Source organism: Rattus norvegicus, chromosome 7 (assembly GCF_036323735.1).
Source record: "Rattus norvegicus strain BN/NHsdMcwi chromosome 7, GRCr8, whole genome shotgun sequence".
In the NCBI taxonomy this organism is placed as follows: domain Eukaryota; kingdom Metazoa; phylum Chordata; class Mammalia; order Rodentia; family Muridae; genus Rattus; species Rattus norvegicus.
Genome location: NC_086025.1, coordinates 87982830 through 88250687, shown reverse-complemented (window position 1 = coordinate 88250687; position 267858 = coordinate 87982830). Strand labels below are relative to the sequence as shown.

Sequence of the window (267858 nt, the reverse complement as noted above, 5' to 3'; positions counted from 1 at the left end):
GGTAGTGGTGGTGGTGTGTGTGTAGCCCTGGATGTCTGTAATCAGATTGGTCTTAAACTCAGAGATCCATCTGCCTCTGCCTCCCAAGTTCTGGGGTTAAAGGCGCACACTTACTACCACCATCTGGCAGAGAGAAGGTTTGACTCAGGGAGTTGGCTCAGGAGATAAAGTCCTAAGCAAGCATAAGGACCCAAGTTCTAATCCCAGTACCCTTAGAAAATGTAGGCACAGTAGTGTATTCCTACCAACTCCAGTGGGAGGTGGAGGGACATGTGAATACAGGGGACCACTAGCCAGTCAGGTTAGCTGAAAATGCAAGTTCCAGGTTCAGTAGGAGACTCTGCCAAAAGAAATGTTAGACCCCAATCACAAAACTCAGGGAACATGATAGAATGGGGTTGGGGTGGGCAGAAGGAATATAGAGCAAGAGGTTGGGGAGGGAAATTATAAAACAATGTCTCTGGACATGACATAGCCACTGCACTCATGCAGGCCTGCAGCTGTGTACCTGCATAAGACCTATACAAGACTGGCCCAGTTGAGATTTTTATCATGCATAGGAAGGTGAGACCCTACCACTCACTATGGGTCTATGGGCAGTTGGTGGCTACTGGAGGGGGAGTGTCATTTCCTCAGTGGTATAGCATGGTTCCTGTGGATATCTCCCACCCATCATGCTCATGAAGATGACCTTTGTTGAACTCAGAGGGTCAAGAATCAGGGGTGGGGTGGGGGAGAAAGCATCAAAGTAGGAGGGAGAATGCTGAGAAGAGTTTTGGTGAAGATGAGGATAAGGAGTGAAATATCCTAAATCCAGTACACACAATTATGAAATATTATATATTTCACATATGAAATATACTGGTAAGAAATTGTCAAAGAATTATAAAATAAACTATAGTGGAGAATGATAAAGACATTTTGCATCAATCCTGACCTTCATCCATGGGTGTATGTACTAGCATACAGACATGTACAACACATACACACACATACACATACACATACACATACACACACACATGCACATACACATGCACACACACTGGGGGTTGGTCGGTTGCTATTTATACAATGCTAAATTCTGAACCCCAAGATCTGGTTGCTATCCAGAGGAGTGCATTCTCACATACAACCAGCCTTTGCTGTGTAAACCTTGCTCCCCAATTTAAAGTTGATTGTTTAATAAAAGGCTAGGGCCTGTGATTGAACAGTAGAGAGAGGAAGGCAGGACTTGAAGATAGAGTGAGAGTGAGGGGTTTCAGGAGAGATCAGGGGAGAGGAGGAAGAAGAAGGGGAGGAGGTGGAGCAAGAGGGGGAAGAGGAGGAGGGAAGAGGAGGAGGGGGGAAGAGGAGGAGGAGGAGAGAGGAGGAGGAGGAGAACACTGCCACGAGGTTGGATGGATCATGAACCAGGAGAAATGCACTCTGAGGTCCCTGATGAAGCAGAGGCAGCCTGGGCAAAACTCAAACAGACAGTTACAAGGGGTTTGGATACGGGTGAGAATAGCACAGAACCTGCCCAATCTAGGCTTACAGTTTATAAATAAAATACCAGATTTCTGTGTTTTATACTGGCTAGCTAGAATAAATAATTCCCCCCCTCTTTCTCTCTCAAACTAGTTCAACTCATATAGCAGTTATTCTCTTTGTTGCAATCTTGTTGCTCTGTTTCTTTTCCTCTTCTAAGTTAAATCTCCCTTTAAGACACATTGTATTTTATTCTATTGTTTGTTTTCATTTTCAGTAACAGGGTCTCCCAGTGTAGCGCAGCTGTCCTCCAGCTTCAACCCTGGAAGGACTGAGTTTACAGACATGAGACATGACATCAGCTCTAGCTTGTCTTTTCAAAATTGATTTCCTTGGATTTGAGATAGGATCTTCTGTATTCTAGCCTTTCACTTTCTACGCAGCCAATGCGAATTTTGAACTCGAACTACTGATTCTCTTGCTGCAGCTCTCAGGTATTGGCATTGCAGATATGCCCCCAACATCTGTCAATCTTAGTCGTGTGTGTGTGTGTGTGTGTGTGTGTGTGTGTGTGTGTGTATGCCAAAAGACATCATTGTTGTCTTTGATGTCTCTCCACTTTATTTTTTCAGAAACCCCGAGCTCATGAACTGAAATAGATTAGATGGCCAATGAACTCATGTACCTGTCTCTGTCCCTCAGCTCTGGTATTTAAAGATGTACCATGATGCCTGACTTTGACTTGGGTGCCAGGGATCTAAATGTAGGTCCTCATGCTTGGGAGGTAGGTAGGTTACTGCTAAGCCATCTCCCCTATCTTAGTCATTTTTGTCTTTAGCATTTAATGCCTCCAGTATCAGTTTGTTATAGAAAACTCACATTCAACAACAAAAGCATCATATAATGTGATATGATAACATTAAGACTCCCACATTGTTTAGAAACAATATAGGCCAGGCTAGCCTCAAACTCACTACATAGCCGAGTCTGGTCTTGAACGTTCCTTCCCCCTTCCTCTAGCTCCCTGGTGAGGTGCTTTTGGGAAACAGCAGTAGTAAAATGACACACTAGTAATGCCCGTGCACGGTTGTCAGTGCCGCATGTCATAAGTGGCCTGGATGCTGTCTTCCTTATTGCATTGCCAAGTATGGCTTCTGCTCTTTTTTTCCCAAAATTCATGTCCTGGAAACTTAATTCGGTATTTGGAGATGAGTTCTAAATAAATTTGATGTCTAAGGAAGTTAAGTAAGGGTATGAGGATGGTGCTCCTTGTTCAGATCAGAAGGACCTGAAATGAACAATTCTAGCAGTTTCATTATACGGTGTCTGTTTCAGGCTGTGACACAGTAAGGAAACTCTCACCAGATATTAGCACCTTGAAATTAGGCTCCCTAGCCTTCAGAACTTTGAAACAAAATTCTTTCCCTCTATTTTTTTTTCACATTGGTTCTCACAGAGCCTAGCCCTTACTGTGAGGCCAGGGATGACCTCACATTTCTCCTCCTCCTGCCAGTACGGCTGTAGGGATTATAGGACTGTACTGCCATGCCCATACAGTGCAGCACACTGAACCCAGAGCTTTCTGCATGCTAAGCATGCACTCTGCCGACTGAGTTATATCCTCAGATGAGCATCTAGGGGTGTGCGGCTACAGTAACACTAAGGGAACTAAGATAGCATTTCATAGCAAAATGCCCAATACAAAAAGCAGAAACATACACATTCTCGCTAATAAGAAGGAGGGTGTGTCCCTGCCCACATCCCTGGCCCAAGAGGAAACTGTATAAGGCCTCTGGGCTCCCGTGGGGGAGGGCCCAGGAGCGGCAGGACACCTGCCTGAGACACCGCCAGAACCTGAAAGAAACAGACCGGATAAACAGTTCTCTGCACCCAAATCCCGTGGGAGGGAGAGCTAAACCTTCAGAGAGGCAGACAAGCCTGGGAAACCAGAAGAGACTGTTCCCTGCACACACATCTCGGACGCCAGAGGAAAAAGCCAAAGACCATCTGGAACCCTGGTGCACTGAAGCTCCCGGAAGGGGCGGCACAGGTCTTCCTGGTTGCTGCCGCTGCAGAGAGCCCCTGGGCAGCACCCCACGAGCGAACCTGAGCCTCGGGACCACAGGTAAGACCAAATTTTCTGCTGCAAGAAAGCTGCCTGGTGAACTCAAGACACAGGCCCACAGGAACAGCTGAAGACCTGTAGAGAGGAAAAACTACACGCCCGAAAGCAGAACACTCTGTCCCCATAACTGACTGAAAGAGAGGAAAACAGGTCTACAGCACTCCTGACACACAGGCTTATAGGACAGTCTAGCCACTGTCAGAAATAGCAGAACAAAGTAACACTAGAGATAATCTGATGGCGAGAGGCAAGCGCAGGAACCCAAGCAACAGAAACCAAGACTACATGCCATCATCGGAGCCCAATTCTCCCACCAAAACAAACATGGAATATCCAAACACACCAGAAAAGCAAGATCCAGTTTCAAAATCATATTTGATCATGATGCTGGAGGACTTCAAGAAAGACATGAACACACTTAGGGAAGCACAGGAAAACATTAATAAACAAGTAAAAGCCTACAGAGAGGAATCGCAAAAATCCCTGAAAGAATTCCAGGAAAACACAATCAAACAGTTGAAGGAATTAAAAATGGAAATAGAAGCAATCAAGAAAGAACACATGGAAACAACCCTGGATATAGAAAACCAAAAGAAGAGACAAGGAGCTGTAGATACAAGCTTCACCAACAGAATACAAGAGATGGAAGAGAGAATCTCAGGAGCAGAAGATTCCATAGAAATCATTGACTCAACTGTCAAAGATAATGTAAAGTGGAAAAAGCTACTGGTCCAAAACATTCAGGAAATCCAGGACTCAATGAGAAGATCAAACCTAAGGATAATAGGTATAGAAGAGAGTGAAGACTCCCAGCTCAAAGGACCAGTAAATATCTTCAACAAAATCATAGAAGAAAACTTCCCTAACCTAAAAAAAAGAGATACCCATAGACATACAAGAAGCCTACAGAACTCCAAATAGATTGGACCAGAAAAGAAACACCTCCCGTCACATAATTGTCAAAACACCAAACGCACAAAATAAAGAAAGAATATTAAAAGCAGTAAGGGAAAAAGGTCAAGTAACATATAAAGGGAGACCTATCAGAATCACACCAGACTTCTCGCCAGAAACTATGAAGGCCAGAAGATCCTGGACTGATGTCATACAGACCCTAAGAGAACACAAATGCCAGCCCAGGTTACTGTATCCAGCAAAACTCTCAATTAACATTGATGGAGAAACCAAGATATTCCATGACAAAACCAAATTTACACAATATCTTTCTACAAATCCAGCACTACAAAGGATAATAAAGGGTAAAGCCCAACATAAGGAGGCAAGCTATACCCTAGAAGAAGCAAGAAACTAATCGTCTTGGCAACAAAACAAAAAGAATGAAAGCACAAAAACATAACCTCACATCCAAATATGAATATAATGGGAAGCAATAATCACTATTCCTTAATATCTCTCAATATCAATGGCCTCAACTCCCCAATAAAAAGACATAGATTAACAAACTGGATACGCAACGAGGACCCTGCATTCTGCTGCCTACAGGAAACACACCTCAGAGACAAAGACAGACACTACCTCAGAGTGAAAGGCTGGAAAACAACTTTCCAAGCAAATGGTCAGAAGAAGCAAGCTGGAGTAGCCATTCTAATATCAAATAAAATCAATTTCCAACTAAAAGTCATCAAAAAAGATAAGGAAGGACACTTCATATTCATCAAAGGAAAAATCCACCAAGATGAACTCTCAATCCTAAATATCTATGCCCCAAATACAAGGGCACCTACATACGTAAAAGAAACCTTACTAAAGCTCAAAACACACATTGCACCTCACACAATAATAGTGGGAGATTTCAACACCCCACTCTCATCCATGGACAGATCATGGAAACAGAAATTAAACAGTGATGTTGACAGACTAAGAGAAGTCATGAGCCAAATGGACTTAACGGATATTTGTAGAACATTCTATCCTAAAGCAAAAGGATATACCTTCTTCTCAGCTCCTCATGGTACTTTCTCCAAAATTGACCATATAATTGGTCAAAAAACGGGCCTCAACAGGTACAGAAAGATAGAAATAATCCCATGCGTGCTATCGGACCACCACGGCCTAAAACTGGTCTTCAATAACAATAAGGGAAGAATGCCCACATATACGTGGAAATTGAACAATGCTCTACTCAATGATAACCTGGTCAAGGAAGAAATAAAGAAAGAAATTAAAAACTTTTTAGAATTTAATGAAAATGAAGATACAACATACTCAAACTTATGGGACACAATGAAAGCTGTGCTAAGAGGAAAACTCATAGCGCTGAGTGCCTGCAGAAAGAAACAGGAAAGAGCATATGTCAGCAGCTTGACAGCACACCTAAAAGCTCTAGAACAAAAAGAAGCAAATACACCCAGGAGGAGTAGAAGGCAGGAAATAATCAAACTCAGAGCTGAAATCAACCAAGTGGAAACAAAAAGGACCATAGAAAGAATCAACAGAACCAAAAGTTGGTTCTTTGAGAAAATCAACAAGATAGATAAACCCTTAGCCAGACTAACGAGAGGACCCAGAGAGTGCGTCCAAATTAACAAAATCAGAAATGAAAAGGGAGACATAACTACAGATACAGAGGAAATTCAAAAAATCATCAGATCTTACTATAAAAACCTATATTCAACAAAATTTGAAAATCTTCAGGAAATGGACAATTTCCTAGACAGATACCAGGTATCGAAGTTAAATCAGGAACAGATACACCAGTTAAACAACCCCATAACTCCTAAGGAAATAGAAGCAGTCATTAAAGGTCTCCCAACCAAAAAGAGCCCAGGTCCAGACGGGTTTAGTGCAGAATTCTATCAAACCTTTATAGAAGACCTCATACCAATATTATCCAAACTATTCCACAAAATTGAAACAGATGGAGCCCTACCGAATTCCTTCTACGAAGCCACAATTACTCTTATACCTAAACCACACAAAGACACAACAAAGAAAGAGAACTTCAGACCAATTTCCCTTATGAATATCGACGCAAAAATACTCAATAAAATTCTGGCAAACCGAATTCAAGAGCACATCAAAACAATCATCCACCATGATCAAGTAGGCTTCATCCCAGGCATGCAGGGATGGTTTAATATACGGAAAACCATCAACGTGATCCATTATATAAACAAATTGAAAGAACAGAAACACATGATCATTTCATTAGATGCTGAGAAAGCATTTGACAAAATTCAACACCCCTTCATGATAAAAGTCCTGGAAAGAATAGGAATTCAAGGCCCATACCTAAACATAGTAAAAGCCATATACAGCAAACCAGTTGCTAACATTAAACTAAATGGAGAGAAACTTGAAGCAATCCCACTAAAATCAGGGACTAGACAAGGCTGCCCACTCTCTCCCTACTTATTCAATATAGTTCTTGAAGTTCTAGCCAGAGCAGTCAGACAACAAAAGGAGATCAAAGGGAAACAGATCGGAAAAGAAGAGGTCAAAATATCACTATTTGCAGATGACATGATAGTATATTTAAGTGATCCCAAAAGTTCCACCAGAGAACTACTAAAGCTGATAAACAACTTCAGCAAAGTGGCTGGGTATAAAATTAACTCAAATAAATCAGTTGCCTTCCTCTATACAAAAGAGAAACAAGCCGAGAAAGAAATTAGGGAAACGACACCCTTCATAATAGACCCAAATAATATAAAGTACCTCGGTGTGACTTTAACCAAGCAAGTAAAAGATCTGTACAATAAGAACTTCAAGACACTGAGGAAAGAAATTGAAGAAGACCTCAGAAGATGGAAAGATCTCCCATGCTCATGGATTGGCAGGATTAATATAGTAAAAATGGCCATTTTACCAAAAGCAATCTACAGATTCAATGCAATCCCCATCAAAATACCAATCCAATTCTTCAAAGAGTTAGACAGAACAATTTGCAAATTCATCTGGAATAACAAAAAACCCAGGATAGCTAAAGCTATCCTCAACAATAAAAGGACTTCAGGGGGAATCACTATCCCTGAACTCAAGCAGTATTACAGAGCAATAGTGATAAAAACTGCATGGTATTGGTACAGAGACAGACAGATAGACCAATGGAATAGAATTGAAGACCCAGAAATGAACCCACACACCTATGGTCACTTGATTTTTGACAAAGGAGCCAAAACCATCCAATGGAAAAAAGATAGCATTTTCAGCAAATGGTGCTGGTTCAACTGGAGGGCAACATGTAGAAAAATGCAGATCGATCCATGCTTATCACCCTGTACAAAGCTTAAGTCCAAGTGGATCAAGGACCTCCACATCAAACCAGACACACTCAAACTAATAGAAGAAAAACTAGGGAAGCATCTGGAACACATGGGCACTGGAAAAAATTTCCTGAACAAAACACCAATGGCTTATGCTCTAAGATCAAGAATCGACAAATGGGATCTCATAAAACTGCAAAGCTTCTGTAAGGCAAAGGACACTGTGGTTAGGACAAATTGGCAACCAACAGATTGGGAAAAGATCTTTACCAATTCTACAACAGATAGAGGCCTTATATCCAAAATATACAAAGAACTCAAGAAGTTAGACCGCAGGGAAACAAATAACCCTATTAAAAAATGGGGTTCAGAGCTAAACAAAGAATTCACAGCTGAGGAATGCCGAATGGCTGAGAAACACCTAAAGAAATGTTCAACATTTAGTCATAAGGGAAATGCAAATCAAAACAACCCTGAGATTTCACCTCACACCAGTGCGATTGGCTAAGATCAAAAACTCAGGTGACAGCAGATGCTGGCGAGGATGTGGAGAAAGAGGAACACTCCTCCATTGTTGGTGGGATTGCAGACTGGTAAAACCATTCTGGAAATCAGTCTGGAGGTTCCTCAGAAAATTGGACATTGAACTGCCTGAGGATCCAGCTATACCTCTCTTGGGCATATACCCAAAAGATGCCTCAACATATAAAAGAGACACGTGCTCCACTATGTTCATCGCAGCCTTATTTATAATAGCCAGAAAATGGAAAGAACCCAGATGCCCTTCAACAGAGGAATGGATACAGAAAATGTGGTACATCTACACAATGGAATATTACTCAGCTATCAAAAACAACGAGTTTATGAAATTCGTAGGCAAATGGTTGGAACTGGAAAATATCACCCTGAGTGAGCTAACCCAATCACAGAAAGACATACATGGTATGCACTCATTGATAAGTGGCTATTAGCCCAAATGCTTGAATTACCCTAGATCCCTAGAACAAACGAAACTCAAGACGGATGATCAAAATGTGAATGCTTCACTCCTTCTTTAAATGAGGAAAAAGAATACCCTTGGCAGGGAAGGGAGAGGCAAAGATTAAAACAGAGACTGAAGGAACACCCATTCAGAGCCTGCCCCACATGTGGCCCATACATATATAGCCACCCAATTAGACAAGATGGATGAAGCAAAGAAGTGCAGACCGACAGGAGCCGGATGTAGATCTCTCCTGAGAGACACAGCCAGAATACAGCAAATACAGAGGCGAATGCCAGCAGCAAACCACTGAACTGAGAATAGGTCCCCTATTGAAGGAATCAGAGAAAGAACTGGAAGAGCTTGAAGGGGCTCGAGACCCCAAAAGTACAACAATGCCAAGCAACCAGAGCTTCCAGGGACTAAGCCACTACCTAAAGACTATACATGGACTGACCCTGGACTCTGACCCCATAGGTAGCAATGAATATCCTAGTAAGAGCACCAGTGGAAGGGGAAGCCCTGGGTCCTGCTAAGACTGAACCCCCAGTGAACTAGTCTATGGGGGTAGGGCGGCAATGGGGGGAGGGTTGGGAGGGGAACACCCATAAGGAAGGGGAGGGGGGAGGGGGATGTTTGCCCGGAAACCGGGAAAGGGAATAACACTCGAAATGTATATAAGAAATACTCAAGTTAATAAAAAAAAATTAAAAAAAAAAAGGAGGGTGTGGTAGCTCATGGCTATAATCCAAGCACTTGGGACGTGGAGAAAGGAGGATCAGAAGTTCAAGGTCATCACCTTCAGGTACACAGCAGGTTCAAGATCCCTAGAAAACTAATGCCCAAAAAATCAGGCATAATGGTGCCTGCCTATACTCTCATCACCTGGGAGCAAGAGGAAGGAGGGATGAGAGTTCCAGGTCAGACTCAGCTATGTGGTGTATTTGAGGCTAGCTTGGCCCACATGATACTGTATCTCAAAAATCCAACCATAAAAAGAATAATAATTCCAGAATTTAAATATTTCACTTATATTCAATTAGTTAAAAGTTAGTCATGCTTATAGATTTCTGCAAAGGAAGCTGGGAAATATTGTCTTTTCCTGGGAAGCCATATACCTGTCTAAGTATCATTGGTTTTTTTTTAATTGGATATTTTATTATTTACATTTCAAATGTTATCCCCTTTCCCAGTTTCCCCTCCACAAACCCCCTACCCTGTCCTCCCTCCCCCTGCCTCTATTAGGGTGCTCCAACACCCACCCGCACACTCCCACATAGCTGTCTTGGTATTCCCCTACACTGGGGCATGGAGCCTTCCCAGGACCAAGGGCCTCTCCTCCCATTGATGTCTAAAAAGGCCCATCCTCTGCTACATATGGAGCTGGAGCCATGTGTCCCTCCATGTGTACTCTTTGGATGGTGGTTTAGTCCCTGGGAGCTCTGAGGAGTCCAGTTGGTTGATATTGTTGTTCTTCCTATGGGTTGCAAACCCCCTCAGCTACTTCAGTCCTTTCTCTAACTCCTCTACTGGGGACTCTGTTCTCAGTACAATGATTGGCTTTGAGCATATACCTCTGTACTTGTCATGGTCTGGCAGATTCTCTCAGGAGACAGATATATCAGACTCCTGTCAGCAAGCACTTCTTGGCATCCCTAATAGTGACTGGATTTGGTGGCTGTATATGGGATGGATCCCCAGGTGAGTCAGTTTCTGCATGGCCTTTCCTTCAGTTTTCACTCCCCATTTTGTCTCCATATTTTCTCTTGTGAGTATTTGTTCCCCCTTCTAAGAAGGACTGAAGAATCCACACTTCGGTTTTCCTTCTTCTTGAGCTTCACATGATCTGTGAATTGTATCTTGGGTATTCTGAGCTTTGGGGCTTATATCCACTTATCAGTGAGTGTATATCATGTTTGTTCTTTTGTGATTGGGTTGCTTCACTCAGGATGATATTTTCAAGTTCCATTCACTTGCCTAAGAACTTCATAAAGTCATTATTTTTAATAGCTGTGTAGTACTCCATTGTGTAAATGTACCACGTTTTCTATATCCATTCTTCTGTTGAGGGTCATCTGAGTTCTTTCCAGCTTCTGACTATTATAAATAAGGCTGCTATGAACATAGTGGAGCACGTGTCCTTGTTATATGTTGGAGCATCTTTTGGGTATATGCCACAAAGTGGTATATCTGGGTCTTCAGGTAGTACTATGTCCAATTTTCTGAGGAACAGTCAGAAGACTGATTTCCAGAATGGTTGTATCAGTCTGCAATCTCACCAACAATGAAGAAGTGTTCCTCTTTCTCCATATCCTCCCCAGCATCCATTGTCACCAGAGTTGTGATCTTAGCCACTCTGACTGGTGTGAGGTGGAATCTCAGGATTGTTTTGATTTGCATTTCCCTGATGACTAAGGATGCTGAACATTTCTTTAGGTGCTTCTCAGCCTTTCAATATTCCTCAGTTGAGAATTCCTTGTTTAGCTCTGTACCCCATTTTTAATAGGGTTATTTGCTTTTCTGGAGTCTTCTTTGTTCTTCTGAGTTCTCTGTATATATTAGATATTAGCCTGCTATCAGATGTAGGATTGATAAAGATCTTTTCCCAGTCTGTTGATTGCCATTTTGTCCTATTGAAAGTATCCTTTGCCTTTCAGAAGCTGTGAAATTTTATGAGGTCCCTTTTGTCGATTCTTGATCTTAGAGCATAAGCTATTGATGTTCTGTTCAGGACAATTTCCCCTATGCCCATATGTTCGAGGCTCTTCCCCACTTTCTCTTTTATTACTTTCAGTGTATCTGGTTTTATATGGAGGTCCTTGATCCACTTGGACTTGAGCTTTGTACAGGGTGATAAGAATGGATTGATCTGCATTCTTCTTCATGCTGACCTCCAGGTGAGCCAGCAGCATTTGTTGAAAATGCTATCTTTTTTCCATTGGATAGTTTTAGCTCCTTTGTCAAAGATCGAGTGACCATAGGTGTGAGTTCATTTCTGGGTCTTCATTTCTATTGCATTGATCTACCTGCCTGTCTCTGTACCATGCAGGTTTTGTTTTTAAATCACTATTGCTCTAATACAGCTTGAGGTCAGGGATGATGATTCTCCAGAAGTTCTTTGTTGGGTCTTCATGTGATTTAGGTATGAGTGCAGTTCAGCTTCATAAATGAATTGGGCAGTGTTCCTCTTGTTTTTATTTTTTGGAATAGTTTGAAGAGTATTGGTATTAGGTTTTCTATGAAGGTCCGATAGAATTCTTCATGAAACCCATCTGATTCTGGGCTTTTTTGTTTGGGAGACTTTAAATGACACTTTCTATTTCTTTAGGTGTTGTGGGGCGATTAGATTCTTTATCTAATCTTGATTTAACTTTGGTATGTGGTATCTATTTAGAAAATTATCCATTTCCTCCAAGTTTTCCAGTTTTGTTGAATATAGGATCTGACGATTTTTTGAATTTCCTGGGTTCTGTTGTTATGTGTCCCTTTTCATATCTGATTTTGTTAATTTGGATACTGTCTCTGTGCCCTCTGGCTAGTCTGGCTAAGGGTTTATCTATCCTGTTGATTTTCTCAAAGAACCAGCTCCTGGTTTTGTTGATTCTTTATATAGTTCTTTTCGTTTCTACCTGGTTGATTTCAGCCCCGTGCTTGATTATTTCCTGCTAGCTTGGGTATATTTGCTTCTTTTTGGTTTAAGGCTTTCAGATGTGTTGTCAAGCTGCTAGTGTATGCTCTCTCCAGGTTTTTTGTTTTTTGTTTTTTGTTTTTGTTTGTTTGTTTGTTTTTCACTCAGAACTCCTCTTTGCACTGCTTTCATTGTGTCCTATAAGTTTGGGTATGTTGTGCTTTAATTTTCATTAAATTCTAAACAGTCTTTAGTCTCTTTATTTTTTTCCTTGCCAAGTTATTATTGAGCAGAGTACTGTTTAGCTTCCATGTGTATGTGGGCTTTCTATTGTTTTTGTTGTTATTGAAGACCAGCCTTAGTCTGTGGTGATCTGATAGGAAGCATGATGGGGTTATTTCTATCTTCTTGTATCTGCTGAGGCCTGTTTTGTGATTATATGGTCACAAAACTGATTATATGGTCAGTTTTGGAGAATGTACCCTGAGGTGCTGAGAAGGTACATTCTTTTGTTTTAGGATGAAACGGTCTATAGATATCTGTTAAATCATTTGGTTTATAACTTCTGTTAGTTTCACTGTGTCTCTGTTTAGTTTCTGTTTCCATGATCTGTCCATTGATGAGATTGGGGTGTTGAAATCTCCCATTATTATTGTGTGAGGTGCAATGTGTGCTTTGAGCTTTAGTAAGGTTTCTTTTATGAATGTGTGTGCCCTTGTATTTGGAGCATAGGTGTTCAGAATTGAGTAGATTTTGTTTTGATGAGTATGAAGTGTCTTTCCTTTTCTTTTTTGCCACCCTTGTTTAAAGTCGATTTTATTCAATATTAGAATGGGTACTCCAGCTTGTTTCTCTGGATCATTGCTCAGAATATTTTTTCCAGTCTTTTACTCTAAGGTAATATCTGTTGTTTTCACTGAGGTGCATTTCCTGTATGCAGCAAAATGCTGGGGCCTGTTTACATATCCAGTCTATCAGTCCATGTCTTTTTATTGGAAAATTGAGTCCACTGATGTTAAGAGATATTAAGCAAAAGTGATTGTTACTTCCTGTTATTTTTGTTGTTAGAGTGTTTCTACTTCCTGTTATTTTTTTTCTTTTTTTTAAATTTATTTAATACTTAATAATAATTCTTTGGTTTCCGGGCAAACATCCCCCTCCCCCCTCCCCTTCCTTATGGGTGTTCCCCTCCCAACCCTCCCCCCATTGCCGCCCTACCCCCAACAATCTAGTTCACTGGTGGTTCAGTCTTAGCAGGACCCAGGGCTTCCCCTTCCACTGGTGCTCTTACTAGGATATTCATTGCTACCTATGAGGTCAGAGTCCAGGGTCAGTCCATGTATAGTCTTTAGGTAGTGGCTTAGTCCCTGGAAGCTCTGGTTGCTTGGCATTGTTGTACATATGGGGTCTCGAGCCCCTTCAAGCTCTTCCAGTTCTTTCACTGATTCCTTCAACGGGGGTCCTATTCTCAGTTCAGTGGTTTGCTGCTGGCATTCGCCTCTGTATTTGCTATATTCTGGCTGTGTCTCTCAGGAGCGATCTACATCCGGCTCCTGTCGGTCTGCACTTCTTTGCATCATCCATCTTGTCTAATTGGGTGGCTGTATATATATGGGCCACATGTGGGGCAGGCTCTGAATGGGTGTTCCTTCAGTCTCTGTTTTAATCTTTGCTTCTCTCTTCCCTGCCAAGGGTATTCTTGTTCCCCTTTTAAAGAAGGAGTGAAGCATTCACATTTTGATCATCCGTCTTGAGTTTCATTTGTTCTAGGCATCTAGGGTAATTCAAGCATTTGGGCTAATAGCCACTTATCAATGAGTGCATACCATGTATGTCTTTCTGTGATTGGGTTAGCTCACTCAGGATGATATTTTCCAGTTCCAACCATTTGCCTACGAATTTCATAAACTCGTTGTTTTTGATAGCTGAGTAATATTCCATTGTGTAGATGTACCACATTTTCTGTATCCATTCCTCTGTTGAAGGGCATCTGGGTTCTTTCCAGCTTCTGGCTATTATAAATAAGGCTGCGATGAACATAGTGGAGCACGTGTCTTTTTTATATGTTGGGCATCTTTTGGGTATATGCCCAAGAGAGGTATAGCTGGATCCTCAGGCAGTTCAATGTCCAATTTTCTGAGGAACCTCCAGACTGATTTCTAGAATGGTTGTACCAGTCTGCAATCCCACCAACAATGGAGGAGTGTTCCTCTTTCTCCGCATCCTCGCCAGCATCTGCTGTCACCTGAGTTTTTGATCTTAGCCATTCTCACTGGTGTGAGGTGAAATCTCAGGGTTGTTTTGATTTGCATTTCCCTTATGACTAAAGATGTTGAACATTTCTTTAGGTGTTTCTCAGCCATTCGGCATTCCTCAGCTGTGAATTCTTTGTTTAGCTCTGAACCCCATTTTTAATAGGGTTATTTGTCTCCCTGCGGTCTAACTTCTTGAGTTCTTTGTATATTTTGGATATAAGGCCTCTATCTGTTGTAGGAGTGGTAAAGGTCTTTTCCCAATCTGTTGGTTGCCAATTTGTCCTAACTACAGTGTCTTTTGATTTACAGACGCTTTGCAGGTTTATGAGATCCCATTTGTCGATTCTTGATCTTAGAGTATAAGCCATTGGTGTTTTGTTCAGGAAATTTTTTTCCAGTGCCCATGTGTTCGAGATGCTGCCCTAGTTTTTCTTCTATTAGTTTGAGTGTATCAGGTTTGATGTGGAGGTCCTTGATCCACTTGGACTTAAGCTTTGTACAGGGTGATAAGCATGGATCAATCTGCATTTTTCTACATGTTGACCTCCAGTTGAACCAGCACCATTTGCTGAAAATGCTATCTTTTATCCATTGGATGGTTTTGGCTCCTTTGTCAAAAATCAAGTGACCATAGGTATGTGGGTTCATTTCTGGGTCTTCAATTCTATTCCATTGGTCTATCTGTCTGTCTCTGTACGAATACCATGCAGTTTTTATCACTATTGCTCTGTAATACTGCTTGAGTTCAGGGATAGTGATTCCCCCTGAAGTCCTTTTATTGTTGAGGATAGTTTTACCTATCCTGGGTTTTTTGTTATTCCAGATGAATTTGCAAATTGTTCTGTCTAACTCTTTGAAGAATTGGATTGGTATTTTGATGGGGATTGCATTGAATCTGTAGATCGCTTTTGGTAAAATGGCCATTTTTACTATATTAATCCTGCCAATCCATGAGCATGGGAGATCTTTCCATCTTCTGAGGTATTCTTCAATTTCTTTCTTCAGAGTCTTGAAGTTCTTATTGTACAAATCTTTTACCTGCTTGGTTAAAGTCACACCGAGGTACTTTATATTATTTGGGTCTATTATGAAGGGTGTCGTTTCCCTAATTTCTTTCTTGGCTTGTTTCTCTTTTGTGTAGAGGAAGGCTACTGATTTATTTGAGTTAATTTTATACCCAGCCACTTTGCTGAAGTTGTTTATCAGCTTTAGTAGTTCTCTGGTGGAACTTTTGGGATCACTTAAATATACTATCATATCATCTGCAAATAGTGATATTTTGACTCCTTCTTTTCCGATCTGTATCCCCTTGACCTCCTTTTGTTGTCTGATTGCTCTGGCTAGAACTTCGAGAACTATATTGAATAAGTAGGGAGAGAGTGAGCAGCCTTGTTTAGTCCCTGATTTTAGTGGGATTGCTTCAAGTTTCTCTCCATTTAGTTTAATGTTAGCAACTGGTTTGCTGTATATGGCTTTTACTATGTTTAGGTATGGGCCTTGAATTCCTATTCTTTCCAGGACTTTTATCATGAAGGGGTGTTGAATTTTGTCAAATGCTTTCTCAGCATCTAATGAAATGATCATGTGGTTCTGTTCTTTCAGTTTGTTTATATAATGGATCACGTTGATAGTTTTCCGTATATTAAACCATCCTTGCATGCCTGGGATGAAGCCTACTTGATCATGGTGGATGATTGTTTCGATGTGCTCTTGGATTCGGTTTGCCAGAATTTTATTGAGTATTTTTGCGTCGATATTCATAAGGGAAATTGGTCTGAAGTTCTCTTTCTTTGTTGGGTCTTTGTGTGGTTTAGGTATAAGAGTAATTGTGGCTTCATAGAAGGAATTCGGTAGTGCTCCATCTGTTTCAATTTTGTGGAATAGTTTGGATAATATTGGTATGAGGTCTTCTATGAAGGACTGATAGAATTCTGCACTAAACCCGTCTGGACCTGGGCTCTTTTTGGTTGGGAGACCTTTAATGACTGCTTCTATTTCCTTAGGAGTTATGGGGTTGTTTAACTGGTTTATCTGTTCCTGATTTAACTTTGGTACCTGGTATTTGTCTAGGAAATTGTCCATTTCCTGTAGATTTTCAAGTTTTGTTGAATATAGGCTTTTATAGTAAGATCTGATGATTTTTTGAATTTCCTCTGAATCTGTAGTTATGTCTCCCTTTTCATTTCTGATTTTGTTAATTTGGACACACTCTCTGTGTCCTCTCGTTAGTCTGGCTAAGGGTTTATCTATCTTATTGATTTTCTCAAAGAACCAACTTTTGGTTCTGTTGATTCTTTCTATGGTCCTTTTTGTTTCTACTTGGTTGATTTCAGCTCTGAGTTTGATTATTTCCTGCCTTCTACTCCTCCTGGGTGTATTTGCTTCTTTTTGCTCTAGAGCTTTTAGGTGTGCTGTCAAGCTGCTGACATATGCTCTTTCCTGTTTCTTTCTGCAGGCACACAGCGCTATGAGTTTTCCTCTTAGCACAGCTTTCATTGTGTCCCATAAGTTTGTGTATGTTGTACCTTCATTTTCATTAAATTCTAAAAAGTTTTTTTTTTTTGGTTCTTTTTTTTCGGAGCTGGGGACCGAACCCGGGGCCTTGCGCTTCCTAGGCAAGCGCTCTACCACTGAGCTAAATCCCCAACCCCTCTAAAAAGTTTTTAATTTCTTTCTTTATTTCTTCCTTGACTAGGTTATCATTGAGTAGAGCATTGTTCAATTTCCACGTATATGTGGGCATTCTTCCCTTATTGTTATTGAAGACCAGTTTTAGGCTGTGGTGGTCCGATAGCACGCATGGGATTATTTCTATCTTTCTGTACCTGTTGAGGCCCGTTTTTTGACCAACTATATGGTCAATTTTGGAGAAAGTACCATGAGGTGCCGAGAAGAAGGTATATCCTTTTGCTTTAGGAAAGAATGTTCTATAAATATCTGTTAAGTCCATTTGGCTCATGACTTCTCTTAATCTGTCTACGTCTCTGTTTAATTTCTGTTTCCATGATCTGTCCATTGATGAGAGTGGGGTGTTGAAATCTCCCACTATTATTGTGTGAGGTGCAATGTGTGTTTTGAGCTTTAGTAAGGTTTCTTTTACGTATGTAGGTGCCCTTGTATTTGGGGCATAGATATTTAGGATTGAGAGTTCATCTTGGTGGATTTTTCCTTTGATGAATATGAAGTGTCCTTCCTTATCTTTTTTGATGACTTTTAATTGAAATTTGATTTTATTTGATATTAGAATGGCTACTCCAGCTTGCTTCTTCCAACCATTTGCTTGGAAAGTTGTTTTCCAGCCTTTCACTCTGAGGTAGTGTCTGTCTTTGTCTCTGAGGTGTGTTTCCTGTGGGCAGCAGAATGCAGGGTCCTCGTTGCGTATCCAGTTTGTTAATCTATGTCTTTTTATTGGGGAGTTGAGGCCGTTGATGTTGAGAGATATTAAGGAATAGTGATTATTGCTTCCTGTTATATTCATATTTGGATATGAGGTTATGTTTGTGTGCTTTTCTTCTCTTTGTTTTGTTGCCAAGACGATTAGTTTCTTGCTTCTTCTAGGGTATAGCTTGCCTTCTTTATGTTGGGCTTTATCATTTATTATCCTTGTAGTTCTGGATTTGTAGAAAGATATTGTGTAAATTTGGTTTTGTCATGGAATATCTTGGTTTCTCCATCTATGTTAATTGAGAGTTTTGCAGGATACAGTAACCTGGGCTGGCATTTGTGTTCTCTTAGGGTCTGTATGACATCAGTCCAGGATCTTCTGGCTTTCATGGTTTCTGGCGAAAAGTCTGGTGTGATTCTGATAGGTCTGCCTTTATATGTTACTTGACCTTTTTCCCTTACTGCTTTTAATATTCTTTCTTTATTTTGTGCGTTTGGTGTTTTGACTTTTATGTGACAGGTAGTGTTTCTTTTCTGGTCCAATCTATTTGGAGTTCTGTAGGCTTCTTGTATGCCTATGGGTATCTCTTTTTTTAGGTTAGGGAAGTTTTCTTCTATGATTTTGTTGAAGATATTTACTGGTCCTTTGAGCTGGGATTCTTCACTCTCTTCTATACCTATTATCCTTAGGTTTGATCTTCTCATTGAGTCCTGGATTTCCTGTATGTTTTGGGCCAGTAGCTTTTTCTGCTTTACATTATCTTTGACAGTTGAGTCAATGATTTCTATGGAATCTTCTGCTCCTGATATTCTCTCTTCCATCTCTTGTATTCTGTTGGTGAAGCTCGTATCTATAGCTCCTTGTCTCTTCTTTTGATTTTCTATATCCAGGGTTGTTTCCATGTATTCCTTCTTGATTGCTTCTATTTCCATTTTTAATTCCTTCAACTGATTGTGTTTTCCTGGAATTCTTTCAGGGATTTTTGCGATTCCTCTCTGTAGGCTTCTACTTGTTCTTTAAGGGAGTTCTTCATGTCTTTCTTGAAGTCCTCCAGCATCATGATCAAATAAGATTTTGAAACTAGATCTTGCTCTTCTGGTGTGTTTGGATATTCCAATGATGCCATGTAGTCTTGCTTTCTGTTGCTTGGGTTCCTGTGCTTGCCTCTCACCATCAGATTATCTCTAGTGTTTCTTTGTTCTGCTATTTCTGACAGTGGCTAGACTGTCCTATAAGCCTGTGTGTCAGGAGTGCTGTAGACCTGTTTTCCTGTTTTCTCTCAGCCAGTTATGGGGACAGAGTGTTCTGCTTTTGGGCGTGTAGTTTTTCCTCTCTACAGGTCTTCAGCTGTTCCTGTGGGCCTGTGTCTGGAGTTCACCAGGCCGGTCACTTGCAGCAGAAAAGTTGGTCTTACTTGTGGTTCCGAGGCTCAAGTTTGCTCGTGGGGTGTTGCTTATGAGCTCTCCTCGGAGGCAGCAACCAGGAAGATCTGCGCCGTCCTTTCCGGTAGCTTCCGTGCACCAGGGTTCTAGATGGCATTTGATGTTTTCCTCTGGCGTCAGAGATGTGTGCAGAGTGCAGTCTCTTCTGGTTTCCCAGGCATGTCTGCCTCTCTGAAGGTTTAGCTCTCCCTCCCACGGGATTTGGGTGCAGAGAACTGTTTATCCCGTCTGTTTTCTTCAGTTTCAGGTGGTATCTCAGACGCAGAGGTCCTGCCGCTCCTGGGCCCTCCCCCATGGGAACCCAGAGGCCTTATACAGTTTCCTCTTGGGCCAGGGAAGTGGGCAGGGGTGGGCATTGTTGGTGGTCTCTTCTGCTCTGCAGCCTCAGGAGTGCCCACCTGACCAGGCGGTGAGGTCTCTCTCCCATGGGGTCTGGGAGCAGAGAGCTGCTGTGGGCCGGGATCCGAGGGTTTGGGACTCCCGTTAAACACCGGAAGTGCCTGGTCCTAGAGGAATTTTTGGATGAGACTTCTATTGTAGACCATGAACTAAATAGTTGTCAGTATGTTCATTTTCTTAAAACACTGAGAAAAAAACTCTAAGGATACAGAGGAGTTGGCAAGGAAAATTTAAAGTTATTCTTAGAGCAGGGGGTGGGGAGTGGGGGAGTGTGCATGGTTGATAAACACGAGAGCACTCTATCTTCACACAGTTAAAGAAATGCAAGGCAGGGTAAGGAGAACAATGTTTACTATCAGATCAGCCAAGTTTTAAAAGCTAGATAACAAAATGTTGTAAAGGGTCTGCGGCAATACATACAAACACGCTGGGGTTGCAGTGCAAGCAGATAACAAATTTTTAATGGGGGAATTGAAAATAACACTCGGATTTTAAAAGCGCGTAGCCTTTGATCCAATGAATCTGGATTCAGCAGTTGCTCCTACAGGGACACTTCAAAGTCCAAATAATAAACAAACGAGAACAACCGTAAAAGGAATCTAATTTACTCCCAATCTAAGAGAGCCTGGATGAAATTAAGGCCTCTATACTGCACCCTGATTAATCTGAGGCACTTAGGTACTAGGCCCACTGTGTATTCTCTATCCCCTGGACACTGCTGTCTTGGGATTCTGTGTTTAGTGACCATTTGGACTCCAATGTATTGAGAGTGAGAATATCCTCACTCAGAAGGAAGACAGAGCTGTTACACACTTCTGTTGGCCTCTTCGACATGTATACATTTCACAAAACTGACCAATTCTGTCAACAACCCCTCTTCAAAGAAGGCCTTGAAATCCTTGCTTTGTTGATGAAGAAAACAGAGGCTCAAAGACACTCTGAATTCCTCACAGTAAATGGCGTTTTGGACTCAACTTTGTGGCTTCCTGGCCCCAAAGCCTATGTCTGCTCAGCCTATGCTGAAATTTGTGCTTTGGAAAGGATGTATTCAGGGGAAAGAAACAGCTATAGGGGTAAGTACTAGGTTGTGGGTGGGGACATGAAAGGCCACATTGAGAGCTTAAAGGGAGGCAAAGGAGAACCATGCTTGGGCATGCCCATTCTAACAGATGTCCTGGGATGGTCCAGTGCTTTCCTGGGCCTACCTCTGTCCTTCTGACGGCCAGCTGAGGTGATTCTCTTTTCTGGAACACCACAGAGTAGATGATGATTAATTTTTGGCGCACATGGAAGTAGAAATGTGAAGCAAGTGTTTGAGTGCCGTTCCTCACGTGTTTCTAATCAACCATCCAGATTTCACTCGAATCTTTTATGGTTTCTTTGAATTATGAGTGAAATTGAAAGCCAAATGTAGCTTTGGACCACTCTGAGGTTGCTATAGTAGCCGTCCCTTTTTCTAAGTCCCTCATCCACCCGGTGAAAATTATTATTGTAGTAAGACCTCTTAGTCATACTTTCCAGGGTGTTGAATTTCTCAATGTGTCACATGGCTAAATACTATATTAGAGCAATATATTTGGTTGTGGCTTTGCATTGGATTGTACAAAAGAGAAACCATTAATGTATGGGCATGTGTTACAATCTGGAGACACCTATGAGAATTTCCAGGTTCTTGTTTGTTTAAAAAAAAGAACTGGATCAGGGACATATGGGTAGTGGTAGAAATAGTAACAGTGCATTAAGAAAGAGAAAGATCTGGGGTTATGTCTCAGCCAGTTACATACTTGCCACATGTGTGCCTCAAGGGCCAATAGACAGAGAACTCCTGACCCTCCCTGGAGAATAGACATGAGGACCCTCCAGCACATACATAAAAAGCCAAGTTCAGGAATTCGTGTCTCTAATCTAGTGCTAAAGTCTGGGGGAGGGTGTAATGGTGAGACAGGAAGATCCTGAAACTCATAAGCCAGATAGATTAACTGAAGCTCAAGCTTCAGGGAAAGAGCTTATTATCTCAAAGCTAAGGTGGAGGGTCAGGAAGAGGGCTTAGTGGGTATAGGGGCTTGCTGTGCAGCTCTGGCAATATGAGTTCAACCCCAGAGTCCATATAGAGGAGGAAGAAGAGAATGAACTTCAAAAAGTCATCTTTTGACTTCTGCATACATGCCACAGTTTGTGTACCTACACGTATGCATCATGTATGCACAGACATAACAATAAATAATTTTTAACCACCTTAAAAGGTAAAGCATAATTGGAAACACACCCAATTTGTCCTCCACATATATAGAGTCACATGACCACACAGACACACATCCCACATGCTAATAATAATGATTAAATAAATGTAGAAAGAAAAACAGCAGCAGAATTGTGCTCCTGAGAACAGAAGAAAGAGGCCTAAGGATCTGGGAAAAGTTTGAAGCTCAAATGTACTGATTATGAGAGTTTGTGAATGTAAGTTGTTTTTGTATAACGGCTGCATTCTCTTTTATTTGTAGATGATAGCTCTTTCTCTTCAATGAGCTCTCCTGACATGAGCTTTCCTAGCAAATATGGATGTCATGAATATGCTATGCCAGAAACATGTGAACATGTTTGTTATCTTTTCATAATGTCAGAATTTATTAAGCAACACCAAATACAATAAAGTTTACAAGGTGAAGTTGTTTCGATCCCAACAAGTTGCCAGATAATCCTGCCTACATTGGTAATGTGACTGAGGCAAATCCAGGTTTCTTATTACAACCTCTGTCTTTCATACTGACTCTCACACCACACACAGCGCGTCTATCTCTCCATGTATGCCTTTATGGGCTTACAAAATAAATACGAGTTAGAGCCTCTAGCAGAGTTCAAGAGGTTGCAGAAGTGGGCAGATAGAAATGCAATAACATCTGTATTTGGTAACAAAACCAAAGCAGCTACAAGGGAAGAAGCAATTGCTATAGAGATCCAGCCAGGAAAAAAAAAGGTCAGGGTTTCCAGAAAAGATGTAGCCAGCTGCAGAGGTGAAAGGACAGAGCTAGATGCAGAGCAAAAACAGCAGGTGCAAGTCCAGATGGGCAAACAGGTTGACAGGGAGATGTGGCCTAAGTAAACCTGCTCTGTTTCAACTGTACGGGATTGAACTGAGCTGTATATGCAAGCAGCCCTCCTCCATAGTTTCTGCTTCAGTTCCCGCTTGAGTTCCTGCCCTGACTTTTCTCAATGATGGGCTGGGATGACCTGGAAGTGTAAGCCGAACAGGGAGGCGAATGAACAGAAAAAAATTGAGAGCAGAGGCGCAGAACAAAGAATTAGACTAGAGAGACGCAGAGAGCAGTAGAAATGGGGACAATTACTTGAAAATGAGAACACTCCTGGGCATGGAAACTGGCCAGAGAGTTGGACACGTTTAGATGCTCAAATGGCACTGGGCCAGGAAAGCCGTGCGCCTCTATGACTCATTTGCATACCACTTACACTTTCCTATGTATATGTATAGCTTCTCTCACGTGCTCCGCCCCCTTACCCATATCCTTGCTAAGGGTGAGGGGCTTCCAATCTTTCTCTCCGTTGCCTTCTTTCGTATGCTGATCTCAACGTTTCTCTCTCCTTTCCTACATTCACAGTACAAATTGGGTTGATTGAAATTATATAACTGGGTTGCATTGAGGTGCCGGAGAGATGGCTCAGTGGTTTGGACCATGTAGTAATTTTACGGAGGCCTTGGGTCTGTTTTCTAGAACCCACATTGGATGGCTCTGTAACTGCTCTCTTCTTGCCTCCACGGGAATCTACTCTAATGTGCACATAGCCACCTATACACATACACATAATTAAAACTAAAAATGTTTATGATATATTGAATCTTGATTCAGTTCCAGAGAAGGTTGAACCTCTATATACAAGGCATCCTGCCAATGGATACAGAGGGGTTGTTATTACATTTATTTCTTCTGAAAGTCCACAAATTAAACTGAACAAGTCTCAAAGGAGCCCATTGTCTTCTCTCAGTCATGAGTTCTGGGAGTGGGACCCCCAGTTCCAGTTGCTGAATCTGCCATTACCTCCACTCCTTCCCTCTGTAGTGATGTCCCTCTGTTCTTAAACACACAGTGGGTTTGACCTTCCAAATATTTATTGATTCTGCAAATTCATGGTCTGTACTGCCCTTCTGCATTTTGACCTTTTTCATCTCCTGCTTGGACCTTTCTAGAAGATTTTCTTCCATTCCAGGGTCTCTGTGGACCCAAGCACTCATACCTTACCACAGAGACTGGGAAAAAAACTCCAACAACCAAGATGAATTCTAAACTCAGTAAGACAATCAGTGCTGTCCACTGTGTAGTCTTGGTTGGCGTGTGTGGAGGAGGTGGGCAGATCTGTGACTGAAAAAGACCAGCATCTTTTTCTTTATAGACAGCAAGAACAAAGGAAAAGAAGCCTGACATTTTTAGTTTATATAACCCAAAAGCTTTGTTCTTGTTGTTACTGTTACTTTTTATCATAACAAATGGCCAGTTCCTAGAAGTCTATCAGGGTATTCTAGGAAGGCAGATGTTCTCCGAGAAACCCACAGCACTAGGCAACCAGAAACACAGGCTTTATTTCTTAACCCTATCTATTTGTCCATCCATTTACTCCTTTGGTTCTTTGATCACCAGGTTACCTATTAAATATCTAGACAAAGAGTTTAGAAAGTAACTCAACACAACCCCTGCTCTCAAGGGCAGACAAAGAAGAGGCAACACGAAGACTCCAGAAAAGGAGCTGCTCTAAAAAGCACACCCTGGTTTTTAAACCTAACCAGCCAGTGCAGGAGGGTGAGGAAGGCTGGGTTCGAAGAGCTCAGACTTGAAGGTGTAACTTACCATGATGAAAAGACGAAATAAGTTCTAGCAATGGAAGCTCAGGCAGAAGGTCTGAAGGAGACAGGATGTCTGTGATGCTAACAGGGAGGTGGGGGTATGGGGGTTTGGGGTAGGGGTGGGGTTCTAATGATGACTTTAAGACAAGCCAGTGATATCATTAGCTTTGAAGTTCAGCAAGAGGTAATAGATGCTCCTGTTGGGTGGCTCTAGCTCTCACAGGGTCTTTGACAAAAGTTGATGGGTCCTTGAGCCTCTCTGCTTGGGTCCCGTGTTCTGCTATCAGCTCTGGTCTATGTGCAGCCATCTTGAGCAGGCCACTGCTAATCTCTTCTGAGAAACTGAGGCCTTGTCTTCAGGACAATGAGAAACTCAGCAGGGCAGGAAGCGGTAAATTAGGTGATGGATCAGGATTTTAGGGAGATCTTTCTGACTCCAGCAAGGAAGGGAGGGTTGTCATAGGCTCATACTAGAAATTGAGGAGAGTGATTAGGAGACATGGTCAATGGGTCACATGAGAGAGGATGGCTGCCCAAGAAAGGGTGGTGAGAGACATGTATCAAAGTTAGCACCATGATGGATAATTAAGGGAAACTATCAGCAGCCTTTAGGAGCAAAGGAAGAGTTACAGTCTAGCTGAAAACCTGCTTCCCTAAAGCCAGCTTCCCAAGAGACATGCAACAATGTGTTCAGTGAGTTGTGATTTTGTTCAGTGAAGAAATAGCTGTTTCCTATTCCTAACAGTTTCACTGAGGTAGAACCATCACACAGAGATACTCATCCTTACCGAGCTGTCTGTTGTCTTTGGAGATAAACAAACACCTGTGAAACTATCACGGCAGTGGAGGTTTCAAATGTCTGCATTACCTCAGGAAGGGAGACGAGACTTTTAAGAGCATCAATGTTCACAAAGGACACAAAGAAACATTGGGACATGTCTATATCGAATCTGGTAGAGGTGAGCATCCTCTGCTTCGTTTACTTGTGTAAGCCTCACCTGAGCCCAATGAGGACATTCGTGTTTGTGACAACTTGTTCCATTCTTCCTCCCCCTGGGAACATCTTCATGAGGTGATTGAAGAATCTCATTCATTAGCCTGAGAGCAATTCAAACTTTCAAAGTTGTGCAACCCTATTGAGTTAAACTTTTACAAGTCCTTGGTCAGCCCAGCGTGGGCGAGACATGAACCAGCCGGGTCGGGTTGAGAGAGGTGCAGAGGGAGAGACATTTGGTATTAGTCACTTTGCAAATGTGGATGTCGTGAACATCATTGACCGCTAACTTGTGAGTGCTTTATGGTTGTTGCTAAAACCTATAATCAACAAAGCAATCATTTGGATTCTCTCTGGCTTTATAGCCAAGTTTAAATTATTAAACTTGATGGCATTTTTTTGGTAATCTTAGTTTTTGAGACAGGTCTCACTTTTGTAGATCAGGCTAACCTTAAATTCACAGAGATCTACCTACCAGTCTCTGCCTTGCTATTGTTGGGATTAAAGGTATGTACCACCACACTCAGCTAAACCCATGTTATTTTTTTTTTTATTTTTATTTTTTTTTATTATCTTGAGTATTTCTTATATACATTTCAAGTGTTATTCCCTTTCCCGGTTTCCGGACAGACATCACCCTCCCCCCTCCCCTTCCTTGTGGGTGTTCCCCTCCCAAACCTCCCCCCATTGCCACCCTCCCCGCATAGTCTAGTTCACTGGGGGTTCAGTCTTAGCAGGACCCAGGGCTTCCCCTTCCACTGGTGCTCTTACTAGGATATTCATTGCTACCTATGGGGACAGAGTCCAGGGTCAGTCCATGTATAGTCTTTAGGTAGTGGCTTAGTCCCTGGAAGCTCTGGTTGCTTGGCATTGTTGTACTTTTGGGGTCTCGAGCACCTTCAAGCTCTTCCAGTTCTTTCTCTGATTCCTTCAACGGGGGACCTATTCTCAGTTCAGTGGTTTGCTGCTGGCATTCACCTCTGTATTTGCTGTATTCTGGCTGTGTCTCTCAGGAGCGATCTACATCCGGCTCCTGTCGGTCTGCACTTCTTTGCTTCATCCATCTTGTCTAATTGGGTGGCTGTATATGTATGGGCCACCTGTGGGGCAGGCTCTGAATGGGTGTTCCTTCAGTCTCTGTTTTAATCTTTGCCTCTCCCTTCCCTGCCAAGGGTATTCTTTTTCCTCATTTAAAGAAGGAGTGAAGCATTCACATTTTGATCATCCGTCTTGAGTTTCCTTTGTTCTAGGGATCTAGGGTAATTCAAGCATTTGGGCTAATAGCCACTTATCAATGAGTGCATACCATGTATGTCTTTCTGTGAGTGGGTTAGCTCACTCAGGATGATATTTTCCAGTTCCAACCATTTGCCTACGAATTTCATAAACTCGTTGTTTTTGATAGCTGAGTAATATTCCATTGTGTAGATGTACCACATTTTCTGTATCCATTCCTCTGTTGAAGGGCATCTGGGTTCTTTCCAGTTTCTGGCTATTATAAATAAGGCTGCGATGAACATAGTGGAGCACGTGTCTCTTTTATATGTTGAGGCATCTTTTGGGTATATGCCCAAGAGAGGTATAGCTGGATCCTCAGGCAGTTCAATGTCCAATTTTCTGAGGAACCTCCAGACTGATTTCCAGAATGGTTTTACCAGTCTGCAATCCCACCAACAATGGAGGAGTGTTCCTCTTTCTCCACATCCTCGCCAGCATCTGCTGTCACCTGAGTTTTTGATCTTAGCCATTCTCACTGGTGTGAGGTGAAATCTCAGGGTTGTTTTGATTTGCATTTCCCTTATGACTAAAGATGTTGAACATTTCTTTAGGTGTTTCTCAGCCATTCGGCATTCCTCAGCTGTGAATTCTTTGTTCAGCTCTGAACCCCATTTTTTAATAGGGTTATTTGTTTCCCTGCGGTCTAACTTCTTGAGTTCTTTGTATATTTTGGATATAAGGCCTCTATCTGTTATAGGATTGGTAAAGATCTTTTCCCAATCTGTTGGTTGTCGTTTTGTCCTAACCACAGTGTCCTTTGCCTTACAGAAGCTTTGCAGTTTTATGAGATCCCATTTGTCGATTCTTGATCTTAGAGCATAAGCCATTGGTGTTTTGTTCAGGAAATTTTTTCCAGTGCCCATGTGTTCCAGATGCTTCCCTAGTTTTTCTTCTATTAGTTTGAGTGTGTCTGGTTTGATGTGGAGGTCCTTGATCCACTTGGACTTAAGCTTTGTACAGGGTGATAAGCATGGATCGATCTGCATTCTTCTACATGTTGCCCTCCAGTTGAACCAGCACCATTTGCTGAAAATGCTATCTTTTTTCCATTGGATGGTTTTGGCTCCTTTGTCAAAAATCAAGTGACCATAGGTGTGTGGGTTCATTTCTGGGTCTTCAATTCTATTCCATTGGTCTATCTGTCTGTCTCTGTACCAATACCATGCAGTTTTTATCACTATTGCTCTGTAATACTGCTTGAGTTCAGGGATAGTGATTCCCCCTGAAGTCCTCTTATTGTGGAGGATAGCTTTAGCTATCCTGGGTTTTTTGTTATTCCAGATGAATTTGCAAATTGTTCTGTCTAACTCTTTGAAGAATTGGATTGGTATTTTGATGGGGATTGCATTGAATCTGTAGATTGCTTTTGGTAAAATGGCCATTTTTACTATATTAATCCTGCCAATCCAAACCCATGTTATTTTTAACTGAAAGAAGTATCCTTGACATAGTGAAATAAGATCTGTCACCAGAGTGTCTGTACCCAGGCACTGGAGCTTTCTGTATGATGTTTCTCTTCCCGAGTCTCTTTTCATTTGCTCAAAATTCCTTTCAGAGACAAATCCTCTGTTTCTGTGGGATGTTTGTATTTAACAGTGTTGGCACACACTAGAGTCTCAATAAATATCTGTCAGGCAGACTAATGAGCATTTTAATCCTGACTCCAGGGCAAGAAGATATATGAGTCAGGCTAATTTTCTGTAGCTGCTTGTGGTGTAGCATCAGAGATAGTCATGAACGGAGCTGACGACTAAAGCCCCTGCTTAGTGCTCCTATGTGGAGCTGCTGAGGAGACCAAAGCAAGAAGTGGGAGCGGGGGAGGGGCTGGATCTGAGCAGTGTTCGATACACAGGAAAAACAGTCCAGGAGAAGATAGGAGAAGGCCCACTAATTCAAACCACCTTCTAGGAGGCCGGCATGCAAAAGCATGTCACCAGCTACTCCCTTTTCTCCAAATTTCTGGATAATTGGATGATTTGTTGGCGACAACCTGTCTCAAAAACTCTTTGGGCACTCACAGTTGTGTGTGACACCGAGAGATGGTTTTATTCCAACTTCGTCTTTGCCTTTGTCTGGAGAGGGTTAACCATACAAAATTGATTTCTGACATATTTTTAGCAGATGATCCAGGAAGGTGAAGCAGAGGGTGTCATATACAGGTCTGGTGCCTAGGATAGTAACAGGAAAATAAAGAAATCATAGGAGAGGATTGTTGGGGAACAGGTATGATGCAAAGTCCAGGAAGCCATTGTACTCTTTCTGCTCCTGGGCCTGAAGAATATGGACAGACTCAGATCCTTCCATCATATTTAAACTCTGGATATGGAGCTAAAATATTTTGATTCTCACTTTCTATTACGTTTGCTTGCTTGTTTTGTTTTGTTTTGTTTTTTGAGACATGATCTCAAATGCATAGAAATCTGTCTGTTTCTTACCCCTGAGTGCTGGAATTAAAGAAATGCATCACCTTGGGGCTGGGGATTTAGCTCAGTGGTAGAGCGCTTACCTAGGAAGTGCAAGGCCCTGGGTTCGGTCCCCAGCTCCGAAAAAAAAGAACAAAAAAAAAAAAAAAGAAATGCATCACCTCATCTAGCTAGTAAGTCATTTTTAGGCTTCAGATGAATCACTCAAGATTTATAAAGTCTATGAAAATACATCATGAAAATTTCACAATAATAGTTGATAACATCCTTAAGTGTGTTATTGTCCCTTTTTCATGTTGCATTATGCATAGGACAATATGTAAAGAGCTGTGGTCACTCAACAAGAAGCAGAAGCATGTACCAAGTGTTTATAATATTCTAAGTCTGTACTACACACTTCTCCATGCAGCCTCTTATTTCACTCTAATGATTTTTCAGTTCTCTGATGATGTGCCTAGAAGGCAGGGATCATTTTTATAATTTTTTGTAGAGATGAAGAAGTGACATATGAAGAACAACCAGCTACTATCTGGCTAAGTTAGAGTTTGACTCAGGAACTTTGTTTTCAGAATGGGTCCTGATGGCATAGGAGATCCTGCTCAAGTAGCCCAGCCGCAGCAGGGCTGGTGAGGTAGTTTACCTGAATTGGATTCCATGCCCTTTCTCCTGTTCTGTGGTGACAGATACTCTTGACTGCCCCATTCTCGCTGTCATCCTAGGACTCAGGAATTTGGACAATTTAACAGGCTGCAGTCTATTATGTCTAAGGGATACTGCCTTCATTTACCTTCCACTCTCTCTACCAGGGTCCATAATCCTTCACATGCATCCCGTAAAAATGAAAGCTTATGAACAAATGCACCTTCTAAGGTGTCAGCAGATACCAATCATGGATGATAAGTTATTGGATGATTATTCATAGGGAATGGCTAGAATATGCAAGTCTACAGAGATATAGCAGTCTCTACAGGTGATCATCCAGGACTAGGAGTTCGGGTGACGTGAGGAATGACAGATAAGGAGTATTGTGCTTCTCTTTGGTGTGATAAAATGTTCTGTAATCAATCATGATGTGGGTTGTGCATCTTTTCAAACATTTCCAAGCCATTGACCTGCACAGTTTAAATCAGTGAATTACAAATCAAGAGTACACCTCAATAAAGTTGTTTTTAAAAAGCAAATAAAAGCTAAAAACAAACGCAGACTATCTCTCTAAAAATCATTTAGATATTGCTTTATTAATTTATTAATTCAATTTTTTGGCTAAGGTGGTCTGCTAGACATGAGATATGCTGTGGGAATTGCTGAGTCAGGAACCATCAGTACTCAGCAGAAAAAAGCAGCCAGCACTGTGTGCTGTGTGCAAGCAGAGAAGGGACCCAGCCCCGGCCTAGCAGAGGAGGCTGTCTTGAGCCCAAACTCATGGGAGTTGAGTGGGGGAAAGGACCTAGACCAGTGATTCTCAACCTGTGGGTCACAAACCCCAAAGACCATTGGAAAACACAGACATTTACATTAGGATTCACAGCAGTAGAAAAATAGAGTTATGAAGTAGCAATGAAAATAGTTTTATGGATAGGGATCACCACACTATTGGGAACTGTATTAAATGGCTGCATGGTTTCAGTATTTGGGAGTTGAGAAGCACCCGTGTGACAGTTGAGCCAGATATAGGTGTTGGTTGGAGATAACAGCTGGTAAAAATTTGGAGAAATGAGAAAACAGGCCTTCATCTGCATGCTGGGAAGGCTCATCATGTGTGGAAGGACCAAGAAGAAAAAGACTGAAGATCAAGTAGACACCAGGGATACTACTCATTCCTCTTTGGGTCTTAGTTCTATGTCACGAAGAGATGAGGCGAATTGTTTTTGAGCATGGTGTTTAGAATCACCTGGAAGTTACTCCACAGATAACTGTCCTCAGTGCTTTTGGTGTCAGGATTTGTTTATTTGTTTTTCATTTCTAGAATAACCGATGCCTGTGGCTTTTTTTGGAATCTGATCTACCCGTGTAGCAAGCATTTTCTGAGCATTCAGACATCATAGGGTCTTCTAATGTGCTCTCATTTGGGGTCCCCAATAGCAGTCATTGGTATCTTCTTAGATACCAATGCTGCTTATCCTCTTTTGCTTCATTGGTGCCACATAAACTTGGACCCATGATGCTTTTCTAACTTACAATTTTTGATTCCTCTTGGCTGTTCTCTCAGCAAGAGATGGTCCAGTGAAGAAATGCTTCAGCGGCCCGGTGGAATTTGAGCATGTTGGGTTCTTTTCTTTTAGATTTCTTCAACCTGGCGTGTGTGTGTGTGTGTGTGTGTGTGTGTGTGTGTGTGTGTGTGTGTGTGTGTGTTCTTCTCTAGAGAACAGTCCGGTTTATCCGCTGAAGAGTCCTCTTAGAAAGGAACATATACTTAAAGAGAAAAAAATGGTTCTAGCCTTTGTTGGTATATAATCAACAATGCTTTCTAAGCTTGCATGGTACCACACACCTGTAATCCCAGCTGTTAAGAGGTGGAGGTAGGAGAACAAGAAGTTCAAGAACATCCTTGGGGGACATTCTAAGTTTGAGATCAGCCTGGGCTACAAGTGACTCTGACTCCAAAAACCTACAAGGAAAGTCCTGGGAACTGAGGATTACTGTACAGGCTGAACAGGACAAGGGTCCCAGGTTCCATTAGTTCAGACTAGAGAAAACAGCAGAAAATGAGCAAGGACCAAGAAGAGAGAGAGATTCTCATCATGACATGGAAACAGACAATCTGAAAGCAACAATAAAGGGGAACCAATATCCAGTCACAAAGCTCCTTAGATGGGCTACGTAGGCAAAATCTCTTTGAGGAGGTGACAACAAGCCCTAAACCCTGAGGAAGAATTGGCCTTGGGAATCTGTAGGAAGAACTTTTGTAGCAATGTGTGTGTGTGTGTATGTGTGTGTGTGTGTGTGTGTGTGTGCGCGTGTGTGTTGTGTGTTTGCATGTGTTTCCCCCTTCTCTTTCTCACACACACAAAGGGGGGGGAGAGAGAGAGAGAAAGAGAGGTATATGCATGCGTCTAGCAATATGTGCACACATCCATAAGCACATGCATTGTTGTTATTTCAAGGAAGAGATAGTGGAAACAATAGAAAATAAGTAAGGAGCCCCTTACTGCCATGGGGTGAAAGTGGATGGTTCTGGATATGTCATGTGATGCAGACTCATGTGGTGTTGTGCTGAGGGAAGACTGGTTGGAGGGTACACGATGTTTGGAGAGAGTATAAATTGGACTCAATGGATGGTGATAGGATGCTTGCATAGCTAGCCTTGCAACACTTCGTTGGTCTCAAGTCTTTGATGGTCTTCACTTCATTGAGAGAGGCATGACAGAGAACTTCTCCTGGTGTCCTGGTTGCTCTCACTGACTTGTGCCAATTTAGCAGAGGCCTGGTGGTTTCTGCTGGATCATTCCACTGATGCTGATTCATGCTTGCTATCCTGACATTACTGAACTGGATGGCTGGTACCTTGACAAATGGATATTGGAATCTCCCCAAAGAACAACATCGAAACAGGTCCACATCTACTTGTCCTATTCCCATATCCTTGGGTGGAAGGGTGTTGAAGCATTGAGACCCTTATTAAAACTAGGTTTTACAATGCCAAGCAACCAGAGCTTCCAGGGACTAAGCCACTACCTAAAGACTATGCATGGACTGACCCTGGACTCTGACCTCATAGGTAGCAATGAATATCCTAGTAAGAGCACCAGTGGAAGGGGAAGCCCTGGGTCCTGCTAAGACTGAACCCCCAGTGAACTAGACTGTTGGGGGAGGGCGGCAATGGGGGGAGGGTTGGGAGGGGAACACCCATAAGGAAGGGGAGGGGGGAGGGGGATGTTTGCCCGGAAACCAAAGAATTATTATTAAGTATTAAATAAATTAAAAAAAATAAAAAAAACACAAAAAAACTAGGTTTAAAAAAAAAACCCAAGCCTACATGAGGTAAATTAAATGAAGAGGATGGCACATTAAGAAAAGCAAATTCAGTACATATGAACTGCTTGAATGTGGTTCTGTGCAGTGATATTTTATTGGCCCCTGTATGTTCAGTGTCAAGAATACTGAGTTGCATTTTAACAGTTGTGTTATAAGTGAAATCAATAGGGGAGAAATTGAAAGGGAGGGGTTGCTGCGAGTTTCTGAGAAAATGAACAATGGCTTCTCAAATCCAGGAGAGGAACCTTGGAGCCACAGAGAAGTTAAAAACAGAGCTCCGTAGTGTTCCCTCCAAATGTCTGAGGACTTTGTTGGGGGAAGAGGAGGCTCTTTGATGAAAGGTGGATAGATGTGAACAGCTCAGACTTGCAAGGCTTGCAGGAAGTTTGTATACCCAGGCAAGGTTGTATACTTCATGACTGCAGCAGTGGCAACAGCCATGGCTGTGGGACACTATATATGTCTAGCAGGCAGCATCCCATGTGGGTAGTTCACAGGGGTATGGAGTGGGGAACTTGAGGAATTGGACAAACTGATATGTAAGTCAAGAGGGAGCTCAAAGATAAGGAGAGAAGGAAGCGCGGCTACAAATTTCCAAAGAGCCTAGAGCTAGGAGACTGGGAAGAAAGGGTGGGGAGAATGTCCTAGTGAAGAGATTTCCTAGTTCCTCCGTAGTTATGCAGAGTGCAAAACAGAATGTTTATAATGCAACAGTAGCTACCTGTTAGTTCACAGACTCTCCCTGAAGAAAGGCTAAGGGTTTTACTTACACCATTTCATTTAATCCTCATGCCATACAGCACGATCCTGTCTTACTGATGAGAAACTTGAGGCTTGCTTGAAGTTAAACATGTTGCTTACATCTTCCCAACTAGAAGAAAAAAAAAAAAGAAAAAGGAAGAAAGAAACTGCATGTGGCCAGGACAGCTTAAGTCCCACACTGATATAAATATTATTCTGGTTGGACAACAGCATTAGACTCCTGCATCCTTTTCTTGTGGGCTGATAACCCAGGACTAGTTCTGTCAACTCACTGGCCTTGCAGGATGAAGTCCAAGTTTCCTACAGTGACTCACGAGGTGGGTCAGAGTCCAAACCCACACTCTCCTCTGTGGACACAGGCTCCCACACCAAGCGCTCCTGCTGGGTTCAACTGTTTTCAGTTCTCTGAATGCACTGGGGAACCTTTTGTGTTCAGGGCTGTCTCGGGGTGGCATGTCCTTCCTCCTTTTCTCTTCCTGCCTAACTCCTTCAAGTCCTTCAAAGCTGAGGGTTGCTGTCACTTGAGTCCTTCTCCAAGCTGAAGAAAATGAGACTATGGGGGCACCTCGTCTTTGTAGATCTCTGTGGCACTTCTGATGGCACTGAACCGTGTGGAGTTGCTGACTGCTTGATCAGGGCTCCTTCCACAGGTTCATAGCTCCTGTCTGTCTGGGTTCGTGTGTCTTGTTTATTTTTTCGAGACAAGGTCTTGCTCTGTAACCCAGACTGGCCTCAAACTAGTGGCAATCATCCATGCCTGGCTAAATGAGGAATTGGATTTTTTTCCCTCGAATTACTTGGAACTATTTGCAGTTTGAACCCTCCCATGTTCCCATTCGTGATGCAAGTGCTCGATCTTTGAGCTCTATCTTCAGCCCTTCTCATGAAGGACTTGAAAGGACTTAAGTCAAAAAAGCAAGACAATGGCTTTGATAGTGTTGGTGATAGCTGGACACTGCTTTCACTCTTTTATGTCTGGAGCCAGATCTTATTCTTAGAGCATCTTTCCAGACTCCGGTAAAGAGCAAAACGTGCACGAAGTTTTAAATGTAATCAATAAATCCAAGATATCCGTGGCTACCAATGACCCATTGGCTTGCCATTTGATTAAAACAAAATCTAATATTTTTACAACTACCAAATTAAAGCAATTACATAGTTGCTTTATATTAGCTGTAATATCATTCAGTTATGGCTAGTCACTCAGAGCAGAGACCAAGATCTTTCACTCTGGTTAGAAGATTGAGCATACATACATCCCTTGCCTCTATTTCTTTATAAGTACAGTAGCAGCAAGAAGCAGGAACCCATACACTCGGGGGGGGGTGTGTAATAGCATGATTGTGAAAATCCCTTTAAAAATCGTAACACGGTTCAAGGGGTGGAAATATGGAGGTCGTATTCCCCAGGGTGCTGCAGAAACTTTCTAGAATGTACGCTGTGTTAAGTTCACCTGCAAATGCTAGTTTAGGGATCCACCGGACATCACAACAGGAAAGTCCTGCAGCAAGCGCTTCAGGAAACAGGAACGAATCCTAGAGAAAAGAAGGGGAAGTGCACACCGAACTTCACAGGCTCTGCTTGAAAGATGAAAAATTAACCCGGCGCGGTTGGGGGTGGAAGTGTGAATGGCGGTGCTTGGACGCTGGGTCTTCAACGTCCGGACACTTTTCCTTCCCTAAAGCCATTTTAGTCAAAGGTCATGTGTGTGTCCTGTCAAAGGCCAGCTTCCAATGGAATCACTGTCCCCCGGGGATAGCGGGCCCCCTGACTCCATCTGCCTTGGAGAAATCCCAAAAGCAAACGGCCCAGCGCAAACAAGCGCAGTCAGGAGCCGCGGTGCCGGGCTCAGCTCCCAGGTCCCCGGCCCGCAGCCCAGGCTCTGTCCGCAGCGCCCTGGCTGGAGCGAGGCACCCGGACGCCGCAGCATGAGTCGCCACGCCGATCGGGTAGGGTAGGCAACCCCTCTCTGCGCGTGCTCTACGGCTTGGGGCTCCTGGGTCACGGCGGCTGCACGGTGCAACCAGGGCAATCCTTGCAAAGGGGCCTCGGCAGCAGCCGGAAAAAACGTCCGGGGTTGTTGGGCTGCCTTCCCGTGCCCTCAGCTGGACCGGGTTCCAGGCTCACAAACGCGGAGCTAATTTTGAGTTGTCCTTGCCAGAGTCTGTTTGGCTTTGCAAATGCGTATCTCGTTTCTGGAAAACAAGCCAGTGGAAGCTGCAGAGGGTCTAGGGATGAGTCTCAGCTCACCACAGCTCGAGCCTTTGGTGAGGGAGCGAGCCCCTTTGGCCAGAGCCAGTCGCAGGGGTCTATGAGCTTTGTCCTCCTCGGACAGCCAACCTCCCTGGCCTTCTTGTTTGTGACTCCTTGGACAAGCGCTTGGCAAGGCTGGGGAACTTTAAAGCAATCTATTTCAGTAGCGTTCTCTTTGCTCCTTCTTACTCTCGCAAGGAGACAGATCATTTTTTCTGAGTGGGAAAGCCCTTCCCTGCAGCCAGATCCTAGGAGCCAAACTCAGCCCCTTTGTACTTTTTCATTTGAACAAGTCCTTCAGACGGATCTAGGTAATTTTGGTTAAGTATAGCGGGCGGGTTTCTCAATTGATCTCGGGTGCTTTTGGTCTGGAGTTGGAAGTCTCCTAGGGCACAGCAGACGGGCAGCAAGGAATGGGTGGTTAAAGGGGTTCAGAGATTGCTGTGTTTTCACTCTGGTTTCAGCTTAATGGGTTAAGCAGGGAGCCATTTCTCACTGATAAAGGGGCAGAAAACAAAACCCTTTCTAGGATTTGTCTATGCCTTTAGCACACACCCAGTCCCACTGAACCAGATTTCCTGCAATGCTTCAGGTGTTTTCTGAACGTCTGATCCTCTCCATGGGGCCACTTCCAGCTGCTATTCGGCATTTTCTCCTTGAAAGGGTGGATGACAAGATCTCACTGTCCTTATTTCCTACTTGTTCCTTCATATATAGTCAGGAGCCTTGGTCCACCACTCTGAAGACCATCTTTTGTTGGAGCTGTCAAAAGCCTCTGCACCAAAAACTAGAGAATTTGAAAGTCCTCTTCTTCAGGCTTTTGGGGCCATTTTGGATAGCTGGCTATTCCTTCTCTTGTGTTTAGACTTTTAGATTCTGTAATAACCCACCTCCTTGTTCTCTTCTGCCCTTCTGAGTCACTACTTAATGTCTTCAAGGGCCCCACTCCAGATCTATCAGTGTGCCCTCTGGTCTCTCCTCGACTCTTGTCCCTTGCCATCCAGGAGACTACATACATCATCTCATTCATTCCAACAGCTTCAGCCACTGCAGGCATACATGGTGTCTGGAGTATAGCCTTTCTCCTAAAACATCTCCCATTAGGTTTTCCACAAAGCATCTCGAAGTCAAAAATGTTCAAAACTGAATCTGTCCTCTCCATTCTTCCTCCTGCGCTGCTCTTCCACTCTTCGGATGGCATCCCCATTATGTCCGACGCAGCAGGGTCACCGTGGGTGACTTATCTCCTTCCTGTCTTCCCCATTGGATGAAGTTCCCATACGCACGTTCTTGTTTGTGTTATGTATTGCGTCTCCTTCGTTGTTCGAGTTCAGGAACTCTGGCCACAGTCTCACGTTTGCCTCATTTGGAGCCGTGGCTGCCCAATCTGTGCCTTTATCTACATCGGTTACTTTTTTCATTGCTGTGGGGTGGAGGATTTACTTCGGTTCACTGTTAGAAGGGATAGTGTTCGTTCTTATAACCGGAAGGCTGGGACTAGGGGTGTGAGGTGGCTGGTCACGTTGCATGCATCTGAAGTCAGGAAACCAGGAAGCCAGGAGCCAGGTGGGTGTGGGTTTGCGGGTCATGCTGGAGCTGAATAGTGGCCCTCAACTAGATTTTTCTTTTCACTGTTTCCAATCTGGGACCACATCCTGTGGGATAGCGCTGCTTATATTTGGGTTGGATCTGTGGGTTTTCTGTCCTTTCTGGAGACACACTCACAGACATCCACAGGTGTGCCTTTCAGGTGATCCTAAATTCAATCAGTATCATTGTGTCACCTCATTTCCGTACTGTGTCAGGTGTTCCTAAAGTGAGGTGTGGTCACAGACATGCTTTGTGAGATGTCTCTAGTGAATTTTTGTGTTTTTCTTTTAAGAATGACGTTGATGTGTACAAGTTCTCCCCAACTAGCCTTTTTTTTTTTAAAATATGCATTGGTGGTTTTCCTGCATGTATGTCAGTGAAGGTGCCAAGACCCCTGGAATTGAAGCTACAGATAGTTGTGAGCTGTCATGTGGGTGCTGGGAATTAAACCCAGGTCCTCCGGAAGAGCAGCCAGTCCTCTTAAAACACCGAGCCACCTCTCCAGCCTTTTACCTTAATCATTGCTCTCCTCCCACTCACTCCCCAGCCACATTTCATGCGTCATTTTGCACATTTCACACACACTGTACACAAAGCAGGCACAGTAAACTCAGGTCACTGCCCTCATTTAAAAAAAACAAAACAAAAACCGACTCAGCTGATTGGCACCTTTTTTTGGAAACTTCCCAAACTATCAGCTCCTCTTCCAGAATGGGTTAGCAACCTTGCCACACTCTCCTCACTCTTGCTTCCCTCCTATCATCGTTCCAATTCATTGCAGACTTCTAGTTATCTCCCCCCAGCAGGCAGTTCACAAACACAGAGCAACTGCTTTTGTCTCACTGTTATTTTTGTCCTAGGATCTTTAGATCTGAATGTCCCCTGTCTCAGTTGTGATGTTTCATGAATTCTTGGGATTGATTTTCCTTTCCTGCCTGCTTTTCCTCCCCCTCCCTTTCTCTCTCCTTTTCCTCCTTCCTGCTCATTCTCCTCTCCCTCTGTTCCATTGTCCCCCTTTTCTTCCTCCCTTCTCCTCCCATTTGCTCCCCTCCAATTCTCATCCCTTCCTTCCCCTCTATTCCTTTCCCCTCCTCTCTCATCCTTACCACCTTCTCTCCCCTCCCCTCTCCTCCTCTCTTCTCCCCTTTCACCTCTCTAGGTCTCATGTATCCCGACTGACTTCAGACGTGCTATGCAGATGATGAGATTCTGATCCTCCAGTCTCTTCTTCCTGACTTTTGCTATACAGGTGTGCATCATTGCACTTAGTTTTATGCAACACCAGGACTGAAGCCAGGGCTTCATGCCAACTGAGATATACTCACTAGGCTAAGAATGCTTGTGAATTCATTTGGAGAGAAAAAAACCTTATAAATGTGTGTGTGTGTGTGTGTGTGTGTGTGTGTGTGTGTGTGTGTGTGTGTATACAGGAGAACAACTTTGTGGAGTCAGTTGTCTCCTACTTTCTTAGGGGTCTGGGGCTTGAATTCACGTCATCAGGCTTGTATAGCAAGCATCTTTATACAAGGAGCCATCTTGCCAGCATCTGTTTTGTGGATTCTTATGTAGGGGTTAAGAATGAGTGTTCTGTTCAGGGATTGGACTAGAAAGTGAAAGTATAACAGCTTATGAGATTTTTTTCCTGAGACACCATAGGGTAGAGAATAAAGATTCATCGTATCGACAGGAAAAGTCACAGTCTTTCAATTATTTTAAGCAGGAAGGGTTTAGAATTTCTGGATATTTGAGATAATGTTCCAAGTCTCTACTGTATAATCCACATCTGAATTTGGAGGCTTCTTCTATCCCAGCATCTACCCTATCTATCCCAAGGCATGAAAGGCTTTTAAAGTTTTGCTTCTGTTGACTTTAGGAATGCAAAGAAATCCTTCTTGGGCTGCAGCCCAGCGGGAGAGATGGACATGGAAAGAGAAGGTACCTGGGGCCTCTGAATGGCCATGGAGAAAAATCTCCAAGAGCTCTCTAGAGAAGGATGGAGATTCTGGGAGACTACAAGTGAGAAAATGTGGCTCTGATTTTCCAATGAGAGAGCTATGTGTTTGGAAACTCTGAGAGGTGAATAGTGATTGCATTCTATAGGGAGTTATTTAAACCTTAAGCTGTTCTTAAGCTTTGTGGGGCCACAGTTCTTTTGAGGTTTGGATGCTCACTACTCTCTTAGGGAAAAAATGTACAAAAGACTGCACACAGCATTTTGAATAAACTTGTAGTGGGATTCATCCAAGTCTGTCCTTCAATACCCTTGAGTTGTTAAGGACTTCTGGCTAAAATATCTTTAATCAAAGGGCTAATTAATTCAGTGGGTATTTGGAAGAAGGGAGTAGGTGGTGGTTAGGAGCCAGCATAATCAAATTATGCATGTTTTCTGTTTTTGAGAGGATCCTGTGTAATGTGTGCTAATGACCATGAACTTGGAGTCATAGGACCTGGGCTCACGTCTCTACTCTGGCAATCGCTAGTTGTGTAACTTTTTGCTCTGAATGGTTATTTCATTATCCAATTTTTAAAAGGATAGTTGGAATTTTAGCTATAATGAAGCATTTGAGCTAAGCATGTGGGCTGTGCTATACTTAAAACTAAGAAAGGATGAGGGAAGAGGAGGAGGATACATCTACAGAAGGGGGGACGGGTAGAGAGTGAGGAGATGGAGAAAGGAACGGACGAGAATTGTTCAGGAGAGATGTATTTAAATTTTAGAAATTTAATCTGGCAGTAAGATCGATCATAAGATGTTGCTCCTAAAATTAAAGTTAAGTTTAGAAAAAAGAAGTCTAGAATAGCAAATATAGAAGATGAGAGTCATTTTACTCTGTATTGTTCAACCTTTAGAAGATCATGTCTCGATCTGAGTGCTACGTATTGACTTATTAGCAATTACTGTCTGAGCACCCACTGTAAGTCATCCACTGTGTTGTAAAAGGCAGACCAGATCACATGGAGTTTGCAGTGTGAAAACGTGGGCAGGGAACAGGCGGCTTTAATTTGATGTTATACTTTGACAGAGGAAACTTAAGTCCAGATGGAGCTATATAAGAAGGAGTATTAAATCCAAACTTAATCGGGCCGAATGAACTGGAGAATCGTTGTCTGTCTACACCGAGACGCAGAAACTGAGTAGAGAAAAACCAGGGTGAAGTGATAGAGGAAACAAGATTTCAAGATAGATGATGCACCCTCAACAGGTTGAGAGCAATGGGGGCAGTCAAGAAACTGAGAGGAATAATTCTGAGAGGTAGAGGATAAAAGACGCTAGGCTAGGAGGAGTAGCGAGGAATGCTATCTAAAGCTACTGAATGGTAGTTAATCATTAAGAGAATGGGAACCAGTGAAGGCTGTAAGCAAGGCTGCACGGTAATCTGTTTTACGTTTTGTAAAGACTAGAGAGTGGACAGTAGGCTGGAGAGAGTGAAGGAAGAAGAAGAAGAGGAAGAAGTAGAAGAAGGTAGTGATGATGGTGGTTGCGATGATGATGATGATGATCATGATGATGGTGATGATGGTGATGGTGATGGTGATGATGATCATGATGGTATGGTGATGATGGTGATGATGATCATGATGGTGATGGTGATGATGGTGATGGTGATGATGATCATGATGGTATGGTGATGATGGTGATGATGATGATGATCATGATGGTGATGATGGTGATGGTGATGATGATCATGATGGTATGGTGATGGTGATGATGATGATCATGATGGTGATGGTGGTGATGGTGATGATGGTGATGGTGATGGTGATGATGATGATGATGATGGTGATGATGGTGATGATGGTGATGGTGATGATGATCATGATGGTGATGGTGATGATGGTGATGGTGATGATGATCATGATGGTATGCTGATGGTGATGATGGCGATGATGATGATGATTATGAATGTGATGGTGATGATGGTGATGGTGATGATGATGATGATGATGGCAGGGTAGGCACACTGGAGGCACTGTAATATGTAATCAAGGAAAGACGGTGACCCCAACCAAAATGGTAGCTGAGAAGATAAAAAAAAGATGGGTCAGTTCAAAAGCTCATTTGGAGACACAAAGTAAGTGATGAGAGACTGCAGGGATGCTGTAGGAAGGATGGGTGCAGTCCTTTTAATCTGTAAAACGGAAGACTTAAAAAGTTACTATACCTATCTTTATGTCTTTCATTTTGATGTGGACGGAAGATTAGCATCTCCTGTCTTGGAGATGGAGGACACTAAATTTCAATTAATTTAGTAAAAAATTTCCTGATAGATTTTCCAAGGTAACGAGTTCCTTGTTATACAACTATTCTAGAAACAGAGAGTCAAGGATAAGGGTGGGTAGGCAGGAGGGTACCGTAGTTTCTGTTCTTAAGATTCCAAAACTTGCATCCGTTTCCCAGACAGAATCTGTAGGCCTGGCATTTTAGTGCCACTGTGTTTACCTAAGTCACATCCTCCACCAGGAATAACCTTCCTTCCCGCACCGTACATCCTCACTGAAAATACACTATTTCCTCAAGTCCTACCCTGTGTCACACCACACTCTTTATGAAGAAGCCCTTGCTCCTCTTCCTCTTCTCTGATTCACATTTGTTCTTCTTTGTCTTCTTCCTCTCCTCTTCCCTCTCCTTAAGCCTATTCAAACACGGGCAGTTGCATTGTCTTACTTAGTATATAATTATTTTTATATTTATTTAAATTGTCCTAAATTACTATCTTCTACAAGTCCAGCACTGCAGTCTGTGATCATTTCTGTAAACCAATGGGGCGAATGATGCTTTGCCTAAGGCAATAGCCTTTCATAGGGAAAGTTTTGTTTATTAAGAAAAAAGGTACATTTGGCTGGAGAGATGGCTCAGCAGTTCAGAGGACTTGTTGCTCTTGCAGAGGACATGAATTGGGTTTCTGCATCCAAATGGCAGCTCACAATTACCATTCACTCAGGTTGTCAGCTTCTGTCCTCCACAGATGCCAGGCACACATGTGGTGCACACAGACACACACAGGCAAAATACTCATGCACATAAAATAAAATAAAAAATCCAAAAATAGGTATATTTTATTATATAGGCAATGCATACAATGTCTAGAAAGAGTTGATTGAAAGAAAGCATAAAAAGAAGCAAAGGAGATCATCTAAAGTTGCATTACCTAGACATGAGCATCGTGACAGGAGGTGAATTGCCCTTCTATGTTTTCGTGTACACGTATGTCTTAAATCTGGAGTCACGCTTAATTTTTTGTAAACTGTTTTGCTCCTGAAACAAACCCTGTGCTATTAAAAGTTTTTTTTGCAAACATGAGTGAGATCGCATCTTACTTTATAGTTATTTTGTGGTTTCTTTAGTGAATCTTCATAGCTGGGCATTAGAGTATTTGCGGTTTTTTGATGCAACATGTAACGTTATAATTAACTCCCTGTAAAACGACCCTCTGCAACCATGCTACATGAAACATTAACAGTTTCTAAAACAACTAATCCAATTCATGACTGAAGAGAGGATGCTGAGCATTAAGGAAACACAATTTTTTAAAGGCACCTTAACTTAACTTTTTTTTATATTTTGAAATTTTTAGCTTATTAATTTTGCTATATATTTGTTACATATACGAGTTTCTGTACATCTAGTTTTAGACCCAATTGGAAAGCATCTGATCTGGAAATGTATCAACAACCTGTGGGTCTTGGAAGGAGGGAGTGATAACTAGTAAATTATCTGAGCCAGTAATTGAGTTTGAAGTCTAAGCACTTGGGTGACTGAATAGTGTGAAACGAATGACTGCTTCTAAGCTGACTGGATGAGGAAGTGAAGACAGAGCTGCTGTAGAATAGAGGTAATTCTCTGGAAAGATGGACACTGGCCAGCATTTTGGTGTTTGGAGAAGGTGGAAGGCCGTGGACTTGGATCCTTATTCTAAAGTAAATAATGTCATTCCAGACACTCAATAAGCAAGAACATTTCCATTATAGAGTCGAATGCTGTCATCAGAGGAGAAGCAAGCCTTATTAGGAAAGTACTGTGACTCCATGCGGTCACTTTCAACAGACTAAATGAAAGATGTTATTACGGGTTGAATTTGTATTCTGTGCTCCGAGTTCATGTGTTGGAGTTTTAGACCCATAGACCTCACAGTGTGACTTTTTTTTGGAGATGGGTTTTTAGAGGGGTTGTTAAAGCAGGTCGTGAGCATGTGCCCTAACCCAACAGGATGGGTGTCCTTACACAATGAGGAAGTGTGAGCATAGAGACACCCATGGAGGATATGAAGAGGCACTGGGTAAAGAAGGTGATGGTAAGCCCAGGAAAGAGATCTCAGATGAATCCAGTCTACTGACTGACGCACTGCTTCTACACTGCCAGGTTTCAGGTTGTGTGCCAATGCAAATCTATTGGTTCAGCCACTTTTTAATTAATTAAGTAAGTAAGTATAATTTTTTGGTCATTTTCATTTCCACTACCGTCTTTCATCCCCTTCTTTCCTACAGAGACTCTTTTTTCTTTCTAAAAAAAAATCCCCTCAGACCTTCATCTCCTTCTCCATTTTTCTTGATTCTTGAGTTTTACCCTTATTTCTTGCATGAGCATGAATTGGGAGTTATTTACTAGAAGGTGACAACTTAGCAGTGGCTATGTGAAAAAAATGACACCCCCATTCCAGCAACCATTAAGTCCCGCAATCCCTCAGGGGAGGGCTGAGGCATCTGGAGACCCTCCCCCATGCATAATGAACATATGTTGGGCACAGTCTTGTGAGGGTCTTGTGCAGGAGCCACAGCTACAGTGAGCTCACGATTACGATGGCTGAGTCCTATCCAGAAGACTCTGGTTCACAGCCTTCTCCCCAGCCTCTAGCTCTTAACTCTTTCTACCCTATTGATCAGACGGTACCTGGGCCTTTGAGGGAGTGGTATAGACAATCCTATAGGGCTAGTCACCCCAAAGTCACTTTCTCGTCACGTGTGGTTCAATTACTTCCTGCGATACTTTGTTATGGCACCTATAGGTGACTGACACACACTTTCTAGTTTCATCCTTCCCTGCGTGTGTTTTGTCTGGTAACACTCAGCTCAGTATTTGTTTTCAGTCACGAGATGTTCTGATGTTCACCCCCAGATTCTGATGTTCAAATGTGAATGTAAGACGTCAGTGTTTGGGGGCTTCAACTTGTAAAGGATTTTTCTCTCCACAATGGCTTTGAACTGACAGTGCTTGCAGAGAGAACTATTTCTTCTCCACTCAAAGGATTTGATGACTGGCAGGATAGGCTTTCTCAGTATACAACTTGGTTGCCGACAAATCTAACTGTAAACCTTTGGATTTATTGGATATAATTGAGTTTTTCCACCATTAATACTGTTCACATATTAATTCAACACGGTGACATGAGGGGAGCCTAACACTTTTCTGGAAGCTGCTTGACTTTCATCAACAGGAATAAATGCAAGATTATTGCACTTTTTCCTTGGGTGACCTAAGCTTGTTCTTGGCACCCATGAGTGTGAAACACAATGTTTCAGTGGCTTCTACCCAGGGGAGTTATTAGTTCTGAACCTTGGGGTTAATTCCATAAGAATGCAATTCCTTTCCTTCCTTTGAGAACAAAATGTTGCTTGTGTTGATTATCCCTATTGTGTGTTAGAGCCAGACTTTTCAAAACAGTGAGCCGTAGTGATCTATAGATAGGACATCAGATTTAGGGAAAACTAAATACATAAAAACAAAACACACCAGGTTGCTCCAGTTAATTTCAATATAGACAGTGAATACTTTTAAATAATGTTTTCCCATTGTTAAAAATATTTTTAAAATGTATCTAGCAACTGTATCTGAAAGGAACTATAGAGAAGAGAGTAGACTCACAATGTTTCATAATGTCAATATTTCATAAGTCTATATGGAAATTGTACATTTATTTTAGTAATACTTCAGACGCTTTTTGACAAGGTTAAATGCCTTTGGATTTAATTGGGGTTTTATTTTACCTTTTGTGTCCAGTTTGAAAGCACTTGAACTACATGTGGGCTAGCTACTTTGATGAGTTGTCTTCTAGGGGTCATGCAAAGCACTTACATCAGTTATCTCATGGGACCTTCAAAACCAAGGCTTAGCAGGGCTGGAGAGATGGTTCAATGGCGAAGAGTACTTGTTCCTTTTTCAGTGAACTAGGGTTCTATTTCTAGAGCTCACAAGGTGGCCTACATCCTCTTGAAATTCGAGTTCTAAGGGATCTGGTACTCTCTTCTGATCTAAACACACACACACACACACACACACACACACACACACACACACGAGAGAGAGAGAGAGAGAGAGAGAGAGAGAGAGAGAGAGAGAGAGAGAGAGAGAGGGAGAGGGAGAGGGAGAGGGAGAGGGAGAGGGAGAGAGAGAGAATTCTTGAATTGTTTGTTAAAAATAAATATAGACATATATATAAAACACCCAAACAACACAGAGCTGGAAAACTATAGCTTATTGGACAAATATAGTCATACTTATTGGTTTGTTTGCTTTGCTTTCATAAGCATTGAGTCAAAGTTTATTTCACACTTGCAGGATAGGATACATAAAAAAGAAGAATGTTTACCACAATGCCAATTTTGTTTTAAAAAAGGAGCTTTATTTATTTATTTAAAAGGACAGGGTCTAAGGATGTACAATATGGTGTCCTAGGCTCAATGTCCAGCACCACATAAAGTGGTTTATAATCCTAGCCTATAATCCTCGAGTTTGAGAGATAGATTCAGGAGGAGGATCGGGAATTTAAGATCATCTTCAACAACATGAAGAGTTCAAGGTTAGCCTTGGACACCAGAGAACCACCCTGTCTTGTTTGAAGGAGGAAGGAGATTAAGAAATATATGAGACAAGAGAGGGTGGGGTATGGGTATGATTAAAATACATCATATATATGTATATATATGATGAGAATATATATGTTTGAGAATGTTGTTATCAATTATATTATGAATTAATTATAATATCAATTATATTATGAATAATAATTAACACATGCCAATAAAGACATTTAAGAAACTAATGTCAGGCTTGTTATCTCATCACAGTAATCCTATCACTTGGAACATTGTGTGATTGTGATGAATCAGTCTAGGACACAGAAAAAGATCCATTCTCAAACAATCAAACAAACATACACAAGAAAATAAGTGGGCTGAAGAGATGACTCTTTGGTTAGTAACACTGGCTACTCATCAGAGGACCCTGGTTCAATTCTCAGCACTTATATGCCAGTTTACACCCATCTGTAACTCCAGTTACGGGGGATCCTATGCCATCTTCTGGCTTCCAGGCACCAGGCCAACACATACTACCCAGACATGCATGCAGGCAAAACAGCCATACACATAAAATAATTAAAATTTTAAACTTAAATAAAACAACACGGTTTATTTTGTTTAATAATGGTTAACTTAACACATTAGCTGTATCAGAGTTCCTGATTGAGAAATTTCGCTGTGGGGTTGACTTTACCTTTCTAATTAGTTCCCGCATAATAATTCTCACGCTGTTGATCAGAGGATCTTAACAAAGCTGTCTGCCTGTCTCGTACCTGTTTATGTGCTTTCTCTTTTACAGTGACAACACTGTTTCCTTTAAAAAGGTTTTTGTTAGATTTACTGAATGTGTTGTTGTCATTCTCATGTGTAGGATAAACAGAGTGGATGCCTGAAAGGATAAGTAACTGTGGAAAGATTCTCAGTAAATCTTAGAATTCACCAAACTGTCTGCTCAGACTAACACCGAGCAAGAGGTAGAGTGTGCATTTAATTTGTCCTAACTTTAACAACAAGGAAACTGATTTGTGATTAAAACTGAGTCCATCCCTCAGATAAACCTGATAGAATGGAGTAATGACTAAGAGCTCGGGTTCTGTCCCCACACTGTCTAAATCGCAGCTCTGTCACTTAATTTTTCTGTACCTTTCTTCCCCTCATAAATGAAAGATGATAGCAGAAATAGCTATTTGCATGATAAAATGAGATTGCTTGTCAAATGAAATAATGTGAGTATTGGATGTGCAATACGAAAGACATTCCTAAATTTATTTCAAATCGTGATGATTTTAATCATCATTTTATTTTTGTAAATTTTAACTTACATGCATGAATATTTCACTTGTGTATATTTACGTCCATCATACATGTGCTTGGTGTTCACAGTTCTTCAGGAGAGGGCCTCAGATCCCCTGAAACTGGAGTTATAGATTGTACACAAAACACCTCCCATAATGTCAGAGTATCTCAACCAGAAAGTGCACAGAGAGCAGTGGTACCATCTGTCAGGTAAGGAGTAAGCAAGGGAATGCTCCAGCTTCTTTGTAAGCTATGACTTTGGCTGTTCAGTCTCTTGGCTAGCCTACAGCCCATAGGAAGGGACTGTTGGGAGGCTCTACCAGCAGCATTCATCCACTGCTGGCTGGGCCTGGACCTTTTTTTTTTCTTTTTGCCATCATCTTTGATATTTATAGTCTCAATATTAGCTCCTAGAGTCTCCAAATTGACTAAATGATGCCATCAGAGCTTCCCAGGAGGAATCTTCCTGAATAATACAGGAGAAGCCATTATCTTCAATCTGCAACTTGATGATGAGCTACAAATAGGGAAAGCAATCAACTTGTCTTAATATTTCTCACTCTCCTATGTGCTGGGAATGGTAATGCTTGCATGTTGTATATCAAGCTGTTTTAACTTTATTTCTGTTTCTGTGAGAAAATATCCTGAGGTAAAGCAACTTAGAGGAAGAAGGGTTTATTTAGCTTACAATCCCAGTTTGCGGTTCGTTATTGTACAGAAGGTTCAGAGGCAGGAGCTTCAGACATGTGGTTACAACGCAGAAATGAACGCTCACATGCTGTCTGCCTGCATATGGCCAGCTAGCCTTTTTTCATATTCTCTCTCTCTCTCTCTCTCTCTCTCTCTCTCTCTCTCTCCCCCCGCCCTCTCTTTCTCGATTTATTTTGTTTTATCTCTATGAGTATATATACATGTATTTCTGTGTACCATGTGTGTCCACTCACAGAGGTTAGAAGAAAAGATCAAGTCCCCCAGAACTGGAGTTCCTGACACGGTGGTTTACAAGTGGGTGCTAGGAACAGACCCCAGCCAAGAACAGCAATGTTTTTAAGCATCGAGTCATCTCTCAAGGCCCAGCTTTCTTCTCTGTTACATGGCTCCTGGCTCAGCCTAGGGAATGGTGCTGTCCACAGTGGGCTGAGTCAATTAACAATTAAAATGGTCTCCCTCTTCTCCAAGATTCTAGGTTGTGCAAAGTGACATTTAAAGCAAACACCACAAAAACATATTGATCTGAGGCGATTGGGAGTCATGGCTCTTCCCAATGCAGAATGGGCATGGTAGCCTTGAAATGTTGTGTATGAACTGTCAAATGAAGATTTAATATGAAGTGACTCAAGTCCCAGTTATGATGCCAGAGGCTCTGCTGAAGTGAAACAGAAGCAGGACTTTTGCATCATTTGGATTCCTAGGAACAAGAATAAGAAAGTAGCATTATTTTTCTGGGATTGGGCCCAGCGTTTCTCTAGAGTCTTGAAAATACTTGACAGCTGTGGGCTTAGGGGAAGGGTGAGCACAGTAGAGAGAGATGGAGGGAAATGTCTGCAGTATGTCCCAAGGACTGTATTAGTTTCCTTTTGCTACTGTGATGAACACCACGAACAAGAGTGACTTATAGAAATACAGCTTTTATTTCAGCTTATGGTTTCAGAAGAATGAGTCCATCGTGAAGGGGAGTTGTGGCAGCAAGTGGTAGGCATGGTGTCCAATAGGAAGCTGAGAGGGCTCGCCCTCAACCATGTCATGAAGCAGAGAAGGACACCTGAAGATAAGGTGAGATCTTAAGTTCTCATTTCCTGTCCCCAGTGACCTACTACTCCAGAAAGGCTCTACCTCCTAAACCTCTCCAGATAGTGTCATCGACTGGAGAGCAAATATTCAAATGCCAGACAGAGCCTTACGGGACATTCTCATTTAAGCGGCCATAGGGACCAAGACTGCAGGACAGTCCCCGTGATTCATTTTCTTGTGTGCCTCACATCTTTACACTGCATTTTCTTTTTTCTATCTCTTCCTTCAGCATATACCTCTTTCATTAATTTATTCAGCAAGTGTTTACTGTATGTCTCTGTGCACCAAGCATTGTGTAAGGCCTGGGATGTAAGGGGGAAGACAAAGCCTGGCTCTCCTCAGTCCAGTGGGGACACACACCAGCCAGGAAATAGACAAATGCCATAAGACTTAAAAATGGTGAGGGGCAGAAGACATCAAAACCAAGACAGAGGGGACAGGGTGATCAGGGAAGGCCTCTGTTGGCTCGGACCTGAGGGCTTGACAAGAAGAAAAGTAAGCTGTGACTTTCAAACCCAGTCAGTTAGTAAGCAAAGGTGTTGAAGCTGGGGTATCGATTTACCTGATTTTTTTTAAATTAATTAATTTTTATTTAATTTTTTCATTCAATATATTCTGATCATGTTTTTCCTCTCCCCGAGTTCTCTCAGCTACTTCCCACCTCCCTACCCACCCAACTTCCAAGCAAACAAAGAAAAAAAAATCAAATGAAAATCAAAACAAACTAAAAACAAGCAAACAACAACAACAACAAAACCATGTTAGGCAAAACACACAAAAACAATACAAAGAACATACAAGGAAACAAGGAGTTTGTTTGTACTGGCCAACTACTCCTGGGCTTGGAGTCTGCCCTGACTTGCAATAGGTATATTCAGTGACACTCTACTGGAGAACACTGATTTTTTTTTCTTTCCTAGCAGGTATCAACTGCAAACAGTTCTTGGTCTGGGGTCAGACTTTGTGTCCACTACTCCATACTGGGATCTTGTCTGGTTTGAACTTGTACAGACCTTGTGCATCCTGTCACAGTGTCTGTGTGTGTGTGTGAGACTCTTAAGGATTGCCTAGTTTTCATAATATCTTTTAATAAGCATAAACACTCTCAAATATTTCTATTTATCTGTGCAGCAGCTTGAACAATGGGGAGAAACAGTCATGTCTTTACTCGCCCATTCTGATGCCATGCTGTGCATGGAAATGCTGAATCCAAAACCCTTTGTGCAGCTGGGAGCACCATGGGCCGGCCTTGCTGAGAAAAGCATTGTTTGGCTGGAGGTGGGATAATACAAGAGTGTCCGAGCTCATCAAAGTGATTACAATGCCCCCTTTACTCCATAGCAGGACAGCTCTCAATTAACATGCAGGGCACACACGGACCACTTGCAGATTGCTTTCATTCTTAGACAAACAAGAGTCTAATAAATTAAGTGCTTTCATTCTTAGGCAAGCAAGCGTCTAATCAATTAAGAGATGTGTGTGCCCAGGTCACAGGTTTGGTTGGGAGTTGAAGTTAGATGGATTAATAATTAATAAGTTGCTATTGCATTGAGAACAGTATTAGTGGCTTTGTCAGTGTTCTCATCTCTCCACTGGCAGAGGAAGATGAGAAGAGCTGAGAGCTAGAATTGGTGGTCCACCTTGTCTGTTCGGATTTCTATCTGGAAGCCCAATTCTTTCTGTGCCAGACATTGCTGGACTTTTTGTAAATGACGGAGGTGCAACCTTTGTCTTGAAGAAGCTTGCCAACATAATCATTGCAGTGGAGAAAGTGTGGTGAGGAGGAATTGGGCTCTTTGAACCATTCAGGCTGGGATCTGACCCTCTCTCTACCACCATCTAACTGTGAACTTGACCAAATGGTAACAACTTTCTGATTCTTCATTTCCTCACTAATAAAAATATATATGATAATGCATAGAAACATCTAACTTATGATGTGGAAATGTCACTCTTGCTATGTTTCTTATTATTGTACAATCCTGCATCACATTCTGTCACTGACTGGGTGACTATGGGCCAGCCACTCAAACTGCATGTTATAATCATTCTCACGGGCTCACCACCACAGCTTTAGAGCAGAGTCCATGCTACCATTATTCTTAACACCTTGTTCTATTCTTTAGTCATTACTCTTACCAGTAGCCACTGTATTTATTTATACAGAGTCCTTTCTCAGTCAGCAAGAGTGGCTGAGAAAGCTCCCTGAGCAGGTATTTGCTGGGTGTTTTTGGACTTGCTGATGTCATTTGAGCCTAGAATAGTTCCAAGAACAATCATGCCATAGGGTCACACTGAGCATGGTGTTGCTATTGAGGTTAGATTATGAGGTGTGTCTGAGATAAAGTCACAACGAGTGGTCACTCCCAGCTCTGACTGTTGGCAACCCTTGTTCTTGGTGTCTCACTCAAACCGTGGTGTAGTTTGTCATACAACAGGGTCATCATTGATAGTACGATCATGAGATGGATTGCAAAAATACACGTGTCAGAATTATGATCAATTCTTAGGAACAAAAAAAGGTAAGAGCTACAGGAAAAAGAGAGTGAACTGGGAATAGGTGAGAAGCGCACCTTTTCTTACCAGAACCCATGGCTACCAGTCTATGACTAACATTTACCCACGCCTCAGACTTAGGAAGTGCCCCAAACCAGCTGCACCAGTCAGATGACAGGGGAAGAGTGTGCCAGGAAAATGACCCCAACTTCTCTGGTAGCAAAATGAGAAATGACCCTGGACAGAATCAATTCTGTCTCCAAACCGTCAAGAGTCCTCACAAACAATTCCTCATGCCCTCTTCTAATGAAAGGCAGGGGGAATTTTGTTAAAGATAATACAGCTAACATGCTGCAGCACACTGTACAATGTACAAAGAGATTCTCAGAAGCTTGCCTCTGGTCAAGCAGACCTGAATTTGAATGGTGGCTTTGTCCCTTGCTGGGTGTGTGAATTTAGGCAAGTGACTTAAACTTCTCTGTGCCTTGGAAAATAAGTTCAATCCATGATGGACTTTGCAGGGTCATTGAAAGTGGTTAGTGAGATTATTTCTGTTCAATGTCAAACATTCTATGGGCTTCATTTATGGCAGCCATTGTTATAAGCAATTTACACTATACAGACAATTTGATCCAATCTCTACAACAGTGTAAAGAAGGTTTTGTGATTCTTTCCATTTTCATATGAGGACCTGGAGGTCTAGTGAGGTTTCCCAACTCACTCCAGGCCACATGGTCAGGAAGCATCCAAGTTCTGATCCTGGCCAAGGTTGACAGCCCGGTATTTCGGTAATTAGCAAGTTGTATAACATTTCTCCCAAGAACAGCAGAAGTTTAGCTGGACAGAGGAAGGCCCAGAATGTCTGCACCCTCTTGCATAATGCTTTGCTGGCAATCTGAAGTTGTTGGATTCAATAAATATGCGGGCTGACTGTTTACAAGGCATCCTGAAAGAGCTACATGGATCGAGCAGACAATGCAAGGTCAGCTTGTATTGTTCTTTTCTAGATCACTCCAGAAGGATATTGCTTCATCTCTCCTCTATCAAAAGATTCTGAGAAAGGTGTTTCTCCTTTTTATTAAGCCCTTTCCTGTCACAGACATAGGTAAATAGACCATATCAGGTATCTATTGATCTAAGCATTTTCTAGTCTCTGTACAGATTTATCCTGAGATGGATTATCTAGAACAAGAAGATACAGGAGTCCTTACTTTCCCCTTACTTACCAAGAAAAAGAAACAAGTCTGTTTAGTTTACTTTGGATACTCTTTTCTGGTTATTACATTGAGACAAATAGATTCCTTGAGAAGGTTTAACAGAGAGGGAAACAGTAGGTACCTAGAGTTGGAAAGGCTCTTAGATGGTGTTGACTCCATTGTCCTCTAATTGAGACATCGTGTATGAATTCTTGAACAGTCACTGAGGGTTTTGTTGTTGCTGTTGTTATAGGAAGAGTTATCTCACCGTTTACCAGCTCCCTTTCCCATCATACTCAACAGGAAATGTGAGGCTCACAGGATAGCCTGCAAAGTCCTGCAGGCACCCGTACTCATTGTGATAATAGGTCTTGCTGTTTCTCTGTTGCAATTCATCCAGCCACACTGACCTTCCTGTACATATCAGGCTCCCATAGGGGCTTTACACTTACCATCTCTATGAAGAAAATCCTGGACCTTCCCTTATTTTTTTCCAGGCTTCTGATCAAATGTCATCCTTAGAGACATTTGTCACTGTCTAATTGAATGTACTCTATTCTAGTTTCCTTATCAATTACCAACCACCAGATACTACATTTCATCTCTTACCAAAATTCCCCATTTTGGCACTTCAGTGGCAGAAGCTGTATCCTCAGGTCAATACATATATTAGGTACTCAATAAAAGCTTGTTGAATGAACAAATGAACAAGAAACATCTCAATTTTACCCTTCCATGCTTCTCTTATGGCTCCTAATCTTTTTCAAAGATTTATTGTATTTCATATGTATGTATATGTATATATGTGTATATGATATATATGTATGTGTGTATGTATATGTACCGTGTGCATGTCTGGTCCCAATGGATCTTCTGGAACAGGAGTACCAATGGACCCCCTGAAACTGGAATTACAGACAAATGTGAGTTGTCATGTGGATGCTGGGAATTGAACCCAGGTCCTCTGGAAGAAGAGCTAATGCTCCTTACTACTGAACCATCTCTCCAACCCCTTGGAGTGATTTCTTAACATGACATACCCAGAGGTGTCTGCATAGGTGTCACCTATTAAAGGAGTCTAAAATCAGGCAGAGTCATTAGAACTATAGTCAAGCATGGGTCCCTATGGAACTTGCTTTTCATAAAACTCCCAGGTGCCTCTTGCAAAAGTCATTGTTAAGGTGGTCCTCTCTTTACATTGATGTATATTTCAAGAAGGTTATTCCATGTAGATTAATCTCTCTGTCTCTGTCTCATTTCTTCTTCTTCTTCTTCTTCTTCTTCTTCTTCTTCTTCTTCTTCTTCTTCTTCTTCTTCTTCTTCTTCTTCTTCTTCTATTAACTTGAGTATTTCTTATTTACATTTCGAATATTATTCCCTTTCCCGGTCTCCGGGCAAACATCCCCCTAAACCCTCCCCCTCCCCTTCTTTATGGGTGTTCCCCTCCCCACCCTCCCCCATTGCCGCCCTCCCCCCAACAATCACGTTCGCTGGCGGTTCAGTCTTAGCAGGACCAAGGGCTTCTCCTTCCACTGGTGGTCTTACTAGGATATTCATTGCTACCTATGAGGTCAGAGTCCAGGGTCAGTCCATGTATAGTCTTTAGGTAGTGGCTTAGTCCCTGGAAGCTCTGGTTGCTTGACATTGTTGTACATATGGGGTCTCGAGCCCCTTCAAGCTCTTCGAGTTATTTCTCTGATTCCTTCAACGGGGGTCCTATTCTCAGTTCAGTGGTTTCCTGCTGGCATTTGCCTCTGTATTTGCTGTATTCTGGCCGTGTCTCTCAGGAGAGATCTACATCCGGCTCCTGTCGGCCTGCACTGCTTTGCTTCATCCATCTTGTCTAATTGGGTGGCTGTATATGTATGGGCCACATGTGGGGAAGGCTCTGAATGGGGGTTCCTTCTGTCTCTGCTTTAATCTTTGCCTCTCTATTCCCTGCCAAGGGTATTCTTGTTCCCCCTTTTAAAGAAGGAGTGAAGCATTCACATTTTGATTATCCCTCTTGAGTTTCATGTGTTCTGTGCATCTAGAGCAATTCAAACATTTGGGCTAATAGCCACTTATCAATGAGTACATACCATGTGTGTTTTTCTGTGATTGGGTTACCTCACTCAGGATGATATTTTCCAGTTCCATCCATTTGCCTATGAATTTCATAAAGTCATTGTTTTTGATAGCTGAGTAATATTCCATTGTGTAGATGTACCACATTTTCTGTATCCATTCCTCTGTTGAAGGGCATCTGGGTTCCTTCCAGCTTCTGGCTATTATAAATGAGGTTGCTATGAACATAGTGGAGCATGTGTTTTTTTTTTAATATGTTGGGGCATCTTGTGGGTATATGCCCAAGAGAGGTATAGCTGGATCCTCAGGTAGTTCAATGTCCAATTTTCTGAGGAACCTCCAGACTGATTTCCAGAATGGTTGTATCAGTCTGCAATCCCACCAACAATGGAGGAGTGTTCCTCTTTCTCCACATCCTCGCCAGCATCTGCTGTCACCTGAGTTTTTGATCTTAGCCATTCTCACTGGTGTGAGGTGAAATCTCAGGGTTGTTTTGATTTGCATTTCCCTTATGACTAAAGATGCTGAACATTTCTTTAGGTGTTTCTCAGCCATTCGGCATTCCTCAGCTGTGAATTCTTTGTTTAGCTCTGAACTCCATTTTTTTTTTTTTTGGTTCTTTTTTTTCGGAGCTGGGGACCGAACCCAGGGCCTTGCGCTTCCTAGGTAAGCGCTCTACCACTGAGCTAAATCCCCAACCCCTCTGAACCCCATTTTTTAATAGGGTTATTTGTCTCCCTGCAGTCTAACTTCTTGAGTTCTTTGTATATTTTGGATATAAGCCCTCTATATGTTGTAGGATTGGTAAAGATCTTTTCCCAATCTGTTGGTTGCCGTTTTGTCCTAATCACAGTGTCTTTTGCCTTACAGAAGCTTTGCAGTTTTATGAGATCCCATTTGTCGATTCTTGATCTTAGAGCATAAGCCATTGGTGTTTTGTTCAGGAAATTTTTTCCAGTGCCCATGTGTTCGAGATGCTGCCCTAGTTTTTCTTCTATTAGTTTGAGTGTATCTGGTTTGATGTGGAGGTCCTTGATCCACTTGGACTTAAGCTTTGTACAGGGTGATAAGGATGGATCGATCTGCATTCTTCTACATGTTGCCCTCCAGTTGAACCAGCACCATTTGCTGAAAATGCTATCTTTTTCCCATTGGATGGTTTTGGCTCCTTTGTCAAAAATCAAGTGACCATAGGTGTGTGGGTTCATTTCTGGGTCTTCAATTCTGTTCCATTGGTCTATCTGTCTGTCTCTGTACCAATACCATGAAGTTTTTATCACTATTGCTCTGTAATATTGCTTGAGTTCAGGGATAGTGATTCCCCCTGAAGTCCTTTTATTGTTGAGAATAGTTTTACCTATCCTGGGTTTTTTGTTATTCCAGATGAATTTGCAAATTGTTCTGTCTAACTCTTTGAAGAATTGGATTGGTATTTTGATGGGGATTGCATTGAATCTGTAGATCGCTTTTGGTAAAATGGCCATTTTTACTATATTAATTTTGCCAATCCATGAGCATGGGAGATCTTTCCATCTTCTGAGGTCTTCTTCAATTTCTTTCTTCAGAGTCTTGAAGTTCTTATTGTACAGATCTTTTGCTTGCTTGGTTAAAGTCACACCGAGGTACTTTATATTATTTGGGTCTATTATGAAGGGTGTCGTTTCCCTAATTTCTTTCTCAGCTTGTTTCTCTTTTGTGTAGAGGAAGGCTACTGATTTATTTGAGTTAATTTTATACCCAGCCACTTTGCTGAAGTTGTTTATCAGCTTTAGTAGTTCTCTGGTGGAACTTTTGGGATCACTTAAATATACTACCATATCATCTCCAAATAGTGATATTTTTGACTTCTTCTTTTCCGATCTGTATCCCCTTGACCTCCTTTTGTTGTCTGATTGCTCTGGCTAGAACTTCAAGAACTATATTGAATAAGTAGGGAGAGAGTGGGCAGCCTTGTCTAGACCCTGATTTTAGTGGTATTGCTTCAAGTTTCTCTCCATTTAGTTTAATGTTAGCAACTGGTTTGCTGTATATGGCTTTTACTATGTTTAGGTATGGGCTTTGAATTCCTATTCTATCCAGGACTTTTATCATGAAGGGGTGTTGAATTTTGTCAAATGCTTTCTCAGTGTCTAATGAAATGATCCTGTGGTTTTGTTTTTTCAGTTTGTTAATATAATGGATCACGTTGATGGTTTTCCGTATATTAAACCATCCCTGCATGCCTGGGATGAAGCCTACTTGATCATGGTGGATGATTGTTTTGATGTGCTCTTGGATTCGGTTTGCCAGAATTTTATTGAGTATTTTTGCGTCTATATTCATAAGGGAAATTGGTCTGAAGTTCTCTTTCTTTGTTGGGTCTTTGTGTGGTTTAGGTATAAGAGTAATTGTGGCTTAATAGAAGGAATTCGGTAGTGTTCCATCTGTTTCAATTTTGTGGAATAGTTTGGATAATATTGGTATGAGGTCTTCTATGAAGGTTTGATAGAATTCTGCACTAAACCCGTCTGGACCTGGGCTCTTTTTGGTTGGGAGACCTTTAATGACTCCTTCTATTTCCTTAGGAGTTATGGGGTTGTTTAACTGGTTTATCTGTTCCTGATTTAACTTTGGTACCTGGTATCTGTCTAGGAGATTGTCCATTTCCTGCAGATTTTCAAGTTTTTTTGAATATAGGCTTTTGTAGTAGGATCTGATGATTTTTTGAATTTCCTCTGAATCTGTAGTTATATCTCCCTTTTCATTTCTGATTTTGTTAATTTGGAAACACAAATTAATTTTGTTAATTTGTCCTCTCGTTAGTGTGGCTAAGGGTTTATCTATCTTGTTGATTTTCTCAAAGAACCAACTTTTGGTTCTGTTGATTCTTTCTATGGTCTTTTTTGTTTCTACTTGGCTGATTTCAGCTCTGAGTTTGATTATTTCCTGTCTTGTACTCCTCCTGGGTGTATTTGCTTCTTTTTGTTCAAGAGCTTTTAGGTGTGCTGTCAAGCTGCTGACATATGCTCTTTCCTGTTTCTTTCTGCAGGCACTCAGAGCTATGACTTTTCCTCTTAGCAGAGCTTTCATTGTGTCCCATAAGTTTGGGTATGTTGTACCTTCATTTTCATTAAATTCTAAGAAGTCTTTAATTTCTTTCTATATTTCTTCCTTGACCAGGTTATCGTTGAGTAGAGCATTGTTCAATTTCCACGTGTATGTGGGCTTTCTTCCCGTATTGTTATTGAAGACCAGCTTTAGGCCATGGTGGTCTGATAGCACGCATGGGATTATTTCTGTCTTTCTGTACCTGTTGAGGCCCGTTTTTTGACCAATTATATGGTCAATTTTGGAGAAAGTACCATGAGGAGCTGAGAAGAAGGTATATCCTTTTGCTTTAGGATAGAATGTTCTATAAATATCCGTTAAGTCCATTTGGCTCATGACTTCTCTTAGTCTGTCTACGTCTCTGTTTAATTTCTGTTTCCATGATCTGTCCATTGATGAGAGTGGGGTGTTGAAATCTCCTACTATTATTGTGTGAGGTGCAATGTGTGTTTTGAGCTTTAGTAAGGTTTCTTTTACGTATGTAGGTGCCCTTGTATTTGGGGCATAGATATTTAGGATTGAGAGTTCATCTTAGTGGATTTTTCCTTTGATGAATATGAAGTGTCCTTCCTTATCTTTTTTGATGACTTTTAGTTGAAAATTGATTTTATTTGTTATTAGAATGGCTACTCCAGCTTGCTTCTTCCGACCACTTGCTTGGAAGGTTGTTTTCCAGTCTTTCACTCTGAGGTAGTGTCTGTCCTTGTCTCTGAGGTGTGTTTCCTGTAGGCAGCAGAATGCAGGGTCCGCATTGCATATCCAGTTTGTTAATCCATGTCTTTTTATTGGGGAATTGAGACCATTAATGTTGAGAGATATTAAGGAATAGTGATTATTGCTTCCTGTTATATTCATATTTGGATATGAGGTTATGTTTGTGTGCTTTTCTTCCCTTTGTTTTGTTGCCAAGATGATTAGTTTCTTGCTTTTTCTAGTGTGTAGCTTGCCTCCTTGTGTTGGGCTTTACCATTTATTATCCTTTGTAGTGCTGGATTTGTAGAAAGATATTGTGTAAATTTGGTTTTGTCATGGAATATCTTGGTTTCTCCATCTATGTTAATTGAGAGTTTTGCAGGATACAGTAACCTGGGCTGGCATTTTTGTTCTCTTATGATCTGTGTAATATCTGTCCAGGATCTTCTGGCTTTCATAGTTTCTGGCGAAAAGTCTGGTGTGATTCTGATAGGTCTGCCTTTATATGTTACTTGACCTTTTTCCCTTACTGCTTTTAATATTCTTTCTTTATTTTGTGTGTTTGGTGTTTTGACAATTATGTGACGGGAGGTGTTTCTTTTCTGGTCCAATCTATTTGGAGTTCTGTAGGCTTCTTGTATGCTTATGGGTATCTCTTTCTTTAGGTTAGGGAAGTTTTCTTCTATGATTTTGTTGAAGATATTTACTGGTCCTTTGAGCTGGGAGTCTTCACTCTCTTCTATACCTATTATCCTTAGGTTTGATCTTCTCATTGAGTCCTGGATTTCCTGTATGTTTTGGACCAGTAGCTTTTTCTGCTTTACATTATCTTTGACTGTTGAGTCGATGATTTCTATGGAATCTTCTGCTCCTGAGATTCTCTCTTCTATCTCTTGTATTCTGGTGGTGATGCTTGTATCTACGGCTCCTTGTCTCTTCCTTTGGTTTTCTATATCCAGGGTTGTTTCCATGTGTTCTTTCTTGATTGCTTCTATTTCCATTTTAAATTCCTTCAATTGTATGATTGTGTTTTCCTGGAATTCTCTCGGGGATTTTTGTCATTCCTCTCTATAGTCTTCTACTTGTTTATTTATATTTTCCTGGAATTCTTTCAGGGATTTTTGTGATTCCTCTCTGTAGGCTTCTACTTGTTTATTTATGTTTTCCTGTGTTTTTCTAAGGGAGTTCTTCATGTCTTTCTTTCAGTCCTCCAGCATCATGATCAAATATGATTTTGAAACTAGATCTCACTTTTCTGGTGTGTTTGGATATTCCGTGTTTGCTTTGGTGGGAGAATTGGGCTCCGATGATGACATGTAGTCTTGGTTTCTGTTGCTTGGGTTCCTGCGCTTGCCTCTTGCCATCAGATTATCTCTAGTGTTACTTTGTTCTGCTATTTCTGACAGTGGCTAGACTGTCCTATAAGCCTGTGTGTCAGGAGTGCTGTAGACCTGTTTTCCTGTTTTCTTTCAGCCAGTTATGGGGACAGAGTGTTCTGCTTTCGGGCGTGTAGTTTTTCCTATCTACAGGTCTTCAGCTGTTCCTGTGGGCCTGTGTCTTGAGTTCACCAGGCAGGTCGCTTGGAGCTGGAAGTTTTGTCTTACCTGTGGTCCCAAGGCTCAGGTTTGCACGTGGGGTTTTGTTTATGAGCTCTCCAAGGCGGCAGCAATCAGGAAGATCTGTGCCCGCCTTTCTGGGAACTTCCGTGCACCAGGGTTCCAGATGGCGTTTGGTGTTTTCCTCTGGAGTCAGAGATGTGGGCCGAGTGTAGACTCTTCTGGTTTCCCAGGTGTGTCTGCTTCTCTGAAGGTTTAGCTCTCCCTCCCATGGTATTTGGGTGCAGAGAACTGTTTATCCGGTTGGTCCCTTCAGGTTCCAGCGGTGTCTCAGACTCAGCAGATTTCCTGCTCCTGTGCCCTTATCCAAGGGAACCCAGAGGCTGTATACAGTTTCCTCTTGGGCCAGGAATGTGGGCAGGGGTGGGCAGTGTTGGTGGTCTCTTCTGCTCTGCAGTCTCAGGAGTGCCCACCAGTCTCGGCGGTGAGCTCTCTCATTTTTTCTTCTTAATTTAGCACTATCAAGATATATTTAAATTTATTATCATTATTATTTTTGTTGTTTGAATCAGGGTCACAATATGTACTCCTTGCTGGCTTGAAAACCCCTATGCAGACCAGGTTGGATTCAAAGTCAGAGAAGATCTGCCTGCCCCTGTCTCCCAAGTGCTGGGATTAAAGGCAGCTGGCCAAGATACATCTGAATTTAATCCAGTTCATGGCAGCTAGTCACTCATGGTAATGTTGACTTCAAGAAATAATTTTAACCCTGTGGTTCAGGAACCAGGAGACTATCACCTCTCTCCTAATAGAAGTTCTCAGATGAACTTCCTTCCTTTTATGTGCTGGGCACTGGAAGAAGACACTTTTAATGAGAACCTGGCCTTCTAATGAGGACCAGATGTTGTCTACTACGGCAGAGATGCTAGCTAGACCTCCAGGCTTTTCTGTACAAAGCATTTCTTGTATCCATAAACCAACCACTTATTGGTATTTGTTGCCTTGCCCCATAGTGGCTAATGCATTTCATCTCCCAAATAAATAAAACATGTTTTATTATTTATTTATTTAACCTTGCTATTCTTTTTTTTTTAATTTTTTTATTATTATTTTTTTTTATTAACTTGAGTATTTCTTATATACATTTCAAGTGTTATTCCCTTTCCCGGTTTCCGGGCAAACATCCCCCTCCCCCCTCCCCTTCCTTATGGGTGTCCCCCTCCCAACCCTCCCCCCATTGCCGCCCTCCTCCCATAGTCTAGTTCACTGGGGGTTCAGTCTTAGCAGGACCCAGGGCTTCCCCTTCCACTGGTGCTCTTACTAGGATATTCATTGCTACCTATGGGGTCAGAGTCCAGGGTCAGTCCATGTATAGTATTTAGGTAGTGGCTTAGTCCCTGGAAGCTCTGGTTGCTTGACATTGTTGTACTTTTGGGGTCTCGAGCCCCTTCAAGCTCTTCCAGTTCTTTCTCTGATTCCTTCAACGGGGGACCTATTCTCAGTTCAGTGGTTTGCTGCTGGCATTCGCCTCTGTATTTGCTGTATTCTGGCTGTGTCTCTCAGGAGCGATCTACATCCGGCTCCTGTCGGTCTGCACTTCTTTGCTTCATCCATCTTGTCCAATTGGGTGGCTGTATATGTATGGGCCACCTGTGGGGCAGGCTCTGAATGGGTGTTCCTTCAGTCTCTGTTTTAATCTTTGCCTCTCCCTTCCCAGCCAAGGGTATTCTTTTTCCTCATTTAAAGAAGGAGTGAAGCATTCACATTTTGATCATCCGTCTTGAGTTTCGTTTGTTCTAGGGATCTAGGGTAATTCAAGCATTTGGGCTAATAGCCACTTATCAATGAGTGCATACCATGTATGTCTTTCTGTGATTGGGTTAGCTCACTCAGGATGATATTTTCCAGTTCCAACCATTTGCCTACGAATTTCATAAACTCGTTGTTTTTGATAGCTGAGTAATATTCCATTGTGTAGATGTACCACATTTTCTGTATCCATTCCTCTGTTGAAGGGCATCTGGGTTCTTTCCATTTTCTGGCTATTATAAATAAGGCTGCGATGAACATAGTGGAGCACGTGTCTTTTTTATATGTTGAGGCATCTTTTGGGTATATGCCCAAGAAAGGTATAGCTGGATCCTCAGGCAGTTCAATGTCCAATTTTCTGAGGAACCTCCAGACTGATTTCCAGAATGGTTTTACCAGTCTGCAATCCCACCAACAATGGAGGAGTGTTCCTCTTTCTCCACATCCTCGCCAGCATCTGCTGTCACCTGAGTTTTTGATCTTAGCCATTCTCACTGGTGTGAGGTGAAATCTCAGGGTTGTTTTGATTTGCATTTCCCTTATGACTAAAGATGTTGAACATTTCTTTAGGTGTTTCTCAGCCATTCGGCATTCCTCAGCTGTGAATTCTTTGTTTAGCTCTGAACCCCATTTTTTAATAGGGTTATTTGTTTCCCTGCAGTCTAACTTCTTGAGTTCTTTGTATATTTTGGATATAAGGCCTCTATCTGTTGTAGGATTGGTAAAGATCTTTTCCCAATCCGTTGGTTGCGGTTTTGTCCTAACCACAGTGTCCTTTGCCTTACAGAAGCTTTGCAGTTTTATGAGATCCCATTTGTCGATTCTTGATCTTAGAGCATAAGCCATTGGTGTTTTGTTCAGGAAATTTTTTCCAGTGCCCATGTGTTCCAGATGCTTCCCTAGTTTTTCTTCTATTAGTTTGAGTGTGTCTGGTTTGATGTGGAGGTCCTTGATCCACTTGGACTTAAGCTTTGTACAGGGTGATAAGGATGGATCGATCTGCATTCTTCTACATGTTGCCCTCCAGTTGAACCAGCACCATTTGCTGAAAATGCTATCTTTTTCCCATTGGATGGTTTTGGCTCCTTTGTCAAAAATCAAGTGACCATAGGTGTGTGGGTTCATTTCTGGGTCTTCAATTCTATTCCATTGGTCTATTTGTCTGTCTCTGTACCAATACCATGCAGTTTTTATCACTATTGCTCTGTAATACTGCTTGAGTTCAGGGATAGTGATTCTCCCTGAAGTCCTTTTATTGTTGAGGATAGCTTTAGCTATCCTGGGTTTTTTGTTATTCCAGATGAATTTGCAAATTGTTCTGTCTAACTCTTTGAAGAATTGGATTGGTATTTTGATGGGGATTGCATTGAATCTGTAGATTGCTTTTGGTAAAATGGCCATTTTTACTAAATTAATCCTGCCAATCCATGAGCATGGGAGATCTTTCCATCTTCTGAGGTCTTCTTCAATTTCTTTCCTCAGAGTCTTGAAGTTCTTATTGTACAGATCTTTTACTTGCTTGGTTAAAGTCACACCGAGGTACTTTATATTATTTGGGTCTATTATGAAGTAACCTTGCTATTCTTGATACCAAGGAATCCTGATACCGAGCAAACTTTCATTAGCATTAGCTAACCTTATGAAGGGCACTTACTATGTGTATGTGGAATTAGTATGAGTTTATATAACGATGGTTTTCCTGAGTTTAGAGAAATTTTCTAACAATGACTAGAATCATTTTCTGATGACACAAGAATTATGAAATGGGCTTTGAAAAAATCCCTGTTACTTGCTCATGGCTAGTTCTGTTTTGGGGTCACAACAAGGTCAACCTGGATCAGAGGTTTCTCTGTGGTTTCTGTTATGCTCACCATACACCTACTCCTTCTCCATGTAGCAGAGAACCCCATTCTGTGAGAACTTGCTAGTTTTCTAATCCTCATTAGGAAGGGAACTGGACCTTAGGAGTATTATCTGATACATTTGATGTTTTCACACATGTTGACAATGATAATATCATAAAAGCTCTATGAACATAAAGCAAGAGGACCTGTGTAAATTGTCTGTGAAAATATAAGCCCCTTCTGAAGACTGGCTACCACATATGAAGTTTGCTCCATGTCAGTGATCATATCATATCTGCCCCTTGTCTGATAGTTCCTACTCTTTGCTTCTGGCTCATTTGCATCCTATGTTCTTCATATATTTACCCACTTTAAAAAATATACCTTTTATTCCATGACAAAACCAAATTTACACAATATTTTTCCACAAATCCAGCCCTACAAAGGGTAATTGATGGAAAACTCCAACACAAGGGGGGAAACTCCACCCTAGGAAAAGAAAGAAAATAATCTCCTTGCAGTAAAGCCAAAAGAGCCACACAAACATAATTCCACCTGCAACAACAAAAATAAGAGGAAACGACAATCACTGTTCCTTAATATCTCTCTACATCAATGGACTTTATTCCCCAATAAAAAGACATAGAATAACAGACTGGATACATAAACAGGACCCAACCTTTTGCTGCATACAGGAAATGCACCTCAGTGACAAAGACAGACACTACCTCAGAGTAAAAGGCAGGAAAAAAATATGCCAAGCAAATGGTCCCAGGAAACAAGCTGGAGTAGCCATTCTAATATCAAATAAAATCGACTTTCAAACCAAAGTTATCAAAAAAGATAAGGAGGGACACCTCATATTCATCAAAGGAAAAATTCACCAAGATGAACTCTCAATCCTAAATATCTGTGCTCCAAATACAAGGGTACCTACATTCATAAAAGAAACCTTACTAAAGCTCAAAGCACACATTGCACCACACACAATAATAGTGGGAGACTTCAACACCCCACTCTCATCAATGGACAGATCATGGAAACAGAAACTAAACAGCAGCACAGAGAAACTAACAGAAGTTATGAACCAAATGGATTTAACAGATATTAATAGAACATTTCATCCAAAACCAAAAGGATATACCTTCTTCTCAACACCTCATGGTACCGTCTCTAAAACTGACCATATAATCAGTCATCAAACAGGCCTCAGCAGATACAAGAAGACTGAAATAATCCCATGCATCCTATCAGATCACCACAGACTAAGGCTGGTCTTCAATAACAACAATAACGACAGAAAGCCCACATACACATGGGAGTTGAACAATGCTCTACTCAATGATAACTTGTTCAAGGAAGAAATAAAGAATGAAATTAAAGACTTTTAGAATTTAATGAAAATGAAGGTACAACACACCTAAACTTGTGGGACACAATGAAAGCAGTGCTAAGGGGAAAATTCATAGCTCTGATTGCCTCCAAAAGGAATCTGGAGAGAGCTAATATATATTAGTAGCTGACAGCACACCTAATACTCTAGAACAAAAAGAAGCAAATACACTCAAGAGGAGTAAATGGCAGGAAATAATCAAACTCAGGCCTGAAATCAACCAAGTAGAAACAAAAAGGACTATACAAAGAATCAACAAAACCAGGAGCTGGTTCTTGGAAAAAATCAACAAGATAGATAAACCCTAAGCTAGACTAACTAGAGGTCACAGAGAGTGTATCCAAATTAACAAAACCAGAAATGAAAAGGGTGGCATAACAACAGATGTGAGGAAATTAAAAAAATCGTCAGATCCTACTACAAAAGCCTATATTCAACAAAACTGGAAAATCTGTAAGAAATGCACAATTTTATAGACTGATACCAGGTACTAAAGTTAAATCAGGATCAGATTAATCACGCAAAATGTCCCAAAATTCCTAATGAAATAGGAGTTATTAATATTCTCCCAACCAAAAAAAGTCAAGGACCAGATGAGTTTAGTGAAAAATTCTATCAGACCTACATAGAAGATCTAATACCAATACTGTCCAAACTATTCCACAACAGAAGGAACGCTACCCAATTTCTCCTACAAAGCCACAATTATGCTTATACCTAAACCCACAAAGACCCAAAAAGAAAGAGAACTTCAGACCAATTTCCCTTATGAATATCGATGCAAAAATACCAATAAAATTCTCACAAACCAAATCCAAGACTACATCAAAACAATTATCCATCATGATCAAATAGGCTTCATCCCAGGAATGCAGGAATGGTTCAATATACAGAAATCCATCAATGTAATCCACTACATAAACAAACTCAATTTAAAAAAGAAAAACACGCTCATCTCATTAGATGCTGATAAAGCATTGACAAAATTCAACACCCCTTCATGATAAAAGTCTTGGAAAGATCAGGAATTCAAGGCCCATACCTAAACATAGTAAAAGCCATACAGAGTAAACCAGTAGCCAACAACAAACTAAATGGAGAGAAACTTGAAGCAATCCCACTAAAATCAGGGACTAGACAAGGCTGCTCACTCTCTCCCTACTTCTTCAGTATAGTTCTCGAAGTTCTAGCCGAAGTAATCAGACAACAAAAGAAGGTCAAAGGGATATAAATTGGAAAGGAAGAAGTCAAAATATCATATTTGCAGATGATATGATAGTATACTTAAGTGACCCCAACAGTTGTACCAGAGAACTACTAAGCCTCATAAACAACTTCAGTAAAGTGACTGGATATAAAAATAACTCAAACAAATCAGTAACCTTCCTCTACTCAAAGGATAAACAAGCCGAGAATATCGAATTCTCAGCTGAGGAATGTTGAAAGGCTGAGAAGCACCTAAAGAAATGTTCAACATCCTTAGTCATCAAGGAAATGCAAATCAAAACAACCCTGAGATTCCACCTCACACCAGTCAGAATAGCTAAGATCAAAAAACTCAGGTGACAGCAGATGCTGACAAGGATGTGGAGAAAGAGGAACACTCCTACATTGCTGTTGGGATTGCAGACTGGTAATCCCAACAGCACTCTGGAAATCAGTCTGGAGGTTCCTCAGAAAATTGGACATTGTACTACCTGAGGACCCAGCTATACCACTCCTGGACATATACCCAAAAGATGCCCCAACATATAACAAAGACACATGCTCCACTATGTTCATAGCAGCCTTATTTATAATAGCCAGAAGCTGGAAAGAACCCAGATGCCCTTCAACAGAGAAATGGATACAGAAGATATACATCTACACAATGGAGTATTCTTCAGTTATTAAAAACAATGACTTCATGAAATTCTTAGGCAAATGTATGGAACTGGAAAATATCATCCTGAGTGAGGCAACCCAATCACAAAAGAACACACATGATATGTACTCACTGATAAGTGGATAGTAGCCTAAAAGCTTAGAATAGCTAAGATACAATTTACAGACCACATGAAGCTCAAGTAGAGTGAAGTGTGGGTGCTTCAGTACTTCTTAGAAGGGGAACAAAAACTCTAGAGAGGAAATATAGAGACAAAGTTTGGAGCAGAGTCTGAAAGAAAGGCCAACCAGAGACTGTCCCACCTGGGGATCCAGATCATATACATACAGCCACCAAACCCAGACAATATTGCTGATGCCAAGAAGCGTGTGCTGACAGGAGCCTGATATATCTGTCTTCTGAGAGGCTCTGCCAGATCATGACAAATACAGAGGCCAATGCTCACAGCCAAAAACTGAACTGAGAATGGGTTCCCATTGGAGGAGTTAGCAAAAGGATTGAAGGAGCTGAAGGGGCTTGCAACCCCATAAGAACAACAAAACCAACCCATCAGAGCTCCCAGGGACTAAACCACCATGCAAAGAGCACACATGGACAGACCCCTGGCTCCTGCTGCATATGTAGCAGAGGATGGCCTTGCTGGGCACCAAATGGGTGGAGAAGCCCTTGGTCTTGCTAAGGGGAATGTCAGGGCTGGGAGGGAGGAAGTTGTGGGTGGTTGGGTGGAGGAGTACCCTCATAGAAAAAGGGGGATGGGAGATGGGGTAGGGAGTTTATGGACAGGAAACTGGGAGAGGGGATAACATTTGAAATGTAAATAAAATCCAATTTTAAAAAACAAAAAGAAAAGAGTCTTGCAAAAAAAAACTATACAGATGACAATAAATCCTTTCTAATGTGAAATATTACTGTTACAGAATTCTAGAATATTTCATTATATGTGACTCCAAGCTCCTATTATAGAGCAACATCTCCTCCACCGCCTCACAGCCCTGAACTAAGTTGTTTCCTACTGGGGATGTTTTTTCTCAATGAGACAACATGATAGGTGGCTTTGTAAGGAGCTTCTTTCACTTGGTGTGAAAGCATCCGCACTAGTACACACTCACTTCATTGTTTTGGTAGCAAAATGGTAACAGAATAGCGAGGGCAAAAGAGCATATCCTTTCTTTGCTCCTCATCCTGGAGGAAAGCAGCTATCCAGTCGTTCAGCAATCGTTATGGTAATTTTAGCTGTGTGGTTCCCTCCTCCTGACCCCTCTTCACTACGGAAGGGAAGTTCCTCTCTGCTCTGACTTTGCTGAGTCTCATAAACTCTTGCTTGCTAGAAGGGGAACCACGAGAGTGACAGCTGAGCTTCCTCTCCAGAGAGGCCATTGTGATGGGAACACTTGCCTTGGTGTTCCAGGATACTTCCTTCTAGACTGGAACTCGAACAGTTCCTCAGTAATTCAATGCTGCACTTTCCTTATGAGTTTTGACTATGGGGGTTGACCTCATGTCTTCAAAACTGTGTCTAGAACAACCCAGCTTTGCCAAACAGGGACTGTGCATTATCTCTTGGAGTCTGTAAGAAAGTGGAATGGGAGGTTTGCAACATTATAAGTTGATCTAATGTTTCCTAGAACCTATTACTGCTAAGCACCTATCTTATGTCCAATACTTGGTAAGACATTGAGAATGTCAGGGGATGTGATGGAGACCATATTCTCCTGAACTGAGTAGTGCACAGGCGAGTGTGAGAGCATGTATGTTTTATGTTTTAAAGAGATTGGTTACTTGCTTAATCTATTACATAATTTGGCCTTCTTATTAATCGTATGTGATAAGAACTATTTCTTCTTATAGAAATGAGTCTTTCAGAGACGCTGAGTCTCATCTTGAGGATTCGGATTCTGTTGGAATCTAAAACTAATTCTTAGCTTGTTTACTGTATTGTTGTTTTCTCCTGTTCTCTGAGGGATTCTACTTGTACTAGTGAGAGAAGAGATACTAAAACAAGCCATCAAACAGACAGAAAACACTGAGCGTCAGGAAACTGTGGAGAGCAGATACCTAACCTGGGACGGTTCTCTGGATTATTGAAGGTTGCACAGTGTGTGCTTCCGCCGTGAGGTGTGTTTTCCTGCAGATGCTGAGGCTTGGTGATAGTTATGGATTAGGATTTAGATGAGCATGATGAGAAGACCTTGCAATGCAAAACCACGTAAGCAAACATGAACTTGGACTCTGTATAGAAGCTGTTGTCTTCGGTGTTTCTTCCAGTGAGACGTCTGCCCTGGAGGCTGAGATTTGCCTTGAGTTTGGAAAATCAGAATACTCAAATAAGAGATTGTTTACAAGAGCATTCGAACAATGGAGACAATATATTGATTTCTTTTGTTTGCTTTTTCAACGTACTCGTTCAAGAATTTGAGGAGGTATTACAGGGTGAGAGAGCTGGCTGGTAAGACGAGATCCTGGGGTTTGGGGATTTAGCTCAGTGGTAGAGCGCTTGTCTAGCAAGCGCAAGGCCCTGGGTTCGGTCCCCAGCTCCGAAAAAAAGAAAAGAAAAAAAAAAGAGATGAGATCCTGGCCTTCCCCTCTCTATGTCAATTCAGGAAGTAGCAAATTTAGTCCTCACTATGTGTTTTAAGGTTTCATCTTAATAAAAAAAGTCTTAATTCTTTTTTAAGAGCCAAAAATCTTTCCAATAATCCAAACTTGTTTTGTAGATCAAGAAACTAGAATGTACAGTAAGAGAGCACTGAAATTTAAGGTTCTTGGTGCTCAGTGGTCCATTCGGCAATGCTTTATCATTTGCTTGTTACACCCCAGGTAGGCTGCAGAGCTGTGGGAGGGCTGTGGATACCTAACCTCTGCATCTGAAGTCCTACTGGGCCTAAGGCTGTGTGAGAAGGTCAAGAAAATCAGAGGACAGAGCAAGGGGACCCCATTGCTCTCCATTGGATGAGTAGGTCAGGGGAGGTCCTACTGTCATGTGACTCGAGTTTTCATAAATATATTAGGATTTGCAAGGGAGATTAAGTGAAGAGGCCATTCTAGGGCAAGGTAGCAACCTGTATTAAAAAACAGAGGTGCGCAAGAACACAACTTAATCAAGAAATAGCAAGCATTTTTCTTATTTAGAAAACTACCGTTTATTGAGCATTATCCTGTGCTAGGCATTGCGTTTGGTGATTTGTATGGATTACTTGCCCTAATACTCTGAAGAATCCTGAGATGGATAGCCATGAGTCTAGGGATAGAGAAGTACAGAGGTCACATAAGGCCTCACAGTTAAAACAGGACAAGGGCTTTGAATTGAATCTAGAGACTGCAGTCTTGATGGGTGGGAGTCAGGGTGTTGTGTGCCTGGTGAGCAGTTGGGTTTCAGCGGTTCTCAATCTTCCACCAAAGTAGCCAGATGTGATTGCTGCCCTAAGTCTCCTGAGTCAGTCAATCTGAGGTAGACTCCAAGAATGGGTGCTGCTCATTAGCTTCCAGGACATTCTGATTCGGCTGGTCCAGGCATCACACTTCAAGAGAGGCAGGGGGAAGGCTTTAAGTTTCAGAGGAAGGTTGTCAGCTATGTATCATATCTAAGGGTCTTTGGGTAATTTGTAGGGATGAGTCACAGATTTGATCCCTGAGGGCTCAGTGAAATGGTGTGTGGAGGAGATGGAAAGCAGCAAAAGAAGTTATGGTAGGGCCTCCTAAGGTACGACTCAAGGAAGATGAGGGACACAAAGAAGAAGGGAACTCGATCACTGGTAGCACTCAGCAAGCTCCAAGAAACAATGGAAATAGTTGCAGTCAATAATTTGAGTCTCTAGGGGTGATATCTGATCAGGAACAAGGCAAGCAAGAATTGCAATAAAACAAGTGGTACCAGCGTTTCCAAGAAAGGAAAGGAAGCTGGCTGGGAGAGCTGGTTCTCTGGGTAGCTGGATTTTGGATGTGTTGAATTGAGGCCCTCGTGTGGTGCAACAGAGAGATGTCCGGCTCTAGTGGGGAGAGGGAGAGGCTGTTTTACAAGACCTGGTGTTTAGCCCTGGCTTGGTCATTTACTCTTCCATTTCAGAGATGTCACATATTCTTTGTACCTCATTTTTTTTCATCATTAGGAAGAGAGAATACTAATACCCTTTTCTGCTTAAAGATACTAGAAGGAAATTGTTAATCTTATGTTGAAACTGTTGAAAAACCAGTTACCTTGGGCTAACAAGATGGGTCAGTGAGTAAAGGAGTTTGTTGCTAAGCTTGATAATCCCCGAGACCCACAGGTTAGAAGGCAATAACAGATTCCTTCAAGTTTTCCTGTAACCTTCACACTTGTGCTGTGGCAGGCATGCACACACACACACACACACACACAGACATACACAGACACACACAGACACACACAGACACACAGATACACTCAGACACATACACACACACAAACACAAAGACACACACAGACATACACACAGACACACACAGACACACAGATACACTCAGACACATACACACACACAAACACAGACACACACAGACATACACACAGACACACACACAGACACACACACAGACACACACACAGACACACACACAGACACACACACAGACACACACACAGACACACACACACACACACACACACACACACAGACATACACACCACCGTCATCAGCACCACTCCCAACACACCACACAAAAAATAGAGCTGGACATGGTGATGCACACCTTTAATCCAAGCACTCAGGAGGCAGAGGCAGGTAGAGCTCTATGAGTTTGAGACCAGCGATGTCTATATAGTGAGTTCTCGTACAGTCAGAGCTACAGAGACCCTATACCTCCCCAACAGCCCCCAAAAGGAAAAGTACTAAGATTAAAATGTATATAATTTAAAAAGAGAGAGAGAGTGTGCAAAAATCTGTTGAAAGAAGACAGAAAACCAGAAACAATTCTCGGTAGTCATCGTCCTACCAATCCATAAATGGTATGGTACACAATGTCAAAGTCACTTCTGCCATGTAAGTTTTCCTGTGGGTCTCTGAATGGGCACAGTCTTTCTGTTTGCTGGACTCTTGAATGCAGGTGAAGCTAAACAGTTAAATAGTGTTTTTAACTTTTAAAATGTTTTATTATCAGCTGGAGTTAGAACAAAGCTGACTTATTTCCTGAGGCTAAGTCTTTCAAACCTCTTTTGTTATGAGTTTATTATGCTCAAGGTCTCAGGTCACATTATTCTCCATCAACCGCCTCAGATGGTTTTGAAAATTCTTGACGAATGTTTTAAAACTACCAGCTGTGTGTATTCTTTATTTTAACCAATCCTAAGGGATTAACAGATAGCCACCCCTCCCCCGTGGGGTGTGTGTGTGTGTGTGTGTGTGTGTGTGTGTGTGTGTGTGTTCATGGGTGTGAGCATGGGTACTTATTTGTCAAGATGCATGTGTGGAGCTCAGAGGACAACTTTGGGTGTTGAAGCAGGGTCTCTTTTTTTATTCCTTGTTGTGTACACAAGGGCAGCCCGTGGGTTCTTAGGGATTTGCCTTTCTTTCCTTCTAGGAGGAACACTGGAGCCACAGATACATCACTAACACCAATATTTTACATGGGTTCTGGGGCTCCAAATGCAATTTCTCATACCCATGAGGCACATGATTTCCCACTGAGCCATCTCCCCAACTCTCTCTCTCTCTCTCTCTCTCTCTCTCTCTCTCTCTCTCTCTCTCTCTGTATCCCATTTAGACATATTTATATATTCCAATGCGAACACAATAAGTGACTTTCCTGAGAAGCTATGTGGTCATGGTAATTAATAAGTATTCATTAATTCTAAAGCCATCCTTAAAATCCAATAACCCTTCAACACTTGTATATGGTTTATTTATAGATCTTTCTCCTTACTCCTAGCCTTTCTTCCTGTCTATGCCAACCAGGGCCTCCCTGGTGCTGGCTGAAAGTCATTCTTTTAAGCTCAGTGATTGTATCCATTCTTGATTCCTTGCAAATTGTATTCACACTAGAAAGAGATTAGCTTTAAAATCTGATTAAACATCTACCTTCTTAAGCCTTCTAAGGGCTTTCCGTTGCTTTAAGGATAAAGATAATACCATTAAGACTACCTTTGAAAAGCCACATGACTGGCCTCCTTTAACCTCTGCACTCTGTCTTCACTCTTGTCCTCTCTGGTTCTCCAAACCTCATTCAAGCTGGCTGAGTTTCGGTCTTCACAGATTTTACCTTCATCCTACCTACACGAAATTTTTGCACATTGTGTTCTCTCTGCCTAGAATTCTTCCTCCTCTCTGCATCCGATCATTTGCTCAAATCACAGCTCAATTGACCCTACAAAGCCTTCTGCGGAGCCCTCCTAACTAGATCAAGCCTAAATTTTGTATTCTCAAAAGGCCATTGACTTCTACATGTCTGTACTTACCACAGGTTTTATTTCACACTTACTTTTGCCTCTAGTTGAATGCAGAAGACATAGATGATGTCTGGTTCAGCTTCCTATGTACTGAGAACAATGCTTACTACAGATAGGAGTTAGTGAATGTCAAATGATGAACGGTTAGTCACAGATTAATTTGTGTGCAATTCTTGTTAGATGTATAGCACATAGACAATCAGTGTAACACATAAGGCAGTTAGGACATAAATTAAATCCCCTGAGAAACATGACAGTATTGATTTCAGCTTTAAATTGTGTGATAATTAAGAGAACAAGTCCTCTTGGCATTTATACCGAAGCTTGCCGTTTCTCTACTGGCTAACGCCTGGAACATACATTACTTCTAAAATCCAACTCTTGCAACTTAGCATCTTAAGTCCCATCTGCAGTCCAGAATTGTGGAGGCAATGAGCCAGCCTGTTATTCTTTTCACTGTCAAAGCCTTCTGCCCATTAGGTTGGGAAACAAAGACCGTTGTTCATTTTGCGATTTCTGAATTTTCTAGTAGTCCTCAGCCAAAACAGAATTTAAAAGACAAGACATAATGACTTTTCAACTAGATTCGGGGGGGAAATACACAGGAGTGCCATTTTCTAATAGTCATGGTGTTTTGTTGTAGTTACAGTGGGGGCGATACTAAGCCAACTCAAGGCGGTTCAGCATAATGAGAAACAGGACATGGAGAAAGTTTTAGTGAGTTCCAGACAGTTTCAGAATTGGCAGTGAGAATGACAAGTGTCAATCACACAGCTTTCAAACCTCACGGGTCACCCCAAACCTTCTTATCTTGGTCAGGGCTGGAGAACAAGGATCCATAGAACCCTTTCATGAAAAGATGGACTGTGGATTTCTATAAATGCAACTTCTGTATCGCAACCAAGCAGCACACTGCTGCTTTGATAAACAACAAAGTAAATAAGTCACTACTCGGAAGTCCCCAGCATCCAGATGACCCCCTTGCTGGAGCACCCAGCTTGTCCTTGAGAGAAGGGGACTTAAAGTCCAATGAACAGTGAACACTATTACTAATCGATTAAAATTACGTTATGAGTTAGGTCCAGCCGTTCGACCTATGGGGCACTGGTGAAGTACGTCACTGTCATTTATTCTAATGTTTTCCTTAATGTGGTCCTTGTATGGCTTGTATCAGAATGACCAATTGTGCTATTCTTGTCTGTCCCCTAATTCTCCTTTCTTCTCTTACCCTTCAGATCCAGTGGAGCAGAATCTCTGGGGATAAGGCATAAATATCACATTTTAATACCTGCCTCTCAGGGGATCCTTATGGGTCATAAAGTTGGAGGCTAGAGTGATTTTTGAGGCCAAGTTGCTTACAAGATGTTTACAGGGTTAGGTTTTTCTCTGCCAGAGGGCAGTGTTCTCTGAAATATGGCTTAATAACCCACACTGGAGGTTATAGCGTTTTTCTCCCCCATACACTTTCTGCTGTTTTGAGCCAGTCAGTGATATGTGTCCTTCTATCAAAACCTGAAACACAATAGCAGGTGAACTTTCTTTCTTTTGAAAGATTTTTCAATGCAGTCTAGTCATTTTTGGTGATTTTTTGGACCTATTGTGTACACTGCCAGAGTTTTCTTTATTTGAGATAATGAGAGTTAATTGTGTTTTACAGTTGATTTGATGCCAACATAGGGCTATCCCCTGACTGTCTAATCTATAATGATACCTTGCAGTAAAAATCTGCTTGCCTTCTGTCTTGCCCAGCGAGCCCTGTTTGGGGGTGGAGACAAGAGGATTGTTGAGGATTTCTGATTGCCAGCCTGACTCTCATTTCAATGAGACTCCCTCTCTCAACGGAGTAAGGGGCAGAGTAATACAGCAGGATACTCAAAGCCCTTCTCTGGCTTCCACACACGAACACATGGAAAGCACATATGCCTTCATACACATATGCACATATAAAATACACACACAATTTGCTTAACTATAGCTAGATAGTGTGTATTTAGACGTGCGTGTATGTGTATGTTCTTGTATGTGTATGAATGTGTATGTGCATGTTTATGTGTACATACATATGTGTTTGTATATGTGTATGTATACGTGTATGTGTGTGCATGTGTGTGTTTGTGTATATGCATGTGCATGTGGGTGTGTGTATGCACAAGTGTTTATGTATTGACAAGTTCCTGATGCCCAGTGATCTGGTGGAAATACAGCTCTTTGCCAGAATGCTTACCAGAAACATTGGCTGATCTTGATCCTTTTGGGTAAATGGGTAATCCATTGCTGTACAGACCAGGATGTACACGACCAATTTGCTATCACACTTAGTCACCCCTTTTCCCTGCATAGCTAGTTTGCATGCCATAAAATAAAACAATAAAGCACGAAAGGATCTTCAGTTTCTGAGCTGTATTTTTTTCTCCTGAGGAGAGCCTCGGTTTTCTTAGAGATGGGTTTCTGTGTCAGAGAAAAGTCTCAAGTTGCTGAGTCTTGTAGGCCTGGGAGGCTGGAGAGGAAAGGAGGCTGTTTTTGGATCCTCTGTAGCATGCAGCGTACACTGAAATAACAGTGCAGAACCCATGATTTCCTCTTGGTTTACAGACTTCCCCGTAAACAGCAGTTTGCATCTGGAAACTGAATATATAGTAGAAAAATCTTAACATGGGGTTAACATCTTTTAGAGGCCTTGCTAAAATAATCAACTGCAGATCAGTTTAGCTTGGCATACAGACTAAAGCGAGAGGCTTGTAGATAAATTCATAGCCTGCCCCCTCTGTGAGAGTCCAAAGCTAAGAGGACCCGAGAAGAGCAACTGGATGTCTGGCAGTGTCTCTTCTTCTTTTCAGTGAGCTGTTTACTAAACTCTAGAGTTTGTAATGAAACCCAGGCTCACTCTGCAGTCCACGGAAACAAGCTCTTAGCTTTTGTGCTATCAGGTTCTATGCGAGCAGAGCCCCGGGGGCTTCCTAGAGCAGTTGCTGCCTGGAAGGCTCCTGCTTGTTTACATATGCACTTACGTGCTCTGCAGAGAACCACCGTCCAGGGGCCTGGCAGGAGAAGCCAAAAACAAGCCTCCCCTCATTTGAATCCTAAAGGCATATAATATGTAAACGACTTTCCGATTTAGAGACTTCTAAATTTGGTGTGGTTGCCAAGTTGCAAAATTGCTTAGGATAGACGCTTCAACACGCACAAGAAGAGCCTCACAGGACGAAGCTTCGACACAGTCTTTGCAAAGTAGATGAGCATTTGATAGGAATTCTTGCAGCCACTGCTTCTTTCAAGCTAAATTCAAGGCTAATCAAGCTCCCTCCCCTACTGTCCTTTATGCCTGCTTCCTACCCCACCCCCACCCCACAAACAAGCTGACTTTTGTCAGGAATGGGTAGAGACTGGGATGATATTGTCTCTTTTCATATTCAGAAGGACTTTATGCAACTCGGCTGGCCGTCCCAGTATGTTGATAAAAGTTACTAGTGTAAAATTTAACAACATGGAGGGAAAAAGAATGCTATCTCTTGTGTGAGTTGCAATTTTGGGAGATCCCATTGTTGTGAAACTCCTGAGGAATCAGAAGTAGCTGAGAATGTAGTTATATAGATACAGGGTCATTCTAACTGCCAGAAAAAAATAACCAGATGGTAAAGACAGGGAGATTTGTTTGGTTTATAAATTGTACTTTTTTCCCCCTTGTCTTTTAAAAAACCCTGAAGTTGGAGGATTGAGGGCATCAAATAACTACATAGCAAACGCTTCGAGTTGATGGGAAGTTCTGGGCAGCTCTGATTCATTTTTATCGGATAAAATACATTTGGTTTCTCTTTTGACAAACCATGTATTTGTGAGGGAAGGAAGGAAAAAAAAAAAACGAACATGCACTGTTATTGGCCACAGCTACACAAGAAGTCCCCCGGTTGCCAAAGGATACCACATGAAAGTGTCTGTGCGAGGGGAGGGGCCGGCCAGGGGGTGGGGCCAAGAAGGATGTTGCCTTAAGCCTCTTATGCTCAGAGTTGCAATTTGTGAACCAACTGTGATGAAATCGAGCTCTGCACGAATCAGATGCGCCTGTCAACTTCCCAGGTGGGATTGCTTGGAGTTAACAGCCTGAACTCAGAGCCCCGAGAGCAGAGCATTCAGGGCAAGCAGAGAACACCCTGCAGAGGCTTTCCAAGAATCCCTCGGCATGGCAAGACAAGGCTGTCTCGGGTCATTCCAGGTAGGAGGACGGTACGGTGACTAGCGAGGTGCTGACTCTCCCGGATTACTGCCAGTTGGGTTCGATTTGTTTCTTTTCTCCTCGTTCAAATTCAGACACGATCTGAGAATGCCTTTCAGAATTGGCAAGACTCGGGGTGTTAGGGTCATCTGAACTACTTTCATGCACTTTGAATCCATCTAATCTAGCTGTGTTTGACAACTCCATCTCCTTATTCCCTCAGGTAATATCCTTGTTCACTTTTGCCATCAGTGTCAATATCTGCTTAGGATTCACAGCAAGTCGAATTAAGAGGGCAGAATGGGATGAAGGACCTCCCACAGGTAAGAGTAGTAGCTATTAGCAGTTTTGTTTCTCTAACAGTGCTGTGCACTTAGGCAGTCTTCATCAGCCACCTTGGGCATTCGTCTTTCAGACGGCCTTGCAGGGCGATTCATTTAGCCCAAGGTGTGTCTCTGTCATGAAACCAATTCTGTCTATAACTTAGGTGTAAAGAATGACGCTTTAATCAGAGACCTTTACTGTCGATTCTCAACAACTGGATGCATACATTTTTGTATCCCGAAGTTTATAAACATTGAAATAAAATGAACATTTGTTCCTAGACACAGCTACGCTAACTTTAGTGAGACTAGGTATGCCTTTAGTGTTGGAGAAGGATGAGGCTGGCAGGTTCCATGTGGTACAGAGGACTGAGACTGATGTGTTGTCATGTGGTATAAGGGACATTATTTGCTACCAGAAAGTTCTAACCTAGGAGTGAGAAAAAGAAAGGATGTTAAAAAAAAAAGGCAATAAACTTAAAAAAAAGAAGCTAGAAATTTAGAACTTTGGGACTAAGATTTACTGAGACTAGGGGAACCCTCCAGGTAAGCTCTTTAGAGAGTTTTCAAGAGCAGATCTGCACTGTGTTTCCTTCTGGAAGAAGGCAAGGTGAGTTTTCCGAGCTGACTTAACTAACACAGCTGGAGTGAATGAGGCTCCTTTGCAGTGGGCTGTACCGAGCAGAGTGGGGCTTCATAAAGGAACGTTTGTGCAGGCTGAGGGGGCCTAGTTGACCTGGTCTTAAGCAATGGCTTGGTTAATTTCCTGGAAATTGGAGCTGCTGATGGTTTCAGAATTAAAAAATTGTATTCGAAATGACAGGTACTCTAGGGGGCAATATTTTCTTCCCTTTCTCTGACATCACAGTATGTTTTCTGTCTCCCCGGGAATTTGGTGTTTCTCTGCGTTTCTTGATTGGCACACTGTGAAACACCACCTGCCTTTATACCCCTGTAAACCCGTATTACTAAATGAGGTATAATGGAATATTGAATCCTCCACACGGCAAGCAAGTGATCTGAGTTGGGCTTAAGGATGTTGAAGGTGTAGTAGGAGACATGGATGAGGGAGCTGCAGCGAAGTGTACTTTGGGAAAGAATGAGAAAACAGATCTTAAAAACTTGTGGCCCCGGGGAACCAAAGGGACAAAACTGCATTGTGTTTCACTGGGGAGAGGGGAGAGGGGTTGCTGGGCCAAAAGAGAATGCTGTTTTTATTGGAGGCAAAAGCTGTCTTCAAAGCCCTCTTTTTCATACCCGGTAAGGCTGATTGTGACAGGGGATCAGGCCCTTGGCCTGAGCATGCTGCTCTGACAGCCCGCTGCCGGCTCCTTCCAGTGTGCCTAAAAGGAACCATTTTTCTGCTTTCTCTAAATGATAGTGGCCGGAATCGATGCTGTTTCTTTAATGACTGCATTATTTTCAAACTTGACTCTTTTTTTTTTGGAAATGGATCATGAAAGTCCCAGCCTGGGACCCTGGGTCTATATTAATAAGTGCTACTGTCACAGGCAAGTCACTTGTAATGTCTCAGCCCTCAGCAATAAGGATAAGTTTAGAAGACTTTATTTTCTAGATTATTAAAAAATATAAATGAATAAAAAACTGTTCCCGCCATCCCGTCTCATCTCCTACTAATCGTGTGTTATCTCTACCAAAAAGCTTGAAAAGTATGGAATAAATGTTTTAGCCCCTGAAAACATTGCTCATATAGTAAATTACTTCCATATGTTGTAGGAACTAGATACAAGACAAGCAATGTCAATATTACTTCTGGAAAACTAGTCTACAGTACTACTTGTCAATTAAACATGCTGCAGAATACGGCTTCTTGAATTAATAGAATCGGTATCCTAAGCCTTTATGGCGAGAGTTCATTTCACCTCCATGAAGCGTAGTTATAGGGCACCACACAGTTTATATCCGAGTTTCAGGACTTCCATAGCCTTATGTGGCTTTTATTCTTACGTTTTCTTTTGATGCTGCTTACCTGCTGTCTACACACTGGGGTTCATTTCTGCTTAAATAGAGAAAACAGAAGATTCCTTTTGGAAACCCGGTGAGGCAGGGTGTAGACAGTTTTTATATCTTTTTAACTGCTAACAATAGTTGGAAGGGGGAATCTCCTAAATACTACTAGTGCTAGGCGGTTCTGACAATTAGCTGAACTTTTGCATCAGAGAACATTGGGTGAAGTTTTTCCCCCCTACATTTTAAACAATAAAAGTCAAGAGAGAAAATACCCTAGGATTTTTGTTTGTTTGTTGTGGTTTGTTGTTGTCTTGTTTTGTTTTAACAACACTCTGGGGCAGAAAGAATTCCTGCACATTCAGGACCATCAGGTGTTTCACAAACAAGAAACACAAAGGCCACTCATGTATATGAGGGCAGAGCAAGAGCCACCATTCAAAAGTATGCAGCTTCCTTTTCTGTCCTGGTCGCTTGTCAGGGCTCCTGGGTAACAGCTGAGAATACTCTCACTGTTACACTGTGAACTAAGGTGTCTGCAAGGCTGTCACCACGCATAGTGACTTGTAATTAATTAACTAGTACACTTGTTGCCTGGAGTTATTGTTAGGATCTGATGACCTATTAGAAGCAGAGGGGAATGAGAGCTTCATCAGATCCTGGGATGCGTAGGAGGTGTGAAGTGACCAGAATAAAGTTGACCAGTTATAAAGTTCGGGAAAGCGACACTTAGGTCAAGAGGGTGGCAGAATTAGAATTTTAAAGGAACAATAAGTGCAGTTGAGTCGGATAGCTTTGTTTAAACATAGGCCGTGGTCTCTCTGTTTATCTATAAAATGGAAAGAAGACATATGTGCATGCAGTTGTCTGCACACAGGCATTCATGTGGATGGGGCATGTCTAGAGTTGTGCAGGAGTCTGGGTTATAGAAGCTACACTTCTTTCAAGACCCTCTCAGTACCCAGGTGGCCATGGGTACTCTTGACACTTGACTGACAAAGTGAGATTCGTGAGCTTGTGAATACTTGGCTAATAAAAGTTTGATAACTTGGTCTAATCTATCATCATTTTTATTGGCTTGAAAGGAAAGTTTAAGAGCACATGAGTGGTGAATTTGTGGGCAAATACGAAACAAAAAGCACAGCTAACGATTTTATTAGAAAATTCAAAGTGTTGCTAGGGATGAAAAGGCTCACGATCTTTGATAACTTTAGGAATCCCAGTGTTGAAAGCACTTTAAATAACATTCCAGCAGAATGCAGCAAGATATAAAACTGACGGATGATCGGCCATCACTCTGTGAGGACAGTGATCAGATGGAGTAATATACACCATGAGACTTTATATTAGACTGAATTTAGGGAGTTTGCGTCAATGGAGTGAGACCACCTGAGTTAAGATTCAGGGAACCCACAGAGTTTGCAGGTCTCTGTGGAGTGGGGCTCAGAGTGGAGGTTTCTCCATTTACGTTGATACGACTGAGAATTCTCTGTAATGTTTCTATGTCCGAAATTTCAGTATGCTTTGTTCAACGTAATTTTCCCTTTTTGTTTTATTCCTTGATTTTTCTTTTATTGAAAATAGATTTTTTTTCATACAGCATATTCCAATCATGGTTTCCCTCTCCCAGCTGAATCCACAGTATTTCTGTTTCTCCTTAGGAAACAAAGAGGCATCTAAATAATAGTAATAAAGTAAGATAAAGCAAACAAACAGACATAGGATAAAACAAAGAAATAAACGAACAGAAGAAAAAGCCAAAGAAAAAGCACATGAAACATAAAGATTCGGACACACACACTCACACACACACACACACACACACACTCACACACACACACACACTCACACACTCACACACTCACACACACACATACACACTCACACACACACACACTCACACACTCACACACATACACACTCACACACACACTCACACACACTCACACACACACACTCACACACACACTCACACACACTCACACACACTCACACACACTCACACACACACACTCACACACTCACACACACACACACTCACACACACACACACTCACACACACACTCACACACACTCACACACACTCACACACACTCACACACACACTCACACACACTCACACACACACTCACACACACTCACACACTCACACACTCACACATACACACTCTGACATACACACACTCACACACTCACACACACACACTCACACACACACACTCACACACACTCACACACACACACTCACACACACACACTCACACACACTCACACACACTCACACACACTCACACACACACACACACTCACACATACACACTCTGACATACACACAAACACACACAGAGGAATCCCATAAAAATCACAAGGTTTTTAAATTGATAAACATCACCAATCTTTCAAAATCGTGATTATTAAACAACACCCAAAGTTTACAGCCTCTACAAATTTGAAAATTCTTTAATTAGTTAGTGATGTAGTATTTAATTAATGGATGTAGTACTTAGTTAATAGGTGTAATTAATTTAGTTAATGGATATAACTCTAAGAGTAGGGAGCCTGAGACAGGAAAGCCACAAGTTTGAGGCTATTCTGGACTACACTGAGAGACCCTGTATTAATCAATCAAATCCAATAAGTAATCTTCCTCTGTTCGATAAACAGTTCGGCTGTGCTATGATGATCTAACATCTTAGCTGAGCAGCAGTGGGTCGATATGTAAGTCACTGGTTTGCTTCTTCAGTTAGAAGGTAGATTTTTATAGCAAAATGACCTCAGACTGAAGAGGGCATTCTGTTGTAATGTACGTCAGAGAAGGTGCATGACGAAACTTCGTGTTCTGCTTGGGTTGAGGCTGGTGTCTACATTTGTAATTGATAGAGTCACAGCACCTGACTGGAAGTGACCAGGTTCTTGCTCGCCGACAGGTTTGCAAGTTATTCAGATTTATGTGATTAACTACATGGAGTACTACTTGAATGGTCTGGAGATTAACTTAAATTTTTTTTTAAGTTTTCATTTAAATGACAGAATTATGCTTTCTTTTAGTTTGTGATGTCTTTCTACTTACAAATACGTTGTGTTTATTGACACAGTGTTTCCAGGGGACAGATGTTTGAGAACTTGCTGGCGGACCCGTTTAGCCATTTCTGCCTCTGTCTCTGTGTCTCTCTCCTCTACCTCTATGTCACATCTCCCCCGACCCTGTGAGATCTAGTCGAGCAGCTTTGAAGAGGAGAGACTAGAAAGTTCTATGCTTAGGAAGCAGAGAAAGCTGACGCGGAGGTCTGTGTGTAAACTGGTGCTTGTTAAGGTTTGAAGTGAAACCTCCAGAAAAAAAGGGTGAGAAACAGCTCAGTCAAGAAAAGATGATGAGAATGGATTAGTTGGTACTCTGGAAGAGGGAGGTAGCAGCATTCCAGCTTCTGGCGGAGTGGCGGAGTGGCGGAGTGGCGGAGTGGCGGAGTGGCGGAGTGGCGGAGTGGCGGAGTGGCGGAGTGGCGGAGTGGCGGAGTGGCGGAGTGGCGGAGTGGCGGAGTGGCGGAGTGGCGGAGTGGCGGAGTGGCGGAGTGGCAGAGTGGCAGAGTGGCGGAGTGGCGGAGTGGCGTTCTGAATGTTGTCCACTTGCCTCAAGTCCTTGCTTGCAGGTTGCACTTGAGACCTGACAACAGACAGAAGGGTAACTGTTTTTGTGCTTTTCAGAGAAGAAGCCAGCGTGAGAACAGCCCACCACCCATTTTAGGGCTTTGTTTTCAGCAGACACCTGGGCTGAGCACCAAGAGCAGAAGGCAGTGATAGATAGGGACTGGCATGCGACTCTGCCAGTGGGACCAACCTGCTAGAAGAAACTTAAGTTCCTCTAGCTTTAGGCTAGGCTTTTGAAAATTTAAATCTCACCATCCTTCCTGGCCATCTTCCAGATTTGAACTTTCCACTTAACAAGAAGATGTGGAGGAAAACATGATTGAGACTATAGGATAGAGTGGCCTTTGATGACAGCCCTTGTCATCAGTTAGGCTCTTCCTAATAGTCCAATTAAACTGTCAGTAGTCTGTGGTTTTTACATGTCTGCAGAACAAACAATACCAGAAGTAAGGTGCTCTCTCTCTTTCTAGTCTCTCCTCTTCAAAGCTGCTCGACTAGATCTCACAGGGTCGGGGGAGATGTGACATAGAGGTGAGGAGAGAGACACAGAGACAGAGGCAGAAATGGCTAAACAGGTCCCCCGGCAAGTTCTCAAACATCTGTCCCCTGGAAACACTGTATCAATAAACACAAGGTATTTGTAAGTAGAAAGACATCACAAACTACAAGAAAGCATAATTCTGTCATTTAAATGACACACACACACACACACACACACACACACACACACACACACAGAGCAAAGTAAATATCCTAGAAAGGGGTTTGTACTTAACATTTTCAAGTAATCCTGTTCCTTTCTGAATTACAGATTTGAAAGAAAGAGATTGTCATTTACATTTACGTGTGGTTAAACCATGAAATTATACTTTGGTGAGACAAAGCCCTGTGCATTGGTGTTGTTAGGGATTATAGTTGTGTATTAACCATTTTAAAATTCAAAGTCCCTCTGAACTGATTTATATAGAATTGTAACGTTTGGTTTTTAAATTTAGAGAGCAGCCTTCATCTCTGAAGGGAAACAGCATCGTGTGAAAATGTAGTTTTAAAAAAAACTAATTAATTTACTTATTAAGCATATAGTATTCTGCCTGCATCTATGTCTGAAGACCTGAAGGGGGCACTAGATCCCATTGCAGATGGTCGTGAGCCACCATGTGACTGCTAGGAATTGAACTCAGGACCCCTGGAAGAACAGCCAGTATTTTTAACCTCTGAGCCGTCCCTCCAGTTTATGAAGTTGAAGCTTAAAGGCTTATAATTTGAATGTCATACCTGCAAGTGCCTCCACCACATGCTCTCTTGTCTCTCTCGGTACTTGAGGGTGCTTTTGGTTGGTTTGCTTTTTCATCTTCCTTATTCTGTGATTTTCATGTCTGTCTTAGCAACAGTGGAAAACGATGGGGTAGCAACAGTTGGCTGCCATGTTGTTTGCCTCCTCTCCATGAGTTACAGAACTGAAGTGCTTATGTCCTTCTTCTGATTGGGGTCAAATAAAGGAGGGTCTACATTGAAAATCTCGGGAATGGCATTGGATTATTTCTAATAAAAAGACAAGTCTTCAAAAGGTCTAGGGCTAGTGAGATGCCTCAGAGGGAAAGGTGTTTCCCACTTAAGCCCAAGTGACCAGTGCTCATGGAACCCTCGTAAAGGTGCAAGGACAGAACCAAATTCATGAGGTTTTCATCGGACTTCCACATGTGTGCCCCAGCATGTGCTTCTGCACACATGCATGTTATCTACATGGATAGGATAATAATAAGGAAACTGCCCCCCCCAAACAAAACAAAACAATCTATCCTTAGGCTGGAGGTAGGGAGGACACAGACCCTAGGCAAGGAACTTTTTAAAAAGCCTGTATACAAAGGGTGACTTGTAGAATGACCACGACTATGTTTGTTCTGACTGTAGGGAGGTGGGATGGGATAGAGCCTGGAAAGGCCAAGGCAATTCTCATTCCAGCATGCTCTTTATTGTATGTATGTATGTATGTATGTATGTATGTATGTATGTATGTATGTACTGATTTTGCTGTTTTGAGATAGGGCTTCACTCAGAGATCTGCCTGCCTCCCAAATGCTGGGACTAAAGATGTGCCCCACTATCTTTCTCCATCTCCCTCTCTCTCTTCCTCTCCATCTCCCCCCCCCCAAACACATATACACAAAGGGACGGCAGCTCACACTTCCTAGGATTAGATTAGAAAGGTTCTTACATGGTCAGACTATCTTTTCATTTTTCTCTCTGTTATTCTTGGCTTAATTTGCCACTGTTATCCGAGAATGAATTCTGGCCCATGTTTCTCCTGATTCACACAGGAGCTCACTCCTCACTGAAGCTGCCGATGGCCTGCTCTTGCACATCTTTACTGAGAAGTATCTCTGCAGTAAACGTGCAGCTCTGACAGCTGTCCTCAGTAGGAATCTTGGTGAGAAGGACCATACCCGATATGGCAAGCTGTTGAGTGGGATTCAGTGCATTCCATAGACAGCAAGGGGCACATGTGAGAATAACTGTTATTGTGGGAAAATATTTACAAATCACCTTGCTAGGATGGGCAAAGAATAATCACAGCCCAACTCAGGATGCATACAGGTATTGAAGAGGTAAAGAAAGATCCAGGGAAGATCTTGGTGAGGACCATAGACAATAAGAAGGTTTCAAATAATTGCTGGAACCTTAGGAAGACAAGACAGGGTGAGCACAGGCTTCTGTTCATTATCTTAGCTATTAGAATTGCTGGGCTTGTTTACAGACACAGCTCAATGGGAGTGACCACTGCTTGAATTTATTAGACACTGGTTCAAATGATATCTTAGCACTACCCTTAAACAAAGAACATTCATTCAATTACAAGTTTTTCATTATTTTCCCTTTTGCTGTGAGATTTTTTTTCTTCTATTTTTCCTTCTTGTCTGCCATGGTTTCTTATGGCTCAGCATACACAGTTGATAGGTTGGCCAAAATCAACAGAAAAAAATGTGGTCTGTGGAGCAGAGGTAAGACACTGCATTGAAAACAGACATAATTTTTTAAAACTGAATTGATGTGGTTTGAATTTATCTCAGCATCCATCCCTGAATCAACTGTGAGAAAGCATTTCACGTCTCATGGTCTAGTGAATCTCTTTGCTTAACGTCAACTGATCTGATGCCATTTAAAAGGCTAGGATTGGGTTACTCTGCTTACAAATGGGACAGTTGACTGAGGGATGAACTACATATTCAAATAAATTGCATGGATGCATATAAAATGGTTATTTAATATCTGTTCTCATGTGCCTTGCTTTTTCTTGATTTTAAACTCAATATATGTGTGGTGCAAAGAATTAGTAATTTCCTAAATATAGAATTTATAAACATCATATTATAAATGATATTTGCTAAGACAAATATATATATATATATATATATATATATATATATAAAATATATGTATATTCAACTCCACGCATGGAGACTAGAAGACAATAAACTAAAAGGCCAGACAATATCTGATTTCATAAAATATTGCAAATTTCAAACTAGACGATGTTTTTGCAATTTTTAAATAAATCAAACTCTTATATATTTAGCTTTGTTTCTGGATCTCATCCACAATATTATTTTCTACTACTAACTCCAATTATTTACCTTCAGAATACACTTTTCTATCCTGTCATCAAATTACTTCTTCTTTTGAACACCTTTTATTTTGTATGTTTATTTCCCAGTAAGATTTTCTGTCCTCTCAACTTGGTAGAATTATTGGATTTTCCTCTGTGAGCATATTGAACATTTAGGTTTAGAATAAATTAATATTTTTTCTTTTCTGGTATTGATATTTTTTGTCTTTAAAGTTGGGTGCCCTATGACTTACATAGATTTTTCTAGACTTGTATTTTTCATAAAGCTTCAGTATATTCTAATTGTATAGTATATTTTTAATTGTGTGTGTATGCACATGTGAATGAAGTGCTCATAGAGGCCAGAAAGGTAGTCAGATCTCCTGAGGTTGGAGTTATAGTCAGTTATGACTCACCTAATATGGGTGCTCCAAACTAAACTTAAGTCCTGTGTAAGAGCAATATGTGATCTTAATCATGAACTATGTATTAAGCAACTATTTTTATCTGTCTTTTGAGGAGGCAAGGAGTCAATCTCAGCTCCTAGAATATTCTTTATGGTAGGTTTTACATATGTATTATTAAATTCATATCTTGATTTTTTTCTTTTAGTTAGGTGCTATTGTGAGTAGACCTTCCAGTTAAATTTCAAGCATATAGTGCCCAATATGATAACTTAGATGAGAATCCATCATATCACATTCTTTCATTTATTAAACTTTGGTTCTTTTGAGATTTTTAGATTATATCATATACAAACAGTGATATGGGGTTTGCTTTTGAAGTGGCAGTTGTGTTCCAGTAATACTAGATAGACATGGATTCTGTAGTTAGAAGAGATTGGGCAAGTACTCGGTTCTGATCATAGTGTTCAGACTGGTTTTGAACACTCATGGTTCACATTGCCACCACTTTTGGTGGTGGTGACAGCAAGGTCTTGCTATGCAGCCCAGGTTGGCTTTGAATTCTCTTGTGTCTTCTTAGTACTTGGCCATAGGCATACCGTAACCAAGCTCCATAGCAGCATGGAATTTAAAATAGGAAATGAACTCTTATTTCAGGAGGGATACTCACCATTGCATATGTGCAGTACCAGTAATTGTAGTCATGAGTACACCCAACGTTTGTTATTCTGTATATGCTTGCTATCCTGACATGTGTTTCATGTGTTATTTCTTTTAGTTCTCATTTCAATCTGGAGTTGGTATTTTACAGATAAGGAAACTGTGGTTTATGCAAGTTGGGCAACATGTTTGAGGTACCCAGGGAGCAGGTACTGATGCTGAGCTTCTCATCCAGAGTTTGACTGCACTTCCACCCCAATGGCTTCTGAGTGCCACTCTTGCATTAATGCCATGGCAAGCCCCTAAGCTGCTGTCTTTTGCCTCTTCTTTGAACGGCAGTGCTGTCTGACTCTCCATGGACCAACACCTCTGGATCCTGCAAAGGTAGATGCTTTGAGCTTCAAGAGGTTGGCCCTCCAGACTGTCGGTGTGACAACCTGTGTAAGAGCTACAGCAGCTGCTGCCACGATTTCGATGAGCTCTGTTTGAAAACAGGTACGTGACTTCTGGAGGCCTCACACTTCTAGCAAAAGGCTCAGTGTCACTAGCTTGTTATACACCTCTGCTTTGGCCTATTTACATAGAGGGTTTTAGTTCATTTCTTGAATGACTGATGGCTGCATGAAGTACATACTTAATATGAGTAACTTGGCTCAACTGTTCTTGGTCCAGTCAAAGAAGGCAGTTTACAACTACAGGTCCTATAGACTGAAAGCACTAGGTTTAAAACCAATTCTCTGTATTCTGTGCAAATGGAAAACATTTATGGAATCAATCTGGGGTCTTGTGCTCTGGGTGCCTCTGAAATCTTCTAAAAATTTCCTTGTTTTATTTATCCTGTAGTGGAAGGGTCATTCGAACATATGAGCTATCGAATGAATGCTTGCAAGTCAAGGGGAAATAAGCTTTGGGATTTTGTTATATCCTCTGCTTTCAAAGTCAGTTTTAGATAGGACTTTTTGGAGTATCCTGCATGCTCACCACTATGTCATATGATCTACATAAGCAGAATCCCTGCTTTGAGCACTGGAAACCGATTTCTTAGCTCCCCTGACAAATTATTACATCTGTGCATGGGTGGTATTTTGGAAAGCCCAATTTATCATTGCTATTTGTCTGGTATTTTTTTTCTTTTTTCTTTTTTTTGGAGCTGGGGACCGAACCCAGGGCCTTGCGCTTGCTAGGGAAGCACTCTACCACTGAGCTAAATCCCCAACCCCTTGTCTGATATTTTTAATGAGACATTATTGCCTTTACTTAAACCTTAGTTCCTGATTTATTTGAAAATCAACATAAACTCCCTAACTGGGACTTATTTTCCCTACAGCTGGCAGAGTATAAGGGCTTCATTAGGTTACTTTTTTGCATAATTTGTTTTCTAAGCACGCAGACATATTTTTGCTGTGGCTTTCTTGTGGAGCTTCTACCAAGGTCTTCAGCTGTGATTCTGCAAGCTTGGAGCTGAGGCTCTTGTGAATTGAGTGTGTGGGTAGAATAGACATTCCCTCAGAGCTCTTTGACCCTAAGACATAAGTGCAAACCTGCAATCTGTGTGTGATGTTCACTGAGGATTTTAGGACATTTTATGCTTCTGGCTTACCTTGAGTATCTTGTCCCCAGTAAGTTAGGCCATCCTTCTGACATTCTGCTCTGAAAACTTTGCAAAACTTAATGCATCTGTGATTCTAGCTTCGTTCTCTTTGAATATAACTCATGCCGTTCTTTCTAGTTTAATGCAGACTATAACAGCATTCTGTAAAGCACATTATTCTCTGATGTCTAAAGCCAACATGGATTGAATGTGGAAGAATCAAATGTCAAATAACAATAAAAAGTTGAAAGAGGAAAAGAAATGTTCTTAAGGCTCTGCTGTGCCAAGACAGGAAGCAAGCCTAAGATTTCAGTATAAACTCTTTCTTTGTTGAGGGTGTCTTGGATATTGTATGTGTATTTATGTGTGTATTCATATACACAATCATGTGGGAGGCAGTATCTTTTTAAACACTCTACTTTCAAACGGCAGTGTAGCATTCCATGATACAACTGAACCGGAATTCATGACTATTCCACGTCTGTCTATTCAATCACCTAACAAGGGCTGCTCCCCTTGGCAGAATGTCATGAAGGAGCAGCCTTGCTTTAGAAGAATGTCATGGCTTCTACTGAGTACACATCTTAGAGGATGAAGGCTTGAGATGTCTGAGTGTACTTCAGTTCAGAGATGCTCTCCTTGATGCTTCACCTGTCAGCAGCCTTCTGCTCCACCCCACCTTGCTTCCCTTCTCAGGGCTGAATGACGGCGTCTGTTGCTTACATGCATGCGGTCTGTTTTTCTGTCTTAGATATGAGCTCCAGGAAGACGGAGCTCTTGTCTTTGTCACTTCATTATACCTTTAGCACCTAGAGGACGGTCAACAATGAGACTGACCCAATTATGAGAATTGGAAAAACTAAATACCTGATTTATCCCTGGAAGCTCTTTTCACCATAGTCCTTGATTTCAGGAATCATAGTTCATTTCCACCACCCTTCTAGAGACATTTAATAAATATTCATTGATCAGCTAGAGTGTGGTGGTTAATCTCACAGTCTTACGTCTGAGATGAAATATAATACTGACATAACTTTTAAAAAAATCTGTAAGACTTGTATTGTTAAAAAATCAATTAAAAACATGACTGTAGCACTTTGATAAAATCCAAAAGTTTACATTTTGAATGTTTTTTTGAAGAACTGAACACTAACCTGTCACTCAGTTGGGAGTTATATTTCCTTTTTTATCTCCTTAGAAGGCCCTGTGTAGATGGCCATTTTGGTCAGTTGGGATTTTGAGAGGATTAATATTTCTTTATATTCTTTCTGTTTGTGGTACTTAGGGCCATTCTGGAAGGGTGGGGATTCCTTGTTTGACTTTCTGGGTTTTACTTTTGTATGAGAGCTCAATTATGCTGTGAGTTTCCCCTCTGCTTTGAAAAATTAGAAATTCATTCTATCTGTAAGTTCTCCAGATGCCTTCTTGGCCTCTGGCTGACTCAAGTTTGGCAAACGGATTCAACGATGTGGGCTTCTCGCTCTTTTTGTTGGAAGCCCTTGTAAGCAACTGTGGCCTCTTTCATTTGGTTTGTGTGTGGCAGTGAGAGCATTTCCTTGTGTTGATTTCAGCTCGAGGCTGGGAGTGCACCAAAGACAGATGTGGGGAAGTACGAAACGAGGAAAATGCCTGTCACTGCTCAGAAGACTGCTTGTCCAGGGGAGACTGCTGTACCAACTACCAAGTGGTCTGCAAAGGTACCTGCTTTTAGACCGCCCTGAGATATTAAATACTGGGCATTCACCAAGGCACCCTGAATTGTCTGGCTATAACACCTTGGGCGTGAGATTTGGAGGTCAGAAACAATTGAATTTTTTTTTGACTTACTTCTTTTATGTGTGTGTTTCTCCTGCATGAATATATATATATATATACATACATACATATATATATATATATACATACATACATACATATATATATATATCGTGTGTGCAGTGCCCGTGGATGTCAGAAGAGGGCATCAGATTGCCTGGAATGAGATTCAAGGAGGGTTACAAGCCACCTTGTAGGTGCTGGAATTAAACTTGAGTCCTCTGAAAGAGGAACAAATGTTTTTAACCATGGAGCCATTTCTCCAGCCTCTGAATGATACTCTTTCATTTTTATATATTCTTTCTTAGTTTTCTTCTTCTGAATTTCGCCGATTTGAAGCAATAAAAAGTAAATCAGCATCTCAAAAGTAGATAATAATTAAGATGTTTCTAAACTTTCTGTCTTGGTTACTATCAGGTTTCTTAGGCCCAGAGCCTGAAATTTGGTTCATGAGGTTTATTGAGAAATTGCCCTATAGGAAAACCATGTGTGGGGTTCAGGGAATTGGGTCTGGGCTTGTCAATGCAAGCTGTCATAGGTGAGTCTTGCCGTGGCTTGTGTGATAACCAACCTGACACAGTTTATACCTATACCTGGGATATAGTTCTCTTTAAATGCTCTTGGGGGGGTATTAATTTGATTCCTCAATTTAATATAATCCTATATTTTTTTAAAAATAATTTATATTTTTAAATTTCATTTTATGTACATGAGGAATATCTTAGAGTTTTACTGCTGTGAACAGACACCATGACCAATGCCAGTCTTATAAAGGACAACATTTAATTGGGGCTGTCTTACAGGTTCAGAGGTTTAGTCCATTACCATCAAGGCAGACACATGGCAGCATCCAGGCAGGCATGGTGCAGTTAGAGCTGAGAGTTCTACATCTTTATCTGAAGGCTGCAAGCACTGGCTTCTAGGCAGCTAGGATGAGGGTCTTAAAGCCCACACCCACAGTGACACACCTATTCCAATAGGGCCACACCTTCTAAAGGTGTCACTCCCTGGGTTGAGCATATATAAACCATCACAAGGGGGTTGCTTGAATGCATGTATGTGAGCCACATGCATGCCTGGTTACCATGGAGGACAGCAGAGGGTGTCAGATCCCCTGGAATAGGAGTTACAGATGGTTGTAAGTTACCATGTAGGTGCTAGAAACTGAACCTTGGTCCTCTGCCAGAAAAGTATATACTCCTAATCACTGAGTAGTCTCTCCAGCCCCCAGGACACATATTCTTAAAATAACATGTATAGAATTTGTTTTTTGACAGTTTTACACACCGTATAGAGTGCTGTCTTCCCCTCATTTTCACGTCCCTTCTCCAATTCTCCCCTCCCTGGAAGGCCGTTTCCCACCTTTCTATCAATATGTCTTGTTTTGAGTCCCACGGAATAAAACCATGTCCAACTCTGTGACTTAGGTTTGCCTGCCCCTCCCCTAGAATTCAGCAGCAGCTAGTAGGTCACTTTGGTTCCCTCTCAGGCTGATGCTTAGCTGGTGCCAACCACAGGTCCATTGCAGGCAATTGTAGCCACATGTGGAATATGACTGCATTGGCTATGCCATGCTCTGAGGACAACATTTTACAGCTCTTCTCCCTATCTTGTATATTCTTAGGTTCTTTCCACACCTTCTTCCACAATGTTCCTTGAGATGTAGACACAGGTAGTAGGAGTATTTAACCAGGAAGACCCATCTTCACTGTGGGCACTTTTTCCTGGGCAAGAGCTCCTGGACTGTATACAGTGGAGCTTAGTACTAGCACACACTATTTGGCTGTGTGCTTTCTAATTGTGAACAAGGTGAGACAGGCCTCTCCAAACCCCTGCTGCCTTCTTTCCCTTCCATGGTAGACCATGCCTTGATCCATGAGCTAAAATAAACCCTTTCTCCTCAGAGATGTTATTTTCAGACTATTTTATCATAGCAACAGGGAAAGAGATTCTATGGCAAAGAGTAAATCACAGAGTCATTTGAAACACTGGAGCGTGACTTTTGTTCCCTGGTGCATGTAACTTGTGTGCCAAGGCCTTAGCAGCGGCCTAGGACTCAGTGTGCTCGCCCGTGAAGGCACTAAAGCATCAACAGATTCAGCCACACCCCAAACTTTACTTGTGTAGTACGTATGTGTATGTGTGGTGATGGTAGAACACAAGCTTTTATGATATTAATGGTCTGTGGCCTCCAGAAAAGATACAGCTCCTGATATGACAGCATTTTAGGAACGACACCAGCCACTTAGAGATTTTTAAGCAAAGACAAAAAAACAAAAACAAAAAAACAAAACAAAACAAAAACAGAAACAAAAACAAACGAACAAAACAAAAAACCCCAAAAAACCAAAAAACAAAAAACCAACCAACCAACTAAACAAACAAATAAGAAAACAAACCATGTCTTTCAATCTATAGGTTACATCACTTCTTATTGCCTCAGTTTGGTCTTTTTCCTGGCACAGAATATCTATAACGCATTTCTGTTAAATGACTTCAGGTAATGGCCAGGGAGATAGCATGCACAAGACCCTGGATTAAACCCCCAGTTAAGAAATAAAGGTGTGTGTGTGCTGTAGAGATGGCTTAGTGGTTAAGAGCACTGGCTGCTCGTCCAAAGGTCCTGAGTTCAAATCCCAGCATCCACATGGCAGCTTAAAACTCTTTGGAACTCCAGTTCCAGGGAGTTCTAGTTCCAACACGGTCACACAGACATACATGCAGATAAAATGCTCATGCACATGAAACTAAAAATCAATAAATTATTTTTGAAAGGAAGGAAAGAAGAGAAGATTTGGAAGTTGTTTTGTAAGGTATAAATGGATCTGGAAACCTGTCTTTTCAGCTGCTGCTTTGGGAAGTTTCCTCTAGGAGTTTATGCTTTTATTTTGAAGTGTAACATTTATCAAGCATTTATTTCTCCTATTCTCTTGATCTTTATGTAGTAAATATATCAGGAAAGCACAGAGGCTTCAAGGAGAAAAGCCTGGATATCATTCATCACTGAATGGTGACACGTTAAGGCCATTTTTGGTGGTTTGAACCCTGATCTCAATACTTTAGTGAGCCTCACGTGGCTGCCCTGGGTTACTCGCACTTGGTAAAGTTAATTCAGTCTATTTCTGAGCCGGCCCTGTCATCCAATAGCTAAATGGTCCTGGGCTCTGGAAGACTTCCAGAATTCTTTATATGGAAGAAGTTTCTATGGGATATTGGTCACAATTTTTATGTCTGTTCAAGACATAATTTTTGTCTGTCTTAGAGAGCTTAAGGTAAATTCTTATTGATAATTTTCCCCCAAAGAATGACATGTCCATATCTTTTGTGTTGCTATATCAAAATATCAGAGGCTGGGCCTTTTTAATGGATAAGATCACTCAGTGTAGAGGCTAAAAGTCCCCTATTGGAAGGTCCCTTCTGTTTGACCTCTGATGTTGACTATTGGGCTACATTGTAACCAGGCAGATTCTATTACAAGGAAGATGTTTCATTCTTGTGGGAACCAATGAAGTCCCAAGAGACTTGTATTAAGAACAATGCTCCCACAACCCCGTTTCTTTCCACTAGGCTCCGCCTCTTAAAGATTCTGCCACTTTAAGCACTGCCACATTAGAGATGGATGCTGTAGTTTCTGGATTTCTGGGCATAAACCACAGCAGAACCAATTAAATAACAGCATGGACTGAGGAAATAATGGTTCATTGAAAGTATGAGGTCCCCTAGAATCCATGTAAGAAGCTAGACAAGGTGATAGATGAAGACAGCCAGACCCTGGGGTCTCATTGGTTAGCCAGTCTAGCCAATCCATGAGCTTCAGGTTCATTGACACACCTAGTCTCAGAAAATCAGGTGGATAGTGTCTTAGTTAAGGTTTTATTGCTGTAAAGAAACACCATGACCAAGGCATTCTTGTAAAGAAAAACATTTAATTGAGACTGGCTTACAGTTTTAGAGGTTTAGTCCATTATCATCATGGTGGGAAGCATAGCCTCATGGAGGCAGACATGGTGCTGGAGGAGCCAAGAGTTCTCTACACCTGGATCCGCAGGCAGCCAGGAAGAGACTGTGTACCACAGAGGATATAGCTGTAGCATAGGAGATCTCAAAGCTTCCTCCAACAGTGACACATTTCCTCCAACAAGACCACACCTAATTGTGCCACTCTATGGGGGCCAAACCTATTAAAACGACCATAGAAGTGACAGAAAAAGGCACCTGACATAGACCCTGGGCCTCCATACACGTAGGACTGATGTTCTCAGATCTTAGGGCAAGGTAAGATGGAAAGACAGCTTGGGTTTTGATTTGCGAATTCAAGACTATACTCATGCTTATCAGGAAAGTCTCCTTTGTAATATTTTATCTGTTCTCCTTAGATATTATTATAACAGCAGAAGTCTTCTCTCCGTCAGAAGGGAAGTTGTGTCGTGCTTTCTATGGCTTTGAGATCTTTAGTGGCAGGGAGAGAATGTTCCATCTAATGACCAAACAGTTTATTTTTGGAAGGAAACAAACATGAAATCTTGTCCACTGACGCCACAGTTTTTTTCTTTTTCTTTTTTTTTTTTTTGAATCTACAAACCGTCTAGGAGCTGAAAGTTGAAATAAACACCATTTGAGGTTATTAAATCTTAGCTTTCCCACCATGTATGGGTGTACTTTAAAAGCCAGAGCAGACACTAGACTTTATTTCAGAATTTCTTTTTAGATGGTATCCCATAAACAAGTACCAAAGAGGACACAGATCCTGGCGATGGACTCCCGCTCTCGGGGCCTATAAATAGACTCACAATAAATGTCCCCGTATTTTCTTCCAGGAGAATCACACTGGGTAGATGATGACTGCGAAGAAATCAAAGTTCCCGAATGCCCTGCAGGGTGAGTGTATTTTGTCTCATGAATATTATGAAGTATTCCACATGCATAAACCATCACAGAGAGTAAACGACAATAAACATTTTAAGATGGAAATCCCCTTCTACACATAACCTTGTGTGAGTTCTTATAAATACGTTGCCAGTCAAGCTATTTCAAGGGTTTTAAAAAAATGAGATAAAACTCAATTATGTGATACTGTGTGTGTGTGTGTGTGTGTGTGTGTGTGTGTGTGTGTGTGTGTGTGTGGTGTATGCCACCACTCATGCTACAGCACATGTGTGGAGGTCAGAGGACAATTCTGTGGAGTTGATTCTTTCTTTCAGCCTTTACATGGCTTCCAGGGATCCAACTCCAGTCTGCAGGCAAGCAAGTCAGTGGCCGAGCCATGCTGCCAGCCCTACCTTGAAGCTTTGATGTTGTTCTTTTTTCCCTTCAACTCTTTCCTATCACTGCTGTGCATGTTGGAGTCTCAGTGTCTGCTGTGGTCCACCAAAGTGTATCTGCTGATCTCCAGAGGAGGCATTTCCTGCTGCCATTCTCTGTCCTACACTGCGCCTTCCCCATAGTAGTTTTCCTGGAATTCTGTTCCTGCCTTTGTTAGTGTGTGAGGGAGGGGAAAGGAAGAAGGAGATGCTAGAACTTCTAAAGTTGTTATCCAAGAAGGTAGCTCCCACCAGATTCTGCAAAAACCCACTTCTCTGCTAAAGGGCTGACTTACAGGGCAACAGCCACATTGAGTGACACCTAACAGCTCAAGTATGAGTGAAATGGGACACTTATGCCTTCCAGGAAACTGTGAGACTCCATGGGCCTATACAATGCTTGGCAGAAAATATATTCTTAACAAATATGTTTTCATAAAGTATTTAGTCTGTAAATATTTTTTGTTGTGTATGTATTACAGCCTGGGATGCAGAATTTAAGGGTTTAGATATCTTTATTCCCCCTGCTTAAGAATCTTAATTAGCTAAACCACCATCCAAAGAGTACAGAGGGAGGGACCCATGGCTCCAGCTGCATACATAGCACAGGATGGACTTGTTGGTCATCAGTGGGAGGAGAAACCCTTGGTCTTGTGAAGGCTTGATGCCCCAGTGTAGGGGAATGCCAGGGTAGGGAGGGAGAGTGGGTAGGTGGGTGGGGGAGAACCCTCATAGAAGCAGGAGGAGGGAGGATGGGATGGTGGGTTTCTGGAGGGGAAACCGGGAAAGGGGATAATATTGAAATGTAAATGAAAAATGTCCAATAAAAGAAAAATGAAGAATCTTAATTAGGCATAAAAGGTAGGAGAAATAAAGACATCTCAATACTTTGGATGTACAGAATGGTATGAAACAATTTCTGACTGTTTATGTAAGACCCCCTTAAGATATGTTTTACTTGTAACATGACTTCTAATAGACCCAAGTTAAGAGCTGCTCGCCTAGCTTCAAGCTAATAGAAAGAACTCTGTACATAGTTCATTATTCTCTTATGACCAGCCACACCCTTAGAATGATGAAGCACCACTTCATCCATTTTTGGCCTGGATCAATGAGTCCTTTGCTGTTAGACTTTTAAAAATTCTTAATAATTTAAATCACCTTGGAAACAGCTTTATAATAAACTTGAAGGAATGTTTTTATGGTGCTTAGGTTAACTGGGAAGAGTGTGACTGTAGTTAATTGTACCTCACGCACGTCTTCATTAATTTACTAATACATTTGATAAGTATTTATTGCAACTGGACATGGTAGCACATGCCTATAATCCCAGCACTGAGGCTGAGACAGGAGGATTATGGATTTGAAGGTAGCTTAGTCTGTATAGCTAGTTCCTGGGCAGCATGAAACTCTGGAAGGGAAGCTTTTAACAGATAACTAAAAATCAGGATATACAGTATTGCATATGTGAATACAAAGGGGGAAGTTATGTCTCAACGTCATGAAGGAATTTGGAACTGTGGGCAACTAACATAGAAAAGGAAAAAAGTAGAAAAGTAGGTACGAACTTTCCACGTTAAGAATTGGATAAAATACATACTGTGGGTGGACACTGCTGTTATTTATTTATTTATTTACTTATTTATTTTTTAACTATCGCCAAGGCCCTTGCTTGTAAGGTAGAAAACAACAGCAGAGTCAACTACTTTCTCTTGGCCATGGTGACTTTGCCCGTTTAACTCTGAACTCAGTTGCCTCAGATGCTTATGTGGTTGGGAGCCCAGGCTTTGTCCTCCCTGCTTATGTCTTTCTAGTTTTGATGGGTCCTAGTCATTGAGTGTGAATAGATACTGTGAAATGCTGATGGCAGTGGTTTCTCTGAGACTCACCCTGTTCCCGTTTAAGGTTTGTCCGCCCTCCGTTAATCATCTTCTCTGTGGATGGTTTCCGTGCATCATACATGAAGAAAGGCAGCAAGGTTATGCCCAACATTGAGAAACTGCGTAAGTCATTTCCTCACTCTGTGTTCTCATCCAGGTAGTCATTGCTCTGCTATAGGATTCTGGAGTGTCTGTCTGTCTGTCTGTCTGCCTGCCTGTCTGTCTGTCTGTCTATTCCTTCCTTCCCTCTGCCTGCCTTCTTTCCTTTCTTCCTTCCTGACTTCCTTCCTTCCTGACTTCCTTCCTTCCTATCTTCTTCCTCCTCCTCTTTCTCCTTAATAAATTTCATTATTGGAAATAAAAAAGGAAGTAACGTGTTTTCCATAGTTGAGAAAATGAATTTTATACGTGGAGTGGTTCTGGATAGTTTTCTTGACCTGATAACTCATTTTCTACTTTCAGGGTCCTGTGGCACCCATGCTCCCTACATGAGGCCTGTGTACCCCACAAAAACCTTCCCTAATCTATATACGCTGGCCACTGTAAGTATTTGTTCTCAAGTAATGTATAGACTAAGGTCTAACTTAACCCTGGAATGACTTGAAGGTGGGGATTAATTCTTTTAAATAAAGCAATATGCTTTAATCAAAAATATTTTTAATATATGATTTGGTGATTTCACAAAGCATATTTTTCTTGTATCCTTTCTTGTCTCCTGACTCTTTCCAGACTATTCCCTACTCCCCCAATTTCATGTTCTTTCTCTCTTTTAAAGAAAACAAACACAAAAATGGAAACAAAAGAAAAAGTCACTTAAAAATAGTTTGACTTTGTTGGTCAAAGCTATTTATTTGGCGTGTGCATGCACACATGTGATGTGTAAGTCAGGGGAGTCAGTGTTATCCTTTCTCCATATGGGTTCTGGGATGACACTCAGGCTTTCAGGCCTGGAAGTGAAGGCTTCTCCTAGTTGATGCAACTGGATGGCCTGAAGGGGAGTTTAAAAGAATATTGTTTAGGACTCAGAGAAAAACTGTTCTCCATTTGCCTGTGTTGTTCACAGCAAGAGCCACTCAAAGCTTTGTGAATGACTGAACTGAACTATGGAATTAAAATTATAACATTTCCAAGCATCATTCTAGTCGATCTCCCCATTAAAATGTCAATTCCAGAGAATTTTATCCTCTATCTTCTAAACTTTCAAATAAGAATGTTAGTTTCAGAGCTTCTATGTTTTTATTTTCAGACATTCCAAATCTACCTTACCTTTTTCTTTCAAACACATTTTCCTATTCTTATGATTATTTAAGTTATTGATTTGAAGAAGAAAAAGACTGATAAATGGAATCCTCTTTGGAGACATGTATATATTTCAAATGAAGTGTTTTTAAGTTTCAGCAGCCAAAAAGACAAATATTATGTTTCTTGCCACCATCTTAAATTTCTAAAGTCACTTAAAATTAGTTGAGACTCACATGTGCAAAAACATACTCAAAACAAAGGCTATGCATATGCTATTGGTTAATTCAATATTGTTATAAAACCTTCTACGATAAGAAAATTGATAATGGAACTAATATATGTGGATCATTACAATGCTATTTTAACAATAAAATTGCTCTTACACAAAGGGTTTATATCCGGAATCCCATGGAATTGTCGGTAATTCAATGTATGATCCTGTCTTTGATGCTTCGTTCCATCTACGAGGGCGAGAGAAGTTTAATCATAGGTGGTGGGGAGGCCAACCGGTAAGTCTTGTGGTCTTTGTGTCTGTGTACCTTGAAAGATTTTGTGTAAAATGCAGGTGTTTTCATCTTTTGATATTTCATGTGTGTGTTCATGTATGTGTACATTTTCTATGTGTATATGTGAATATATGTAGTATATTTGTACTGTAGGTCTATATTTATATACATGTGGGTATGTAATATGTACATATGTACACATATATGTATATGTACATGCATCTAAGTATGTACATGAGAGACTATAAGTTATGCTGATAAAAACGTGACATGATAAATTTCTTTTGCGGGATGATAGTGGTAGGAATGTATTGTGGTTGAATGTCAGAGCTCCTAGATGATTGAAGAATCAAATATTATTGATTTATTAAATTTGAGGATACAATGCAAAAGAAAAAGAACTATGAGTTTCCAGGTGTTTCGACTTCCCAGTGATATAAGCAGAAAGAAGAATAGTTTCTAGAGAAAAAGAATGGATCAAAACTCATGGGGAATTCATAGCTTACTTTATTTAATCCATTTCAATCATTCAAGGTAGGTGTAATAATTGGGATCCTACCTCAGTACTGAGGCAGAGACTGACACTTTGAAGAATATCCTGTTGTGTACCTCAGACACTTGGGCAGAAAATCAAAAGGCTTCAGGCAGCTTCCCCCGGTGTTTTTCCTGTGACCGTATGTTAGGCAACCTGCTTTGGTCAGACACGAGAAGAGTACTGACATAAAGCCATGGTTGTTGACTGTCTAGAACTGGGCTTAAGAGTACAAACTGTAGGTCAGAAGGCTCAGAATCCCCACAGGAACATAAACCAGGGCACGGTCAATCAGATGTTCAGAGGGAGAATGGGAAGTGGTTACATCTCAGGTCTCTGCAGCAACTCAGGGAGGTGGTTCCTTAGACCTCTGCACATTCTGTCCAAATGTGAGAGAGGAAGGCAGCATCCTCTTTTACCCAACAGAGCCGACATGCTGAGACAGCTTGAATCTGAACATTCACTGACACAGATGGGCAGAATAAAGAGTATAAGTCAGACATGGCTTATAAGGTATCGCTTTCTGAGAGAAGGTCATCTGTTGTCAAAAATATCCATCTTGCTTAATAGGTAAATCACTATGCAAGGATAAATGTGGGCTTCTTTTTTTTTTTCTTTTAAAATAAACACTGACTGACTTCCTGTGTGCCTTTAGAAAAGGCTCTTTATAATAGATGTTCTGACTTTGCTGTTTTTATTCAGGCTGGATTCCCAGAAGTCTATGATGACTTAGTTTGTGATCCCAGTGAAATTTGTTGACAGGGTAGGTTTCTTAAGTTTATGATAGAGGAATATTTTATGAGCAAATAAAATGATAGAAATGTGAGTGCTATCTGACTATTGCTAGTTGGTCTTTAGTAATAATTTGATTATGGAAACCAACTCGCCTGAGGAACCACAGGGTTCTATGGAGATAAATGGTAGTCTGATATAATTGGATCACCTTACACTTGGTGTTGACATAAAGCTTCCCCGGGTTAGCATGACTCAGCAGCAGAAAAGTCCACACATTCATTACCTCCTGAAGACACCCAGAGGAGAGAATCTGTTAACCTGTCTCATGAAGTAAATTCTCTGTTCTACTCTGTTGGCCTGCTTCCTCGCTAGCTCTCCAAGTTGACACATTTGACCAAGTCTGTTAATGTTCCCCAAGATTTGTGGTGAAACTGATTTGTGTTTCTGTCTATCATCTTGATCAAGGCAGGCACCAAGAGAAAAATAGACAAAAACTATAGGTAACTATTTGCCAAGTATACCAGCACATGAAGCATGAAGCCCTGTCAGAAATGGTTTGCATGTGTTCTAGAAGTATGTAGGCATTAAGCACTATAAGGAATGATTTGTCTATGTTCTAGAAGCATGTATATAAACCTCTTAAACTTGTACATTTTGTAAACTTCCCAGTGAAAATCTAATAGAGTTAATTTGAGTAGAAAAATTATTTATGAAAATATTAGTCTGGTAATTTAATTTAATTCCATTCATTTTTTTCCCTGAATGATGAAATTATGTAGGACATTTGGCTAAGTAACACCAAGGTCAGTTGCAGTGCTGAGTAAGGGCCACTTCTTGTTCCTCTTTAAAACCTAGCAGATAAAATGAAGATTTAGAAAGTGCTCGTGTGAAAATTTGAAGCTTCATAGTAAGTTTCCAAAAAAAATCACTTCTACAACTTAATATCACCCTTAAAAGCAATTGATCACCGTCTCTCTGGAGTGGAGCCTTTCCGATATGCTCCTCTCTGGGATGTGCTATCAGAAGTTGTCGTGCATTTGCTCATGACGCCGTTCATTGCACTTGTGTTTTCATGGAGTCCCATAGGGTGTTGGCTTTTTTTTTTTTTTTTTTGACAATGCTTTGATATAGTCCTGCAACTTCTGATGAAGAGGTCAGTGGAGTATTTCTGAGTTCAGGTTAGATCAGTACTCTCAGACGTGTGTGTGTGTGTGTGTGTGTGTGTGTGTGTGTGTGTGTGTGTGTGTGTGTGGCTTCAGGGCACTCACTCAATCTGCACATTGGAGAAACAAGTCAAGCCCACTTCCTGACTCGGTCTTCTCAAGTCAAACTTGCTGGGTATTTTTAACGGGAGTAGGTGCGTTCCCGACCTTCTCAAGCTGCCCAGCCTTGAATTTCTTCCCACCCCTATTGGTGGGCAGTGCTTGTCCTCATGAATGAATTGCAGTCTGGAGTGAGGGACGCATGCTCCAAAAAAGAGATGGCAAAAGGCCACACAACAGTGTCTTGAGTGAATTTCCAGGCCAGAGGGATGGGCCTGCTGGGAAGTACAAGTTATTGCCTGCTTTTCTTATGCCTTTTCCTTATGCCTCTTTCCCATACGCTGTTACAGGTCTACAGGACTGCCCACCACTTGTGTTTATTTTTGTTCTTGTTGTGAGTATTGAACCAAGGGCCTTGTGCATACAAATGTGCTTTACTTCTGAGCGCACCCCTAGCAGGTCCTTGTCCTAGCTCTTAAGGCAGTGCTTCTTAACCTGTGGGTCGTGACCCCACAGAAGTCACATATATTCTGCTTATCAGATATTTATATTACAATTCAAAACAGTAGCCAAATTATAGTTATGAAGTAGCAACAAAATAATTTTATGGTTGGGGTCACCACAACATGGGGAACTGTATTAAAGGGCCACAGCATTAGGAAGGTTGAGAACCACTGCTGTAAGCTACCTTTGTCAGGATTAAGTCTTGCTCTCCTGCTGACCTTGAGGTACTTAGCCAGGAAGTGTTCCTTTGCAAACCAGACACTGGTTTCTTAATTCCATTCCAAACTTCAGTTGAACTATCTGTCGTCAGGTTTCTGTTGCTGCTATGAAACACCATGACCAAGAGGCAAGTTGGGGAAGAAAGAGTATATTTGGCTTATACTTCCATATTGCTGTTCATCTTTAAAGAAAGGATGAGAGCTGAAACAGGGAAGGAACTTTAAGTCAGGAGTTGATGCAGAGGCCATGGAGGGTGCTGCTTACTGGCTTGCTCCCCATGGCTTGCCTGCTCAGCCTGCTTTCTTTTAGAACCCAGGACCATCTACCTAAGGGTGGCCCCATCCACGATGGGCTGAATCTGTCTACATCAATCACTAATTAAGAAAATGATTCATAGCTTTACCTATACCTGATGAGGGAGGTGTTTTCTCAATTGAGACTTCCTCCTCTCTGATGATTCTAGCTTGTGTCAAGTGGCATAAGGGTAGCCAGGATAGGTTTACTTGGGACTCCATGGACTGTACTTGGGATTGGTTTGCTCTGCATTTCCAAGGTTTTACCTAGGAAGTTTGAGACAAGTTTTTCTAGGAAATTTGTCCTTAAGAACAGGACTCCGGAGCTTAGATTTAGCTCAGCGATATGGCACTTGCCTAGCAAGCACAAGGTCCTGGGTTCAACTCTCAGCTCCTGGGGCCTGGGTGGTTGTGTGAGAGGGTAAGACTCTAGATATGGGGTTATAATCTTAGCTACTTGGGAGGCTGAGGTTAAAAAGATCATGAATTCAAGGTCAGCCCGAGCAACTACATGAGACCCTGTCTCAATGTAAAAAAGTAAAAAGACAGTTGGGGACGTAGCTCTGTGGTAGAGAACTTTCCTGGCTTATATCTCCTGTATGGGAAAGGAAAAGAATGGAAAGTAAACCAAACCCAAACAAAATGAGAGTAAGAACAAACAAACAAACAAACAAGCAGACAAGCTAGCAGGGCTTCATTTTCTTAGCGTTGGCAGCCCTGGGCCTGCATATCTGCAGCCCTGATGCCTGTGCCCTGATGCTACAATTACCTGGTGAGCAGTGCACCCTTTCCTTCAGGTTCTAATGCCTCCTGATTCTTGGGCGCTTGTCTACTTAGGCTGAAGGCAGGGGTAGAGGCCAAGAGAGGAATGGGGGAAGGGTGATGGAGGCAGAATCCAATCAAAATACATCAGATATGTGTGTGAAATTGTTAACAAAAATCTACAACCTATTCAGGTATGAAATGGGCAGTCCTACCTGCCCCTCTCGTCACTCTGGTTACCTACCCAGCTCTGTGACACTGACTGTACAGGACAATTTCTTTGCAAAGAAATGCTAAAAGGATTACCATTGTTTGTTTATATTTTTGAAAAATATTTCCAGCTTATTTTTCTTTGTTAAAAACGTGCCTGTTCCCATACCTATATATTATAGTTAATTATAGAATGTGTTGAACTTCACATTTACCACCCTGCCTCCAGTAGGGAAGCTTTATTGATTCTTAGCATTCCTGGCAACACAGTAAGACCTTATTGTCATATTTGCATTTGCTTGGTTTCCAAACTACAGTGTCTAGGGCACCAATGGTGAACACTGGGCTTCTAGAGAAAAAGCAACGGAGTTATGAGGATTAAGGTTAGGAGATCCATACTTAGTATCTTCTTAGTTTATTTATTTAAAAATTTAACAACCTCTAAGGAAATATGTTTCCTTCAAAATCAGAAAAATCATAACTTAAATTTCTCTGAATTTATGAGGAACCAGGCAAGTTTTCTTTCTACTTAAGAAAAAAAAATCATTAGATTGTTGTTTTTGTTTTTGTTTTTTCTTTTTGGGCCAGCACTTTAGTGCCTTCAGCTTTGACAATTCCCTGATCCTGGAAATATAAGATATACATAAGGCCTCTACAGATACTCTTCTAGAAGCCTGGTATTTGACTTAAGAAATCCTTCCAGGCTTCAGTCTCCCAGAATTTGCTAAACTTTGACCATGCTATGAGATTAAATGCTTTTAATCCCTTAATTTTACAAGATCTAAAACAAAGAATTGAAACAAGTAATCATATGAGAATGAGTTCAAGAAAACTTGTTCAAATATGGAATACTTTCTCAATAAAATGTTGGTATGCACACTAAACAATAAAAGAAAAGTTATACATTGGTATGGATAATTTTATATATCATCTTTGATAGAGTATTTTAGCCCATGGTTTTAGCCTATGTCTGTCTCTCTTGTCCTTCTTTAATCTTCTTTTTACTTTTCAACCTAGTCTTCTCTACTTTTTCTTTCTTGCTTCTTTTTTTGCATGTATTCCACTATAATTAATGAGTATTGCTTACATGAGTAAATATACATTTAATTTCATATCTTCTCTGATATTTACGGTTTTTTTTTCTCTTCTGATCAGGTCTCTCATTTCATTTTAGAAAGGTAGTCAGTGTGGTAGCTATTAAGAAGGAGGACCATTTTCTTGCTTTTTTTTTTCCAAAAGGAAGGCACCTTTTTGTTTTTCTATTTGACCCCAAATTTGTAATCCTTCTGTTTTAGCCTTGTACTGGTGGGATTACAGATGGGCAATCCCATGCCTGGCTAGAAACACACTTCTTCTTCTTCTTTTTTTTTTATTAACTTGAGTATTTCTTATATACATTTTGAGTGTTATTCCCTTTCCCGGTTTCCGGGCAAACATCCCCTCCCCCCTCCCCTTCTTTATGGGTGTTCCCCTCCCCATCCTCCCCCCCTTGCCGCCCTCCCCCCCAACAATCTAGTTCACTGGGGGTTCAGTCTTAGCAGGACCCAGGGCTTCCCCTTCCACTGGTGCTCTTACTAGGATATTCATTGCTACCTATGAGGTCAGAGTCCAGGGTCAGTCCATGTATAGTCTTTAGGTAGTGGCTTAGTCCCTGGAAGCTCTGGATGCTTGGCATTGTTGTACATATGGGGTCTCGAGCCCCTTCAAGCTCTTCCAGTTCTTTCTCTGATTCCTTCAACGGGGGACCTATTCTCAGTTCAGTGGTCTGCTGCTGGCATTCGCCTCTGTATTTGCTGTATTCTGGCTGTGTCTCTCAGGAGCAATCTACATCCGGCTCCTGTCGGTCTGCACTTCTTTGCATCATCCATCTTGTCTAATTGGGTGGCTGTATATATATGGGCCACATGTGGGGCAGGCTCTGAATGGGTGTTCCTTCTGTGTCTGTAGAAACACACTTCTTAATCTTCAAATGGTCCTAATAGTTTATATTTTGGGATTTTTCAGATATAAATTATGATTCCAACAGATATTCTGGAAAATACAGAAAGTTCACCGAAAACTGAGTCTAATGGCATGCACATGTCCTTGAAAGGTAGAGGCTACCAGGGCTAGGATCTTCAGTTATGTGATGAGCTTAAGGCTAGTCTAGTCTATAAAAGGCTCCATGTGAAAAGGTGATTCTGATTTTTGTCACCTGTATAAGTGGTTTATTGCAAACTCTTTAATATCATACATTAATACATAGCAACATTTTATTAAGAAAGTATTCCATATTTGAACAAGCTTTTTTGAACACATTCTCACATGATAACATGTTTCAAATGGTATCCTCGTCATCCTTGGCAGGGTAGAGCTTGGCCAGGCCAGGCACCTGAGTGCCTCCTTTGATCAGTCCACACAGGGGTTCCAGTCATTCCTCCTGTATCCTCACTCTTGATTTCCATGAAGGCCATCAGAGTAACTTTACCATCATTCCTTGTCATATTCATACTGCAAATCTTTCTATCACTGCAAATCCTCTTTCTGGTTAGCTAAAAGTTACACCTAGGACTTCCCCTTGTCTAGATTTTGGAAAATCTAGGTCATTACTTGAGAAGTTCATGTCATGATTTTTTTTTTCTCCAGCAAGTTTCAGGTTGGCCTTATATTTCTTATATATCAAACACTACTTGGTATTTGATAGTTTCCTTGGAAACAGCAAGGCTGCTGCTTTTCCAGGAAGTTGTTTGGATACGAATACAGTGAGTTTGTGTCACTGGAAATAAAGTAAGTATACACATTGGTCCTATGTTATGAGGAACAGGCCTCTTTAGGATCTGGCACAGTTTAGAGGCTGGCACAAGACAGCTTAATTTGAGTCATCTCTTGATGGTAAGATGGCTGAGGGTAATTTAAAGTCTCGGATGCTCTATGAAAGCTGAATGGAGCATGCCAAAAGTTATCTACAAGATGGAAGGTTGAGGTCCCTAGATCTTTGAGCCATTCCACAGGACCAGATGTCCTAGATCAGAGGAAGAGATGAGACAAAGCAAGGCTCACTCAGAAACCCACACGTGTCAATATTCTCCTACTTTATGGCTCACTAGTTAGCGTAATAGCTGTGAGTCTTTAGGGAGATTTCTAGATGGTCCAAGGGACTCTGGGACCCTTTCAGAAGTTTTTAAGCTAGGTATATTTGAAATGGTTAACCAAACTCCTCCATCCGTAGGCTTCCCAATTACATATTTCTATAATAAACAAATAAGTAATAAAATAAAGATTTCTATCAGAGTCATAAATTACTCCCAAAGTCTGGATGCAATGGAATGTGAAAAGGATCCTGTTTGCTTTGGTCTTGGATTAAAGTCCCCCTCATGTATTGCCTCTTCTCTCCCTTTGAGAGGGTTTCTTCTCATAGACTTCTAGTGGGACACTTGCCACCCTAAGCTGTTTTTAATGCTTGAAGTAAATTGATTCCATTGATTTTTCACTATTGTGTAATAAATAATAAAAAACTGAAATGAACTGTTTACCCAATGCTAAAACACTGGTTTAAGGACTTTAAGTGAATTAACTCATTAAAATAGAGCATCATCCCGCGAGCTAGAAGAAGGTCCATCTGCATTGAGAGAGAAACCAAAGCACCAAATAATGAAGTGACTTTCTGGAGGCCCATGCAATGATTAGGTGACAGAAGCAAGGGTCAGGGTCCAGGATGCAAATGTGTGAAGCTTGGCTTCTGAACACCTTCATCTTTTACTTCTCATCAGCCAGAAAGAGTTAAGAAAACAAAACAATACCAAAAAAACCCTCCAAACAAACAAACAAAAAACCAAAATAACCCCCATGTCATTGTGTATCCTAGGCTTGTCCTCTTGCCACAGACTCCCTTGGTATTGTGATTGCAAGCATATATTAATGACTGGTTCATAGAGAATATTTAAAAATATTCTTCATGAAATGCTTCATCCACCCAGCCTATTCTAGGAACTTTCCCTTAGAGCCCCATTCACTAAAAAGAGAAAAAGAAAAGCTAGATGAACAATGTAGAATAAAATATAGATGAAAAAGTAGTCTTCTTAGTTCTTTCTTCCCCTCGTTCATCTAGTTTAAAGTCAAACATGACAAGCTAGATTTAAGGCTTCTGACATCTGGGTACCAAATTGTGAGTCTTCTCCATAAGGCCAACAGTCGTTAAAGAAACATATGGTCTATCCCTGCGTCCTTTGATGAGCAGAATCCTGCTACTCAAGGAATGCTTAAAACAGTGATCAGAAAAGACAGGTGTAGGGGAGAGAGGCTTTGGGGATGAAATACATTTTTCAAAAGTCAGTGGCATCTCACCAGAGCTTTTGAGAACCTTTTCAGAATGTGTAAATAACATCTACAGAAGTAATGAGTCTGTTCCAGATGTGTCAGAAACTTGGTTGGAAATACTGTGATTTTATGGTGGGCATGAGTGGAGTATAACATATCAGATTGAATGTATTTTAGTCTTTTTCTTCTTTGACCAAAACTCAGAATGTATTAAAAGCCTCTTATATTTTCCTCATTAGCTATGGATTACAGCCACCAAGCAAGGGGTGAGAGCTGGAACATTCTTTTGGTCTGTGTAAGTTACCTTTATTTTGTCAATGTTTATAAAATTACAGTTATGGTTCAACTGATGAAACATCAATTTAAGTCAACTTCATTTCAGCTAAATGTAAACACGCCAAATTTTTGAGAATTATTGATTCAAAAATAACATCCCAGGCACCGTTTCTCACCCTCCTTCCTGCCCTTTCTGTTCCCCCACCCCTTGTCCCATCCTTTGGTTAAGGACACCTTTCTCCTCAACCTACCATTTATTTATTTATTTATTTATTTATTTATTTATTTATTTATTTTTTGGTTCTTTTTTTCGGAGCTGGGGACCGAACCCAGGGCCTTGCGCTTCCTAGGCAAGCGCTCTACCACTGAGCTAAATCCCCAACCCCAACCTACCATTTACATCCTTTATCTTGTTAACCTTTATTTTTGTCAACTTTTCATCTAGGAGTTTGTAATTCTTTTAGATGATTGCCACAGTTTCTGTTATCATTCTTTATAAATATATGAATATACTGTGTTTATTTCGTATTTATTTATTTTGATTCCCAACTTTAGACTCAGAATGTAGTCTTGGACAGCTGAGAGGCTCTAGAGTTCTGACGTTCTACACAGTAGAATAGGGTTGGGGAAACATTTATTTTAAGCCCATTTTCCACCAAATTTCTCGAATTTTCCCAGTGAGAATATGGGGCCGTTCATCCCTTCAGAAGTAACTGGGGACTAATAATTGACATTTTCAAGCTTTTAAATGAAATGTACCTGCTAAATGGTCAACATGTTGATTATTTTTAAGGCCCTTTAAATAAGGAAGGGGATCTGTTTCAACTTTCATGAGATTTTATTCCCAGAGTAATGTTTCTATCTTTTGCTGTTTTTTTCTAATTACCTAAAGCAGTTTTCCCATGTTTGCTTTTTATGCTTCAATGAAAACATCTGACTGGTCCAAACACTGGCAGCAGTGTACTGGGATCTGTTGCGTGTAGTTTTATGCTTTACTCGTCTTTATTCTGGGAGGTGACCATGCTCGGAGCCACCACCCAGCTTCCCTTGAGTCCTTGAACAAAAGACACACAGATCCAACAGAGGTTCAGATTAATCCAGAATGATGCTTTCTCTAGACTTGAATTCAGCAACGGAGGGTAGCCTCTTCGGACGTGAAGGGGTTCAGCTGAAGTATTTTGGGTGATCTAAAGCTAAGACAGGTGCCCATTTAGAGGTAGTTTTTCTTTTCCCTTTTAAGTGGTCCCTGACTTGAGAGGTAGGTGTGGCTTGGTTACAATTGATGCTGCTTAATGTAACTGGTCTGTTGTCTACCAAGTTAATCTCCCACAGATTTCTCAGATTTTAACCCTTGGCTGTCACAAATGCATATGGGAATTCTGCTTTGCAGAATGGAGAGGAGCCAAAAACATAATTGATACTTACTCCTCACCCTTACCCCCTGGAATTGCTGCAAAGCTTCCTTGAAAAGGCCTAGTGTTCTGTCTTTGAATGACAATTTTCTCCACCCATTTGAAACCACTTATAAGAAGGTGGCTTTTGTGTGCTCCCAAGATGTCTTTGCTTCTACAGCTATTCTTTTATCTCCATGTCCTGGAAGAGAGCAGGCTCATTTACTTCCACCCCCAACCCCTTTGAAGCTTTTTATAACTTTATAAAATATGATCCGGCTTCTCACTTTTACAAGGAATATATATCAAGGGAATCTACATATAGTCCATTTTGAAAAAAAAATTTTAAATTTAAATAAAACCAGATTCAAACCATAGGTTTAGACTTTAAAGGCCATCTTTTTTAACACAGTTTCTTATTGCAGTCTAGAATTTTATTCTTGCTCTTAAATGATAGTGTTTCATTTCAAAATCATCCCAGCTGACACTGTGCTTGGTTCCTTTGTTTCAGTTCGTTCTCAGAGGCAATAATTCCCATTATAGACTGGTGTTTAGTTTGAACGAATCCTAGTTCTACTACTTGTGAGGTGACTGACTTGGGCATGTGACTGACTCTCTTAACAAATCCATAGTCTCATCTTTAAATAGGAATTATAATTAGGGTGCTGTGGACACAGAGTGAGTTAACTTCTTTAGTGCTTTATTAGGTTCCTTGGTACAGAGAGAACAGCCAATAACTGGTATTTGTTTTTTCTTCTCATTATCTCTTTAAGCACTGACTAGACACTATAGTCCCTCACCCTTAAGTTCTTCATTTAGTCAGGCCTTCATTTTCTGGTTTTCAGTTGATGCGTGCGTGTGATGGTGTCTTACGTACTTGTTCTCACCATTAATTCTTTGTCAGTCAATGGTGCAGAGACAATGTCACATCCTATTTTCCTTGCTGCATAGCTGGCCCTTGGTTAGGTTATTCGAAATTCTCCACCCTGTATTTGAGACACCAAGGGCCATATCTTTTTTTTTTTTTTTAATCTGTGAGGTTATTTCCAAAACACACTGAAAACTTTAGAGACAACCTTGTCCAACTCCTTTTAGCTATCGGAGCATGAAGACTGAGGTTGTGAGATGTAGCATTTAAGCTCACACTCAGGATGGACTCTGGAGTCTTCATTGTTGCAAACAGAACCCTAGAGGGTGGGTGGGGGTGTGGTGGTGGAACGTTTACTCAAGAAATGATAAAAATATTCCTCTGCTTTTCATTTCAAGTAGAGGAGGATGACTCCTGCCATGGTCTTTTTGGCAGGAGAATCTTGCATCTGGGTTTATATACCTTAATTATATTGTACCTTTTATAAACATTTCATGAGTGATTGTTTTCTTTCTATAGAACTAGAAATCCAGCATATGATTACATAAACTAGGACTTTTCTTAACATTTCTATTAACTCTTTGATAACTTCTTATATTATGTTTTGATAATATTTTACTTCCCACCCCTTCCCATACCTCCCCCCAGATCTACCCCATCTCTCCACCTGCATGACTTTTTTATTTTTATGCTTTAAAAATCCTGCCCACCAAGCCCACTTGATGCTATTGATGCTGTCCACATACTCATGGGTGTGAAGCCATCCATTCCAGCATTGTTGAACTAGCAGAGGTCAAAGCCTCAAAGAGAACGGACTCTCTTCTTTAGAAGCCAGCAACTCTCAGTAGCTCCTCAGTCAGGAGTGGAGACTGGCAAGCACCAACCCCCTCCATGCTAGAACACTGAGTAGGTACTACAACTAGCATTTTGCAAAAGATAGGTACCTTGTCAAAGAGTGAGAGTTCTGAGCTTGACACGTGTTCAGCTACCCTGTATTTCTCCACTGATACCAGGAGTCCATATTTGTGGTGTGACACCTCACACACACACACACACACACACACACACACACACACACACACACACACAAGCATCATTCAGGTAGACAGAGAAAGGAAGTAACATGAATAGCTGGGGCATTGGCTTTTTTTCTTTGTAAGTGAGGAAAGAATTCAAAATATGCAATTAAATTTATTTTGTTCTGATACAACGGATTTTTAAAGGATTAAATTCCTTAAGTGATTAATCTGGCTTTGCTTAGTCTGTTTTTATTTCTTTTATAGGACATAATAAACAGGGCCCCATTTATTCAATGCCAGTGTAATATGTTTACAACAGGATTTATTTTATAGTAAGCGTGATTTTCTGGTCTTGGAGGTCATCTCTAGACAGAGAGGATTCTAGGGTCGTATCAGAGGCCGAGAGAAGAGCTAAGTGGAGCTAGGGGATGGCAGGCACAGAGAGAGGGTTCCTAGCTCTAGTCATTTGCCACGTTTGTGAGGATCTATCATTTTTTCAGCCATCTTGTTGATGTTCTCTGAGACCAAAGATTTAAATGGTCTACCCAATAATTTTCCTCACCACAATAAAACTAGTGCAAGATTGGATTCATCATGAATTAGCCTCTACGGTCTGATTTTAGAGCAGAAGAACATTTTGTGTTCCTTGTTGTGGGGGGAGTGACTTTTTCTCAAGTCAAGATAGTGCTTAGCTTGCTAGCATCCTAAGAGTACTCAGCCCAGGGCACTGTCCTGTATTAGCCAAGAGCTCCTAATGCTATTACCAGGCCTAGGGTAATTATGTTCAACAGAGAATGGTAGTTTAAACACAAAAGCCATTGTGCATGAAGATTATACCCCCTCTGTCAGTCTTATAATTATGTGTGCCTGCTGCTTTTGGTAGATTTACTTTGGTTTTTTGCCCCTTCAGGAGCATCCCTCATGAACGGAGGATCCTAACCATTCTTCAGTGGCTTTCTCTGCCAGACAACGAGAGGTATTTGTTCTCCTCTCTCCTTTTCTCTTCCTTCTTCAGGACCTCTCCATCTTGGGCTAATGCTGGACAAAGCACTGGGCGGACTGTGACATAGAAGCACAGCCAAGGATTGATGTTATTAAAAGTTTTGTGCTTATTAACCTTAGGCATTATTTCCTTAAGAAGGTTTCAGTCACCAGGGGATCATTTAATTACAAGGATTATTCCAGCTGCTAATCCTGGTGACTTCAGTGGACCTGAAACAAGTTGTTGGCTTTGATAAAGGACTCAATCCTCGGCATCTCAAGGACTGAAAGGCATTAAGCCTGAATGTCCCCTTGAACATAGTCAGTTCGTTCAGACGGTGACCACTGTGTTTTGTTATGTAAGGGGATCAGAGTCCCTAGTGATGTTCGAATATTTTCATCATGACTTTTAATTCTTGAAGTGGCACTTGCCAGTTATCACAGTGAGAAGTGGTGTGGATGAAGTAACAGGAAGTAAAAGTTTTCCACTGTGCTACTCACTGAGGGTGGGAGACTCATTCAGTTGGAAGGATTTTGTTTTTAAATTCTTTCCGGTTAACGTTTAATGATGGGTTTCATTATGGCATTTGCATGTCCATGTGTTACTATACTTTGCTTTTCCCTATTTCCTTTCTATCTCCTTCCTTTGTGCTCCCTAACCCCCTTGAAGTGCTTGTTTGTTTGTTTTATGTGTGATATGGATTGCTCTGTGTAGCCTGGGGTTGACTCTGGTTCTGATTTTCCCACAGGCCTTCAGTTTATGCCTTCTACTCAGAGCAGCCTGATTTTTCTGGACACAAGTACGGCCCTTTTGGCCCTGAGGTTAGTAGTTTCCCATCTGCCTGAGGAGAACTCATGTTCCTGGGCCACCTAACTTCCAAAACCTTATTTTAGGATTTTGTACAAAGTCTGGGAATTTTCAAGTCTAAAAGATATAAACATTGTCAAATAATTTGTAAAACGGACTAAAAACTTGAAAAAAATCCTTAAATGTGCTTGTTTCTTTTATAGGAACTTGATTTCAGATTGCTTTACTACAGAAACATATCCTAAACATGGTGCTGTGGGGAATGGGGGAAATTGTAGCCATGAAGGAAGGCGTTGGTAGTATAGGTGAAGATTTGGCTACTATTGGCTAGGACAGAAGGAATCTATGAACTGAATTTTAACTCCCTTAAAATGCTTACACAGAAGGGAAGTTATTTATCAGCCTCAGGAGTCTTATTCATTCACCTGACACATAGTATAGGGGAGATACATTTTATGGGGTATTTGGACATAGATATTCATACTGTGAAGCCATCAGCCCTCCAGAGATGCAGATGATAAAATGCATTCTTAAACAAGAGAGATGCTCCACTGGAGGCATGTGACCAATGATGCTAGTGACACTCTGGTTACCCTCAGCCATTCCAGTGGAAGACGGTGCTTTTAAGGTACAATTCACTAGAACATCATGTCCAGGAAATGGTGGCGTATTTTGTTTTCATTGATTCAGGATGGAATTCTTCCTAACATTTCTATGTAGATCTCTTACAATTGACGAAGTCTGCAAGTCAAACCTTTAAAATATTTTAAATGCTTTTCATTTTCGTCATGGGACACAGAGGTCATAGCAGCAATGCAAATACTGTTGCGAGCTGAGAAAATTTATTTAAAGAGTCTTTGTTGATGCCTACTCGCTCCAGTTCTCTGGAATCCCAGTTGCTCTAGCTAAATTCATGGTGGTCAGCCTAGGGATAGGTTAAAGATGCAGATAAGTGTATCTTGATTGAAGTAGTTCTGAACAAATTGCTCCCATGTCTAAACAAAGGCAGTGAATACTAACAAGACATAAGGATTTCTGAATGCTACAACATCAATTCAGTGGCTGGTGATTTTGTTTTTTAAGTAGTAGAAACTGATAACTATGCGAAACTGTTCACAGTTTAAACGTCTTGAATCACAGAAGTCATATAAATCCAAGGTTCCTTTATCCTTTTGATGCTTAGGCATTACTGCATGATTATGAAATGCAGATGATAAAATGAGATAAACATCTGTATACATGAAGCACAAAAAAGCAAGAATGATTGTTTTATCTTTGGGAAGACGTTCTTTGAGCTTAATTTAAGGTGAACTGAAGAAGCCAGATTTTTTTTCCAAAGCTAAAAAAACCCACCCCACTAAACAGCTAAATAGCTCCATTGCACTATTAAAAAGTCCTATTTTATTGGAATAATATCCTTTAAAAGAAAAAAAGACAGGAATTGGTATTGATATAGCCATTCGTTTGAAAGTCGAGGCTGGTACTTCAAGAGGTTTGAGGCTGTTTAAGTTTCTTGGTAAGTGGAGGATTTGTGTTAGACTCTCAGACTGTGAACCTTCCCACAGAACCAGCCAACTTTTCCCACAGAACCGGGGCATCAGAAAAGCCATCTATCAATAACTATGTTCAAATTATAGGAAACATCACCTATGTGGCAAGAGCTGGCTCTTAACGCTGCACAGTGGTTATAATACATTTGACACCCTAAATCCCACGGCTTAGCAGTAAATGTTCTTTTTCAGGGGCATCTCTGGCTTTGTGATACGTGTGGTTTCGTTATAGCTACCTTGTGAAAGCAGATGCATTTTGACTAAGAAACAACCCAGTTGTTTTGAAGTGCTGAGCAGTGACTAAATGATGCAAGGTGTAGAATGCTTTAATTTGGTACAATGATGGTTTCTGTGTCCATAATTGCTTATAAACAGACAAGCCTTCTTTCCATAGTGTTTTGAATTAACAATTGTAAGTATTCTCATTATGGTTTTTTTTCCCCAGTATTAATAACTTCTTCTTGCACCTGGAGTTTCTTCCATAGCTTCTGGGTAACCATTATTGATTGTATGCCCTAGAGAATCTCATAGCCTGACCATGTTCTTATAAAGAAAAGGACATTTTCAGATTTTGACTCTGTCTCATGCTTCTGAGAAGCTTCTACTGCAACCAAGACAAAAGTAGTTTGTTCTGCTAAACTAGAGCCAAAGCAAGCCAGCAAAACCTTTCTTGTGTGATAAGCTTGAATGGTTCGCATACCTATTTATCATGAACACATATGTGCACATATAGACATCTATGTATCATCAGACATCTTAAGTGTGCATGAGTGCACCGTCCACACTAGATGAAAGATTACTAAACTACGTAACTTTTGACAAAGAACAGGAAAAGAACTTGCGTGAGAAATTTCACGGAAATGATTCTAAGTAGCCAAGAGCTCTGTGGCACAGTAAGATGAATGCAACTGAAGTTTGTGCTTTATTTGCTTAATATTTGAGTACGCTTGTTTTTCAGGGTGAGTCTCAAAAGCTCTTAAGTGAGATGGCCAAACACGGGGCTAACAGTTTCGAGAAATGGTGTACTGCTCCTGCTTTCATAGTGTAATGGTGAATGTTCAAATATGCTTGCTTTGGATTATTGGCACAATCTATTTTTTTTCCTCTTTGATCTGTGCTTTCTCTGTGACCTCTTGTTCGGCTGCTCTTCTGGGCCTAGAGGCAGAGCTTTGGCTGGCTGGTCCCTACCTTCAGATGGTAAAGAATCCTCTGAAAGGCAGGGAAATTTGCACCCCGCCCCTCTCCCATTCTGTCAATAACCTCAGGCTAAAACTTCTAAATTCAGGCTGAAGTATGGCTGGACAGTGAAAACTTAGCTTTCTGTCTACCTCTAACATCCGAAGAAGGAGAAACATGCCTTTGTAATGACTGGATGAAAACTCCATCTGCTTACCCTCCGTTTCTTCTGCTCTTCTAACCTGCTGCAATTGGAACGGTTCTCTTTGGGCGTCTTTTGGAATGTTGGAGTTTCTTGCAAATGGCTTAGTGTGTCTGATGGGCAGATTCGAGCGCTCGCAGAATGTACTCAAGTGACCATGACATGGAAAAACCCTCTTCCTTTTTCCTGCTCTTCTCATGGAGATTTGCCTAAACTAGAAGCATTAAAACCAAAGCAAACCAAACCAAAGTCTACAGGGCTGTGACTTCTGATCGCTCTGCTAGAAAGAATGAGATAGAAACAGAAATGCTCATGCAGCCGCTTGTCCTGAGAACAGAGCAACTGCATGGCAGATGTTCGCCTTGGTTACACTAACACCGTTCCTTTTCCTGCCCCTGCCTGCATCCCAATGGCTCTTGGAACAGTCCTGCCAAGAGATAAGGTAGCTAGGTAGACAGCAAGGCCTGCTGCTTTTATTCACCGTTGCACCATCAGCAAATCAGGGGCTGGTTTTCCCCAGCACTGGGGCCTCTTCTTCACTTAATGGTTAGCTGCTACTGCTCCCTGGATTTCCAAATAATACTTATAGAACCATGTTGTCTCAGACAGAGAGCCCATTTTCCATAACAAGAGTCTGAATGAAATCTTTCAAAGAAGGTTTCTAAACACATAGTTCTATGTGTTCCTCTTTTCCTGCTGAAAGTTCTGATGCATATGAGTTCATTCAGGACCAATGGGGACTGCTTATCATTCCAGTTTCATTTTGTCCTTGGTCGGACCATGCAAGCTGAGAGCCCTCTGATACACGCGGTGGTGTGCTCACATAGATGCCCATCAGTTGCTGAGCGTACATGAACCTCATTCTCACCTTGAAGTGGCCAAGTGACCTTGACTCTGATTGGTTATAAGTTAGTGCTTTATCCACAGAGAGCTTTTGGTAACCAAGAAGCAGTCTGTCCCCAGTGCAGGAATTGCAGAGCTTGCCTAGTGTCACTTTCAGATGTACCTGTACACTGGCTTCTCAGCCAAGGGCAGTCCACATTACTAGATCCTCTTACATCATATCCTGGTATCAGCAATAAAGCTATGACCACATTGATACCCAGGTTAGAGGCCTCTCTCTATGGAGGGCCGTGAGTCACCTCTCATTCGGCTGTGTTCTCCCTTAAGGAGAACTTAGTTTTGCCAACTCAAGACTCTGCTGACCCCAGATGGAAAAAGTATGAGCTTTACTATCTGTCCCAGAGGGACAGGCGACTTCTGAGTACAGACATCTCTATCCGCCAGTACAGGAGAGTAGTTATGGTTCACCTCTTACTCCGGCTAAAAGACCTAAGAGGAAAGTTGCCCCTAAGAGGAGACAGGAAAGACCAGTTGCTCCTCCAAAGAAAAGAAGAAGAAAATTACATAGGATGGATCATTATGCAGCGGAAACTCGTCAGGACAAAGTAAGTTTATCTACTGTTCCAAACCTCTGTGGCGGGCAGGTCTGGCTTGAAGGCTGCCTTTGGTGCCTTGCTTTGAAAATGTCTGGGTAAGGTTGAAGAGAACTGCTGCATTCTCCTTGGCTCTGAGTCTAGGACCATCTGGTACTTTAGAGGTTAACAGTGATGTGAAGACATCTTGCACTTTCAGTACCACAGAAAAAGAGGGGGTCTTTGATCTTCTTTAAAGTTAGTTGACCCTGAACGGATGTTACCATTTAGGCTGTAATGACAGCTTAGAGAGCTATTGATTCTGCCTGGGGGGGAAAACGGTCACTGTGATTTTTTTGGTGCTACCTATTGAGAAAAGTCTCAGAAGCCGGTAGGACAAGTCTTTTAAAAGAATACACGTTAGAACTCAGTAAAAATGCCAACTTATGTTAGTGGTGTATACTTTCTGAACTCAGCAGAGGTCTTGTGTGGATGAGAGAAAACTATGGGCCGACAGAGCTGCATATTTTTTTCTCACAATGGTAGTAACAAAATTTAATTTTAACATTTACATTCAAAAGAACCTTTGCTTATTCATTCTTTTAAAAACCTTCAAATTCCCCTGAGGCAGAATCTTCTTTGTGAGCCTGATTTCTAAGAAGTTAAGTTCTGGATTTTACCTGAGTTGTCCAGTTGAATGAAGGAAAATAACTCAGTGCCAAGGATAGACATGTGTTATGCATTTCGTGTTTCTGTGTCTAGACATGGATCTTGGAGGACAGTGTGTTTCCCAGACAAATACCACTTAGGCGCACATCTGTTAGTTCCTTCAGGTTCTGTGGCACATCTCACTCTGCAGCTTTCAGTTGTGATTTGAAATGTCCACTCCTGTGAAGAAAAGAGGTCTTTCTACCTTGTTTCATGGATGAAATGATACAAGGAAAGGTTACGGGTCATCCGAGAAGATTGACATGGCAGATGCCATGGTGAATTAGATTGGAATTGGTGCTCAAGCTTCTCTCTGTCTTGGTTATCTTGGATGTATGTGTGTGGCTGTTAGCTGAGCTGTCGAATCCATCTAAACTAGTGTATAGTGTCTGTCTGGGATGAGGTTTCTTAAAACTCTCCGTTTCATGATAAGCGATGAGACCCGGAAGGCAATCCTATGTTCATGTGAGCACTCATGACTCCTTTCGGAGCTATGCTGAGAGACGGTGGATTGAGTTTCTTGGGATTTGGAAGTGTTGCTCAGAGAAGAATTGAGAGTTTGTATTTAATTAGTCTAACTAGAATGAATTCCGAGGTTCATTTTTGTTTGTTAGGATTCTTGTCGATTTCTATTTAATCTGTTTGAAACCAGTGAAATTGAGAAGCCGTAGCTTGTCTTGGGGATGGTTCCACAACTGGTTGCTCTCTGAGGTCGGCAGTTATGGTCTTTGGAACAAGGGACATGAGTCTTGTTTTATTAACGATATTTTAGTTCATTTCCCAGGAGGTAATGTTTTTATCCTCCAGTCTTTATGCTTTTGATTCCCTTAGCCTGTCTCTCTCTCTCTCTCTCTCTCTCTCTCTCTCTCTCTCTCTCTCTCTCTCTCTCTCTCTCTCTCTCTCTCTCCCATCATTCAAAGTCTGGTGATTTCACACAGAGAAAAAGGGATTTACACTCTCCATCTGACTTTCTGCTCTTAAAACTCTTGGATTTACAGAATATGATTACATTATGGAAAAGCCATTTTGCACCTCAAAAAGGATTTACTTCAGTAATTTGTGATATTTTCATATCAAAATATTTCAAAAGGGATGGGATAAGGAGAGCTTTTTATTCTCACAAGAGACTGCAAGGTACTTACAGACTATTACCATTTTAAGAAAGGAAAATATTTCCTTGACAAAACTCTGCCTCTGGGCCAGAAGTTTTCTTTCCAGAATTTTCTAAGGGTAGGAGAACTATGGAAATTGAAAGGTAAAAATACATAAATAAATATGTGAGGACTTACTTGCCTTTCACAGATGACAAATCCTCTGAGGGAGATTGACAAGACCGTGGGGCAGTTAATGGATGGACTGAAACAACTCAGGCTGCATCGCTGTGTGAACGTTATCTTTGTTGGAGACCATGGTAAGGCTTCATTTTCAATTTGCCGTTAAGATAGAAGCCTCACAGGGTGGTGGTGTTGTCCAGCACTTGGAGGCAGAGGCAGGATCTTTGTGAGTTTGAAGCCAGCCTAGTCTATAGAGTGAGTTCTAGGATAACTAGAGCTACACAATGAGACGTTGTCTCAAAAACCAAAAACTAACCAACCAACCAAGCACACTAAAAAGATAGAAGTTTCCCAGGGTGTTGAACAAAGAAACCCCTTCTCTCTGAGTCCAAAATTCTGTTCTTAACTTCCTTTCTCCTTTGCTTCAGGATAGGGAAAGAAATTAGGTCATGATGCAAAAGTTAGAGAGACCCAGGGATTTCTTCATCCTCATGTTCTTTGCAGGAGAGGCTGCAAAAATCTGTCTTCTATTAAAGTCTCACAGACAGCTTACATGTGGTAGGAATGACTTCCACTGTGAATGCAACATGGCAGGTGACAGACTCCTGCCTCTGTGAACCATATCTCTAGAAGGAGTCCACAAAGTTGTGTGGCTAAAATAATAATTTTAAATATGTAAAGGAGGTAGAGATGTATGGGGTCTTGTAAAAAAAATATGGCATTTTAGAATAATTGTTTCCTGGAGTCCTCAGAGGGAATCCAAGGCCAAAATCAAGGACTCAACACAGGAAACTTTTTAAGAAAAAGGATCAGTGTAGGAAGTAGCCTGTTCTCCCTCTCCTTCTCCTCCATTTCTTCATCCCTCCTTCTCTCTCCCTCTTCCTTCTTTCCTTCCTCCTTCCTTCCTTCCACTTCTTTCTTCCACTATGTAGCCCAAGGCATATCAAACTTACATATTCTCCTGTCTTCTAGCTCCTGGGACTGTAGATGTGTACCATGCCATTGAAGGAATGGTTTCTCTAAAATGCTTCTTAAATTAGACAAACATTCTTTTTCTTTTTTCTCATGAGCATTTTTTGAGGTGATTGAGAGACTATAAACATCATATGATTATAGAGCTAAGGGCCTCAGGGAACATTTGAAATATATATTTTTACTCAGCCTTCTCCCTAACACCTCCCAAATCTAACCAGCCTCCCCACCTTTCCCACTTCCTCCATCCTTGTATTTTTTATTTTAATAATTCACTAAGTTCAGTTCGTGCTAATTATATATTCAAGACTGTGGGGCCATCTATTGGAACATGGCAGACTTACGGGGTTATATGCTTAAAGAAAACTGATTCTCCTTCCCCTAAAACTCATTAACTGTCAGTAGTTCTTAAGTTACAATGCGTACTCATGCTTCTTTCCCCACTCATAATGGAATGTTGACTGTCTTGATCTTGTGCAGGCAACCACAAGTGCTGTGGGTTGTTTTTTTTTTTTTTTTTTTTTTTTTTTGTACAGTGGTTCTGTCATATTCCAGAAGACACTGTTTTTCTTTTGCCCAGACTCCATCTCTAGCTCTTACATTACTTTCACCGCGTCTTCTGCAGTAGTTTCTGAGTCTTTGGGAAAGGGAGCATATAGGTGTTCTCCTTATGGCTGAGCACTCTAGAAACTTATTTTCTGCATTTTTGTCAAGTTGTGAGTTTATGCATTAACTGTTGTCCATTGCATAACAAACAAACAACAAACCCTGATGAGGTCTAAGAGCTATACTAATCTGAGATATAGAAATACCAATGTAGAGGGCAGTTGAACACTTTTTTTTTGGCTAAATAATAAGAGTTGGGCTTGTAAGCTCATCAATCATGTTCTCTTGGCTAGATTTATATCAACAAATGTGTTTCCTCCTATCCAGTAGGCCTGAAATCCAAGCAGAGAGTGATTGATCACCCTCATTACATTCACGCCACTCTTACATCCTGGGACTATCTTGCCACACTGGTCCTTGTGGTTGACAGGGTTCACAGCTGAGTAAGACTGTTCATGGTTTTGTTTTTGTTTTGTTTTATCCCAGAAGCTTACATAGTACCTTCTGATACTCTGAAATCTGTCTAGCAGAGAGAGAGAGCTTCATGTTCAGAGAGTTTTCAGAGAGCATTTTTATTCACAGACGTGCAGACCCAGTTCTGAAATCTATCCATGCCACCTATATTCTGAAACTCTCAAACTGTAAATTGTAATAATGACCTTGGAATTTGGGGCCTTTCCCTTCTAGTAGAATGTGAAAGAAATCGACTGACTTCTTGGCAGCTCTGTTAATAATAGTTAGTGAACCTCCCTAGCTATATTTTGGCTCCTGAGATTTTATTTCCAGAACATTTTAGAAGATCTGAGAAACTGGGGTAAGGGTTGGGTTTTGTGGATGCTAACTTGCTTCCCTGAGTAGATTAAATGATACCCTCTACAAGATCATTCTCTACTAGTTTGGCTTAGTGGAAAGTTGTAGACTGGGTGAAAATGACGAGCATATGACACACTAATTCAATTTAAGTTACCCAGAAGTATGGAGAACATTAGCTCACATGCTAGTGCTAGTGGCAGACATTTAAGGTCCCAGTGAGTCACATGTCAGAGCACCATAAAGGTCACATGCAGACTAAAATCCATTCTCAATATGCAGCTTGCTAAAATGAATGGAAAGCCAAGGCACCTCCTTTCTAGAAAGGTAGCTTGCCTACTATTTCAGCCCCTGGGCTTTGACAAATGAATTTCAATTGACCTCAGATCACACCATGACTCTTAAGAACCTTGGATTCTGTCTGTAATCTGCCTCAGCAAATCTCAGTCCCTTATCTATAGACTGAAAACACTGGTTCCACACAGGTGAAGTCAGCCTGGAAGGGAGGGGAGAGGAGGGAAGGGGAGGGGAGGGGAGGTGAGGGGAGGGGATACTAGAGGGACCCTGGGCACAGTTGCCTGGGCACATTTGTCTCTGTAAGCAAGGGTGATTATTGCTCAATGTTGGAACTTCAGAAGTGACAGTGTTGAAATGTCACAAATAGAAGATTCTTTCCATCTTCCATTCATCTGTTTTTGGAGATTTTTTCCCCTTTCTGGGGTAATGTTTTGCTAGAACACAGAACTGTGTATTATTTTAACTTTTTCATCTGGAAAGTGTCCATGTTAAATGAAAAGACACATACCTATGTTATGTTAAAATATGTTTTGCTCTTTCTTCATCCTAATTGATGCTAAGAAATAGAAAAGTGAGGATCACTGAGATGAGTTAGTGATTAAAGGTGCTGGCCATGTGAGTCTGGTCACCTGAGTTCTATCCCTGTAATTGCTGAAAAGGTATTGAGAGAGTACAGACTTCATCGAGTTGTCCTTTGATCTCCACATGTACACTGTGACACCCTTTATTATGAATATATACAACAATAATAAGTAAAATTTCAGAAAGAAAAAAAAAAAAGAATGATCTGGGATCCTCAGATAATTTGACTTTTACCAGATCTTGACCACTCTGGATTACATTTCTTTACTCTAAAACCTTAAGACCTTTTACAAAATCATTTAATTTTGCTCTTAAAGACTATTAATACACTAGATTGTGTAAGGCAATTAAGTGGTCTCTCTTGATTCAAGAAAAATATGTTCTAAGACTCCTAGTAGATGCCTGATATTGCAGATAAAACTAAACATTGTGTATCTGTCCTCTCTGATATACTTGTAATTGTGACAAAATATTATTTATAAATCTGGCATAGTAAAAACTAATAACAATCCATAGTGATACAAATATATTTTTTGACTGATAAAAATCAATTAGACTGTGCTGTATTAAGAGTCATAACTATGATTGTTCTTAGCTACTGTGTGGATACCTTGGCTAAATGGATGATTTACATCTTAAGGAAAATGGAACAGGGTAGCAATCAATTTTACTATGCTATTTAGAATGGAAATTTAAAATTTAAAATTTCTAAATTATTTTTGAAATTTTCCATTAATTTGTTTTGAGTCTGTTATTCACTTTGTAAACTAGAGCTTCAGAGCGTGAGGCCATAGAAGTGGGGTGTCACCAGTTGAGGGGAGGAGACCTCTGCACTGTAAATGTTCATTGTTCAATGTCAACTTGTGAATTCTAAAAATGTCAATAAAGATCTCTATGGAATTTAGCTCTGTAGAGCTGCTTGAGTCTATAATCTTGGGATTTAAATTAGTTTCAAAATATTGCAAATTTCCCTTGCTCTAGAAGGCAGAAAACAAGTTTGGGGGTAGGGATGAATATTGATTGGTTAAATTTTTTTTCTCACTAGACTTCTTTTTGTGTGTGTGATAGCTGCTATCCTTCCAGTTCCAATTATGTTGTTTAAAACTTGTTTTTACTCAGTGTTTTGTTTTTCAGTTTGGGTGGTCATTTGGAATGACTATTTTTCTTTCCCCCATTTCTTGTTGCCAGTATTGTTTTGTCAGTAACACCCAAGGCCACCAGTGAAGACAGTGACGTGATTATATCCTTAAGGCAGAGGACATACTAGAAAGAAAGAGAGCAGGAAGAGTGTGTGTGTGTGTGTGTGTATGTGTGTGTGTGTGTGTGTGTGTGTGTGTGTGTGTGTGTGTGTGTGTGTGTGTGTGTGTGTGTCCCAAGAGGTGTCAGATCTCCCTGGAGCCGGAGTTATGGGCAGTTGAAATTGGTCTGACATGGGTTTTAGGAAGTGAATTCTGATCCCTCTCCAAGAACAGTATGTGCTTTTAACCACTGAGCCATCTTTCGAGCTCTAGAAATGACATTTTTCAAAATAGAAGTAGAAATGCATGTTTCAGGTCTTTGTGCCACCCTCTCCCTTACCCTGCTGGAAATAGATTAAGCAATTAAAGAATAATCTTTGTCATTATGACTGTCAATAGTTTGTGTTTTTCAAACATTATCTTATTTATTGAGAGAGAGAGAAAGAGAAAGAGAGAGAGAGAGAGAGAGAGAGAGAGAGAGAGAGAGAGAGAGAGAGAGAAGCAGTCATGTAGAAGTCAGAATAGTGTTTTGGGGAATCAGTTGATTTTCAGTACCATAATGGGCTTGGAGGATCAATCCTCACTTTGGTGGTCAGGCTTGGGGACAAGCATCCTTACACACTGAGCCATCTCACTGGACCTTAAACATGACTTTTGGTGTTGTCAGTAGCTCAAAGTAATAACCGAGGTGACACATTTTCAACTCTACTGCATGTGAAAGGATATGGTTAAATGAATGTTCTGGAGAAGCATTATATGGCTATAACTTCAAAATGTCACATCAGAACAATCTCAATGGTGATGTTTCCTGAAATTTGCTGGAATCTAATTGGAGATTTTAATTAAAGAAATGTTACAATGCTATCTTTAGTGACTGTACATCTTTTTTTTTTAAGATTTTAATTTTTATCCTGCCTAACAGTACTTGTGTCTGTGTGTATGTTTTTCCATCCCCATAGGAATGGAAGATGTGACATGTGACAGAACTGAGTTCTTGAGCAACTATCTGACTAATGTGGATGACATTACTTTAGTGCCTGGAACTCTGGGAAGAATTCGAGCCAAATCTATCAATAATTCTAAATGTAAGTTGGTTTTTTAAAATATTAAGTAGTTCAACTAATAATTAATGGAAGAGGTAAAGACTTGTTCTCTGCAGGTAGAATGCTTGGGCAAGAAATCCTAGTTGAGCTTCAACTTTCTGATCTGTCGATAGAAGACTTGTTAGCTATGAAAACTCTTGTGCACATTAACGTGTATTGTTTACACTGGTTCTGGGCATAGAGCAGCCTCTACTGAACATTTGCACTTGGTTTTATCATGTGGGAATTGCACTTAGTTTTAAGCCTGTTTACAATGTAAGCATCTGTTTATATGGAAGAGTTTTCTGGTTTCAAGGGCAGACTGGTTACTTTGGTGAAGGAAAGTCTTTCCATTGACAGAACCAATGCCTGTTCCCTCAAAGTTCCTCAGTGCCTCCTGGAAGTAGGACTCTTTCTAGTGGTCAGAGTGAGCTACAGAATGGACAAGAGGAAATAAGTATATTCTGACAGATTAACTACTCTGAAGAATTAGAAATTGAAAAAAAGAACTAGAAAAATTATGGAATTATGAGTGTTTGCTTTGACTTGTTCAGCATGTTCAGGGGATGATATGTGACTAACAAGAACTTCTGGTTTGTCTTGCTGCCATCCAGATTGTGAAAACTACATAAAATTCTTATGAAGTCTTTTTTATTATATATTTTAATTATCTGTGGTATTATGTTATATAAGTGCACTTTCATGTGAGCATATGTTTATAAGAGTATATATAGTTTTGCTTGAGACATGCTATATTAAAACAGAACCTCAGAATCATAAACCATTGACCTCAAGCTTAAAGCTTAGGAAACTTAAGTTTTCCCCAAGTTATGCTCCTAAAATGACAAATGGGACACATTCCAGGGTCAACGTTGTGAAATCAGCAAAATATTGGTGTTTCTTCCTTTTTTCCATGTGCGTGTCTGTCCTTTGTGACCTCAGTACCTTTGCTCCCTTGAACTGGAGGGCAAGCCTCTTTATTTTTAGCCCCTGTACTTTAAGGTGTATTCACAAATTTGCAAATCTATTTGAAAATAGAATTTTGGACATTAGTAAATTGAGTAGATTTACTGAGGAGGTTGACTAGATGAGACACTTTGCCGGGGGCCTTTGGAATTATACTACCTTTAGTGAAATATTTATGCTCTCTGTTCATTTTGGGGGAGATGGTGAGCTGGCCAATGAGAAGCACAATGGTGACCATATACTGTTCTGTAGCTCTTCCAGAATCCCATTGAGACACTGGAGAAACATCTTTAACACATTGTATGTCAGGTTCCTTATGTATGGACTAAGGATTATGGGGATGATTAAATACAAGCTCGTGGAGATACAATTACACTGTATTTAATCTGTAGTCAACGCTATATGTTGACTACATACATATATAGAAAGATGAGGTTTTGACTTATTATTGTTTCCACTGAATATAGACACAATCTTATTTAATCTCGCCCATATCCTTTATGGGATTTAGATTGTCATATTTTTATAGACAGCAGAGGTTAAAGGCAGAGAGAAGGTTGAAGGGACTAGCTCAGAGGACAGCAGTGGGTGTCAGGACTACGATTGGAACCCTGATTTGCTGATTCTTTAAAAACAATTAAACTGCATTCACTTATTGTGCTCACAGGTATCTGTGTATGCAAAGATGCAGAACAGTGCCATATGGCATAATGTGTGGAGGTGCAAGGAAAACTCGGGAGAGTTAGGTTATTCTTGCCACTATGTTGGTCCTGGGAATGAAACTAAGGTGGTCAAGCATGGTGCCAAGTATTTTACTGGCTGAAACAACTGGCCAGCCCCAATTTGCTGATTGGTCATCACCATCCTCATTCTCAGTAGCCTGGGTAGCAGGAAATGACAATGAGTTTAGGATTGAAGGACTATTGTCTCAAAGAAATGCCTTTCCTAAGAATTCTCTGGAAGTGTCTGAGGATGAAGTTTCCCCATGGTTTTGATTTCTCTACACCAGTAGTTCTCAACCTGTGGATCGATACCCCTTTGGCAAGCCTCTATCTCCAAAAATACTTACATTCTGATTTGAAACAGTGGCAAAATTACAGTTAGGAAGTAGCAATGAACATAACTTTATGGTTAGGGGTATCGACATGAGGAACTATATTAAAGGGTCACAACATTAGGGAGGTTGAGTTCCACTGCTCTAAACTATCAAACAACACGGATTGATTGTGTTTAGTCCTTGTGGAGACTATGTTTCGAAAGGCCAAAGTGTGTAGAGGTTCAGAGCGTGGCTGGCTCAGACTGTGTGTTATGGTCCAGTGTGCAAGCCCCCTTACCTTCTAAAATGAATTGGCTGATTGAAGATTCTGACCATCCTGTATCCTTATATCATTATGAACAAATAATCATAGAAATGCCTTCAAAGCTCTTAGAGAGAAATGGGTGCGCAGCCTGGACTCAGATACCATTGCCATGATCGCTTGCTTGCTTCCCATTCAATGCAGCTATCAAAATTTAAGTAGAATGGAGTTTACATTTTACCTTTGGATCAGAGCTTTAGGACTAAGTTTCTAAAGATGGTACATTCGTACACACTCTACAGGAAACCACATTTTCCACAAATACTAACAACTGAAGTTTATGTAGTACTAAGTACTGCACAGTGAATTACACACACACACACACACACACACACACACACACACACACACACACACACACACACACACAGTCAGCCTCATTAATGTTTCTGTGCCAGGGAGGGCTGCTCTGGGAGAGCTGGGACTCCTGTGAATACTGCTCTTCCCTTTTTCCTGATTCTTTAATGACATACAGAAGTGCCCTTTTATTTTGCAAACAGCCTACAATCTCTTTTTCCATACAATCGCCACAGAGGGACACCTGGACAGTAAGATCCAGTACGCACACAGTCATCATTCAATGTACTTTAGGCTTGTTCTGAGTATAGTCTTTGTTTCCTGGCAATAAACACACACACACACACACACACACACACACACACACACACACACACACACACACACGGAGTGCTCACCTATGTAATTAGACCTATGATATCACCACAGAAACTGCTTATTTGCTGCCTTAGAATCTCATCTCGCAGTGATTGGTGGCTTGTTCCAAAGCATTGCGGAGAGACAGGAAGTGATGATGAAAGACCCCTAAAACTGACCAGCTCAGTTCCTGGCATGAAACTGCCAATAAATTCATGTGAGGGCTCCACGGGGATCTGTTTGGGAAAAATTGAAGCAAGTTACCTAGCAGTGCTCTTGCGCTTTGGAAGGCAGACTTCCTTTCTAGACAAGAAACCCTGCATCGCGCATTGCACTTTGCTGCGGGCTTTGTGGCACCGGTTTAGCTACCTCTCTGTTATTGAAATATGAAACACCTACCCCCAGTTACACATCTGTTCAAAATGATACTCAAAGGGGTGGAAGCTTTGAGTTTCTTTCTGTTAAAAAAAATTGCTTTTCTCTGGGATTATGTTTTGAAATCTTTCTCCCTTTCTCTGAACAGATGACCCTAAAACCATTATTGCTAACCTCACGGTAAGTGTTGCAAGCCACCAGGCCTCTGCCCTTGGAGCAGCTTCGATAGGCTCACCTTCCCATGTTTGCCTTCCCGGTGGGTGGTTAGGAACATTTTCCTCACTGACCTGCAGTCCTGTGTATTTGTTTCTCCTAAGCTTTCAAAACTTCTGGACTGAGGTCAACTGTAGACTCCCCAATGGTCTTGGCCGTGATCCAAACCGAGGCTTTGTTCTTCTTAAGCTGAGCACTATTTGCTCATGATTAATCAAATCTTTACTCTCAAACAGATCTGCCCCCATCTTCTACTCCTACCCCCACCCCGGTCCCAGATAGAGACTTCAAAGTCCTTGAGCTTATCATTAGATAGGCCTGCACATGTCTACCCCTCTCCTCCCACCCTGCCTCCCACTCCTTGATTTGAAGCAGTTGGGAAAGACCTTGAGTTTTAAACTGCCCTCAGTCTTGGGCTCAAGAGTCAGGAACTTATCTTAAGAATTCCTCACCCCTCTGATAGCCTCGGACTTATTTCTAAAGTTGTCTAGCTCCCTTGGAACCTATTTGCTTTTACCACACATTATTTAATAAGGGGGCAACACATCCCATTTGTTTAGTAACCATTCTTTTCGTGGGCTAACAAGGTTTTCAAGAGACAGAATAGGACTTTTTTTTTTTTTTTTTTTTTTTTTTGGTATAAAACCTTTCTCCATAAGACCAATATTCACTTATATTTCAGTGCAAAAAACCGGATCAGCACTTTAAGCCTTACATGAAACAGCACCTTCCCAAACGGTTGCACTATGCCAACAACAGAAGAATTGAAGACATCCATTTATTGGTCGATCGAAGATGGCATGTTGCAAGGTAACAAGTGGAGGGAGCCTGTCTCTGTCTTTGCAAGCACCTATTTGGCACCTGGAAATCATTTAAGGTTCTTGGTCATCATTAAGAGAAATCTGGGCTGGAAATCTCATTGTTTAAACGGTGAATGTGTGTGTGTGTGTGTGTGTGTGTGTGTGTGTGTGTGTGTGTGTGTGTGTGTTTGTGTGTGTGTGTGTATGTGTGTGTGAGTAGTAGTAGTAGTAGTAGTAGTAGTAGTAGTAGTAGTAGTAGTAGATAAGTAATGAGAATAGAAAGATCCACATCTCTAGTTCTTGGGTCTTTTTTAGTTTCTCATGCATCACTGTGCACAAGTTTTATGGCGATATTCTAGTCTCTATCTTTTATCTCTTTAACAACTTTAAATGCAGGTAGGGTCTTGCTGATGTGGTCTTAGTTGACATGGTAGTATGTGTTTGTGGAGGAACCCTGGATATGTTAATCTTGAAACTTCTGTTGCTCTGGGCATGCTTTATATTTGCTCAAAACACAACTGGTGTTTGCCTCCATCAAAAGTCTCCCCCAGATCAGTTAACCACCCATACCTTTAGAATCTGATATAGAGCGTGTCTGGAAGCTCTGTCACTCCTACAGAGTCAACTGCCACAAATTTAGTCATTTTTACGTGGACCTGGAAGTAGTATTTTCTCACTCATTCTTGTTCTAACTTTGATTACAAGGCAAGTGTGATGAACATGCCTGTAGTACTAATTCAATAATTATGACATGTACCTGAGCTGGCCAATAGTTTATAGGAAATAGCTAAGCACAAGAAGATAATGAAAACACTGGTCTTCTAGAAATGTGTCAATGTAAATTTGATGCACACACAGCATGCAGTCTCCCACTGTCACTGTAAAAGAACCAAAGAGTGATGATATGAAACCCAGAAATTACTGGAACCATGTAGAATAGACAGAAATTCATGTAGAAATGTTTCATAAGAGACATGCCAAAATAGCTTGGCTGATTATGTCCTCTGCAGGACCTTTAATGTTGGGGGCACCTAGGGAGAGAAAAACACTTAGTGTTTGTTTATATGAAAAAGCATATTTTGGAACAGAAGTTAAATTAGAGATGACATTCATTGAGCAATTTAGTGAAGAGCAAAGGCAGGTACTAAAGCCTTGAAGTTTACTCTTGCATGTTATTATACATGCATATTACTATCCTAAGTCCTAGTTACTCTTGGGTAGAAACCAATGTGTTAGATTTCTCCATTTTCTCCAAGTGCTATCCTATGTGCCCTGCCTATACTTAGGCAATACTGATATTAATAAGCATCAACATCTTTGATGGTAGAAGAGCCATAAAACTCTTATGTAAAGGGGTCTTTCTGTCACAAATGTAAGAGTAAATGATCGCGATGTCTTGCAAGCAATATTGTCATCCCCTCCCTACTTCTAAATAGATTTTCTAGGTGAGGCCAGGCATTTGTTAACTATGGTCTCTGCACTCTGAGTTTTATTATCCTACCAGGTAAGTTTACATACAAATATTTTTATAGAATGGAGATCTCCGCGAATTGATTCAACATTGCATATTTGAAAATGCCTCCTGTGTTTTGGGACTGAGCCTGGTGAGCATATAGCAGGGAGAGATGTTCTGTTCAGTCCAAGCCTGAGGCATAGAGAGGACTTTGACTCCTTTTCAAAACTTCCCCTTTAACCTGGGGTAATAAGCAAAGCCATGGCATTAGAGAAATGAACAGACTTCCCTTGTCATCGCCATGGGAATGATGTAATCAAAACAGAGACACTTGGCTTCAGATCTTTTCAGGGATCCTATGTACCTCCAAATTTACTTTTTTTCCTCTTTAAAAGGAATTTATTGATCATATACAAAATAAAGAAAACTATATATCACAAACATACACTATGTACAGCAATAAATACACAGGGGGCCAGGCCCAGTACCACCCCTCCTGGACAATAATTTAGCAATAAATACTGTGCAGGGCACGTGTGGCACCAAGGCCGCTGCCCGCTGAGGCCAGGTGACTTGATCACTCTCTACCGATTCAAAGTCCAGGCCTCAACTTGCAGCCAGATCCCTATTGGCTCTACCTGTCTCCAAATATGCTTTCTTACCAGCATGCTTTGGGGCAGAATCCTAACTGATCATACAATTGTTTTAATGTAGGAAACCTTTGGACGTTTATAAGAAACCATCAGGAAAATGTTTTTTCCAGGGTGACCACGGCTTTGATAACAAGGTCAATAGCATGCAGGTATGTCTACAAAACTGAACTGAAATTGAATTTCACAGTTTTCAGGGGTGGGAGGATGGAATCATGGGGTTTGTGAAGCTGTAAGGAACTCAGACACAGAAGAGATGGTGTCCGTGGCAGCAGAAATGGTTAACTGTGTTTCTTTTCTTTTTCTTTTGGAAGACTGTTTTCGTAGGTTATGGCCCAACTTTTAAGTACAGGACTAAAGTGCCTCCATTTGAAAACATTGAACTTTACAATGTTATGTGCGGTAAGTCACTCGTTCAATCAAACCCGGTGAAATTTTTGGTCAGTGAATTTCCTTAGTGCTAGAGAAAGAAATGAGGTGTCTATGTTCTAAGACCTCTCTCTGCAAAAAGAAAAAAAAAAGTAACTTGCCCATTGGTTCAAAGGACAGAATGTCACCCCCTTCTAAGGCTTCTTTGTGTTCCTTCAACAGTTGACTAATGGGGAGTTTTCACAGTGTTGGTGTTGGCAGCCTTTGGCTGATCTAACATAGCATTACAGTTTGACACCGTTGGTCGGAGACACGATGAAGCAAGAGTTCCACGCAGACAGAGCGTTCTCCCACCTCCCTCTCTTACATTGCAGCCCAGTGAAAAATTTGCCAGCTTGCAACCCAGCCAGCTATTTATGTGTTTCTAATTATTTTTCTTCCTTGAGCTTCTCGTTGCTGAATGAGGACAGCTTTTCCTATTTAGTAAGGGAGTGCCAGTCTGGTGGTTAGAGGGGGAGTCTGAAAGTCGGGTCTCCTGGGTTCTTTTTCCCAGGTTGGCTGCTTAGCTCTTCACTGTCCTGTCTCTCAGCTTAGGCAAGTCACTATGTGCCCACTTGGCAACCATTCAGTTGCTGTGAAATCAGCCCGTTTATCCCTTGGTGGCCCATCAAGGCACATCGCCAAAGCCTCTTCTTGTCCCCACACTTTTGTGGAGTGCATTGAAGGGCAGGCTGTGGGCATTTATTGATTATGCCTTATTTCAAAATTTTGTTTTAAAAAAATCTTGAAGAAGTCCAGAAGGGCAATGATATCAACATTGTCACATGCAGAGACAATGCCTGAGTGAACCATTCTACTCCAGGTTCATGAGAATGACATATTCATGATCTGACAATGAAGAGAAGTGTTATGTCAAGAAGTGTTAGCTAGACATTGTAAGGTCGGAATGGTTCAGAAGTTGTGGAAGGAATGGCTGATGTGGTAGTTTAGTTTGCTCACTTGTGATTTGTGTTCAATATTTATAGGCTCCTGGAAGGTCAAAGGTTTTGATTCTTCACATATCTCATGGGAGAGTAAATGAGAAACACTGCTTCCTTTTCTTTCCATCAGATCTCCTAGGCTTGAAGCCCGCTCCCAATAATGGAACTCATGGAAGCTTGAATCACCTACTGCGTACAAATACCTTTAGGCCAACCATGCCAGACGAAGTCAGCCGACCTAACTACCCAGGGATTATGTACCTTCAGTCCGAGTTTGACCTGGGCTGCACCTGTGACGATAAGGTAGAGCCAAAGGTAGAGATAATCTTCATGCTTTATCATGGAAGTGGTTGTTTGGTTTATAAAGCACTGTTCAGTAGAACCATCTGTGAAAATAGAGTTGAGTTTTAACTCCGCTATCTGAAATGGAGCCAGTAACTGGTTATGGCTGGGGGTGAAAATTCTCACTTTATTGTTTTAAATTTAAGTTTAGTATGCTGAATATGGTCTATGGCTACCATCGTAGACAGTACAGGTCTGGAGAATGAAGGGTCAAACTGTTATTTTCTGAATTCACAATATACAGTTAGAAGCTGACTCTTTTACAGAATTATGAATTTCCAGTGATTCATGGTGAGCCATGAATATCACTGAGTTGTCCATAGGTAGGTATGTCAAAGTGGTTTTGAAAGATACTTGTAATTTTAAGGGATTCAGGTATGTGCAAAACCTGGGCCGGGTAGATGGAAATCTCTGGGAAATGGGAAGTGTTTCAGAGCTGGCAGAATACTTTCCAAGGCCTAAAAGGTGAGGGCAGATAGAGAATTACTAAGGAGATTGGCAGGAGACAAGAAGGGAGGAAGGGACACGGGAAGAGATAATTGTGTTTGTTAGAACACTGTGGCCTGGAAGTGTAGCACCCTAGGTTCTATTGCCTCTGCTCGGCTCCAACTGTCTTCCCTGGTAGAGTCTGACTGTAAGCCAAAGAACAACTCTTTTCTGCAGTCCCTAAAACTCACCTTTCTAGGTGAGCGGGGTGAGGGAGGTACAGGATGGGGTGTCCTTGGAAACACCACTGGTCTTTTTAGATACAAAACAACAACACCAACAAAACAAACAAACAAACAAACCCCAAAGTCTTAAGCAATAATTTACTTATTGACTTTTTTGAGTTAAGATTTTTATATCTGCCAACCAGTGCTCCTATTAGCAGAAATGAACCAACCCTTCCACAGAATTGAGAAGATGCCTGTACAAACCAAAGGTGTTGGTTCATTTTTATATGCTGTTTAATTATAGATAAAAAGGATGTGTTTTTTTTCTTAGCCTCAGAAAACAGATAATAAATCTCCTATTGCACAGTCTCTTTTTCTTACCACTTGTCCCCTCCCAGGATTCCTAGGAGCATTGGAGATATGGTTTGGTAGGCTCTAGAGTGAGAGGAATATGTTTTTTCCTTCCTCTCTATTTTTGTTCTTTTTTTTTTTTTTTTTTTTCGGAGCTGGGGACCAAACCCAGGGCCTTGCACTTCCTAGGCAAGCGCTCTACCACTGAGCTAAATCCCCAACCCCCTTCCTCTCTATTTTTGCATTCATCTCCTTCCTACCTTTGTTCTTGATAAGATTCTGAGAGGCTAATGAATGAAGGGGAGGCAACACTAAGAAGCTAGGTTTGTGAGGTTGCCCAAACCAATAAAAACCAACTTACCAAGAGGATCACAAATAAGTTGAGAGTACTGTATAGTTGCATTTGCTTTCTGTGTGCCCTCTAGTATAGACATATTTTGAATATATTGGCCAAGTATATTACATAAATTTTGCATTGATGGATTTCTCAAAATATCTACATTTCCTCCCACCCCACCCCCATCTTTTGTTTTTAGCTTCTTCTACAACATAGCATTAATGGGATTCTGAAAGTAGTGTAATTCTCATGCCTGACTCTGTATTTTTACATTTCTCATATATATATATGTATATATATATAAAGTATATATATGAAAACATATATATATATATGAAAACATATATATATAATATAGTACATGAAGTATGTTAATGCATCTCAAAGTAACCTATGATATAATTTTGCATATGGGAAATTTTAATGTGGCTGCTGTTGTAGGCTCAGGATCCTGTAATTGTTTGATTAATCATTATTTCTGAAGTACATTTGTGTATATTACTATATGAACCGGTAGGTCACATTTTTCATGGTAATTAGTTACCTTTGATATATCGATAGATCATACTGCTTATATTCATCTTACTGTTTAAGAACATTTGGTAATTTTCAAATATTAGCTTTACGGTAAATCAGTGGACATTATTGTAAGTGGGGTTTATCATTAATGCTTGGGAGTCTCAATGACAGGTGATAGGTACAGATGCTGAGCAGTGGCTTTCAGAGTTGCTTGGTTATTACTCTCCAGAAGTATTGAGTCATGACTGTTTGACTTTGATCAAAAGCAATTTTATACATCTGTTTGGTGAATCATTTCAGTGTAGACAGGAATTAACCTGAGATATGGGGTACTACTGTCACTCCCTCATATGTATGTGGCCCAAATAGCTATCCTTACCAGCCTGGGAAGCTATGGCCATTACAGACTTAAGGGAAGGGAACTAGGTTAATGGGAGATGAATGAAGATACTCACATACATATAGGTCAAGTTTAGAATGTAAGTGTGAGATAAAACAGCAGCTTCCCAAGAATGTTTACCACACTGATGGACATTGGGGCTTTCTTTGGGATTTAGCAAGATGCTAAGTAGAAAGAAGAGAAAAGGAGAGAAAAAAAGAAATCCCTCATTTGCTTTCTTTCCTTTTCTGGTTTTTACATGTGAAGAACAAATTGGAAGAACTCAATAAACGTCTTCATACCAAAGGATCAACAGAAGGTAAGGGAACATTAAAAACCTACAAAATCTTCAACAGAGGAATGGATTAAAAAAATGTGGTGCATCTACACAATGGAGTACTACTCAGCTATCAAAAACAATGACTACATGAAATTTATAGGCAAATGGAATGAACTAGAAAATATCATCCTGAGTGAGGTTACTCAATCACAGAAAAACACACTTGGTATGCACTCATTGATAAGTAGATATAGTCAAAAAGCTCAAATTACACAAGATGCAATCTACAGACCACAGGAAGCTCAAGAAGAAGGATGACCAAAATGCAGATGCTCCCACTCCTTCTTAAAATAGGGAGTAAAATTATTCATAGGAGGGAATATGGAAGCAAAGTTTAGAGCAGCAACTCAAGGAATGGCCATTCAGAGCCTGACACACATGTGGCCCATATATATACAGCCACCAAAACTAGATAAGATTGAAGCTAAAAAAATGGATGCGGAAAGGGATTGGATATAGATCTCTCCTGAGAGACACATCCAGAGCATGTCCAATATAGAGGTCAATGCTAGCAGCAAACCATTTAACTGAGAATAGGACCCCCTTGGGGGGGAATTAGAGGAAGTATTGAAAGAGTTGAAGGAGCTTGCAACCCCATAAAAACAACAATGCTGGGCTGGAGAGATGGCTCAGCGGTTAAGAGCACCCGACTGCTCTTTCAGAGGTCATGAGTTCAATTCCCAGCAACCACATGGTGGCTCACAACCATCTGTAAAGAGATCCAATGCCCTCTTCTGGTGTATCTGAAGACAGCTACAGTGTACTTCTATATAATAAATGAATAAATCTTAAAAAAAAAAACAATGCTAACCAACCAGAGCTTCCAGGGACTAAACCACTACCGAAAGACTATACATGGACTGACCCAGGGCTCCAACTGCATATGTAGCAGAGAATAGCCTTGTTGGGGCACCAGTGCAAGGGAAAGACCTTGGTCTTGTCAAGGTTGGACCCCCCAGTGCAGGGGAATATGGGGGAGGGCAATAAAGGGGATGTATAGGGGGAATACTCATATGGGGGAGGGGGAGAGGAGGGAATGGGAGCTTATGGACAGGAAACCGGGAAGGGGAATAACCTTTGAAATGTAAGTAAAGAAATATATAATAAAAAATAAAAAAACCCTGCGAAATAAGATTAGACTCCTAGTTTTTGAAAATTGATCATAGATTAGAGTGAGAGAGATGGCTTGCTGTTCTTCCAGAAGATCTGGGTTCTATCCCAAACATGGCAGTCCAGTTCTAGGTGATCTGATGCCCTCTTCTGGTCTCTGTGCTCACCAGGCACACACGTGATTGGAAAACATACATGCAGGCTAAACACCATACACATAGAACAAAACAAACAACAAATGAAAAATGAATCAAAGACTTCCTATTACTTATACGATGAGCACAGTATTTAAAAAAATTCTATATGTATTGCAAATTGTTTTCTATGAACACAATGTGTCAGCTATCTTGGGGGAAATTTCTATTAGTATTTTGAATTCCTTTAATATCATTAAAGCTCTAAGAAAAAGGAAACAAATCTACTGGGTACCTAATGGGTCACAAGTGAAGGTGCTAACAGGGCCTTCTCTGCTAGGAATGCTTGTCACAGTGAGAAAGTATTAGCTCCTGGAGCTTAGCCCAAAACTGGTGTGTCTGAGGATCGATGGGCAAGTTGTAATGGAGAGAGGTGCCTAGAGGAAATCAGAGTTTCTCCATTACACTCAGAGTTATGTCTACCCTGACCAGTCTTCTTTTATTTTACACTGACAATAGCAAGCACATGATAGTAAGCTTGTGATATGACAAAACCCAACTCAAGACAAAACCAAGAATCCCAGTGACATTTACCATGGAAGAAGGACATGTGTCTTGTTCGCATTTTAGTATATGGAATGTAGGCTTAGTGCAGTTTCCTATGATTATTGTGGAATCTATGCTGAAGAGTTGCCCCCTTATGGGACATGCCATACTCATGGCAGCACACAGAACTATGTACTAGATATCAGCACTCAAGTGATGTCATTTCTACTCACAGCTCACCAGCCCAAATCAGAGTCATGACACCAATAATGTAGAGAGTAAATTCTTTTGACTGGAACTCTGTCCTGTAGGTCACATGGCTGCAAGTTAAAACAGAAAATAATTAGATAAGACATTCTATCAGGCAAATTCTTCCTTTTGACTAATTCTCCTCCTCCTCCTCCTCCTCCTCCTCCTCCTCCTCCTCCTCCTCCTCCTCCTCCTCCTCCTCCTCCTCCTCCTCCTCCTCCTCCTCCTCCTTCTTCTTCTTCTTCTTCTTCTTCTTCTTCTTCTTTTTCATAACCTCACTATGTAGCTTCGGCTGTTCTGGAACTCACAGTGTAGGCCAGGCTGACTTTGAACTTACAGAGACTCACTCACTTCTGCCTCCTGAGTGCTGAAACTAAAGGCATGTGCCACCATGCCTAGCCCTTCCTTTTGATTTTGAAGTTCTAGAACCTAGAAGAAGAGGGAGTGGGGAGCTGTTCGAAAGGATGGGATGACTTTCTCAGACAAAAAGAGATGGACTGAAGAAGCAGATAGAACAGCACAGAAGCCTCTCACTCTGTGCTAAAGATGCACACATATCCCCCACGGCTATCACTCGAGCCATCAGCTTCCATGTGGTCCTGTTTATCGGATGTATGTTTCCCATCTGACTAAGCAGAGGTTGAGGAAGGAAGGCAGCAGCAGGTTTTATTTACTTGCCTTGCTTCCTTTTCTGTAGGAGTTTCATCTTTCTTCCTTCTCTGTATCGCCCACCCTCCCCCTTTCCCCTTTGATCACAGAACACACAGGCCTCCTGACATGTAATTGGAGAGCACAGTATTAAAGGCAGGATTTTGTTGGTAGAAGCTTTACATATCTCCCACAAACTCTATGAGTGACCTGAAAGTTTGGCACCTAACATTAGTGTACTGTAGTATCCTTACAAATGAACGATAGCCACAGCGAAAATGCGAGTTCCCATGCAAAATACAAGGGTAGTAGGGTAGGAAGTCTCAGAGAAATAGCACCAAGATGCTCCTAAAATGACTGCTGGTTTGTTCGTTCTAACTGCCTCTCCGTGGACTCTTGTACATCCTGGCTGTTCTTGCTCCTAAAACATTTCTACCTGCCTCACAGTTTCTGCATCTAGTCAGTTGGTGTGTAGGCATTGTGCTCGTGTGAGAAAGTGGCTCCTGTAATCTAGCACAGTCCCCCAAGCATAAGAGAAAGAGGCCTTGTCCTGGTGAATTTGTGGCTGCCAGGGCTAAAAGGAACATTAGTAATGTTACTTCTCTGCAGTTTTGTTCAGGGTTGTCCATCAGTGCCATACATATATCATGGAAGGGTCTTCATATGGGTGTTTGTGGAGGGAAACCATATGCCCTCATTTACTGTTTGTTGGGCTTTAGCTAGGACTGACTTTTGTGTGTCTGTAGCAGCACCACTCACCACTGATGGCTTTTAACCCGTGGCTTCAAAGGATAGCAGAAAATATTCGAGGATAACCATGACAGCTGCATTAGTTATTTTATGTTGAGTGAAGAATGCCTATCAGATCCCATTTGAGTCAGCAAGATTTATTCTGACTCATGATTTGAGTCCTTCCTGAGGGGGAAGACATGGCCGAACACTACCAGTTCATGATAGGCTGGAGCATGTGGTAGAGAGGCAGCCTTGAGTGAAGCTAGAACCAGGGCCCTGGCTGTCACCTTCAAAGGCCTGCCCCTAATAACTTACCTTTACCAGTCAGATGCCCAACTGACTATCCTCCCAATGCAGCAGCAACAGATAGGAAAAGCATTCAAATGCCAGCCTGTGGGGAACATTTTCAGACTCAATTCGTGGCAGTAGCATATGCCCTGGGTCTGTTCATGGCCTATGGGACCAAGCTTTAAGGACATGAGAGACTTGAAATAATGTTGCATGATGTGAAAACCATTTCCTTGGTTAGATTCTGGAATTTGTGGAAAATAGCAGTGTTGTCTCTTCCACATGTCTTGAATTTCATCTCTGTTACTTTATAACTTCTATCTCATTCATTTCTACAACAGCAAGGCAGGATGTTCTGGTTCTGAGTACTTTATACATTATGCATTCAGGCTCCTATTTAAAATATAATTGTATGCATGCACAGGTATGTCTGTGCACATTTATTATATTCAGAGTAACTACTTTGACTTTCTGACTTTGCATATGTATTGAACCTTATAGAGCAGTATATAAAGCTAATATTCTGCATGCAGATGTAAGGTCTTTTTGGTTTTGGTTTTTAGCGTAAAGTAGAGATGCAGGTCATTGATCTGTTATACACTGAGTCACATGTAATATTGTAGATTTGTGTGTCACTGTTTTATTGTCCTACACTGTGAAATAAGCCAGATGTTTATGCAAAGCACATGTGAAAGCTGCATATTCCAGTCATGAAACAGCCTGGAGTCTATTTGAGGTTAAAAAAAGTATTAAATTAGTCTTATGTGATGTTCTGCTACCAATATTTACATTGTTATACAATCAAGGCCTGTGTAAAATAAACAGGAGGAAAACTATGGTCTTCAGAAATGGTTTGCTGAAGTCATTCTACTTCTAGGTAGGTGGCAAATTCTACATCTGTGAGGCATAATGGCTGTTGTTTTTCAGTCACAAATAGCTGGTAGAGTAGCAGACCTGGTATGCAATGAAAACTCATTTCCTTGTGACACTGAGTCCGCCCGATTAAGGAATGAATGGCATGGAAAATGGGGACTTTCTTCAAAGGCAGTTCTGGCATTATAGCCAGAAGGGGAAGAACTATACTAGTTAACTTTCATCTTAGTCTTTCCTCCATTGCTACAAAACACTCTGCATTTTCTTAAGCAAAGATTGGGGTCACCTTTGTACGAAAAAGAACTCAAGTCATTTTAATGCCTATGTATGTTTGACACTTTACATTCCATATGAAGTTAATTTCTATAAAAAATATCACAGTAATTTTTTGCTAACTGGGTAGAGGAATCCTGACTATTGCTCAGAGACCCCAGAGGCCTTCCTTTTGGCATCCTGAAATGTTTCCTATCTCCTTTCATTTTTGAAGACTCTAGAGTGTCAAAGAAGGGACGTGACACACTTGCTGTTCTCAGTATAGGTGTATCTGTGCATGTGCTGTGCAAAGCATTTGGAAAGTACCTAGCACTGGAATTGCTTATGACTTATAGTAAATACTGATGATAGACACTAACTTTTACCTATCCGTGTTCTTTGATGATATTGAAGTTCAGCTATAACTATAACCATGACTGCTTTGGATGAAGATTGAACTTGGCATTTTATGGCCTTTGTTTCTCAATGATGTAATGTTTCTGAAAGATAGAAGAAATTGAGGGTGGGGGTCAAGTGGTAAGAGTTACAAAGTTAGGCAGAGCTGAGCTGAGATTTGACATGAGCTGGTGGTTTTTTGTTTTTTGTTTGTTTGTGTAAGAATGCCCCTGGGAGTGTTAGGAGAGACTATCAGGCTGCAGCTGTGTCCAAAGTGCTGATAGATGCTTTGATGCAAACTCTTGTCTTCACCAGAGAGTCCCATGTACCTTGGCACTACTCTGCCAGAGCTTATGTTCAGGAAGAGTTGACCCTTCCTTCCAATAAAACCTTCAATAGAATAATACAGCAGGTAGCCTCTGACTTGAGATTACCCAAAAGACTAGGGAAGAGAATAACTAGAAGTTGGGGCCTGGATTTGGGATAGGCCGTACATGCAACTTTACTTCATCAATGAAATAGAGGTGATCCTGATGAGTCCAGTCTGTCTCAAATTCTACTAGGCAAGCCCCATGTAGAAGTCCAGACTTTTTTTCTAATTTTGTTTGTTAACTGATTGCCAAGTAACATGTGATTGGTATCATTGGAGACAGACTATCTAACCCAGATTAAGGCCCTGTCTTCATAGAATTGCTGTTCTGTTTTAAGGTTTAGCAAGCAGATGAACTCCAACAGAATGTTTTAATGGTGGAATTGAAAAGCACGAGGTGGGGACTGAAAAGCAGTGAATGACAATAGGTGCTTGTAAGGACACAGGAAAGAGAAAGGGGAAGGCATTGACTTTTTTTTTTTGTTGGTAGAGATTTTGTGGTAAGGTTTAAGGATATGTTATTGTGGGAGTGAATGTTTAAGCAAACAAAAAGGGAGAAGGATTCTCATGTGGTTCCAAGTCCATCTGCTAGAGTATGAATCAGGAAGCGGAGGGGGGGGGGGAGAAGAAACACAAACTCGAGTCTGCATGACTAAACTCTAGAAGACAAAAAGAGTGAATTCTGGGGAAGTCCACACCACTTAAAAAGATTTGTCTCACGGTCTTTTGCCAAATGTGGTATGTGGAGGGGAACTCTGGCATAAGCTAAAATGCCAGAGACTCTACTGTAAACACGGAGCTTGGGTGTGGAAGGAAGGCTGTGTCTGGAACTCTGTGCAATAGGAGCTCAGCCTGGGAAGACATGGGACATACTAGATCCACATCGGGAGATCAGCAGAAGGACGGAGGGAGATACCTCACTTGTAAGGTGTCTGCCACACAAGCATGAGGACCTGAGTTTGGATACCTAGTATCCATGAAAAAAAAAAACCAGGTCTGGCACCCTTTTGTAGGCCCACCCTCACCCCCGGACATTGAGGGATGGGCTGGAGGAGATAGATTCCTCCCTAGACCTTACTGTCAGTCAGTCAATCAGTGAGCTCCAGATTCTGTGAGAGAGCCTATCTCAATAAACAAACCTGATAATCAACCTTTGGACTCCAAATGCACATGCACACAAGCATGAACAGGTACATATTTAAGTTACACACATGTACACACACACACACACACACACACACACACACACACGTGCGCGCGCTCGCGGTATGAATCATGTGAGAGAAGTTGGTTAAGGGGGTGTTAATGTGCTTTTGGACAGGTAGAAGTACTTCAAAAGTTCTATGACATAGTAGGGTAATTACTGTTGGGCAAACTTAATTATATATTTTAGTGCTACTAAGGAAAAAATCTTGGGTGCCTCCACATACAAAAGAATCATTCATATTTAAGTTGATTACTATCCCGATTAGATTGATCTGACCATTATAAATTTTATATTGGAATTGGGCCACATACATAGGTACAACAATTGTGCCCATAAAATTTTTCTAAAAATTTTTTTTAAATTAGATGCTTTAAAATGTCAGTCCTCTGCATAGATTAGAAATCAAGGTAGGGAAAGCTAAAAATGAAACCAGAAGAGTAAGTTGCAGAAACAGAGCTTGTGGGCTGTCCTTGAGACAAATATCTTAGCATATGTGAAGACTGAAAGTCAAGTCCATTTTGTGGTCTGAGTAGGAGCATTTTGTTAAAAGAGAAGTGCAATGTACGTTATAGAGAAATGCAACATGTGGTTTCCCCAAGATGTCCAAGACTAACAGAGCTGAACCATGGCTAGACCTGTGATTCACAGACACAATGATAAAATAACAACCTCAGTCCTGATTCTGAATCTCAAAATGTATTTTTCCTATTGCAAAGATGATTTCTCTTCTTTCTTGCATGACTTACGCTATAAAGAAATCTAGGTTGATTTCTGGAGATTTAGGCGGGAGTTTGGGAAGGTAGTCGATGTCATTGTGCTTTTTTTTCCCCTTGAGCTCAACAATGATTGGGGAACAAAAAGCAAATGCGATAGTGGTAAGTTTATGCCCTGGCTGTGTTTTAGAAGCTGCAGGAAGCCGTGGAGTTATTTTCTGAAGCAAAGGTAATCTTTGTGTACTTAGCGGAAGAGCAGACAGAGACGAACGGGGGGGGGGGGGGGGGGGACTCTTCAGCCTGGTCTATCAATCTCATGTCTCACCTTCTCCTCACCTCACGTCCCTTCCATCTTGTTTGAACTCTGGGACTTAATTGTTTGTCAGACACTTTTGATGGTTGTTAACAAATATCCAAGGGCAACAGATATAATCTGGTGTGTGGATTGCACTGGTTTAATATTATTTTATTTGCCCTAGAAAGGTCTTTTTTTTAATGCCACCTTAGGCCTATTTGCAATGTTTCTCACTGTGTTACCATACATAATTCTGTGTGGATACTAGAGACTGTATAGCCTGTGCTACATGTTGGTTATCGATGGCAGGATTGTTGTTGGACTGTGAGCTCTTTGAGGGCAAGAGCCCTAAGCTATTGTTACTCAGTATCTCCATTTTCTAGCTCAAGGCCAGGCAGGAAGAAGGATTTTAAACTTTCAGTGGAGGGATATGCAGGAGATAAGTGGCAGGATTGGGCCTGGGGAGGTAGCTGCTAATTGAGTGTGAGGACCTGAGTTTGCATTCCCAGCCTCTAGGTAAAAAATGGGCATATCAGTGCCTACATGTAATCTCAGAACTGGGGGGCAGAAACAGGCTGATCTTTCGGGCCATTCTACCCAAATCAGTGAGTTCCAGGTTTAGCAAAAGACTATGTAATAAAAAGTAACAGAGAGAGAGACAGAGACATTTGGTACTGACTTCTGGATATGACAGGACATGTGTGTGTACCTCCCTCCCCCATCACGTACCCCATGAACACAAACTAAATAACAAGGGTGATGGGGAAGAATATAAATTATCACTGGCAGAGAGGAAAGAAATCACTTATATCATATAGAATTCTTTACAACAGTCATGAGCAGTACGTTTACGAGCAAACCAGACCCCTCGGGAGAGTTATGGTGAAAAATGGCAAGAAATTCACAAGGTCTGAAGGAAGGAAGAACTGGAGATCTAGATCATATGCACCGTTGTTTGATGAGTGCTCTAAGGGGGGGCGGGGATGTCACATGTGAAAAATGGCTGCTCATTGTTGACCTCTTAACGGAACGGATGAAGGAGCAGGCTTTAGTATGAGTCTAGAGAAATACACTGGTATCTTAGTCACTGTCCCGCTGCTGTGAAGAGACACTATAACAAAGGCCACTCTTATAAAAGAAGCATTGAATTGGGGCTGGCTACCAGTTTTGGAGGCTTAGTCCATTATCAGCATAGTGGGGAATGTGTCAGCAGGCATGGCAGGCATGGTGTTGGAGAGGTAGTTGAGACTTAAAGCCTGATCTATAGGCAGGAGAGAGAGAGAGAGAGAGAGAGAGAGAGAGAGAGAGAGAGAGAGAGAGAGAGAGAGAGAGAGAGAGAGAGAGAGAGAGAATATCCCTCCAACAGGCCCAAGCTCCTCCTAATCCTTCCAATACTGCCACTTCCCGATGACTAAGCAGTCATATATGGAATTTATGGGGGCACATTCATATTTAAACCACCACACTTGGTAAGCTTGAAGACTTAACTGATAAAAAGAGAATAGTTTCTCAAAGAACTCTGATACTTCTGCTTCCAGCTGAAACCGGGAAATTCAGAGGCAGCAAACATGAAAACAAGAAAAACCTTAATGGAAGTGTTGAACCTAGAAAAGGTTTGGTCTGAGTTTGGAAGGAAACTCAGGGTCAGTTTATGACCCCCAAGTACTATTGCTGGGATTTGCTGGCTTTTAATTTATTAGACTTCATTTATTTAATAACATTTTGGCACATTCTGATTCTTAGGGGTGGACCCCCAAGTTTGGCAGCTTAAACAAGGCTTCCACATCTACTGCAAAGCTCAGGAAGCCAGACTACCCAGAAGTTGCTTGCGTTGGGATAGAATGGGCCACTCTGCCGCAAATCAGCACTTCTGCTTGGGAGGGGTCTATGAAATACTGTGTGAACATTTTTTTTTCTCCACTACTTGCATAGAGGAGTTGTACTTTAATTAAAGCAACATGTATATATAATTTAATAAGTGCCCGCCAGAGTTTCTCTAATAAAAAAATATGGTAAAAGCAGCTTTTATTCTAAATCGTTTAGGGAATTGTGAATTTGCTAAGCCTCAATCTCTAAATATGTGGGTGTGGATGGACCTCAGTTTCCATAAATTTATGGAAGTTTAGCCTATCCCAAGTGGGTGAGCCAAGCTCCAGGCTTTTTTGTTTGTGGGTTGAAATAAAGGCTTCAGTACTAAGCTCTCATCTTTCTCCTCAAAGCGTAAGCAAGATTTCAGTGACTGTCTTCTTAAAGGAGCCCAACTCTGCATTCCGGGGTCTTACCTGAGGTTGTTAATAATTGAGCTTCTCATCTGTATTTGAGGGGCCCTCTTAAATACCCTGCCAATGTTATCTATACATGTTTCTTTAAGTCCATGCCTAAAGCCACTGCTGCTAACCTCTCTCTCTTTATGCTGAAATAATGCATATTTTAGTTCCAGTTTGCAAGCCACACAGTAAGAGAGAGCCGCCATCTTAATTGAACCCTTGACTAACCTGATATACCTCTTCAGGGGTCAAATCATTTAATTACATACAATCCATTCCTATTGGCTTTCCATTTAGCTGACTCATCTTAGTATTTACTGGATGTTTCCTTTTTATATAGACCATTAAATCTGACAATTTCCAAAAGAATTCTGGTTTTGACCCTTGGTAAGGTGGTCAGATAAATCACAGAAGTGTTAGAAAAACTAACTTGATCAAATTAAGGAGAAGTCACTGACTAATTAATAAGTAAGCTAGCAAACTGTAGGCAACTTGACTCCTCTTCTAATATTTTACATTTGTTGTAAAGTTGATTATGCACTGAATATATTTTCTTCTTCCTTTCTTTCCTAGAGAGACATCTCCTGTATGGACGGCCTGCAGTGCTCTATCGGACTAGCTATGATATCTTATACCATACGGACTTTGAAAGTGGTTATAGTGAAATATTCTTAATGCCTCTCTGGACATCGTATACCATTTCTAAGCAGGTTATTGAGAAAATTGGGGATTACACTCTTTATTTGATACAATGAATGTTTGATTAATAATATAATTTTACCTTAATTTTTCATGATTGAAGAATCCTTCTGTTGCATCTACTGTAATATTGTGTGTGTGTGTGTGTTTGTGTGTGTGTTTGTGTGCATGTGTATACATATGTGCCATGGTATGCCTTAGAGCTCAAAGGGTGGTTTATCAAGTGTTAGTCTTAAAGGAAACACTTTTTCCTGCTTCGTTGCAAGATATTTTAAACTACTTTCAGTTTTCTGACTGTTCTATTGTAATATGTTAACACACACACATACACACACACACTCACAGAGAGAGAGAGAGAGAGACAGAGACAGAGACAGAGACAGAGACAGAGAGAGAGGCTGGGTGGACAGCTAACAGCTAAGATCAGCCTGTCTATGCTTCCTCTGAAATTTAACAGTAGGATCTCCACTTTATGTATTGTTTAACTTCAGACACTGGTAAAAAGATTCTACTGCGGAAAATGTAAGAGTTTGAAGATTATTGGCTTATTGTATTTAAAACAAAGGGCTTAAAAAAAGAAGTTAGAATATCAGAGCATTGACTATGGTAAGGTAGTGAGTTTGGTTTGAGCCTTTCAAAGTAGGTGCACGAGCTTTGCTCAAGTCATTTGCTTTCATCTCTCGAATAGCCTCATTGAGGTTCTCTATTCCCCATGCAGGCTGAGGTCTCCAGCATCCCAGAACACCTGACCAACTGTGTTCGTCCTGATGTCCGTGTGTCTCCAGGATTCAGTCAGAACTGTTTAGCTTATAAAAATGATAAACAGATGTCATATGGATTCCTTTTTCCTCCCTGTGAGTTGGGCTCTGATCCCCTCCCCCAACCTCCCGCTGTGTGTGTGTGTGTGTGTGTGTGTGTGTGTATGCACATGCGCACACTCCCATGCCTTTGTCAGGGTGAGAGGTATATTCTGGAGTTGGAAGCCTGCTGGTTAGGATTTCAGTGGTTCCAGGTTTCTTCATGGGGAAGCATATGTGAGACTGTGAGATTTTCCCAAAATGAGCCTGAAAATGACCAGCTTTCAAATATCCTGCTCTTCTGGAAAAGTCTAAAGTATAGATGGGGGAAACTTGTTTTCCTCCATACTGTTGAAGGGAATCTGAAAGAAACAGTAAGTTAATGGGAGATTAGTTCTTTCTTAAGAAAGGTGTTTCGTTTGAAGGTTCCATATGGTTATATGATGAGCGTTTGTCATTCTTTATCCCCCATTGGCTTCTTTTATAACTTGTCCCCTGCTGGAACCCTTCTCACCACGTTCTGCTCCTCTTTCTGTGTCCTTGTTTTTTGTGTGTGGCCCGTTGAGTTTAATAAGAGTCATTTGCCTGAGTGTGGGAAGGAGGCTATTAAGTGGCACAGTCCCCGCAGAGGTGATTTCCTGAGAACAATTATGGCTCATTATCTTAATGACATTTTTTTAAAGAGTCTAGGATATAATAATGAAATCAAAGAACTACAACTAGGTAGGAAGAAATGGGCTGTAAATACTTCCTGGGAGCTGTTAAGGGATGCAGAGCGACTGAGTGCAAGTGTTTGGTGAAGCTGCTAAGGGGAGATAAAAGAATAGATCCACTGGCTTCAAACTCTGAGTTGGAAGACTGAGTTTTCTGTTGAGATTGGTAAGCAATGGACTCTGTTTGTTCTCCCACCTGATGTTTAGACCTGAGCTCCTCCCCAGAAGCTAAGTATGATGCATTCCTCGTAACCAACATGGTTCCAATGTACCCCGCCTTCAAACGTAAGTACAATATTTACCCAATAAACTGCTACTTAGAAGATAAATATTTTAAATTTGCCACTTACTTTTTCTACCTCTACACTGATTTTAATAATACCTTGCAACTGTTCGGCTTATAAGTTGTGAAGATATTTCACATGAATTCTCTGTAGATGAGCTACCTGGGCAGGAAGCCGGGGAGTCATCTAGCCCTTGCTTATAATTAGGAAATTGCCCTCATAAGAAGTGACACAGGTCATGAAGTGGTAGGGCCAAACTAAACCACAGTTGCATTTTTTTCTACCCTGCAGTTCTTTCTATTTTTAATGCTTATTATTTTTTGTGATGGAGTCTTACTGAATTCTAGAGGTCACTTGCCACTTCACAGCATCTATGTTTTTTTATTGAGCATGTCTGCAAAGGTCACGAGCACCCTTCTCCTTTAGGGTGCTTCTGTTTTCTGAATATTGACCCCAAGACCCAGAAGAAGATTATAAATATTCTTTATCAGAATATCAATTCAGATGATTTTAGGGCCATGAAAATTATTATTTTAACTTCTTTGAACATATAATTTATTTGTTTACAGGATAAGTATTCTTGGTTAATCGTGACTCTGTGAATTGAACAGAGCATATTTGGGCAGGAAGAATTGATTTGTGTCTTTGCACAGGTGTTTGGGCTTATTTCCAAAGGGTTTTGGTGAAGAAATATGCTTCAGAAAGGAATGGAGTCAACGTAATAAGTGGACCGATTTTTGACTACAATTACGATGGCCTACGTGACACTGAAGATGAAATTAAACAGTGAGCTTTTTTTTTTCCTGTTCTGTGTGAGATGCCTAAATTCTAAGACACCAATCAAGGATATTCATATGCTAGAGAGGAGTTTATATGCTTACATATTTTTTCTTTGAATTTCAGCTTAAGATCTTAGTTGTTTTTCATCTTTGATTGAATATGACTTTAGTAATTAGAATGAAAAATTTTGATGTTTGTAATAGACATATTTCCATTTTATGATAAAATGTCTCAATAATATTTTTGAAATGACCATTTATTCTTCAACAACTCTTCAGTAGAGAAATTGTGATTTTAATTCATTTTCATTATTTTTAGAGACTTTGGAATCTTTTCTACTTTCTGAGCAGTATGTCTTATTTGAAAGTTGCTTATAGACTTTGATTGACTCCAATTATCTCTCTCCCCTTGGTGCTATTTGGGATATAAAAAGATAATGTAAACACTGTACTTACAAGGAGTATGTAGTCTAGTGCATTGATAACATGCACAAATAAACAGAAATCAGCACAGTGTTCGATAATAACGATACTTTGTGAATAAAATGCTATTTTGAAATACAGATAATTAATAGTATTTTCAGTAATTCAAAAGAAATCTCATCTTAATTATATACTTATGGCTGGTCATTTTTGATTCTTTTAAAACAAGATTAAGTCCACTCATAATTTCAAGATTTAGAAAATGATTAAAGTTATAATCTCCAAATCTCCTGAAGAATTTAAATATGTGAACTTTGCTCTACTGGAGAAAGCTCATTCAATAGCCCTGGGCTTATCTGTTCTTGACTATTAGTGCTTCCTTTATATCAAATTCAAGATCTCAGTGTAGACTAAAAGTGCTCTCTTTCCTCTACACCCAGTGTCTTGTGCTTCTAGACCATTTTCTACATCTATGATAGTGGTCTTTCTGGAGCACAATCTAGTATGATGCTTCATATCCCCCAAGACTTCCATGGAATAGATACTAAATTCCATATCTTGGCACCCACAAACCATCACAATTTGACTTTTATTGACCCTTCCAGCTCTTTGAGAGTTATTATTATCCTAGTCACCATTGACTGCCCCCAACTCTTCAATCCAACCACTTGATTTTCTTGGGATATCTCTCTCTTCTCACCAGGCCGAGTCAGGTAGACAATTCCAGGCAGAGATAACATCAATCATGTTTAAAGATATATCAGGGGTCTAGCAGAGTGTCTTAGACACCAGTGATGGGTGAGCATTTTTAAGAGAAACTTTCAATGCGCCTTGTAACTTTATTTCCTGGCTCAGGTATGTGGAAGGCAGCTCTATACCTGTCCCCACCCACTACTACAGCATCATCACCAGCTGCCTGGACTTCACTCAGCCTGCAGACAAGTGTGACGGTCCCCTCTCTGTGTCTTCCTTCATCCTTCCTCACCGACCCGACAATGATGAGAGCTGTAATGTGAGTTCAGAGACAGAGTCCTCCAGGATGTGCTTTCATATTTAGCTTCTTAACTTATATCCCCAGCATTGAAGCAGATATATTATCATGAAGCCTTGGGAGCCCCCAACTGAATGGAAAGGGGAAATGACCCAAACAGATCTTTATTGAATATCTAGGGACCTGGTATCCTATAATAATAAGTTTGTACTTATCACTCTGTGTTTGTGCATGTGTGGTGCATGCCTATATGTGTATATCTTAATACAGTTCTATGTATATGTTCAATTTTGCCAAATGATGATGTGCCTGAATGGTTTCAGCTTCACAAAAGGGCATTGCACCAAAAGGAAAACCACAAAATTTTGATAATAGGGTACAATAAGAGTTCAAAAGAATTTACTGTATTAAATTCATTTTTTGTGGATGCTTGAAAATACAACAAAAGCTTGTAAAACACACACACACACGCGCGCGCGCACACACACACACACACACACACACACACACACACGTGGAGCACTTATTAGTCAGACTATCTTTTGCTACTGGTTATAGGAACTATGGTAGCCATTCCGTAGCACAGAAGCCTGCTGTATCATTTATTGTCACGTGGAAAGAGTTGGGGGGGCAGAATGGAATCATGAAAAGGCTCTTAGCAGGGGGAATAGAGATGGCTCTGTGGTTATGAGCATTGGTTGCTCTTCCAGAAGACCAGAGTTCAATTCCCAGCACCAATATAATGGCTCACAACCATCTGGACCTCTAACGCAGGGATTCCAATGCCCGCTTCTGGTCTCTGTAGATGCTAGGCATGCACAAAGCACAGATGTTGATGCAAGCAAACTACCCGTACTTACAAAATAAATAAAATCTATTAAATTTAAATAGGAAATGTCCGGAGCTGTGCTGCGTGTACAGACTGAAAACACAGGGACAAATCCTATAATGTCTATATGTACCTTTATGATGATGGAAACGTTCTGCTGCAAGCTTGGGTCTAGAATTAATAGTTGATATACATTTATTTCTCTTACTAGAAGGAATAGGCATGGGATCTGTAGAATAGGATTGTTAGTCAACAAATTAAACTCAAATTCCTAAATTGTTTTAAAGTGTTTTAGAAGAGAAAACACTGTGTTAGATAAAAGCCATACATTCCTAGGCAGCCTATTGTATGGGGCTGAAAATAAGACATGAATGGAAATAGCCACAATGAGAAGCAAAAATCCATAACAATTAGTCCAGCCAAGATCATCATCTTCATGGGCAGTTATGACAATGGCTTCAATTATCGATGAAGAATTTAGGTCATGAGTGATCAAAGCATAATAAAGACTTCCAGCGATAATAGAACTGTGAACTATGGTATACGAATCGAGTTACATTCATCTAAAACATTCAGACTTTTTGGGGATGATGTTTTAGACTTGATTTTTACCAAAAGGCTACATAGTGATGAGTGACGTTTTAAAAATTATGTGTAATCAAAAATTTTAGACTGTAGTGGTAGTCATAGTACTACTGATTGTAATAGCTGCAGAAGTAGTTGTTACCATATACTGAGTACATGTTATGATCCATATATTGTATAGGTCCTCAACTATATGGTTCCTGTCATCTAATAACCCTGTAAAGTTTCTTTCTTTTTCCTGCCTTTGTGTTAACTTCTGAGGGTCATATATTTAATAAAAGATGACGGTTAGTTGGTAGGATGGGGAAGTTTAAATTCCACAGATAATTAGCAGATATCTGTAGAGAACTTTGGCAGTTTTTCTTATTGTGCAATTAGATAATCAAGAAAAAACTGTTTCATCAGAAGAGAAACATTTTAGGTTTTGCTTTAAGGAGATAAATGATGTTGGAGGAGGTTGATCATGGTGTTCAAAAGGTATTGGCAAGATTCGTAGAAATGACATCATAGAAATTGACCTGAGGTATCATCTTAGACAATTAAAGAGGAGTCTGGAAGGAAGAACTTCTGTGGCCAGAGGGTGACTGGGGCCCTAAATGTGGCTGGAAAGGAAGAGGAAGGGGGAAACTGAAAGTGAGAATAAGCTGCCATGAGCTTACTGGCATGATGTTTTAGTCATGCTTGTTCATCGGGGAATGCAATTCCTCTTATAACATCGCAGTCATTCCCTCAAGGAAACCTCAATCCTCCTAAAAGCCAGTTGGTAGGTAGACTAAACACATATGGGATGAAACTCAAAATTGCTCTGAATTTTAAAGGTAAAGTAAAGGTTGTGTAGACAGTTACACATATAGTAGGCTATTTAAAGCACATCTCAGTACTTGGGAAGCCTCCAGTTCCCGCAGCAATGTGGCAACGGTGACTTTGAAAGGCCTGTTCCAAATTTAATGCCAAGAGAGTTCTAGGTGACACAGGGTTTTACCTGCAAAATGAAATCTGTACTACTGTTCCTCAGGAGTCTTCCTTTGCTCCCTGGTTTCTGAACCTACAGTAAGTTTGGAAGTTCTTCTAGAGAGTTCATGGCCAGCATGCTTCTTAACTTAAGAATCTCAAGTCCAATAGCAACTTCTATTTTTTAAGTCTACTTGGAAAACTACTGCAACTTGAATCTATAGACCTTCATTGGGAGAAAGTTTAGGGAAACAGACAATAAATAACCTAGCGTTGTGGAAACAGTTCCGAGGTTAAGAGCACTGGTTGCTCTTCCACAGTACTGGGGTTCATTTGCTCTTCCAGAGGTCCTGAGTTCAATTCCCAGCACCCATGTGGCAGCTCACATGGGGGTCTGTAATTCTAGTTCCAGGGCATTGGATTCTTCTTCTGGCTTCTGTGGACACCACACACAGGTGACACTGAAACATACATGCAGACAAAACACTTGTACACATACAAATAAAAAAAACTAATAAATCGAACTTTTAGAAGAACAAATATCTATAGCATAAAAATAATTGTGGACTGTGTTTTTGGTTATGTTAATATTCTGTTATTTATTTTTAAAGCTTTTTCTTTCCTACTTTGGCATACATGAACTGTATATAAACTTTATTATTTTCATATCTTGTCCTTCTAGTTCCATCATAACTTCCACAGATTGTGAGAAAATATGTTTTCTTTACATGTAGTGTAAAGGCAAAATATGTTTTCTTTATACATAGTGTAGTGTAAATTGCCTTATGACAAATTAGAGACAAGGTTTTAGCATGTGGAAAGCAGAAGAGAATATTCCTGGCACTTGATGTCTCAAGGAAAGAAATAGAAAGAAACAGATTTTTGCCCTTGAATTCTTACCATTCTAACTTGTCTAATTTTGAGTAAGGAAACCCTTTTCCAGCCCTGTCCACACATTCACATACTGCATTTACAAAGGGAACACTGGACTCACTGACCATTGAAAAAAACCCAACAAAGGAGCAAAATATGAAATTCTCCCAAAATATAACCTCATGCTTACCCTGAGGGGGTCTTGACCCATCAAGAGACCTCCTACTTTGTTAATTACATGGTCATGCTGAGGACTGGTTAGTAGCATTGTGGGTAGAGCTAAATTTAGATTCGACTATACTGGGTGTTGCAGAAATCTTGGTTAGGTTAGGCAGGAGGTTATGAAAGGCCCGAATCCTCTCTCTTGCCTGCAAAGGCATTTCTGCACTTTGCCTGGAATGGCCAGGCATTGGTTTCCTGAACCAACAAGCTCATGATACATATTTAGATTTGGCATGAGTTACTGTCATTCTTGGTTCAGGTCGGTGTGGGTTGGAGTTTTCTGAGAAAACCTTTGCAGATTCATGGGCCTCAATGGTTGGTTCATTGAGATCACTAGTGGTCAAGAGTTAGCCAAGGGAGCGCCTAAACATTCTTGCTCCTGGGCTCTGTAGCACCCTGTAAATGTCTCTAAAGACTCTTGTTGGACACTTCAATTCAGAGGCATTAAGTAGTGGTGTTATTTGTGAAGGCTTTCCTGTCATTGGCTACTAATGAAGGACACTTTTGCTTAATTCATAGGACATTTGGATCTTATTATTTTCCCCCAATGTTTCCTCCAAATTGAAATATTTTTGAGACGTGGGGGTTTCTTCATCTTTAGTTTCTAATGAGACATGAAATACATTGTTCTGTTGTTCTGTATGGCTTTAGCCTGGAGTTGGTTTTTTTTTTTTTTTGTTTTTGTTTTGTTTTGTTTTTCCAACAAAGTCATTAAGAGATTCCCTTGCTTTCATTGGTGGTTTACTATCGTCTAATTTTCCCTTTCTTTCTTTTTCTCCTTTTATTTTTTTTCCTGCCTCCAATCATGCTGTTGAAGTAAGCGTTAGTAGCCTTATTAATCAACAAAGCATAGTGGAATTAGTAGTTTCACCAGAGAGCCAAATGTGTCAACTGACCTGTTTCAAACTGAACTCATTATCAGACAGTAACTGTCATCTCCTAGATAACTGATGGCTGTGAGGGCTCTTGTGAGCAGGAATACACACATAGTTTCCTATGTAAGGCACTGGCTATCTGGTTATTTTGTAAGAGAGAGGAACATTCCAGATTAAGTGTGAGCTGAATCCAGCCCTACCTTTGATGGCTGAGAAGAAAAGCAACATGATCAGATTCTGCAGGGTCAACAATTTTCCTCACTTTGATTTGTGTTCTGAGAACCTAGTGAGAACAACTCCTTTTCACACAATGTTACTCATTTGTTTGGTACACCTTATCACTCTGAGAATGTCTACAGGCAAGGAGAGAGGTATTTGTGGTGCATTCCTGACAGATTTCAGTAGAGATAAGAGGGTCAGTGGGAACAATGTGCTTGGGTCTGTGTGCAGAAAATGACCTTGTCTAACCTTGTCTAGAAAAGTCTGATTGCTTCCTTTCCCTTGCAGAGCTCCGAGGATGAGTCGAAGTGGGTAGAGGAACTCATGAAGATGCACACAGCTCGGGTGCGGGACATTGAGCACCTCACTGGTCTGGATTTCTACCGGAAGACTAGCCGTAGCTATTCGGAAATTCTGACCCTCAAGACATACCTGCATACATATGAGAGCGAGATTTAACTTTCTGGGCCTGGGCAGTGTAGTCTTAGCAACTGGTGTATATTTTTATATTGTGTTTGTATTTATTAATTTGAAACCAGGACACAAACAAAGAAACAAACAAATAAAAAAAAAAACCACTTAGTATTTTAATCCTGTACCAAATCTGACATATTAAGCTGAATGACTGTGCTATTTTTTTTCCTCTAATTCTTGATTTAGACAGAGTTGTGTTCTGAGCAGAGTTTATAGTGAACACTGAGGCTCACAATCCAAGTAGAAGCTACGTGGATCTACAAGGTGCTGCAGGTTGAAAATTTGCATTGAGGAAATATTAGTTTTCCAGGGCACAGTCACCACGTATAGTTCTGTTCTGTTTTGAAAGACTGATTTTGTAAAGGTGCATTCATCTGCTGTTAACTTTGACAGACATATTTATGCCTTATAGACCAATCTTAAATATAATAAATCACACATTCAGATTTTCCCTGGTTCTGTCTGGCCTTTGTTTCTTTTGTAAATCTGGGGTTTTCCCTCAGGTGTTTTCCCTCAAGGGACATGCATTTCTTGCATTGAGGCTTCTTCCCAGTTGCTTCCTTGATACTTAAGTAGAGGATGGCATAGGTACATGCATACAGGAAATCAGAACTAGAACAGAGAAAACCATAATTGTTTTGTAAGGTTTTTCAACTTTGAAAAAAAAGTGTTCTCTTGATTGATTCAGTTCAAAATTGTCAATAGTAGATTCAACCTCAATTGTTTTATGGAGTTAAGGATATATCATTAGTTGATTGAACATGTACAAGACACTGATCAATTCCCAGACCTACAAAAATAAAAACATCATTAGTCAAATATTCTATACAAAATATCCACCTAGGGGGTAGAGAGATAACTCTCTGTTAAGAGCACTGATTGCTCTCCGGGAAGTCCTGAGTTCAATTCGCAGCACCCACATGGTGACTTACAGCCATCTGTAATAGGATCTGATGCCCTCTTCTGGTGTGTGTGTGTGTGTGTGTGTGTGTGTGTGTGTGTGTGTAGACAGAACACATATAAAATCAATCAATCAATCAATTAATAAATACTTTTTTAAAAAATCCACCCAGCAACTACAGAAAATGTAATGAGAAGAAAGTAAGTTGAGCTCTAGGCGTAAACATGTACGTAAACATGTATGTAATAAACCAATCAAGGAAGAAGAGAAGAAATACCAAAGACTAGTACTAGTCTAGTTACAGTACAATGTCAGAAGAGCATGAATGGGATGTGGGTGATTTTAAAAAGCACATAGTTATGGTACTATATATACCATATGGTACTATATGGTACAGCACATAGTTAAAGCCAGGAGGTCACTAAATATTGTTAATCATATCATGAAGAAAGATGAAATTGTTTTGTTAACATCAACAATAATACTGTAATGTTGCCAACAATTGCTGGTATTTTTTTATTTTTTTAAATTAAATAGAAACACATGGCTTTATTCCCACGTGGTGGTCATCACAGCTGGTCCTTTTAAATCTATTTCCACTACTGTGATCATCACAATTGGACCCTCGGTAGATGAAATGAGTTTTTAAATTTTTACAAATATTCCTTTAAAATACATTAACTTAAGAAAGAAGGAAACATGTCAAGTAAAAAAAAAACAACAACATTCCATCAAAAGTTGGTATGTGCCGGGAGTGTGTGAGCATTCAGAGATGAGAGAGAAACAGTGACATCTGAGAAGCAGGGCTACTTTGGAAGAAGCGATTGTGCACTTACCAAGCTTAGCTCTACGTTTATTGGGTACTAACTGGTGTAGGCAGGCCTCTGTTGCTTTGTATGCCCTGTGTTGTATGCCTTCCTTGAAAAACAGGAAGCCTGGGAAGGTTTTAATGGACTGGCAGGAATGAGGTGTGAGTGGTAAGTGGGCTTGAAGTTTGGAATAGAGAACCAACAGGGTAGAACTGAGCAGGAATTTGGTTCTTTATCCATTCTCTATTCAGTGATTATGTAATGAGCATCTTATGCAGCACTTGCCCAGGCCAGTATTTGTGAATAAAAACCTACATGGTGGGCTGGAGTGATGGCTCAGCCGTTAAAGGTTAGGCTCACAACCAAAAACCTACATGGTTCTGGACCCCATAAGACTTATTTTTAAGTAAGTGGAAGATGCTATTTAAAGTGCTAAAGTTCAGTGACAGAGATGCAAAGGGAATGAATGTCAAGGATGTGGAAAGGTAATGACCTTGTAGAGGACATTCTAGTTTAGATTAGGGGGATGAGAAGAGGTGGCCTTGAGGAAAAAAAGACTAGAAAGAAATACTGATGGTAGGAAAAGTCTCGGATCTGAAGACTGATAACAGTCTGAAAAAGGTGTCCCTGAACCCACTCAGTAGGCAGGGAATGGGTCAGGTTCCAAAGGAATTCTCATACAAGGTGTCTTCATTCTGTTTGTTCACTGTGCATTGAAGAATAACTGAGAAGTCTCATGCAGGATGAGACCTGACTTAAGATTTCTGCTGGCCTGAAGAGATAGTAATGATATCATGTGTTCTGGAGAGTAACCTACACAACGAAACCCAATGAAAGGGTCTACTTAGGAGAGCTTTGCTTATCTCTCCATTGTCACTGAAGGGAAGAATGGCTAATTAACCTGTAGTTGTGAGCTGCTTGTGAAGATAGGTTTCTACATCACCTGAGATTGAACTCTTCCCAAGATGGGTTAAACCTGAGGCTCCTGGAGTGAGCAGGGTAAATTTACTTGAATCCCACTGCTCTATTTTTATTCTTGGATCAAAGCTTTCTTTCTCATAAACAAACTTAATGCCCAGAGAGAACTCAACCCTTGTATATTTCAAGTAAGTGGCTTTGCAGATAAATACATGCCATTAATTGTGGGGTTATTTATGAAAGTCTCTGAATGGACAGGGACTCTATTAAAAATGAGGTCTAGAAGACTATTTTAAGTTGGGAGTTTTTTATATCGAGCCTTTAGCCCATTGATGCTCTCATTGAGCAAGTTGCTAGCCACTCACTAGCATGGTGGTCCCAGTCCAGCGGATGGGCTCAGGATCTGCCTCTCTAGAAATGAGCTCACTGAAAACAGGGTAAACCAGGAAAACAGCCACATGCTTTCCCAAGGGAGAAAACACTGAATTGTTTTTAAGAGGGTTGACTCTTTTTTTAAAAAAATGTCTGAACAAAAGCCTTGCTGGGTGCCAGCTTGGTTTGCGTAACTGCCCAAGAGCCACAACCCCCAGCTTCCTGTACCATTGTTCCTTGTGGTGGTTGGGGAGAGGGTGGTTGTGGGAGACCCAGATGACCTCTCCTGTTTACACTTTTCTCACTGCAGCTTTGTTGTTCTGTTTCCCTGCTGAATTAGGATGGGCTGCCCTGTGGGTGGGAGGTAGGGATGGCAATGGGTAATCTCCTGTGGCTTCGAAGCCAGCGATTGTTTGAGGCAGTGACAAACACAAGTCAGATGTTCAAGTTTATGAGCTGGGGTAGAGAGCTTTGCTTGAGGTCCAACCTAGGGTGGTAGTGGTTCCTGTTTGGGCTGTGTTTCTAGGAAGCCTGTGTCCTTGACCTCTCTTGGCAACTGGAGCTAGTTGGAGTAAAATGTGGAAAAAGTGAGTTCTGTCAGACATTTTCATCTTTGCCATTCTCTTTCTCTTTATCCTCCTTCCTTCTCCTCAGTCACCTTTTCTACCTCTTTCTTTTGCATTCTCTCCCCTCTTCCTTTCCTCCTCTTTTTTTCTCTTCTTCCCATTCTTTATTGCTCTCTAATTCCAACCCTATTGAGGTAAAACTGCCACAAATTATCTGAACATATGTAAAGAATACATTCTGATAAACTTTTACACATATGTACATCTGCAATGCAATCCTTGACACCAAGTTAGTAAATATTTCCGCCATACCTGTGCTGCTTGTTTTATTTGTTTGTTTGTTCGTTCATTCAGTCCACCTGACACAAGCTGGAGTCACCTGGGAAGAGGGAACTTCAGTGGAGGAATTGCTTCCATCAGATTGGCTTGTTGGCAAGCCTCTGGGGGCATTTTCTTGATGACTGATGTGGATTAGCCGAGCCTGCTAGGAAATGGCACTCCTGGGAAATTGGCCTTGGTTTGTATCGAAAAAAGCAAGCGAGTACGAATTCCTCTGTGGTCTCTGCTTCTGTTCTTCCCTTGGCTTCCCTGGAGGATGAACCTGTAAATCGAAATAAGCACTTTCCCTCTCTAATCTGATTTTGGTTCCTGTTTTATCACCAAGGTAGAAAGCAAGCTAGAACAATGCCCAGATACTTGCTTGTGTCACACAGTAACCTTTCATATTCTCAAACCACACCACCTCCTCAGACCTTTACCTACAGGGGCATTAACATAGAGTACTTGGCACTGTAGCCTTTTTTTTTTTTAAACTAATGGAATACTTAAGTCGTTATAGCTTGGTTCCTGGCTTGATTCAGTATAGTTATTCCAAGACTCATTTAGATTATTGTACAAGCACTAGTCCATTCTGTTTTAATTGTTCAGCATTCTGTTCTGTAGATGCAACCCGTTGGCTTATTCATCTGTTGGTGGACACTTGGATTATTTTCAATTTTCAGCTATTGCAAAATAGTCACATTGTTACAAACATGTGTATAACTTTCTGCATATGGGATTCGTTTTCATTTCTCTTCAGTAAAAACTTAGGTGTGGAGTGGCTTGATCCCACGCTAAATGGATACATTTTTTTTTTTTTACGTAAATGTCAAATTCATTGCCAAAGTGGTTGAATGTGATATTCCCATGAGCCATGCTTGAGAGCTTCAGGGTCTCATGTCTCCAGTTCTGGGTATGGGTAGTCTACGTTTGGAAATTCTAATAGGTTAATAGCAGTATTTCACTGACTCTTTTGAGATAGAGCCTTGCTATACAGCCTGGCTGGCCCAGAACTTGCTGCCTAGCTCAGGCTGCTCTTGAACTTGCAATGATTCTTCTGCTGCTCTGTGTGCTGGGATTGTGAAAGAACAAATGAAAGAACCCCAAATTGGGGAGACGCTCGCTCCAGTCTCGGGATGGCGGCATGCCCCAGGAAACCCGAGAAGCCGATCTTGATGTAATAACAAGAGGCAGTTTTATTAACGAGATCTCAGGCTGACACCGAGGTCTCGGGCCGCCACGCCACGCATCTCACACAGGAGATAGAGGAGCCGACGACCATGAGCCTCTTCAGGCAGGGGTTTATATAGGGGAAGCCAGGGAATTTCTCGAAGTTACACAGGATTGGCTAATTCAAAGGACTCACAGTTACTTTTGGCGCGGGATTACATCAGCAAAGAGTACGTGCTATCTAGCCGCTCAGCAATGTGGGGTGGGATGATTCATCTCACTCGGCAGGGGGATGACCCATCCTCAGGGAGTGAAGGAATGGGAGGGGGCGGTTCCAGCCCGTGAGCCCTATCTCAAATTCCCTCAGGCATGTCCGAACTTTGTTTGTGACTAACTCTTTGAAATTTAACTCTTCATTCCCCTCTACTTGTTGTGAGTAGTTCTAATCTTAGAACTACATGGAGAACTCAGCTTCATCTAGCATAACAGCTTGGTATTGTTGTCTTAACAGGAGGATTCTAATCTGGACACTATCTAAGCCTATACACCAAGGTCATGACTAGCTTTTAGAACTTCTAAACTTATACAGATTGTGATCCCTGAGGCACAGTCCCAAGAAGTATTAGGAGTACTAACGTATGTAATGTTACATCATTTGTAAGCCTATCCCCACACCTATCCCGATGGAACCCAGGGAAAACATGCTGAGTGTCCCTCTAGGTCCCGGATCTCAGCCCCAACAGCTAGTACACGGCTGGTGAGGGCTGAGAATTGACGGCTGTCAGGGTGGTCAGCAGCACCAGGTACAGTCCTTTCCAGTGAGGCTCAGGTGTCTGGGCTCCGTGTCGTTATATGTATCTATAGTCTCTGACCTGGAACTGATGAGATGTCTCGAAGGGTCTCCAGGGCATAGGCTGCTGTCAGTTGTGAGCAGATTTCTTTCTGTATCACCTGTAGGTCTTTTAGCCTGGCATACAAATCATTATTACTATGACATGTTGGTTCAGTAACATCATCTCATCTAATACAGTCAGGGGAGCTGAGGCCCCATATAAGATCTCAAAGGGGGTAAGGCTGAATCTGGAAGGGGTATTTCTTGCTCTAAAGAGAGCAAGAGGGAAGGAGTGTCACCTAGTCTGCGCCAGTCTCCATGGTCAATTTAATTTGGTCAGGGTCTCTTTTACAGTTTTATTTATTTACTCTACCTGTCCTGAACTTTGAGGTCTGTAGATACAATGTAATTTCCAATCGACCTCTAAATACTTGGCCACACCCTGGCTTACCTTGGCAACGAAAGTAGGCCCATTGTCTGACCAGATTACCTTGGGCACTCCAGACTGGGGGAAGATTTCTTCCAGTACCTTCTTGATGACTATCGAGGCCATCTCTTGCAGTTGTTGGCTTCACCAGGGCATCCAAGAGATGGTAAAGGTATCTGAAGTGCTGATGTGCTGGGGGGGTAAGAAGTTCAGCCATCCCAGATGACATTGTGTTGTCCACCATGGCAGCACCCACTTATCTCTGACCTTCATTCATGAAGAGAACTGTTCCTGTCTGTGGACAAGGTCCTCGGCTTTCAGCAGGGGTCAATCAGCTAGTCGCAGAGGTCTTTCCTCCACCCATGTGCTTCTGTCAGTGCTTGACACTCGTGCTGTGGTGGCTCCAGGTCCGGACTGGGCAGCAAGGTGACCAGATTGCCCCCAACAGGTGGAGGATTTAGTCCATGGCAGCTGACTAGTGGTCCCATCTTTTGGGAGATTCTATTTAAAGGCAAAACATCAGCCACTCTATCACAGTTTAAGTCCTGGATTGGGTGATAATTGTTAGTGCCCGGCTGGTAGGAGTGATGTGTTCCAGGCAGAACAGCACTAAGCCACACATCTCCCAGCATCAGGTACTGGTGCACTGAGACAGGTCTTAAGCTCCACGTACACAGTCTGTAGATATGCATACACATGGCCTCACCCAGCCATTTCAGCCCACGCAAGCCATTTTGGAGAACAATTTTCTCATGAGCAAGGGGTAGGGGCAGTCAGGGATGACCATGAACTAGTGGGTTACCCAGCCCACGCCACAGTCCACTGTTCTTCGGGCAGTCCGTAAGTATTGTTCATTGCCAGTAGCCCCTTGCACTCAAGGTCTTTGGATATTTGGCCCACTGGGGGGGCATAGGAGCACAAAGCATTGGGTCCCTGTATCCACACTTCCCTTCTATCTCTGTACATAGCCAGCACTCTAGAACCAAGAAGCTCTCCAGTGGCCCCTCTTGTTCTTTCTTGGGCAGTCCCTGACCCAGTGTCCTTTTTCTTTGCATTAGGCACACTGATCTTTAGCCAGGAATTCTCTTCTGTTGCCAGGTACTATCTTCCTAGGTTCCCTGACTACTGTGGCCAGTATATGTTCCTCTCTTGTCTTTTATCTCTCTTTAGCTCTCTAACTTCCTCTTTTTTTGTCTCTTCTCTTCCCTAGCTTCCTGCTCTTTTTACCTTCTTTCTCTTTTAACCTTACTTTCTCTGTAACTTATACTAACTCTCAGCAACTTAGCTTAACCCTTTAAATTTCTGTAACTTTCTCTTCATATCCTTTCCTTATCTTAGCCAGATTGGTGGGGCATTTTCCAGCCCCTCAGGCATGTCCGAACTTTGTTTGTGACTAACTCTTTGAAATTTAACTCTTCATTTGCAGCTATGTGCCACCAAGCCCAGCCCTTATGCTCTTCCTCAGAACTAGCAGTGGTGAGCATCTTGTCACGTGATCATTCAGTACACACACATTTCACTCCAGAGATTTCTGTTAAAGGATTGTGGTCATGTGAAAATCTGTGATGCTTTTAAGGATGTTTGAGAGGTTTTTCACCTAAATTTAGGTCTCTTGCATATATTTTGTAAGAATTATTTTTCTGGTCTGAGTCTCATCTTTTTACTTTCTATATTACACTGTGAAGATTAAAGGGTTTTAAAAAAGAATTATTTATTAAGTTTATGTATACGAGCACACTGTAGCTGTTTTCAGACAGAACAGAAGAGGGCATCGGATTCCATTACAGATGGTTGTGAGCCACCATATGGTTGCTGAGAATTGAATTCATGATCACAAAGAGCAGTCGGTTCTCTTAACCACTGAGTCATCTCTCCAGCCTCAGATTAAAGTTTTTTTTTGTTTGTTTTAAACATATGATGGAGTCCAATTTATTATTTTGATTTTTATTAAATCTAATTTGGTTTAGTCTCTAAGAGATATTTGCCTAACCCAACATGGCCATCCCCTTTGTTTTCTTCTAGAAGTTTGAAATTTGCATAGTTTAACTTTAGACTCATGGTTCATTTCCTATTTATTGCTTTTGTATGTTGGTGTCACACAAGTTATGTGCCTAAGCTCTTTTTATTTATTTATTTTTTTTGTATGTGAATAGCCACATGTTTTCAGCTGCATTTTAAAATTGCTCTTCTCCTGTTCCCATCCACTCCTGGAACATTTCCTAACAATCCCCCTCCCTCTTTTGAGTCTTCTTTGGGTGTGTTGCCCATTGAATGTGATTAGACTTCCTTGTCTGAGTGTGGGTGGGAGTTATTAGCGGGAGCAAGAGCATCTAATCAGTGGTTACACCACTGAGGAAAATGATACCCTTTCCCAACACTGTTCCCTGCCAATAGTCATTCCCTCAGGTAGGACCAGGCCCTGGTGCACTTTGTTCCCACCCACGATGAGATGTTGAAAAGCTGGTCATGAGGGCAACTACTATGTCTAGAAGACATCTCTTGACTGCAGTGCCCTCATCCCCTGGCTTTTACATTCTCTCTGCTTCCTCCTGTATGATGTGCCCGAGCCTTGGAGGGGTGCTGTGACTGCCCCAAAGCAATTCGCCCTTCTCAGCTTCATTTTCTACTTTGGTCATAAACCAGTCATGAGGGTAGATGTTGCTTTACCTCTCCCCTCACTGTCTCCCATTGATCTGTCCTCATACTGGTTACTCTGGCACATTCTATTTGAACTACTCTGATTTCATAATAATTTTAAACGGAAGCACTGCTAGCCTTCTGGCTCTCTTCTTTCCTATATATCCAGTCAGATGAAGTTCTCTGTGCTTCCGTGCAAACTTAAAAACTAGCTTATCACTTTTTAGAAAAAAAATGGACTGGGATTTTAGTTAGCTCTGTCCATCGCATTTTTGAGAGTTAACATCTTAAGTTATCTGGAGCACCCTGACCCATGAATAAAATGTATTTCTCCACTGATGGCTGGCCTTTTGTCTGACTGAAAGGTCTTTATTTCACTTTTTGACTCTTAAAGATATTTTCAGTAGGTGAAGAATTCTAGGTTGACAATTCTTTCTTTCAGTGCCCGGACATATCACCCCATTGTCCTCTGACATGCATTATTTCTGATGGGAATGCTGTCATTCTGCGTTTTCTCCAGCTGCTTCTAAAATACAATTATTTTGGTTAGTTTTAAGCAACTTGATTTTGATGGGCCTTCACTTTCTTATTTATTTATTTATTTATTTATTTATTTTCATTTCTTATGCTTAAGGATCTGTGAGTTCACAGTTTTCATAAACCTTAGAACACATAAGGCTGTTCTTCCTTCAGATGTACTGGGTTATTTCAGGGACTTACATTGTACATGTCTGGTTTGTTGCTCATGTGTTGTTGGCCATTTTTTTTAAAAGACTTTCATCTATTTCATCATGGTTGACTTTACTGTCTTTCAGCTCACCGTTCCCCACCCCTCCTGCTTCTAGGTCTAACAAGCTTTTAAATCCATTTAACACTTTTGTTCTCAGCATTTGTAAAGTTTCTCTCTCTCTCTCTCTCTCTCTCTCTGTGTGTGTGTGTGTGGTCTTCATGTATGTGTGTGTATGCATGTTCACATGTGTTTGAGTATGTGTGCAAGTATGTACAGGTACAAGTATGGAGGTTGATGTTAGCTTTCTTTCTCCAGTGATATACACACTATGGCCCTTCCATACTATGGCCAAGTTTCTCAGCTCATCCTGGAACTTGCCATTTAGGGCAGGTCTGACTAACCATTTTGCCCTGGGGAACCCAGTCCCTGTCCACCTACAATGCACTGGACTAAGGATATTTGGGCAGCCAGGCCCACCCAGCCTTAATATGGACCCAGTTGTTCTAAACTTCTGGCCCTCATACTGATTGAGAAATAACTTCAACTTACTTATTCATTTTTCTCAGAGTTTGTAATTTTCATTTATCAAAATTCAGTCTTGGGTGGGTGAAATGGATTAGAGGGGAAGGTGCTAGTTTTGCAAGTCTGGTAACCTGAGTATGATCTACAGCAACTGTATAAAGGTAGAGGGGGAGAGCTGCCTCAACAAAGCTGTCCTATGACTTCTAAAAATTCACACCAGCATGCATGTGCATGCATGCACATGTGCAACACACACACACACACACACACACACACACACACACACACACTGTATAAAAATTCATTCTAAGTCATGTGTATTTTTCTTATCTTAGCATGTTTTGTTTCTCATGGTTTCCTGAGCACAGAGAATGTAATTATAGTAGTTACAGGAATAGTTCATTATTACTGATATTCTTTGATGTATTTCTAGTTTTATTAGTTTATAAATGCTTATCCTCCATGATGTTTCTGCAAAATTCAGTTGCTTGGGTTTTTTTCCCTTATTATGGATTTATTGCATTTTTCTGCTCATTTGGGCACTTAGAATTATACTTTGTATAGGAAGATTTTACAGTTTTTGGGTGCTGGATTTCTGAAGCATTCTTTTAAAAATCCTTGAGCCTTATTCGGAGACATACTCATTATTACTATTATTAATTTATTATTGGTGGTGGTTGTGGTTCTGCTGGTTTTGTTTTTGAGACAGGGTGTCTCTGCGTAGCCCTGACTGTCCTAGAACTCACTCTGTAAACCAGGCTGGCCTTGAAATCACAAGAGATGGGCCTGGCTCTGCTTCCCACGTGTTGGGATCAAAGCATGCACCATCATTGCCCAGCTACAGTGGCATAATTACATTTGTGGGAAAAAGAAGAAAGTTTCTTGAAAAGTGTATTATCATTATTTGTCACAAAGTTTAGTGGTAATACTTTCCCCTGAATTATTGTAGAGAAGGAGCACTATTTAGTCTACTTTTTCTCTACTACAGAGGAAAGACATCTGTAGTTTGGTGTCCTTTGGCATTTTGCATCTGTCTGTTGGGAACTTGCAAATTCTAATCCTTGGTTGAACTCTGTGCACTGTTCCTGTAGTTATTTTAGGTTCTTCTTCCCAAGCTCTAAGTATTTCCCTTATGGAGATCCAGAGTGGTAAATATTCGCCTGGACATCTAGAGGGGCTCTCTGCAACATCCTGAGGGGCTGTCTATGCTTCATTCACCAGAAGGCATGGCTCAGAGTTAGACTGGGGCTTCTAATCAAATATGATCTAGATCTTAGGTGGGTCTTCCTACTTAAAACAATCCAATCAAGAAAAATTCCTCACAGGTGTGCCCAGCTGCTTGAGTTTTAGATAATTCTAGAAGTAGTCAATTTGACAACCAAAGTTAGCCATTACAATGCTGGATACAGGTTTTATTTCTCAAATCGAATTTATTTAATAGCAAACTTAAATATTTACTAGTGCTCAGATTCAGTTATGTATTGAAAATGTGAAATAACTTATAATTTCAAGTCTCACACATTACATTGGGTCATAAATATGTGTTAAAATACATTTAGTGAGAACAGGAAGCTACCGCACTTTCATAAGGATGTTAAAGATGATCCTAATATGATTCAGGGAATATATAGATATGTAAACTCTTTCATTACTCACAGCAATCTTGAGTTTCATATTAAACTCATTTTACAAGTGGGAAAAGTCAGGGCTAGAACGATGGCTCAGTGCTTAAGAGAATATACTGTTCTTACAGAGGACTTGAGTTCAGTGTCCTGCACCTACGTCAGGTGTGGCTTATAACCCCCTGCAACTCTGGATCAAAGGGGTCTCATTCTACTTCATATATATATGAGACACAGAGAGAGACACACACACAAAGAGAGAGAGAGAGAGAGAGAGAGAGAGAGACAGAGACAGAGACAGAGACAGAGACAGAGACAGAGAAACAGAGAGCAAAAGTTATTTGGTTAAAATCTCTTGCCCAATGTCATGTAGATGAGGTGAAAGCTAGGCTTCCTTTCAGTGAATAAGCTATGGATGGGTAAGGAAGCATGAAAAGTGAACCCTAATCAGGTAAGTGAAGGCTGAGGGGGTGTCCTTCCTGGAGAAATCTGAAGAAGTCAGTGTAGTTAAGGCTTGCAAATGTTGGAATTCTGCAATTGTCGCACACACAGGGAGATGAATTTTGTTTCCTGCCGTAAGCTGATGTTGTGTTTGGAGCTGGGAGGTTGCAGTTCAGATAGAATGGGCTGCCTCAATTCAAGTAACAAAAGAACTCCTGGAAAGAATTTGAACCTTATTCCGCCCACTCTGCATTTCTCTTAAGCATTTTGCTGCTGGACACTGACATGAACTATGTCTGAGTTCAGTTGGGTAGGCTGGCAGTGAAGGGTCTTGCTGTCACTGCATGAAGAATGAAGCCCCAGCCAGTGTCATTAGCCTTGAGGAGGGAAAGTTCTGGCAGTTGAGAGGGGGAGAGAGAGAGAGAGAGAGAGAGAGAGAGAGAGAGAGAGAGAGATTCAATGACAAAATGAATACAGGAATAGGGATAAGTCAGAGGCTTTTTACATTCGGTAGTAGGTGAGAAAATGGAGTGTCTAACCAAGACTTCTAGAGAGGCAGAGCTGGAAGGCAGCAAAAAGCTAGTAAGTCAGTTTTGAAAGGCTGAGCTCGGAGTGTTAGTAAATCATGCTGGTGAAGATTATGAGATCAGTGAAGAGGGCATCCAAACCACAGGGAGGTGCACCAGACATGTAGGTGTCAGTTAATGTCATAGGCATGGATGGCACTGTCCTCATTTTAGACAGGATCTCTTGTGGACTGCTGTGTACAGCCTGTGGGCTTCTAGAGATTCTCTAATGCTTGCCTCCTGCCATGAGAATGCTAGGATTACAGCAAGTTAGCATGGCAGACCCTATTTGAGTTCCAGGAATCAGAGCTTAGGTCCTCAAGTCATCTTTCTAACTCTGAAAAACTTTCACAATATTGGAGTTTGTCAGTGAAATTAAATTCCAGAGAGAAGGCAAATTAGACAGGAATTAGAAATAACTACTGGACTGTTTGGAAGTAAATTTAATGGATTGGTCTGAAAAATGGCTACAGTGGGTTTCAATGCAGAGAAAATGAATACCCCCAAGATAGTGTATAGAGATGCCCTGTGGAGAAATTGGGCAGGATGTAGAAGACACAGGAGAGACTGTGAGAGGGAGATAAACACTAAGGAGGATTTGTCTTCTTTAGGATAGGAAAAGCTTTATAGACTATTAAGAGGAAAGGAACTAACATCTTAGGAAATTGAATTATAAACAAATTTGAAATTAAATGCGGCAGATGAAGACTCAAATGTAATAAATTGCTTTTAGTGTATGTACCTCATTAGTTACAATTATTAAAGTACACATGATCGCCAGATCACCATCAGACTTTCTCAAATGGTTCCCTGTAGACCAGATATAAGCAATGAATTGGTTGGTTGAGTCCACATATTTAAAAAACTAAGTTGGCTACTAATACTTTAAAATATCAACAAATTTCTAATGAAAACCCACATTTTGCCTTCCTTAAGATGCCAATGACTAAAAATGTTCGCCATTGCTTGGTAGGCTTACAAGCAGTGCAAGCCTCAGCTGCTGCTTTTTATATCAGGGTTGGCAATTGTTTCCTCTAAAGAGCTGGATAGTAAATTCTCCAGCTTTGCCATAGTCTTGAAAGACCCCCGGAGAGGACCTTTCCCTCAGGAGGAGTCCCAAGCGCCCAATGACCGAGCCGAGTCCACTCGGATGCAATCAGCAAGAGGGTTTATTGGAAAACACAGGTACCTGCGGGCACACAGTCTCTTCGGAGGACTTGCGCGCCCAGCAGCTCCAGCATGGGGCTTTTATAGGGATTGGGGAAGCAGAAGCGGGCGTACAGAAGCAGATGCATAGTTACGGGGATTGGTGGATTCAAACGAGGCACATAGACACGTTCACATATGATTGGCTATTTCACATGATGAGGTAATAAGGTATAGCTACACACATTGGCAGGTTTGGGGCGTCCTGGATGTCGGGGGCTGGGGGCTTATCTCTTCCTGCCAGGTGGCCTGTGAGTCAGATCCGGTACTCCTGGTCTGTTCTGCATTCCTTTCCTTTTATGGTCTGTTAGTTCTAGTGGCAGGGTGGGGCTGCCTGGGCTTGCTTTTCACAGTGTTTAGTCCTGAGTCTGAATTTAAAACTTATTCTTTTAACTTCATATTTTTAAACCTCAAATCTGTATAATTTTCCTTTCATTCCCCTCTTCTTCTACTAGGTAATTCTAATCTTAGAATTTTGATATCAAGTCTCATATTTGGTCTCACCAGTTGTCCTAACTGACTGGTACTGTTGTCTCAGAACCACCAACCACACAGCATCCACTCGATTTGTAACAAAAGCAATTAACCTGTTTGTCACGCAGGGTCCAAAAACTAAAACCAAGAAAATTATTAGTAATGGCCCAGCCATATAGCAGAGAGTAGGGTAGTCATCCAGGGAGACTGAGTGAACCAAGACTCAAACCAACCTTGTTGAGCGTCTCTATCTTTTTGTAGGAGTCAAACCTATTAACTAGTTTCTCTAACACACATGGACCTATAATCAGAAGCAGAAGCAAAACTAAGAAGGGTCCCATAAGGGAAAATACCAGAGTAGTCATCCAAGGAGATCTACTAAATCAGCTCTCCAACCATCCCTGATACGCTTCTCTGTCTTTTGTCTAACCTTTCTCTAAGTTTATTCATGGAGTCTTTAATTACTGCTGAATGGCAGTTCTGAATTCTCTATAAGCCTTGCATTGCAACAGCAGATGTCCTCGTGCTGCCCTTGCAGCACCTAGATAGCCTTAGCCCTAAGTAATTCTCAACTCCTTTTTTGTGTCTTACTAAGTCTTTAGCATCAGGATTCCAATCTGGACACTATCTAAACCTACACACCAAGGTCATGACTAGCTTTTAGAACTTCTAAACTTATACAGATTGTGATCCCTGAGGCACAGTCGCAAGAAGTGTTAGGAGTACTAACATATGCAATGTTACATCATTTGTAATAGAAATCAAGCCTATCCCCACACCTATCTTGATAAAACCCGGGGCAAACATGAAATTAAGTCTAGGGAGCTTTTTGAAGATCTGAGTTTCCCTCTAGGTCCCAGCTCTCAGCCCCAACAGCTAGTACACGGCTGGTGAGGGCTGAGAGTTGATGGCTGTCAGGGTGGTCAGCAGCACCAGGTACGGTCCTTTCCAGTGAGTATCTGGGTTCGGTGCCATCGTATGTAGCCGAGTCTCCGACCTGGAACTGGTGAGATGTCTCAGGGGTCCCCAGGGCATAGGCTGCTGCCAGCTCTGAGCAGATTTCTTTCTGTATCACCTGTAGGTCTTTTAGCCTGGCACACAAATCATTATTACTATGGCACTATGACATGTTGGTTCAGTAACATCATCTAATACAGTCAGGGGGGCTGAGGCCCCATTTAAGATCTCAAAGGGGGTAAGGCTGAATCTGGAAGGGGTATTTCTTGCTCTAAAGAGAGCAAGAGGGAAGGAGTGTCACCCAGTCTGTGCCAGTCTCCATGGTTAATTTGGTCAGGGTCTCTTTTAGAGTTCTATTTATTTACTCTACCTGTCCTAAACTTTGAGGTCTGTAAATACAATGTAATTTCCAATCGACCTCTAAATACTTGGCCACACCCTGGCTTACCTTGGCAACGAAAGTAGGGCCGTTGTCTGACCAGATTACCTTGGGCATTCCAAATCGGGGGAAGATTTCTTCCAGTATCTTCTTGATGATTGCAGAGGCCGTCTCTCGTTTGGTGAGGAAAGCTTCTATCTATTCCTGAAAAAGTATCTACAAGCACTAGGAGATACTTGTGATTATATTTTTCTGGTTTTATCTCAGTGAAGTTCACTTCGACTTTTCACCAAACTCTCTAGGTCTCTTTGCCCTGTTTGCTTGCTAAGCATTCACTTATTGACATACCTTATACTTTCTACAGCCTCTCTGGCTAAAATCTTAAAGTCTATTACATACACTTAACTACTTGGACAAACTTTTTATCTCCTAAATGAGTCCATTTCTGTATTTGGCAAAGTGTGTCTTTTCTTTGTTCTCTGGGGGAGTATAGCTTTCCCCTCAAGTGTGCCATTGTCCTTTATCTTTTAAGCAATTTGGGCCTTTTCTAAGTGAGGCCAGCCCTTAGTCCGATCCTAGTTCTCAGTGACTGTCTCTTGCAGGCCTGCAACCAGGATAGGCTCCTGCATAGCCATTTCCCGAGCCACTTTATCTGCTTTGTTACTGCCCAATGCCACTGAATCTCTTCCCTCCTGGTATCCTGAGCAATGAATAGTACTCACAGTTGTTGGCTTCACCAGGGCATCCAAGAGATGGCAAAGGCATCTGCGGCACTGATGTACTGGGGGGTTGAGGTTCAGCCATCCTAGATGACATTGTGTTGTCCACCATGGCAGCACCCACTTATCTCTGACCTTCATGAAGAGAACTGTTCCCGTCTGTGGACAAGGTAGCCTCGGCTTTCAGCAGGGGTCAATCAGCCAGTCGCAGAGGTCTTTCCTCCACCCATGGGCTTCTTCCAGTGCTTGACACTCGTGCTGTGGTGGCTCCAGGTCAGGATTGGGCAGCAAGGTGACCAGATTGCCCCCAACAGGTGGAGAATCTAGTCCATGGCAGCTGACCAGTGGTCCCATCTTTTGGGACACTCTATTCAAAGGCAAACATCAGCCACTCTATCACAGTTTAAGTCCTGGATTGGGTGATAATTGTTAGTGCCCGACTAGCAGGAGTGATATGTTCCAAATAGAACAGCGCTAAGCCATTCATCTCCCAGCATCAGGTACTGGTGCACTGAGACAGGTCTTAAGCTCCGCATACACAGTCTGTAGATATGCATACACATGGCCTCACCCAGCCATTTCAGCCCACGCAAGCCATTTTGGGGAGCAATTTTCTCATGAGCAAGGGATGGGGGCAGTCAGGGATGACTATGAACTAGTGGGTTACCCGGCCCACGCCAAGGTCCACTGTTCTTCGGGCAGTCCATAAGTATTGTTTGTTGCCAGTAGGCCCCTGTACCCAAGGTCTTTGGATACTGGCCCACTGGAGCATAGGAGCACAGAGCATTGGGTCCCTGTATCCATAAAACAACTGGGCAGGCTTCCCTCCTATCTCTGCACATAGCCAGCACTCTAGGACCAAGAAGCTCTCCAGTGGCCCCTCTTGTTCTTTCTTGGGCAGTCCCTGACCCAGTGTCCTTTTTCTTTGCATTAGGCACACTGATCTTTAGCCAGGAATTCTCTTCTGTTGCCAGGTACTGTCTTCCTAGGTTCCCTAACTACTGTGGCCAGTATATGTTCCTCTCTTGTCTTTTATCTCTCTTTAGCTCTCTAGCTTCCTCTTCTTTTTGTCTCTTTTCTTCCCCAGCTTTCTGCTCTTTTTACCTTCTTTTCTCTTTCTCTTTTAACCTTACTTTCTCTGTAACTTATACTAACTCTCAGCAACTTAGCTTAACCCTTTAAATTTCTGTAACTTTCTCTTCATACCCTTTCCTTATCTTAGCCAGATTGGTGGGGCATTTTCCAGCCCCTAGGAGACCCACCCTTGGAGCCTGGGGGCAGACCTGGAGCACTCCCTACCTTCAGGCGTATTGAAGTCAGTCGGGAGTGAGGGCCTTCCACCCATGTCTGGAACTTTCTTTCTGGCCTCTAGCAGGATTCTGTCTTTCCTCGGTGGTAAAGAAGATCTGTAACAGTTACTAACAAGCATCTCACGTGGGATGGTGAGAAAACAAGAAGGGAATCTAGAGGAGAGAGGTCCACTGAAGAGGACAAATAGCATTTAGTCACACAGCTAAACCAGGAGGCCTTTTTTTGGACAAAAAGGCCACTGTAAATATAAGCACAAGCTTTGTCTATGAAACAGAAAGGCGAGCAGAGAGGCAGCCTAGCTGTTACCGGCTGTCTCTCTGGACTTAGATTTTCCCTTAAGGAGTACCTACCTCCCTTCAGTGTCAGCTTGGTGGCTTTGCCTCTCAAGAGAACCAGCCTCCAAATGACACTAGGCTTCTAGTAACAACTAATAACAAAAGGATGGAGAGATGGTTAGAACCTGGGTGCTAGATACTAAGCAGCTGACAAAAGAATTGTAACCAGTTCACCTGGGGCTTTCAGGACTTTAATAACAGCCCTTTACCAAACTGTCTTAGTGGGCTATAGGCCCATGGAAAAGAAAACATTAATCCTGACTGGCAAAACAAAGTTCTTCACAGTTGTAGATTCTTTGAAACTATTTTAGGGGCTCTTTTTGTCCCCCAACCTGGGGCATTTTAACCATAGGGGCAGGAACTGGCTGCTGTGGGGATAGGACCAAAGGCACTCTCCATGTTAATGATGATCAGCGAGAAAAGTAATTTAATGTTGGAGACTGACTCCTCCCTTGGAATAAGGACAGCAGATAAGGCAGGCTTCCTTAAAGAACTTCTCTAAATGAGTGCTCTCCTTCTGTGAGCAATTGTCAGAAATTCCTTTCTTGTTTTCCTTATAGTCCTCTCCCACCTCGCTCTCAGCCTTTTTAGATAGTTCTTCCTGTAGCATTTCTAACACGGCCTTTCCATTTTTTTTTTATAGCCTGTTGACAGCATTTCTGATCTTTTAGGCAGCTACGCACTAAGTGCCATACCGGCTGAAACTCCGCCTTTAAGATTCCTTACTCCCAAGGAAAATTTAAATCTTTCCCAGTTCATCACAGCTGGCTGCGAGCACAAGCACAGATAAAACACTATGTTTTTGTTTTGTTTTTCTTTCCTTTTTTTCAGAGCTGGGGACCGAACCCAGGGCCTTGTGCTTGCTAGGCAAGAGCTCTACCACTGAGCTAAATCCCCAACCCCCAAAACACTATGTTTTAAAAATTAACTTTGGCTATCAACCAACACACCGCCACTAGAGCGGGGTCCACAAAATTAAGTTTCTTACTCACTAAGCGTTAAGGGGACCAAGTAAAACTCTTCGACGAACAAAGCAAACAGTTTCATGATTTCAAACACAGTCGTCGGTCCAAGATTTTAAACACAGTCGTCAGTCCAAATTCAAACACGAAACAAAAGTCAAAAAGACACTAACAGACACAACACGTCCAGAAAACCACAGTCAGGTCACAAAGAAGACAAACAATTCCAACAGTCAAACAAGTAACAAGCAGACGCGCCGCACGGCTTCGGTACCAAACTGAAACCAAAAATTCAGACGGAGTCAGCGAGGATCTTGGATCCTCTACTCCAATAAAATTCAGACGGAGTCATCAAGGGTGCGGATCCCTCCGAAAACGGACGGAGGTGCCACGGATCCGGATCTCCCTCTCCTCCAACCACCCTTGGAACGTCTTCCAGGGCTGCGGGGGAGAAGTCCGAGCTCGTCAGCTCCTTCTCTGGCCTGCCCAGATAGTCCCCAGATCTGAGCCTATTGATCGATCGTTCACAGGACAAGACACAACAGACAAGACAAATGCCGGCCGGCTTACCTCCCGGTGGGTGGTCGGTGATCTCTGGGCGGAGGGTCTCCAAATCCCGGACGAGCCCTCATAATGAAAGACCCCCGAAGAGGACCTTTCCCTCAGGAGGAGTCCCAAGCGCCCAATGACCGAGCCGAGTCCACTCGGATGCAATCAGCAAGAGGGTTTATTGGAAAACACAGGTACCTGCGGGCACACAGTCTCTTCGGAGGACTTGCGCGCCCAGCAGCTCCAGCATGGGGCTTTTATAGGGATTGGGGAAGCAGAAGCGGGCGTACAGAAGCAGATGCATAGTTACGGGGATTGGTGGATTCAAACGAGGCACATAGACACGTTCACATATGATTGGCTATTTCACATGATGAGGTAATAAGGTATAGCTACACACATTGGCAGGTTTGGGGCGTCCTGGATGTCGGGGGCTGGGGGCTTATCTCTTCCTGCCAGGTGGCCTGTGAGTCAGATCCGGTACTCCTGGTCTGTTCTGCATTCCTTTCCTTTTATGGTCTGTTAGTTCTAGTGGCAGGGTGGGGCTGCCTGGGCTTGCTTTTCACAGTGTTTAGTCCTGAGTCTGAATTTAAAACTTATTCTTTTAACTTCATATTTTTAAACCTCAAATCTGTATAATTTTCCTTTCAGTCTCTAGCTATTATGTTAACATTTGGAAACAACTATAAACAATACGTAAATGTACTCTGCTGTGTTCCAATAAACTTTATCTGGACAGACTGGACTTTTGTACCTTTTTAAAAGTTACAAAGTAGTACTACTTCTGGCTGTCATCGATAACACCGAACAATACATATGGTCAGTGTGGGCAAAGAGCAGTCCTTTCACATGCTGATGGGAATGGTGCTGTCACCATGGAAATTAGTGGAGAAGTTCCTTGTAAACTAATCCAGTGCTATTGTATGACCTAGCTCTACCACTCCTGGATAGATGCTCAAGGGATGTTTATACACAAATACATACAATACACATATATGTACATGGACATACATAATATATATGCTCACATATATGCATGAGGTCAAAGGCAAAGAAAGGCACCTATGAAAGAGGAGGAAGAGGTCTAACATAAAGGGAGACAAAAAGAGATAGAAAAATTACTGTACATTTCCTTTCATATGCAGAATCTAGATTTTAAATATATGTATTCATGTAAATGGATATACATGAGTGTGTGTGTGTGTGTGTGTGTGTGTGTGTGTGATGAGGAAGAGGGAGGGAACCAACAAATGATTAGAAGGAAGTGTGTAACTGACTAATAGGATGGAGTATATATGAACAAAGTACAAGGATAGTGGCTGGAAAGATATTGTAATGAAACCTATTTTTTTTGAATAACAAAATCTTTTTTTAATATGAGATTTTTAAAAAAATATTTTTATCTTTAATTTTTTTTCTTTTTTACAGTCCAATTGTTATCTCCCTCCTGGTCTGCCCTCTGACAGTTTCTCTTCCCACTTCTCCTTCTCCCTGTCTCCAAGAGGAAGTCCCTACCCGTCTCCCCACTCCACCCCACCAGAAAAAAGTAACAAAAAGTCGAGGCTTTGTTTTAAAAGGAAAGGGAATAAAGAAAATAAGTTCAAGACCTTCCTGAGCTAGAGAACAAGTTCAAAGACAGCGTGGACAACACAGAGAGACTCTGCCTTAGACAAACATAGAAGGAAGTCTGAGGATCTAGCTTAGGGGTGGAGTGCTTGCCTAGAGAGCAGTGTCCAGTATCACAATCAAACAGCAAACAAAATGACCTGTCAGTTTCTTCATGAGATCCATTCAGACTAGTGTTTTCCTGACCAGTGCCACTCGTGTATGAGGCTGTCATCTATCTGTCTTACAGCAGAGCCTCTGACTCTCTTAGGTCCCTTCGTGATTTCTTATTCTTCACACTTTACCCAAGAGCTGCTACATAGCCCTCAGCACTCCTTACCACCCAGGCAGCCCCAAGAGTCAGGCAGCTGGGCTTTTGTGTCTGTCTTCTTAGTGAACTCACTGTATTTGTCCTGCCTTTCTGAACTGAACCCAGTGAGAAGGCAGGTCAGGTAAATGCAAGTGTTCATCCAACAAAACCAGGCTGTTCTTGGGTAGACGGTATAGTGTTTGCAATTCTTTAAGGTTTCAAATATTAAAAAAGTAACGACTCTTCTTCACATGGAGCACAGACAGAAACAGCTGGCCACCTGGATATGAATGTGGATCTTTAAACCTGCTCACTGCCCCAAGTTTCCTTGACTTTAAATTTTTTTTAAAATTCAAATAACTTAGTCAAGTTGGTTTCTCCAAGTGAAGGATAAGTTGCTGCTTTTCATTGTGTTTTAAATTGTGTTTATTTCTTGAATGCTTTCCTTGCTTCATTAATTTTACTTTAATTGCCTCTAGGCATTTGATTTTGATTCTCATAATGGGTGTCCAGGCATCTCTGACTGCTTGGAATGGAAGATTTTAAACATTGAAAGGTAGAAAAGTCTATGTTTGCTAGTTTGAATGTACTTGGGACGCAGAGGCTAGTTTGAATGTACTTGGGACGTCAGATATCTATGAGTTTGAGGACAACTTAGTCTCCATGGTGAGTTCCAGTCCAGCCAAGGTTACATGTTGTGGTTTGCCCTGGAGTTATCTGTATTTTAATGCTAATTCCACTGCCCCAAGGACGGCTGCCTAGTCATGTACTCAGGACTCAGGTGACTTCACTAGCAGCTTCTCCCCATTTAATTTGTAAAATACAGGTGAGGGCAGGTACAGGATAAAAGGAGGCCTGTCATTGGATGAGAAGGAAGGATGGGTAGGAGAAAAGTTCGAAGGAGGAGGAGGAGACTGGACCGGAAAGAGGGAGAGACAGGAGGGACAGAGAGAGTAGTCACAGTGGAGAGAAAATGGAAGCTGATGTTAAGATTCCACTCTTGTGTATTTATAGGTTGTTATTGATGTTCTTAAGGAATGGATGTGTACTGGGCTTTGTATGTTTAGATGGGCAATTATATCTTATCAATTGGGTCAAAGGTTATTATGTTGTGTTTTTGTTTTTTTTTTATGTGATTGTTTGAATGTAGGAAAGTGTGTGGCAGTTGGAGACACTGGGCTGCCTAGGAGTTGGGATGTGTGTTTCTGGCATGGAAACTTGCCTTGGGAACTAGATAGGTAGAGAGATTGCTGCCAGCTCAGAGAGAGGCCTTCAGCAGTGTGATATGGGATGGAGCAGAGCAGGTGAGGTACTCTGCTCACTGAGATTAAGATATCAAGCAGATATCTTGGGGCACCACAGTGCCGGATCTAGTGGGAGATAAAAGACAGCCTTTTATTTTTTATATATTTTACAACAACTGTTATACAGTAAGACCTTCTCTTAAACAATATCAGTAATGTATGGAAATATTGGACAGACCTGGATGAAGTGTTATGCTGTACTAATTCCCATTTTTATTAGTGCTTTGTCAGAAAAATACATTATCATTTTAATTAATTAATTTAAAGAATAGTTTGGTTCTTTACAAAATTTTAAATAAACTTCACTATTAAAAAAAAAATCTTGCAAAGAAACATCATACACCAAAATTGTCAAGACCCAAAATCTATGGCTCTCGATGAACTTTTCTATACAGTTCAAATAGCCATTCTGAAGCTGAGGCCTTCATGTTAGAGTTTACATTTTCTGTATCATTTTTATTTACTGCACTCCTTTTCCCCTTGTGGTTTTATAATGTAGTAATACTCTTGAGACACCATGTAGTTGCTGAGAATTGAACTCAGGACCTCTGGAAAAGCAGTCAGTGCTCTTAACCATCTCTCAAGCCCCTGTAGTAAGTACTACTAACTTCAATATATTAATTTCTTCTATCTCTAAAGTGGTAAATTTTGTCTTTTCCATCTCTTGTCATAAAACTTTGTACAATGCCTATGTGCTAGTTACTTTTCTTTTCACCATTTAAATGCCTGATGAGAAGGAACTCAGGGAAGAAAGGAGCTGTTTTTGGTTCATCTTATGAGAGGGTTTAATTCATTTTGGCTGGAAAGGCTCAGAGGCAGAAATATGAGACAGCTTGTTCACATGTCAGTGACAGGAAAGCAGAGAAGTTGACTGGGAACTTGACAATAGTCCATAAAGTACCTCCCTGTCCTCTTGACCTAATTTCCTTCAACTAAACTTCCTCTTGCAAAGGGTCCACAACCTCCCCAAAAGAGTTTCACGAGTTGTGGACCAAGTGTTCAAATGCAAGAATGCATGGGAGACATTTCACATTCAAACTGGCAAACCTAGCCCAGATTTGGTTTCTACTGAATGATGGTAAGTGCTTGACTAGCCTCACTTCTTACCTTTTAAGATGGTCAATATCATTATAGATAAAAATTCTTTGCAGAAATGAAGATAAAATGGTCATTGGCGGCCTCTATGGAGCTCACAACTTCTGGCTTCTCAGAAAATAAACTTTCTCTTCTCTGCATACCAATGTTCCTCCTTCCCGGTCTCAGAATTATTGAGACCCATTTATGTTCTGAACTCAGTTACTCATTTGATCAAATGAATCCAGTCTCTGCTTTCCTAATCAGCTTGAATCTATACCATGACAAGACCCTGGTCATGCCGTTTCTCTCAAGCTTTCTCAGTTCCAAGGAAAAACATGGGTATCTTGCTCCTTACTGAAGCTTCGAGGGAAGACCTGGTCCATTTTTTTTTCGACACCTGAATCACCGTTTCACAGAGTGGAGCTATATGAGAAAGGGCCAGAGCTGAAGAGGCTTTTGAGGTTAAGCTTGTAGGGTCCTCACTTTCGAGAGCTGGAGAAAGGGGAGGGCCGGTGGGGAGTGTTTGTGGTATAATTTTCCTCCCTCTGGGATCATTTCAAGTGTGTTCTACAAATGTCAGGGAACCAATGATTCATCAAATAGTGGAGTGTTGCTTTTGGAAGAGAGAGAGGAAGTCACTGCTTTGGAGCCCAGTGATAGATTTGCACTAAGGTAAGATCTCATCTCAGCAGAGGGTCTGAAAAGTTGGCAACAATCCCCTGCTCTTTTCCAAGCCTGGGAGAGATGCCATTGACCCTGGACTGTGAAGCCTCAATTCCCTTAGGGCATGGAGGAGACAACCCTTGCCTCTGTTCTACAACACTGGGAAAAGTGAAGTTGGAAGAGGATCTGTTGCTTGGTTACTCTGGGCAAAGACAAACTAAGGGAGAAATGCAGTTGCCATAGAGAATCTTGTCAGACCTGCCACTCCAGGCTCTTATCTCTGTACCATTATCTGGCTTTGGGGAGGGAAGAAGTACAACTGCTGAGTTAGCAGTAGAAGAGGGAGAAACAATAGAACAGGGCTGCTTGGCTAAGAGCAGAGTTCTTTATGTAGCAATTACATCATATGAAGTCATGTTTTGGGTGACATTTGCAGCTAACATAAATACTATGTCAAGTAAGAGATGGGATGTCTAACTTCTCATGTAGAGTATGACCATTTTCTTTGTTCATTGTTTATGGGAATCTGGGGAAAAGGCTTGCACCTTTCTGACCATTTCTTCTTCATCTTTTTAATTTATAAAGGACATGTGAATAAGGAAGTCCTGAACCATGAACATCTATGCTATTAGAGCAGCACTTCTGAAACTGTAGGGCTTCATATTGGAATTTATAAACCCATTATAAATTGGTCTTTTATGCATTTATACATTGCCAGAAACTGAAAAAAAACCCATAGTTTTGTAGCCTCTTACTACATTTGCAGAAGACCCTATCTCAGTTTCCAACATCTCCATGGTAACTCCCAGGTAGAGGGTCAGGTGTCATCACCTGTGGTCCATCCTTGCTGTCATTCAGGAGTTATCTTCCACTGTAATCCTTTCCATCCACCAAGCTCTCCCAACACATACATTTGTTTGTTTCTACATCCTCCAGAATGTCTGGTTTGTCAGTCCCGTGTATTTTTTTCATGATATGTGCAGATGCTAGATGTGTAAGGTGTCGACAGGAGTATGAATGAAATCCTCTGCTTGTAGGGTCGATTCTACACTTTCTTGGTGAAACCCAGTGGTATGAGAGAGACAGGAACCTGGCTCTAGTTTGAGGCAGCAACTGTTGGAAGCTTCCTGTAGAACATGACTTGTACTTGACAACTTGGTTCTCAGCTTTTGGTCTTAACTGCAACTTAAAGGTGGGAGAAAAAAAGGCAACATGGAACCCTATCTATCACACAAATGTGCAATAAGAGAACCTTAGCAGGAAGTCTCAGACCTGCTCTTCTCTCTTTAAAGTTTTCTTGTTTTCATAACTTGGGGGATTGACACAACATGACTCTTACTTGCTACTTCTCTAGACTTGTATCTAAACCATGTAGTTATGCTAGAGAGCCATACAATAAGGCATAGTAGCATCACAATGACTTCAGAGTCACACCCTGCATCTGGGCCATCAGCTCCTTCTGACACTTTCAATAGTGACCACACTCACATAGTGTCAGCATTTGGTCATTGTTCATGTCCACTTTACTCTGAGTTCCTGACTCCCTCTTATTACCAGAGGCAATTGGTGTTTCATTCTGTAGCTTCCTTAGGCTCCAACTAGCAGGTCTTCATGTGTCGGGAATGATATTACTCAAGGCCTCTCCTCCTCAGTCGATGCTATCACCCTCTGTGATTCATTTGTACCTGTCATGGGACTTTATTTCATTTTCTTTTCTTAAAATGATTTATTTGTTTTTATTCATGTATATGAATGTTTTGCCTGTATTCATATTGAGTGCACTGAATACTTATACCCACAGAGGCCAAGAAGAGGGCATCGAATTCCGTGGAATTGGATGACTAGGACATAGACAAACAGATACACACATATGCACACATGCATGCATATATATATATATATACATATATATATATGACAATGTGTGTATGTATGAATGTAGGCATCAAAAGTACATAAACTATTTTAGAGTATGGGGAATTTGGCTGGACTTTGAGACAAATTAGAGCAGCTCCAACATTTGAAGAAGAGAACGATGTTGTCTGACACATACTATAGATAAGTCTAGTATGATCAGGAAATACATCAGAGATTCATAAAAATAAAATATAAGAATCTCATTTGAGGTGCTAAAGAGCTGATTCAGCGGCTAAAGACACTTGCTGCTCTTGCAGAGGACTTGAGTTCAGTTCCCAGCATCCACCTGGCAGCTGAAAATCATCTGCAATTCCATTTCCAAGGGATCCAACACTTTCTTGTAGCTTCTGCAGGCACCGGGCATACAAATAGTCAGCATGTACACATGCAGGCAAAACACTCATGCACATAAAATAAAAGCACATAAACCTTTGAATAAGAACACACTTAAAACAGACATAGTAAAAAGTGAGAACTATTCTTGGGCAGTGTCCATTCTGAAGGTAAGGGATTTGGAGAAGAGAAACACTAAGGTGGTAGAAATGAAGATGGTTGGTGCCCAAGGAAGGACTGAATTGGGGAATCATTTATTCAACAAGTATTTTAACACTCATTTTGAGCCAAATACTGTAGAGATTGTTGGGCTAGAAAGGTGAAAAGACATACCTATCACCAACTTCAAACAGTAACACTAACATATGACAATGTAAGTACTCAAATGGATGCATGTGCCAAGGGAAGTTACAGTATAAAGACAGCACCTTTTAGCTTTCATTGGTAGCTGTGGGTAAGCATAACGGGAACTGTGTGACTCCGGACCAGATAAAAGAACACAGGTGGTTGGGTATCACAACAAAGAATTCAACATTTTACTTATCTTTGCATTTCCAGGATGCAGAAAACAGAAGAATGACAAAACCCCGGGCCCTAGCATAAGGTGACCAGAAAGAGAGGAAGAAATAATCTGACAATGCTATGATGTCAATGCAAGGCTGAACTTTTTAAGATGTATTTATTTATTATATATAACTACACTGTTGCTGTCTTCAGACACACCAGAAGAGGGCATCAGATCTCATTACAGATGGTTGTGAACCACCATGTGGTTGCTGGGATTTGAACTCAGGACCTCTGGAAGAGCAGTCAGTACTCTTAACCACTGAGCCATCTCTCCAGCCCGAGGCTGAACTTTTTTTAGACTATGGCATCCTCCATGTACTGCATGGTGTCCTGCTAGCCTAAAAAAATTATTTTGCATTTGGATTTTACTAGCCAACAATTAGGGGAGTTTATACTTCAAGAGAATTTGACTCAATGAACAGATTTACAGATTTTTCTTCTAAGTGCATTCAGAAACTTTAAAGATAGGACTATAGTTTGGTCTGGGGGACAGGGAGTTGATCAACAAGCTTTGGGAGGTTTGCTCTTTTCTGGAACCTTTTTGCTCATCTTTAGTTGACAGGATATTTACTTTTCAGCTTAGTTCTCAGGTCAACCCAATTATGCTTCTCTGTGACACATGTTCTCATTTCACCTTGGCAGACTGGTTTCATTAGAAATCATCCACAGTGGGGGTAATGCTAACATAATATTACTTCTAAACTAGGCACAGTTTGATGAAAGATTTGGATGTACTTGGTGGGTTCCTGTTCCAATTTCAGATATTTTGCTGGCATTCCCTGAGAGTCAGCCAAGAGCGAGGGATGACAGCTAAATGGGCTTTTCATACTCTGAATGTGGTAGTGGAGTTTTAGCCTTGTGATTCTCTTTAAAAACCTTTGGGGCACTGATGATGGAGAGGTCCTGAACTCCACAGAGAAATGTTATTTCAAATGAGTTCTTGCCAAGTCCAAATTCACCAGTTAAAATTTTAAGATGAATTACATCATCTCTCACATTTATACATTGCTTAATCCAATTTGCAATGCAATAGTCCATGCATTATTCTCTGTTGGACTTCATAGTAACCTCGGGCTATCAAGATAGCTTTCCTTTGCTTTATCCACTTTATGAATTTTATAGATGAGAGCTAAGTTTAAAGAAAGCAACTTGTTTGTCTATAATTATCCAGATAATTAAATGTTTTATGAGGTCTGGGAATCAAGTTGGTCCACCCATTCCCAGTTTAGTGCTTGAACTTAATCATGAGGTCTTACTGGTAAAACTTTTAAATATACTTTTTGAATAAATGGCATTTCAGTCTTTGCACTAGACAATGTCCACCCCATATATTAAGGCTGACTGGCATAATGACTATAGAAAGGTGCAAAATCAACAGCTTTACTTTTTAAGAGTTGAACTTTGGAACATTTTTCTGTTAGCATGGTGGTGGGTTTATGGACCCATCAACTCCAATGTTGGACATCTACTAGTAATAATCTAAGAATGGATTCTTGTCTTATTATGTGCTAAAGAGCCATAATAAAAAAGATTCCTCCTTCAGGTGGAAGCTAACATGGAGACCCACAACTGGACAATGGGCAGAGAAATGTTTAACACATTTAGTCCTAAATGGGATGTTTTCATCAAGGCCCTCCACACTGGGCTCAGGAAACTATGTACAGGAAGTGAAAAGATGCTAAGAGCCAGAAAGGACAGATGGCACCACGGAAAGTGTCTTCCAGACACAACAGGACTGATACACATATGAACACACAGAGACTGTGGCGGGGTGCACAGGATCTTTACAGGTCTAACCCACGCAGAGTTCCAGCCCTGAGAGAGGGAAGTGGACATAATCCATCACTTCTAACCAACCAAGAAGCCACCTCCGAGTGACAACCACTTGCAAAGGAAAGCTTAGTTTTCTCCAATGAAGTCTTACTGGATATCTACCTCACTGAAGGGCAGACCCCATGACCAGTACTAGAAGGGCAGCATAAAGCAAACTCTATGGTGTGCTAGAGTGGTTGTTGTTGTTTGTTTGTTTGTTTGATTTTTGTCTCAGGTTGCTTTGCTTGGGCATTTTTTTATCTCACTGGTCTTTTGCTTGTGTATTATGGATTTTGATTTTGTGTTTTTATGGATTTATGTGTGTCTCTGTTTACGTGGCTTACTTGCGTATTCTTTGTTTTTTATTGTTGTTGTTTTATTCTGATTTATTTATTTTATTTGCCTGTTTCTTTTCTAAAGGGAGAAAGAGAGAAAGGAGATGTGAAGAAGTAGGGGGTGCATCTAGGGAGAATTGGGGGAAGGGATTCTGTGATCAGAATATATTGCATGAAAAAATTATTTTTCAATAAAAAATAAAAAATATATTAAAAATGTAATTAGCAGTATGTATAATACAAATATTTTAGAGCTATATGCTGTGTTTTCTTAAGATGATGTGTCTTACAAGTCTAATGACACATGTAAAGGCTTCATCTTCAGTTTTCATGATACTCAAGTTGATTGCATGCCAACTTGGTTTGATAGAATGGCTGGGGCAGACTGCTGGACTTGCCACACAATTCTTTAAGGTAGAATACTAATGTCTTCATTGTTTTCTGAAGTCCAAGGTGCTTCATGGGTAATCTTTTGTAGTTATACTCCTTAACTTATTCCCTTAACATACATTATTTTCAAGTGTCCATATTGATCACTGAGTCAGGGAAAGTTTAACTCCCTGCCCAGTTGGATTCTGACCCTCTCCATTAGATAGCAGGCCTTTGAACGGTCATCTATCTATGCTCTACCTTTTGTCATTATGAGCCCTTTTGAAGGCCAAGGTGATGTTGTCTATAAGATCATTTCAATCTATTAAAGCTGAATAGATCTCTAATGCTGAATATCAGAAAGGAACCCTTGGAGTCACTACTACTTATAGTTCCCAAAGCTTCCTATTCTCTACATAAACTTTTTCATCTAGTCACTGCCCTATCTCTGGTATAATAGAAACTCTCAGGAGCAGCAAGTTTCAACAAGTGTTCTCAAATCATTACAATGCATGTCCACCTGCCTTGCTTTTATATATCCAAGAAAGGTATCCTAAATTATTCTTCCAGGAACCAGGAAATCAAGAATGATTACATGTCCTTCATATCTCTTCCATAGCAAAACTAAGAATGAATTAATGCTTTGCTTCTTCAGGCACCTAGACATGCCTATGTCCCAGACTATTAAAAAGAACAAAGAATTAATGTGCCATAAATATTTGGAGAATTTCTTTATCTTGGCATTTGCCATTATGAATGGACTAAGAAAGAAGTTTAACAAATTATGAAGAATGAATTTATTCCCGTATACATGTCTGGCTTTTAAATCCTACCAAAGCTGCATTATGCCCCACTGTCAGAGACAGGGAACTGTATGACTGGCCTTACAAATGAATGCTTTAGAGGGGAGGCAATGGAAAAAATGAGGGATGGAAAAAAAAAACCCAAAACACTGGACTTCTGTGTCCAAAGAAGGACAAAGAGCCCAAGCTGTCTGCTGCTGTAATTTCAGGATTGCTGTGTGACTGATATGAAAATATTGGAGCAAGAGGACTAGAAAAATAACTGTCATGAAGTTAGAAGTCACCAGGAACGACTGCAGTGAACTTGAGTTGCAACTGGCAAAGAAACGAAGGCCACGCTTAGTGATACTCGTCTCGTCAATCAAGGCATGGGCTAGTCTATGGAAACAATGCTAGTGATAATTGTGGCAGTTTCCCCACTAAGTTTGGCCTCTTTTGTTCAGGAATGGAGATCTAGAAGTCCAAGATACATAATTGGAAAGTTTGGCAATTAAACGATTATGTTCAATTGTGTCTCACATGTATGACTTGGTTGAGTGGGATGAGTGGAAAGTACATTAGTGTGAAGGAAAGTGCTCCAGGAATGTGAAAGGAAGATGATATTGTCCAAAATCTCAGTAGAGAAGAGATGGTAGGCTCCAACAGGACATTTGAAGAGTTTAAAAGAACGCCAACAAGGGATGGTGATGGATTTTAGGGAGTATGTACTGAGGGGGTTAGATCTGGCCTGGACCTACTTCTGTTCTGTTTCTGATTCCTATCTGCCATGAAGTGAATTGCTCTGCTTCACTGTGTCTTTCTTAGCATTAGAGACCACATAAATGATACATTAAACATAAACAGTTTCTTCCTTTGAGTTGCTTTTGTCATTCATTTTGTCACAACAATAAGAAATGATAACTAATGTGGAACTCGAGCCAAAGCAGAACATCACGGGTATTCAATAGGGGTGGAAGAGGCCACTCACCTCCCAAGCAGCTGATAAGGAGAGAGAGAAGGCTGAGGAGATGGAGAAAGGAAGGCCTAGAAGAGAAGAGAGCAGGGATAAGATCTACCTCTTGATAGCACAGAACCAGAGACCTGCTCCTGCAAGTAAGACCCATCTTCTAGTGTGCACCACGTCCTAATACAATCGTATTATGAATCCATCAATAGATTAACTCATAGATAAAGTTAGAGCCTCTGTGACACAATCACATCCTATAAAGCCCAAGTTGTTTTCAGTAAGAGTGTTGAACTTTGATTAAAAAAAAAGAATCCAGCTACTGCTCACTCATGACTTAGTAAGCAAGGGTCAGGAAATAAATCCTTCATTCATTTTCTCCAGTTGATCTCCTCTTGGCAAATCCCACTAGATTTACCAAGACCCAGCCCAAGGCTAGACAATAAAGTAATACATTGACAAAGCCTTCTGGGGTAAAGCCAAGGTAGAAAAGACTAGCTGGGGGAAGCTGGAGGGCAGTGATGTAATTCTATTTTAAATTAAAAACACCACATCTAGATGTTTCTAAAACCAGAGTGTGTTTATAATTGATAGTGGCATAGACTTTATTTGGAAGCACTATTTTCTCCTTTTATCTTATTTAGGGATTGAACTCCAGGACTTCAGGCATGTCACCGAAGCACCTAGCACTGAACTCCAGCTCTGTTTTCTGTCTGAGGGAATTGACAATGAGAAAAATGCGACATAGAAAGTCAAGTAACTTGTTCAAATTCCCATTTGCTAATAAATAATAGATCAAAGATTTAAACAAAGACAACTGGAAATCAAATTGAATGTGCTAAGTTGCCTCTTAACATGTAAAGAATAAACAATTACTCTGTGTCTTAAAATCGGTACAATGATAGGCATATGGAAACTCTTTATAATCTATACTTGACTGTGAATCTCAAAGTGTTATAAAAATTGTCAATTGACTTTAAAATTTGATAGCAAACTGTATCTATTTAGATAATATTCATAAAAATGTTCATGTCTTTTAACAATAAAAGACTTCCTGTGTTGAGAAAATGTTTAATTCAGAAATCTAAGATTCCAGAGTCTCTTTCTCAATACATCTTCATGCTTGTGTACTGACACATGAATAGAAGGCTATGAAGCCTCTTAGGGTATATATAGGACTAGGGCTAGGGATGTATCCTATATATAAGTTGGACAACATGATCTGCCAGTTCACCATGGGTAAGCTGGTGACCACTACCAGTGACCAGATTTGTTGGCATCAGGGACTATCCCTGAGCCCCAATGGACACTGACTAATTTGAACTCTCTTCATAGAGAAAACTGTTTTCCCTTGACTGGTTGAAAGGTATTTATAAACCTATTAATGAATCCTACCATCTTGTGGTCCCTAACCAGTAATGCACTTAAGTGTAAAGATATCAGAGGATGGATCCTCAAGGAATTTTTTTTTTGGCCACATCTTCTTACCCCCTCGAATAAATACTCTTTATACACCATTCTATGAAGTCTCAGCTATAGCTCCAAGGAAAGAAATAGTGAGGCTTTAAATTTTACATTTTGAGGGATAATCCCAGCTAATTGAAGTGCTTGTTGAAGGTAAAAGTAATAGAAAAGGGAGCAAAAGATAAAAACACTAGCTATGCTGCCCAGTGAGATCCAGCATCCAGGTTACCCTTACATTAAAAAAAAATGTTGCTTAGCTGACGAGAGATGGCAGAGACTCTCCAGTTCCAGTCCTTACACAGGTTGGTTCACCTATGGACAGCTGCCTCACAGAGGTTCTTTCCATTTCTTTAGGTTGGCACACATGCAGTAACTAATCCATGTGGGCCTTTTAAAAGCTTGGTCATGTAAGCTCAACTTGGAAAAACTCCAAAATGTCACCATATGCCTTAAAGTGCCCTTGGAGACTTACTGAGGCTGCTGGGCCAATACTGTAACTTGCATAATCTTTTTGTTTTTCTTTCTTGTTCCTTCTTTACCCCTCTAAAAGATAATGATTTCAAGAGCCTTTCTTTAGGAAGGTGTTGTGCAAGCTAGTGTCCATCTCGTGGCCTACACTTTGAAGGACATAGACTCGAGTTCAAGCTGCAGGTTCACTTCAGGACCAGAAAGAAATGAGGAGTCCAGGCTTGAAGCACACTTCTTTCCTTGGTGGAGATGGTCAGTTTCCTTGCCTTTCAGTTACCTTTCTCTACTATGTGTTACATGTAGGGATGTGTTGTGTGTTCTTTGGTGCCGATATTTCATTTCTTTAAAGTAATAGGAACAGACTGGCTATCACACCCTGAGTTGGTAAGAGCAGAAGATAAGGCCTTGCTTGCCTTTTGTTCAGGGGAGGAATGGAGTGCCACTATGTCAAAAAGGAGAAATATTTTTGGCAAAGTTAAGGAAAAACAGAAGATTTGGCAGGAGATTAGTTCATGTGGTTAACGGTGATCAGCATTAGTCACTCAGACTGCTCAGAAAAATAAAAAGACCTTTGGTATCATGGAGAAAATTCTTAGATACATGGAAGAATATTTTATGTACAGAAGCAGAAGGAATGGTCCATGCTCAGCCTTGCTCAGCAATCCAGTTTGTGGAACATCGTCATATTCCATGCAGGGCCGATCAGTTTATATATGTCAGACCGACTGCTGAGGAATACGGCGAGTCAGACAGCCAAAAGTTATTTCTGGGGCTCCAGTGATGGTTAATTTACTACAATGGTTGTTATGCAAATGTGAGGAACTGAGCTCGACCTCCCCCCATCCCCAGAAGCTAAGTGTTGTGTCACATGTTTATAATCCCAGCATACGGGAGGCAGAGCTAGGCAAGTACCTGTAGTTTATTGGCCAGCCAATATAGCTAAATTGGTGAGCTTTGGGTACAATGAAAAACCTTGTCTCAAAATATAAGGTTGAAAAGACTAAGGAAGACACATGATGTTGAGTTCTAACCTCCATGTGCATGCATATACATGTTTGTGTGCCCCTACATGCATGTACACATACACAATCATACACATGCATACTTGTAAGCACGAGTGCGTGCGTGCGTGCGTGCACACACACACACACACACACACACACACACACACACACACACTCAATCAATATCTGCAGGCTAAAGTAATCACAAGGCAAGTGTTGTTGTGATCTTGTGGAAGAACAGTGTATAACATTCCAGGAAGACCATTTCTAGAAAGTCCTTGGCTATGTTTCCCTGGGTCTTTGCCGAGTCTTCTTGTCATATTTTTTTTTTTTTTTTGGCCAGGCCAGTAAGATATCGGGCACCTGTGCAGTCAATCTCTCTTCTGTTTGAGTAGTTTAGTGTCTATTTCTGGAATTTTCTACCAAACTCTAGTTTATAGATCTTCTGAGATGCTCATGTTTCAGCTCTACATATACCTAATGGGGTTGGCAATTAAACTCAAGGGCAATTGAGTGCAGAGCAGATAGAAACTGGAAGGAACAAGAGCTTCTTTGCTAGAGATTCTCATAGGAAACAGCATTCTTGTTCTTTGCTCTACAAAGCCGGGGCCTTTGCAGCGAGGGCAAGGACACCGTGATTGCTCAGCGAATATGAACAAGTAGCATTTATAGGGTTCTGAGTTCCTACTGTATTCCATGGAGTCTTTAGTTTCCATTTCCATCTGTGATACCAGGACATTTTGTCTATTTTATGATGAGTCCAACCCAGGTATTTCTCAGTGTATAAAAATCCTTCTCATTGAGCAAAACTCTAATTTTATTGGTAATTCCCAACATATCAAGGACTCATAGGATCATAGACAGCATAGACTTGGGTTGAAGGATTAATGTGGTCCAAGCCAATCTCAGAAGCCCTCTTTATAAGTCTGTGACAGAATTACTATCAAAAGAAGCAGGCACTGCCTCTCTGTCAGCGCAGTTCCCTAACATGTTCGTTTAGATGCACTCTTAAAACTCTGTGAGAGATCTACAAATACCTTAGCATGGAAGGCTAAGAGGTTGCCTGGCAAACCGCAGCCCACTGCCAAGGCCACTACAAGCTGTTACTTGTTCCTTGTTGACTCTCCTAACATTCTCATTGCAACAAGAGAGTAATAAATCTCTTGCTAGTTGTCAGATGTTAGCAAGTGCTATGTTTGTTTAAATAAACCCATGGAAGAGGAAGGTTAATGTGTAGCATCTGGAAGGCAAGGAATAGGCTAACTGCTGAGGAGTCAGGAAGGAACTGAGAAAAGAAGTCAGAGGTCAAGAGTGTCCCAGGGACCAAGAATGAATAGAGTGGGGGCTTTCCTTGCAATCTGGGGTTGAGGTAATGTTAGTTAAATACTAGCTTCCCCTTCCAGCTAGGGCCTCTTTTCGTTAGGTGGGAAATTACTCATTAAAAAGACACACTTTGAACAGTGCCTTTGGGTTTCACACACACCTGAACAGGCACCAGTTAATACTTTAGAACAACCCTCCATGCCATGACTATTACGGTGAATGCAGAACCGACTGGGTACCAGCTGCTGTGATTTTTACTGCTTGCATATTTTCCGTTCTCGCTTTTATTTTTTCTAGTAGTCCTGTATCAGGTACCAGTCTCATGTCTATATGGGATAATTTAAAGTTTCCTATTAGTCATATGTAACCATGGGTTCCACCATAACATTTTTATACATGGCTGTAGTGCAGTTTGTCATCTCTGTGTCCTCCCATTATTCTCTTGTCCCCCTCCTCCTCCTGCTCATCTCTTTCTTTCTCAACCGTCTTTTCTGCACATTTGTTTTCTTCACCTTCTTAGTCATGCCTTAGTGTAGCTTTCATGGCATCCATTTCAGAGAGGAAGAAGTCTTTTTGACATATCCCATGTCACCCACCTTTGGTTCTGTAGCCCAGCCTTTTGCATCTAGAGATGAAGTAAGTAAGACATCGATCCAAGATCTGTGCACAAGATAGATGCAGTTTTTTTTTCTGCTTAGGGCTGGTTCTTGTCCTTTTGAGGTTAAAAACAACCAATGTGTTTCTTTACCACATGTCCCTGGTTACCAAAGTCAGATGCAGAACCTTGGGCTGGCCTGCAATTTGATCTGGCCCACAGTGAGATCTTTCCTATCCTTCTGTTCTTTGGTCTCACAGTTTACAAAACAACACTACATCAATCCAGTTTATGCTGGCTCGAGTTCTAAGAGAAAGTACATTGCCTGGCATGCAGCGTAGAGAGAAGAAAAGAAAGTTAGGTTAGAAACAAACTTTGTTTTGTCACGAGGGCCCTAGTCACACGGCACCTTAAAATAATCCAAGCCATGGAAATGAAGAGTGGTTTTAAGGGCATGCTATATGAATTACCCATGTTCTATAGAAGGTTGAAAGTAAAGCTGAAAGAGGTCTGCATGGTCACTCTTCCCTCAGGAGCTGTACACAGAGAGTGTCCAGCGGGATGAGCCAAGTGTCAGAGACCCTTCTCTGCCAGCCAGTCACCTAGTAGTTCTCCCAAGCTTGGGATTTTCCTGACTCCGAGCTAAAGTTTTCCTTTGTTCCATTTTATCTTAATTTTCCTCCTCTATACTCTTGGGTCTCTGACTCATTCTGGCTTTAGAAGTTTCCATTCTTTCAAAAATTCTGAAAGTTTTAGGGACTTTTTCCCATTGGAATTTCCCTAGTGTCCATCCTTGCTGTCCTAAATGATCATTACATCGTCATCTGCGTCTTTGTTGGGGACCTGAAGAATGAAGCCCAGAGTCTAGAGCCCCAACGAGCCTAGCTGAAATTTCTTCACAATTCTCCTTTCATAATTACAATTTCTTGTATGCATATGTGTTCATGTGCATACAGACGTGTGTGTGTGCGTGTGTGTGTGTGTGTGCGTGTGTGTGTATGCACACACATGTAGAAGTTGTAAGTTAATTTTACATCATTCCCCAGTCTTTTACCTTTGACTCAGAACCTTTTACTAACCTCTAATCTACCAGGTAATCAAGGCTCCTGACTCTACTCCCCAGAACTGGAATTATAAGCAGGTGGAAAAGCACCTAGCATATTCATGGGGGAAGTGTTGTACTTAATACTTCACTGGCTGACTTATCTCTCCAGCTCTTACTATTTTTTAATGTTGTGATTCTCAAGACTGAGATATGGCTCAGTGAATAAAGAACTTGCCCCAAAAGCATGAAGACCTTGAACTTACGTCCAAAAATGTAGCCACTTGAAATTCTAGGTTTCGAGAGGGAGATGGAGAATCTCTGAGATAAGCTGGCTAGCTCAGTTAACTGAAAAAAACAAGAGACTATAAATTCACTAGGTAGAGCCCAGGAAGACATTCAAAATCAACTCCATGATTTGGTTTAGCACGCGTGCGCGCGCGCGCGCGCGCGCACACACACACACACACACACACACGTTGGGATAAATATATTCTAATGATAGAGAAGGATAAATGCCTACCTTAAGGATTCACAGGGTAGGCTAAAATGACTCTCAGCTTACTTGGCAACATACATTTTGTCCTACCCATTTATTACTTTACTTCCTTGAATCTGATTCCTTTAGCACAAACGAGTTGTAATCTCTGAATAATTAAATTCCCTCTGTCTCTCTCTCTTCTCTCTCTCTGTCTCTCTGTCTCTCTCTCTGTCTCTCTCTGTCTCTCTCTCTGTCTCTCTCTCTGTCTCTCTCTCTGTCTCTCTCTCTGTCTCTCTCTCTGTCTCTCTCTCTCTCTCTCTCTCTCTCTCTCTCTCTCTCTCTCTCTCTCTCTCCAGCAATCCCAGTCCTTAAAAAAAAACTAACATAAAATTGCCACTGCATAATGTGCCTTATTCTAATCATGTCACCTCCTATGCTACCTGACATATTCTAATGAGAATGTGTGTTTTAGCAAGCAGCAAACCATTCTAAGAAGTAGGAAGAGGCTCTCAGTAAGACGCAGGTGAAGGATCTAGAAGAAAATGACAGGTAAGACTGATCATAAGTAGCACACACACATATGAATCTGAGTCTAAAGTCAGTAGGACTTAACACAAATTACTTAAGATCTCAGGCATTCAGCTTCTGTGGTGGGAAAATGAGGGTAACAGATCTCTCTTTGAGGTTTTCAAGTAGTACAGTGTTTAGTCAGTTGGCATCGAAGAAATGTTGCCTGTTTTTTTCTTTATTTGGGGCAGCATTCTGGAGGTGAGAAAGAAGAAAAGAAAGTTGTCAGTGCTTCGCTCTGTGTCATTTATCTTCCTGGCTTTGCCTTCTTGACCACACTTGTTTGCTGGAACAGGAAAAATTTCAACTTCAAAATTCAATCTCCACTTAGTGCCCACATCAGTCCTGGCTAAATCATAGGGCTCTTGGGGAATATTGTGGACAATATTGTGCTGGGAGTAAGCCACGAACGTTTGTTACTCTCATCTCCAGCTTCTGACTGGGACTCTCCCTTGGTTTCCTGAGTGAATTTCAGTTACTTTGTAGAGACTGGAACCTCCTGTCAATACTGCACTAACCTAACTTTCATGAACCCCTTCTCATGGAGGCAGAATCCAAGTGGTAGCTTGGTCTTCAGAGATTATTCATCATCTTCATTATTTCAATCTACTGTCTAAATGTCTTTGTTGCAGAACGCCTTGATATCTGTACAGTTCTGACTAATCAGATCCCACGAGTGTGCTTTACTTATGGTGTTGATATAAAATGTCTTTAAAAAGCTGGTGCACTGAAAGTGTGGACCTAGGTGGTGGATCCAGGCATTGCCACACAATTTTATAACGAGAGCTATGATGTTCACAAGGAGTGAATTCTTTGATTGATCACCAGACAGTATGTTGGGACATGATGAAGACATGAGACATGGGAATCAGAAGGTAGGGCCTAGTTAGAGAAGATGGGTCAGGAGACAGACATACAGCCTGGAAAGATATACCTTGTCCAAAATTTTTCCTGTCCCTTAGCTTCTGGTCTACTATGAGATGAGCTGCTTGGTTCTTCTATATACTCCCCATCATGATGTTTGCCTCCAGAATCCATAGAGCCACGTTGAGTATGGACCAAAATCTCTACAACCAAATGCATACATATGTGACACAACATAAATGATATTATGAGCCAAGTTTAAGTAGATGCTGACTTTTAATAAATATTTTTACATATATTTTATATAAATATAGTAACTGTTTGTGTCTATCTTACCATGTCTATCTAAACACACACACATACACACACACACACACACACACACACACACACACACCAGCCCAGTGTCTAAACTCTTGTCTAAAAACCCTCTTTTGCGTGATTCCTTGAGTGTCAGGATCTTAATCTCCTGATGAGGAAGCCTGCCATCAAACACCTTATTATCTTCAGCCTTGGCAGCCTTGGCAGGCTTGCAAGCCTTGGCATCAGATTATGGCCAGATTGGCGACACAGTGCTACACAGTCACAAGGAGCATTTCAGAATTCATTCCTGAAGCACCTAGTGTTTCCAGGTCAAAACAAACAAGCAAAAATCAACAAAATGACAAAAACAAAAAACAACCCAGACTAACCTTAACTCTAGATCTTAGCTGAGAGTCTAGACAACATCTGCCTTTGCTATCCTTGTCCAGTTTTTTTTTAAATAATTTTTTTTAGTATAGAATAGAGTTTATTCAGGGCATGGGGAGGGGAGATGAGAGGGTAATAGAGACAGAGAAAGGCAAAGAGAGAGGGGGGAGGGAGAAGGAGGAGGAGGAGGAGGAGGAGGAGGAGGAGGAGGAGAGGCCAGTCATGAGCTCATAGAGAGAGAGTGGGGGAGGGCAATGGAGAGAGAGGAGGGAAGGGACAAGAAGGACAGAGAGAGAGCAAGAAGGCAAGAAGAGCAAGAGCCCTCATCTAGTTTTGAGCTTGTTTCTTGGGCCTGTTTATCACTTTCTCGAAGGAGTACATTCATTTTCTTCCCCATAAACCCTATACTTACATGTGGGAGTTTTCTTGCATCTAAGAAACCGGACTCAACAGATGCTGCCTGAATCTGTGCCACCCAGCCCCAATCATGTGGTGCCGACGACTGGATTAGTTGTTGAATGTTCATTGTGGCCTCTGCCTCTAGGAAGGACTATGTTGTATTTCAAGTGGCTTAAAAAAGAGAAAGACGCCATCAAAAAAGATCCGCAGTCTGTCTTGAAAGCCTGAAGCAGGTCTGCATCAAGGGACTGCTTCCATATTAGGAACAATTTCATCATGGGATCAAATAAGCTAGTAAGGTAGGAACAAGAAACAAGAAAAACAAGAAACAGTACCAAAGTGTGCCACCTCTACTGGCTTTAGTGTGGATATTTTTACTGGGATGACATTTATGTAGGTGGTGGATGGCTCACCTCTTATGAATAATCGTATGTGTTGGTTGACCCTCAGCACCCCACGCAAGGCATGGTGGTTCCTGCCTGTAATCTCAGTACTCCAGAGATAGAGGCAGAAAGACTAAAAGTTCATGGCTATCCTCAGCTATATGGCAAGTTTAAGACCAACACAGATTATGGAGGACCCTCTCCCTCTCCCTCTCCCTCTCCCTCTCCCTCTCCCTCTCCCTCTCCCTCTCCCTCTCCCTCTCCCTCTCCCTCTCCCTCTCCCTCTCCCTCTCCCTCTCCCTCTCCCTCTCCCTCTCCCTCTCCCTCTCCCTCTCCCTCTCTTCTTTCAAAATAAAGATTAATGTTGTTCCCAGATAGTGATTCGTCCAGAGTCATCCACAAAGCTGTCCACCACACCGAAGCCTTCAGGCTAAAGTGCCTGCAGGACTTTGTTCTGCTTTTCATTTGGAAATAAGCCTTTCTCTCCAGTTTTCCAAGCCTGTATGTCTGGCCACGTTCTTGGCGCACTATTTGATCACGGCTTAGAAAATTTAACCTGCCTGAAAAACACTGGGGATGGATTTTCCAGGAATCCTAACCGAGACTTGAAAACAATGTTTGATCTTGGTAATGCTTTTTCTCTTTTTGCCCAATGTCGCACACAAATTTATCTCAGGATGCTGCTCTCTCTCTCTCTCTCTCTCTCTCTCTCTCTCTCTCTCTCTCTCTCTCTCTCTGTGTGTGTGTGTGTGTGCGTGTGTGTGTGTGTGTTTATGGCATTTGAAGACTGGAAAAGCAATTTCAATTGATTTGTAGAGGGGGCAGGAAAGTGCCTGCGCCTTTGGCTGGAAAGTTTTGCCCTTGGTCTGATTGTTTCCAGATGTGATGGGCAAACTCATTATTGATAATGTGGAAAAATTGGCAAAGTATTAGACAATGCAGTAGCATGGACTCCTTATGCGGACTGAATCTGGTTCTCAAACATCTGTGCTGCCCACTTCTTTGTCAGTCACTCATGTTTTTAACCAATTTCTGTCACATCTTTATAGGTAATGGCTTCTGATTGATCACTAACCATGTGAGACACTGATTAAATGCTTTCTGGACTTCATTTAGCCAAAGTACTAGAATGCTAAGGTGGGTATTAACTGTCATGTCTGTTTTAAAGACAATGGCACTAAAGAATACAAGGTGTCCATTGGTCTGGACTTAAAAGGAACTTACTCATTGATGCCAGAGTAGGCAATTAACACTCAGTTAACTAAATGTCTCCACCTTGAAGCTGTTGAAGATGTCTGCTTGCTCAAGAGAACGTTCCAGTTGAGGCCAAAGGTCTTATTTATATTTCGAAGGAAAGATACTGTTATGTTAGAATGGTGGTTTGTATCCGGACAGATCACACCAGGCCAGCACAGTTCCACAGGAGAGGTTTATTGGGGGAGGAGGGGAAAAGAGAAAAGGAGGGGGCGGGCGACAAAGAAGGAAAAAGAGCAAAGGTCAGAAGGCTCTGCCTTTTATTTGGGCCGTGATGTAATCACATGCACTACCTTGCACAGGTAAGGCACAGGCTGGTGCATGCTGGGAATGTATGGCGGTTGCCATGGCAATGGGCACACAGGTGTTGCAGTAAAAATAAAAAAAGAGCAGGACCGGTTCCAGTGCCTCCGCTCCACGCTGGTCCTCTTAGACCTGGTAGTCGCTCCCTGGGGTTAGTTCTGGCACGGTAGGGCCATATGGAACTAACTGATTATTCTCAGCAGCGGCTGGTTCCAGTGTGGCACCACACCACGTTAGTCTAGCTATCTTCTACCCCCAGCGGTCTCTCTGCTCCCATTGCTAGTCGCCCTGGCCAACCCTGACCATCTGGGAACTCTCTGGTCCCAGCTACCCGGTAAGATCATGCATGACTCACCAAACTGTAACTCAACAATCAGATTTACATGTTAAATTCTCAATCCATAATACATCCACACAATAAAGTCACTGTAAATTAATAAACCACCTACCTAGACAAAATGAAATAGACCTAGCCCATCTGGACCTGGTTCACCCTACTCCGTTGTCTCCATCTTGAATTCCTCACTTCTCTTACTCTTCTCTCCTTCCTAGACTTTTTCCCTGCTTACCCTTCCTTCTCATCCAATGATAGGCTTCATCTTATCCTGGATCTGCCTTGCTGCATAATGGCATCATTCTACACACAGATCCTTGTAGCCTATGGGTGACATTATCCCTGGATTCGAAGGCTGTATGCTCTGATGCCAACAGATACTCTCATCCCCATTATCAAATTGATGCACTTTATTTAAGTATATGATCAAGATAGGATAGAGTGTGTACACAAACAAACCCCTTTGTCATGTGCTATAGGGGAATTATTGATTCTGTCTGCTTGCAGTATGAGTCATTTACTTAAATCAGTCAACATAACCATACTTTCCTTCTCCTAGTGATCACTGCAAGATTGGGCATGTAGGGCAAACCTACACCAGGCTAGAGAGGCCATTGCTTGCCGGTAATGGTTGTTTATGGGTGCCTGGAGAATGGATAATGGCCAACAATACCACATGTTTCACGACTTAAGACTAATATACATTCCTTTAGTAAGCACTAAATTCTTTATCACCCAGAGAAATATTTTCATGTAAGAAAATTAGGTATGTTGATTTTAGTGTGGGTATCCTGTACTTTATGGGTAATATCTACTTATAAGTGAGTTCATACCATGTGTGTCCTTTGGGATCTGGGTTACCTCATTCAGGATGATATTTTTAGCTCTATCCATTTGCTTACAAATTTCATGATGTCCTTGTTTTTGATAGGTGAGTAATATTCCATTGTGCAATATTCTATCATCAGGACATCTGGTTGCATCCAGTTTCTGGCTACTATGAATAAAGCTGCTATGAACATAGTTGAGCAAGTGTCTTTGTGGTATGGTAGAGCAACTTTTGGGTATATCCCCAGGAGTTGTATAGCTGGGTATTGAGGTAGAACTATTCCCAGTTTTCTGAGAAACCATCAAATTGATATTCAGAGTGGTTGTACAAGTTTGCATTCCCACCAGTGTTGCAATCCACAGACTCAAAGGAGTTAAGTTACAAGGAGGGGCCAAGGGAGGATGCTTGAGCCTCACTCAGAATGGGAAATAAAATGTCATCAGACTTGGATGGAGGGAGAACTGGGTGGGAAAAGGGATGGGGAGTGGAAGGGGAAGGATCACACATAGGGAGAGAGGGCCAAGAGAGAACAGAAATCAGAGGGGAGCTTGGGAGAGGGGGTTGGCTGGCATCTCTAGGACATGCTAGAAACCTGGGATGGGGTAGGCTCCAGGAAGTTTATGAGGGTCTCTAGCTGACTCCTCTAGCAGTGGGGAATATGAAACCTGAAGTGGCCACCTCCTGTATCCAGACAGGACTCCCATTGGAGGATTAAGGACACTAGCCCATCCACAGAACCTTCAACTCAAAGTTTGTCCTGTCTACAAGAAGTGTAGCAACAGAGGGAATGGCCCATAAATTACTGGTCCAAATTGAGATCCATCCCACAGAAAAGAACCAATCCTTGACAGTCTTAATGATACTCTATTATGCTAGCAGACAGGAGCCTAGCATAACTGCCCTCTGAGAGGTTTCACACACAGCTGACTGAAACCAAGATGCAGAGACCCACAGCCAAACATTAGAGTTTGAGAAGTCTTGTGGAAGAGTTGGGGGAAAGTTTGAGGAACTCAGAGGGGGTATGGACTCCACAAGAAGACCAACGGAGTCAACTAACCTGCACCTTTGGGTGCTCCCAGGGACTGAACTACCAACCAGAGAACATACAAGGGCTAGACCTATGTCCCATACACATATGCATCAGATGTGCAGCTTTGTCTTCCTGTGGGTCCCAAACAACTGGGGCAGGGGCTTATCTTGACTACTCTTTTGCCTGTCTGTGGATCATGTCCCCTAAACTGTGCTGTCTTGGCTGGCTTCAGTGGGAAAGGATGTGCCGAGTTCTGCAAGGACTTGAAGTGTCAGGATGGGTTAGTGCCCAGAGTGGTCCTTACCCTGTCAGAGATGAAGGGGAGGAAGGGATTCGGGGATGGGCTGCATGAGGGGAGACTGGGAGGAGGGGTGCTGTAGTCAGGATGTAAAGAGAATAAATGAATAAATTAAAAAAATAAAATTAGGTATAATACTTTAAAACTTTTCAATTTTGTTTGCATGCTGTCTGTGCTCCTGTTTGTTAAACCAGATTAGAATCTCTTTATGCTCCATGCAGGGTCGAGACAATTTTTTTATCTTTTTTTTTTTTTTTTTGTTCTTTTTTTTTCGGAGCTGGGGACCGAACCCAGGGCCTTGCGCTTCCTAGGCAAGCGCTCTACCACTGAGCTAAATCCCCAACCAGGGTCGAGACAATTTACATCAACTGAGTCACAAGTTCTGGTCAAAAACTGTGAGGAACACTGCTCACTTGGGATGTAGCTTGTGTGTGTGTGTGTGTGTGTGTGTGTGTGTGTGTGTGTGTGTGTCTTTTCTTTACAGTTTTCTCACAGAATTTTTCTAATATATATCTTACTCCACTGTAGAGATATGTGATTACTAATAAAGTCTCTCTTCCCTTGGTGACGAAGTGGAAATCGTTGAAAATATTTCAATACCCATTTTTAATACTTTTCCACATTTATACCAAAATATCCACATGCATGTATAGACAGACTTTGCTGTTTCTTTTTTTATTCATAAAAATGACATTAAATCACTCATATTAATCAGAAATATCTTTTATTAGTGTATCATTGACCTACTTTCCTGTCTATAGTTGCAGACACTACTTAATGGACCTCTAGTGTATGTACACTGTGAAATGTATCCAACCATTCCACTGATGCTAGACATTGAAGTAATTTTCAATGCTCCAGTGTTGTAAACAGTGCTATTTGGTCTTATATAACTGAAGGTAACCCTCTCCTCTTCTGCGTTGTAGAATTGTGTTTTCTTCATCAGTAATTTGTTACCTAGTGGTATCTAAATAAACATTTGTTCAGTTATTCTCCTTTTGTAACATTGACTTAGAGCATACTACTATGAGCAAAGTATCGAGCAATTCAGGAAGAGACTTTTTATTTATTTATTTTTGATATGGTCTCACTATGCTGCTGTGGCTGGCTTGGAACTCACTATGTGGAGACCAGACTGGGCTCCAGCTCACAGAGATCTGCTCACCTCTGCCTCCTGAGTATTGGAAGTAAAACTATGTGCCACTACACTCAACTAGCTTCTTTCTTTCTTTCCTTCCTTCCTTCCTTCCTTCCTTCCTTCCTTCCTTCCTTCCTTCCTCTTTTGTTTTGAGGAAGGATTGATGTATCCCTAACTGGCTTAAAATTCACTCATAATCCTCCTGCCTTAACCTTATAAGTGCTGAGATTATAGACATCAGAGATATGTCAGACTTAACTTCAAATTCTTTAATTTTTTTTGCATTTTCTTCTTCCTTTCTTCCTTTCTCTCCTTGCATCATATGGATTCTGGTTCTTTCCTATTCTGTGGATTGTGCTTCTGTCATTAGACTTGGCAGCCAGTGCCTTTACCTGCTGAGCTAACTTGCTGGCTCCCCTTTTTTACTTTTACAGGCTGTTATAAGGTATTTCTTTTTTAAAATTAATTTTATGCCAATATATAAAATTATAGTTTTATTATGGCATTTTTTGTACATGTGTCATTAAACTTGATTCTAAATCATGGGATCCAGGCTGGCAGACCACTCCCAAGATGACTCCAGCCTGGTGCCATGAGGCCAAGGAGGCTAGAACAACCCCAAGATCAACAGCGCCCAGTGCCACAGGGCCAGGGCAGGCACACCAGACTGGAGACAACCCTGCCCCATGCCACATGGCATGGCAGGGCATGGCACTCCTGAGATGATCCCAGACACCCAGGGTGCAACTAAGAGGAGCAAGTGAATGGCAGTGAGATGGAAGAGAAAGAGACACAGAAGGATGTGTAGACAACAAAGAGAAGCAGAACTGGAGACTCCAGGGTAGTGAGAAACAGCCTGATGTTAGTATCCAGTGATGCCACCTAAGACCGTGGTGAGGTCCTGGCCCCTGCAGCCACCAAACATCATGTGTTAGTGGTCTTCCAGCAGAGGAGGTATGTTACCACCAAAGGCTATGTAGATGTTTCTGGTCTGTGCTGCTGCCTGAAACCATGCTGATGTAGGAGCTCTGTGAGAGCTGGTGTGCGCCCCTTGCCTGGCCACCATGGGAAAGCTGGCCTTGAGGTCATGAGAGTAGGAGAGCTGGCCCCCATTCTCAATAGCTATAGTACTCAGCAGAGTGGGCCCCTGTACCTCCCAAAAGAAGCACAGTAGAACTGGTTCTGGTTTTGAGGGCTGCGGGTGAGCCGGCCCAAGGGCTTGAGTGTAGGAGAGCTGGCCCTGCCATTTGTATGCTGTTTGTTGGTGAGAGAAAGTTAGAGATGCCTGCCCCTCACCCCACCTATGGCAGGGGAAGAACTGGCCCTACTGCCAGGAGAGGTGACCTTGTCCCTAACCAGCTCCAGTAATCAGAAGAATGGGCCCTGCACCTCTCCTAGGCAGCACAATAGAACTGTCTCTGCTGGCCCGGGCTCAGGAGAGCTGGCCTAAAGGCATGAGGCAGGAGAGTTGGCTCTGCCCTTTGCTGGCTGCAGCATTGGGTGAGCTAGCTGGGGCAGTGCTGGGGAGCTGGCTGGCCCTGATGGTGTGGGTGTGGGGGAGTTGGCAGGGTGACCATCTTAACTATCACCCAAGCCAAGATCCAGGGCTCTGAATTGGCCCACTCCAACATCTACACCATCTATGAACTTCTAGAGCTCATGAAGGGGGTCTGGTCCTACAGAGCCAAAGCTGCAGGATCTCCATGGCACAGAGCAACAATGGGATATCTGAGAAGAGCCCCAGTGAAGATTCCAGGAAACAGAAGCTAAAAGACCTCATACCAGAAAATGACTCATTGCAATGAACGTTTGCAAGGAAAGATATATGGACAAAAGTGTATACTGTGGGACACACTGTGACACACTACAGCTTCTACAATGAGATATTCTTTTTGGGGGGATTGCAAGGGTGGAGGGTGGGTACAAAGGAATGGGGAGATGAGTGTATGCACACAGAATTTTATTATAGATTTAGCATATGTGAGGAAACATACAGTATTTGCCCCTTTGAATGTCTTCTTTTCAACAACAATTTCCAGCTGTATCTATTTTCCTAAAAATTAACTGACCTCAAATCTATAAAACATTTTGAGTCAGGTTTTGGGAGAAAATAGAGTCAAATCAGGATTGAATTAAGGAAAGGCTTTAGAGAAAGCCGATCAGATGTCATAAAGGTGGTAGAAGACCTGATTAACTTAGGCTCAAACTAGAAGTGGGAGGGGAGGAGCCTCATCAGAAGAAAGAGGATCAGCTAAACTGGAGAAGATCCCTCCCTTCTCTTGAGGGTGGCTCTGACAGAGGTGAGCAGCTCCCACTGCCCTACAGCATATGAGAATGTCTCGGGATACTGGTACCTTCTCCCCCTGTCTGTTAACTTCCTGCTATTGCTTCTCGTTTACTAAGAGTATCTGGAAGGAAAGAGAACCTACCACCCAGGGATCACAGGACCAGATGACGTAGGTTACTTTGCTTTATAGAATATCAGGACTATGTTGTAGAATGACATACAAAGTTCAGTATTGGTGACCACATTTAAAGGATGGCATCCAGAAAGAAAATTGCTTTTATTATATGTATTTGTGTATTTAATATATGTATTTATGGCTATAAATAGAGCAACCTGATAGAACAATGTAACCTTTATAGGTCAATTTTTATTTTTTTCAAGATGTTTTGTATAACGGCATCACAAAGAGTCTAGCACAAATAAAGTGCATTTCCCTGTGGATTAAGACAGTAAAGTCACCAAACACTTGCACACGTGTTTCTTAGATTGATCTTCACATTGCAACCCCTCCCCTCCATCCACCCACTGTGGAAGCATCGCTAAGAAAGCGAAGACTCTGGGGGCGCTGGGTTTCAGGAAGTAAACTGACCTTCCAGTGTTTGAGACGCACAGCTTGCCTTGAGATTCTGGCTGCTACCCATCTGTGTGAGGCTTAGCACTTTTGGAGGCTGCTCCTGAAACTCAGAGAAGCCTCCACTGTCAAAAGGAATAATAATAACATCATGCCCTTTGTGGAATAATGTATGCAACTAGATGTCATCATACCGAGTGAACTAGGCCAGTCTCAGAAAGTCAGGCATAGTATGTTTTTTTCTCATTTGTGATTTCTAGAGTTTTATGTGGATGAAGAAAATATTGTAGGCATATGTGGATCCAATAGAAGGGGAACTGTGTAGGGTGCAGAGGCAACTGATGGGAAGAAGGAGGGAGAGAAAAGAACGGGCAGGAGGTATGAGAGAGAATAGACTGTATACTATACCCATTTGAACAAAACCTTAAGATTAATTAAAATTAAATAATTTTTAAAAAGACAACTGAATTTAGTCATCCTGTACGGCGACCTGGTTTTGAAATTGATAGACTTTCAGAAGCAAATATCTGCAGACTGACAGCAGGTATATGTATAGTTCCATTGCTCTTTCTTTCTTTTTTTTCCATTTTTTTTATAAAGCACGTTTTGAAGGCTTTATAAAAGGAAGGAAATAAAGACTTCTGTAATAAAATAGTGGGTTTCAAAAGTGTTCCATGTGGTTTGAATATGCTTGAAACAATTAGTAGGAAAAGTGTGCACTTATTCATGATAGTGTGATTGGAAAAGTTTGTTTTTGTTTTTTCTTTGTTTTTTTGTTAGCACAAAACTCTGGAGAGTAGCTGGGGATTGGGAGGTATAATCTTGAATAATTACATGCAAGGTTGTTCCCAACAGAAAGCTTCAAAGGAGCGAACAAGCTGACTAAAAGCAGCATGCAGATGGCAGAGGAAGTGGTCACAGGAGCGTGGCATGTGGGAAAGATTTAGAATAGTTGCTGTGACAGTCAATAAGGAAACCCTTATGGATGGTGTGATGGTTGGCATTAATCATTAACTGGAAAGCATCTAGAATTACCGGTGAGATGGCACACCTGTGAGGGGTTACCTAGATCAAAGTTAGTCTTCCAGAATGTCTGCAAGGGATTATTTTGATTGTGCTAATTGATACGGGAGGATTCATTTTAATTGTGGTTAGGACCATTTCCTGGGCAGGAAATTTTGTAATGTATGAAATGGGAAATTGAGCTGAACATAGTAAATTCATACATGTATTTATCTCTCTCTGCTTTCTTACAGCAGATGTGGTATGGCCAGCTTCTTCAAGGTCTGCTGCCTTGAGTTCTCTACTGTGTTGGCTATTCCTTGAACTAAGATAAACACTTTCTCCCTTAACTTGCTTTTGTCAGAGTGTTTTAACACAGTACAGTAGTGAAGCTAAGAATTGCACAAAGATCAGCATTCAGGCAACAGACACACACGTGTGTGTGTGTGTGTGTGTGTGTGTGTGTATACATACATATATGTATATATACATATATTGCATATATATGCCCAATACATACATATAAATGTGTGTGTATATGTGTATGTGTGTGTATGGTAGGCACTTCAGTACAGCCAATTTCATCTTCTGCATGTATGTGTTCAACAGTGCCAAGTATCTTTCATATCCCAAGTACACAGAGATGAATAGGAGTTTGGATATCTTCACACTCAAGGAATTCTGGCTGTTCTATGAATGACACCCAACTCTTTGCCTTAGTGTAGAGTCTTAGTCTGTGTTGCTATAACAAAATAACTTAGCCTGAATAAATTATAAAGAACAAAGATTATTTTTTTCAGAATTCGGAGGCTAGGGAATCAACATTAAAAGTAGTTGTAGATTCAGAGTGGCAAAGCTGTTTTCTACCTACAGGTTGGCAACTCTTGCTCTATCCTTATGTGGTGAAAGCAAGAATGAACACAAACACTGTGATGTCTAATATGTCAGACAAGTAGAGGACAGTGACCTTACCCTTCAAATCCTTTTATCAAAGCCCCATTTCTGAATCTCTGAGCTCTTGGCCTTTTGGACTTCGTTGTCTTCTAAATCCATCCCTGAGTGCTATCACATAGTTACTGAGGATCAGCTTGTGAACTTTGGGGGACACGATCTGATTATAGACCTCAGCACTCGTCTTGTGGAATGGGGTAGACTTCTGTTTATGGCTGAATAATATCCTGCTCTATGCAGAATCACATTTTATTTATACATTTATTAATCAGTAGATGTTTAGCTTGTCTCCACTCGTATGAAGTACATACAATTAGATACTTGTTGAGACAAAAACCAGAACAGTTGGTGCCAGAGAATGAGTGGAGGAGGTGAGAGAACTGCTAACTGCAGGAACAAGTCATGAAAAAGTTCCAGAGAGCTGCCACACAGTATTGTGTTCCTAGTTAACAACATTATACTGTACATTCATAAATTTTTAAAAGATGGTACATTTTTTTAACCACAGATTTAAAAATATTGCAATCTGCAGCCCCTTCATTGTTAGCCTTTGGGAGACAGAGAAGTGAACTTTGAAGAAATAGTGGTTCTTGGACTGCAAGGGAATAGTCAGGTTAGGAGACCAGCAAAGCCAGAAGAAATTAAAATATGAGGAAAACAGGAAGAGACTGAGGAGCTAAGGGTTACATTGAGCAGAAAATAAAGAGCTGCAAGGATGAGAATTTAGGGACACAGTTGCTTCCCAGACTGCACATAAAATAAAGTTTAGACAGTCCTTGTATTTGGGACATGTAGCAGTTCAGAAACTTTCACTTCTCCAGCTAAGAGAGAATGCTGTATGTGCTTAGCAATTTCATCTTCTCTAGCTCAGGATTTCTGTTCTTGTCAGTAGATTGATAAATTTTGTTTCTTGTATTTAAAAGTATAACTAGAAAAAAAGTTGTGTAATGCAATTAGAAAAATGGAAAAAATGGAAGTATGTGGAAGAATTAAATAGCATGATATTTACTCCCCCCTTCTCTGTGAAAAGAGTGGACAAGAGATAACAGAGAGTTAAAACAAATGGAAAATGTAGAGAAACCACGCCCCTACCCTATATATTAAAGAGGTGACAGAGGTATGAAAACACACACAGAGAGAGAGAGAGAGAGAGAGAGAGAGAGAGAGAGAGAGAGAGAGAACACTCCTGGTGGAGCTGTGGGATAAGAATAAAAAAAAGTGATATTAAAAGTTTTGGACACATGATACACAGAAGTTAAAGGTTTAAATGAGGATATAGTTCATTCACTAGGGGAGAAGAGGGTATGGTGGTGGGTTAACTAAGACAAAGGATTATAAAAAAAACCCTCATGTAAACCTTTCATAAGATACTTGAAAATTATAATTGAAAAAAGAAGGAGTTTGAAAACTGGGAAGACTGTACTGCTGAAGACACTTTGGTTGCAAGACATAGAAAAGTCAGTTTGGAATGAGTAAAAATATTCCACATGGTAGCTTTCATAGTGCCAGAAGTTGTTATGTGAGTCACTGATGGAGAAAATAAATCAATGGTCTTATCCAGCATGGACCCTCTATGCTACAAATCCAATCTGCCAGATGACACAATAATGGCATAGTTGTTATGGGGGTAACCTACTACTTTCCAGTTGGGCTTAAGGTCTGCTCCGTCTGAAGAAACTCATGCCTCATACTACAAACCTGGTTTAAAAAATATAGCTGGAGGTGATGGTGTTTTAGGTCATAAGTAGGAGCCTATTATTGTTGTTTTGCTAAATAGTCATCTTGTCAAACTACCTTCTCAACATTTATTTTGTATACATGGGGACTTTTAAGCCTTAGGAAAGAAACTTCTTTCTGTGGTTGTTAAGGAAGAGTTCTGTAAGTGGTTAAGATGGTAAGAATAAGTAACTGCTGAATGCTCATTCCTGAGTGGTGCAGTTTATATCAACCCTTACAAGGCTCAAGAAACATTGTGAAAGAGGGGACAGAAAAAGTGTGAAGATCTACACAATGGAATATTACTCAGCTATCAAAACAATGACTTTATGAAATTCATAGGCAAATGGATGGAACTGGAAAATATCATCCTGAGTGAGGTAACCCAATCACAGAAAAACACACATGGTATGCACTCATTGATAAGTGGATATTAGCCCAAATGCTTGAATTACCCTAGATGCACAAAACACATGATACTCAAGAAGGATGACCAAAATCCAGATGCTTCACTCCTTCTTTAAAAGGGGAACAAGAATACCCTTGGCAGGGAATAGGGAGGCAAAGATTAAAACAGACACAGAAGGAACACCCATTCAGAGCCTGCCCCACATGTGGCCCATACATATACAGCCACCCAATTAGACGAGATGGATGAAGCAAAGAAGTGCAGACCGACAGGAACTGGATGTAGATCTCTCCTGAGAGACACAGCCAGAATACAGCAAATACATAGGGGAATGCCAGCAGCAAACAACTGAACTGAGAATTGGACCCCAATTGAAGGAATCAGAGAAAGGACTGAAAGAGCTGAAGGAGCTTGAGACTCCATATGTACAACAATGCCAAACAACCAGAGCTTCCAGGGACTAAGCCACTACCCAAAGACTATACATGGACTGACCCTGGGCTCCAACTGCATAGGTAGCAATGAATATCCTTGTAAGGGCACCAATGGAAGGGGAAGCCCCTGGTCCTGCCAAGGCTGGACCCCCAGTGAACAGGATTCTTGCGGGGAGGATGGTAATGGGAAGGGGGAAAATGGGGAGGGGAGCACCCACATAGAAGGGGAAGGTGAGGAGTTGGGGAATGTTGACCTGGAACCTGGGAAAGGTAATAACAATTGAAATGTAAATAAGAAATACCCAATTTAATAAAGATGGAAAAAAAAGAAAAAGTGTGAAGTTCAAGTATGGGGAAGAATGCTCTGTAATAGAAGGAAGGATGGGGACAAAGGAACCACTCATTATTTTTGACAGTACAGGGCTTGGTATAATTTTAAGCCTTTAAATTTTTTGATCTTTTTGACATTGAAATGTTTTAAGGCCAAGGTAAAATATTAAGGCCTAGATAGAATGTTAAGGCCTAGATAGATCGTTAAGGCCTAGATAGAATGTTAAGGCCTAGGTTACAGTTACTTGGCTAGTTTGCCATTATAAGGAAACTTTCTCATATATTTCTGCTGTTTCTAGGAAACTCTCTAATGCCAAGATTGATTACATATGCTGTTATGTTCTGTGCCCCTGGGAACCAACCATGATAGAAGTTCACAGAACTGTTTTGTATAGTTACCCACAATAAGCTTGGACCTGAACCAACTGTCTAACAGCACTTCCTGAACCTGTGTATAAGCTTTTATGCTTTGAGGGATGGACCCCATCATAAGAGACACCTGCACCAATATATGAAACTAAAACTTCCATTTGAGAAGTGGACCAGTGAAGTTTAAGTTCCCAAGACCTCCCTGGAAACTGAAATCCTGGTTGGCAAAGTTAAGACATGAATGTTAGATAAGTCTCATCTTCAAAGACGTTAGGGCATAAATATTAGGCGAGTCCCCTACCACAGTTGCATACCCCAACCAATGGGAACAGGGCAAATGTACAACAGAGACACGTTCCTAAGGAAATCCCCTATCCCTAAGTCCTGATTGGTGAAATAACTTGGCACAGATGTTTATGGATTTGGGGCTTAAAAATTCCATATGATCATAAATCAGAGTCATGGTTCAGTTCCTAAATCTGAACCATGGCCCTGGTTACTGACCCCAGGCCATATACTCAAAAAACTATCCCTCTTTGACTGAGATCAGATTTTGTATGGTTTGTGAAACCATCCCTGGACCTAAACAAAAGGCATCATACAGGCTAATCAGGCTCAGTCTAGATTCTTGTTTGTTTAGTATTTAACTATCAGTGACTTGCTCTTGGTCATCTGTGATTCCCAATCTGCGAAAGTAGACTTATGGGGATGACCTCACTCTGCAGAGGTCATGATGAAGAGTTGTATGATTTTGATAACATGGACAAAAAATGTTACTAAAAACATTTACTAATGTTATTTTTAATCATAATGAAATACTTTTTATGTTTGTATATTTACTTGTTCTCATGTTTATTACTATAGACAATATCTTCCCAAACCGATTCATCGTGTTTCACTTCCGATGCAGTTAAGTGACTTGATTAAGGTCAGCCAGGAAGTGTTGGTACTAAGTTATGAGCACCAAAATATGAACACAGATTTCTTTGACTTCGAGGCTTACAGTATTAATGGGGCACTGTCTAGAAGTGGAAATGACTGTGCTTGAGCTATCTGAAATCCCCATCTCTGAACTATAGAAAAAATGAATCAAAAGTGATTCTGTAAGATAATCCTAAAATTATGGATGTTCTTAACCAGGGATAGGTGTGTGTGTGTGTATGCACGAATGCTATGTGGTATTAGGCATAATGTATGTTTGTGTTTGATATAATATGGTGATGATATTGTATTTGTGTGTGCTGGATATGGTAAAAATATTAAAAAATAAAAGATGAGTTATGCCTGGACCAGCTGGGTAAGGAAGGATGGGCAAAGAATCTTTTTATCTGGGAATGAAGGCCTCAGAGATGTTGTCGTTCTAGATGTAGGGAGTCTCTTCTATCTTGTCAAAAAAGGGGGAGTCTGGCTGGATGATGCTGGGGCTGGTGTGATCAGTCAAGTTCATAGCAGCAGTATATAGTTGGTGAGGTGGAAGGCTACTGGATCAACATTTGTTCTTTTCAAATGTTCATTTGTTATTCTTAGGAGTGCTTTTTACTTCTCCAGAAAACCACAGCTCTGAGTATTACTCTTGAATAATGCCTAAACTCATTTGGCAATGAGCTAGACAGACTGCTGTTACATATTCAATATAAAACAGCTTTAAAGAACTCCTCACACAGCTGCTTGAGGAAACCGATCTCTTTACATGTGGTCTCATCTCCAAAGGAAAAGGAAAAAAAAAGAGTCATCTCCCCAGAGTGGGGAAAAGTAGACATATTTTATTTTGGGTCAAGATTTCATTCACCAAACACCCAATGTTACTGAAGCAGAAGCCAGGGTCACAGTAGCTGGAATTCAATAGCTGGCTAATTTTCTTTTCCACAATTCCCTCAGTGTCTGCAGCTCCACCCTTTCCCACTTGGCCTGTGTTTACAGAGCCTTAGGCACAGTCACCCTGGTTGGTTTCATGTAATCATGGTTAAAGGGATCAACAGCTTGTGTCTAGCTGCCCGGTCAGCTGCTGTTGACTGCAAGTACTCTGATGGGCCAGGGAGAGAGAATGACATGAAATTATTAAGTGTCATTAGGCATAAAAATCATAAGATGCCATTCATGTTGGAAGGGGGCACATGATCTACAAGCTGGAGTACAAAGTCTAGTACATGGGGATAGACAATGAGGTTATATAGGGGATTTGTTTTGAGAAGCAATTCCTCTTTGTAAAGAGGGGCATCCAAGGCTTCACTTCAGAAAAATTGATGCAATTCAAAAGGATGAAGCTTGGGCCTATTCTAGGCATATATATATATATATATATATATTTGTTACCAAAAATAAATCTCTAGAGTTATCATGCTGGCAACTGATTTAAAGTCTGAATTTTAATTGTGTTTCTGTAAATAAAAGACATATATACATTGACTTGCACATATTGTATAGGAAACCACTTTGTCCATTCCCAGGGCAGAGAGATGAGAAGGACAGCAGGCATAAAGCAGCTTGGTGAGTGTTTGGATAGGAGAGGCTTGTGTGCTGTTTAAGCCTAGTGGCAAGGACAGGATATACTTACTAAACAAAGTGGCCTCCAACTTGACCAGAGCTGGATAGGTTCAAGTCAGTGCAGTGAGGAAAGCCCCAAAGACTGGGGAATCATGGTTTGCAGGGTGTCTTAGTCAGGGTTTTATTGCTGTGGCCAAACACCATGAGCAAAAAGTTGGGGAGGAAAGGGTTTATTTTTCCTACACTTCCAGATCATAATCCATCTGGAGGAAGTTAGGACAGGAACTCAAGCAGGGCTGGAACATGGAGGAAGGAACTGATGCAGAGGGATGCTGCTTACTGTCTTGCTTCCCTTGGCTTTTTCACATGTCTTTTTAAAAAAGATTTATTTATTTATTTATTATATTATAAGTACACTGTAGCTGTCTTCAGACACACCAGAAGAGGGCATCGGATCTCTTTACAGATGGTTGTGAGCCACCATGTGGTTGCTGGGAACTGAGCTCAGGACCTCTGGAAGAGCAGTTGGTGCTCTTAACCACTGAGCCATCTCTCCAGCCCTTTCACATGTCTTTTTATAAAACCCAGGATCATCATCCCAGGAATGGCACCACCCATAATAGTGCCCAATTGATTTCCTATTGAGAAAATGCCTTACAGTTGGACTTCATGGAAACATTCTCTCTCTCTCCTCTCTCCTCTCTCCTCCCCCCTCCTCCCCCCCTCTCTCACTCTCACTCTCTCTGAATTTTTTTAATTTACATTTAAAATTTTATCTTGTTTCTCAGTTTCCTGTCCAGAAACCCACTACCCCATCTCACCTTGATTCCATGAGGCTGTTCCCTTACCCACCCACTTCCTCCCACCTCCCTGCCCTACCATTCCCCTACACTGGGGCATCAAGCCTTGACAGGACTAAGAGCCTCTCCTCACACTGATGCCCAGACAAGGCCATCCTCTGCTACATATGCAGATGGAGCTATAGATCCATCCCTGTGTACTCTTGGGATGGTGGTTTAGTCCTGGGGATCTCTGGGGGTATCTGGTTGGTTGATAGGGTTGTTCTTCTTATAGGGTTGTGAACCCCTTTGGTCCTTTCTCTGACTCCTCCATTGGGGACCCTGTTCTCAGTTCAATGATTGTGTGTGAGCATCCACTTCTGTATTTGTCAGGCTCTGGCAGATCCTCTCAGGACACAGCTATATCAGGCACCTCTCAGTATACACTTCTTGGCATCTGCAATAGTGTCTGTGTTTGGTATCTGTATACGGAATAGATCCCCCATGTAGGGTAGTCTCTGGATGGCTTTTCTTTCAGCCTTTGCTGCACTCTTTGTCTTCATATTTTATCCTGTGAATATGTTTGTTCCCTGTTCTAAGAAGGTCTGAAGCATCCACACTTTGGTCTTTCTTCTTCTTGAGCTCCATGTGGTTTGTGAATTGTATTTTCGGTATTCTCAGCTTTTGGACACTTTCTCAACTGGTTCCTTTCTCTGTGATGACTCTAGCTTGTGTCAAGTTGACAGCCCCCCCCCCCCGTAAATAACCCAGCCAGTTCACCTGAAGTTTTGTAGGACATAACTTACAAATTAGACTGGTACCAGATCATAAGGATGCTTTAATGTTTCACAGCATGCTCTGAAGGCTGTGAATTTAAGCAGAGTTTTCATTTCAGCACGATCAAAATGGAAGTTAGACGGACTTTTCTGATGGAAAAAGGACAGATGCAGAACAAGTACCATGCTGGCTGGAGGCTCCACAGTAGTTTGAAAGAGAGACAAGAATTCTATTGCAACAGCTATGGTAGAAACAGAGATGGAGACTCAAGTGATGTGTGGCCTCAGTGGTACTTTCTAGGAGAGGTGAGAAAGAGTTTGGTTCTGGACATCAAGTAAGCAACATAGTGCTTTTTTTGGGTGTTAGAGAGCTCCAGATAGGAGACCCTGATTGTGGCTCTTTGTTTGTTAAAGGCTGGGCATGAGTACATGTGATCACTGGAGAATGAGAACTAAGCTCTGGTGGAACCATAGGCTGGCTGGGGGAAGTCAAAGTAGATGTTATAAAAACAGAGCAGTGAGAGGGCTCAGTGGGGAAACCAGGACATAGGGATGCTTCTCAATGTAAGAGCAGGGCATCTCAAGCAGGAGGAGATAGTCTAAGAGGCAAACACTGTTGGAAAGGCTGATACATAGAGATTGACAAACATCTGTCTGTTGGATTTAGCAACAGGATAGTGGTAGTTGGTCTTGCTCATGGCTGTCGTTAGGAGTTGTGATAAGGAATCTGACTTGAAACTGGGAAAAATGAATGGGGTGAGAAAACAGAAATGGTCAGAGTCAGGTACCTTCAGAGAGCAGTTTGAGCAACAAGGAAGTAAGGACGAGGACAGAAAGACAGGGTCATATGTAACAAAGGAGGAATTTTTACAGGTAGAAGAACCTTAGAAATGTTGTGTGCCGGTGGGAAAGGCAAAAGAGATATGGGATGGTAGGGCTGCACGTGACAGAATGACCTACAGGCTAAGTGGCAAGATGGCCGTCATGGAGTTCTTCTGTATTTATTTACCCTTGCTACTCGCAGTATCACGTTGTGCTTGTCCCTCAGTTCCTGCTGTTTGCCTTCTTTGCTCATGACATTCGGAAGGCATCATTAACAAATATGTATAACTGTGGTGGTTCCTAGGAACCTTACAAGGGTTCTTGCAGACAGAACTCACAGTTCTAATAGAAAGGGCTGCTATTTACAATCAGGCAAATGGGGTCTATGGCAAGTTGATTTCTGCCTTTTGTAATAAAAGAATACTGAGATATTAGAATTTTTCTCAGAATGATGAAGTCAATAAATGTGATGGCAGGATTGATCCAAGATCACTTAGAACTCACAGTGGTAACAATAAATGTGCTTCTTGGCAGTCAATAGCTGTTCTATAAAGGAAGAAGAAATCAGAGAACCTGATGACTTGAAGAAGGGCTGACTCAACTGTTCCCATTACAGTTTCTTTCTTTTCTTTCTTTCTTTCCTTCCTTCCTTCCTTCCTTCCCCCACCCCCTCCTCTCTCTCTCTCTCTTTCTTTCTTTTTTTGAAGTCTGATCTTTCACATATTCCAGGAATGTTCAGGCTGACTTTGTGCTAATAGATTTTGAAACCATTAAAGCACTCAACTTCAATTATACATCCTGCCCTCTAACCTAACTCAGGTGGAATATGGGAACATTCATGAAGCCTTTTATAAAAGATGTGACAACCAAAGGTTGGTGAAGGGATCATCCTTGCAAGGATGGCATGCTGGAGTCTGAGTGTGTTAAAGTTGAACACATGTGGGGAGAGTGAAGAGGGAATCTTGCTTCTAAGTGGAATGACCCAGGACAGAGTCAGAGTAAGGATGCTATCTGCTTCATCGAGGTAAGCAACCATGGAATGTCAGACTCAAAAGAATTGAGATCATAAAAGTCCAAGGGAAAAAGGAAAGACATGGTTTCACCCATGAATCTCAAGAACCTTTTTTATTAAAGACAAAAGAGGTGATTCCTTTTGGTGTCAAGACTATTGTTAGACACAGAGCAAAAGTTAATGGAAACTTTATAATCATTGCACATGTCTGCATCCTGCTGTTGATGACTGCATGTCAGTTCTGCAGGAGAATGCCCCTGCTGCTAGGATTTTACACTCAGCATGAGGCTGAGGCTTCATGCTTACACTCGAACTTCAAATGAGCTGTTAAAAGTCTATTTTTTTTTTACTGTAGCAGGCAAGATGGGTCCTTGGGTAAAGGCATCTGATACCAAACCTGACAACTTGAGTTCCATCCCCAGGACCCTCTTTGTGAAAGGACAAAACCAGAAACAATTCCCACAAGTTGATCTCTGACCTTTACGCACACATACACAATGTGGTGGCACATGTAGACACACTGACACACATATACACATATTTACACAATATTTACACGCATATACACAGACACAGATATAGACATAGACACAGACACACACAGAGACACACACAGACACAATGATAAAGGTAATTCTGAGTTTAAAAGCTGAACTCAATAGAGATAAAATTAATGGAAACAGTTCAAGCTGAAATGAAGTTTAAATTGCAAAACTCATCAAACCAATATGAATCCTAGGAAAGCCTTAGCAGTAGACTAGATTGAACAGAAGGTAGAACACCAGGGCTTGAAGACAAAGAAGAGGAATAGGGTCACTCAATCAAAGACTATAAAAAAATTCAAAAAGATCATGTAGGAACTTTGTGATATTTCAAGAAGACCAAATTAATTAATTTTAGTCATAGAAGAAAGAAAAGAATGACAAGTTTATTACACAGACCATATCTTTAACACTACAGTAGAAGAAATCCACTCCAATTAAGGAAAGCCTACCCACTCAGATAGAGGAAGCACACAGTAGTAAATGGGAGCAGAAAGGAAAACCTCCCTGGTACATTGGGGTTACAACAGTAAAACCATCGAGCAAAGAAAGGGCATTGAAAACTGAAAGACAGGCAGTGGTGGTGCGTGCCTTTGATCCCAGTGCTAGGAGGCAGAGATTGATGGATCTCTGTGAGTTTGAGGCCAGTCTGGTCTACAGAGTGAGTTTCAGGACAGCCAGGGTTACACAGAGAAACCCTTTCCTGACATTGCTCTCCACCCCCAAGAAAAGAAAAAGAGAAAACACATGTCACATATAAAGGCAAATCCATCAGAATAACAAATGACTGTGCAATGGAAAAAAGTGTGTGAGTGTGTGTGTGTGTATTGTGTATGTGTGTGGTATGTTGTATGTGTGTGTTGTGTTGTATGTGTGTGGGATATGTATGTGTGTTGTGTATGTGTGTGAGATGTTGTATGTGTGTGTGATGTGTGTGTGTATGTGTGTGTGTATTGTGTATGTGTGTGTGGTATGTTGTATGTGTGTGTTGTGTTGTGTATGTATGGGATGTGTATATGTGTTGTGTGTGTGTGTGGGATGTTGTATGTGTGTTGGATGATGTATGTGTGTGGAGTGTGTGTGTGTGTGTGTGTGTGTGTGTGTGTGTGTGTGTGTGTATGGCACTGGGAATCGAAACTATTCCCTTGCACATGCTAGACAAATGCTCTACTGCTGAGTCTCATATCCAATTTATGGTTTTATGACCCATGATCTTACAATATAACTTAGATAAACCTTCAATTTGTTGTACAACCCAGGCTGTCCTTAAGCTGTCAGTCCTCCTGCCGAATCGAAGTGCTGAGATTGCAGGTATACATCACACTTCCCATCTAGGAAAGTAATTAAAAAAAAAAGAAAACAAAAACCAAACCCACACACCTGTCTATTTCATCTCCTGAGAATCCTAACAGATACCCTGGGAAGTTGATCCTGAATGATCTTATATTATTTCCAGGAGAGTTTTTTTTTTGGGGGGGGTGAGAATCCCGAGGAGGTGGGAGAATACAGGCCCCAGATTCTGAGGGAAAAATGGGGTGCATAGTTTAACAAAGAAGTTGTCAACTAGAGATGTGTGCAGATTACACCCACTCACATTTAATCACTGAGTCGGAGGCCTGAAACCACCAGCCTTTTGCTTAGTTCTTTTGCACTCCATGCAGGCCTGTGGAGAATTCTCCTTACAGAATGAATATTATCAATTCTTTTACTAGAAGACTGAGGTCTAGAAGGCTTACATGCATGCATTTTCCAAATTAGGGATATGTCTGATACCTCAGCCCAGATTCCGAAGTTACCCAATCAAGTTCATCTCCTTTCTGCTCCCTTTGACTGTTCTTGCTCATGATGCAAGAAAACAGTGGGAAAGTCAAACTAATTTTCATATCTTCTCTCCAGTGTTTCCCTTCCTGTCTAATTTACTCTCTCAATGGCTTGGAAGCCACCCAGGAGCTTTGTTTAGGTCTGAATGTGTGATTGGGGTGATACCAGATTGCACTTAAGTGAACCCTTCAGATGACCTTGCCCAGGCTCATACAGGGATCAGCTTACCTGTTTCTTTGGGGGAACACAGCCATCTTTGTCTTCAAGTGGCTCCAAGCAGAGGGGAGAAATGACTTGAATGTGAGAGTGAGCCCTTGAAGGGAGTCATGAGTTCTGATCGTTTATTAGCGCTTTACTCCTGCAAATTAATCTCAAATATACATGGGGGCCAGAACTAGCCGGAGGTGTAGGAACGGCTTCGCTCACCCCTGTTTTACTGGAAATTTAGACCATTTCTCAGTTTCAGTGCTCAGAGCATTGGGGTTAATTGGGGTGTTTTGGTTATTTTCAAAGCTTTAACAGATGATTGCCTGTTCTTGTATCCTTTCCTGATCAAGCTAGTGCTGTTTTATTTGTGCCCTGTAAGTTTTATAAATAGTCCTTTCTACTCTCATTTCTCCACTTCATAATCTTTCTTTTAAAAGAAGCTTTTTATTTTTTTAAAGGTGGAATTCACATACGATGAACTCACCTTAAAAGCAGAGACTGTATGAGAGTCCACGAATGTAAGCACCCGTGTAAGCATCATCTCCAATCAGACACAGAACATCCCATTATCCCAGGACACCCCCCTCTCCCTGTCCTTTTACGCTAAGTCTCTCCCTGTTCAGGGAGACCACAAGGAAATTGTTTCAATCCTGGTTTTGCCCATCTTGCAGTTTGTATAACTAGAAACATACGCTATCCCCTCTTTTGTGTCAGGCGCCCCATGCTTAGATGCTTAGCATGTTTTTAAAAATCGTCCATGTTTTTGCATCTGTCAGTCTTTCGCGATTGTCTTCTCCCATATTAGCATAATTTATTGAATTATAAGCATACATAATTTGCATTTTGAACATTTTATCTGGAAACAACTTGGACTTACAGAAACGATGCCAACTGTCACCTAGAAATTCTTACACGACTTTATTAGCTTTATGTTTCAATGGGGCATTCTCTTTCCAGACTGAGGTCACTGGCTCATGGAGAACACCACAGTGGCCCTGAGACATCATTTCTAGAATGAGCAATTTCCACTGTTTATGACACAAATTTGGGCCACTTGTTTATATGATGCCTGATAGGTTTTTTTTTGTTTTGATTTTTGTTTTGTTTTTTAGGTAATCATTTTCTATCTGCAAATTTTATCTTTGTAGCAAGTCTAGATCACACTCAAGGTAAGGGCAGTGAAATTCTGCCTCTGGATGGAGAAATATTAAAGAATTTTAGACACATCAAGTTCATTGTATGGTTAGTAAGATAATGTGAGGCTGTGCCAACAAGCCCAATGATTCCAATATTTGTCAATTGACTTTTGAAATGATGAGTGCTCTAATCACTTTTGTTTTTCCCATTTTTCATTTATTAATTTGAGTTCTGTGAAAAAGCATTTTCCTTTTTTAAATCATGTGCTTTAATATTACAAAAGGAGAACCAGCTGTGTAACCACCTGATGTTCAACGAACAGAGATTCCAGAACAACAAAGGCCCACGAGGTCTCCGGGGTAGATTACTTTTGCCATTGTGTCTGTTGGTTTACTTATTTAGTGTGGGATGTGAGTGCTTGGGTGCATATGAGCACCGAGGTGCACGGCTGGAGGGGAGATGGCGATCTGCAGTGAGTCAGTTCTTAGGGAGGGAAGCTCAGGTCTTCAGGCTTAGCGGCAAGTGACTTTCACTCACCCAGCCATCTCACTGGTCCTAGGTGGATACTTTCATTCTCATTTTACAGATGGTGAAATGCAAACAGGTTAGCTCATCTTTCCCAAACCCCTGCACCTCCAAATTGTAGAGGAAAGAGAACCCTTTCACTTCTGGGGCTAAATTGGACACATCAGCTGCCACGGATACAGTCCTCGGGAATGCCTGTTCCTCGCCATCTGAACAAAATAGCGTTCAGAACTGCTAGGCTCCAACACCTGATTCTTTTTGCAGGACTTCCTGAGGTTGGGTCTTTAGCACCGATGAAAGCCAGATTCCAGCCGCCAGCCATAGGAGACACCTGTAGATGTTCTAGCCAATCCAGAGACATCTGCCAGTCAGAAAGCTGGGGAAACAGGAGGCCACTTTCCAAACTTCTGAGCGCAGGATCACATCACCACGGGAATAATCCAAGAACACGGGGAACGAAGAGACTTGGAATCTGTCATTATCACCACTGACTCCAGAGTCAAACTGTTAGACCATCTGGGTATGCGTTAGAACACGTAAAACTCATCACCCTACTTAGCTCCGACAAAGCATTTTCTATTCCCTCCAATTTATCCATTATTTTGTTTATCTGACTTGAGTCCTGACTGTTCATGTTTTATTTTGGGGGAATATCACTACTTATTGGGTCACGTGATTCTTCCTGCTTTTAGCCTGAGCCCCTTTGGCAGGTGCCTATTTACTTTTTATTCCTTTGTCACCTTCTTACTTTTTAATGTCATTATATGCTCTAGGATAAATTGCATAAATTATTTTCCCATCACTTAAGGCCTAGAATGGACTATTCTTGTAAAGAATCCAAGCTCCTTATATGGGGAATTTAGAACCCAAAATGTGGTCATCAAATAAATGGGTTGGTTGTTTCTGAAGTGTCACTATATGTGGGCTTTCTCATGCAATAGAAGAACACACACACACACACACACACACATACACACACACATTCACACACATACATATAAACACACATACATATAAACATACACACATACATAAACATACACACATATACGCACACATACAAAGATACACATACGTGCAGGCATATACACACACACACACAAACACACACTCATATATACTCATACATAAACACACATGCATTGTGAGTACCTGCATTTTATTTGTCCATTTCTATATCTGTATAGAGATAAGTACAAGGGTCTATAGATGAGGATAAGTTTATAGATTCTAATACACACATATATGAACATGCATAAACTTGAGGTCGCTCTGATACCCAACTCCATTGCATCTCTTTTATGCTTATTTGGAATTTCTTTTTCTGACAGTGATTCTGGGTCTCATTCTGCACACTTTATTTACTAAATTGTTCACTCCTGGAGAACACCTCGAAAGCACTTTTAGAATAGTAACCATGAAGAGTAACTGCCTTGTGAAAAACACAAGAACTCGGGGTGGCTTATGGTGTTTGTCTTTGATAGTGGAGGAATACGTATTTTTTTTTTTTTATTAACTTGAGTATTTTTTTTTTTTATTTATTTATTTTTTTTATTAACTTGAGTATTTCTTATATACATTTCGAGTGTTATTCCCTTTCCCGGTTTCCGGGCAAACATCCCCCTCCCCCCTCCCCTTCCTTATGGGTGTTCCCCTCCCAACCCTCCCCCCATTGCCGCCCTCCCCCCCACAGTCTAGTTCACTGGGGGTTCAGTCCCAGCAGGACCCAGGGCTTCCCCCTCCACTGGTGCTCCTACCAGGACACTCACTGCTACCTATGTGGTCAGAGTCCAGGGTCAGTCCATGTATAGTCTTTAGGTAGTGGCTTAGTCCCTGGAAGCTCTGGTTGCTTGGCATTGTTGTACATATGGGGTCTCGAGCCCCTTCAAGCTCTTCCAGTTCTTTCTCCGATTCCCTCAACGGGGGTCCTACTCTCAGTTCAGTGGTTTGCTGCTGGCACTCGCCTCCGTATTTACTGTATTCTGGCTGTGTCTCTCAGGAGCGATCTACATCCGGCTCCTGTCAGTCTGCACCTCCTTGCTTCATCCATCTTGTACAATTGGGTGGCTGTATATGTATGGGCCACATGTGGGGCAGGCTCCGAATGGGTGTTCCTTCAGTCTCTGTTTTAATCTTTGCCTCTCCCTTCCCTGCCAAGGGTATTCTTTTTCCTCATTTAAAGAAGGAGTGAAGCATTCACATTTTGATCATCCGTCTTGAGTTTCGTTTGTTCTAGGGATCTAGGGTAATTCAAGCATTTGGGCTAATAGCCACTTATCAATGAGTGCATACCATGTATGTCTTTCTGTGATTGGGTTAGCTCACTCAGGATGAAATTTTCCAGTTCCAACCATTTGCCTACAAATTTCATAAACTCGTTGTTTTTGATAGCTGAGTAATATTCCATTGTGTAGATGTACCACATTTTCTGTATCCATTCCTCTGTTGAAGGGCATCTGGGTTCTTTCCAGTTTCTGGCTATTATAAATAAGGCTGCGATGAACATAGTGGAGCACGAGTCTCTTTTATATGTTGAGGCATCTTTTGGGTATATGCCCAAGGGAGGTATAGCTGGATCCTCAGGCAGTTCAATGTCCAATTTTCTGAGGAACCTCCAGACTGATTTCCAGAATGGTTTTACCAGTCTGCAATCCCACCAACAATGGAGGAGTGTTCCTCTTTCTCCACATCCTCGCCAGCATCTGCTGTCACCTGAGTTTTTGATCTTAGCCAATCGCATTTGATTTGCATTTCCCTTATGACTAAAGATGTTGAACATTTCTTTAGGTGTTTCTCAGCCATTCGGCATTCCTCAGCTGTGAATTCTTTGTTTAGCTCTGAACCCCATTTTTTAATAGGGTTATTTGTTTCCCTGCGGTCTAACTTCTTGAGTTCTTTGTATATTTTGGATATAAGGCCTCTATCTGTTGTAGGATTGGTAAAGATCTTTTCCCAATCTGTTGGTTGCCGTTTTGTCCTAACCACAGTGTCCTTTGCCTTACAGAAGCTTTGCAGTTTTATGAGATCCCATTTGTCGATTCTTGATCTTAGAGCATAAGCCATTGGTGTTTTGTTCAGGAAATTTTTTCCAGTGCCCATGTGTTCCAGATGCTTCCCTAGTTTTTCTTCTATTAGTTTGAGTGTGTCTGGTTTGATGTGGAGGTCCTTGATCCACTTGGACTTAAGCTTTGTACAGGGTGATAAGCATGGATCGATCTGCATTCTTCTACATGTTGACCTCCAGTTGAACCAGCACCATTTGCTGAAAATGCTATCTTTTTTCCATTGGATGGTTTTGGCTCCTTTGTCAAAAATCAAGTGACCATAGGTGTGTGGGTTCATTTCTGGGTCTTCAATTCTATTCCATTGGTCTATCTGTCTGTCTCTGTACCAATACCATGCAGTTTTTATCACTATTGCTCTGTAATACTGCTTGAGTTCAGGGATAGTGATTCCCCCTGAAGTCCTCTTATTGTTGAGGATAGCTTTAGCTATCCTGGGTTTTTTGTTATTCCAGATGAATTTGCAAATTGTTCTGTCTAACTCTTTGAAGAATTGGATTGGTATTTTGATGGGGATTGCATTGAATATGTAGATTGCTTTTGGTAAAATGGCCATTTTTACTATATTAATCCTGCCAATCCATGAGCATGGGAGATCGTTCCATCTTCTGAGGTCTTCTTCAATTTCTTTCCTCAGTGTCTTGAAGTTCTTATTGTACAGATCTTTCACTTGCTTGGTTAAAGTCACACCGAGGTACTTTATATTATTTGGGTCTATTATGAAGGGTGTCGTTTCCCTAATTTCTTTCTCGGCTTGTTTCTCTTTTGTATAGAGGAAGGCAACTGATTTATTTGAGTTAATTTTATACCCAGCCACTTTGCTGAAGTTGTTTATCAGCTTTAGTAGTTCTCTGGTGGAACTTTTGGGATCACTTAAATATACTATCATGTCATCTGCAAATAGTGATATTTTGACCTCTTCTTTTCCGATCTGTATCCCCTTGACCTCCTTTTGTTGTCTGATTGCTCTGGCTAGAACTTCAAGAACTATATTGAATAAGTAGGGAGAGAGTGGGCAGCCTTGTCTAGTCCCTGATTTTAGTGGGATTGCTTCAAGTTTCTCTCCATTTAGTTTAATGTTAGCAACTGGTTTGCTGTATATGGCTTTTACTATGTTTAGGTATGGGCCTTGAATTCCTATTCTTTCCAGGACTTTTATCATGAAGGGGTGTTGAATTTTGTCAAATGCTTTCTCAGCATCTAATGAAATGATCATGTGGTTTTGTTCTTGGAGTTTGTTTATATAATGGATCACATTGATGGTTTTCCGTATATTAAACCATCCCTTCATGCCTGGGATGAAGCCTACTTGATCATGGTGGATGATTGTTTTGATGTGCTCTTGAATTCGGTTTGCCAGAATTTTATTGAGTATTTTTGCGTCGATATTCATAAGGGAAATTGGTCTGAAGTTCTCTTTCTTTGTTGTGTCTTTGTGTGGTTTAGGTATAAGAGTAATTGTGGCTTCGTAGAAGGTATTCGGTAGTGATCCATCTGTTTCAATTTTGTGGAATAGTTTGGATAATATTGGTCTGAGGTCTTCTATGAAGGTTTGATAGAATTCTGCACTAAACCCGTCTGGACCTGGGCTCTTTTTGGTTGGGAGACCTTTAATGCCTGCTTCTATTTCCTTAGGAGTTATGGGGTTGTTTAACTGGTTTATCTGTTCCTGATTTAACTTCGGTACCTGGTATCTGTCTAGGAAATTGTCCATTTCCTGAAGATTTTCAAGTTTTGTTGAATATAGGTTTTTATAGTAAGATCTGATGATTTTTTGAATTTCCTCTGAATCTGTAGTTATGTCTCCCTTTTCATTTCTGATTTTGTTAATTTGGACGCACTCTCTGTGTCCTCTCGTTAGTCTGGCTAAGGGTTTATCTATCTTGTTGATTTTCTCAAAGAACCAACTTTTGGTTCTGTTGATTCTTTCTATGGTCCTTTTTGTTTCTACTTGGTTGATTTCAGCTCTGAGTTTGATTATTTCCTGCCTTCTACTCCTCCTGGGTGTATTTGCTTCTTTTTGTTCTAGAGCTTTTAGGTGTGCTGTCAAGCTGCTGACATATGCTCTTTCCTGTTTCTTTCTGCAGGCACTCAGCGCTATGAGTTTTCCTCTTAGCACAGCTTTCATTGTGTCCCATAAGTTTGGGTATGTTGTATCTTCATTTTCATTAAATTCTAAAAAGTTTTTAATTTCTTTCTTTATTTCTTCCTTGACCAGGTTATCATTGAGTAGAGCATTGTTCAATTTCCACGTATATGTGGGCATTCTTCCCTTATTGTTATTGAAGACCAGTTTTAGGCCGTGGTGGTCCGATAGCACGCATGGGATTATTTCTATCTTTCTGTACCTGTTGAGGCCCGTTTTTTGACCAATTATATGGTCAATTTTGGAGAAAGTACCATGAGGAGCTGAGAAGAAGGTATATCCTTTTGCTTTAGGATAGAATGTTCTATAAATATCCGTTAAGTCCATTTGGCTCATGACTTCTCTTAGTCTGTCGACATCACTGTGTAATTTCTGTTTCCATGATCTGTCCATTGATGAGAGTGGGGTGTTGAAATCTCCCACTATTATTGTGTGAGGTGCAATGTGTGTTTTGAGCTTTAGTAAGGTTTCTTTTACGTATGTAGGTGCCCTTGTATTTGGGGCATAGATATTTAGGATTGAGAGTTCATCTTGGTGGATTTTTCCTTTGATGAATATGAAGTGTCCTTCCTTATCTTTTTTGATGACTTTTAGTTGAAAATTGATTTTATTTGATATTAAAATGGCTACTCCAGCTTGCTTCTTCTGACCATTTGCTTGGAAAGTTCTTTTCCAGCCTTTCACTCTGAGGTAGTGTCTGTCTTTGTCTCTGAGGTGTGTTTCCTGTAGGCAGCAGAATGCAGGGTCCTCGTTGTGTATCCAGTTTGTTAATCTATTTCTTTTTATTGGGGAATTGAGGCCATTGATGTTGAGAGATATTAAGGAATAGTGATTATTGCTTCCCGTTATATTCATATTTGGATGTGAGGTTATGTTTGTGTGCTTTTCTTCTCTTTGTTTTGTTGCCAAGACGATTAGTTTCTTGCTTCTTCTAGGGTATAGCTTGCCTCCTTATGTTGGGCTTTACCATTTATTATCCTTTGTAGTGCTGGATTTGTAGAAAGATATTGTGTAAATTTGGTTTTGTCATGGAATATCTTGGTTTCTCCATCTATGTTAATTGAGAGTTTTGCAGGATACAGTAACCTAGGCTGGCATTTGTGTTCCCTTAGGATCTGTATGGCATCAGTCCAGGATCTTCTGGCCTTCATAGTTTCTGGCGAGAAGTCTGGTGTGATTCTGATAGGTCTGCCTTTATATGTTACTTGACCTTTTTCCCTTACTGTTTTTTTTTTTTTTTTGGTTCTTTTTTTCGGAGCTGGGGACCGAACCCAGGGCCTTGCGCTTCCTAGGTAAGCGCTCTACCACTGAGCTAAATCCCCAGCCCCTCCCTTACTGCTTTTAATATTCTTTCTTTATTTTGTGTGTTTGGTGTTTTGACAATTATGTGACGGGAGGTGTGTCTTTTCTGGTCCAATCTATTTGGAGTTCTGTAAGCTTCTTGTATGCCTATGGGTATCTCTTTTTTTAGGTTAGGGAAGTTTTCTTCTATGATTTTGTTGAAGATATTTACTGGTCCTTTGAGCTGGGAGTCCTCACTCTCTTCTATACCTATTTTCCTTAGGTTTGATCTTCTCATTGAGTCCTGGATTTCCTGTATGTTTTGGACCAGTAGCTTTTTCCGCTTTACATTATCTTTGACAGTTGAGTCAATGATTTCTATGGAATCTTCTGCTCCTGAGATTCTCTCTTCCATCTCTTGTATTCTGTTGGTGAAGCTTGTATCTACAGCTCCTTGTCTCTTCTTTTGGTTTTCTATATCCAGGGTTGTTTCCATGTGTTCTTTCTTGATTGCTTCTATTTCCATTTTTAATTCCTTCAACTGTTTGATTGTGTTTTCCTGGAATTCTTTCAGGGATTTTTGTGTCTCCTCTCTATGGGCTTCTACTTGTTTATTTATGATTTCCTGGGATTCTTTCAGGGATTTTTGTGCTTACTCTCTGTAGGCTTCTACTTGTTCTCTAAGGGAGTTCTTCACGTCTTTCTTGAAGTCCTCCAGCATCATGATCAAATATGATTTTGAAACTAGATCTTGCTTTTCTGGTGTGTTTGGATATTCTGTGTTTGTTTTGGTGGGAGTACTGGGCTCCGATGATGCCATGTAGTCTTGGTTTCTGTCGCTTGGGCTCCTGCGCTTGCCTCTCGCCATCAGATTATCTCTAGTGTTACTTTGTTCCGTTATTTCTGACAGTGGCTAGACTGTCCTATAAGCCTGTGTGTCAGGAGTGCTGTAGACCTGTTTTCCTGTTTTCTTTCAGCCAGTTATGGGGACAGAGTGTTCTGCTTTTGGGCGTGTAGTTTTTCCTCTCTACAGGTCTTCAGCTGTTCCTGTGGGCCTGTGTCTTGAGTTCACCAGGCAGGTTGCTTGCAGCAGAAAAGTTGGTCTTACCTGTGGTCCAGAGGCTCAAGTTTGCTCGTGGGGTGCTGCCTATGAGCTCTCTGTGGCGGCAGCAACCAGGAAGATCTGTGCTGCCCTTTTCGCGAGCTTCTGTGCACCAGGGTTCCAGATGGCGTTTGGTGTTTTCCTCTGGCGTCCGAGATGTGTGCAGAGTGCAGTCTCGTCTGGTTTCCCAGGCGTGTCTGCCTCTCTGAAGGTTTAGCTCTCCCTCCCATGGGATTTGGGTGCAGAGAACTGTTTATCTGGTCTGTTCCTTCAGGTTCCGGCGGCGTCTCAGGCACAGGGGTCCTGCTGCTCCTGGGCCCTCCCCCACAGGAACCCAGAGGCCTTATACATTTTCCTCTTGGGCCAGGGATGTGGGCAGGGGTGGGCAGTGTTGGTGGTCTCTTCTGCTCTGCAGCCTCAGCAGTGTCCACCTGACCAGGCGGTGAGGTCTCTCTCCCTCGGGGTCTGGGAGCAGAGAGCTGCTGCGGGCCGGAATCCTCGGGTGTGGGACTCCCGGTAAACACAGGAAGTGCCCGGTCCTAGAGGAATTCTGCCTCTGTGTGTCCCGAGTTCACCAGGCAGGTCTCTTGCAGCAGAAAAGTTGGTCTTACCTGTGGTCCCAAGGCTCAAGTTTGCTCTCGGGGTGCTGCCCCCCGGTTTGTTTGCTTTTTAAACACCTTCTCTCCTCCATTGACTTTGCATACAAACCTTAGAATATTATTTAATTCTACTTCGGTATCATTTTATAACTCACTCTATAGCCCAAACAGGATTTGGATTTGCAATCTTTTCAGCCTCAGCCTGCTGGAAAGCCAGAGTTATAAACTGTGTCACTCAACCTAGCTTGGTATTCATTTTTATTCAAATATTTGAATTTTCCAGCAATGCTATCTGGACCTGGTATTTTATTCAGAGAGGGGGGTAGTTGTTTGCATTTTTATTTAATCTCTTCTTTTTTGAAGATTTTCTTTTCTTCTTTGTTCAGTATAATTTTGCATTTTTAAGAATTCACCTATTTTACTGCTGCAATTTGTCACTACACATCATTTATAGCATTTTCCTGTAGCTTCTTGTAGCTGCTTTTGCCTTTTACTTTTTAAGACAAAGTCTCAAGCAGCCTGAGCTAGCCTCAGCCAAAGATGACCTTGAACTCTTCATCTTGGCTCCACTCCTCAGGGTCCCCACACTGTGCTCTGTCTATTCTGGATTTCATTAGCCCACTCTAGTCTTTATTTTTTCCTTTATACTTTAGTGTGGATGTTGTTTATATTTTCTTTTCCTTCTTTCTTTTTCTTCTTCTGCTGGGTATTGAACCCAGGCCTTTGCACATGCTAGAACTACGTTCACATTCATAGTTCTAATGGTTCTTATGGATAACATCTCGATGTATGACTGTCTTTCCAAAGGCACATCGTCTAACAGATCAAAAAGGTAGCTAGCTGCTTTTTGTGTTCTAGCTCTGGAGGTCTGTCGTGACTGGTTCTGCCATTTGTTGATCTCCCAGACACTTGCCAACTCAAGAAAATCCCCAGAAGACAACATGACAGGATGGAAAATACTATCCTTCATTCGAGCTCCCTCCATTTTGACTTGTTGCTCTTCCAACAAAGTTGATCTAGATTCTTCTCGAAATGGTGCACATAGTGTCTGTACTCTTTCTTTCGAAGAAAGGCTACTAGACCAATGTATGGGACAACAGGCTCAAGTTGACAGAGCCTTGTCCCTGAGTCCCCTTGACCTGCAGAGCTGTATAATGACAAGAATATTTTATTTGCCTTGGTTTTTTTTTTTTTTAATTTTTGTGATGAATAAAATTTACCTCTCCTGAGCTTGCTTGAACTTGGAATCAGTTTGATGTGTCATTTCAGGCTGTACCTACACTTTTGCAAGGTGTTATATGTGTGATTTGTCTTAGCTTGGGGACATACCCCCCCATGTGAGGTTACTATGTATGCGGCATGTCTTAGCCCACATCTTTTTGTGTGTGTGTGTATTTTCACGTCAACTTTATTAATTTACATAAACACAAATGTTCACTAATGTTTATTTTTTTGTTCTCCCAAATTTTTTATTTATATTTAAAAATATATTTTTTCCATCTTTATTAACGATTATTTCTTATTTACATTTCGATTGTTATTCCCCTTCCCAGGTTCACGGCCAACATCCCCCTAGCCCCTTCCCCTCCCCTTCTATATCGGCTTCCCCTCCCCATCCTCCCCCCATTACCACCCTCCCCACAACAATCACGTTCACTGGGGGTTCAGTCTTAGCAGGACCCAGGGCTTCCCCTTCCACTGGTGCTCTTACTAGGCTATTTATTGCTACCTATGAGGTCAGAGTCCAGGGTCAGTCCATGTATAGTCTTTAGGTAGTGGCTTAGTCCCTGGAAGCTCTGGTTGCTTGGCATTGTTGTACATATGGGGTCTCGAGCCCCTTCAAGCTCTTCCAGTTCTTTCTCTGATTCCTTCAACAGGGGTCCTATTCTCGTTCAGTGGTTTGCTGCTGCTTAGTCCACATCTTATATAATATAAGGTATTATGTGTATGTTATACCTTGCTTGGCATGTCGTGCTTTCTGATAACTAGATAATCAGGTCTTTGATGAAAGTGGGCTCAGTTCTGGAACATTCTTAGGCTTCTGTTTGCTGAATACGGACATCCCCTCATCCTGTTTCCAGAATTCTGATTGGGCAGAGGTTGGGTATTTCAGTTCCGTATTTGTCATTTTGAAATCTTTCTTTCCTATTTTATATTTTGAGAACCGTTTATTATATTTTACATGGGTTAATGCTATCTCAGCTTTAATTTATTCAAATAATATCTTAAGCTGTTTTATATTTTGTGTCTGATGGTCCCAATATCTGAGGTCACAATGGTCTAAGTAGTTGCTTTTGATGACTTTGTCTCATGGGAGTTTATCTTACATGTTGGTGACCTTTGATGATGAGGTCACGTATAGTTGGCTTTAACTTCTGGAAAGTCCCAGACTACAAATGAGAAACTTTTTTCCAGATGGGATGTATTCTTCTATTTGAAGGTAGGGGTGGCTTCTCCTTTGTGGCCCCTATACTTTTTTCTTTCTTTTTTTTTTATTGGATATTTTATGTATTCACATTTCAAATGTTATCCCCTTTCCCAGTTCCCTCCTCTCCCATCCCCCTCCCCCTGCTTCTATGAGGATGCTCCCCCTCCCACCCACCTATTCCCACCTCAGTACCCTGGCATTCTCCTACTCTAGTAAATCAAGTCTTCACAGGGCCAAGGGCTTCTTCTCCTATTGATGCCAGACAAGGCCATCCTCTGCTACATATGCGGCTGGAGCCATGGGTCCCTCCGGGTATACTGTTTGGTTGTGGTTTAGTTTCTGGGACCTCTGGGAGGATCTGGTTGGTTGATATTGTTCTTCCTATGGGGTTCCAAACCCATTCAGCTGCTTCAGTCCTCTCTCTAACTCCTCCACTGGGGTCCCTATGCTCAGTCTGAAGGTTAGCTGCAAGCATCCTCATCTGTATCTGTAAGGCTTTGACCGGAGACATCCATATCCAGCTCCTGTCAGTAAGCACTTCTCAGCCTCAGCAATAGTGACTGGATGCTCCTATACTTAAGGAAGCCTCCATAGCCAGGGTTCTCTAGAGCAACAAAACATTTAGAATCCCCCCACCCCTCTCTGTCTCATAGGATTTATTAGACTGACTTACAGGCTATAGTCCAGCTGATCCAGCAATGTCTGGCTATACAAAAAAAAAGTCCAAGAATCCAGTAGTTGCTCAATCCACAAGGCTGGATGTCTCACTGGTCTTCAGTATCCGCTAGAATCCTGAAGAAGCAGGCTCTAGTTCCAGAGAAGGAATGGACTTGTCAGCAAGGCAAGAGCAAACAGACAAAGAGCGAAAGCGTTTTTCTTCCATGTACATAATTATAGAGGCCTCCAAAAGATTACATCTGGATTAAAGGCGTGTCCTCCTACCACAGAGATCTGAGTTAGATGATCTTCCCACTTCAAATTAAGCAGAAGTCCTTCACAGGTGGTCCCTCTATTTTGGGGGATTGACTTGATATACAGCCAAGTTGACAACTAAGAATTAAGGCCTCACAAGGCCTCAACCTTAATCCCAGTCCCTGCCTTAGCCTCTGGCTCACTCACACTGTCTGTCTTAGACTCTTTGCCTCTGCCTCTGCCTCTCCCTTTGTCTCTGCCCCAGCCTCAGCCTCAGCCTCTGCCCCAGCCTCTTCTAACTTGTCACTCATACTGTGAAAGGTCTACCTTATTTTAAAACTTTTAGCAGAAAGAACATGGATGTTCCCTCCAGCACACCTTTAATTCAGGGAGTTTATTTTTTACTCAGAACAGACTGCTGTGGAACAGATAAGCCTTTAATAGCTAATATTTGTGCTGTCATTAAATCTCTCTGTCTGTAGCCTTTCTATACGTCGGCCTCCATCTTCAGGCATGGCCAACTTGCAAGGGTCCAACCCGGTCGTTTCCATATTATCCTTTTGCTGCTGTCTCCATAACAGAAGAACAATGTTATGGGGAGGGGGCAGTTTTAACTGCATTGTTCACCTCTGAAAAGTGCACAAAGGGGACTTCTCTTTTTCCTATTTGAGCATGAACAGAGTATTGTTTCACTGTATTCTACTATCCCAAACCCTTAAATTCTGGAATATGCCACTACACACACGGTTGGAAATTCTGTCTTCCATGTTTTCTATCAAACTGGCTTACACTCAGACTTGAAGAGAATATTTGATAAACAACAAATTCACTGGAGTGAGATGGGGAGAATGAGGAATTCAGTTTCTTCAGCGATGTTGCAGGTATGAGAATCAGGCAATTTCAGTGCTGTGAAGAGGAAAATAAAGACTAGTAACTTAATTTTCTACTTTGTTTTGAAAAGCCAGAGTGACTAAACATTCGTTCCTTCTTGTTTTCAAAATTAATTTTACACTAAATCACTGTCCATCTCCAAAAAAAAAAAAAAAAAAAAAAGTATGTAACCAAGGCTCCCCCTAGTGGCTCTTTTCTGTCATAGGACGCACAAAATTAAGGCTTCATTCAATAAAGGTTTTTCATAGCTTTCAGCATTGCAGGCTGGGGTGCCTCTGGAAACAAACACCAAGTGCAGATGCTCAGGAAAGCTTCTAACCCCCAGAGAACATTCCACTCCCTCCTAAAATTATATAATATCGTCTGGAGGAATAAAACATGGTTTTAAAAATGCAAACTAAAATATTTTAATTAATTAATCAATTTAATATTAAAAAAAAACTTTGCTGTTGTTTCTTAGAAGCTATGCTCTGTGGACTCCGAGATAGTGCCTCCCTGTGCTTGGCCCAAAGCCCCAGGATCCACTGGCTCCGCGTCTCCATGCCCCAGCACTGGGACTGTAACAGTGTGCCAGCACGGGTTTGTTTTTGTGGGCCACATAGATCGTGCACAGCCCAGGATAGCTCTGAATGCAACTCAACACAAAATCATAAACTCACTATGCAGTGCCCTGTGTGTGTGTGTGTGTGTGTGTGTGTGTGTGTGTGTGTGTGTGTGTGTGTAGGTGTGGGGGCACAATTTGAATAAAATGGCCCAACAGGCCCATATGAAGTTGTAGAAATTAAACACGGTTCTTTCTCCCAGAAATCAGACTTGGGCTCAAAATATATTTACAAAGACCTTGGCCATATAGCTAGGTTCTTCTCTGACTGGAATCATAAGATAACCCATTTATTTTAATCTACATCCTGCCACGCGTCTGATTACCTGTACTCAGTTACCATGAGCTCGTCTCCTTACATTCTCCTGCCTGGCTCTATCCCAGAATTCTTTCTGCCTCCTGGATGCCCCACCTCCTATTTCCTGCCTAACCCATAGGCTATCCGATTTATTATTGACAGGTGCCACAACAATATAGATGTAAGATATTCTCTCTACAGGAAGTGGCACTGTTAAGAGGTGTGGACTTGGAGAAAGTGCATCACTGAGGATAGGCTTTGAGGTCTCAGAAGCTCAAGCCAGACCCAGTGGCTCACCACCTCTTCCTGCTGCTTGCAAATCCAGATGTAGAACTCGCGGCTCCTCTCCAGCACCGTGTCTGCCTACATGCCACCATGCTTCCTGCTATGATAACAATGGACTAAACCTCTGAAATGTAAGCTAGCCCTCATAACATGCTTTCCTTTATAAGAGTTGTTTTGGTCATCCCCCAAACCCCCAGCAATGGGCAAAGAGCTACCTTGTCGGTGGTGGTGTTCTTATATCAGTCAGGGGGAGAGTCGATGTCAGTCCTTTGTTCATCCTGGTGTGGTGCCTGGCTTGGTGGCCAAAACTGTTTTATGCCAGGAAACATAAAAATCAAATCAAATCAAATCCAGGCAGCTTACACGGGGGAGGAAGACAGTCAGACATGTGGGCTACCATGCCACCTAGAGACCTACCCTCTGGCATACAGCACAGGCCGGCCATAGACCTGGTTGCCACCACACCATGCAGCAGGGATGGATGATGTCATCTAGGGGTCTGCCAGTCACAGTGAGACCACAATATGCTAGTACGTGATGGACAGGTGGGAGAGACACAGAGTGGAGCAGCTTGAACATTATGAAAGTGGAACTGGAGACGCAGGGTGGAGAGGAGTTACCTGGGGTCATGGTGACGTTCCAACCTGGACTGCCACCGAAGGCCATGCCTGGATCTGTGGCTACCCAGCAGCAGGGGTCTGTGTCATGTCATGTCTGTGACTCACATTATCACTAGAGAACAAGGGGGTGTCCCTGGCTGGCGCAGCCACCAGGGACCACAGTCCAAAGGCTATGCTGAAGTAGCTCAACCTCTCACTGACTGGTGCTCTGGAGAGCTGGCCCCACCTCTCACCACAGAGGTGATGTCGTCCCCCCTCCCCCATCCAGCAGTTGGGAAATGCCAATGGGGTCATGAGAGCTGGAGAACTATCCTTGTCTCTCACCAGCTGCAGCACTTGGGAGAGCTTGCTTTGCACCACCTTGCCTGGACCTTGGGGGTATGGGGGGTGGGGGAGGAGGGCATAGGTGAGCCAGTCCTAAGGGCAGGAGTATAGGGAGAGCTGTCCCTGGTAATGACCTCCCAGCCTTACCCTTCATCACCTGCAGGGGTCAGGAGAGTGGCTCTAGGTTCTTGAGAGCAGGAGAGCTTGCCCTGTCCCTTCTCTGGCTGTAGCACTCAAGCGAGGGGGCCCTGCAGTTCACCTGGGGAACATAGTGGAGCTGGCTCTGATGGTAAAGGCACTGATAGGTCAGCTCCAAGGGTGTGAGAGCAAGAGAGCTGGCCCCTGAAGGCTGCAGCACTTGGGAGAGCGGGCCCCATGCCTTGTCTGAGCAGCACGGTGGAGATGGCTCTAGAGGCATAGATTTGGGCGAGCTGCCCCCAAGGGTGTGAGATCACTAGAGCTAATTCTGCTTCTACTGACAGCTGCCAGGATAGCCTAGCTGGAGACCGGCTGGTGAGCTTGCTCTGGTGGTGAGGCAAAGGGAGAGCCAGTGGACTGATCAGCTCAGCTACCACCCAGGCCAGAGCAGGGCTTTGAGTTGGCCACTCCATCTACCCTATCTAGGAACTGCTGGCACCATGAGGGGGCGGGTCCTGCAGACCCAAAGCTGCAGGAGCTCCATGATACAGGGCAACAACCACATAATGAGGAGTCCCAGTGAGGATCCAACACTGACGGTGTCACAGAAACCAGAGATCTTGAAACACACCAATGAGTCATTGCAACGAATGTTTGCAAATGAAGATGTGTGGGCAGAGGGATATACTGTGGAACACACTGTGACACACTACACACAGAATAAGATGTTTTCTATTCTCTGTCTCTGTCTCTCTGTCTCTGTCTCTGTGTCTCTCTCTGTCTCTCTGTCTCTGTCTCTGTCTCTGTCTCTCTCTCTCTCCCTGTGTGTGTATGTGTGTGTGTGTGTGTGTTTGTTATTTTGTGGGGGAGGTTGCAAGGGCAAAGGGTGGATATGATGGGTTGGGGAGATAAAGGTGAGTTGGGTACATGATGGGAAACTCATAAAGAATCAGTAAAAAGCAAAAAAAAAAAACCCTAGCAATACATAACAGGGCTTAAAATATGAATTAATATTGTTATTAAATGAAAAATGTTATACTTTTAATCTTGCTTGGTATTATATGGAAATGTTTATAAAATAAATCTATATTTTAGATGTCTTACACTGGTTTAGATAGTAAGTGTTTTCATGGTAAGACTGATAAGAAGAATAATACATTAATATGTAGAATAAGTTAATATTTGATGTGATTTTATTCCAGTGTACCAAGTCTTTGCTTATTAAAAATACATGAAGTATTTTTTCTTTTTTTATGAGGTAAATTCTTAAAAGGAAAATACTGAAAGTATCCCACCTATACACACACCAAAACAAAAAACAAAAACAACAACAACAACAACAACAACAACAACAAAAGAGTTGCTTTGGAAGATTCTCTCTCTCTCTCTCTCTCTCTCTCTCTCTGTTCTCTTACATTTAACTTGATTGTATGGTTCACTGGTGTGAACTTTGTAGATAACAAAGTTGAGTTGCAATGTCAAAAGCTTAGATACTCATGATGGTGACCCTTGAAGGATACTTTGAAGGGGACATGGAATCTCTTAGAGAGAGCAGAGGATGGGCATTCTGGGTAGATAAAATGCATGGCACAAAAGCCCTGAAGGTAAAAGACACAGTTGGGAACTGTCTGTAGGAGACTAAAATGTGCACCAGTGACTCAAGCGTAAGCCATTGGTGGGGTTTGGAAGAGGGTATTGGATAGAGATGGATTTAGGTGTCAGATTCTGCAAGGACATGGCCATGCTACGAAGGTACATGTGGCTGCAAGTGGAAATGGAGGAGTGTGAGTATGGATATGTGCGTGTCTGTGTGGAAATCAGAGGACAATCATGCATGTCATTCTTCAGGTGACATATGCCTTGCTTTCTGACTCAGGGTCTTTGACCTGGAACACCAAGTAGGTTAAACTGTCTGGGCAATTAGCCCCAGAGATTTGCTTGTCTCTACCCCTACTCCAGTGCTAGAATTATAATCATTCTATCATGTCTTTCCTTTTATGTGGTTTCTTGGGGACCAAACTTAGGACTTTACTGACTGGGATCTCTCTCCAGATTCACAAAGTTAGAAACTTTTAAAACTCTTATTTATTTAATTTAATGTGTGTGTGTGTGTGTGTGTGTGTGTGTGTGTGCATGCACATGCACATGCATGCATGTGTGTGTTATAGGAATAGTTCAATGATAATAAACTAATGATAATTGCATAATTAACTCTATAATAAGAATTAATTATTAAAGCATTTTTTAGTATGATTGGTTATTCAACAACAGATAAGCAAACACTGGCCACGTGCATCTTCAAGGGAGGGCTGACTCTATAGTTTGGTACAACCCTATTACTATGGAAAGGAAGGATTTAAATAAACTGTCTTTTAATTATCTTTCTCACCCTATATCAATGGTCTTGGATTTTTATAACAGTGAGCTGTTAGATTATGTTAAACAGAACTCCCAACTATTCCCGAGGGACAATTAAGGAAAACATATACACATATATGTGTGTAGACAGGGGAAGTGCGAAGGTTACTTAGAAGGCTTTTGAAATAGTTCAGATGAGAAATGTTTGTGCCAGAGTGGAAGCAATGAGATGTATGCAGAAACACTCAAAGTACACTTTACCTGTAAAAGTAAGAGTAGTAAAAAGTTGTATTTATTCAAGCCATTTGAAAATATGGAGAAAGAGCATGCTCTAGGCACAGAAAAGAGACCCATGCGAAAAACCAAATAGGACAAGATGTTCTGTCTGAGGTTAGTAGGTGAAGTGGTTTAGAGTAGAAAGGATTCTCAGTGTCATGAACTGTGTTTGCTCCTGTTGTAATCCCAGTGCACTTGCTGGGGTGGCTCAGAGCACAGTGAAGCACGTGCATTAGCTTTCATTCCCAGAGCTGCTGTATTCCGATATCTAATCTCATATCAGTCTAATGGCATTTTCATCAAGTTGGCTTATCATGTTGCTTTACAGAGAAGTAACCTGTTGCTCAAAGTGAGTAAGTATCTTGGGGTTTCTTTTGTTGTGAAGAGACACCATGACCATGGCAGCTCTTATAAAAGAAAAGCATTTCATTGGGGCTGGCTTATAGTTCAGAGGTTTAGTCCACTGTTGTCACTGGGGGAAGCATGGAAACACACAGAGGTGCTGGGGAGGTAGCTGAACATTCTACATCCAGATGGGTAGGCAGCAGGAAGACAGAGTGAAAGACTGGCCTTGAAACCCATCTTCTGAAACCTCAAGGCCTCTACCCACTCCAACAAGAGCACACCTCCTAATAGTGCCAGTCTCTTGAACCTATGAGGCCATTTTCATTTACCATAGTGAGTGACCTGAGAATGGTGGCAGAGACCACGTGTCCTTTGGACCCAGGAGTACTAACACTGAACCCTACTGTGTTTGAGACAGGGTCTCTTTATACAGCTCTGGCTGTACTGGAATTTGCGATGTAGACCAGGCTGGCCTCTAACTCATTGAGACTCACTATGATCAATGAAATTAATGATAGATGCTACCACACTGGCCCTGACATCCTACTTTTCACCACTCAGATCCACTGACGATGGATCTTCTTTTCAACTCTGTTCAGAGCCCGGTGCCTCTGATTCTTCAAAGCAGCCAGGTTGAAGCAAGCTATTGGTGTTCTCATGCTGGTTTGACAATGAGAGTGAGAAGCTTATCTCAAGTAATTTTTTGGACAATTATTGATTCTGGGGGAAATCAGGGTCAGATAGGAACAAATCCAGTAAGACTTCAAACAGCGTCAGTAGCTAATAGTAGGCTGTGAACATATATTAATGTTTATTTTGGAGAATTCTCAACATGAGGGAGTGTGTGTGTGTGTGTGTGTGTGTGTGTGTGTGTGTGTGCATGTGCATTTTTGTGCATGTGTAACCAGTGCTGTAATTAGAAGTCAAGAAGTGAAATTGTGACTATAGAATTAAAGGCTACTTCATTTTTATTCTCAAACAGGAAATCTCCAGTGACCTTGAGTTACCACATGGCTAGATCCAGGGAGTAATTTGTGCAGAACTGAGATAAAACATTGATCTGAATAAAGCCAAGCAGACTTGGCTACAGGAGTTTAGACTTGGAAGGACTGCAGGCTTTCGGTTTACATGTGAAATTCCTCCCAAGAAAGAACTAGTTGCCATTGCTTTTGCACTGGCCTCAGAATAATTAAGAGGCTGTGGACATTCGGTTGACTTAAACAAGACAGCTTTTAATTGACAGTATGCATTTTGAACTTTTTAAAATTTATTTCTCTGGTGTTATCAGCATTTGAGTTAAAGAGTTGGCCTATAAATATTGAATCCACAACCTGGCCAAATATTTTGGAGCATCACAATAATGTTGGTAACTGCTACCTTAAAATAATGTCACAATTGTCCTTTATATTATTTATTTATTTATTTATTTATTTATTTATTTATTTATTTATTTTCAGTGCTGGATATTGCATGATATTTTACCACATTGTGAACCTCAAGATTGTATTATTTGCTGAAAAATGTTTCTAGTTATGATGTAGCCTTTGCACACAAATGAAGGTAAAGTTAGTTGTAGAAGGAACTCTTCACATTTGAAAGTGATGTTTACTTGAGTGGCAGACAAAGTGATGAACCAGAAAAAGATCTGACAGAATAGGATATGCTTGAATCTCATAAGAAGAGAGAGGAAAGGGAAGCTACTTAAGAGAACAGTACACAGAGAGAAAAGGAACTTCCAGTTTTACTGGGAGAGTTTTACAGAGACAGGTTGAAGAGAAACCAAACTAGACACAGGTGAAGACAGAATGTTCCAGAGAATGAGGAGGCAGAAGATTAGAACATATTGCCAGAGTTAGTTGGAGGTCAAGCAGAGCAATTCAGTAAGAAACTGAGAGAAGTCAGATTGAGTCAATCAGCTTGGAGAGGAGTTTGAGACAGGGCAGCTGGGTTGAACTAGGCAGCCAGAGGTCAGAACGCACTAGAAAGGGTGAGTGTATTCAGTAGCAACTTTCAGAGGCTGAAAACATCTAGGCGTAGATTAGATTGTATCAAAACTAGAAGCTTGGACTAGGTTTAGGTTAGCAGATGAGGGCAGTAAGTCTTAGAGACAACAATTAAATCAGGCAAATAAAAGTTACCTTTACAGCTGGAGATGGAACTCCGGGTATTACATGTGTTAGGCAAGTGCTCTGCCATTGAATTACATTGCCAGCTCTAGTTTTCTGAGACAGAGGATTCACTATTTAACTCGAAATTGATCATATACTTGATATGTAGACCAGGCTGACCTTGAACATGTGACCTTCTTTGCTTGGTTTCCTGAGTCCTGGAATAGCTGGCTTGTGCCACTATTTCTGTATTAAGTGATCTTTCTAATAGAAAATTTCCTCAATTCAATATTTCTTAGCCCGATTCTCCTTAAAAATTTCTGACAGCATCATTTACTATCACTTGAGTTAAATGAGAATTTGTACTTTCATTTGTACTCTTAGTTTGGGGGCGCTGTTATGGAATACTGGAAACATTTATTTACTACAGTCTGTGTCTTAGTTTGGTTTTCTATTGCCTTCATAAAACACCACAGCCAAAACCAATTTGGGGTGGAAAGGTCGTGTTTAGGTGTACAGTTCACAGCATAATGCATTATCAAAGGAAGTAAGGGCAGGAACTGAAGGCAGGTCAGAAACTTGGAGGCAGGAACTGATGCAGAGGCCATGGAGAGTGCTGCTAACTGGCTTGATCCATGTGGATTTCTCAGCCTGCTTTTTCATAGCACTCAGTACTACCACCCACAGTGAACTGGGCCCTCCCACATTAGTCATCCATCGAGAAAAAAATGCACCACAGGTTGCCCATAGGTCAGTTGGCTGGAGACATTTTCTCAACGGAGGTCTCCTTTTCCAAAATGACTCTATCTTGTGTCAACTTGGCATAAAACTAGCCAGCATGGACTGAGAGAAAGTCCAAGGTCAAAGTTGTGGCAGATGTCAAATTTAGTGAAGGCCTTCTTCCTGACTGTAGATCGCTACCTTTCTGTGTTCTATCAAGCACAGAGAGACAAGTATACGCAAGAGAGCAAGCTCTCATTTTATAAGACCAGTAATTATGTTTATGGGATGCATTCTCATGACTCATTGACCCTATTTTCCAATGTCATCACACTGTGGGCTCAGGTTTTAATATTTGAGTTCGAGGAGTTGCAAAATTGGCAACGTAGTACGTCATTGTTACAGTGTGGTCCTTAGCATGGTGCTTGAGACAAGTTCAATAGCTGCATGTTACAAATAGACTGTTCCTATGTCTTTCACAGTGGTGCTCCAACTGTCTTCAATGTGGGGCGTGCAGAGGGCACAATTACATGTGCAAGTTGAAAGAAGAGACTCAAACTTCCCTTGCAAGGTTTGGAGGCCCATTGCTTGTAGAATGAATCTGGCCTGCTGCCTGTTTCTGTAGATTAGGACTATTGCTGGCTGGGAAGATGGCTCTGATGGTAAAGGGCTTCCCTAGTAAGCATGCAACCTCAGTTTGATTCCCAGAACTCCTCACTTTTTATAGAAGGGGTCAGACATGAGAGCATAAACTTATAATCTCAGTGCTGGGATGATGGAGACAGGTAGATCTCTGGAGTCCTCTCACAAGGTCAGGCTTCCTTTTTGGTCAGTATAAGGTTAGTCTAAAAGGTAGTGCCCAAAGAACAACATTAACGATTGTCTTCTGGACTCTGCATGTATGTGCACACACCTACACACATGTGCACATGCACACACATAAATATTTTATTGGAACCCAGCTATGCTTGTTGACATAAGTTCTACCCCTGATTTTGCTTGGTAACAGCAGAACTGAGTAGTTTCAAAACAGAGCATATAGCCGACATGATCTAAATTATTTCCTGTCAGGCCTTTATAGGGAAGGTTAGTGTGTTTACCCATGTCCTTCCATGTTTACCTACTTTTACTGTGTGGATTGTCGACCATTATAAGAGGATTAGACTTTAAAATTATCAAAAATGTCTTCAGTAAAAATAAAATGAAACAGAACAACATGACCACTGGGTGTCTCTCTTCCCTAAATTTCACAAAAGCCAGTGCTGAACCAGCCTTGAGCCAACTGGGGCTGAGGCATACCAGACAAATATTGACAGTTGCTAAGGCAACTGGGGTAAAGTATTGGCCAGGGGATAATATAGGCGCCAATTGTGCGTGCCATGTTTCTCACATAGGGGAGATACAAAGAGAAAAATGAACGAAAAAAAACATGTTTGGAGGCCTCTCTTCAACTGTGGCTGAGGAGTAAGTCACAGCTGATGTTTATCTTAACCTCCATCCTCTTCCTTCAATTTCTCTTGAACTTAACACTTTGGGGACTTGGGGACTCTTAAGTCAGCTCCAATGCATCACAAGAGGGAAAGTTTTCCCAGCATCACTTCTTTTGTCCAGTTGTGTCTGAAATTTACTTTTCTAAATTCTAACGGTAACTGTAAGGTCTTTTGAAATTTTGGTCTGTCTGATTTTGTTGCACAGGTGGTTTCTGTCGTAATTCTTTTCATTGCTCTTTGTTCTGTGCCCTGCTCCGAAAAGGATGCAAAGAGGCAGGCAGTTGGAGCACTACCTCGTGTGAAGTGTGAAGGACCCAGAGGCACCAGCTTAGGAGAATATGGGAAGACTACGGGACAGTGAGGAGACACTATGGAAAGTGGTGACACCTTTTCCAATCTCAGCTTCCATGTTTTCAATCTCATGTTCCAAGTCTGGAGGAAAGTCAAGACCTGGTGAGAGTTTTCAGTAGGAGAAGGTTATCTGTGGAGGAGGAGAGGATCAGTTCTCAGAGAGGAGGATCATCCTCTCTGCTACCTTGCTTGGTACTGGCTGCAAACGAAATGTTGAGTGTTCTAGAGCACCCCGGGTGAATCTAGGCTTCCCTTCCAAGAAAAGCCAGCTGGGGTTGGTCTTCAGGTTCTCATATCTGCCCCTGGATCAACTTCCTCCTCCTTCCAAGACTTTTTCAATAGAAAATCTGATCCAAAGCAACTCATATTTGGATTGTGCAGGTCAGTGGGGGGAGTCAGGACGAGGAGTATGTAGAGGCCGTGGTCCTCCCAGGCTCAGATCAGATCCTGAATACTGTCATCAGTCATCCATTCTTTCTAGCGAGTAGCTTTGGCCAAGGCATCTTTTTCCTCTCAAGGATTATGTTTTCCTCAGATGTAACAGGGGTTGGTGGTGAATCTTCACAAGGCAGAAGCACACATCTGCCTGATCTTCAAGGTCAAGAAGTCCTTCTCAATTCACTTTATTTACTTTTGTGAATGAAATCCTACCTATGGCATGTCTTCAGCCATAGGGCCGAGCATGTATTGATCATTTTTCTCTTGCTGTAACAAAATGCCACAATCAGGAGCAACTTACAGACAAAGTGTGTTTTGGTTTATAGCTTCAGAGGAATAAGAACTCATTGTGGCATGGCAGTACATGGTAGGAAGAGAAACCTCAGAGATCACATCTCAACAGCAAACAGGAAGCAGAGAGGAAACTGGAGATGGTGGGAGGCTATTAACTCAGGAAGCTCATTTCCAGTGAGGTACTTCCAGAACAACCTCACCACTGAAAAGTTTTGTAATTCCTTCAAGTGGTGCCACCAACAGGGGAATTACTCAAATACCTGAGTCTATAGAAGACATTCCTCACATTAACCATCACATCCCACCCCACAGTCCCATAGGCATATGCCAGCTCATAGTGCAGAATGTATTTAGTCTGACATCAAGACTCCCTATAGTCGTTAGCAGTTTCAATACAATTTAAAAGTTCTAAACTTTCCCCATTTCCCCCACAAATCCCACCATGGTACAAACTATCTCTAGCTATAAAATATCCTCAGAGAATTTCTGCCACATCCAAGGCTGCTGGCACTCCAGACCCATTTATGGATTTGGGTCCATGTTAGACCTAACAGTGTTGTTTATATACCTGTCTGTCTGTCCTCATTGTGGGCAGGAACTCAGAGCTTTCTCATTTTTCACTTTTAGAACAATTAATTCATTTTATTCTTTGCTTCCTATAACATGATTTGAAACGTTTTTTTTTTGAGCTTTTACCATTGGATAAACTTAGTCTTTTACCATTATGTTAATTTGACGATCTCAGCAATGACACTATGGACAATATGGAGACAGATAGTTCCCTTCTGTGGAAGGATATTCAGAATCAGATCTGATCTCTGCTCACTAATGTCAGTGACAGCTTCACATTGTCAAGATTAAAATTGTCTCCAGACAAGACCATATGACAGTTTGAGAGCACAATCATCTTGTGGTGTAGTAAGACCTCAACCATGTCCTCTTTGGATTATCCTCAATTAGAAATAAAGCTTCAGATGCAAATAGAAGAAAGGGTAGATATTTGACTATCTAAAATCACAAACATCACTTCATTTTTTCTCTCTCCAAGATTGAAAAGGTCAGGAATTACAATTAGGGGTAGGTAAAATACTTGTCACATAATCATGTTGACCAGAATTTGATCCCCAGCACCCATGTAAAAACACCAGGTATTTCAGTCAGCCCCTTGTCTTAGGGTTTTACTGCTGTGAACAGACACCATGACCAAGGCAACTCTATAGAGGACATCATTTAATAGGAGATTGCTTACAGGTTCAGAGGTCTAGTCCATTATCAAGGCAAGAGCATGGCAGTCATGGTGCTGGAGGAGCTGAGAGTTCTATTTCTTCATCGAAGGGAAGCCAGGAGCAGACTGTTATCAGGTAACTAGCAGGGGGATCTCAAAGCCTAGAATGACACACTTCTTCCAACAGCAGCACACCTAATCCTACAAGGCTATACCTCCTAATAGTGCTACTCCCTGGGCTAAGCATATTCAAACCACCATACCCTTTAGTACCAATACTGAGTAAACAAAGTCAAGAGGACCTCTGAAGCTTAATGGCCACTTAGTATAGCCAAATCAATAAGCTCCAGGTTCACTAAAAGACCCTATATCAAGAAATAAGTTGAAAGTTCTCTGTTTCTCCTGGTTCTATACATAGCTGCATCTTCTCTTGCAGTGCCAGCCTTGGCCCCTAGACATGATGGTGAAGGTCAGAGTGAATACATTTCGCTATGTTGGGAGGCTGGCTACCAGGGCTGCCAGCTCATCTGGTAAAGTGGAGATTGTTACCATCAATGGCCCCTTCACAGACCTCACCTACATGGTCTACATGTTCCAGTATGGCTCTACCCATGACAAGTTCAAGAGCACAGCCAAGACAGAGAATGGGAAGCTTGTTATCAATGGGAAGCCCATCACCATCTTTAACTGTTTAGCTCCTTTGTCCAAGGTCATCCATGACATTGTGGAAGGACTCATGTCCATAGTCTATGCTACTTAGAAGACTATGGATGGCCCCTCTGGAAAGCTGTGGCACGATTGCCATGGGGTAGCCCAGAATAACATCCCTGCATCTACTGGTGCTGCCAAGGCTGTGGTCAAGGCTATCCCAGAGTTGAATGGGAAGCTCACTGATGTGGCCTTCTCTGTTTCTTTCCCCATTGTATCTGTTTTGAATCTGACATTCCACCTGGAGAAAGCTGCCAAGTATGATGGCATTAAGAAGATGACCCCAGTGAAGTAGGCATGGGCAGGCCCACTAAAGTGTATCCTGGGCTACACTGATAACCAGGTTGTCTCCTGTGACTTTAACAGTGACTCCTACTCCTCCACCTTTGATGTTGTGGCTGGCATTCCCCTCAATGACAACTTCATAAAGCTCATTTCTTGGTATGCCAATGATACTATAACAATAGTATCTATACATCATATAGACATACATATCTATATAAATATGTATATACATCTCTGTATATAGATACTATACTCAATGACACTATAGCGACATGATGGTCCTTATGACCTACATGGCCTCTGAGGAGTAAGAAGTCCTGGACCACCCACCCTAGCAGGAACATAAGAGCAAGGGAGAGGTCCTGGGCTGCTGAGGCGTCCCTCTCCCAACTCAGCCCCCAACATGAAGCATCTTCCTCAGTTTCCATAATAATAGGAGGGGCCTCTAGAGCCCTACTCCCTTGAATGCCATCAATAAAGTTTGCTGGACCCACAAAAAAACAAAAACAAAAACAAAAAGAAATTAGTTGGAAAGTTGCTGAATCACTGGTACCAACCTCAGGCTTCCACTTGCATCTTCCTACTCCCTCCCTCATATGCCAGACATTTGAAAAGTGCTGATAAAATTAGAGGTCCCTCATCTGCTTGCACTCTCCTGGATAGTGAAGTGTCCTCTGAGCATGCCCAAACTTTGCTGTCTCTAATTGTCTCCAGTGAGTAGGATTGGCGCTGTGAGTGCGGAGCACATGGAACTGATTATGGTTGTGGCATCTAGAAAAATCCTACATCTGACATTTGTCTTCTAGAAAACCATCAACCTGTTCACTGGCCCTGCAGACTGCCCAGATTTTGAGTCTCTTCTGAAGGGCTGAGAAATTCCATTTTCCCCACTGGACAGGAGGGGCTGGCTGAGGTCATTATGACGATGCATAAAGAGCATGCTGAACTGTATCTCCCAAAGGAGCTTGAAATATTGGTTTTTATGCATGCCATGTTAAAGATTGAACCATTGTTGCTCTGCATTGTATATTGCTCCTTTAAACAAAATAGCTCTACCACCAACACAGCTGACACATCCTAATTAATCTTTGTGGAGAGGACCTGACAGGTTTCAATGAGCTCCTCTGATATTGAGGGTAAATTGGAACAAGGCATGATTTATAGGAAATAAAAGTATCACTCCCATTTCTTCATTGTTCTTGCATAGGTCAATCATCCGCAAAATGGGTTATGACTTGTAGATTTGGTAGAAGTGCGCTGTAGAAATTAGATGTTGCCAGCATACGATGATGGATTGATGTACAGTGAATGGTGATCATCTTTTCTAAGTTCTGTAATGGGCACTGAAGAGCTTTCTAGAAAAGGGCAAGTGCCACAAAACCCAAAAGGATGCCTTTCTATTCCGTTGGGAAAGTAAGATAATTCCAAGTTTAAGTAATTTGTGGGAAACATGACTGATGGTTCAAATGAACTTATAAATGAGTTCTTTCAAGTTTACAGATTGTATGAATCATACAGTCTTCAAATGAAGAAATGGCAAATGTTCAATAAATATGTCAAAAAATGTTCAACATATTTAGCTATCAGGGAAATGCAAATCAAAACTACACTGTGATTTTTCTTACCCTAGCCAGACTATGTACCACCAAGGGAAATGAGTGAGAGATATTGACAAGGATGAGGAGAAAGAGACTCCTTATAAACAGCTGATGAGCCTTCAGGTTATCACCTGTGGAAATCACTATGAAAGTTCATCAAAAATTAAAAACAAAAATTCTTAACATCCAGCTGCAGCATATCTGGGTATGCATTCAAAAGAATTAGTCACCTTACTATAGAGATAACAGTATATTCATGTTTATTGTATCACTATTCATATTACCCAAATTAATGATCAATCTAGATGCCCCCAGGAGGTGAATGAAGAAAATATGATATTATGCATATATATATATATGTACACACTCAATAGAGTTTTATGTAGTGATTAAGAAAAATGAAGGCTTAGCAAAAGAACAGAGACACATAGTTGTAGCCTTCATGGGAGACTGAAGCAGGAGGATAACAAGTTTGAGGTTAGCCAGTGCTACAACCGAAGTAGTTTCTAAAAACAAACGGAACAAACACAAATGCAAGGAAAATAGAATTGTCTTTTTCAAACATTTGGTGGACATGGCTATTATCACATTTAATGAAAGAAGCAAGGCTCACGAGAAAGGATATGACACATTCTTTTCCGCAAGTGGAGTCCAGCAGAGATGAAAAGACATGAAAGCAAAACAGAGTTATTAGGAATGTGGAAAAGGAAAATGGGGGAAAAGTGTAAGAAAAAGTAGTGGGTAAGTGTGAATATATAAATTTTGTACATTTGTGGAGATGACATAATAAATCCATAACTTTTATAAAATTAAAAAATTAAGAAGGTATAAAATAATAATTGGCTATTAATTTTGTACTAACTTGGAGGTACCTACCGTTTTAAGTATCTTACTTTATATAAAAGTTCAGCACTTTTGTTAAAGAAATTGTGTCCAATAATATAATGCAAAAATTTATTATGGGCAGGTTGACAAGAGGTTGAATAAAAGTAATAAATAATAACTGTAGCCTTCTTATGTAAACATTGTAGATTAATTTTAGAAATGCCACCAAGGCTCTACTAGATGGAGTAATTATTCTTAGTATATTGGATAGGAATCATAATGAATAACTTGCATCATCACAGTTGCTAGGTTACAACGACCCATTTCCAAAGCTGACCTGACTAACTCGACGAATCTGTCTGTGAGTCTTTGTATCTATGATGCACCTTCATAGCTACTATGGGCACCCTGACAAAGCAAGTGGCCCTATAAAAACAACAAGTCACATTTGTTGATGAGTGAGATGGCATGACTTTTGCCAGCTTCCAGTTTTGGAGGTGCTGTAGGTACAGTTTTAACGAATAGTGTCACTGCTCATTTCATGACTGCCATTTATTCTGTGTTTGAGAGACCAGAATACACCTCAAAGCAATTGTGGTTATGTTTTAGTTGAGAAATTAAGCGTTATGCCACAGGAGAGTAATCCAGAAATGTGCATAGCTGATAGAGACAGGGTGCAGGGTGGGGAGGACACTTCCGGCTCTTGGGAGCTGGCAGTCTATCTGGTTTGGGTCTAGAGCCAGGTACTCTGGGTGTGAATCTTTAATAGTATTATCTATAAGTGGGACAATAGTATTATCTTGGTGGGCGTAGTGAAGTAAAATGAGGATCCACGGTATTTACAAGCCTATTTCAGTTAGCTGTCTCATAAGTCAACACAGTTGGGACCACAGAAGTTGCTGAATTGAACATCTTTATGGACACAACAGCTCTAACAACAGGCAACCTTGTAATGTTTGGTCTTCTGACTCTAAGTACATTGTTTCCTAATTGGTTCTTTGGTCATGGGTTTGCCTCTGTTGGGCTGTATTGAGGTCAGTGAGATCTTGCTAGAGGATGTTTTGAGGTTGGTCTTAATGATTAACATAAAGCAAAGGAAGGAGGACACTAGGTAGAAAACTTAGATGATGTGACCACAGTAAGACAGGAACCCTCTTAGTTCGGTGAGGCTTCTGCACAGACCATTGAACATGGCTTTGGAATAATACCTTTCCTTTCATGAGTGAAGAGAATCATCTGAAGATCCTCTTTCTGGGCACTTCTGGAACCTCTGAGGCATGTAATAGGTAGGAGAGGAGTGTAGTCTTTTCAAGTAGATGACCTTGTGTCACATCGTTCTCATGGGAAACTTCGTGTCAGAGAGGCTGGCTCACACATGACCAGTGACTACCCTGTCTCAGAATGACCTTCTAGGCTCACCTGTAAGAAGTCTACAACCACGATCATGGTCAAATGGTGTTTAGGAGAGAGGAAAAACTGAAATGACAAGGGAATTTGGTCTTGTGAATCAAGCATAAAGGAAAGAGTCATATAATTTCATAGACTTTGTGAGGATAATATTGACTTCTCCTCCCACTCCAGCAGTTATTGGTTCCAGAGTTTTCACCAAAGTCAACACTTTTCCTTGCCAAAAGGATATGCACAGCCTCCATGACCTCTGGTTGTTGAAACTCCTTAGGTGGGGATCAAAATCTAGAGTACAAATCTTTCAAACTCAGTAGCAGTTGACTAACCTGTTTGCATTCTCAAATTTTGCTTCTGCTAACTGAAGTACGTGCAGTCCAAGATGTAGGAAATTAGCCAGAAGGATCAAATGCACATTTTTAAAAATTTTTACATTAGCACACACATTAGTGGATTTCATCATGGCATTTTCACACATATGTCCTTGTATAGTTACGCTTTCACACACTATTCCCTGCCCTCACTCTTTCCCCTTCTCCACTGGCTTCTTACATGCCAGTTGCTTCCCTCCGGCTAGTTCCTTTTCTCCTTTCAGGTTATTAAATGTATACATTTTAAGATTCAGATTGTGGAGGATTCATTCAAATCTTGTCTTTACTATATAATAGATTTAAAATCTTGGGCTGGAGAGATGGCTCAGCAGTTAAGAGCACCCAACTGCTCTTCCAGAGGTTATGAGTTCAATTCTCAGCAACCACATGGTGGCTCACAACCATCTGTAAAGAGATCCGATGCCCTCTTCTGGTGTGTCTGAAGACAGCTACATTGTACGTATATATAATAAATAAATAAATCTTTAAAAAAAATCTTGTACAAACTATATTTTCAAAACTTGGATTTTTTTCTTAACTGCAATTTTGTGAGAACGTAGTATCAGCCTGCTAGAAAAAAACTTGAAAAACTAAAGTAAATGAGCGATGTATGTAAAGTATAGTGCTTGGTAACATAATCTTGCTATAATTAGCGTCTTTCCTCTCATCCATCTTCTTTCCTTACCTCTTCTTCTGTGTATTTTTCCATTTTATTTACTAATTTCACATAGTTTGAAATAAACTTTGAGTGTTTTGCTTTATTTTTCAGAGAGAGAGAGAGAGAGAGAGAGAGAGAGAGAGAGAGAGAGAGGACTTACAAATGATGAGGACTTCTGTGTCCATTGATAGAAATTTAAAATTTCATTTTGATATATGATGACAGTTCATCTTAAAATCAGTGATGTCTACAGTGTGATGTTTTGGAAACTGTTGTTAATGTGATCATGCTGACTCGACATTATGAGGTACAGAAAGAGATGTGCAAGGCTTCAGTCTGAACGTGGTGTATTTCTTTAAAGCATCAATATCATTTGGATATTTTGGTAGAAAGTTCGCATGCTTGAGCCAAGAAAAGATTGTTTTAATATTTAAACAAATGTAAGTATGCTAAGTAGAAACCACAATTTGCTGGAGTTTTAAAAAGAAAATATAAGATGCCTCACAAACTGTAATCTGAATTCTACAGTCTTTTAATGTGAGATTTTCAGAAGGCAAAGGCTCAGTATATGCTCCTGTATGATGTATTATTCTGGAAAAGGTTGAGAGGTATCATGTAAAACAGTGGAGAGAAAAACAGCGCTTGCAATCATGGATTGTAGTCTAGTGAAAGGCAAACATGAAAAAATAACAGATGGGAAGCTATAATTATTATTATTATGAGAAATGGTTGAACATAAGGAAGAGACTAAAGCTAGTAAGATGTCAAAGTGGTAAGAGCACTTGTGGAGACTGATGACCTGATTTTCATGATGCCTGAGTCCATATAGTGGAAAAAGAATCAGCTTTTGTGAGTTATTTGACCTCTATTTAGTATGTTGTTGTGTGTTTAAATAAAAAATTTTAAAGGTTTATTTTTTTTTTTTGGTTGTTGTTGTTGTTTAAAAGAGGCAGTGGTTAGTTTGGCTGGGTGCAAAAGTGTGTTGGTCAAAAAATTATCTTATGTAAGCTGAACATATCTTCATGAAACAACATTAAATCTGAGAGATTTTTGAGATTACATCCTCTTTCCTGTCTCTATGTTATACAAATGAAGATCTTCACTCTTGAACTTCCAGAGGAACTAGAATCACCTCCTACAAGGCCCTTCTATGCCAATACCCTTCAAGGCCCTAGCAGAAGGCTTTGTTTCATTAGGATAAATCTGGGTCAGTCTGGAGCACAATGACCCATATTTAATCTAAGTTAAGAACTTTTGAAATGTTACAAGCAAAACCTGCTTCTTAGATTTTGCTAATAAAATATAAGTCCAAGTAACATCTTCTTCCTGGATTATGCAGTATTTATTTTTAAACTCCTTCCAGTGGAAACAAAACGCTGTCTCTGGTCTGAAGCCCTGCAGTTAGAATGGAACTGCACATTGCATGTAGCTTTTTTGGACTGACATATCTAAGGAGAAAACATCCTTTAGGAAGAGTGCTCCAACAGTGCCCTTTACACCTCCTGATTATCCATTAAACAACTGGCTTAATGTAACAGTAATTTACAGTCCCCAGCTGGAAGGCTGCAGAGAATTATTCATTATCCATAGTTCAGCAGATGCCAGCAGTGTTATTGAAGTGGTAATTGAATTTTGTGAACCCTCTGTGGTCCAGCCAGCATAGCATTGCCTGCAAGAACCACGGGATGTGCCGAAGATGAATATATGTCTAACAATAAAGGATCTTCACCTGAAGCTCAATAGCACCCAGCCAAAAAGAACATATTGATGTGATGACTTGACTTCTGATATTGAGCATTTTGGAATGGAGGTCCATTCAGAAGCATAACAATGTGTACCTACAAGAAGGATAGTCAGAGCTAAATCTAATACTTCCCAGAAATCTTTATCAAAAACTTCATTGAAAATTTCATCAAGTAGAGCTTTGCATAAGACAAATTATCCCCTTGTCTAGTCAAGAGTATCCTTGCCTCACTCTTTAATTGAATCCTTGTGTAGGAAAAGAAAATTCCTGAAATAAATTCTGATGATAGTTTTCAATGAAATGTGCCTTATCACAACTCCAGCAACTGGGTGCTTTCAAAGTTTCACACTCCCAGAATGACCTCACACTGTCACTACTTTGCAATGCTGTTTCTAAAAGAGAACATTTATGGTTTGGGAAAATAGCTCAGAAAATGAGAACTGTTGGAATTGTTTTGGTTGCTGAAAATACACTTGGCCTCAGTGGCTCTGGCACTCTTGAAAGGAAACAGCTTTGGCTCTGAGCTCAGGCAGACCCCGAGTTTGAATTCTCCCCTTCTCATGCACTCTGTCCTTAATAGGTCATTCAGCATTTTGAGTCTCTTTCTCTTTCCTTGCAAAGCTGAACTCCACAGGATCTGGGGGACACATCACAGTGGGTAAAATGTTTGTGTCATAAGCATGAAGACCTGAGTTTGGATTCCTCAGGACCCATGCAAAATGCTGAGCATGGCAGTGTACCCTATATTCCTAGTGCTGGAGGGTGGGAGATGGGAAGATTCTTGGATTTGATGGGCATCCAGTTTAGTCAAATCAATGAGCTCCAAATTAAAGTTAAAGACCATCTCCCCATGGAGAGCAATTGAAAAAGGCACAGTATATTGCTCTGGCCAACACATTTTCAGAAACACGTGAACATCTATTAAACATACACACACGCACACACACACATATATATATATACACACACCCTACACACATACTCACATACACACATATCACACACACATACACACACACACATTCTAGAGAGAGAGAAACAGAGACAGAGAGCAACACACAGAAAGAGACAGAGAGACAGAGACACACAGAAGAAGAGACAGAAAGACAGAGACACAGAGAGAGAGCTCAATAATCTACACATACATTAACTATATAGAATAAAGAACTGTGTCTATTACAACAGCTGTCATTTACAAGCCATGTGACAGGCACAATCAACTGCTTTGAGCACATACTGTCTTAATTCTATAGTTAGTATGTAAAGTGACTGACTTGTCCTACTTTGCCTGAGACTGGTCTGAGTTTACAATGGCAAGTCTTGATTCTTCAAGGCCATCTCAGTTGAGGAAAATTGAGCTGTGCTTCGCTCATCAATATGTAGACTTTACAGGTCTGGAAACTGAGACTCAGGCACAAACTGCCTAATATGCCAGAGCTGGGAGAAAGTCAGTCTGGTTTTCAAAGCCAGGCTTGAGTGAGTCCCAAGGCAGTGCCGTCTGTGGTCCTAAACGGGCTCAGTCAGTGTTAGTTCCCTTACTATGTTACAAGAACATTTTGAACTTTACAAAAATTCATACGTCAGACCACATTTTTCTAACCTTTAATTATAATTTCAGGAATGCAAGTGTGAGGGACTGTTTGTATGTGTTGGAGAGTGAGAAGTAGTGATAAGAATGAGAGTCTAAAGGACTGGCATTTATTTCAAAGAACTCATGTGTTTTGTCAATCCAGAAAGCATTCTTTATTTGCTTATTCATTCAGCAGGTCTACAAGGAGGTACATTGTACATAAGATACTTGGGGAGATGTAATGACAGCTAATGCACTCAATGTGTCTGTAATAGGAGTATAAAGAATCAGTTAGAAAATATTGCTAGAATTTTGATAACAGTGACAAGTCCTCAAGCTAATTCCCTGAAAAGACATTGTCCAGCTGACCTTCATCAGGTGCTTGAACTATATGAAGTCTTCTTCATGCTTCTAGCTCTCTATCTCTCCAACTCTCTTTGTCTCTCTTCTTTGTTTTTGTATCTTTCTCATCTCTCTGGTTGTGTGTGTTTGTGTGTGTGTGTGTGTGTTTGTGTGTGTGTGTGTGTGTTTGTGTGTGTTTGTGTGTATGTCCATGGCTTTCCCACCTTCCTCCCCTTTTTTCTCCATTTGTATTAGATGCTATTTTTGACCTGTGAGTTCATTCTCTTTTCCTTCGTTATTTAGAAGAAATGTCAGCTCTTTAGGAACAACTGTAGTCACTAGAAAAATGTGCCAGATAGTTTTATGTCAACTTGACACAAGCTAAAGTCATCTGTGAGGAGGTACCCTCCATTGGAAAAATGCCTCCATGAGATTGGGCTGTATGCAAGGCTGTAGGACATTTCTTAATTAGTGACTGATAGGGGATGGTACCACTTCTGGGCTGGTGGTCTTGAGTTCTATTAGTAAGCAGGATGACCAAGCTATGTTGAGCATGCCGGTGAGTAGCACCCCTCCATGGCCTTTACATCAGCACTTGCCTCCAGGATCCTGTCCTGACTTCTTCCAATGGTGAACTATGATGTCAAAGTGTAATCCAAATAAATCGTTTCCTCCTCAACTTGTTTTTTGGTCATGGTGTTTCACTATAGCAATAGAAATCCTTACCTCAAACTACGTTAGCAACTGGTTTGATTATAGGGTATATGTATTCACTGCTAGCTATTTATCTTCTATATTCATTGCTTCTTGCTTTAGCCATTTCAAACAGTGTAAATTTCAGAAAGAAGGGTAACCTGTTTAATTTATTCCTGTTTTGGTTTCAGCTATGTTCCCAGAATTTAAAACAATGCTAGGCACATAGAAGCAAACTAAACATTTACTAGATGAAGAAGATGTATTAATTAGCAACTTTTTTGATTCTCAAATGTGCAGCTAATTCTGCATGAAGCAGTTGTCACAGGATGGCTTGAAGGGACATCTTGATCTAGCCTTATGGCTTTTCTCTAGTTCCAGCAATAATGTATTCCTACTTTAAAAAGTGTCATAAAAATATAAGCAGCATTAACACTAACCTATTTTATACTAAAAAATATTATACTGTACATTTTTTCCTACATCTCTTTTGATTGATGCTCGTAGAAGTTTTAAGACCAAGTCTTGCTGTATCAGTGGCTGACCTTGAACTTGTGATCCTCCCGACTCAGCCTCAACTGGAATTATAGGGGTGCACAACCACACCAGGTTATGAGATCTCTTCAAACAGAAACAGATTCCTGATTTTATTGTTCTATACTTTGTGTATTCGTGTGTGTAGGTGTGCATGTGTGGAGGACAGAAGTCCAATGTTGGGTATCTTCCTCTCTTCCTTTCCAGGTTATGCTTTAAGACAGGGTCCGTCACTAAACCTGGCTCTTGATATTTTAGCTTGACTGGTTAGCCAGTGAATCATGGGCTCCTTTCCATCCTTCTTGAACAGTGCTGGGAGCACAGGAGTGAACTGCCATCCCCAGCTTTTACAGGAGTGCTGGGGAATCCAACCTCAGATGCCCGCACTTGTGCAATAAGCACTTTGCTCACTACAAGACTCCTCCATGGTCCTTTCTTTTAACTTTCTGAGTTTTTAAAAAATATTTTCACAGGTAGCCAGAAGACATGAAGAGTACTGACTTTATACTGTCATGCAAATTAAATGATGCAAACAAAGTGCTTAGTCCAATGTAAGTATGCAATAAATGTTAGATGGCCTTGATAATCTCCCATGAATCAACACCTAGAAGTCCAATTTGCTTTCCAGTTAATCTCGAAGGTAAATATAAACCAGCTATAGAGATGGATGGGAAGGACGCTCTATCTGAGGAAACGAAGTTGGAAAAAATCCATTTTTTTTTAATTTATGGAAGAACTGTGGGTTCATACTGCACCAGCCAGAAACTTCAAACTATAAAAATTCATATTAACTGTGTCTTGGCTTTTATATCACCCAGATGGCAACCGTGGTCCTAGTCCTGCTCTGCGTCATCACTGGAAATACAGTTGCCTCTCAGTATCCCTTGGAGACCATGAGAGTCCAGGGTGGAAACCATAATCCATAGAGGCTCAAGGCCTTCATACAGAACAGTAATATTTACTTAAAACATATACCCACCCTCCTTTATAGTTTATCATCTTTGGATGACTCAGAATAAGCCAACATACACTTATGTTGTTACCCATGTAACCACTCCAGGCCAACTCCATGTTGTTACAAAGTAAGATTTGTTCCCAGTAATCTCTTCAATCCAAGATTGGTTGGGTGCATCTCTTAGTACAGCCCTGATGGATATAGATGGCAAACGGCATAGTTTTCTGGGCATGTGGCAAATGCAAACTGAAAAGAGGATACTCATGATTTTACCTGGGTATTAGAAATAGTGGCTGGACTGTCTTTGACTTTGATAAAGGACTCGGAGAAGTGAGTTTTGATTCTAAGATTGCAATTCAGGTAGCAGTGTATAAGGATGTCTGGGGGGCCTTCTAAAAAATGACTGGGATTGAAGATGGCAGTCTGAGTAGGCGGCACAGAGAATGTTTGCACCTTGGTGATGGAGTTCATTTTTCTTTGATGAAAAGTTATGAACTCATTGCAAAATATCCAGGTTGCTTCCAATAGACACTACTGATTGATGTCCTACTTAATTCATGGATTTTTATTTTCAGTAAACAACATTAAACTGGTAACACAAAACTAATACCAGAGTCACATACTGATAACATCGTATTTTTTTTTAAAGTTTGTTTGCAACAACTAGGGAAATTAAAGAGAATATTTTACAAAATGTATAATTTATATTTTCATAAATACTTTAAGGAGAAAAGTGGAACTCGTGTGGTGATGTACAAATTGTATTATTTTAGCATATTTTTTGAACTTTGTCTATCAAACACACATAGGTACACATGTATAGCTTGTGTTTTCATAACTGTGACCAAAGGATGTATTTTGAGCAGGTCTTCAGTAACTGTAAACTTTCATAAAATTTTGTAGATTCTGCTCTTCCTTTTCAAAATTGCCTTGAAAGCACATTTGAAAGTCCCCAGAGATTGTAAATGAGGTGGCTTGGTCTTCAGTGTACTGTTTACCTATGATAGAATCCCTGTTGGATTTTGTAGAAGTGGGCCTCAGCAGCCTCTGGGATACAAACCATATGCTGAGAGGCTCCGTCCTCTCGGCATTGGGAGGTTTTGGTTCAGCTTCTTTCGATTGGAAAGGAGTCAGTTTGTCTACAATGGAGAAAGTTCATGACACCAGCCCACTTAATTAACAGACATTTCAGTGCTATAGCGATAGAACGTTTCCTAGCATACTAAGTAGAAAATCAGTCTCTGAACTTCACGTTCAAGAGCTGAATGCTTCCTTTGATTTTACACTTGAAAGCACAAAGTTGACCTACCCCCAAAAGGAGCTCAGTAGAGATCCCTCAAAGTCAACCTCAGTATATGGTGAGAGATATGTACATGTTCAACATGATCTTAGATTTCACTGTGCCAATCATTTCTGTAACATTTATTGGGATTTAACTAATGTACAGAAAATGAGTGTGATGTGACACATTCTACCAACTAGATCATCTATGTGACTTAAATTTACACAAATTTGCACTTGTAATGAACAGCACAGGAAAGCAAGTCACCCCTAAGCCATATCCTGAGCTTATCTTGATTCTAAGTTTACATTTGGAACAGTTTTCATTAAAAACAGAGACAAATATAAATGACCTCATATGATCACAGAAACATACACGGGACAACTCCTTCACTATGTTTCTTATATACAGGTGATGGCGGGCCTTGTGACAGCAACAGTTTGCCTCAACGAATGCACTTCCCTGGGCACCTGTTACATTTCTCCTCTGCTCGTCTTCAGCTCCAGCTCTTGGAGGAAGGCCTCATTGTTCTGAGGGCAGTTGGAGTGGCAGGTACAGGTTCCAATGACCATGACTGGTTTTTTGATGATTTGCCCTGGCAAACACTGAAACTCCACCTGGATGGTTTTGGTATTGAAGGGCGTACAGCAGCGCCCGTCACTGCAGATCCCACAGAACCTGGGCTTATAGGTGTACAGGCTAGTGCAATTCTTGAACTGTAGGTGGATGGATTTCAGGGACTTCTTGGTCCGGAGACACTTTTTACCTTTCTAAGAAAAGAAAAAGAAGAGTGTTGAGTGGAAATCCTGCAATTTTTCTGAAGGACCACCTGAACAATTACCCAACCAATGTCCTTTGGTCTTTCTTCCCTTTAAATAAATCATCAGTTTTATTTGGACAACGTTGTCAGCTGATATCAGTTACTTCCTCAGATATCTAGGAACCTGTGATAATATCTGTCCAATAATGACACCAGTCCAATTATTCTGGGCAAGCCTCTGCCTTTTGGACATTCTTACTTGTCTCTTACTTTCTCTACTAAGAAATAGAATTTCTCTAATTTGAATATAAATATTCAGAATCCCCCTTTGTCTCTGAGGCTATGAACAGGAAGAAGAAAGCATTTATCTCTTCTTTAAAGACATTGCTTTTTTATAGCTAAATGCATTCTTTGGTGTTCTTGAGAGAAGGACCAAATGTAGCACTGGTAAAGTTTATTAATGTTTCAAGGAACTCTCTAGGCATTGATTCATATAACTCCGACAGCATTCATTCACTCAAGGAATACCTGTTTATACACTGCACAACTGATCCAATTTTATTTGAGAAAATGGAGTCTCAAAAGACTAAAATGATCAGAAAATATAGAGTATTGGAATTTGTCTGATGCAAAGCCAGTTTGTTCCAATATTATCTTGGAAATTCTGGAACAGCAAAATTTAAGATTCTTTCCAAGAAACTGAATTGAGTGGAGACTTTATTCAGTAGCCTACCAGTTCAGATAATAAAGAAGTCAGCCCAATTTCACCAAATAAACAAACAACTGACTGTTATTTCTCATTCCACTAATTTGCTACAACTCATTACTGCACACTTTCTGGATAAGGCTCACAGAATGTGGAGTGATGACTAGGAATCCTTTTATGTCAGTGGTTCTCAAACTGTCATGTACATCAGCACCACATGTACATTGGGGGTTTGTTAAAACATTAACTTTTGGTCCTTACAACTAGTTTTGGATTTAGCCCATGAATCATCAGATGCTATTTCCCTGGAGACTGCAAAAGAAGAGTCTCAGTCATAGACTTAAGAAAACCCAGAAACAAGAAAACATCTGGGGGCTGGAGAGATGGCTTAGTGGTTAAGAGCACTGGCTGTTCTTCCAGAGGTCTTGAGTTCAATTCCCAGCAACCACATGGTGGCTCACAACTATCTGTCATGGGATCTGATGCCCTCTTCTGGCACCCAGGTAGGTGTACATGCAGAGAGAACATGCTTATATATATAAAATAAATACATCTTTTTAAAAAAAAGAAAACATCTAGTCCTATATTCCAAACACATTTCCAGAATGTACACCACATAAACATCTTAAGCATAGTATTTCCCCATATAAAGAGAGGTGTTAAAAGAAACATCAGTTGTATTAAGGAACAACACAAACAACCAAATTCTAAAAGCACTGTATAAAAAAGACCTTATTTAATAAAGATATAACTATCAAATATGTAATATAAAATATGAAAATGTTGAAGGTCCTGTTTTTCCTTTTTTGTAGTTAATATTCAGGATATATTCTTTTCAGTGGCCATTAAACACTGACAAATTGTGTGTGCATACAAGTAAATGTGTGAATGCTTGTGTGGGTGAAGCCACACACATTTCCTAAAGTGTCAGAAGAGGCAAGGGGATTAAAAAGGTGTTTCTAGGTGTTCTTTCTGAATTTGCAGAAGTAACAAAGTTGTGATAATTTTCTAAAGTCCTATAGCTGAACAGCCACATAACCAGTGAGATCACAAGGGTCTCTTGTTTTAGCAGCAGGGAAAAAGAATTACGTATTTGATGGCTAACATTAACAGAGTATTTAGTCTATGTTCAACATTTTGTAAATTCATTTTGTTTAATCCTTATGACAACCTCAAGATAGAGCTTTTCCTTCTGTCCTCTTTTTTTCTTTGCTTTATCCTCCCTCCCTCCCTCCACCTCCCCTCCCCCTTCCCCCCTCCTTTTCTCTCTCTCTGAGTCAGAATTTTTCTGTGTTCCTCTGCCTTTCCTGGAACTGGAACTTTCTATGTAGACCAGGATGGCCTTAAACTAACAGAGCTTTTCCTGCCCCTGCCTCCTGAGTACAGGGATTAGAGGTATGTGCAGAGATATAAATGGTCACAGTCCATGGGGAAAGAATTTAAAATTAATTGACCAAGATTACAAAGCTAGGTCATGTTGAAAGGATTTAAAGCCAGACTGAACTGGCTCTAGTCTTGTCCCCTTAAACCTTACATGATACTGCTTTCAGAGTAGACACTCAGAAAGCTTAAATTTCCAGGGGCTGTTTTATTTTGTCCTCAGGCTGATATAAGAATCTATGTAATGGTTAATCTGATATTATATTTATCTGACCCAGTTCTGCAACAAAACCTTTTATGTCATCAGGAACCAATTAGGGCTCCTGAACTGCACACTTTATACCTAGAATCAACATACTGTGTTGACATAATTCCATCAACAACAAAAAAAAAAAGTGGTGGTGGTTGGGAAGGAATATGTTGTTTCACTTGGCTCAGGTTGCCCTACTCTGGCAAATGTACTATTTCTACCAGGCCTTTTAAAAATATTGTTCATAATTCCCAGACATCCATTCATGCATGCTGACAGCTGATTATGATGTATACAATATATTCCAGGGCCAGGTGAATACAGCAGACCAAGTCTCTATCCTGGCCCCTCCCACAGCGCATACCTGGTTTACTTAAAAGCCAACCCTGCTAAAGTCAGCTCTCCTTCACAATAGGAAAGCTGTTTTTCCCTCCAGGTGTGGAATTCGATTTACTAGAGCATCGTCTTTGGGATAAAGTATTATAGCTCTGTGTCTTTTCCCATTTGTAGAACTGATGTGAGTGGCTTGGGGGCATTTGTATATCTTAAAAATGAAAGATAGAAAGTACTGATTCTGATTCAGGGTGCTCCACGTCCTTTGTTTGGGTTAATGCCCAACTGGGGCATATTGTTTTGTTTTGTTATTTTTTTCAGTCAGCTAGTGTGACAGTGACTTTCTGGTGGTCAGGCTTCATGGAGGCGAGGCTACTGCTGTAAATAGGCTCCTACCATGTCTGTTGCTTCCCCAGGCTCTTGCTCACAAGGCCGAACCATGCAGAGACGAGTCTGTTTTACCATCTCACATTGGAGATTCCTGTTGGTGACCCGGGTGGACAAGCCCATTCCACAGCTCTTGGAACACGCGCTCCACTCTGTAGTCTGCTCAATGCAGTTGATGCTGGAGTCAGAGAGTTCGACTCCTACGGTAGCTTCCGGTCTGTAGGCTATTGAAGGCATAAATCATTGTTTGAGTAAAGGATGGAGATATAAGTGTTGTCCCTCAGAAAACATTGGATGGCAAATTTTAATTCTGTAGCTACTATATTCCAGTTCTTGCAGAGCACAGAACTAGGTTTAGTTATAATCCCTCAATAGGTAAGGGACAATATAGGACTTCAAGAAATCTTTATTCACCAAACCCTAAGAAGCTTAGGGCTACTTGTCCTAAGAAACTTAGTAATTATATGAATGTAGGAATGTATATCGTTATAAGCTGAATGTCTCAGTACATGATTTGGTACATAGAAAGGTCATGTCAACAGTTTTATTTTTTTGTATATAAAGAATGTTCAGGTTTTTGTGTGTGTGTGTGTGTGTGTGTGTGTGTGTGTGTGTGCGCGCCCCCATGTGTGTGCCCATGTGTTTGAATGTGTGCATGCACACATGTACAGAGGCCACAGATCTACTAAGTGTTGTTCCTCATGAGCATACTCACTGAAATCTGGGGCTACTTGATTAGGTTGGCCAGTGACCCCAAGACACCTGCAGATTTCTGCCTCTTCAGCATTAGAATTACAGGGGGGTCTTTTTTTTTGAAGAGTGCTGTGGGGGTCCAACTAAGGTCCTCACCCTTGCACTGTAATTACCAACTGAGACATTTCCCCAATGTCACATTTTAATTCTGATGAGTAAGGACAGCCAGCCAAATCAAAAATCTATCAAAGAAAAAGGATTTTTAAAAATAATTCTAGGGATTCATCCGTGGAGAGAAAGAGTCAAAGAATACCTAGCCCAGAAGGCAAAAAATGAAACACGGTGGTCGTCTCTATTGGGCCCCTTTGAAAAAGAGGCTGTGTGCATATTTCAGTAATCTAGCTCAGAGTTAAGTGATATATCTGATCTCATTCGCGTGATCTGTAGTTCACAGAGGAACAACCAGACGTAAAGCAGTTCTCATCTCAAATCCCAGAGTCAAACCTGCTTTGTGACTGCATTTTCCCCTACACTGTCTCGTGTCTGTGTCTGCTGAGTTTCTCACCTGGAAGGGCCAGGCCTCCCAGTGTCCCCTTCTCCTCTGAGCCACAGGTCCACTTTTCGCAACACTCCCCGGGCACTGCGACTTTTTTTGGAGCTGGGCAGTCAGGACCTGGCAGAAGCACATCCAGCTGGCAGCGGGGCACACAGCCAATTTGCCCATCTCTGCAGGTGCAGTGGTATTGACAGTTCGGCTCAAACTTCTCTCCATTGCGGTAAATGACCCCATCGAACACACAGTTGTCTCCCTCTGGAACTAGAATATTCAGGAAGGAAGGCAGAGGGAAGACAAGAGAGAGAGAGAGAGAGAGAGAGAGAGAGAGAGAGATATTAAAGCAGAATTCAACTGGAAAGGTGTGTAAAATGGTAGGAAACGGTCAGTTCTTCCTTTTCTAGTGCAAATGACTGACTTAGTCTATGTCTTAGGAGAGATAAGTCCTCGTGGATGCTTCCAGAAGGAGGAGAAGGCACCAATCCTGCCTGATCCTTCTTTCTTCACCTAGTTCTCATGAGTGAGCAAAGAGAAGCGTAAATACTATGGACCCTGGACAAGGCTGATACACATATTCTGGTTAATTGATGGCTTCTGACACATCTCTACTTCCTTTCACAAGCACCTACCCCGAAATGATTTCATTTCTAAGACAGAACACAGAACAAAGACAAGAATAAATGCTGAAGTCACACTCCAGAGACCCTATCTCTAAAGATGAGGTCGTTTCCATCTCTGCAGTAGTTTAGGATTGAAACCCAAACAGGTTCACTGGTCAGATTGGGAAGGGCATTAAGCTTTCTTGGCATTGAAACACAGTACATCATCACTAGCTTATAATTGAGAGAGAGAGAGAGAGAGAGAGAGAGAGAGAGAGAGAGAGAGAGAGAGAGAGAGACAGAGACAGACAGAGACAAAGACAGACAGAGAGACAGAGACAGACAGAGAGAGAGACAGAGACAGACAGAGACAAAGGGAGAGGAGGAGGAGGAGGAGAGGAGAGAAGGGGGGTAGGAGAGAAGAGGAGAGGAGAGGGAACACTTCAGACTCTTACTAAGGGTGGTAGGTATGATCCTGATTACAGCAGTGTACCTGATGGTACTTGATGGGAAATTGATCTCCCATGGATTAATTTTCATGAGCTTGTGTTGGCTAGTTGCCGGCATTTATTTTACTGCAGCTCAGACTGGAGTGACCTAGTCCTCCCAAGAGAAGGAATTGCTTTGGCTCAAATTAGGACAATTACAGGTGTGAAAACAACTGCGCTGGGCTGCTGGGGGGGCAGGGGGAAAGGTCTGGGAGGAAGCCCATATGTCCATCACTCCAAGTGATCCCTTGGAGTTGGCCAAATAAAGTGATCTCACTGGCCCTTAACTCTGCTTTCATCCCTTCTCTAGGTGGCAAGTGACTTACCTGCACGGGGCATGTTTCCTCCCAACCTGATGCCTGGTCACTGAAAGCCCTCCACGCATGTCACTTACTGTACTATTGCTACAAATGTTTTCGTTTAGTTCTCTGGGAAAGTAAAAAAGAGGGCAAAGTTTCATCTAACTGCCAGAGGAGAAAGAGGTCAGGCCAAGGAGGGGACAGCAGGGGGTGGGAGGTAGGATTACCCATGCAAATGCCAGTCTCGTTGTTGGGGTCCGCGCTGCGGTCGCAGTAGAGACCGCTGCTCTGGTCGCAGGGTCTCATCTCAGAGCAACTCTCCCCGCGCTGGCGGGCGCACACCGGACAGCAGGAGCAGCCGTCTAGCACCGAGCGCACCCCGGGGGCGCAGGTCGGTGATATACTGGGGCACTGGCTCGGGCACCGAGACGGGCAGCGCAGAGTTGCAGAGACCTAGGAAGAGCGGCGAGACAAGAAAAGAACTCTGGTTATCAGGGGCAAACTTAAAGCAGATTGAGCTCGGGACAGACTAGGGGCAGTGTAAGAGGACCAAGTAATCCCGGGCATTTTAAGCGTGCGCCACTTACTTGATTTAAGAGATGGAGGAGCAGGAAGCCTAGGCAGAGGCATTGCTTTCGCAGGAAGACGCTCATGTTCTGCCTGCTGGGGCTGTTACCAGTTGGAGACGGGACTGCCCCTTCACCCAGGTCTGGCTGAGCAGCGAGCGCCACCCGTGCAAGTTTTATAGTGCGCTCCAGGGACGCAAAACCGGTTGGCTGCGCTGGGAGGAGGGGATGGGGTGGGGGAATCAGCTGGGTGGGGAAGTGGAAGGAGCTCCGCGGTTTCCATGGTGATGGGCCCCAAGGCCGCTCTCCTTAGGGCGTGGCGCCCGGCCTGAGTGTGCCTGAGAGTGTATGTGTGTGTGTGTGTGTGTGTGTGTGTGTGTGTGTGTTGTGTGTGTGTGTGTGTGGCGACTGGCTTTTCCCTGAGCGCAGGGAGGGACTGGGTGGAGCCCGGAGGCCAAGACCCAGAGCCAGCTACAGCTCGTGAGAAGGAAACGCCCTCTTCGTGTAGTTGCTTCACCTTCCCCGACACCGCTACTCCCTAGCACCCTCTGCCCTCTCAGTTCCAACCAGGGCTACAAATGCGGAGCTCTTGACCCGGATGACCCGGATGCCTAAAGTTTGGAGCCATATGAGCTGGGCAGGGATTGGCCAGAGGCCCAGAGGTTTAGTCATAAGGGAAGCACATGTAAGTTTGTCACCCTTTATTGGGGCACTCTTTGAAATGTTTTGAGGGGGTGGGTAGGAGGAAAGGACAACACACACACACACACACACACACACACACACACACACACACACACACACACACACACACACGGGAAATGAAATACCGAAAAGGGGGGGGATGCTATTGGCCAAATGGCCAAATTCTTCTGATTGTAATCATGCCAAGATTTGCAAAGTCTTAAGACCCAAGTTCTACATGCTTGGTAAAAATAAGCATAAAACAATGGAATACAAATAAAAAAGGGAACAGGGAGACGTTTCATAGTAGAGGAAAAGTCTTGAAACATCTGCCATATGGCATCAAATGTAAAACTGCTTCTAACTGTCCTAGGTCCTATGGAAACCTCATTGGGATACT

The 267858-nt window shown here is 41.4% G+C and overlaps 2 protein-coding genes, 2 long non-coding RNA genes, 1 other non-coding gene and 1 pseudogene across 19 annotated transcripts in view; 4 read left to right on the top strand and 2 right to left on the bottom strand.

Annotated features, from left to right (window-relative positions):
* Nucleotides 1-27999: 27999 nt before the first annotated feature.
* Nucleotides 28000-35779, bottom strand: LOC120093657 (uncharacterized). Its single transcript, XR_005487117.2, has 3 exons — nt 35650-35779; nt 34205-34305; nt 28000-29204 (listed from the first exon to the last, which is right to left on the bottom strand). It is a non-coding gene; the product is annotated as an uncharacterized LOC120093657 (long non-coding RNA).
* Nucleotides 35780-35929: 150 nt separating this feature from the next.
* On the top strand, nt 35930-158548 carry Enpp2 (ectonucleotide pyrophosphatase/phosphodiesterase 2). 15 transcript variants are annotated; one of them, XM_063264326.1, is made up of 27 exons: nt 36029-36145; nt 78423-78558; nt 78782-78881; nt 89503-89658; nt 92326-92451; nt 97387-97447; nt 99775-99872; nt 100212-100291; nt 101381-101500; nt 110550-110605; nt 114775-114840; nt 115595-115667; nt 122007-122115; nt 127443-127568; nt 131067-131098; nt 131814-131941; nt 134099-134186; nt 134349-134436; nt 135514-135698; nt 138232-138283; nt 147656-147730; nt 148958-149094; nt 149802-149937; nt 150801-150878; nt 151531-151663; nt 152935-153091; nt 157913-158547. In XM_063264326.1, the coding sequence occupies exons 2-27, from the start codon at nt 78526-78528 to the stop codon at nt 158081-158083; spliced, it is 2664 nt and encodes an 887-aa protein (XP_063120396.1). In that variant the 5' UTR covers nt 36029-36145; nt 78423-78525; the 3' UTR covers nt 158084-158547. The 15 variants fall into 15 exon arrangements, with proteins under 15 accessions (XP_063120393.1, XP_038935904.1, XP_063120394.1 ...); XM_063264323.1 differs by lacking the exon at nt 78423-78558 and having other exon boundaries at nt 35930-36145; nt 135514-135686; XM_039079976.2 differs by lacking the exon at nt 78423-78558 and having other exon boundaries at nt 35930-36145.
* A 77745-nt stretch (nt 158549-236293) lies between these two features.
* Nucleotides 236294-236435, top strand: LOC120093970 (small nucleolar RNA SNORA48). The gene has a single exon (XR_005487679.1). It is a non-coding gene; the product is annotated as a small nucleolar RNA SNORA48 (small nucleolar RNA).
* An 11047-nt stretch (nt 236436-247482) lies between these two features.
* Gapdh-ps95 (Glyceraldehyde-3-phosphate dehydrogenase, pseudogene 95) lies at nt 247483-248095 on the top strand (annotated as a pseudogene).
* Nucleotides 248096-259877: 11782 nt separating this feature from the next.
* Ccn3 (cellular communication network factor 3) lies at nt 259878-266900 on the bottom strand. Its single transcript, NM_030868.2, has 5 exons — nt 266796-266900; nt 266436-266661; nt 264835-265086; nt 263586-263800; nt 259878-260530 (listed from the first exon to the last, which is right to left on the bottom strand). Exons 1-5 carry the CDS (start codon nt 266859-266861, stop codon nt 260234-260236), a joined length of 1056 nt encoding a protein of 351 aa, NP_110495.1. The 5' UTR covers nt 266862-266900; the 3' UTR covers nt 259878-260233.
* A 157-nt stretch (nt 266901-267057) lies between these two features.
* LOC134479729 (uncharacterized) overlaps nt 267058-267858 on the top strand; it is a 1548-nt gene continuing 747 nt past the window's right edge. Inside the window, exons 1-2 of the long non-coding RNA XR_010053397.1 lie at nt 267058-267459; nt 267832-267858. The exon at nt 267832-267858 is cut by the window's right edge and continues 747 nt beyond it. This is a non-coding gene — a long non-coding RNA (uncharacterized LOC134479729). The remainder of the gene's footprint in view (nt 267460-267831) is intronic.

What these genes read in the sequence shown, in the direction of transcription:
- Enpp2 (XM_039079976.2), top strand. Translation starts at nt 35,930, where the DNA reads ATGGAATCACTGTCCCCCGGGGATAGCGGGCCCCCTGACTCCATCTGC. An exon ending in TACCAAAGGATCAACAGAAG is followed by an intron (nt 138,284 to 147,655) that starts GTAAGGGAACAT and finishes TTCTGCTTCCAG; the next exon opens with CTGAAACCGGGAAATTCAGA. An exon ending in ACTGAAGATGAAATTAAACA is followed by an intron (nt 151,664 to 152,934) that starts GTGAGCTTTTTT and finishes TTCCTGGCTCAG; the next exon opens with GTATGTGGAAGGCAGCTCTA.
- Ccn3 (NM_030868.2), bottom strand. Translation starts at nt 266,861, where the DNA reads ATGAGCGTCTTCCTGCGAAAGCAATGCCTCTGCCTAGGCTTCCTGCTC. An exon ending in TCCTCCATCTCTTAAATCAA is followed by an intron (nt 266,662 to 266,795) that starts GTAAGTGGCGCA and finishes CGCTCTTCCTAG; the next exon opens with GTCTCTGCAACTCTGCGCTG. An exon ending in CGAGACTGGCATTTGCATGG is followed by an intron (nt 265,087 to 266,435) that starts GTAATCCTACCT and finishes TGAATATTCTAG; the next exon opens with TTCCAGAGGGAGACAACTGT.